The sequence below is a fragment of the Denticeps clupeoides genome, chromosome 12 (genome assembly GCF_900700375.1).
Source record: "Denticeps clupeoides chromosome 12, fDenClu1.1, whole genome shotgun sequence".
Taxonomy (NCBI): domain Eukaryota; kingdom Metazoa; phylum Chordata; class Actinopteri; order Clupeiformes; family Denticipitidae; genus Denticeps; species Denticeps clupeoides.
In genome coordinates this window covers 3,210,203-3,438,607 of record NC_041718.1, presented here as the reverse complement: position 1 = coordinate 3,438,607, position 228,405 = coordinate 3,210,203, and the positions used below count along the sequence as shown (strand labels likewise).

At 44.9% G+C, this 228,405-nt stretch overlaps 13 protein-coding genes and 1 long non-coding RNA gene across 19 annotated transcripts; 7 read left to right on the top strand and 7 right to left on the bottom strand.

The window, feature by feature from the left end:
• Positions 1 to 23,618: 23,618 nt before the first annotated feature.
• On the bottom strand, positions 23,619 to 25,336 carry LOC114801185 (transmembrane protein 88). The gene is given in 4 exon segments (XM_074933660.1): positions 23,619 to 24,350; positions 25,043 to 25,203; positions 25,206 to 25,306; positions 25,308 to 25,336. Coding segments are annotated over 4 exon segments (519 nt in total). The 3' UTR covers positions 23,619 to 24,122.
• Positions 25,337 to 42,494: 17,158 nt separating this feature from the next.
• nbl1 (NBL1, DAN family BMP antagonist) lies at positions 42,495 to 48,334 on the bottom strand. Of its 2 annotated transcripts, none has more exons than XM_028998399.1 (4): positions 46,730 to 48,334; positions 45,542 to 45,730; positions 45,357 to 45,468; positions 42,495 to 42,810 (listed from the first exon to the last, which is right to left on the bottom strand). In XM_028998399.1, the coding sequence occupies exons 2-4, from the start codon at positions 45,721 to 45,723 to the stop codon at positions 42,523 to 42,525; spliced, it is 582 nt and encodes a 193-aa protein (XP_028854232.1). In that variant the 5' UTR covers positions 45,724 to 45,730; positions 46,730 to 48,334; the 3' UTR covers positions 42,495 to 42,522. The 2 variants fall into 2 exon arrangements, with proteins under 2 accessions (XP_028854232.1, XP_028854231.1); XM_028998398.1 differs by having other exon boundaries at positions 45,542 to 45,738; positions 46,730 to 48,212.
• Positions 48,335 to 48,675: 341 nt separating this feature from the next.
• On the bottom strand, positions 48,676 to 52,521 carry LOC114800996 (MICOS complex subunit MIC10-like). Its single transcript, XM_028998940.1, has 4 exons — positions 52,414 to 52,521; positions 49,773 to 49,820; positions 49,510 to 49,619; positions 48,676 to 48,806 (listed from the first exon to the last, which is right to left on the bottom strand). Exons 1-4 carry the CDS (start codon positions 52,472 to 52,474, stop codon positions 48,798 to 48,800), a joined length of 228 nt encoding a protein of 75 aa, XP_028854773.1. The 5' UTR covers positions 52,475 to 52,521; the 3' UTR covers positions 48,676 to 48,797.
• A 689-nt stretch (positions 52,522 to 53,210) lies between these two features.
• Positions 53,211 to 65,228, top strand: capzb (capping actin protein of muscle Z-line subunit beta). 2 transcript variants are annotated; one of them, XM_028999199.1, is made up of 10 exons: positions 53,211 to 53,427; positions 59,067 to 59,156; positions 60,853 to 60,974; positions 61,705 to 61,818; positions 62,122 to 62,263; positions 62,416 to 62,532; positions 62,822 to 62,887; positions 63,482 to 63,558; positions 64,305 to 64,406; positions 64,927 to 65,228. In XM_028999199.1, exons 1-9 carry the CDS (start codon positions 53,425 to 53,427, stop codon positions 64,396 to 64,398), a joined length of 825 nt encoding a protein of 274 aa, XP_028855032.1. In that variant the 5' UTR covers positions 53,211 to 53,424; the 3' UTR covers positions 64,399 to 64,406; positions 64,927 to 65,228. The 2 variants fall into 2 exon arrangements, with proteins under 2 accessions (XP_028855032.1, XP_028855033.1); XM_028999200.1 differs by lacking the exon at positions 64,305 to 64,406 and having other exon boundaries at positions 53,213 to 53,427.
• Positions 65,229 to 67,188: 1,960 nt separating this feature from the next.
• celsr2 (cadherin, EGF LAG seven-pass G-type receptor 2) lies at positions 67,189 to 111,310 on the top strand. Of its 2 annotated transcripts, none has more exons than XM_028998034.1 (34): positions 67,189 to 70,983; positions 80,341 to 81,009; positions 86,836 to 87,058; positions 90,315 to 90,430; positions 90,593 to 90,681; positions 94,920 to 95,077; positions 95,332 to 95,495; positions 96,102 to 96,227; positions 96,801 to 96,967; positions 97,389 to 97,571; positions 97,835 to 97,948; positions 98,017 to 98,182; positions 98,545 to 98,686; positions 98,851 to 98,971; positions 99,085 to 99,268; positions 100,819 to 100,920; positions 101,001 to 101,095; positions 101,179 to 101,388; positions 101,693 to 101,876; positions 102,361 to 102,676; positions 103,512 to 103,679; positions 103,847 to 103,982; positions 104,506 to 104,706; positions 104,868 to 105,042; positions 105,169 to 105,281; positions 106,073 to 106,155; positions 106,352 to 106,478; positions 106,573 to 106,680; positions 106,835 to 106,965; positions 107,089 to 107,180; positions 107,451 to 107,621; positions 107,715 to 107,909; positions 108,033 to 108,255; positions 109,527 to 111,310. In XM_028998034.1, the coding sequence occupies exons 1-34, from the start codon at positions 67,431 to 67,433 to the stop codon at positions 109,546 to 109,548; spliced, it is 9,027 nt and encodes a 3,008-aa protein (XP_028853867.1). In that variant the 5' UTR covers positions 67,189 to 67,430; the 3' UTR covers positions 109,549 to 111,310. The 2 variants fall into 2 exon arrangements, with proteins under 2 accessions (XP_028853867.1, XP_028853866.1); XM_028998033.1 differs by having other exon boundaries at positions 109,524 to 111,310.
• A 2,045-nt stretch (positions 111,311 to 113,355) lies between these two features.
• On the bottom strand, positions 113,356 to 130,730 carry dstyk (dual serine/threonine and tyrosine protein kinase). The gene is made up of 14 exons (XM_028999147.1): positions 130,009 to 130,730; positions 126,294 to 126,700; positions 121,793 to 122,260; positions 121,288 to 121,483; positions 118,762 to 119,000; positions 118,554 to 118,637; positions 118,300 to 118,476; positions 117,271 to 117,400; positions 117,044 to 117,200; positions 116,351 to 116,483; positions 115,935 to 116,048; positions 114,517 to 114,631; positions 114,000 to 114,134; positions 113,356 to 113,902 (listed from the first exon to the last, which is right to left on the bottom strand). Exons 1-14 carry the CDS (start codon positions 130,214 to 130,216, stop codon positions 113,715 to 113,717), a joined length of 2,751 nt encoding a protein of 916 aa, XP_028854980.1. The 5' UTR covers positions 130,217 to 130,730; the 3' UTR covers positions 113,356 to 113,714.
• Positions 130,731 to 137,802: 7,072 nt separating this feature from the next.
• dnase1l4.1 (deoxyribonuclease 1 like 4, tandem duplicate 1) lies at positions 137,803 to 142,364 on the top strand. 2 transcript variants are annotated; one of them, XM_028998625.1, is made up of 9 exons: positions 137,803 to 137,957; positions 138,768 to 138,853; positions 138,932 to 139,020; positions 139,736 to 139,813; positions 139,924 to 140,152; positions 140,247 to 140,404; positions 140,487 to 140,583; positions 141,398 to 141,466; positions 141,603 to 142,364. In XM_028998625.1, exons 2-8 carry the CDS (start codon positions 138,773 to 138,775, stop codon positions 141,461 to 141,463), a joined length of 798 nt encoding a protein of 265 aa, XP_028854458.1. In that variant the 5' UTR covers positions 137,803 to 137,957; positions 138,768 to 138,772; the 3' UTR covers positions 141,464 to 141,466; positions 141,603 to 142,364. The 2 variants fall into 2 exon arrangements, with proteins under 2 accessions (XP_028854458.1, XP_028854457.1); XM_028998624.1 differs by having other exon boundaries at positions 141,398 to 141,474.
• tma7 (translation machinery associated 7 homolog) lies at positions 141,468 to 143,061 on the bottom strand. The gene is made up of 4 exons (XM_028998626.1): positions 142,916 to 143,061; positions 142,636 to 142,691; positions 142,090 to 142,177; positions 141,468 to 141,890 (listed from the first exon to the last, which is right to left on the bottom strand). Exons 1-4 carry the CDS (start codon positions 142,929 to 142,931, stop codon positions 141,856 to 141,858), a joined length of 195 nt encoding a protein of 64 aa, XP_028854459.1. The 5' UTR covers positions 142,932 to 143,061; the 3' UTR covers positions 141,468 to 141,855.
• Positions 143,062 to 143,387: 326 nt separating this feature from the next.
• Positions 143,388 to 147,294, top strand: ccdc51 (coiled-coil domain containing 51). Of its 2 annotated transcripts, none has more exons than XM_028998622.1 (4): positions 143,388 to 143,463; positions 144,913 to 145,265; positions 146,031 to 146,195; positions 146,308 to 147,294. In XM_028998622.1, the coding sequence occupies exons 2-4, from the start codon at positions 144,954 to 144,956 to the stop codon at positions 147,064 to 147,066; spliced, it is 1,236 nt and encodes a 411-aa protein (XP_028854455.1). In that variant the 5' UTR covers positions 143,388 to 143,463; positions 144,913 to 144,953; the 3' UTR covers positions 147,067 to 147,294. The 2 variants fall into 2 exon arrangements, with proteins under 2 accessions (XP_028854455.1, XP_028854456.1); XM_028998623.1 differs by having other exon boundaries at positions 143,392 to 143,463; positions 144,987 to 145,265.
• A 748-nt stretch (positions 147,295 to 148,042) lies between these two features.
• Positions 148,043 to 155,453, top strand: mcm2 (minichromosome maintenance complex component 2). Its single transcript, XM_028998742.1, has 16 exons — positions 148,043 to 148,147; positions 148,494 to 148,681; positions 148,769 to 148,938; positions 149,275 to 149,535; positions 149,681 to 149,900; positions 150,462 to 150,669; positions 151,476 to 151,610; positions 152,121 to 152,312; positions 152,387 to 152,480; positions 153,030 to 153,280; positions 153,509 to 153,635; positions 153,873 to 153,985; positions 154,142 to 154,384; positions 154,607 to 154,789; positions 154,992 to 155,147; positions 155,223 to 155,453. Exons 1-16 carry the CDS (start codon positions 148,142 to 148,144, stop codon positions 155,331 to 155,333), a joined length of 2,658 nt encoding a protein of 885 aa, XP_028854575.1. The 5' UTR covers positions 148,043 to 148,141; the 3' UTR covers positions 155,334 to 155,453.
• Positions 155,454 to 155,608: 155 nt separating this feature from the next.
• Positions 155,609 to 172,276, top strand: podxl2 (podocalyxin-like 2). The gene is made up of 8 exons (XM_028998719.1): positions 155,609 to 155,762; positions 159,855 to 160,151; positions 163,971 to 164,650; positions 164,768 to 164,842; positions 168,406 to 168,562; positions 168,969 to 169,030; positions 169,160 to 169,339; positions 170,535 to 172,276. The coding sequence occupies exons 1-8, from the start codon at positions 155,741 to 155,743 to the stop codon at positions 170,736 to 170,738; spliced, it is 1,677 nt and encodes a 558-aa protein (XP_028854552.1). The 5' UTR covers positions 155,609 to 155,740; the 3' UTR covers positions 170,739 to 172,276.
• A 540-nt stretch (positions 172,277 to 172,816) lies between these two features.
• Positions 172,817 to 177,415, bottom strand: LOC114800872 (gamma-glutamyl hydrolase). The gene is made up of 9 exons (XM_028998720.1): positions 177,121 to 177,415; positions 176,735 to 176,849; positions 175,021 to 175,071; positions 174,846 to 174,930; positions 174,631 to 174,769; positions 174,445 to 174,551; positions 174,276 to 174,366; positions 173,907 to 174,044; positions 172,817 to 173,436 (listed from the first exon to the last, which is right to left on the bottom strand). Exons 1-9 carry the CDS (start codon positions 177,224 to 177,226, stop codon positions 173,315 to 173,317), a joined length of 954 nt encoding a protein of 317 aa, XP_028854553.1. The 5' UTR covers positions 177,227 to 177,415; the 3' UTR covers positions 172,817 to 173,314.
• A 5,297-nt stretch (positions 177,416 to 182,712) lies between these two features.
• lsm3 (LSM3 homolog, U6 small nuclear RNA and mRNA degradation associated) lies at positions 182,713 to 184,234 on the top strand. Its single transcript, XM_028999231.1, has 4 exons — positions 182,713 to 182,760; positions 183,390 to 183,500; positions 183,668 to 183,763; positions 183,882 to 184,234. The coding sequence occupies exons 1-4, from the start codon at positions 182,740 to 182,742 to the stop codon at positions 183,960 to 183,962; spliced, it is 309 nt and encodes a 102-aa protein (XP_028855064.1). The 5' UTR covers positions 182,713 to 182,739; the 3' UTR covers positions 183,963 to 184,234.
• LOC114801209 (uncharacterized) lies at positions 184,189 to 209,418 on the bottom strand. Its single transcript, XR_003751467.1, has 2 exons — positions 209,306 to 209,418; positions 184,189 to 186,248 (listed from the first exon to the last, which is right to left on the bottom strand). It is a non-coding gene; the product is annotated as an uncharacterized LOC114801209 (long non-coding RNA).
• Positions 209,419 to 228,405: the final 18,987 nt, after the last annotated feature.

Here is a 228,405-nt window from a genome sequence, read left to right as displayed (position 1 = left end):
AATTCCTGAATGAAGTCGAGACAACGTGAGACAAAGGGAACAGTTTGATACTGTTTTACACCCAGGTGTGCAGCGTATTTAAAGGAGGGAGTTTTCACTCTAACTATTACTTTTGCTAATTTATAATATACCTTATGGGATTTAAACACTGCGAATCGTTTGTCTTATCTGATATGTAAGAGTGCACTAGTCCATTAATGCTAACAAGGTACTGTATTATAGTATTGCTATTGTTTCCATGAGCACTTTTGTCTATGCATGCTTTGAAAAGATGCATTTAGATGTAAGTATGTCTGAGCCCTGTGGCCTCACCCCTTAACAATCTTTATTGGGGCACTTCCTCAAAGTATGCCTGAATACACCTTTAAGAACTTCCCTGTGGGGTTTTTGTCTTCAAAGTGCCAGTTGAGGTATGCATTCAAGCAAATTGCTTATATAAATATCAATACATACTTTGCACTTATGTGGAAGGATTCGCAGTATGGAACATTCCAGAAAACTGCTGTATACTCCCTAGTACATTATCCACTGCATAGAGGTGGGCAAAAGTTTTCTGAAAGATCATTATCTAAAGGGCAGGATCATGATCTGCCATAAGCTACCACTACTAACACCATCCATAAATTCATGCTTGACATGCTGCAGCATGTTCTATTATAGATCACACATGGAAAATGGAAATCCCCCCTGTGGTGTCTTTGTGCTGTTGGAGGTCTGTGTGGACACTTCAGCATATTAATGTCTTCAGGTTGGTCAGACATTTTGACAGCTTCGATCATGCAGGTGCTCCATTACTTAATGATATACTTTAAATCTGAAAATGTTCAGAAGTTGGTGTCAGATACTGGAGCATCGTTTCAGAGGTCTAGTCTATGCCTGGATAGGACAGTAGCAAAAGAGGAACCTACTCAAAATTAGGTGGGTGATATTAATGTAAATGCTGATTAGTGTGGATGAAGCATACCATTTAAGCTCGAGATTTCAATGTATCTGCAGAGAATACATATTTTCAAAAAGACTTTTTATGTCCTTTTATGATTGTTCCTGCATATGGTGCAAAATAGACAGCTGCCTGTACAAATAGAGATGGGAAGAGAAGACCGAGGACGTTGTTAATGTCACAGAAGCACTTATGTCCCTTTTTTTTGTGGCGTGGTATTTGTATTGTGTGCTCTGCCAATACAGGAGGTTGTTGTATTGGAACTGGATTGCGCATTGGAAGCCCACAGAATAAGAAAAGAGAAGCAATTGTCACACTCACAATGGCCTTTTTGATAAGAACAGCAGCAAATTCAACAGAGTTTAAATGTCAAATGTGTGATGTCCTTCGATTTGTCTGTCATTCTCTTCCAGAAAGAAAACAGAATCTCAGTACTGGAGAACTTTTATATTCCTACAATGAAAATAGATTTATTTTATGGAAAGTCTATAAAAACAAATGCAAACAGTTGATGAGTTAATAATGGTCCCTGTGAAAGGATGCAGTCCAGCGTGGCACTGATCTGTTCTCTGAAGCCAGAATACAGGGAGGATGGAGTCTATCCCAGAGTAATATCTGATAGGAACACATCCCCCTGACAGACAGACAGACAGACACACTTCCCAAATAGGATTTGGAATAGCAGAATTCGTTTTCCCAGGGTCTCCAGATGAGGTAGAGAGAGTGTGTGTGGAAATTCTGCAGCGTCGCTTGTGGGGCTTTATGCATGAGGAAATATATGAACTGGAAACACAGTGGCAGTGTCTTCCTCAGTGGAAAAAAAGCCAAACAATGACACAATTCCAGTCTTTATTTTGTTGCCTTTTATCAAAGACTTGCCCTTTGTAACCATTGAATGGCAGTGGTTAGTTCCAGGGAACCACATCAAAGTCAACTTAGAAGTGAAGTCCATCATTGTGTGGCCCTGTGGATGTGTGTCCAGAGGTGCTACAGACAACTTATCATGTGGATGTGTGTGTGTGTGTGTGTGTGTGTGTGTGTGTGTGTGTGTGTGTGTGTGAAGGCCTCTGGTAGAGTGACTCATCTCTCAACGTGAATAGCAGTAATTTATACTGTAGCTGTCTTCTTGCAGGCAGGGCTGGATCACAGGTTGAGCTGGTCCACACTTCCTGCATGGTGACAGGCGCGAGAATGAAAAACGTCCCCGTCTGGATGCTGGTCTGTGATGAAGTGCCACGGAAGCTCAGCCTTTCAGATGATCTACTGTAAAAGTACATGCCAAAAATAATCTGACCATGAGGTTCAAGGCTCCTAAGAAGACAGGAGGAGATTAGTTTTCTAATTTCCCCAATATATAATGCATTTTGCAAAGCCTTGGATGAAACATGTGTCAAATGAGCTGTCAGCCCTTCTGTGCTCCATTGTTTGGAGGGCTTCACTGTCCATTAGGTGATCCATGAATACAAAGAAGAATGCAATGACTCTGCCAAGTAGCTGAGCGAGCTTCCGCATCCCCCAAGAAGCAGAATATCTTGGTCCTGAAGTCGTAATAAGAGTTCTCTTCATGGGAAGTCTTGACAGATGGAGTATCCCAGTAGCACCGAGGAACATTCATGCTCAGTGCTGTGAATACTTGACAGATTCTGCAGGAATCAGCTAGACACCCACATTAAGGGATCCGCTATCTATTTAACCATTTTAAACGGAGCTGAGCCAAGGCTGGCTCCTGAGTGGGAGTGGAATTGATAGTTAATTGAGCTCAATGCACAAATTATGCCAGCCGCATTTCACTGTGTCCTATTCTCAGCCTGTCAATCTGCTTTTCAGAGATGTTTGTTCTGAGATCTGGTCTGAATTCAATTCCATTCAAAATTCCATTCCATTCCATCCAAATTCTTTTCAAAAACTCTTTATTTTAATTTTCCCCAAAACATAACAGAACAAGATGAATGAAGTTCTGTTGCAGGGAGACAGGGAGAGGAGAAGTCTGTGAATTGAGGAGACGAACACTCCTGGGAACAAAGGTCACTCTCCTTTGCTGTGTCCTGCATCCTGCACAGCAAAGCCATCGTCCCAAGGGAAGCCACTCAAACTCCGGGATCAGAGGACGGGAGGGGCTCTGTACGATCCTGAATGCTGCTCGCACAAAGATGAAAGTACTCTGATCGGGAGTCCAATCATGTTAGAGCAGAATTTCCCTGTGTTGTGCAGAAGGGCTTGTACTGCAGGCTGATGGAGTGATACCAGCAGACAATGGAAAAACAAATGACACTCTCTGTGTAGGAGCAGAAGGTCCTGAGTAAGGCAGTAACATCAATGGCTTTTGTAAGATCTGTGTGTGTGTACTTGGACAACTCAAAGATTGGTTACAAAATGTAAAAAAAACTGAAATGAAAAGTTATTTCTTTTATTGAATTGAAAAACATGGGCCAGCCTGGTAGTGGGCTTGTGGATTTTCATAACATACCCTGTCTACGTCGTTAGATCTCTGCTTCTCTTAATCATATGAACATATATTAAGTATTTATTACTTTGAATATACTGTTTAACGGGGCCACTGGGGATGCACATGATAGTGTATTACCAAGTCAATGATGCAAACTGTGGCGACCCCTAATGGGAACAGCCTAAGGGGAAGAAGAAGACTTTGAATATGTATTTAAAATCTTTGTTTAATTGATCTAATATTGTAGGATAAATACTTAAACAGGCCAACTTAAGTAAGGGTAATGACAGTCATCACATTCCGCCATGGTAGTTGGCTATTACCAAGTGGGAGGAGATACAATGTCGCTCTGGACAACAAGGTTCCATCCGATGCTCCACAGCATGATGAGCTGATGCTCAGAGAGCCGCGATAGACCAAGACAGGACATCATTCAGCAGTTCTAAAATGGGAGTGCTACTTATCCTTGGCTAATAAGACAGAAGACTTCAGGTCAAATCAGACTCTTCCTCTCTGGGTGCATCCCATACGTGAGATTGGTTATCACCCACTGGATGTGTGTGGGAATGGTACTTTGCTCAGTGGCAACTTGGTGGATCTGGATTTGAACCAGCATCCTTCTGATTAAGGGACCACTTGCTTAACCACTCGGCCACCACTGCCCAAAGGCACATAATGAGGTTGGTGGCACATTTTGCAGTCTATGAGCTAATGTTCTCTCTTTATTCTCCTGGACCTTGTTAGTTCTATGTAAAGTACAATACACCATCTACTAAATGCCCTTACACGTTCACTTTACATGTGCACTTATTAGCTAATAAACCCAGTTATATGGACACTGTGTGGCATTTCATTTGCATTTCATTTACTTACTTAATTTACTTCTTGTACCTTAATGTTTAATGACAAGTGTCCAAACCAGCAATCCCATGACCAAAACCCCAGCAAAAAAGAGTGTTCATGCTGGTTGGTCTGTAGAGAATTCTTGTTATCAATCTTTATCAGATCTTTTAATCTTAGCAGCAAAGTAATTTTACCGGCAGTCTGTTTGCAGGAATTGAAGAAAAAACAAGTAAAATCAGCATTTCTGTTGAAAGTGTCTTCAAGATCTGAGCACGTGAACACATGAGGGTGTTATGCTATCTAGCTGAACACCTCCCCTTGTGTGGCACCCTTCAGTTGTAAGGGTAAGGGTGACATGCCAGAAAAAGATCATGCACCACCATCTGTCAGTACTGTCTGACTCCATTTGAAAGTGAGGACATTAATGTAGCTGACCCTGCCAGGTGGGGCTAGCAGCTTACTTTGGAAAGCTGACAGATATATCATCCCCCAAAAGCCCACAGAGACTGGAGATTCGCGACCCTTCATCACACTGCATACCTAAATACCCAGCAGTGCAATAACCGTGTGATTCAGTGCAGCTCAGCCCTGCCGCTGGCATTTTGCGGTAGGCAGAGCATGTCCAGGAATGGCATTTGGCAGCCACTTCCCAATAAGCCCAATATGGGAGCAGTGCAAACACTGGTCCTCATGCAGACATGTAAAGTAAACACATACAAGACAAGGTAGAATGACAAATGACAGTGACACTGCATAGACATAGGTTGTGGTGTTTGTGTGGAGGTTACCTGTCTTCAAATCTTGAGATCCCTGCAGAAAGTGAAGTGAAAGTGAAGAGATTGTCATTGTGAAACAATGCAGCACAGCACAAGGTGACACAATGAAATGTGTCCTCTGCATTTAACCATCACCCTTGGCGAGCAGTGGGCATCCATGACAGGCTGCGTGGGGACGGTGCTTTACTCAGTGGCACCTTGGCAGATTGGGAAACCTTCTGATTATGGGGCCGCTTCCTTAACCGCTAGGTCACCACTGCCTGCTGTTCACCACTTGAACACAAAGCTCTTTGTGTTCAAACACAAACGAGACAGGCCTGCTCCATTGGACAGAGCTGTCAGTGTTTTACAAGGTCCACATGAAATCTGCGAAAGCCTGTGGTGGTAAAGCTTTTTATGCCAAATATTGCTGAAACTGAACAAGTTGCTTTTCAAATTAAGGTTTAGAACCATCTCAAGAATTATCAGAAGAAATGGACAGCACCTGAGGGGGGCAGTGCTGGTCTAGCGGTTCGAATCCCGATCCGCCAAGGTGCCACTGAGCAAACCACCGTCCCTACACACTGCTCCCCTGGCCTTGTCATGGCTGCCCACTGATCTCTAAGGGTGATGGGTTAAATGCAGAGGAAACTGTCACGACTACGGACTTACGAGGGAAGGAAGCGCAGAGGTCTGACATACTGGGGAGGGGTTTTTATTCTACAACAAATAAACAATAAACTCAAAGAAAGAATGGCGCGGTGGCCGAAAACAGTTTAACGTAAATAAAGAACTTAAACAAACCCTAGGCGTGTGGCGATTGCCAGAACTCAAAAAACGCATGAAAACAAAACTAGGTCAAGTTCGTGCAGCGAGTTCACGAAAATGCCAGCGACCCCGAACGGGCGGAAACTTCCGGCATTTATGGGGCGTCAGGATTGCATTCCGGTGTGGAGCCCAGCTGCATGCAATCCTGACAGAGCCCCCCCTCCAAGGGCTACGTCCTCGGAGCCCCAACAGTACCATCAGTGGAGGCGGCGGGGCGGACGGCTGCAACCCAGGGCTCCTGCCCTGCTGTATCCTCCCCTTGGAGGACCCGGTCCCTCGGGCTGGCTCCCCGGCGTGGTCAGGCGTGGCGGCCCCGGTCCCTCGGGCTGGCTCCCCGGCGTGGTCAGGCGTGGCGGCCCCGGTCCCTCGGGCTGGCTCCCCGGCGTGGGCAGGCGTGGCGGCCCCGGTCCCTCGGCCTGGCTCCCCGGCGTTCAGGCGTGGCGGCCCCGGTCCCCTCGTCCTGGCTCCCCGGCGTGGTCAGGCGTGGCGCCCCGGTCCCTCGGCCTGGCTCCCCGGCGTGGTCAGGCGTGGCGGCCCCGTCCCTCGGCCTGGCTCCCCGGCGTGGTCCGTGGCGGCCCCTCCCTCGGCTGGCTCCCCGGTCAGGCGTGCGGCCCCGGACCCTCGCCTGGCTCCCCGGCGTGGTCCCGCTGGCGGCCCCGTCCCTCGGCCTGGCTCCCCCGGCGTGTCCCGCTTGGCGGCCCCGTACCCTCTGTCCTGGCTCCCCGGCTTGTGTCCCGCTTTCGTCCCCGGACCTCGTTCCTTTCTTCCCCTGCTTTTCATGCTTTTTCGTTCCTCTCCTGCTCCCTTCTTTGTCCCCTCTTTTCTTCCCTGCCCTCTTCCTTCTCCCCTTCTGTTTTCCCTCTTTTCTCCCCTTCCCCTCTTGCCTTTCTCCCCTTCTTTTTCCCGCTTTTCTTCCCCTTCCCCTCGGCCCCTGTCCCCTCCCGGCGTGATCCCGCTTGGCGCCCCGGACCCTCGGCTGGCTCCCCGGCGTGTCCCGCTTGTGCGGCCCCGGACCCTCGGCCTGGCTCCCCTCTGGTCCCGCATGGCGCCCCACCCTCGGCCTTGGCTCCCCCTGGTCCTTCATGGCGGCCCCTCCTCGTCCTCCTCACCATAATCAGGCCGATCCATCTGGGTACGTGTGGGCCCTGTCTCCACATGTCCCCTCTGACACGTCTTGTTGTCACCCCCTGCACCGCGCAGGGAGATTGTCCCAGAGCCTCCGGCGACTGTTCCAGGCACGCCAGCTGGTGCCTTCTGGGACTATGCAGCCCCTCTCGCTGCACGGCCCTGGTGCCAAGGGGGGGGCATTGCCAGCCATCCGGCTAGCCCCTTCTGCGTCCGTTGGGACAAGCAGGCCCTCTTCCTGCCTGTCCCAGCTGGGTCCTCATGCCTACCCGGGGGCTCTATGGCGCTCCACCCCTCTGGAGGCAGACGCAGGCCCATGCCTGGCCCGCCCTCCTCACTGGCTACCGGAGGACCCAGCTCCATCGCTCCCCACCTCCCCTCCCCTCAGGAGGAGTCCCCAACCCGAACTGCACCCCCCCAAAAAATTCTTTGGGGAGTACCCCCCCCGGCTGGACTTAGGGTACCTTGGGGCTTGTCCACCTCGCCTTGGACCAGCACATTCGGGTCAGGAACCTCCTCCCTGGGGTTCGGCTCCGCGGCTGGGTCGCCATCTGGTGGACACAAAGAGGGGAAGTGGGGGCGACATACGGACACATATGCCACACAGACACACACAGACAGAGACAGACAGAAGAGAGGGTCGTCTGGCTCCCTCTCTGGGCTCTCCGGGACCTCCTCAGGGGCACAGCCAGGATCTCGGGAGAAGCGACCTTCTCGTCGCCCACCAGTGCTGGGTCTTCTTGCCCCGGATCCTGACTGGCACTGGATGTGGTGGAGGGGCAGAGTTCGATCCCTGGCTCAGGCCGATCAAACTCCGCCCTCAGTCTCTGTTGGAAGTCCCGAAAACTCCTGTCTGTCTCTCCCTGCTGCCAGAGGGTTGTGCTCCAGCCCCATGCTGATCCAGTCAGACACTTGAGGATGGTAGTGATCTCGTCTGTGTCTGCTGCCCCACTGAAGGGTCCCGGGACAATTGGGCTGTCCCACACGGGCTGGGCACGTCGCTGGAGATGGTGGGTTGGGTGTGTGGTGTGGAGGGGGGTGGACGTCTTCCTCCAGCAGGTGTGGACGCTGGTGCTGGCGCTGCCATTTTGCTGGGGAACGTCCGTGAGCAGAGGGGAAGGCGGTGTCGGCGAGCTGGAGCAGGAATGGAGGATTCCCTGCGAGGCAGTCCCGGCAGCGCAGTTGCTGCTGGCGCCTCCGTCGCCCTCTTCCACCAGCTTTCCTCACACTGCTGGGAGGGACGTGGGTCTCCACGGACCTCGTGACGATCCTGGATGGGCGCGATGGGCCGGAGCCATCCCGGCACCGACTGCCCAAACGGCGTCATCCTGGTCGTCGTCCGTGTCAACCTCGTAACCCCGGAAGTCACATGGGTCATCACGGACGCCGCGATGATCTCGGACGCGCACGGCTGGGGCGAGCCATCCCGGCACCGGACCGCCCACCGAAAAATCCACTTCATCATCGCTTTCGTCATCCGTGTCCTCCCACCGGTGACTCCAGGGTCGTCCACCCTGCGGACATCCTGGACCCATGGCGCGATAAGCTCCCATGGGCAGTACTCTGGCCATTCGGGCTGGAGGCTGCCCACCTCCTCGCTGGAGGAACGCCGCCGTTGTTGTTGCCGCTTCTCACCCCCTGGAAGTGACGTGGGTCCCCACGGACCTTGCGACGATCGCAGACTGGCGCGATGGGCGGGCCCAACTCTCGTCTCCCGTGCTCTCGTCGTCGTCCGTGTCGTCCCAGTCCACGGGGAGCCTGGCCAGCAGAGCGCAGAGTTCTTGGCTCGACATGGCAAATCGTGGGGTCGCATCTTCTGCGCTCGCTGCCCCACATCACTTCCTCGCTGCTGCCGACCGCCAACGTCCTCGCTCCGCCCACTCAACCCCGCCGACGTTGTCGCTTCCGGGTTTCGCGGAGTTTCCCGGGGTGACGTCATCACGCGGCGCCGCGTACCACGGCTTCTCGGGGAGAAAACGCTCCACCAGAACGGGCGGCGCGTCTCTCCCCTGGCGTCCGCGTTCGCCGCGCCGGGCTGCGTCCTTCGCGGCGTTTCTTCTCCTCTGCTTTCTACCTCTGCGCTTTTGGGTGGGTCGCTGGCATTCTGTCACGACTACGGACTTACGATGGAAGGAAGCGCAGAGGTCTGACATACTGGGGAGGGGTTTTTATTCTACAACAAATAAACAATAAACTCAAAGAAACAATGGCGCGGTGGCCGAAAACAGTTTAACGTAAATAAAGAACTTAAACAAACCGTAGGCGTGTGGCGATTGCCAGAACTCAAAAACGCATGAAACAAAACTAGGTCAAGTTCGTGCAGCGAGTTCACGAAAATGCCAGCGACCCCGAACGGGCGGAAACTTCCGGCATTTATGGGGCGTCAGGATTGCATTCCGGTGTGGAGCCCAGCTGCAGGCAATCCTGACAGAAACATTTCACTGTGTGCACCGTGTGCTGTGCTGTGAATCACAATGACTATCACTTCACAGCATCGCGTCACATCAAAGGGTCTGAATTCTTAGGACCATGTGATATTTCAGTTTTTCTTTGGTAATAACTGTGTTTTTTCTGTCTACATGGGGTGCTGTGTGTACATTAATGAGAAGCAGAATGACCAAAGCACTTTTTATTCCTGTCATCGGAAAAAAAATCAAAAATAAAAATTTAAGGTGGTCTGAATACTTTCTGCACCCACTGTTTGTTTGCTAAAGAAAGAACAAAAAGCACCATTTGTTAATAAGGAGTTATTGAACATTTCCACAGTTTGCTTCATTTTGGCTTATTTTGTTGGACCATGGCAATTCAGAATTTGGTTCTTTTGTGGCCAACTGTCCTATGACATGAAGATTTCACTTTGTGAGATTATTTAACATTAATACGAGTTCCCTAGCCTGGTCTATGGTCCTGTAGTCGCTAGAAATGGTGTAAAGAGTGCTTGGGTCATTCTGCTTCACTGTTCGATCTGGAATTTGGCCCCCTTATGTTGTCACAAGGGGAAAGGCTACCCTCCTGTTTCTCATGCTTTTCCGTCAGAGAATTTCCAACCCTTCCCCTAAAACAATATCTCCACTGACAAATGTGCAAAGTTTTGCAGATGCTCTGTGATTGGTTGTAAAAATGAGCACAAATGTATTTTTAGTTCTGTCATGTGAGATCTTATTTTTCTGGAAAAATGCAAGACACAACTTCCTGGTCTTCACCAAACATTGTGGTTGGTGAATGGTGTTGATGACGTCAAATGCTCAACTCTATAGGGCCGCTCTTCAACTCGTCCCGCCTCTCTCCTCCTCATTATCAGTTAAAGCTACAGACACTGAAACGGCCCCGTCCTGGGGAAATCTCATTGTGGGACTGGATCAAAGTGGCTGTAATTCTGCTCCAAGGGCTGAATTTCATAAAGAGACTTCAGATACAGTATTAGGAGACCACTAATACCTATTAAAACAGTTCCGTTTATCTATAGAGCACCTTAAACAACCAGTTGACCAAGGTTCTTTACAAGGTAATGTGTACATAAAATTGACAGCTAAGAACTAATGCAAGTAAGCATAAAACATTTAGAACATAAATAAACAAAGCATAAAAGCAGGACATAAAGCAGAAAACATAACCAGAGCACATAAAAAATAAAAGTAGAAAAAGATGACAATAAACATCACTCCTTACCCAGTACTGACTTCTTCTGTCTTTAAAACCTAGAGTGGGAGCAGATCTGATATACCAGGGAAGGTTTGGTTCCACAGCTTGAGAGCTGTGACCCCTCTATCTCCTCGAATCTTTAGCCTAGTCCTGAGGGGGTGGTCAAGAGCAGCTTATCAGATGATCAAAGTAGATGTGGAGAAGGTCACAGAGGTACCGAGGTGCCTGACCCATAACAGCTTTAAAAACAATCAGCAAGATCTTAAATTTATCCTAAATTAACTGTAACCAATGAACTGAGGGCCAGAATCGGCGAATGTGATCCCGCATTCGCTTGCCAGTGAGAAGACGGGCACTAGTTGCAGCCGATGGGTTAAAGACAGCCCAATACCAAAGTATAATTACAGTAATCCAGCCATGGGGTGACAAATGCATGGGTGTGAACCTTGGATATAGTACTTAATTAGTTTGAATACAATATAATACCGCCTAAAAGTTTAATAACACAACTTAGTGCTGGTACTGGATTTATGACCTAATCCTGTTTTTACATCTAGTATTCAAAGTAACTAAGTAACTTTTAATATAAGTACATTTTAAATTAAGTACTGTTTGTACTTTTACTCAATTAGATTTGTAGATGGGTACTTTTGCTTTTACTTGAGAAGAATTGAAGCAAAGTAAAGATACTTTGACTTAATTACATTTTTCACCTCTGCAATGTACCCGTCATTTATAATCCCACTGTACAGCATGTTGGGGCAGAATTATGATAATTGCATACTAAAGACATAAACAGACAGATAGAAAGATAGACCTGTCCTGTCTCTACTGTGACTAAGGATGAAAGGACCCAGCTGTTCAGGGGCCCTGTTTCTTTTTTACTTGTTCCCAGCCACCTTCAACTCTAATTTCTACCAAACCGTTTCGCTTTCTTCACCTTGATCCCACACGTCTGAATATTATTATTTCCTTTTGTTAACTGCCTAACTTTATCCAACCTCTTTTAATTTCTTGCCTAGAGGCTATGTCTGCTTGTTTGCTAAGTCCCACTTTAAGATGTAGAGTCTGTGTTTGTAGAAACCTACCTATGGGTATGTGTTTTTTCTTCAAGACCCTCACACCTGTCTACTCTTCTTAGTTGGATCCCTTCCATCAACACCTCAGCAGGTACTGCCTGTCCTGGGCCAGTCTACTGTGTGTGTGTGTGTGTGAGTGTGTGTGTGTGTGTGTCTTCAGACATGGTGTATCTACACACATACATACATCTCCTCAGCTTCAACATCATCTGGAGTCTGTTACTTAAACCCGATCCAGTCAAATAACCAGTTTTTCATTTAAACAAGAATGTTACCACATCTGAGATAAAAAAGCAAAATATTTTAACCCAACACAAAACATACTAAATGTGTGGGATGTACTTAAAAGGATATAAAAACGGGATGTAATACCCAAAAAACAGTACTTAGCCATGAGATGCCCCCATAAAAGATTACATTTCTCAGTAAGAAGGGGATACAATACGCCTCCCAATTTCCTCTAAAGGAACCTTCTGCAGAGTACAAACCTCCCAGGGAGCAGCACAAAGGTGGTGGCAACGCCTGTCTGTGTGAATAGCTCCTGTCTGTGTAATGCCTGTAATATGTTGCTGAGAGGAAACCAGCAGAGACAATGGAACACAAAGAAGTCGATGTGATATGAGGAATTAAATTTTATATAAAAACGATGGGAAGCCAAAGAAAGATTAGCAAATAAATTAAATAAGCTGGTGCAAGTGACTGGAGTTCTTCCCCATTCGGCGAGTGCTGATGAGAGCCGAAGTGAGGTAAGCTCCGGGGATGGATTTCATTGTGTTTGATGTTTCCTTTTGCCCTCTGAAAACTCTTAGAGGTCGGGCTGGAAGTGGAAGGACCGATGGAGGGGGTGGAAAGTTCAGGGGGATGGGGAGAAAAGGTTATTATAGGACAGGAGCCAGCAGAGCCTAAGAGAAAAAGCATGTAGGAAAACTGTACAGGTTAACAAAGATGATGTGTTGATGGAGCCAGGGAGAGATAGAAAGACATATTGACTAAGATAAATAGAGCGAGAGCGAGACACAGCATAAGATAGCATTATGCACTTTGTCATCTCTGTAGCCAAATGAGCTCACATGCACAGGGGTCTTACTAGGTGAATAGAAATATTTGCATAAATTGCATACATCTGCACTAAAGAATTGGATGCTGAGACACGGGGAATGAGTGCAGCTCAGAGAAAAGGAGAGCGGTTTGCTCTGTCGAGAGTCCATAGGGCAGATCCATTTTCAGTGAGAGGCTGAGAGACGGACAGAGAGGGAAGATCGTTGGGCGGTGGAGGACGCTTCTCTACCTCTTCAGTCTGTTCTCTCATCTGTGTGTACCTCCAACCCAGAATGCACTTGACGCTCAAAACAAGGCAAAAGAGAACAAATCTCTCTGAAACGTCTTCTGTTAGAACACCTAACATGTGCATGCAAAGTGGATCAGTCATACCATCATGACTTCTGATAGGTGATGTGAATAACATTGATTATATTATTGCAAGGGCACCTGGAGGTGGGTGAGGCATGTTAGACAGTAGGTGAACATTTTGTCTTGAGCTTGGAATGATAAAAAAAAGCTGAATGTCCACTAAGTTTAATTATGATAATCTGTTATTACAGCAAAACAAGAAAGGGCAAGAAAATGATTAGCCCCCTGGCCATTAATAGTTAATAGTGTATCTTTTCTGAGCCACAACTGACGTCAGTCTCTTAGAGAAGTTATTTACTAGGTCGGCACAGGTCTGCTGAGGGATTTTGGCCCATTCTTCCATTACAAATAGTTCTAGCTGGTCCAAATTGCGTGGTTTCTGAGCACGGTCATTCACTTTAAGTACCTGCCACAGATTCTCAGTAGGATTGAGGTCTGGCCTCTGAGCAGGCAACTCCAGGATCTTGGTTTTGGTGTCTTTGAGGAACTGTTGGACTAATATGCTTTGGGTTATTGTCTTTTTCAAGATTCAAGATAGATTTATTGTCACATACCATGTACTGAAATAGTGTTTCACACAGACCCCCCGTAGTGCAATCATAAAAGAAAGAAAAAATATATATATATATACAAGTATAACAATGTTAAACTAAAACTAAAACTTAGATGCTGTACAGACTATAAAAGAAAATTGTAAAACTTTCTGTACATTGAACAAGGACAAACAGAACCACATCATGTAGGATGCTTGTAAGTGGATATGTTGAATGCTTCAAACCGGACACACAAGGCAAACATGTGCAAAATGAGCAGAGATGTGCAAAATGGGCCAGATGTTAGGAGGTCCATAAGGGTGGAAGTGTATTGATTGTTGAGTTTATTTTTTTGGTGATGGTGGTGCATTGAGAGCTCTGACTGCTTGTGGGAAGATGCTGTGTAACCGTCTGCCAGACGGTAGGAGGGAGAACAGGGCATGTGAGGGGTGGTAAGAGACCTTTACATTGTTGCAAGCTCGATTGATGAGGTTTCTGTTGTTCTGTTGTAGAGCTGAGAGATGGGTGGAAGTGAATCCCAGATGATGTGCTGTCTTGTTGGGAGACCCAGCAATGACACAAGCCTAGATTACAGGCAGATATTTTCATATTCTCCCTCAAAGTGTCAACCTAATTTTCTTTTTTTCATGATGCCATACACCTGAACAAGGTGATTTGTGCATGAGGCTATAGAACAGCCCCACAGCTGCAGTCCCACCACCATGTTTAACTGTGGGAACTGTGTTCCTAGGGATGAAGGATACTCCCATTCTTCAGCAAACATATGCAGCATCCGTGTGCCCAAATAGTTCCAGTTTAGTTTCATTAGACCAAAGCACTTTTCAAATATTCATGGGCAAACTTCAGTCAGGCTCTGACGTGCCGCTCTTTGAGTAAAGGGGTTCTCTGGGATGATGGCCATGACATTCACCACAATGAGTCTCTGAAAATTTCTCAAAATCCAGGTTGGTTTCTTTGCCTCCTTGTACTTGACAATTACAGCAGTAGGGCAGGGACGGTGACACAATGAAATGTGTCCTCTGCTTTTAACCCATCACCCTTAGTGAGCAGTGGGCAGCCATGACAGGCGCCCGGGGAACAGTGTGTGGGGACAGTGCCTTGCTCCGTGGCACCTTTGCGGTTCAGGGATTTGAACCTTCTAATTATGAAGCCGCCTCCTTAACCGCTTACTGAATGTTGTTAGGGAGCCAATTGACTGCATATGTGTGGTTTCAAAGCTGATTGGTACATTACTGTAGGTGTGTTTTGAAAGCGAACATTCATGTGGGGCTAATATTTTTGGCCACCCTATTTTTTTACTATATTTTTTGCTATATTTTCAAAACAGGTGAAGTTTCACCAATGCTGCAAACATTGGGAAGAAGTTTAAGAAAATATTCCATAATTCCTGGTGGCATAATAATTTTTGGCCTCAGCTGTAGGAATTTAAGAGTGGTATACCTTGGGAATACATGGCACCTGGATGCACTATGGAAATAAGCGGAATGATTTGGGCAATGTTGGGAAGACATTGCATCTGTGGGATGTACAACCTGATGGATGGAGGCAGAATATTACAACTTACAAGATTCAAATGAGCTGCCACTGGGTGGGTGCCAGATACTCATATCTTCAGGTCTCAAGTGGAGTCCATGCCTCAAAATATTCTGTGTTGATCCAGATCCATAGACTCCATCCACACTGTCCTTTCACTTCCCTCATTTTCCGCCGGTATCACTCTTTAAAATCCTTTTTTCAATAGTCACCGTGTTTCATCTAATGGAAGGTGTTTGCCTTCAATGTGCTTTTGTGCTTATGATACTTTTGATTGACATCAGATAAATGAAAGACATTCTGTACAAGAAAAGTCTTTTCACCTAAATTAAGCAAAACCTCTCTTACAAAACTAATTACAGAGCATTAAAACCATAATAAATCACTGTACCTTTAGATTTGAAGGAATATATGTTTGTTCTATTTGTACAGACAAATCTAACACTTACACACGCACATGCGTACACATTGCACAAACAATACAAAAATGTATAAATACATTATAATTTTTCTTCGTCTAGCACCTAACAATCTCTGAGCATGCTCTTCACTGACAAGTCTGAGCCTTATCAGGGCCCTTAGTATTTAAACTCAATATTCTATAGAAATCGAACGAGAATTGCTGGTGTCTTCCTCTTGTAAGTTGCTTTGGATAAAAGAGTCTGCTAAATAAAGTAAAGTAAAGTAAAGTAAGTAAAGTTGTACTTTTACTGAAGAGATATTTTAAAAGGAAAACTTTTTCTTATACTAGAGTCAATTTTTACATGGTGCTTTTCTACTTTAACTCAAGTACACGGCTTGTGTACTTCATCCATCCCTAAATGCCTGTGCCAAAACTGGAAAACACTCACAGCACTGTGAGCACGTAATTATCCTGAGAGTCCTGGGCAGAGCAGGTATCAGGTCAGTGAGCTCCTGAAATGGCAGGATCGGTGTATGAGGCCATTGTTTTGTGTGCAATATAAGATTTACAGACCGGCCACAACTTTCTGCCCTCAACCCCCCTGCATCACACTACCTTTCAAATGCATATTTGCTGTCCGGTGGGAAAAGGAGCTGTTCAGTGAATATCAGATGAATTAAAGTTCATTAAAACTTTTTATCTAGTGCCAGAGAGGGCAATCCATTTTGGGGCTGGAATGCACCAGGACTGTTAAGCCGCAGGGTTGGGGTAATTAAGATCGATAATTATCTTTGGGCTGCACCCCTTCAGCCAGCCGCACTACACCCTACCCTGCATTCTGAGCTAAAGTGAGCAATCAAAAAATAGTTTGCGAACAGCCCTTTCTGTCCTGCAGATTTTCAACAGACAAAAAACATATCAACCAGAAACATGTGCAATATGGGCTGCCAAAAGCAGCCAGCGTCGTGTGTGGAAAGGAATTTTACTGCGCAAACAGAGTTAAATAAGGCGTGCTGTGGCTGTTTGCCATGCAAGAAACAGGGCTGTTTTTTTATAGCTTCTGTCTTTGCGGAAAATTTGAACCCATGCGTTATGATGAAGGTGTCATCTGACCCAATTGCTGGTCTTATAGTGTCATTTATGTTAAAATGAGGAGATTGAAGGGAGATGGAGAGGCGGCTATAATGAGAAAGGACAGCGGGCAAGAAAAAAAGCGATGTGGGTAAGTGCTGTGAAGGGTGAGGCTTGGCACTTAACTATGGAGTGCATGAGAACACAGAAAATTTGCACGCTTTCTCTGTATAGTCACATAAATAATGATAATTAATAATGATAATTAATAAGCCCCACGTCCTGTGACAATTGTTCTATTTGCAGAAGCATTGATTAGTGGAGGTAAAACAGGGCGGATATTTATGTGGTGTTGAAATCTTGATTATTCGTACAAACTGCCACCCGAATTAACGCTAATGATTTAAAATATTTCCAAGTTGGAAGAACAACAGTAATGTTTGTTTCTCGCCCACAATCATCAAAATCACCTTGAGCTTTAACAACCCTTACATGGAAAATCCTGAGCAAGGGTATGAAAGAGACCCTCCTCAAGAATAGAATGTGCAATAGGTGTCAATGCAGGCTTTGTATAAAAGAGTCTTTTATTGCGGTCCATCTTGGTCCAGTACTGTAGTTTGGTACATGTACTAGTGCTGCAGCTGCAACTGCTATGTCTACTAGCACCTTGTATGAAACACGTTTCCTGGTGACATGCAGCCTGCAGAAGGCACGTCGGAACAGGTTGGTGAGCTGATGGCAGTAGAAGAGGATCAAGGACAAGACCATGGCATTATAAGGATTTCTTGGACGTAGTGTATCATGTTTAAGCTATTTGTTGGTAGGAATACTTTTTTATGTTGCACTAAACGATTTTAGTTTTAGTTAAAAAAAAATAGCATAAGATTTCAGGAGCCTTCATTTACTGTAGAGTACGAATAATAATGCGTTCAATTGGTAAGTTGAATGAGAGCTCTCACATGACCACCCACATGATATCCAGCATGGTTAATGAAGTTTAATTAATTTTGTGATCAAATATAATCTGTTGAGTTTCCCCTTTCCCTGGCATATGTGGGGGACAATGAGTCTTAATCACCATGTGCTGTTTCCCTGTAGAGCCAATTTTTAAAAAATCCCAGGAAAGACAAGTCTGTGTTTTCATTGCCTGAGAACACACTGTGACTATGGAGTTGACTGACTTGCTGGTATCTCACCCCTCCAACCACTTCCTCCAGAGGCCATTGTCCCAACTTAGACCAACACCACTGCAAACAGGTAGACTAAATGGCAAACTGGGGTTCTGTGCCCCTGAACGTAAGGTGGGCACATCAAAGAAATGAACAACTGGTTGCCCCTTGCCCAGGAGTCTCAGCCATTTGAGCGAGAGCTTCTACCAGGTAAGTACATGATGCTTGCTTGACTGCCACACCCACAGAGGGTCGAAATCGACCACTTAGAACCATGAAAGTAACAGTACATAAACAGTGACGTCCCATGTGGCTCATCCATAAGCTTCGCATGATCTTGTGCTACTGCCGCTTTATGGACTGATCTCCAGTGTATGAACCCGTTTTGCCTCGTACCTTCAAACTGGATTATCCCTGCGTGCCAATCTGCTTACTCGCTATCTGTGTGTATTTCTTCCCCACTCCCAGATTTCTAGGGGTGTGAATTGGCAAGGATCTCACAATATGTTACGTATGACGTCACAATACGATTATATACATTTACATTTACAGCATTTACCAGACGCCCTTATCCAGAGCGACTTACAACACGTAGTTACAGGGACAGTCACCCTGGAGACACACAGGGTTAAGTGTCTTGCTTGTTAAGTGTGGTTTGAACCTGGGTCTTCTCGTTCATAGGGGAGTGTGTCACTCACTAGGCTACTACCGCCCATCTTATATGACAATATATTGTGAAACTGAATATATTGCAATATTCTACAGTTCACTCGAAATGTAAAAACAGGGCTGACATACAATCATTTCATGTTTTGTGATTTCATTCTGCCTGAAATGCCAAACAGTAATTCCAAGTACCCAGCTGTAAAGCGCCATCTACAGGACCGGAGGTCGTACTCGCACGCTGACTCTCACCTCTGCTGAGCTCACTGAAGAAAACACTCAACAGCACCACCAGGTGGACGAAATTTGTATACCAAAATATTGATATTTGATATCCCTGTAACGATACAATATCACAATATTTTGCTGTACTAATATTTTTACACCCCTTTCTCAAAGTTCTTTGTACATTCTCCCTTTTTACTTTATTCTAGTCCCAGTGCATTTTCCCTGCTTTTATCCTATCACCTTTGGTGAGAAGTTGGCAGCCATGACAGGCGCCCGGGGAGCAGTGTGTGGCTTTGCTCAGTGGCACCTCGGCGGATCGAGATTCGAACCCGCAACCTTCTGATTATGGGGGGTGATTCCTTAACTGCTAGGCCACCACTGCCCCTAAAATCCTTTTGTCCCCTTATCCATGTTTGGATTCCGATTTCCATGTTTGTGTTGTGACACATATAGTGTAGTTCTGAATAATTAATAGAGTTCAGACAACTTCTTTGAGCGTTGTGCAGGTAAGAGCAGAAGAGCAGAACCTTGTGTTGTCCTCTGATACTGTGACCTTGTCATCTTAAGGTTCAATGTGTGTTCCAGGATGCCTTAGTTGGAAAGACTGATTCTTTTTACATGTATGAACAATGCTGGCCCTTGTCTTAAAAACCATGCCACAATCCAAAGAAATTCAGGAACAGGTGAATTTGGGACTCCAGCAAATCACAGTGAGAGCCATTATCCACAAATGGAGAGAACATGGAAAAGAGTCGACCAAATTTACCACAAGAGCACAGCAACAACTCATCCAAGATGTCACAAAAAAGCCCAGAACAATAAGTGAAAGTGAAGTGATACACTGTGGGTGCACACAGTGAAATGTGTCCTCTGCATTTAACCATCACCCTTAATGTGCAGTGTGCAGCCATGACAGGTGCCCAGGGAGCAGAACGTGGGGACTGTACTCAGCAGAAAGGGATTTGAACCGGCAACGCTTCCTTAACCACTAGGCCCTGACCTCATGTGCCTCAGTTAAGGGCCATGTTCATGACTCCACCATAAGAATTGGGAACATTTGAGAAAACTACTGCTGGCCAAAAAGAACATAAAGGTGCCAAAAAAACATCTTGATGATTCTCAAGAAAAATATTCTGTGGACAGAGGAAAAACATGTTTTTGGAAGGTGTGCATCTGGTTAGATCTGGCATATAAAAAACATGATACCAACAGTCAAACATGGAGGTGATAGGGTGATGGTCTGAGCCAGCCATGAATTCATGTTCTTTACCAAAAACTCCTGAAGGAGACTGTTGGCCGTCAGTTGTGACCTCAAGCTGAGACGTACTTAGGTTCTGCATGATCCAACAAACAGTAAGTCCTCTTTGAATGTCTTAAAAATCTAAATGAAGATTTTGGAGTCAAAGGTCATAATTCAATCAAGACGATCTGAAACATTTAAGTGTTAAGTGTCTCTATATCACCTTGGTCTCTTTTAATGTGAACTCCTTCAGCATGGAATATCTGCTCTTAGTCACTTTCTTTGTCACCTACACACAAAAGGAATTTTTAGGTACAAAGGAATCATGTAAAAAGTGAACTAAGTGAAGAAAGGGAACTTTGTATTATTCGTGGAGGCAGCTGCACACACCCTCAGATCTAAAACAACCAAAACAAATCTGTCATGTTTCACTTTCCAACCAAATGGAATACTCTGGAGATGCTAAATGCCATTAAACGTGAATGCCCTGCAGATGGTGCAGTACATTTGCATTCTGTTTGGAAGCTGGAGAAGACACGTGCAGTAAAACGTATTTATGGCTCCCTGTATATCTGCATTTTGCACTGTGATATGTGAGTGCGTTTCGGAGCTGATGAAGGATGCTGGTTTAGGAGTCTGGGGCAGGGCACGTTCAAAGAGCTCCAAGCTCCACTCAAGGCACCATTATAGGTTTTTTTATCTACAGTGTCATAATACATGATGATTATGTTGACATCTTTGTTTAGTTAATTATTTTAGTCTTGATAATGAATGTTTTTTACTTTTTCATCACAGTTCAGTTGACTTCATTTGACCCTCTCATTGTGGTTGTCGTTCACTTATTTATTACTTTACAGAAATAATATCTTTCCAGATAAGTTTAATGGTTCTGTGCTTTGTTTCATACTTTGTCTCCTCCCTGTGTTCATGTGTGAGCGCTTGACCCTGCCCGACATAACACCACAGACCTCTCCACAACCGAGGTTTTCCGTGCTGCTAATAATCATTACCATCATTACCAGAAATGTTCTGCTTCTTTTCATTTCATTTTGTTACCAGTGCAAAGCCCAACGGCTCTCAGTCGTCATGGTGACATCAGTATGGGGTAGTTGAAGGTGGGGCACATTATCATGGCGGAATACATTATAACAGAGATGTTTCCCATGCATTTTCCGGTTCTCTGGCCGTTTCCCCGCATTATGTAATCCATTCAAGCCAGATCCTCATTTCATGTAAAAAGTTTCAGTCTCCATGCATACAACTCTGGAAAACTGTACCAATAATATATTTCACACTTAATTTTCAATTGATGGACTTGTGTATGACTGTGTAAAATATAACTTATATACCATGTTCTTATGCCTAAACTATTGGTCAGTTCCAAGTGGCTCAAACTTTATTAGATTGAACAATATAATAATATTACATAATGCAAAACAAGTCATTATAAACCATTGATAAACAAAATACAAAAAACTGGATCATTAAGTCCACAGTGGTTTCTAAATCCTTTGGTGAGATTTGGTGAAAACGGCTGTCATAAAAATAGAACAGCAATTTTTAAATCAGTCCTGTTTTTTTCTCCAGAACTGTATGTATTGTCAGACTTATTTATTTATTTGTCTGCACAAATTGCAGGAACAAACGCCGTTCTCTGTACGATCTCATCCGCGCCACTTCACCAGCAAATGCATTAGGGGACCATCACAAGTCTCCATCACAGACTGTACTTAAATGGTCACCAGAATGTCCTTTCAAAATGAGCAGTGCGTAACAGCAGCCACTGAACCACTTCCAACGCGCATGGCGAACCACTAGCGTAATGCAGCCTGTGCCAGTCTCCTTCAGCATATCTGATAATTGAGGAATCCATCAGTGAAATCCATTAGCCTACCCCATTACGGGACAAAAAAAAAACCTGACAAGATATTTATGTATCATTCTTATTTGAGCTCTGTTCATAATTGGAAAGCGTGTAAGCTTGCCTGATATCTTTAATGGATTTACTGAGAGGCAAGAAATCTGCAATTTCACTAACAGCTGAGAGGCAGTAAATAGGTTCTGCAGGGAAGAAACATGAACCTTTCCTGGGGCGGAAGGGGGTGTTGTGATCAAGTGCCCACTTTCTTTGCCAACAAAATTGCATTGTGATGACTATTTTATAGTTTTTCGTGATAAGACATTTTGAATTGCATTTAACCTCAATCATCTTGATTAATTATAAGTGGTTCTTTAAATTGGCCCTCAATAGTAGTATAAGCAACAACAGAGTCTGCGTTCATTGTGTGGTTTATTCTCTAATAGTGACATTTTAATAAATAAGACGTAGAAATGCTACGATGGTCTCAGAAATAACAGCTGTAAAGTTAATCATTCATTCTAAACATGTCATTCGTGTGTGTGTGTGTGTGTGTGTGTGTGTGTGTGTGTGGGTGTGTGTGACTGAAGGATCCTACCCAGGGATAAAAGCAATTTGGCGTAAGAAACAAATTAATCATTTACAGACATTTTCAACTACCAAATTACAGCTAATCTCCCCCTCGCAGGCCAATGAATGTCTACTAAAACAGTGACATTTAGAACAAGAAAAAGGTCACATAAGATTGCACTCTTCCGTTAAATGCTTTTCATTCCTGCTGTTTCTACTGTTCATTTTCTACAAACGTTTTTTGTACCGAAGCACTTTACATCGACTGAAAGTCTAGTCGCTGTTGTTATATTATACTTCTTTAACTGCTCATCAGGAGGGGACTCTACTGGCTCTCTGATAACGGAACATATTTCCTGACATCTTCTTCACACTTATTATCGTTTTCAAATAATATAAAGAAAAAAGCACCACAGACAGCATTATAAACCACAGACAATTATACTGAGTAATGTGGCCTTCATCTCAAAAGCTAATGCTGCCATCCAGCTATTTCAAAGGCAAGCAAATGTGTCACGGTCACTTAAGATTTAAGTTCATCCACTGGGTATGAAGTGTTCAAAACCAAGTGGCCTTTATACTACTGTAAACCTGGCACAACAGTTGAGCAAAAATTACTTCCATGTTTTACAAAGTTCTATATATGGACATACATAAATAAATAAATATGCATTACTTATTCATTGAATGGGCTCTATTTTGACAATCTAAGGCACATTTTCCCACCTTTCCCACTGTTTACCATTGGTTTTGTGAATTTCTGGAGCCAGTGAAGGCAGGCAGAGGCAGTGTAAATAATCTTATATTATAAGTCAGGGCTACATTATTAAACTATATTTAAGCTGTACATTTTAGAAATGTGTGGGTGTGTGGTGCTTGTGTTGATTATACATCATGGAGAAAATTCTGCTAGCTTTGGCCAGGCTATGGACCCTGTTTTGTTCTTGTGTAATAGCATCATAATAGCAATTCGCCCTAAATCTTGCACCCCTACTTTTTAAAATGATGTATGTGCCATTCTGATCGGTTCATTATATCTTATGTCTGAAACCCTCCTCAAGATAATTAAGAAACTAAGTAAAGTAAAATAAAGAAACTTGGGACAACAGTTCCCTTTTTTTAATTACTGGGGATATGGACCCAATCATAAATGTTGTTTGAGCTTTCTGCTCGCTGCTATGCATCAGATTGTCAAAATAGGGCCCAAAAATATTAACACACTCCTTAGAAACACATTTGAATACACAATGTTTTAAGAATACACAATAATAAAAAAATATTTAATAACAATTTGCCCAGTGTCAATTACTTAACCAGGGGGAGAAAAACATAAATTGCTCAATTATTGCACCTTCCAAAAAGAAAAAATAACAAAAAAAGAATAATGTAAGGTACTGTTCACAACTCACAGCATCTGTACTGTATGCCACATCTTTCTGGAACTTTCTGGAATACCTATTCAGCATCCTGAAGTCTGGAATCAAACACTGACGCTGTTTTTGTTGATAAGTTGCATGCACCATCTGCAATTTGACTCGATTGAGCATCGGCATGCATCAGATATAATTAAGTAGGAGGAACTGTGTTCTCCCACCAATCACCCAGCGATGGGAAAACTGGCCGGTTGAGGTGAGGTGAGCTGGAAATACGCCTGGTTACCTTGACCAGTCTGTGGATGGCACTACGCTATAATTATGGAGTGTGTTAAAATACAATATTGAACCTCTGCCTGAGCTCTGTGACCTTTGACACGTCTGTCACGTCATCAGACCCAGGCACGCAAATCTTCTCTCCAGCATAACCCCCGGCCTTGGTACCAGGCGCCTGAGATTGGCTGGAAGAACCAGAGGAGTCGTAGGTGGCGGAGGAGGCCACAGAAGGTCGCTGCGGCCACCACCACAAGAGGTGACATCATCACAAAGCCCAGGATGATGAGGGCGGAACAACTGTTGTCGTCAAGGTAATGGCAGATTGTGGAAGGTGAGGCCAGAACCTGTTGTAGAGGAGAAACTGGATTAGTGGTTAGTGTGTGTGTGTGTGTGTGTGTGTGTGTGTGTGTATCAAGAGGAAGCGGTGTGTGACAGGCTCTCTCCTGGGCTTCTGCTTTATGTCAGATAGGAAAACCCCCTGAGCTGTCAATCACTTGTTATGGCCTAATGATTTAGACAAATAGGGAATAAAATAAACATATTCCACACGTTCGAACATCTAGAGCCTTTATAAAAAAGTCTGTTTCCCTCTGTGCTGTACAACCCCACACATGTCCACTACAGCATCACCGAAGTTGGTGAATGATCCATTTATCCCTGTTTGTGAGCTGTAGCATTTTAATTCTATTCTTTTAATGCCCTTTTCACATAAACAGAATTTTTTGATTTGCTAAATTAGAAAAAAAACGAGAGTTAATTTTAATCAAAGTCTCATATCCTTTTACAAAAAAAATTGTATTTATAGCATGTATCATTTATTAAGCTGACGTTTTATTGTTTTTATTTTAAAAATTATCCTTTGCAGTGTGTCCAAGACAGCATACTTAAATGTTAATGTTTCAATTGTTCAGAGTGCAATAAATGTGAGCGAATTGAGTTATTAATTATCAATTGTAGTGCATCAGGAGAAAAAGCATCAGCATCAGCACCATTCTGAATGTTTTAATGTTGCCTGTTTGATGGATGGATGCATCACCCGCGAGTGGCAGAGGAAGCCGGCGTAGAGCAGGAGCAGGGCAGGCAGGAGCACCAGGGCAAACACGGCCGCCAGCAGGAGCAGGCAGGTCGCGGCCAGGGCCACGTTCCACAGCAGCAGGCCGGCGCCCGACGCCAGGCAGCCACAGCGACTCCTCCGGCCCCCCAGGCGCCGCCCTCGCAGTGGGCCACGGGAGGCGGCAGCATGCGGGCTCCCTCGGCGAGGACGAACTCGTCCTCCTGGTCCCTGTCATCCTCCACCCCCGTCATCCAGCTCCGCGTCCACGCCGCACATGCTAAAGCAGCAGAGCCACACGGCCGGACTCTAAATCCTAAACCGGCACAGTGATCACAGGAGAAGGGGGAAGAGAGGATGAAAGGGGAGATAATGATGAGCTTCTGAAACCCTTCACTGACCGTCCATATTAAAAATCACCATTAAATGAAAAACATTTCCAAAATGTTCCATAAAGAAGCCTGCTTCATCCCTGGAGTGAGATCATCAGGAATTCAGGCACTGTCACGTTCCTAAGCAGACGGCCACCTTTCATCACCTCTAATGAACTCAACTATTTGAATTATTGCATCCATAAATCAAGGCTGGAGAACCACGTGGCTTCACGCACTTCACACCTTAAGTCGACCAGTGTAGAAATAAAAAAAAATAATAAAATCAATGAATTCCCCATCGATCCGCACTGCCCGGTACCGGATCCGGGGGTTCGGACCCCTGCGTATCTCCAGGAGGGCTCAGAATATTACACAGTCAGTGATTATTTATTCATCTCTTTTAATTCCATCCTCGTTCACTGTTTGTATTTATTATCGTGTATTATATCAAATGAATTCTGGTTGATCTGGAATAACTTTCTTTAAATAATAAAAGTGCTACGTACCTCTGCGCGTGCTTGACCTTGTTTTAATCCAGAATAAAGTCCGGGCGCGTGCAGCACGATGGCGCGCACACACTGGGAGCCAGAGAGAGAGGGACAGGGGGAGAGAGGGAGGAGGAGAGAGGGGGAGAGAGAGAGAGAGAGGCAGAGAGAGGAAGAGAGAGGATCAGAGGGAAGGATAACTGTGTAAAAAAACAGACAACGTGCGACACGCGCGAGAGATTAACATCCATGAAGGATCTCAGCCTCCTGAGCAGAAGTGAATCGATGGGGGGATGACATCAGAAATGCATGTCATGGCATCACAGTCGTCGGCTGCGCCCACGAGACAAACCTGCAGTCATTTCCCTCTCATCAGCAACTGAGATCTGGCAGGAACGAGAGGAGAGGAAGAAAGGATGTGTAGCAAAAGAAGAGATGGAAAGAGAGGAATTTAGGAATAAGTGTGTGTGTGTGTGTGTGTCTGTATGATAGGTGTGTGTGTGTGTGTGTGTGTGTGTGAGAGAGAGAGAGAGAGAGAGAGAGAGAGAGACTATATTCCTTTATTCCAGTCTCAAAAACAAACAAAACTGCACAAGGTCAGTTTGTCAACGTGCAAAAACGATTAGAATCTAATCAAAGCCGGAAGGTCTCCAGTACGATGACATGGCAGCACATTATATTTACATTTGTGGCATTTTCCAGAGTGACTTACAACGTGCTTTCATGTTACCATCAATCAAGTAATCATTTCTGGTTCACTAGGACTCAAACCATGAAGTTTTTCTTCCATAAGTCAGACTAAATAATAGTTGCAAGTTAGTCTAAATATTCTCTAAAGAGGAAGGTCTTGAGCTGCCGTTTGAAGATTCTCATTGACAGTGCTGTTCTGACCTCGAGGGAAAGTTCATTCCACCACCTATATAATTGTCTAGATGAGGGTCTTCCTCGTACCTTCAGCAGTGGAGGGAGCAGGCGAGCAGTACTGGAGGTGCTGTGTGAGGTAAAATGAGGGCTGTGAGGTAGGATGGTGAAACCCCATGTTTGGCTTTGTAGGCCAGCATCAGTATTTTGAATCTGATGGCAGTAGGGCAGCTACTGGGAGCCAGTGGGGCGGTGTGATAGAATTCGGGAAGGTGTGGCTGCTTTCTGTATTAGTTGTAGAGGCCAGATGGCACTCGGAGGTAGACCAGCTAGAAGGGAGTTACAGTAATCCAGTCGTGAGATTACTAAAGACTGAACCAGTATCTGGGTGGCCTGTGTTGAAAGATAAATCCGTATCCATGTGATATTGTTGAGAAGGGATCTACATGAGTAAGGCAAGCCCATGTGGGTGTTAAGATGTGGGGGAGGTTAAATTGATTTTTTAAGTCAGAAAAACACAAAACTGACTAAATTATATCGGAGGAATATTAACTATACCATATTAATGTGGCACCCCTAAGCTCACCTGGACTAGCCGGGAGAAGCAGGCTGAGAGGACCTGGTCCTGATGTCCACATCGGTTCTTTAGCGTTGTGAAACTACTGTTAAATTGCATTTTGATTTATCTTTATTTTTCTTTATGTCCCGTCTCTATATTCCCGGCCATCATGCTGTTTTTGTTTCGTTATTAAAACCCGACTTTTCACCCTCAGGTTGTGTGCTGGTGCCTGTTCCTTCCCTTGTGACAAATGACTACTTACAATTTTCCTAAAAATATATATATATAATTTAAAACAGTCCAATTTCAAAATGACAAAACATTTTGAGTGCCACAGAAATAATTATTTGTTGCTTATTAACAATTCAAGATATTACTTTTGTCTTTTTTTCATTTTGTAACCTATATTCATTTAGGCTGTGTCCAGGTGTCCACAAAGTCCACCACAGATCATTGATAATCTAAATAAAGAACTGAAGTGTTCTGAAGTGTTTCTGAAATGTCTTCTGGATCAAACTGCCATCTCTGTCTTCTGCCAAATCTACTACCAATTATAAACATATATGTAATGATGCTGGGTTTTTGTGTTCCTGCCTGCTCTGCCTGTTTCTCACAAGTATCTTTCACATCAGTTTAATTAAAATGGGTGGTAGTTCAAACTTGCCTATGAACCAGAACAGCACAAAATCCCAGGTTCAAACCCCACTTACTACCATTGTGTGCCTGAGCAAGACACTTAACCCTGAGTGTCTCCAGGGGACTGTCCCTGTAATGGTCACGGTCAGTGCTCTGGATAAGGGCATCTGATAAATGCCTCAAATGTTCTCCTATGACTGAAATAAAATATCATTTTAGTCAAAAATGTTTAAATGTATAATAATTATGTTTCAGAAAGCTTCTCATTGCCATGTTATGCAGTGTGGTATGAGTGAACCTCTCAAGTATGCACTTATGTGCTCGCATTTATGCGAATGCACTTATGTGCTCAAAATAGCAAAAGTACAATATCAGGCAAGGCAATAGTCTTACTTAAAGAAGAAGAAATGCACTTATGGCCCACATCTGGCTTAAAGAGAGAAGCAAAGCCTTCACTACATCATACAGAATACAAAATGTGTCCTCTGCAATTAACCCATCACCCTTAGGGAAATGTGCCCAGGCAGCAAGGTGTGGGGACGGTGCCTTGCTATAGGGGAAAGTTCCAGCGGCCTAGTGGGTAAAGAGAGGCACTCATTAGCGAAGGTTTACAGGTTCAAAACTTTCATTGCTGCCCATTGCTCCCTCAGGGAATTGGTTAAATGTAGAGGTGCTGTGCTGTGGTGTGTCAAATGTGACAAATAATAACTTCACGTTCATGGCTGTTAAATGCAGAGTGTGCATAACAATGACAAACACTTTCATGGTTCAGGATTTGAAGCTTCTGCTTCCTTCAACTAAATGAAATCTTGATGTCAGAAGTGGGAATCCTGATCTGTAAAACAGTGCACCTTGTCAAAATATAAATGGCAATTTCTCAAGCAGCTTGGCTTCTCTCAAGGTCATAACTCCAGGCAGAAAATAAAGCAATGCAAATGCAGAACTGCACATCAGTAATATCAATAAAGACCTTCTTTACCACTTTGTAGCACATGCATTTCCTTGAGCCCACCCATAAATGTGTGTCACGTCCCTGTCTAGGGGTCAGGAGACGCGACAACAAACGAGGGGAATATGTGCAGTGGGAAGACACAGATACCAAACCCAAGTGAAATATTGTGCTTTTATTTACAGTGAGCAGTGAACAACAAACCAAACCAAAAGTTCTATATACAACAACTACACAATTCACAGGAGGACAACACACCATGAAAGGAGAGACAAAACAACTACACAACAAAGCCACAACTAACCAGACTAATCACTAACACACACAACAAAGGCTTATCCAACTCTAATAACTCTATCCAAAACTCCAATGGCAAAACTCTCCTCTCGCTTCCTCCTCCTCCGGCTCCACAACAATGAGCCCCGAATGGTGGCTGGAAGTAGTTCTCTGTCCTGTGCATTGATTGGCTGCCAGTGGACGAGGGAATTGGTGGGTGGAGCTATAAATCCAAATCTCCTCCCCCAGCAGACAGCCTAAAAGAGAACACGCACAAAACAGAGCACCCCAAGCCATTCTACGGCCTAAAGGACGTAACATGTGATCAATTTTCCTCATTCACTTAAAATATTCTCGGATTATTAAACTGTGGTCTGTAGCTTCACCCAGCCAGCTCCCAAGCAGGACTGCAACTTTGCACATGCTAACAACTCACAGTCATTCCTCATAACAATTCCTCAAACAAGGTTCTACCAAAACTCCAAAGCACAGCCCTGCCTGACCACTTCATGGACTTTTAAAGACACCCAAAAGTCACCATTAACCTTTAGCATTCTTTCAGTGTCACAGTATAAAACTCTAATCTCTACAATCAGTACAAAAACCCAACAGGATGCCAGAGCAAATGTCAAAATATACAATATGCGGCAGTGGTGGCCTAGCGGTTAAGGAAGCGGTCCCGTAATCAGAAGGTTGCCGGTTCAAATCCTGATCTGCCACTGAACAAAGCACCATCCCCACACACTGCTCCCCGGGTGCCTGTCATGGCTGCCCACTGCTCACTCAGGGTGATGGGTTAAATGCAAAGGACAAATTTCACTGTGTGCACCATGTGCTGTGCTTAGTGGTTTTGTGTTATCTGTTGTGTGTGTGTACATGTGTCTGTTTCCCTTTTAAGTACTTGAGTTGTTGGTTTGGTTTGTTGGTTGTTGTCTAGTGCTGGTCTTTGGTTTGTTGGTTGTTGTCTAGCGCTGGTCTTTGGTTTTGATGTCTTGGTTTTTGTCTAGCGCTGGTCTTTGGATTGGTTTGTTGGTTGTTGTCTAGTGCTGGTCTTTGTCACATGATTCCATCATGTGACCGGGAGTAACACGGACACGAGGTAACGTGACCCCTATAAATTAGGCTAGAGAAGAGCTGCCAACTGCTCAGTCATTGAAGGACGCACGTCATCTGACTCGGCCCTGAAATCCTCAACCCCAGTAAGACCGTACCTGTCCTCTATGTTCTCCTGAGTCCCAAACTCCTTCCTGTCGCCCTGTTCTGCCCTGTCTTGTGTCTTAAAACGCGAACGACATCAGTGTGGTGTTGCGGCTTACGCCGTCTGCGTTCACGGAGACCTCCCGACTCACTCTCCCGGCCGTCCTGGAATGGAATCAGCGAGTCATCTCCACCACAGCCTTAGTGGATTCCGGGGCGGCTGGAAATTTCATAGACCGCTCCTTCGTCCGACAACATCACATTCCCCTGGAACTCCTCACAAGTCCTCTCACAATCACCTCCGTGGATGGTCATCCGGTCTCCTCAGGAACCATCATTCACCGCACGGTCCCTCTTCAACTCCGGCTCGACTCGCATGTGGAGAAAATTCAGTTTTTAGTGACCAATATTATCACCTCACCAGTCCTCCTCCTTGGGTTCCCCTGGCTGTCCCTCCATGAACCCCACCTTTCCTGGTCATCGGGCGTGGTGTTGGAGTGGGGTGCGCACTGTCATCGCCATTGCCTTCTGCCACAGCCCTCCCCGTCTGCCTCCTCGAACCCAGAACCGAACCGTCCTGTATTAGACCATGTCCCCTCCTGCTATCATGACCTAGCCGCCGTCTTCAGCCCAACCAAAGCTGCCCAGCAGCCTCCCCATCGACCAGGCGACATGGCCATTGACCTGCTACCGGGAACCACTCCCCCGAAAGGACATCTCTACTCCCTCTCGAAAGCAGAGCAACTGGCCATGGCACCAGAATGGCACCATCCGCCCCTCGACTTCCCCGGCTGCGGCAGGGTTCTTCTTCGTGACCAAGAAGGATGGTGGTCTGCGACCATGTGTGGATTATCGTGGACTCAACAAAATCACTATCAAAAACCGAACGCCATTACCCCTCTCCAACACCGCCCTCGACGCCCTCACGGGAGCAAAGTACTTCACAAAGCTGGATCTCAGGTCGGCCTACAACCTGATTCGCATCCGAGAGGGCCACGAGTGGAAGACAGCCTTCGGTACGACGGGACGTACAGGCCTACGTTGATGCCTGCGACGTCTGTGCCCAGGCCAAGATTCCCAACACTCTGGCTGCTGGGCCCCTGCGTCCTCTTCCCAGTCCTCATCGCCCCTGGACCCACCTCGCCTTGGACTTCATCACCGGTCTCCCTGAGGCTAATGCTATGACCACCATCCTGACCATAGTGGATCACTTCTCCTCTGCCACAACCGCTGAACTCGTGCTTCAACACGTGGTCCGCCTTCATGGGTTCCCCCAGGACAAGCTGCCCAGCAGCCTCCCCATCGACCAGGCGACATGGCCATTGACCTGCTACCGGGAACCAATCCCCCGAAAGGACATCTCTACTCCCTCTCGAAAGCAGAGCAACTGGCCATGGCACCAGAATGGCACCATCCGCCCCTCGACTTCCACGGCCGCGGCAGGGTTCTTCTTCGTGACCAAGAAGGATGGTGGTCTGTGACCATGTGTGGATTATCGTGGACTCAACAAAATCACTATCAAAAACCGAACGCCATTACCCCTCTCCAACACCGCCCTCGACGCCCTCACGGGAGCAAAGTACTTCACAAAGCTGGATCTCAGGTCGGCCTACAACCTGATTCGCATCCGAGAGGGCCACGAGTGGAAGACAGCCTTCATCACCCCCACTGGTCACTTTGAATCTCAGGTCATCCCCTTTGGTCTGTGCAATGCACCCGCCGTCTTCCAGCAGTTCATCAACGATGCTCTCCAGGACATGCTGGGACGGTGGGTGTATGCCTACCTGGATGATGGTGGTGGTCATCTACTCGCCCAACCTGGAATCTCATATTCAACACGTGAGAGCAGTACTGAAGAGATTGCTCGCCCATCGACTGTATTGTAAGCTGGAGAAATGCGCCTTCCACCAGCACTCCACCACGTTCCTGGGCTTTACCATCTCGTCCCAGGGTGTGGCCATGGAGCCCAAGAAGTTGGAAGCAGTGGCATCGTGGCCCCTACCCACGACGCTGAAACAACTGCAACGGTTTCTTGGGTTTGCGAATTTCTATCGTGGGTTCATCCGTGGCTACAGTACAGTCGCAGCACCCCTCACTGCTCTCACCAAACCTTCATCACGTCCGTTCCACCTAACCCCTGAGGCCATTCAAGCTTTTAAATCCTTGTGTCGTCATTTTACCACTGCCCCCATTCTTCAACACCCAGATCCTTCCCTTCCGTTTGTTGTAGAAGTGGACGCGTCAGAGGTGGGTGCTGGCGCAGTCCTCTCTCAACACGGTCTGGACCGGAAATTGCACCCGTGTTGCTTCTTCTCGCGGAAGTTCACCCCTGCACAGCGACGATATGGGGTTGGGGACCGTGAGCTGCTGGCAGTCAGGTGGGCCCTCGAGGAGTGGCGGCACTGGCTACAAGGCAGTGACACCCCCTTTCTGGTCTGGACCGATCACCAAAATCTCATCAATCAAAGCCACCAAACAACTCAATCCCCCACCAGGCGAGGTGGGTTTATTTTTCGAGCAATCTTTTCGAGCAAACTTTCAACTCGCCTACCGTCCCGGGTCCAAAAATCAAAAAGTCGATGCTCTTTCACGTCAACATGCCCCAGACTCACCATCCTCCGACCCCGAACCCATTCTTCCTCCTCATCGCATCCTGGACACTCTCCGGTGGTCCCTCGAGACGAAGGTCCGGGCTGCCCAGGTGTCCGACCCTGGCCCAGCTAACACCCCACCAGGGTGCCTGTACGTCCCAAATACCTGCCGGCCCGATGTACTGCATTGGGGCCATTCCTCCGTGCTCTCAGGCCATCCAGGACGCCAATGGACCCTCTCCTTCATTCGCCGGGCATTCTGGTGGCCTTCGGTACGACGGGACGTACAGGCCTACGTTGATGCCTGCGACGTCTGTGCCCAGGCCAAGATTCCCAACACTCCGGCTGCTGGGCCCCTGCGTCCTCTTCCCAGTCCTCATCGCCCCTGGACCCACCTTGCCTTGGACTTCATCACTGGTCTCCCTGAGGCTAATGGTATGACCACCATCCTGACCATAGTGAATCACTTCTCCTCTGCCACAACCGCTGACCTCGTGCTTCAACACGTGGTCCGCCTTCATGGGTTCCCCCAGGACATCGTCTCTGATCGGGGACCCCAATTCGCCTCAGCTGTGTGGAAGACGTTCTGTCGCCTCATTGGATCAACCTGCAGCCTCTCCTCTGGCTACCATCCCCAGACCAATGGTCAGGTGGGGAGGGCCAACCAACAGCTGGGACGATACCTGCGGTGCTTTGCGTCGGAACACCAATGCACCTGGCCCGGGTTTCTCCTTTGGGCGGAGCTGGCACACAACCTGCAAGTCTCCTCCGCCACCGGCCATAGCCCCTTTGAGATCTGCCATGGATATCAGCCCCCCATCTTCACTCACCAGGTGCCCGCAGGTGGGGTCCCCTCGGCCCGTCAGATGATCCGCAGTTGCCGAAAGGCCTGGAAATCTGCGCGGTCAGCCCTCCTTGCCGCCTCATGAAGGATGACCACCCAGCACGACCGCCGGCGACTGCGCTTCCGAGTGGGACAGAGAGTGTGGTGTGGAACGAATTAGCTCAAGAGGGAAATATCTAAAATAATTATAACTGGTTATAATTAATAATAAACATTTAGACTAGATTTGGGGATAAACTGTAGCAGAATTAATGTTACAATTACTTGATCTGTCCGTCCACGGAGCAGATAATATAATTATTTATCAATTCTGGGAACGATTATCCCCCCTCTTGCCAGGAAAGGTAGCTTTCCCACTCTGCGTGCTAGCAGTAATTTAGCATGTAGCTTAAAAGGTCAACGTTCAGTGACTCAGCTGTGAGCAGCACACAGAAACAAACGATTGTGAATTTAAAGAATTTAATAAACACGGCTATAGCTAACATACAACAATTAGACAAACATATACATACAGGGTAAAGGAAAGTGATGAAAAGAGAGTGGCAGTATTACACATCAATTAACCACAGCCTAATGAGAATCGTCAGAGAATTCTTAAGTTCACCTTAAAAAGGGGTTTAAACGTGCATCTAAATAGTTACTTGCATTGGTCCTTGTTTCATGCAAGGGAGTCCTGATGCGGTAGGGTCACGATCCTCGATCCTTAGGTCTGGCACTGGAAGTTCTCCTTGAAGGTAAATTTTGCCAAAGAGTAACAAAGTGTTGAAAAAGTGTCTCGGGAGGAAGAAGAGAAGTTCTGAGCCTGCGTGCCTGTGTGACGCTCTTTTTGATGCTTTCTGGCACGCCCATCATGTGGCCTGAATAGCCAATCACAAGTGTGACATTTTGGCGGGAGAAGTTCCCTTTGTCTGGGTTTACGACTGACCGGAATTTTTATGGCTGGCCCAGAGAGAAACTGTAGTTCGTTGCAGTTACAATTTCTACCTTATAGAAATTGTATGATGTATTTTGTGATCACATGGTATGCATCACTGTTCCAGTAGTAAAGAGAAGTTCCTTCTGACACCAAGAAAGGGACCTTTAGGAAGTAGGAAAGTGGAAATACACTTATACACTTAATTATAGGTAATTAGAGTTTACCTAATGCACACTAGGAAGTTGTAACTAGTATAATTCATACAAGGGAACGTACACACAACGCGTGCATATACGGGATCCACTTATAATCACATATTCCTAGCACAAGATACAGACAATGCGTTTAAGTGTGTGCGTGATTGTGTATTGCAAAGGTAGGGCCAGGCAGGAGGTCTTTATGGAATTCTTTGAAGCTTGGAACCACCATGAGCAGTTTGCAGACCCAGTCTGTTTAGCATCTTGTTTGTGACAGTGGGGGAAGACGGGACGATCAGGCTGAGGGTCCAGGTTTGTAATTTGTATGTAAATGTCAAAGGTTAAAAGGTTCTTTGAAGATCAACCATCTGTGATCCTACGCAGACGCTACATTTGTGACAGTGGGGGAAGACGGGACGATCAGGTTGAGGGTCCAGGTTTGTAATTGGTATGTAAATGTAAAAGGTTAAAAGGTTCTTTGAAGATCAACCATCTGTGATCCTATGCAGACGCTACAGTGGCTATCCACCCAAGACCTGCGTCTCAGGACTGAGTCACACAAACTGTCCCCTCGATACATCGGGCCGTTCCGGATCCTCAACCGGATCAACCCCCTCACCTACTGTCTCCAACTCCCTCCTGCCATTCGCCGGTTTTTCATGTCTGCAAACTAAAACCCTTTGTCACATCCTCGCTTCATACTCCAGCTCCGGATCCGCCACCGCCATACATCGTCGACGGGGGACCCGCATACACGGTGGAGCGCATTATTGCCTCTCGACGCAGAGGTCGGGGGGTCCAGTACCTGGTGCATTGGACCAGCTATGGACCAGAAGAACGGTCTTGGATCCTGAGTCGTTTCATCCTGGACCCTTCTCTGGTGACTGAGTACCGGCAGCGTACCGCCACCGCTCTGGGGCCGTCGGGGGTCGGCCCTGGAGGGGGGGGGTACTGTCACATGATTCCATCATGTGACCGGGAGTAACACGGAAACGAGGTAACGTGACCCCTATAAATTAGGCTAGAGAGCATCTGCCAACTGCTCAGTCATTGAAGGATGCACGTCATCTGACTCGGCCCCGAAATCCTCAACCCCAGTAAGACCGTACCTGTCCTCTATGTTCTCCTGATTCCCGAACTCCTTCCTGTCGCCCTGTTCTGCCCTGTCTTGTGTCATAAAAACGCGAATGACAACATCAGTGTGGTGTTGCGGCTCACGGCGTCCGCGTTTGCAGATTAATGTGGAGGAACTTACCTGCCTCCCTGCGTCCCGCCGCACTGAGGTTTCTCGTCTCCTCCTACACGTCTCTCTTGTTCTGATCCCGGTTTGTGTGACAGTCTTTGGTTTGGTTTGTTGTTGTCTAGTGCTGGTCTTTGGTTTGGTTTGTTGTTGTCTAGTGCTGGTCTTTGGTTTGGTTTGTTGGTTGATGTCTAGCGCTGGTCTTTTATTTGCTTTATTTGTTGGTCAAATTAATTTGCCTGCACTGTAAATGAACGCGCTATTATTGGACTTGGCTGTGTCTATTCCCTTGGCTGTTCATATTCTATACCCCTAGATGGGGACGTATGTCAGATTGAAAAGGGTATTTGACTCCACCCACCACCACAAAAAGAGCAAAAAGGAAGAACAAAATCTTAATTCTTCAGCTTGCTGACACAGTGCTAATTTGCCCCAGAGCTCAGTAGAAATGACAGGACCTCATGCATTTTTTAGACGAGCAAGCAAAGATGAGCGAATGAGCAGCAGGACAGGGCTGAGGAGAAAAGGTGATAACGGGAGAGACAGTTGCTGGCAGTGCGTTTATTTACTTCACGCATTTTCTTCTTTAGCTCCTTTTCTTTAACTGTGCTCATTTCGCTCATATCCTTCCAAGTTGTCAACAGAGGGAGTAAATAAGTCTGTTCCTTTTTCTCGCAGATTCTTCATACTGTGGTCCTGCAGTATGTGTGGCTTGAAATAAATTGTGCAGCATTTACATGTACATTTATGGCATTTATCAGACGCCCTTATCCAGAGCGACTTACAATCAGTATTTACAGGGACAGTCTCCCTGGAGCAACTTAGGGTTAAGTGTCTTGCTCAGGGACACAATGGTAGTAAGTGGGATTTGAACCCGGGTCTTCTGGTTCATAGGCGAGTGTGTTACCCACTAGGCTACTACCACCGCATTTAATGAATGTGGTATAAATAGCCCCATTCCCGCTGACTGTATTGTTTGTAAAAAGAGGTGTGGGGGGGGTTATCGATTGATTGATTACCCTGAACTCACAATCCATTCTCACACCTGGCCTGTCCGCAGGGCAAAACCCAGTACAGGCGGAGGGTAGATAAAGTAAGAGAAAATGGGCAGAGCCAGCAAGGCTGCCAAGGAAAAAGAAAGAGCGAGAAAGCCGGGAATGACAGGTAATTAGAGGCCATTTCAAGGGGAATCGGATTCTGATTCTAGGAGGTGAATGGTCAGTAAATGAAGAGCAGGTCTTGGATTTCAGTGTTTGAGATGAAGAGTGATAGGAACGAAGAAGACACTCAGGGGGGCTGAGGAAAGGGAGGATTGTTTTGCAGCTCTCATCCAGGTGAGTTTCAGGCGAACGGAATCTGAAGGTTAAAATAAAATGCTGTTATACTGACACCAGCTGGTCACATTTAGTAACGCTTATTTACCACATGTTTCATGAATTTATGGTAAAATCACACAAATGCATTTTTGTCAGTCCAACTTATTCATAGTGAACTAATCAGACACATTGTGCTTTCTGGACAAATCAATGATTCTTTGTTTCTGAGCATCCATGCCTGGCCGATGTAACACTGATGGCATGTTGAGTTCAGCTCCAAGGCTTTGAAAACCTGCTTTATTTACAACTATTTTAATGCATGCCCAGTTGCCAAGGCAACAGTGCCACAGCCACAGAGGTCCTTGCTTGGCAATGACAGGGTGACTTTCTCCGTGTCCATCTGGAAAGCTCACATGTACTTTGCCGTGCACTCAATGTAGCATTCCACATTGAAGCATTGTACTTCCAACCCAGTAAACTTCAGAAACATGCATTCTGATGATCTTTCACTGCCCCATCGGGAGTCTGCGTAACTCTTTATAAAGTTGAGCATTTGCTTCTTACAGCCTGGCTCTGAGACCAGGTCGGGTCTCTCGCTCTCGCTCTTGTTTAACCACATGCATGCAATTGATAAAAACCTGTGAACTAGTTCCCTTCATTATGCAAGATGTCGGAAGTGGGGCGGCTTGCTGTGAGGTCACTGGAGCTGAGGGACAATATGATGGAAGAAAATCCCCACTTACTACCTTTGGTGTCCCTGGGCAAGACACTTAGCCCTGAGTGTCTCCAGGAGGACTGTCCCTGTAACTACTGACTGTAAGTCGCTCTGAAATAGAGCATCTGGTAAATGTAACTATTGGGCTCTAAAGGTTGGGCTCTTCAGTGTTATGGTCAAGTTGTATCTTTGAGACCCCGGGTTGATGATGTTTCTTCAGAAAGGGAACATTTTGTGTCAACTTGACCTTGGAAGTGATTGTGTAAACCTTTTTGTTTAAACGTGAGGGTGGGGTGGGGTCGTGACTCATCTTGTCGTTTCATTTCCTGTCCCTTCTGGCTTGTAGGCACATGCTGTGCCTGACAATATTTGTAATGGTTTATTTATTGTTTTATATATTTCATAGCCGGTGCTGGGTCTCATCACCGACAGCGATGAGCCGGTGTACAGGGAGGTAGTCAGCACCCTGACACAGTGGTACCAGGACAACAACCTCACCCTCAACCAAGAAACTGGTAGTGGACTTCAGGAAGAGAAGAGGAGAACACACCCCCATCATCATCATCATCATCATCTTCAATGCTGCGGTGGAGAAAGTGAGGAGTCAGGAGCTCCCTAGGAGTCACATCACAGAGGACCTCACATCCTCGCCGGATGCATATTGGTCTAGAATGGAAACAGCACCGCCTTACACCACAAAGCTCTGCCGAGAGCTAGTGCAGAGCATCCCTACCTACAGAACATCTACACCAAGCGGGGCCTGAGACTCGGACCACCTCACACCAGCACCACACTGTCACATAACCACAAAGCTCATAACCTCAACTTACCCTATTTGCACAATAAAATAATGTATATATACTTCTGAATATAGGTTTATTGTTAATTGTTTCTACACTGCACATAGAACCTATTTATTTCAAGAAACGTTTATTGTCTTCGGCACACCGTGGCCACATGAGAATGCACTGTACCTATGTATTGGAGTCATGTGACGTGACCTTAAAAGTGATTTATTTATTATTTGGGGTCTTGGTCCTGTATTAATGATGTAGAAATGAGGGGGATTCTGAAAAGGCACTTTCTTTAAGCCCCAGAGCGCAATGCACCTAAACATAAATGCAAAATATTCGATGATTATTGATCATGCTTCTATATACCACATCCTTGGGTTTGGGTTTTATTCATTGTAATGACAGTACAATACTCAATTCACAATGTCATTTAATGTCCTGCCCACAAAAATCTCTGACTGGCAACATTCACAGGCATAACAGTCCCCTGAAGCCCTGCTGTCACTCACACATACGCAGTGTGAAGCCGCAAGGAGGAGAGAGGGAGACTTCAGAACGGAAGGTAAATCAGCCACATTCTAACACTACAGGTTCTGCTACGTCATTCCATAATGAAAATCCTGCCCGGTTAGCCAGCCACATGCATACATTTTTACATCAGATGCCCTTATCCACACCAGTAGTACAGGGACAGTCCCCTGGAGACTTGCTCGTTTTCTTATCATAAAGCAGCCATCCCACAGAATTAATCTAATCAAAGGTGAGCCAGAAGACCACAGCACAGTCACAGGTTCAAACCCCACTTACTACCACTGTATCCCTCAGCAGACTGAGTGTCTCCAGAGGACTATCCCTGTAAGTACTGATTGTAAGTCCACATCTGATCATCTGATAAATGGATTTAATGTAAAAAATGTAATGAAAATTTAAAGCTTAAAGATGATTGTTTCCACAGTAGGGTCTCTCATTATCCATCTTGTTGTCACCTCTCTCCATTAGACTGCTTGTGGTCCACTCTTATTCCTGCAGATATTTCTCTCTCAATTGTGAATGTCATATTCTAGCAGTTTTTGGAGCTGTGTATGAGATTCATGCACATATAACACTGACTTATGACCATAAGGATTGCATAAAAGACTATACAAATAAAAACATTTGAATTTGGACTGGAGCTCTTCCATTGGCCTGTTGCTGATGCTGGACAGGGTTCCGCTGAGCTGCTCCTGCCGCGCATTCCTTCCACATAAGATAATAGAAATGTTCAAGGTGTCAGTCTTTCTGATTAAGGTTAATATACAGTGGGTACAGAAAGTATTCAGACCCCCTTACATTTTCACTCTCTTTTTATATTGCAGCATTTGCTAAAAGTTCATTTTTTTCCTCATTAATGTACACACAGCATCCCATATTGACATAAAAAACACTGAATTGTTGACATTTTTGCAGATTTATTAAAAAAAAGAAAAACTGAAATATCACATGGTCCTAAGTATTGAGACCCTTTGCTGTGACACTCATATATTTAACTCAGTTGCTGTCAATTTCTTCTGATCGTCCTTGAGATGGTTCTACACCTTCATTTTGAGTCCAGCTGTGTTTGATTATACTGATTGGACTCGATTAGTAAAGCCACACCCTGTCTATATAAGACCTTACAGCTCACAATGCATGTCAGAGCAAATGGGAACCATGAGGTGAAAAGAACTGTCTGAAGAGCTCAGCAACAGAATTGACCAGAAGCCTTCCTAGACCTGGCAGTTCTGCCAAACTGAGCTATCGAGGAAGAAGTGCCCAAAGATCCTTGGGGCTGAGCTCCAGCGATGCAGTCAGGAGATGGGAGAAAGTTGTAGAAATTCAACCATCACTGCTTTATAGCAGAGTGGCCTGTGGGAGTGTTTTGCAGATGCAGGGACAGGATGACTGGTTGAAATCGAGGGAAAGGTGAATGTGGTCAAGTACAGGGATATCCTGGACAAAAACCTTCTCCAGAGTGCTCAGGACCTCAGACTGGGCCAAAGGTTTACATTCCAACATGACAATGACCCTAAAAACAGTTAGAATCTTCATTATTTTAACTGTGTGTTTAAGGTGACTGATTTTAAACCCAATTGAGCATCTCTGGAGAGACCTATAATAGGTTGTCCACCAACGTTTACCATCCAACCTGCCAGAACTAGAGAGGATCGCCCAAATCCAGGTGTGAAAAGGCTGTATTACATCAAAAGGGCACATCTACTAAATACTGAGCAAAGGGTCTGAATACTTAATACCGTGTGATATTTCAGTGGTTTTTTTTGGGGTTTTTTTGTTAATAAATTTGCAAAAATGTCAATTCTGTGTTTTTCTGTCAATATGGGGTGCTGTGTGTACATTAATGAGGAAAAAGAACTTCAATTATTTTAGCAAATTGCTGCAATACAACAAAGGGGATTTAAGGGGCTCTGAAAATGTTCTGTACCCACTGTATACAGTATGAATGTGTAGTCAATTTGTATCTCATTTTAGATATAATTGAATACCACATGGACCATATCAGTAGTCCAGCAAATATATTTCTGTTGAACAGTAAACATAACCCAATTCACTAAGATCTGCAAATTTACTCAGATTCATGGAAAAGAGAAAGTTTAATAATTGCAATGTGGATTAAAAAAAATCTTAGATGCAAATGAGAAACCAGAAACCGTGACTTGAACCCATAACTCCAGAGCAAAGCCTGGACGTCTGGCATTGGGCTGTTGAATATGCACCAGTGCACTCCTGCATAAATTCCCCACGGTGCTGCGTTTGCAGAATGTCTTGCAATGTCACAGCTCAGTTCGCTGGACGCTCACTCGGTACCATGGAGAGCCCACATAAACCAGCGAATTATAGTTCACATTTCAAATCCAATGACTTCTTTCTTAGCAGAGGGGAGATCAATCTAATCTGATCCTATTAATGAAACACTTGCACTGCATTGATTTACTACAATAAAATGAACTACGTTCACAGAATATTCCATTTGTAAAATGTTCAACTTTAATGAAGCTGGTATTTGATCCCATAGTTTAAAACAGAGTGTTTTAATGTGATTTATTGTGGCAGTAAACAATTGAGATTATAGGCTGTAGCCTTTTAAACCCCAAGACAAACACAGAAAACTGTGCATGTATATTCATCATTGTGTGTGTGTGTGTGTGTTTACAGCTTTTTTAGCTATTACCACTGAACATTAATGTGTGGTGTTTGTTAATGTAAATCAAAGGGAGTGAAGACAGAAAGTAAAAGTACGTGTACTGCATTGTCCTTCAAAGTCTACGGTCAATATTTTAGCACACTAACTGTGTGTTCTTTATCTGTTCTGAAATGCATCTAAAAGATTTGCACTGGCAAAATAGTGCTGGTCGTAAAAAGTGCTTTAGTCTTGCTGAATAATAAAAAGAGGGATTACAGGCCCCACTGTAACAGTTAACAGCACTGCAGTGACGGGGACGGAGCGGGAACTGGGAACGACGTGAAAGGGGAGAAGGAGCTTATCCCCCCGCGGCGGGGTGTGTGTGAGGCTGAGCCAGTGGCTCCGTGTGTGTGTGGCCATGCTGCGGGAGTGCGTCAGCGTGTGTGTTTGCGTGGGCCTGGGGTTCTGCGCTGTTCGCATCTGCCAGGGATGGGTGGTCCGGGGTGCTCTCCGACGGGTAGAACTGCATGAGCGCCCCCTCCTGGCTGCCCTCCTTGCTGCAGGACTGGCAGCTACAGTGGAGGATGCGCTCCACTAGTTTTTCCACCCGCGGGGTGTCGTCACTTCCTGGGCATTCCAGGGTCACCTGGGTGGATGCAGCACACAGAAATAGTGAGACGAAGCCATGCAAACGTACACACTGTCACACAAGCAGGTCACACTCAGCTGTACTTCCTCAGAAAGGAAGGCGCTCCACAAGGTCATCAGGTCTTCCAGCTTCTGCCATCAGGCAAAAGCAATGAAAACCAGGACAACCCAGCTTAAAAACAGCTTTTATCCAAAAGCAATCCAAACTCTACACCCAAAATAAACTTATCCATATTTGTGCTATATCTCCATAAAATGTGCAATAGACTGTAATTGTGTTTTTGTTTATATTTTATTTTATGTGTTTGTTATTCAAGTCTCTCATTTACTGTATTCACTGAGTTGACTGCACTTTATATATTTTTTGTCCTTAAAAAAAGTGACAATGACAATAAAGATTCATATTATCTTATCACTAGGAGGAGACACTCACATTTGAACCAGATGACCACAAGTCCCAGAAATACATTTACAGCATTTATCCTGAGTGACTTACAATCAGTAAGTCTCCAGGGGGGGGGGGGGGGGCACTGTCCCTGTAACCACTGATTGTAAAATGCTGTAAATGTGTATAATCTGTTTAAATCCTGAAGTCATTTGCCTGCAAACCCCATGCACTCAGAAATGCTGCAGTTACATCTTTGCAGTATCAAGATCAGATTATTCATAAGGCCTGACAGCAACTGAGTTCTGGCATCCATTTTCAAAATAACCAAAGGCCCACAAAAATTATTGTCTATATATGGACTGATGGAAGCACTGTGGTGCATTAGATATGTGCAATTACGCACATTTATAGGAAACCAACTTTTTGTCTACACCCCCCCCGTCCTTTATCAAACCAGGACACACATCACAATGATTTTGGATTAGTTCACAATGGACACATTTTTCAGCTTGCACAAAGTGTAACACGTACACACAGACATGCACACCAACAGGACACAGCTGACATTTGGACTGTGCTGCAGGCTCTGAGTCCCTCAGAGCAAGTCCTATTCCCCAATTCCACCTGGCATCTTTTCAAACCAAATACACCACACTGCTACAGCCTTTGTTGCCAGGAACAAAACACCAGGGGTAGAAAGCCTTGCTGATCCAAGGGGCGATGGGACAAAAAGGAGGTAAAGAGTGCACTTCCAATTTCATATTACATATTTATTTAGACAGGAGTCGGCCTGAAAGGGCTAGGCTGGAATAATAGCATGCACATTTTTAACATTTCTCCATTTCAAAACAGCCCAAACCGCAACGCTTAATGATTTTTTTTTTTATTTCCTGTGGCAAATAAAGGCTTTCCATCCAAAACACTCAATGTTGTAACTTCCCTTTGTAACCACTGAGCTTTAACAATTAAGCAGTTCCAGCTCAGGTTCGGAGATTTGTTTAAGTCAGGATTGTTGTAGTATTATTTTTCCTTTAAACTCTGGGTATATTTACATTATATATTATAGAAGTTTATAGGTTTAGTGAAAAGGATTACCCCACCCCCCTGTCCTTTGTTGCACATCTGGTCCTGGAGAATGAGATTTCAGCTTGATATATATATATATATATTCATGTTAGAGCTACTAGTGAAAGTAAAGCACAGCACACGGTGACACAACGAAATGTGTCCTCTGCTTTTAACCATCACCCTTGGCGAGCAGTGGGCAGTCATGACAGGCGCCCGGGGACCAGTGTGTGGGGATGGTGCTTTGCTCAGTGACCCTCCGGCGGTTCAGGATCCGTTTCCTTACCCGCTAGGCCACCACTGCCCCCTTACTATGCCCCATTATTATAGGGCCTTTCCTTGAACAAGACAAAAATCTGGTGGCCTACGGAACAGGCATGAATAGATTCACACACACACACACACACATTTGGAATTAGAAGTAGACAAAATACACGGCCATAACCGGCCGAGAGGTCACCGAGGTCTGAGCAGGATAAAGAGAGACAGCAGCAGCACAAATGGCTGCTCTGTTCAAAGACCACATCATATTTAACAGTATGAACCTAGAACACACAAGCTACTACAGTGGGGTGGCGTTTATGCCATTATGTCACTAAAAGAATAGCCTAGTGTTGTTTTTTTTCAACAAAATTTATGACGAAATATATTCGTCAACTAACCTTCTTAATGTGATTAACACTAGACGAGACATAAATGCTGGTCATGTGACGATAACTATAACAAAATAGATCAAGTAATACGGTCTACAAATAAAAACGAGACTAAATATGGTTTACAAGGTAAAAACTAGACTAAAATGTAAACGTCACAAGTAAAATGAGACTAGATATGGATGCCCACTGCTCACTCAGGGTGATGGGTTAAATGCAGAGGACACGTTTCGCTGTGTCACCGTGTGCTGTGCTGTGTATCACTTTCACTTTAAATCACTTTTTTCTTTCCTTTTTCTCCCATGACAGCTTGACTCGAAAGACTAGACTAAAACGGACATTAAAACAGGCCTAGAACACAGGTTTTGCCCCTTATCATCTTGACGAATTAAACCTTTTTGTGTGTACGTTTGTGCTGATGTGAAAAAGAAGGCTCACCACTTCCCACTGAGTCTGGGCCGGCATGCAGGAGTCGCAGTGGACCAGCGACTCGGTGGACTGTGGGAAGGTGTTGGGGACGCTGTAGCTGAAGCACTGGCCCAGGCACGCCCTGCCGGGAAGCCAGGGGCGTCAGTGTGGGGGGGGCGGCCGCATGTCACCGCGACCCGCGGGCTCGGACTGACCTGTTCTGCATGGAGCGGGCCTGGCAGCCCGTGTGGCCCACGATCTGCGTGATGTTCTTGGCCTCGCACCAGGCGCTCTTGTCGGGGAACAGCGCCAGGCGGTTGATGTGAGCGGGCGGGGCGGCCACGCCCATCGCGAGCAGCGCGGCCAGCGCGCAGCCAATCAGAGCGCAGCGCCGCATGCCGCACCTGGGGAGCTCGTCATTAAACATCACAAAATGTCACAATTTCCCGTCGTTTCCGTCACACGCAGCATCTCCGGTGCCCCGAATACAATAGCCACACTGTTCTCGGTTTTTACAGCAGAGGAAGGTCACGGTGGGACTTTCCGTACTGATATCGGCGGATCTCGAGATTATAATCAGCATAATGACCGATGCTAAATATCTTATCGAACGCGCCATATAAAAGCGGGTGGGTGTCGAAATGGACCGAACTGTTCCTGTAAAGTCCCGATGTTCCACATTCCCCCCCCCTTCCAAGAATCTGCCGAGTGGAGAAGAACAATGCGGCTGGTTCAGGCCGAGCAGCAACCAGAGAAGGGCGAGAGATGTCTGCGTGATACCACCTGACTCCAATAAACCAGGACACACGCACACACACACACACGCACACACACACACACACACGCCGAGCCTTTCTGACCGAGCTCACACAGACGCAGTCACAAATAATAATAATAATAATAATAAAAAATCCCATTCCCATTCCACCCCATCCCATCCCAGTCCGAACTCCCAGCAGCGCCCGCGGCTGTGCAGCGCGGTGCGTGAGAAGTGACGGGAAATGGGAACAATTACAAACAACGACAAATTCAGACCTGCTCCCTGGTCGGAACGTCCGGGGAACGAAGGCGGCTTTCCCTGCCGATACGTCGCATAATTCAAACGTTGAGCAGGACTGTAAAGTTGTTCTTGTAAAAACTTTCAGATTCATTCGAATTTACTTATCCAAAAAACGATGCCCGTCCAAAGCACAGACGTTCTTCACGTCACCGCTGGAGTCGGTCTGAGTATATATATATATTTTTTTTAAAACGAACTCGATCACCTCTGGCGATCTCTCGTTATTCCGAAAAAAAAAACCAATCACCTTTTTAGGTGGCGCGCGCGCGCGATCGGAACGGCGGATCAATAATCAATAAAAAAAATAATGATAATAAAAAGGATTTAAAAAAAGCTGGCTCACTTTTTTTTCCCTAATGATTGTTCAGAAGCTCCTCTCCCTCTCCGCGGCGCCGACTCAGTAGATCAGGAGCGGGCGATCCTCCCTCATGTCTCCCGTCCTCAGCCCCACCTCGTCCCGGCCGAGCGGGCTTCACGCTGGGCGGCCGCTTTTATAAGAGGCGATGGGGGAGTCGCTCCAGACACATGCCGTGCAACACGTGGCTCAATGAAACATCGAGAGCGATGAATCGTTCTCACGATCGTCTGGAAGTTTCAATAAAAAAACTGGAAAACTCCAGAACTGGAACATGAAGCGACAGCCTTCCTTGTCCAGTGTGTGATCTGAATCCTTTTGGATTACCAGGGATCTGGGAACTTTGTCCTCTGTCCCTGCCATTTGCTTGACATGATTGCTGCCAAGTGCCTGTCACAACTGATGTCAGTAGATGTCACTAACCATGTCGTACCCACAATGGAGTCAACCGAAGAGGGATCAGGATGCAGGGCGGGTCAAATGTCCAAGGTCAGAGGGTTGAACGTGAGGCCGTACGTTGCGTCAGGGACGCAGGGAAGGCGGGCGATGGGGACGTCCCTCCCAAACAGCCAGCAGGGCTCTTAGCTCTGGTTTCGCCAGAGGTGCAAGGTGATCAGAACTGACAAGCTTATAAATTGTGAATTCCATTTCAGTACCCTGGTGAGTGTTGCTGAAATACCGCTGGCACACGAACAGCAGCGTCTCCCCGGGCCCTCCTCTTCCACTCTCGAATGTTCCCATCTCCGAGTTCCTCCATTTCAGCCATTCTACGCCTCTCCCTTTCGTTCCTGACGGGTCCGTTATGAGCGTTAGCGCCGATTCCAGTGGTAGTCACCGATCGATGAGCTTTCCAACATCTTACCATTCATTTCCAACATCTTCTTACCAATAATGAGATGGTGTTGAGAGAGAGAGAGAGAGAGTGCCATCCCTTGCTGGATCCCTTGCCAGGCAGGTATGGACAGGCACTCTGACGTCTAGGAAAGCTCACGCTCCTTCTCCCTCGTCCTGTCTTTCCGCAGGTGTGCGGCTTGGATTCCGTCCACGAGAACCCCCCCCCTCCAGCCAACCTGCTTTCATTCGCTTCACTAGAAGACAAATACTTTTGATGGGCAGGACGGTGAAACAGCAGAGCAGAACCGCAAGGTGTTAACACGCATAGCCCAGGGCTCCTACGTATTCAGCTATCATGTCCAAAGCCAGGCGTCCCTTTTCAATCCGTCCAGGTAGCCGACTGCGGTTCAGTCCATCCAGAGAGACGCTTTTTAGCAGGTCGAGCGAGCCGGATTGCTGTGGTTTGGTAAAATGTGTGTATAGAACGTGTGTGTCTGTCCGTCCTGCACTCACCTGTTAGTAATAAGTGCTGAGCCCCAGTCCAGAACTGGCATTCCAGAACATTCCACACATTCTGGTGCACCAGGGGGCTGGACAAACACAAGGCTTATGATCTTTTTCCAACACACACACACACGCAACACAGATGATGAGCCTCAGCTCTGCTGTGTGAAAGTGGTCCACGGTTTTATTTACACGGTCAGCCGTGCAGCAGAGACACCTGGACCGGCGCATCTGACCCCCGACCCCCTGCCGGACAACAGGTCCGAACGCCGTCTGGAGCACATTAAGCAGAGCGACGCTCATTAGAACCTGCTGAAGTCCGATCGTCCGGTTCTGCAGCTCTCCTTCTAGCCAACATACCTCGGTCCTCCCCAGTCATCACTCTTTCCCGACCGACTGCTGCCTCACTCGCTCTTTACCCCCCCCCCCTCGTCCGTTCCTTTCCTTTAGGGCTGCAGGTGCCGAACCTGGCTCCCATTCCAAACCAGCGGGAGCCGAACTCTCCCGCTCATTAACACACAAAAACGCTCTTTCAGCCCCCACCCTCACCAGCACACGCTACAGTGCAGCTGATCTGAGAAGCTCAGACACATGGCACGGTTCCTTCAGTTCGCTTTTATTAAACCAACAGCGGAGGACAATCCCTGGTGTGGGAATGGACAGGACCGGCTGGTACCAGGGTTACGACCGGCAGCCATGACGAATCCTTCACACCCCTCTACTGATCCTGACACAGAGATAGAAAGAAAGCAGAGTTAACTTCTCAAGCATTAGCAATTTAGCAAGCTTAAAGTGTCAAAGAAAAGGATGAAGCTCATATGTCTTCATCAACACCGGGTCTTTCATGCAATATTTTTCCATGCACAGTTTAGTGGAGCTATGGTTCCATTTAAAATGATATCTTTGTATTTAAATTACACAAGCACAGTAAGGAACCCGATTTATCAACAGGGGGAATGCCCGACTCTCATGTCTCACCAGCTAAACTGATCTGGTACCATGTAGAGCAGTGTCTCTGACAGCTTCACTACATTCATGTTGTCCAACAGCAGAAATGATGATGTGTTCTATCTCAATGTTGTCTCTTGCTTTAACTAGACAAAACTCCTGAGCTGGACTCGCAATGTGTGTTTTTGAATATACGTGTTTTGTTAAATGGCCAAATGGTGGTGTGGCCTCGCACCTCCAAGGTCATGGCTTCCAGGTGTGTGTGTGTGCGTGTTCCTTAGTTTCCACAACTCGAAGCTGTCTGTAGGTGTGAGTATGTGCTATGTGCCCGAGACGGGCTAAATCAGGACACTGGGAGTGGCAGCGTTTTTTTATTCCCACCAACACCAGATTGCATATTGTTCAAGCAGATCAATTGAATCAATTATATTATTGTCTAGAACATGCACGTCACCCCTGCCCACGTCCAACGGCATGCCTACCTTGACCATGTGGCCGTGAAGCAGGTAAGGTGACCGGAAGTCGTGCTGGCAGTTGGAATAGCCCATGCCCAGTCCCATTCCAGAGCCAAACGCAACGGGCCACGTTCGGCCTGCAAAGAGAAGCAATTCGGGGTGGAACTGACACGCTAGTTCGCTTAGGAGTCCAAGATACAGCAGACACATGGAAGCAATGTGAAGAAGCGACATGCTTTCATCTACACACTCATCCAGAACTAGTGGCGAGCTTTACGAACAGAACTCACGTTTGAAGAGGATGACGGAGAACACCACGCCAACTCCGAATCCGGTCGCTGAGGCAGAGGAGGACAGAGAAGAGCCGATAAAACACAGCAGGCAATCTCACGCGCTAACAAAGAGGTGCAGCGGCCCTAAAGTGGGTGGAAATAAATCTGCACTAATGAGACGCGGTAGGCTGAAGGGAGGGGGTTCGTGTGACCTTTGACCCGAGGGCTGGTTAAACAGCACCTGTTGGCCAGACGCTGCTCATTTGAGAGGCAGAAAGGGGGGGGGGTGAGTGCACTGTACACACAAGCATGCGTTTTTTGGGGGTTTTTTTTGGTAAAAAGGCCAGGTGAGGATAAAGAGAGGGGACAGGGCCCGAAATAGGACACCGTGCAGACGAAAGTGGTCCAGCCTGAGCAGGACGCCGCTGTGGACGGCTGACCGGCACGCCGTGTCTGGAGCAGGAATGTGTTTGTGCGCTCGGCCTCGCCCGCTCTCTGTTCTGGGCAGCGCCGCCCCACCCAACTGCAGGCCAGCCAGCGCGCAGCAGCGCACGGGGGGGAACAGCGGCGTGGGCACCGCAGCGCTGCCAGAGGACTGTTGCTCTGCTTGCCATTACACAACCTACAAATGTCAAACGCAACCACAAGCGCACGGGACGGAAAAAAAAAAAAAAAAAAAAAAAAGGGGGGCTCTTCCCAGCCCCCGTATTGCATTGCGCAATGCCGAGCCAAACATCTCGCGGCCTCCCCCCTCTCCTCTTGGTATCCGTCCCTGCGAGCGGCGGTGGAGCTCGGTGCGATCCGCAGCCCTGACAATATTTATGCGCCCCGGCCCAGCCTCCCGCCGCTGCCGTGTGGACGACGTCCCACGTCAGTCTTTTAAACCTTCTACTCTTGAGAGCGGCCATTTGGAATAGAGGCCACATGAAGAGTTCCGAGTAAATGAAAGCAAGGCTCTCGGCCCACATTTGGAACACATTAATACAACCATTAACTGTAAAATGGCTGACAGCCTCTTTCAGCAGACACTAGTGGCTTCATCTTAAAAGCGGTGGCCTGACCAAGACGGTTTCTTATGTTTGCCCTAAACCGCGTGGGCCGGACAGAATCGATTAGCACTGGTTCACCAAGAATAAATGTGTAGTGTCTGTCGCTAAGGCATCTACTTCAGGCAAATAACCTCCAGACTAAATGGGAGCCCTGATATTGAGCTTTCGTAGACTTTTTACTAGGGAACAAAGGTAAGACCAAAAGCAGGTCAAACTGGCATTTTCTTAAAGGAAGGTTATTATTTACATCATAATCTGTAGCCCAAAGCTAATGGTCGTGTGTCAAGCGAAAAACAGACTATTTCCAAGTATAGATACAGCCTGTTAAATATAAGGATTGTGGGAAAGCTTTTGAACGTAAATTTTCTCAATTACAAGAACAAAAAACATTATAATTTTGGGGGAGAAGCCACAACACACGAAATATTACTTATTGTTCTACTTTCTATACATGCATATGGGTAGTAGTAGCCTAGTCGGTAACACACTCGCCTATGAACCAGAAGACCCAGGTTCAAATCCCATTTTACTACCATTGTGTCCCTGAGCAAGACACTTAACCCTGAGTGTCTCCAGGGGGGGACTGTCCCTGTAACAACTGATTGTAAGTCGCTCTGATAAATGCATATGTATATATACTGTATGCATATAAGTATTATTTGACCGGTTTTCAAATGCACAGATGAAGCGTTACTGGGAACACAAACCCTACCGACCTCAGGATTAAACCCAACTAAACACTGTTGCTTCGACATGCCACCAAATGGCTCGGTGCACGTTTGAGGGAGCGTTTGGAAATTGCTCAATAACAAGCTGTAATTTACTGTATGTTCATGCAGTCACAATATTGGTACACCCACCAATTAAGGGAGACATGCCCAAACTGGCTGGAAAGGACCAGGGACTTTGGATGAACCCTTATTGAAATGATTATGGAATATGTTCCCGTTAATTATACCAAAGGTTTTCTTTCACAATGGCTAACCACAACAGAGGAGGCATTTAAATGAAAAGGGTTTTTTTTAACTGGCCTTTTCTACCATTTAAACCACTAGTCCATTCCATGCATTAAATAGCAAAATGAATTCTTCTGGAATTAGTCATTTGACTGGATTTAAATAGATTAGGACATTTTAACAAGGTCAATGTCAACTTCAGGGAACACTGAAGGTTTTAATTTCTTCCGTTATGCCATATAAAGAACAGCCCACTAGATCTAATACCTGAATATTATTTTCAAATGTTTAAACCATGATACACTAGTCATATTATTAAATTTCTCTTTATAATATATGAATAAATAGTAGTAACAGTTACATTGAATAAAAGTAGCGGCACATTTGGTATTTATTGACAGTAACAGCCACGTTTAGTCACTCTGAAGGACATTCATATCGCTACAAACACTTCACTGAAGCTTGAGAGAGATTCAGATAGTAGAAATGTTGAAATATAATCCTGAAAAAGGAAACCCTTTCATATTGAAAGTGTCTAATCCACCGATGACCTCTCCTGAAGGTTGCGCTGAATCCTGCTAAATGTACGCTGGGGAGCTCCGCGGGACATTAGGCTGAAGCGAATGAAGAAACACGAAACTCTGCCGGAATTACCGAGTTTGACAGCGCTGTCAGCCAGACAGCGGTCCCACTTCCGTCCGTGCTCTTCTGCCATTACCGAAACGCTCCTGTCCGCCGCCGGCGTGCTGCGCGCCAAACATCGCGAGAACGCGACAGTCATGTGACGCCTGCATTTCTGCAACGTCACTTAAAGCGGAGGGGTTTACTCTGAAGCGATCATGGCTGAAAGATGCGCCTTATCGCTTTATTAATTAAGGCATTAGCAAACATCTCGTCCAGATATGACAAGTATGTAAAACGATGAATGATGTGTGTCTGTATCCGTGCGGACTTTTTAACCCACTTGTATAGAATTCATAGCGGGCATAATCTAAACAAAGTAAAAATCTAGTTATTTGTTATTATATGTCAGATGATGATGAAAGATGAAAGATGATGATAAGTATTATTACCTTGCATTAATAAACATACAACACATTATTTCATTAGTTTTTAATATATGACAAAAAATGACAAATGTGCATGCATAACACAATTTGTAGCATGCAATTTATTGAAAATGTATTATTCGACAATCATTTTTGCAGACAAAGATTTCATTGCAGATGTCATAACAAACGTCTCGCTGTGACGTGGCTCGCCTGTATGAATATTACGCCCCGCCCCAGCAATCGGGCTCGACCCCGACCGGTGTTTCTTATTAACATATTCCCATACCACGCCCCCTCTTTCTCCATATATGGCCATGGCTCACTTAGCCGCATCCGATTGGTTATCGTCGCCGTTGAGAAGGGTGACCCGGATGTGCAACCCCCGCTCGTTTTCTCCGCCCCCGTTGTGTACCCCGGTTGAGGAAGTGATTTCGCTGACAGGGCTGGGTTCCGAGAGGGTGCTGGAGAGGCGCAACATCTGCTCGGAAGGGGGAGAAGAAGCAAAACAAACACGCGACTTGGCATCCGGTGGTGCGAGTGCGTTCGAACTACGGCCGTGAGACTCAAGTGAACCTTTGCTTCCCTTCGGAAGTCGCCGCAGAGAGCCGCAGACATGGTAAGGCCGCGGTAGTGTTAGCTGCTGCCCTTTTCTAGGGAGCGCCGACTAATCACAGCACGGAAATAAACTTCCAGGTCAGCGGCTCGGCGCTAATTCTTTTAACTGAGCACCGGCCGTCATAGTTGGTGTCGGATTGGCGCTCGAGGGGGCTGGTCGGAGCGTTTGTAGGACCGGACACCTCGCCCCGTGTTTAAAATAGTACAGGCACCAAAACCAGAGCCAGGCCCCGCCCGGTAGCACACAGCAGCCGCGTCTCCGCGCCACCGGAGTTGCTTTTAACTGTTACTGAGGCAGTGACTCTCCATTTAAAACCCTTACACCGCAGCTATTCATGTAAAAATAATGTCCAGCCTTAAAATGAATTGAGTCTTCAAAACGACTCGACTCTTAAAAGATCCAGTTGATTCTTTCACTTATTGACCAACCGGAGGGAACTGGAATCTGTGAAAGAAAGCCATGAAGTGATTGTCATTGTCACCGAAATGTCTCCCCTGCTTGTAACCCATCACCTTAGTGAGTGAGCAGTGGGCAGCCATGACAGGCACCCGGGGACATTTACCAGACGCCCTTATCCAGAGCGACTTTCAATCAGTAGTTACAGTCCCCCCCTGGAGCAATTTAGGGTTTAAGTGTCTTGCTCAGGGATTTGAACCTGGGTCTTCTGGTTCATAGGCGAGTGTGTTCCCCATTAGGCTACCGGGGAGCAGTGTGTGGGGACGGTGCTTTGCTCAGTGGCACGTTGGCGGCTCAGCATTCGAACCGGAAACCTTCCGATTGCGGGTTGAACCGTTTCTTTACCCGCTAGGCCCCCATGTGTGGACGCGGATGAGAGCAGGTGTCTTTCTGGCCGACCCGTGACCCCCAGACCGTATATCTGCCCTGCGTGGGTGACGGCGTCCGTAAACAGTGTCGGGGAGCGCAGGTGTGGCGCGCTTCCAGTCTAAATACAGCCCGAGCAGTAAAAGGCGGTGTTTATAAAGCGCCGAGACCCGGGCCGTGTTCGCGGAAGGGCCGCCACCGGCCAGCTGTGCCGGCTGACCGATGCTTCATGCTTAAAGTGTGTTTTCACAAGGTGCCGACGAGTGGAGGAGTTCCCCGCAGTGTTTACCTGAGGGTGCGCTTCCGTGCCGGTTCGGTTCATGCCTCCGGGTTTGCCTTCTTCTGCGTGCCTTTGATTTTTAGGCTTAGGAATAAAATGTCTTCTTTGATTATTTATCTTACTTGTGAGCAGATCCCGACTGAGTAGTTGTGGACATGTAGTAGTAGTGGCTTCTCCGCAGCAGCGTCTGGTGTAACAGGCGGTTGCGTATTAAAGATGCAGTGCAGACTTAAAAAGAGTAAGGATGAACTAAAAGAGTTATCATGCAGTGCTTTGGAAATTTTGAAATATCCAAACCACCCAGTGCTGTCTTATTAAATATATAAATATCTGTTTAAAATAAAGCGACTGGGAATCTGGGAAATACCGTGCCTATGATGACAAAATCATAAAGCAGGACCGGCTTGTTCAGGTACACCAAAACCCAGACATCTTTACCGGGATATATACCCTGGGCAGTGGTGGCCTAGCAGTTAAGGAAGCGACCCCATAATCAGAAGGTTGCCGGTTTGAATCCCGATCAGTCACGGTGCCACTGAGCAAAGCACCGTCCCCACACACTGCTCCCCGGGCGCCTGTCATGGCTGCTGTCCACTGCTCACCAAGGGCGATGGTTAAAAACAGAGGACATATTTCGTGGTGTCACTGTGTGCTGTGCTGCAGTGTTTCGCAAATTTCACTTGTACACAAACACATGATTTGGTTAAATTTGCCCAAACCATAAAACTGTCACGCTAAATGGGTGCAATTGAATGATAATTCTTATTAGTGAACCCTAATTGGGAGCATTTAGGGTTCAATTCAAGGTCAGTGTGGTAAAAATCACTTAAATCCATTAAGAAGCCCGTACTGTACTATGCTCAGAAGTTTAATCGGGAGCAGTGTTGGTGCTGTGGGATGAGGAGCGTTTCGTGTTGCGGCTGGTTCTCTGTGGCCTGTACTCCCAGCTCGCTGCATTTTTGAGTGCAGGAAGCCCTGAGGGAAAACCCTGCTGCGCCGGCCCCTGTTGCATGCTGGCCTTCCTCCTGTCGCTTTCCGGAGGTCCAGGCATGAAGGGAGACTACGTTCGAATGAGGCCAGTCGCTGTCGGCCACGGTGGACGACCCCTCTGCCGTTGCTGTGCCGCTTTTCAGCGCTCCTCGCTGAAAACGTTTCCACGGGGGTTTAAAAAAAATAAGCTGCCGTGTATTCAAGCTACGTTAGGTGTTCTCCTTCTGTCCAAAGGCACGGTTGTGTGTGAGTGTTGCATTGTAACATTTGAACATTTTGTGATGGATATATTTTATAAAATAAGGCCAGATGTATGCAACAACACCCATTACACTGACTCTCTACAGATAAGAAGACAAGATAAGTGTCTAAAATGTAAGGACAAGTTGCACTGTACCTTTCTGGTGATATTCATACAGTTTTAAAATTACATAATGAAAACAAGAGTTTCATTATGATATTAATAATATAATGATCATTTCAATTAATGTATGGAAAGACAGTGTTCAAGTTTATTATCACAGTATTCTAGTAATTCAGTTTCAGCAGAATATTATCATTCTAATATTAATTTTAAAAAACGTTAATTGGGTATTTGGCTATATTTTTAACTGCACTAGGGCCCTGTGAAATCTGATTATTTTTTTCCATTTTTTCCATTTTAATTTTCCTGAATTCCATGTTTTCTATGTAAAATTATTTATTCACCTAAAAAATCCCTGCAATATGTCAAATCACATTTAATCACCCTTTAACAAAGTTCCTGGGACCATTTACATGTAAATAATATGTGCATTTCATGCAAAGACCTATTTCACAATGTTACACATTCTTCCTTTTGTAAAACACACATTGGGTAGATCTGGAATATAAAAAAAAAAAAAAAAAAAATGATAATAAAACCATGTTTTGAATCAGCTGATTTTGTGGCGCGACTGACTCGCGATAGTTTGCTTCTTTTCTCTGTTTCTGTGATGTACAATTATTGGCTGTCAGTGGTCGTCACATGTGTTCTTACCAAAGAGCCGTTCTTCTGATCCAAAATCCATAATTTTCTGAGGACATCAGTGTTCCAGCGAGCCAAGACTACCAAGTGCGCATGCGCGGAACCGATCGGGCAAGTGGTCTGTACTCAACACTGACCGACTGTTAGCCATCACAAACAAGCAGGATTACAAAGTCCCGCCTCAACCGGGAACACGTGTAGTGGGCTGCAGTGACCAGAAATGTGAATTTTCATCGCCAAAATCACAGGGCCCTACTGCACTTTCTGCTGTCATGGAGGTTGCATAGCTGCTTTCTGTTTTGTCATCACGGTTTTACACGCATCTTAGTCAGAAAGACAAATGGCACATTTTTTGCACACCCATCTGTTTTTAAAGCTGTGTAGTTAGGCACTTGAATATTTTATAATGGGCATTAATGAAAGGCAATATTTAGTGATTTTTTTTTTTTTTTTTTTAATCTAGTCCATATCGCTTTAATCCTTTTCAATTTTTATGTAGACTTTCAGGTTTCCTTTTAAAGAAACAGATGACAGGCGCAGGGACATGAAGTTATAAAATCACCATCAATTATTCATTTTCAGATGAAAATGTGCTATTCTTGCTGAATGCTGTGCTATAGTGGGTCGAGAGGCAGAGCACACATACCACACCTGAAACCTCAGAAGTGACCGGTGTGTCTGACGCACCATCTGCTGGACCCTTACTGTGATTTTACCTTTAATGTTTTGTGCTTGACATTATGAAGTCATGTTGGGGCAGTGGTGGCCTAGCGGTTAAAGAAGCGGCCCCGTAATCAGAAAGTTGCTGGTTCGAATCCCGAGCTGCCAAGGTGCCACTGAGGAGCCACTGAGCAAAGCACCGTCCCCACACACTGCTCCCCAGGTGCCTGTCATGGCTGCCCACTGCTCACTCAGGGTGATGGGTTAAATGCAGAGGACACATTTCATTGTGTACACTGTGTGCCGTGCTGCTGTGTTTCACAGTGACAATCACTTCACTTTCACAATGTTAAACACTGTAGAGGCACACTAGATTTAATCAACTTAATTTTTTGAACTTCAGTAGCATTATAGTTTATTCTTCACTGATGCTGAAATTATTGCATAAAGTGCATTATATGAATGATGAGCTCCATTAAATAAGCAGGTTAAAAATTTCCTGGCTACCTTACACACATCCATTTTAATGTAATGCCCTCCGCAGCAGGTTCAGGAATTAGGCTAGTGGTAAACAAAAACATTTTTACTGTACTTTTGTAGCATGGAAAGTTTTTTTTGTACCCTGCTATCTGGGGTTCCATACAAGTTGGGGTACCATACAAATACCTAAAAGCCAAACACTGTAATATGGTAGAGTGAATATTCAAATGTAGTGACTAACTCTGTCGATTAAGGCAGGAATCAGAATGGAGACGCGTACAACAGAAGTAAGAGCTTTAAGTGAGAGTGCTGTTCAGCTGTGTCACATGTTACTTTCATAATACAGCTTGAGGGGCTATCAGAGAGTTATACTGTTTCGTTGCACTGCAGGGAAAGTCTTTGTAAAAACAATGTACTTCCTCAGTCTCCCATAAGGCTCTTGGCATGTTGCTATTTTCACAGTGAGAGTAGGTTTAGCTCTGGATTTCTTTTGTGTTTTTACAGCTTCAGTAATTGAGACGTAGTGTTTTTAAAGCCTTGATTCTCAAAATGTGGTACTTGAGCTCCCTCTAGTGGCACACCAGGAGTGCCTGAGATTAACATTCACTGCTGCTGTGGATTTGAATGCAGTACTGACTGTTGATGCTGCTTTTTTTTTTTTAATGGTTGTAATAATGGTGGTACATGGTGAGACAAAAATGTGATTTAAAAAAACAGAACAATCATTTGGCACTGTTGGCTGATTGCATCGAGCTAATATTGATATTTTAGTGATGTTCCAGCTGTTTGTGGTCAGTAAGGATGGTGCAGTGGCTTTTTTTTTGTCATGTACAGGTATGAAGAACAGTAAAGACGCCTAACAAACATCTCAGTCCTGCATCAGCCTAAGTGTTGTACCATTCGATAGGCGTGCGGAAATATCATAGTTGCGATTTCCAAGCTGAATTTAGAAATTTTGTGGGGCAGTGGTGGCCTAGTGGTTTAAGGAAGCGAATTTGTAAGGGTTGGGTTGCAGGTTAAAATCCTGAACCGAAAAGGTGCTACTGAACCTACCGGCTTGCCCACAGCTCACTAGGTAGACTAGCACAATTCCATTTGATTATGATTAGCAATTCCTTGATATAATCAATTATGTGATTATATATGATATAATCAATTATGTTCTGCACTGCATTGATGCAGAATCGTCCACATCTATTAAATTTGACTATGCTTATCATTGTGGCACAGGGCAAGACTTCAATAAATGGGCTGTTTTTAACCAAGTCTGTTACATAAAGAGAACCCTTAGATTGGCAGATGCAATTGCTGATCCTGTATTTGCACTTATTCTCCTAAAATACATTTACGTTATTACGTTCCAGCCTACTTTAAATTTTTCTTTCTCTGTCAAACACACAGAACGATCAGCAACTGGACTGTGCCCTGGACCTGATGAGGCGTCTGCCTCCCCAGCAGATTGAGAAGAATCTCAGTGACCTGATTGACTTGGTGAGTGGTGATATATCAGTCAAATGTAAAATAGTATTATGATGAAAAACTGTTTCTATCAGTATGTAATATTTTGTTACGTGTCATATTATATTAGAATTTTGTTCGATTATAAAGTTCTGTGGCCATGTTAATTTCTATTGGTCTGAGCTACGACATAAGTTGCATAAGTCCTGCTACAAGGCCAGCAATATTTTTTTAGGCAGTTTTTTTTTCCCAGTGGAAAAGCACAGCACTGGTTCCAAAATTGGTAACCGGTATGGGATCCAGAGTAGTGGAAAAGGCGTAGAAGTTCCCTTTCAACAGGCCCTCTTGCGTTCATTTTCCTCTCTACTCCCCTACATGTGCATTTCTTCCTAGCCTCCCTCTGCTGATGCTGGTTGTTAGTGGATATTAGCAAGACTTTGTCACTCTAGAAAGGCACTCATAGTCCTGCTCTTAAAGGTCTTCTATTATTTAATTGAGTTTAATTGATATTAATACGAGTTCTCATAGCCTGTCTATGGTCCTGCAGTGGCTGGAAATGCCGATAGGTGTAAAGAGTGTTTTGGCCATTCAGCTTCACCATTCAGAGAGCAGCAGCTCAGACTGTCTTATCTGGAATTTGTCCCCTTATGTCATCATAAGGGGAAAGGTTATCTCCCGTTTTTCATGTTTTTTTTTTTTCGCCCAGAGAATTTCCTATCCCTCCCCTAAAACATCATCTCCACCGACTGTCATGGCTTCAAAATGTGCAAAGCTTTTCAATTGCTCGCTGATTGGATGTAAAAATGAGCATGAATGTGTGTTTTTAACTTCCGTCATGCGAGACTTATTCTTTATTTTAGTTAAATTTTTTTCTGGAAAAAGACAAACACTACTTCCTGTCTATATTGTGGTTGGTGAACGATGTTGATGACGTCATTTCTGCAAATGCCCCCTAAACTTCTAGAGGCCGCTCTCCTCCTCATTAGAATTTAAAGCTACAGACACCGAAACTGCGTGTCCTGGGAAATCTCATTGTGGGACTGGATCAAAGTGGCTGAATTTTGGAAAGAGACTTCAGATACAGTATTAGGGGAACAACAAGAACGAATAAAGGTCCCCACTAAGACCGGGGACCTTTAACCTGTCCAATCCACCATCAGACCAGCTCTGGGCTTTTCATATTTTACATTCACATTTACAGCATTTATTAGACGCCATTATCCAGAGTGACGTAGTTACAGGGACAGTGGAGACACTCTGGGTTCACCTACTACCAGCCTAATCGTTGTTCAGTCTCTCTCTCTCTCTCTCCCACCTTTTGTGCTCTCGTTTCTCCCTCCCTGTCTATGTGTGTGTTTCCAGGTGAACGCTAAAGTGACAGTGAGACAGTGCCGTCTTTGTATGAGTCAGTCCTGACAGCCGTGAAGCGAGTTTCTGTCGTACACGTTGAGAAATAATTTGTACCTCTTCATCCCCGGAGACACCCCAACCCCACATTCCTACCCTCCTGCTCTACCCCCACATTTTTAAGAGGGGCAGAGGTGTTTTTTTTTTTTTTAACAAATTAGAAACTGAACCAGACCTGCCAAGTTGCTCTCTCTCAGCCTACACACCAGCCTTGAACCTAACTAGTGAGGCTGAAGGTGTAGATAACTCTATAGCTAGTTTTACCATCTCTATCTGATTCAGTCTGCTCATCCCAGTAAACAAACCCTCTGTTTGTGGGCAGGTGCCCAGCCTGTGTGAGGACCTCCTGTCCTCAGTGGACCAGCCCCTGAAGATTGCCCGTGATAAAGTGGTGGGGAAGGACTATCTGCTCTGTGACTACAACCGTGATGGCGACTCCTACAGGTCAGCATCGTAACTGCTGTTTTCACTAGCACTACTTTAAATCCAAATGATTGCCATGCACTGGTTCTGTTCACTATATGACTGATCAACAACAAAAAGACATCAGAACATTCAAAATCCCAAATGGGTCTAACTGGGCTTTTTCATAGGATGCGTTTTTTAATGTCACATCTAATATGGATTTGATCTAATTCAGGATTTACAGAATTAAACAGATACAAACAATAGATTCCATGCTAGTTTTCTATACCAGAGAAGAGGAACGAAATGCACATCACTTTTTTGTTGATCTTTTGATAGAGAAAAACAACTGTTGATAGAGAAAACGGCACCTTGGCCGTTTGGGATTCGAACCCACAACCATCTGATTACGGATTGCAATTTTCATATCTCATTCAGGCCAATCATGATTTCACTTAAAATTTGATATCCACACAACAACATGTAAGGTTAACCAGACCGGATGATCAGTTGTAGCAACCCCTAATAGGAGCAGCCAAAGGGAGAAGAAGAAGATTGGTATACATGTTAGTTTAAAAAATTATCAGGTCCAACCGGTAGTTGCCTAATTAGATATATACAATATATAAAGATTTTTTTTATGGAGAAGAGTCCAATTACACCAGTCCCAGCTCTAATTGGTCTTGGAGAGAAACCACCTTTGGATATGATGGAGAATTAAAAAAAAAAAGAATTGTCTCAATGTCACTTTTCTTTTCTCCCTCCGCAGGTCCCCATGGAGTAATAAATATGAGCCCCCAATTGATGATGGTGCCATGCCCTCTGCCCGTCTCCGTAAATTGGAAGTGGAGGCCAACAACGCCTTCGACCAGTACAGAGACCTGTACGTATGATTGCACCACCCACTCAAGGCAGATGCATGTTTTAGTTAAAGTGTGTTGTGACGCTCTTTAACCGGTTATGTTAATGGCATAATAAGGTTGTTCATCAGATTGTAATTCATTAATCCAGGATACTTATGAAATCATGCATTTGAAATGATAATAATATTTCTGCTGCATAATAAAAATTCATTACCTTTGTGTAAGTGTTTAGTATCTAAGCATTGTAAGAATGCTGAAAGGAGGACTTGTCGTTGAAATGAAAGGGCGGGGTGAGCTGACTGTTACTCCTTTGGCTGCTGTAGGTACTTTGAGGGGGGCGTGTCCTCAGTGTATTTGTGGGATTTGGATCATGGATTTGCCGGAGTCATTCTGATCAAGAAGGCGGGCGATGGCTCAAAGAAGATTAAAGGGTGCTGGGACTCAATCCATGTAGTGGAAGTGCAGGTGAGTAGTGCAAGTTGATTGCTTGAATAAGGAGCGTTTTAAGAACCCATTTTCCTGTCGGGTTTTTAACAGTTAGTGTTGCCAAGGTAACTATACTCAGGCGTAACATTTGGAACCAACACCCTTTCTGCCATTCCTTCTCTTGACCCCAGGAGAAGTCCAGCGGCCGCACAGCTCACTACAAACTCACCTCCACTGTGATGCTGTGGCTACAAACGACCAAGACCGGCTCAGGCACCATGAACCTTGGAGGCAGCCTGACCAGACAAGTAACCACATGTTTTTAGTAGAAGGCGTTTTATGTGGATAGATGCCTGTAAGATTGGAAATTATGGAATGCATTTATATTTGGTGTTATGTATGTGTGAATCAGCTCTTAGGCAGAACTTGTTGAGGAAACTGAAGTAATTAGCGCTTACTTTTATTTCCATTTTATTTTTTAATCAGTTGACTGTTTGTGTTTAGCTAGGTGGTGAATTATATGTGTGTTAATAAATGAGGATGGTAACATGGCAGCGCTGCTGGAAGTGACATTTTACTCTGTTCCGTCTTCTTCAGATGGAGAAAGATGAGACAGTTGGGGAGTCTTCTCCTCACATTGCCAACATTGGCCGCCTTGTAGAGGTCAGTTTGTCTCTTGCTGAATAACACATGTCTCTCTCTTTCTTTCTCACACACTCACACTCACACTCACACACACACACACACTCTCACTCACACACACACACACACAGTGCCCTGTGGACATCTGCTCAGAATTTCATTGCTGCTTACCATGATCCAGATGTATCTCATATGTCTGCAGTCATTTTATTTTATTTTCCTCTCCACTGCTGTCATGGCCACACTAAAGTCTGCACTAAACGTTAACACAAGAAGTCTATTAAAATCGGAGGCCCCAGCTAAACATATTAAATAGTTAACAACTTTATTACTGTGGAATGTATGTCATTCTGTGGAGTCTTTATTTACAAATTCTGTGTGTGTGTGTGGGTAATTATATATAATATTGTCAGTATTGTGTTTAAAATCACATGGTAACTTACAGATTAGCAGGTAGGTTTACACAGGAAAGAAAGAGTTGTGTTCATATGTTGATGGTCATATCATGTCAAGCCTAATATTGCATATGTAATGGTCACTGTGTGTGTGTGTGTGTGTGTGTGTGTGTGTGTGTGTGTGTTTTGTTACACTTCTTTTTCTTGCCTTTGCCCACAGGACATGGAGAACAAGATTCGCTCGACTCTGAATGAGATCTACTTTGGGAAGACTAAGGACATTGTCAATGGCCTGAGGTGGGGCACAAACAGATGCTGGTGGGAAGGGTTGATTGTGGATGGGGCCGCCGGCTCCACTTCTAGGCGTAGGAGACGCTTGACGTCCCTGAAGCTGCTCACATGCTGTGCGTTTTGTAAAAACCGAACTCAAGTTGTACAACTAAATCTCATGCAAAGAAGCAGAACCCGCATCAGTGGTGATGCTGTGCTATTGTCCAAAAAGAGACGGCCGTCCATATAGATACACCTTATATTTAGAAATATCTTGTCTCATCTTTCCTCCCTGTTGTTCCAGTCATGATAAGCAGGCGAGACCGTGTTAGAACGGCGGTTGTGACCAGCCGGTTGTGGGTCGTGGCCTGGTCGGGAGGGGGTAAACCGGGGATCGTACATCGTGTACGCTGTACAACGCACGACCAAGCTGCGATTCGGTCGGAACTATCAGTGGAAAAATTGGTCCAGCTTGACATCTCATTAATCTCAAACAGATGATAATGAGGGAGATCATTCCCCCCCCAGAGGTCTCACATCATTGTTCATGAGTTCTTTCAAATTAATATTTTTGTTGTTTTCAAGGGACTGGCCACGTGATCGTGTTTTGTCCTCTTCCCTCCTCCTTTTGGTATTTTTCTGTCTTCCGAATCACAGTTTGCCTATATATTTTCTGGTCTCCCCCTTTCATGTCTACCTTCTTAAAAAAAAAAACTTCTATTCATTCCTCCCTCTTTCCTGTCTACCTGTTCCTCACTTTCCCACTGTTCCAGATCCATTGAGTCTTTGCCTGATAACCAAAAGTACCGTCAGCTTCAGAGAGAGCTGTCTCAGGTTCTCACCCAGCGGCAGATCTTCATTGAGTAGGGCTAGAGGTATAGGGGGATTTTGTGAATGTGTGTTAGTGTGAATGCATGGACATAACAGAATGGTGTCTTTTTCTGATCCAGAGTGGACAGGTCATTAACTGCATCAGAGTTTCTGGTCTAACTCCTGCACCTATGTAATGAACAGTGGATGGGAACGAACTGAATCCAAGTTGCTGTGTTCACATCATGCACCTTTATGGGTGCCAGATGTGCCAGCAAGTTGTAGAATGTTGTCATGGTGATTTCCATGGAGACTGCTTTGAATTTGCTTGACTACGAAATTCGCAGGTTCAAACCCCACTTATTACCATTATGTCACTGAACCCTTTAACCCTGAGTGTCTCGAGGGGGACAGTCTCTGTAACTACTGATTGTAAGGCATAAATATAAATGGAGTTATTGAATAAGTAACCATGGGAAGGCAGCATTCACTGTTGGACTAAATGTGTTTTCTAACGTCCCTCTCGTTGATCAGGTCACCGTCCCTGTCCTGTATATTCACTCCGTCCATCTTGTGCCCCTGCAGGAGCGTTCAGTCCCTGGCTGACATGCCAAAGAAGGAAGCTCTGAAGAACGACCTGGTGGAGGCTCTCAGACGCAAGCAGCAAAGTTAGAGATGCTATTGTTCCCCGTCTCCCTCTCTCTTCCTGTCTCTCTGTCTTCATTTTTCCTTCCATCGCACCCGCCCTACACCTGTTCTTTAGTTGTTTGTCCCCCTGTTTTTGTCTCAGTGCTACACCTGTGGTGTCTTTTTGTTTTTTTTCCCCCCACCCCTGTTTAATTTGTATGGAAATCTCATCTCATTAAAAGCCATTTACTGCTATCGTTTTCCTCTCTCTGTCTCTCTGTCTCTCTCTCCTTCTCCTCTCTGTCCCTGGTCTGGTTTTAATATTACTGCAGTCGATCTGTAAGGAATGATCTAGTTTCTCTGCAGCTTTTCTGTAGCACTGGTGAGGCCGAAGGCGTGAGAGCAGGGGGTCAGACTAAAACTCTGCTGTGGCCGAGTTGTAGTAAAATAATAAAAAAAAGGGTGTAAGTAGATGGCTGATCTGAGCACCATTTCTTATTTATACCTATTTGTTATTAATCACTGTCTCCTATATTTTGCCATCATGAGGAAGAAAATACCTGTCCCCCCCTTTCTATGTAACACCCACCACCCATATATATATGAAATATAACTGTTGCTACTATGATTGAAATATACTGTAATATAAAGGTTATGAAGATGGTCTCACTAGATTTGTATTATTCTTATACTATCATTATGATTCATATTTTTGTCCTTTCAAATGGTCGATGGTTTACTTTCCACCTCACCTACGCCCTCATTTGAGGGCGTGGTGGGAACCTCGGGGTGCTGACCCGTGGGTTGTGTCAGCAAGGATCACAGCCACCCAGCATGCCACACACCGGTCCCGATTGGATGAGGTGGTTTTCCAGATTGACCTTTGACCTTGCCCCGGACACAGAGTGGCAGTGCTGCTGTCCTTCCGAACAGTCCCTGACTGAAACATGCACTGTGTGTGTGAGACCATTTCAGTAGAGACCCCTCCCCCACTGCGTCGGATCACGTCTCATGCATCATCACGTCTCTGTTCTGGGGGCATGGTTTATGTCTCTGCATTTTGCCAGAAGCTTCTGAATTACTATAATTATTATATATTTTCTGGGTGGGGGGTCGGGCAGTGAACTGATGTTATGTTGTTGGTTTTATTTGTTTTGTTTAGTTTTTTTTTGTAAAGCTTACAATCCACGTTGTATTAGAGCCTCCAGCAACAATAAAATCCAGTGAAATGCACGGCTCAGTTTGATTCTGTTCTGTTGGTGTATGAACTCTGTCGTGTCACAAAAAGCCACACCGGCACCAGATGTCAACTTATATACCTGCCAGACCCATGCTGCATGTATGTATGCTGTCAAAAATATTATCATTATTGAACATCAGTAAATACTTAAATAATCATGAAAGCTTTTCAGGCCTTTTTTCTGTCTTGTTTTGTTATTACAGAAATTATAAGCCATAAATAAAGTAGCATGCAGCAGCAGTTTAACGTGGAGGAGTAACATGGCATCATTTTGCCTTTCCTGCATGCTGCATTACCCATGCATAGCCCATGAGTCATACTGTTATCTGGGTCAATGGCAACGCCGCCACCGAGGAGGCGTCCCGCCGGGGTCCCGTTATCCGCCGGACTAACGTGGACGGCAGGGGGCAGCAGAGAGGCTCGTTCACACCGCACTACTTTATTCACTTGTAGTTTATTTACAATATATTGGCCAAACGGCCTGAATTTTACTTCATTGTCTGAGTGAACGTTTACTTTTAAACCGCAAAAATATAAACACCACGAATAAATGGTTGACGGTTCCCGGTGCCTGCTGCCTAATGCTTTTTTATTATTAGCATCGTTATTTGCTCATCGGCTAATTTAAGGTTGTACTTCAGTCAGAATAAAATCCTCAGTTGAAGTAAATGTATTTTTGAAGATGTTTACAGCCACAATGAACCAACACGAAACTTCGGAAGTGAAAAGAGCGGTTCAACAAGTACACGAGTTTCCCTCTCTCACCCCCCCCCCCCCCGTGCTCCCTATCTCTCTCTCTCTCTCCCTCCCTCTCTCTCTCTCTCACCCCCCCCCGTGCTCCCTATCTCTCTCTCTCTCCCCCTCTCTCTCTCTCCCTCCCTCCCTCTCTCTCTCTCCTCCCTCTCTCTCCCTCCTCTCTCTCTCTCCCTCCCTCTCTCTCTCTCCCCTCCCCTCCCTCCCTCTCCTCTCTCTCTCTCCCTCCCTCCCTCTCCCTCTCTCTCTCTCTCTCTCCGGTATGGAAGCAGGTTTATGGTAATGAGAAGCCCCGAGGCGCAGCAGGAGGAGTAGGAGCCATTTTCATCACTCACGCCAGCGGAGCGGAGGTGTCGCTTGTCGCGGCTTCTTGGGACCCGGAGGGGGGAAGCGAGGTGATGGACGCGCCGCGGCGGAGCCGCTCGACGGTGAGGCGGAAAGTTTGAGGAGGAGTCGGGGGGTCGAGACGATGTTTCCCTTGCTGCTTTTCGGCTGTTTTAAACTCCTCTCCACGTCCGCTGGCTACAACGTGCACGTCGGTCCGGACGCGGGTCCGAGGCGCGTCGTCCCGGCCGCGGGGCGGAGGGGCGCGGCGTGCCGCCTGGATGAAGTAATCGCCCCCGAGTTCACCAGGGCCTGGCTGGAAACCGACGCGCCGGCGGGTACCGTGACCGTGTCGCGCAGCCCGGACTGTGACCTGCTGCCCTCGAACCCGTTCCCCGTGTACGCGGTGGAGGAGTGCGGCGGCCCGGGCGTCACGCACCTGCTGCTCAGCCGGTACGACGTGCACGTGCACGGCCGGGGGTGCGCGCGGCCGCGCGGGGCGAGGTGGGACGTGACGAGCCCGCTGGACGGTCGCCGGGCGGCGAGGTGGGACCTGGACGTGACGAGCCTGCTGGACGGTGGCGGTCGCCGGGCCGAGTGTCGCCCGGGCGGCAGCGCGCTGTTCGAGGCGCGCGACCTGCTGCCCGGCGCCGCGCGCTGTCACGTGACGCCGGGCGGCCGCTCGCGGTTCCGCTTTTCCGGCGGGACGATGGTGGCCTCGACGCAGGTCTGTTTGCGGCGGGACAAGTTGTTGGAAGTCGACGTGCTTTGCGTCGGGTCGTCAGAAGGAGTCGGTCACGTGGTCTCCATCCACTGGCGCCTGGGGCTGGGCTCCTCCAGACGGGGGTCCCTGGAGAACCTGCTGGAGAGGGTGGCCTTGTCCGGCTCGGGGATGATGAGCAGGAGGAAGAGGAGCGTCAACACCAGCCCGCAGTTCCTGCCCCCCACGTACCAGGTGTCCGTCCCCGAGAACCAGGCGGCCGGGACACCGGTGATCGTTTTGAGGGCGGTGGACTCGGACGAGGGCGACGCGGGGCGGCTGGACTACTTTATCGAGGCCCTGTTCGACAGCCGTTCCAATAACCTCTTCACCGTGGACTCTGCAAGTGGAGTTGTGTCCACTGTGGAAGTGCTGGACAGGGAAACTAAGGACACCCACGTGTTTCGCGTGACCGCGCTCGACCGCGGGACGCCGCCACGCACGGCCATGGCCACACTCACCATCACCGTGAGTGACACGAACGACCACGACCCCGTTTTTGAGCAGCAGGACTATAAAGAGAGTGTGCGGGAGAACCTGGAGATCGGTTATGAGGTGCTGACGGTCCGGGCCACCGATGGGGACGCCCCCGTCAACGGGAACATCCTCTACCGTGTCATTAACAGCAACGGGACCAACGATGTGTTCGAAATTGACTCCCGGTCTGGTGTGATCCGTACCAAGGGCCCCGTGGACCGCGAGGCCGTGGAGGCCTACACGCTTCTGGTGGAGGCGAACGATCAAGGCCGCGAGACCGGCCCGCGCAGCGCCACAGCCACCGTCTTCATCGTGGTCGAGGACGACAACGACAACGCGCCGCAGTTCAGCGAGAAGCGCTACGTGGTGCAGGTTCCCGAGGACAAGGCTCCCAACAGCCAGATCCTGCAGGTGACGGCCACCGACCGGGACAAGGGTGCCAACGCGCTGGTGCACTTCAGCATAATGAGCGGGAACTCCCGCGGCCAGTTCTACATCGACGCCCAGACCGGAAAGATGGACCTGGTGGGCCAGCTGGACTACGAGGCCAGCAAGGAGTACACGCTCCGCATCCGCGCCCAGGACGGCGGCCGCCCGCCGCTCTCCAACATCAGCGGCCTGGTCACCGTGCAGGTGCTGGACGTCAACGACAACGCCCCCATCTTCGTCAGCACCCCCTTCCAGGCCAACGTGCTGGAGAACGTCCCGGTGGGCTACTCCATCATCCACATCCAGGCGGTCGACGCCGACTCCGGGGACAACTCGCGGCTGGAGTACCGCCTGGTGGAGACGCCGCCCAGCTTCCCCTTCACCATCAACAACAGCACGGGCTGGATTATAGTGGCGGCGGAGTTGGACCGGGAGAGCGTGGACTTTTATAACTTTGGCGTGGAGGCTCGGGACCACGGAATCCCGCTCATGTCCTCCTCCGCTAGCATTAGCATGACCATCTTGGACGTGAACGACAACAACCCCGAGTTCACCCAGAAGGCCTACTTCATGCGTCTGAACGAGGACGCCGCCGTGGGCAACAGCGTGGTGACCGTGTCCGCGGTGGACCAGGACATCAACAGCGTGGTGACGTACCAGATCTCCAGCGGAAACACCCGGAACCGCTTCTCCATCACCAGCCAGAGCGGCGGCGGCCTCATCACCCTGGCGCTGCCCCTCGACTACAAGCTGGAGCGACAGTTCGTCCTCAGCGTCACGGCGTCCGACGGCACCCGCTTCGACACCGCCAAGGTGTACGTCAACGTGACGGACGCCAACACGCATCGGCCAGTCTTCCAGAGCTCCCATTACACCGTCAACGTCAACGAGGACCGGCCCGTGGCCACCACCGTGGTGGTCATCAGCGCCACGGACGAGGACACGGGCGAGAACGCCCGCATCACGTATTTCATGGACGACAGCATCCCTCAGTTCCACATTGACCCTGACACAGGGGCGGTCACCACTCAGATGGAGCTGGACTATGAGGACCAGGTGTCCTACACTCTTGCCATTACCGCCCGTGACAACGGCATCCCGCAGAAGTCCGACACTACGTACTTGGAGATTCTGGTGAACGACGTGAACGACAACTCTCCGCGCTTCCTGAGGGACCAGTACACGGGGGCGGTGATGGAAGACGTGCCGGTCTTCACCAGCGTGGTCCAGGTGTCCGCCACAGATCGTGACTCTGGCCTGAATGGCCGCGTCTTCTACACTTTTCTAGGCGGCGATGACGGTGACGGGGACTTCATCATCGAGTCCACCTCTGGAATCGTCCGCACACTTCGACGCTTGGACCGCGAGAACATGCCATTGTACGATCTGAAGGCCTTTGCTGTGGATAAAGGTGTTCCACCCCTGAAGACATCTGTGAACATCCAGGTGACGGTCTTGGATGTGAACGACAACCCTCCGGTGTTCGAGAAGGACGAGTTTGACATTTTTGTGGAAGAAAACAGTCCAATTGGCCTGGTGGTGGCTCACATATCTGCTTCGGACCCAGATGAAGGGAGCAATGCCCAGATTATGTTCCAGATTGTTGAAGGCAACATTCCGGAGGTCTTTCAGTTGGATATCTTCTCTGGAGAGCTCACAGCTCTGATGGACTTGGACTACGAGACCCGTTCCGAGTATGTCATCGTGGTCCAGGCCACGTCTGCCCCGCTGGTCAGTCGGGCCACCATTCACATCAAGCTCGTCGACAAGAACGACAACGTGCCGGTCCTCAAGAACTTCCAGATCATCTTCAACAACTACGTCACCGACAGATCCAACAGTTTCCCCTCGGGCGTGATCGGCCGGATCCCTGCCCACGACCCAGATGTTTCGGACCAGCTGCAGTACAGCTTTGAGGCCGGGAACGAGCTGAAGCTGGTCCTGCTGAACCAGAGCACGGGCGAAATCCGACTCAGCCGGGCCCTGGACAACAACCGGCCGCTGGAGGCTTCAATGCGCATCTCTGTTTCAGGTAAAGATGGTCTCCATATTTTCATCTTCAGATTTCTCTGGTCTAAGTTCAGTACGTTTCAAGTGTGTGATTCCTGTCAATGGTGTCGCACACGCCCAACGCAATAGTATATAACAATATATATAACATCTTATATGCAGAGAAATGCAAATATTACAGAAATAATACCACAAGTGTGCATGAAGTTGCAATGAGTGTGGACCTGAAACTGTTCCTGTGTTGGCTGCTCCTGGTCTGCGGTCTGTGTCCAGGGTGTGAGGGATCTGCAATGCCCGTTTCCTGGTTCTTGAGAGGAACGTGTCCTGGGTGGACCTGTAAACATGGCAGAGAAGATCGTTGGTTGTTATTTCAGTGCCAGAATGATCAGATTTGTGAAATGTTTTAATGTGCGAGGGTCTAGTGTTTTTTTTTTTTTTTTTTTTAAATCATAATGCCCAGTTATTGATATCGAGAGAGTGCGCCTGATAGATGTGGTTTGCAGGGAACTCTGGTTAGGGACGTCTGTTGCTGTGTCTGCTGTCACTCTCGAAATGTGTCACCTTTTGTTAGAGGGTTTGTGGTGATCAGTGTGTACTGGTGAATTTAAATTGCAGCTATGCTGGTGTTAGTGATGTTTCTAGCAGGGTGGTCTGCTCTTCTGACTAACACGCCTTGGGATTTTCAGCATTTTTATTAAAAAAAAAAAAAAAGCCCCTTTTTGTCATTTTCACAACTAGAATGGTGACCTGAACATAACTCGTAACTGTAAAGGGTGACATAGCAAAATTCCTGTTAGAAATACTCAAAAATGCGAAAAGTGCACAGCCTTAATACATAATAATAACAAGAGAATTCGTATCTTCGTACGAAGCAGCTGTTCCCCTTCGTCACACCAATTCATTACGCTCTAATGTGCTCGTTTGCGCCTGTTGTTCATGGTAATCCGAACAATCAATTTCTACTCTGGGGCCACCGCGACTTTATTAGGTTTCAGCAGTCAACTGAAATGGCTGGTTTGATTACAGGAGAAATGTGTCCAGACCGGTACGTCTGCGTTGGCAACGTGCCGTAGTCCCGTATTCTTTTTTAACAGCTGTACCGCACTCGCGCAGTCATGGCAACACTTTGTTGTTTTGTTTCTGCCGGCGTGGCGTCCCACGAGGCTCCTTAACAGAGGAGGGGTCCCTGGTGACAAAGCGGGCGGATCGATCTGGAGGCTCGGGCCCCAGCTGAAGGCCTGGCGGGGGGAACAGCTGTGCCTCCGCTCTGACCAATTAGGAAGCGGGGTTCACACCCGCTGTGTCTGTTCGGAGGGAGGGAGGGAGGGAGGGAGGGAGGAGAAGATGGTGATGATGAGGGAAGGGGAGAGGGCATTCTGGGGGGGATGGGCGGAAGGGAGAGAAGAATGGACTCAGACATGTAGAGAAATACAACGGCAAGAGAGTCTCCACGTGATGACCTTGCCACTGACTGGCTCATCTGAGCTGGTGTCCATTTCTTTTCCTGCAAACTCCATGACCGATTTTATTCAATGAGCTGGCAGATTATACGAGTGAAGCGGAAGCCCGTCCTTCTCATGTGTCCAGTTGGCTCTGCTGCCAGTGGTTCCGGCAATGAGATGTCTGATTAATCCTGTCTGTGGTCAATGAAAAGCCAGATTAACTGCATCGGGACCTGGAGCCTCTTGGTTGACAATGACCACAAGAGAGGAATTAGAGGCACTTAAAGATGTCGCCCCCCCCTCACCGTAGGCCTCGCTCTCATTCCTCAAGATTTCTGTCTGAGACAGCTGACAAGGTCTCACCCTGTGTTGACCAAGTTTGTTGAGACCAATGGTACCACCTTCAACATAATAGAGTTCAAGTTCATTAGTAGTTTCTTAGTGATACTGGTAGAAATGTCAGTGTAGTTGACATTTTCGTGGCCATGACTCAAATCATAAGCATTGGATTTACTGGGGATTTGGCCAGCGAAGTCCTTTCTGCCGGGGTGGGGGTGTGTCTAGCCAGGAACTTGAAGTCTGGAGGTCCAGGTGAAGAGATTCGAGCTTGATGCTCTCCTGTGCAGTGATGTCTACACCAGCATGGATCCTCTGAGGATCTTCTGACAGACCTTACCAGTTCCACCCTCCTCTACATGTATAGACTTGTCCATGATATTATACTACATATACATTGTAAAAGCTTGTGCAGGTGAAAGATAAGCTTTAGCTAACCATATATTCCATTTTTGAGTGCATGTTTCAGCTTCTTGACCCCAAAGCCAGGTCTTCTTGCTGAATTACAGCAGCCCGTGTCATGATGGCCCAAATTCACATACATCCACCCAAACAGATTACTGAACCACCAAGGTGCCACTGAGGTCCCATTGGGACGGCTGGGACAGCTCGGTACCAGCAAGAGCCCGGAGTCTCGTGTAGGGCCTGATAGTTCTGGCATGAATGTGCCATTATCGTGCAGCATCTGCATCTGAGTGACAGGTGTCACAGCTCTGCCTCCATTTCAACACTGGCACGATCAGAGCCAGCCTGGTCCTCCGTAATGACATTACGGGGAGATCAGTAGCGTGAGCTCCGGGGGGATAGGGTTGCTCTGCGCTCATTCCCGCTCCGAGACCTGGCGGTAACGTTAGCCCCGGACTGCTGGCCACAGTCGATTAGCCGGGTATTAGGTGGACGAAAGCAGCTGCCTTCTTACAAACCTCTGTGGGATTGCATTTCAAGTTCTTTTGGAGAGTTAGGCGAGGTGGGCCTGAGTGGAGGTAATGGGACCCGTTACCGTAACGTTACTTAATGTTGAATTCTTGTCATTGTGCCTGGGAGCCCCTGAAAGTGACACCAGATTTTGTGTTTCTTTTTTTCTGGCCCTCACCACGACTCTCGAGAAACGTCGGGAACTTTTCCTCCACTGTCCCCTCTCTCTTCAGATGGTCACCCATTCTTCACGGCTGGCCAGTGCCAGAGATTGGACTCAACTCTCTCCTCGGTCCTTTCAAGTCCCCCGCCCTGTTTCTCGTCTCCCCCTCTGTCCCCTTTGACTGTTGTGCCCTTTCTCTCTCTCTCCCTCTGTGTTATGTGAAAGGGAAGAATGGCTGAGAAAAAAATGCTTTGTTAAGCAGCCAGTTGTCATGGTGACCCCGGCACTGCTTGAGAACATCTTAGTGGGTGGGAGCAATGGGAGGGTCGCACTGTGGGGTGGGGTGGGGGTACGTCCTTTAATTTTATAAGTTACTTTCGCCTGAAAAAGCGCCCCCGTCTCTTCTTAACTAAATGACGGTGGCCAGAGCGATGGACAGAAGCTCTGATGATTATTATTGCCACAACTGAAGTGTCTCCTGAAGGACACAAGTCAGATGCACATGTTTAGCTGTTTTTAACAGATATTTCCTAGAACCTTTAATCTCCTGGGTGTATATTTGTGATTCGGAACCACAGCTGAGCTGGTATAACCGCTGTTTGGTGTGTGTGTGTGTGTGTGTGTGTGTGTGTGTGTGTGTGTTAGAGGTCTGATTTGTGGTGGGATGGGGTGGGAGGTGGTATCTGTTTTCCTGCTGCTGGCTCATCTCACAATGGGAGCTTCTCCTTTGTGGGCCAGGCCTTTCTCTGCATTGTTGTCGTGACGATCCGGATGGGGGTGTAGGTGACATCATCTGAATGTGTGGTAGGGTGTGTGGGGGTGGCGGGACACCAGAGGGGTGAGGCCGGTGTCGTTTCGTGCATGTCAGCCAGGCCTATCGCATTTGCCCCGCGTCCAGTAGACAATGGCGGTGTGAATGTTGGCCGCTGCCGACGGCCTGGCTGCTCTGACCCGATTGGATTTGAGCTTCTCGCGCATTGTTCCCCGTGTTAATAGCGTTTCCGCACCTTTCACGGAATCTCTGGCTCAGATGATACATGTTTGGCAAGGCAGCAAAGGCCGTCATTTTGGGAAAGCCGCCGCGTGACCGACGTGATTACGTCTGTGTACTGTATGTACAATCAACAGGAAGTCTTTGTGCGTGTGGATCGGGATTATATGTATTCCATCATAGCGAATCCCGCCACAATGTAGGATTAATGCTTTAGGGCTTTCCCGCATTGCTGCTGATTTAGTGTACTGGTGTAAGTAATAAATAAACGCGTCCTTTTTATTTAAGAGAACTGATATGGGACTGATGGAAAATTTGTTGATTAACTTAGTCATCTTTAAGAAGTAAGCTTAAAATCTCTCACTGTTAGATCTTGTCTATTTAAGTCTTTTTAATTTGTGGGGCTTTCTTAAAAAAGGCATCTTTTAACAAAATGCACCACAAACCCTAATACTGAGGCCTTTGGCCTTATTATATAGAAAAAATGTCTGGAATGTTCCTTAGTGACAGGCTTATACTGGCCCAGGTCACGTAACGTCCCACATTTTAGGTGACCCTGCAGTTCCATTGTGACTGTTCAGATTGCCTTCAGATTGCTTTCATGTGAATAGATTAAAAGCCGTTTCTCGCATTAAGTCGCTGCTTTCTCTCCTCCCCACCTTCGTAGGCCCATTTAACCCCTTAACTTCTGTGAATTAATTTGATCTGATTTTATTGACTGTATTGTTTGATTTATTACACCCCCCCATAAAGCCATTCACGTGAGTAGAAGAGTAAAATGTTTCATCAGGAATGAAACGGCTCATTATCTCTTCACCAATCATCAGAAGTCTGTTGCGTGGGAGTCGGGGCTGCCAGCGTCGCCGCGTGGGAGTGAGCGCGCAGTCAGGACACAGCGTCCACGTTTTAACGTCTCACTCCTCTCATTCACCCATTAACCCTCAACTCACTCTCACACACACACACACACCGCCTTCTGTCCTGACCACCTCATGGTCTTTCATTTACGATTCCTCTCAGAGCTGCCTTCCCCAGTGCTCCTGGAAGGGGTTGTTTTGGACGAGAAGGCGTCCCTCTGGCCGCTGTGGGGGTGGTGTCATGTCATATATCACCCAGCGACCCCCACCACGTCCAAGTCGTGCACCGTGGCCAACACATTCCCCAGTGACATTAATAACGAACCCTCTTTTGATCATCTGGCTGACCAATCGCCGCTTCCGTTGCTCCCCCTCCCCTTCGAACGTACAGAATACACTTGGGAAGTTTTTACGTGTTTTTAGCACTTTTTAGCACGGCCCAGCGAGCAGCGTAACCAGCCCAGACTCCCGCCAACGTCCACTGCTTCTGCTGGAGCCCTGACGAGTGTGCGGTTGCTGGTGCTGATTGGTCTGCGGCGGCAGATTAAGCCCACCTCCCCTACTGAGCATGTGTCAGTCCTCGCAGAACGCACAGTTAGGTCCCCATGTCACACACTGGTCCCATAGCAAAGAGAAAGTTTGATAAAGGGACTCCTTTTAGAGGCATTTTACACGCTGAAACGTCAGCATGGTCTTTTATAAACTTTCTCACAGAATAAGAGTAAAATATGTTCTGGAACAGCATTCTGTGTTTTTAACTGTAGTGCACATCATACAGAAATAATCAAATGTATTGATAAAGAATAAGCAAATGTAAAGGTCTCTCTCTTTAAATAAAAATACAATTATTTGTATTTAAAAAAAAAAAAAAAAAATGTTTTTTGATTCCCGGCTTCAGACCCCTCACACCACGCCTGCGCTGGACATTACATTCAGTGACCTTTTAAAACCTGAGTCCTTAAAAGCTCCCCCCCATCCCATGTATTTTTTATTAGAAGCGCTTCACAAACTGGTCAGATTTAAAATGCAGCCATGCTCTTCCCTGAGGGATTATTTTGAATGAAGAAGACATGAAAAATATATATTGCTATTTCATTTGGTATTTGGATGTCCACTGTTTTTTTTTTTTGTTATTTTTTAATCTAGTGCTTCTCATTACTCTATAAAGAAAATATATACATGAGCAAAATACACATTAATACACGACTACAGGAGTATATTCTTAGTGTGCAGTTCTAAAATATTGCTCTTGGGGTTGAAATTACACACAGAGAGTAAAACAGTACGTACTGTTACCGTATTGTGAGTTTGCCACTTATTATATAATTATATAAAAAGATGAGGAAATGACCATTTATGACCATTACCATCTTTCCGTATGTTCACAGCTTCTAAATGAATATTTATGTACCACGTGCTACGTTTATTTTAATGAAACAACTACAATATTAAATAAAATAATATTTAATATCATTATTTGATTTGTGAGTGTGAGTGATGATTGCCACTGGCCTGAATCCTCCTGTTCCTGGTGACTCTGCTGGGGCTGTTTGGGGACGTCCCTGTCCTTATTGCCCTGGTGACCGCTGCTTTTATTTTGATTTGTTGTGACTTATTTCTCTTCTGGTTGTTGCTGTCCTGGTGACAGTAAGTGACAGAATCAGAGGCATTGTAAGCCCATCATCATGTTGGTTTTTTTCGGCACAGTGGCTCCACGGTCAGACTGAAGATGGCGCTTTGTTGTTAGACGTCGTGTTCTACGTTCTACACCTCCTTCTGCGCTGTTGTATCAGTTGGATCTGGCGTGACGGAACTAAAAAAAATACATTTATGCTCATTTTTACATTTAATCAGAGAGCAACCTCAATGCTTCACGCGTTTGTTGTTGGAGTAACGGGAGGTGACGTGTCCCCTCACGACATGAGGGGACAAATTCCAGATCAGACCGTCTGAGCTGCGAAGCAGAACGGCCAAAGCACCCTTTACACCTATCGCCATTTCCAGCCACTGCAGGACCATGGACAGGCTCGGGGAACTCGTAATAATGTTAAATAATCTCACAACGTGAAGTTTTCATGATAGGAGAACCTTCGACATGTTTACAGGCTCGGAAAACCACTCGCAGGGGAAGTGAAGAGAAGTGGTCTGTGTCTAATGTCTGCCTGTCAGTACAGATGGGTCTCTGGCCCATCTCTGATGTGTGTGTGAGTGTGAGTGTATACATACATTAAGAAAATAAGGGGTTTAGGTATTAATTTCCGTGACGCTTCACAAACACACACACAAACACAGATCCGGAGACCCTCATCTTGTCAGCGTCCTCCTCACAAAGCTAGACCAGTGTTGGGAATGTGGAGTTCTGCCCAGTCCTGAATCCAAGAATGCGACTTGGCACCGCAGCTCCTTATTTCCCTCGTCTTTAATACCATAAACCCGGAGGGGCGGCGATTAGGCACGAGAGCGATTGCTGTTTATTACTGTTCTCCAACAGGGGCCATTGAAGAAAATGGGGCTGAAAAGACTTATTTTCTTTTACATTTGAATCGAAAAACACCCTGTAAGGCATTGATATTCAAATATGTGCCACTTTGCAAGGAGAGGACGGTTTAAGACGGGGACTAATTATTCACTGCTTTTGTTCTGACAAATTTGCCTGTTTTATTAAAACAATGACCTCTGCTGCGCTGCTTCTTTTCTTCCAGCATCATGCGTTGTAGCATCCTGCCTGTGCATCGTGTTCCTCATGATGAACCTATTCCTTACATGTTGTGGTATTACAAACCTGCATCTGAAAGCGGGTGGAAAGGAAGAAGTTATCTCGCTCTCGGTTGTAATGGTAGTGTGGGGGTGTTTAAGCCTGCGTGGGACTGACACCCAACAAACGCGTCATTCCTGGACCTCCGATTTCCCTGCAGCATCGATCCTGGATAAGTGGGTTTAAAAATCGATGGATGCATGGCTGGAATTGGATTTCAGTACTTATTCTGGTAAGGGCCGTGGGGATGGCAAGCCTGAAAGCCAGAAGTGTAAATCACTTTTGGATCATTGCAAAACAAACGTGTGTGTGTGTGTGTGTGTGTGTGTGTGTGTGTGTGTGTGTGTGTAAAGTGTGTAAGCATAGAGAAAAGAGTGGTTCACATATTTTCCGTTCTTCAATGGCTTCTATAAGGTGGAACGTCTTTAAAATGGACACAGATACATTTGCCAAAATTAAGGGCTGGTAGTCGTCTGATGGTTTAGACAGTCAACTGTGAACCAGAAGACCACAAAATCACAGGTTCAGACCCCACTTTACTACCATTGTGTCCCTGAGCAAGACACTGAACCCTGAGTGTCTCCAGGGGGGGACTGTCCCTGTAACTACTGATTGTACGGTAAATGATAAGGAATGATAAGTGCTGTAAAATGAATTTAAGGTGCTGTATCAGACTGATGATCTCAGTTATCCTCAGTTATCTACAGACCTGTGAAACAATGGGTGTTATGAGCAGAAGAAAACGGATGGAAGCTGTACTGCTCTGCGCTCTGAATGAGGAAGAGCTGTCCTTCATCACTAGGGGCACTTCCCTTTAAACTCAGAAATAGTTATGCACTACCGAAGAGGGATCTGTGGGTAGCGAGATTTTATTAAATAGCTCGTATTAAAACATCTCAGTGGCTTGAACTGAGATTAAAGGTGAGTGGTACTGTAGTGGATTCTGGGATTAACTATTTGAGCATCCCACCAAAAAAATAAAATAAAAAATGTAAGCAGCCATGTAAAATTAAATGCGTCTTGCCCTGTAGCTTTGTTCTTCTCATCACCCGATTCCATTATTAATGCTCTCCTCCTCGCACAATGGATGGCTGATGCTTTGCGCCCCTGCATAAACTTCCCATCCAGCATCTGGACCTCCAGCCGCTTGAAAGGAGCAGCGCTGGGCATGGCAGCGTCTCCACGTCTCCTTCTGAGGTGCTGGGCGCCAGCAGTCATGGATCCGACAGGCCTGGCACATCCTCTGTTTGTTTGTGTGGATGCTTGTCCTCTGGAGCGGCGGGGTTCTGTTCCCTGGCCAAGAACCAGAACCCACAGACAAAGCTGCCTATTGATTCTGGTGGCGGGCTCAGGCTCATTTTCACCCAGGGGTTGGTCTGATTATCCGTGCTTTTCTGGTTTTGCTTTTCCTTTTGCCTGAAGGGCAAACAGAAGCTTTTGTGGCCAGTGGCTACAAATGGACTCAAGAAATGTGGGCCAATCAAAGTGCCTCAAAGGTTCCCAAGGAGCACAATTTGTAGTGATACAGTTTTGCAAAGCAATGACATGATTTTGGACATGATTGGGCCTTCTTTCAAGAGCATCTCCACGGAATAATTGACATTCGAATGCAGTCGGGTCATCAACGTAACCGAGCTTGTTAAATGTAGCGCGGGTTTCTTCTGTTCTTCAGACTCAGCTCAGGCACGTTATTTAATCATCCGCATCATTATGGCTTTTCTTCTGAAGTCAGATGTTGGGGGACGAAGAGCGTCCAAGGTTGGAAATTCAGGGTTGTAGGTCTCATGGGGCTGGGTGGAGCCCCTTGTTGTGGTGGTGAGCAGAGTTGCTGATTGGTGGAAATATTATTCTGTTGCACTGTACAAATTCTAGAGATTATTGTTCATTTTATTGTCTTTTTCTCTTCCTCCAATCCCCTAGATGGAATCCATTCGGTTTCAGCCCAGTGCCTGCTCCAGGTCACCATCATCACAGACGAGATGCTGTCCAACAGCATCACGCTGCGTCTCGCCAACACCTCCCAGGAGCACTTCCTCTCCCTGCTGCTGGCCCAGTTCCTGGAGGGCGTGGCCCGCGTGCTGTCGGCCACCCGCGAGGACGTGGTGGTCTTCAACATCCAGGACGACACCGACGTTAGCGCCAGCATCCTGAACGTCAGCCTGTCGGTGGCGGTGCCCGGTGACGGACCTCGCCACCGCGCCAGCTTGACTCAGGGCGACGGCGAGTTCTTCGGCTCGGAGGAACTCCAGGAGCGGCTGTACCTGAACCGGAGCCTGCTGGCCCGCATCTCCTCGCAGCAGGTGCTGCCCTTCGACGACAACATCTGCCTGCGCGAGCCCTGCGAGAACTACATGAAGTGCGTCTCCGTGCTGAAGTTCGACAGCCTGGCGCCGTTTGTGGCGTCGGACACCATCTTGTTCCGTCCGATCCAGCCCATCGCCGGCCTCCGCTGCCGCTGTCCTGCCGGGTTTACCGGAGACTACTGCGAGACGGAGATCGACCTTTGTTATTCCAAACCCTGTGGACCACACGGAGTCTGCCGGAGTCACGAGGGAGGGTTTACCTGCGAGTGTCTGGACGACTACACCGGTGAGAGTGCTTGGTTCAGGAAATAACACGCCCTTACTGTAGGCATGGAAACCAGGCGAACATATGTCACTGGTTCAAATCGGTGGCCTAGCAGGTAAGGAAGCGGCCCAAGGTCCCAAGGTGCCGCTGAGCAAAGCGCCGTCCCCACACCCTGCTCCCGGGGCGCCCGTCACGGCTGCCCACTGCTCACCAAGGGTGATGGTTAAATGCAGAGGACACATTTCGTTATGTCACCGTGTGCTGTGCTGCAGTATTTCACAATGACAGTCACTTCACTTTCACAGTTTAGATGTAAATTAGTGCAGAGTCATGTTCTACACAAAAAAACAGTCAACTTATCTGGTGATTTTGATGATAACCTGCTTAGCCGATTTTACCTTTACCCTGTTGAATTTCCCTACGTTTTTACATAAGGGCGTCTGGTAAACGCTGCATATCCAGAGCGACCTACAATCAGTAGTGACAGGGACAGTCCCCCCTGGAGACACTCAGGGTTAAGGCCCCATCCACGAGGCAATTTACAGGCGCTACTTACAGGTGTGGAGGGGGTTAGGACAGCGTTCGGGACGTTCCCTGAGTCTCCACGTGGAGGACAACATTTCAGATCGGTCTTTTATGAACGTTTTAGAGAACGTTTCCCGTCGTGTGGACGGGATCTACGTGTCTTGCTCAGGGACACAATGGTAGTAAGTTGGGTTTGAACCTGTGCCTTTGTGCCGGTCTGATTACCCCTTTTTTGGCGCTTGGGCAGAACGCCGGCACGCCTGGGTTTACACTGCAGCATCTCTGGAAGGGTAATGGAGGGGCGCGATTAATTATGGATGCGTACAGATGTAGGGCGGCTCCCTCCGGCCGTAGTGAAGTGGCCCCGGGACCCGACTGAAGAGGCGCACGCGTCGACCAATCCCTGCAGGAGAAACCGGTCGCCCTTGAAGGCCGATAGCGAAGCTCCCCGTCTGCAGGTATTAAACCATCAAAGCCCGATTCTGAGAACAAAATCCCCTGCTCTCGTGAGGTAGAAAATGAATGCATCTTCTAAAAATATCTCCGTTGATCTGCATTTTGGGTGGGGGGGTGGAGACCGTGGAAAATCAGGGTCACGCTCATGCAGATGAAGAGCAGGATGAATAACTGATTAGCCACGAAGCCTTTGAACCTTCTCCTGCCGCGGAATTAGAATATGGAAATGCCACAGGGTACGGTGTTTGTCCCTGATTTGGGTCAGAATGGCAAATGGGTCGACGACAGAGTACATTTTCGCCACTTTTTTGTGGCAGCGGATTAGAGGCGGGCCATGGCGTTGCGGACATCATTGTTGGCGCGGACTAATCTCGGTTGGATTGATGTTTCCGGGACTTTACATGTCCGCTACTACTGCCATTTCCCTGATCCCCTTCCCTCCCTCTCTCGCTCACAGTTTACTCTCGAGTGTAACGTACTACCGTCCAGCCCCCGCAGGGAACCGCTTAAAAGCCGTCATTTAGCACCAGGGGCCACTTCTGGCCCATCAATCGAATGAAATAATTATGTAAGTCACTTCGGGTCTGGCTCAGCATGTGCCTGTGCAGCCACTTGGAAGATGCGCAGGTGTGTGTGTGTTCTCTCACCGTTTGGTGAGGTGTGGGTTAAAGGCCATGTGGGTGTGTGCTCTCGCTCTCTGTGTATGTGTGTAGGGGGTTGTACCAGTGCGAGGCAGTTTGTCACTTCAGCACATAGATCCTCGTCAGACTTTATCTCCTGAGAGAGTTGCTGCCGTGTCGTACTGTGTTCATATGCCGGAACGTCCAACCTGAGTCTGCACCTTTAAATCACGCTACCTCACTCCCTCCCGCCCAGCCTTCACTGCTCCTGCTGCTCTGGCTGACTCAATGTGCCACTTTTCCCTATCGGCCACAATTGCTGTCTGATTGACTGCTTTGTGTGTGTGTGTGTTTGTGTGTGTGTGTGTGTGTGTGTTCAGGCTGTCTGTCTGCCTGTCTGTCTGCATGAGGAAAATGGCTTTACCCATTTATCCGTGGGAGGGTCCAAGATGTGATCTGTGTGTGTGTGTTGGGCTGTGTGGTTGTTACCAGATGGCGTGAGAAAGAGAAAGAAAGAGAGAATGACTAGCATCGGCCTAATTTGAATGGATGGACAGATAGTCAGACTGCAGATGCTTCAAGAAGATGACTAAAAGCTACCATGACACACGTGCACAGACACACACACACACACCACCCACTCCTAACCTCCACCTTCACAGTGGCTCTGAAAGCTCTTTATTCATCAGCCCACAGTAGAAGTGTAGCAGCAGCCAGGAAGGTGGATATTTTTACTCACCGACCGCCTGCTTCAGCGTACTACTTCATTTAGTGGAAGGCATTCGAACCTCGGCCTGCGTTCTGTTCAGGGCTGTAGGGTTTCTCAGTTTCATGGCCGGCACTATGTACATTATTCCATGTTGTACCACAACGACCTCCGACCTTTGGTACCGGTGGAGAGGCGTTCATCTGCAGTGATTGTGCTGTGTGGGAAATACGCCACTCGGCCTTGCGTCCCTGCAACGCGTCATCATAATTTCTCATTTACTTCCCAGCAGTTTATTACCACAAGTATCATTTGAGTAAAATATCATCCATATAAATATCAAATATTATCAATATTAAATATTATCAATATTATACAAATATCATAGTGCTGCACGATTAATCTAATCGCAATCGTAATCGCGATGTCAGCCTGTGCGATTACTTGAACGCAAAAAGCTGCGATTTAAATGATTAGTACATGGATTGGATCGGATATGTTGCCGATTCTCTCCATTCTCTCAATCCATTCTCTCATTCTCTCAAAGTTTGCGAGCTGACTGAAGTCTCACATCTCGCGTCTCACATATCAGTCGGATGTGACGTGTTTGGTCACATGACTTTCGATTCGGAGACATATGGGTAGACGGCGCATGACGAGCTGCATCGTACGTCAACGTCGCCGCCATATTGCGATAGGCTCTGCTGTGACGTGAAGCATATACACGTCTATGGAGAGAAGTGCATAAAAATGCCTCACTCTTGTGCTGCTTGGGGCTGTACAAACCGCTGTACGCTCCAAACACAGATCCCGGGGGATTACATTTCATAGGTAAGGCTGGACATTGTTTTGAATATGTTTGGCCATTATAAAATCCCATTTTATAAGTCTTAACCTTAGCTAAGCTAGACTAAGCTAGCGAAGCTATGCATTCCTGTGTTCAAGTCAGCCTCCAAACAACGTTTTGGTTAAACGTAAGAACTATAATACAGGATTTTATAATGGCCAAATATAATCAAAACAGTTGTTTAGCCTTACCAGGGTTTGTAGTTCGACAGTAATGTAAAAGAGTTTATGTGATTATTTAGTTTTGTAGAATATTGTATTTTGAAAGCACTGGGCATTTCAGATTGTTATAAGTAGTTTGTATGTTTCACTTTGAAATTAAACATTTCACTATTAGTATGCAACTTTTCATTGATATACAAGCAAGTGTCCTTTATCACATCGCAATCGTAATATTGATCTCAATAATCGCAATATGTCTTTTTCCCCAAATCGTGCAGCCCTAAAATATCATAAAATGTTTGCTTCCTTTTAGTTTGTTTGTCGAGTCTGTTTGGAACGTGTCCTCTATGTCCCCTGGTTTCATTATTTCCTGGAGGTGTTGGTGACACTTGGTTCCAATGTGGGTCACTTTGTTGCAAGGGGCGGAGCACCATTGACGTGGTCTGCAGTGGAACCCTCATCGTGGTTATATTAGCCGGGTTAATATGTCTGATAACCTGGTCCAGGAAGCAGAGCAGCGTTTGAAGTGGAAATTTGGGGGACATGGTTAGTTTATTCATTATTAGTTATTTTTTATGCGCCTGCTTGCGTGTTCAATCAGCAGTAATTTCGTGTTAATAAAGAAAACTTTGATCTCCTGAATATTAAAGCAGCTCCAGGGGGAAACGTGTGGGCTTCAGGTCCATGTTAAAATTTGATGAAGAATATCTCAAAACAGCCATATCACAGATTTCATTTCATTTTGAATCTGTCAACACAGTCTTCTCTCTGCTATATTGAGCTCAGCTTGGTGTCTGGTATGGGCTTTGTGTGTGTGTGTGTGTGTGTGTGTGTGTGTGTGTGTGTGTGTGTGTGTGTGTGTGTGTGGCTGCACCCTAGGGCTCTGCTTATTTTGATGTCTTTAATGATTCATGCAGTGAGTAAAAACCTGGAAGAGAATGGAAAACGGGGCCGGAACAGGGTGCAAGTGCAGTGGAGAAATGGGCGCTTTAATAATAGCCTGGGCAGCACTGACCACCCCTCTCAGGTGCCTGGATACATACTAAACCACCCAACCCTTGTAGTGATGTCCCTCGTCTGGACATTTTGCCTGGTAAGACAGCGGTTTTATTCACCGATTACAAGATCATGAAGTGCCTTCACTCCCCTGGAAAAGTGAAATGAAGTCACAGAAATGGAAAGGTGACTTTGGTGGCTCTGCCCCACTCCTGTGACGAAACTGGCCAAATGTAAACGGTACGGGATCCCCGTCCAATTAGTTTAAGACGCTAAATGATTGAATGATTTGTTCCTGGTTTGTTCATGACCAGCAGTAATTGTATGTTTTATGTCACTGGGTGGCTCACTGTGGCCCTCAGTGTCATTAATGGAGGGGAAAATGACAAATGTCAAGAGGGCCAGTCAGTTAAATTATATGTGTAATTCAAGGTCTGAATAAGCCTTTCACAATCCAGTTTACCTAGGATTTTTTTTTTCTTGTTTTTTAATAATAGTGGTTGATCTTATTATGAGATGCAATTTATGCACACACATACATACATAAATTTCATCTCATAATAATGTCAACAGCAAAATACAACCCAGTATCTCTGACTACTTTCCTTAAGTCACCAGAATCTCCAGTTTATTTTCCTTACTGGAGATTTTCCTCTTTACTTTCAAAATCTCCCGTTGGTGACCAGTTGTGTTTAAATTTAATGATTCAATTTTCACACTCGTCGTCTGATCACTGCCCATCATGGTTGAGTATATGCGAGTTCTCCCGTTAGGACAGACTTTTGTGCTTTTAACCATCACCCAGCCATGACAGGCGCCCGGGGAGTAGTGTGTGGGGATCTTGGTGGATTGGGATTTGAACCGGCAACCTTCTGATTAAGGGGCCGCATTCCCCAACCCCTAGGCCCCCACTGCCACTCACCTTCCATCACCGCTTAGTCCTTGCAGCAGACGGAGCCCATTATTATTTGTCATATGTGATGCTTGGCACTCAACAAAAAGTGTCCTCAGCATTTAACCGTCACCCTTGGTGAGCAGTGGGCACCATGACAGGCGCCGGGGGAGCAGCGTGTGGGGACGGTACCTTCATCAAGGCGTCCTCAGTGGCACCTCCATCCAAACCTGCGACTTTCTGAACACAAGTCCACTTCCCTAACTGCTAGACCACCGCATCAACTACGCAAGACTTAACGTCTCAGAATTACTAATGGATGTCTGTGGACCAATCAAAATACACCTAGTTCATAATGTCTTCTACATCAGACTTACAGATGACTGTTTCACAGGGAAAAGACTTTTAAAATCATGCTTCCTGTTATGTGCTGAATAGTCAGAGACACTGTTGATCTGAAGTGGAGATGTAAAAGTCCAGTGGCATGTCTGCTCCTTTTTCATTTCTTCTAAATGATTATAAGCTAACACACACACACACACAATAAAACAACAATAAAAGCGCATGTACGTAGCCAGTCTAGACTGCTCGGTTTTACTGCCCTGTGTAAAAGGTGCTTTAACCAGATCCGTCCCACATGCCAGGTGAGCGGTGTGACCTCTCGTCTCGCTCAGGCCGCTGCGCGCCGGGCGTCTGCAAGAACGGGGCCACGTGTGTCAACCTCCTGGTGGGCGGCTTCAAGTGCGAGTGTCCGGCCGGAGGCTACGAGAAGCCCTACTGCAGGATGACAACGCGCAGCTTCCCCCCGCAGACCTTCCTCACCTTCAAGGGTCTCCGCCAGCGCTTCCACTTCACCCTCGCCCTCGCGTAAGTACACATCATGGGACAGAATATCCATACAGTAATAGATCAATAATAATAGAGTATTGATTCATTGGTTTGGTATTGATTTATCCAACTGTGAGTTAAGATCTTTAAACCTGTGTGAGAAAAACTTTTTTTTTTCTCAGCTTTGTGAAGATATGATCAAAATCTGCTCAACTGTCAAGAATGGATATATCACTATTGTGATTGTGGGCCTTACATTGAAATATTATTCTGCGATTTCCAGCCCTAGTCACAGTGCAGAACGCCATATCCATAATATATTCATCATTCGTATTATCAGCCTTCCCTCTCGTTCGTATGACATCTCCGCTGCTTTTAGTGGGATCTTCGTTCTGTGATGCGTAGTAGACCAGAAGCCCTCGGGTTCCATCTGCCATTGTCTGCTGCCCCGTGCTCTTGGTCTGTAAGGGGCATTTACTGTTGCTCCGGGAGGGACAGGGGCGAGAGCAGCAGCCAATTACAGACGCACAGACGCTGGAGGGACATGGAGTCCTTGCGTAACGCCGGACGCGAACCGTCTGATTTCATTAGCGTTATTGGCCGGACTCTCCGCCCCTCATTATAGACGGGCTGGAGTGAGTCCTCGTGCCGGACCACCTTCACCCCCCTACTTCCAACGGGATGAAGGTAGCTACGGACTTGGATCGGAAGAGAGCTGCCACAACCAATTGGCTGTCAGCTGGATTGATTTTTGTCCTGTTTCTCCTTGATTTTCTTTCTGTTGAGAATGTAGCTCTGGAGACATATTATCCACGTCTTTATCTGCTTTTACTCAACCAAAGAATAGTCAACAGGTTGAATTTATTAATTGCGAGGCTTCTGATTCATAAGGCTGTGTTGCATATGATGACGCGTGTGGCTTTAGATGTGCGTCCTCTGTAGAATGTGGAGAGGATGGGTGTACTCTCTGTTGTGCGTTCTTGGTCGGTGAGGTGGCGTTGACTGTCTACGTGAGTTCCTCAGTGCACATCGAGGAACTATGGCCCCCAGAATGTGGCCCCTGGTGAGGAATGTGGTTGTCTTTATTATGGAGAGAATCACAGTGTGTAGAGTACAGTAATCAGAAAACTATAGGGTGGTAGTAGCCTAGTGACACTCGCCTATGAACCAGAAGACCCAGGTTCAAACCTCACTTACTACCATTGTGCCCCTGAGCAAGACCCTGAGTGGCTCCATCTGGTAAATGCTGTAAATGTTTGGACTCACAGCTTTAATGAACAGCCCTGACAATAACACTGGGTTTTTATGGTATTGGGCTCAGATTGCGCCGTTTTGGCGAGAGAAGCGTTCCGACCTGTTTTCTCTAACCTGCGTTACAGCGCTGAGAAACCGGAGACGCTTTAAAAGTGTGAGCGCCATGGTCGTGGCCCTGGAGCTGACCGAGATTGATCAGGTTCTTCCCCCCCGGGACTGAATTACCAGGCCAGCCACCACGTTGAACATTCCAGTGATGTCATGCTTTAATTTTTTTCCTTGCCCAGATTATAGATATTCTGCTCCTAAATTCTTCTTATTTGCAGGTTTGATTATTGAGCTTTTCAACAAATTGTAATACTGAGTAATGAGACCCAGTAATGAGATTCAGTAATGAGAAGAAGAGATTAAATTATTAAGCTTGTCATTAAACAGTAATAATCCTCGCTGCAGCACCCTGCCTCCCTGCTGGAGTGGTGTCTGCTCTCATCATGCAGCTCCTGGCCCCGCCCCTCAAAGGGCATCTCGCCGCGGGCCTTTTCTTCAAAACAAATGACTGCAGACGCATGCACGCAGACACACAGCTGGCAATAAAATACATAAAAACCTCCGCTTCTGATTCCACAGCGCTGACAGATGTTGTCCCAGCAGTGAGAATGTCTGGGGCGGGAAGTGACAGTTGAGACGTGTCCTCCATCTTAGGCTTTGTGCAGTGTGTGTGTGTGTGTGTGGGGGGGGGGGGGGTTCCCGGCATGTAACATCATGAGAGGAGGCTGGCGTGGTTCCGCGTCTCAGCATGTGTGGGAGCTGGTGAGCTCGGGTCAGGGCGGGGCACGCAGGACTCAGCCATGTGTTAAAATCTGTGTAACATGATGTAGCAGGACACACACTGACCTCCGCTGCTCCTGCACACTTCCTCTTTCTCTCCGACGCACCCAGTTGGAATTAGAATAACTCTCTCTCTCTCATCAGACTTGTGTCATCCAATTGGAATTAATTGGCCTTCTGCATGAATGGTGGTTTATGTAAGACATCATAAAAAATATATAAATACACTGGATCAGAGATGAGTTGTATTAAAAACATGCATGCACAGTGCTCCCTCGTACAAGGTGTTGTTTTTAAAAAAAAAATTTAGTATTAGAGAAATGGTGAAACTCTTTATTGATTAGCTCTGCACTGATTACATTTTTTTTTACGAAAAACTATGGTGTGCATTTAAAATCGAATCTGAACCACAAATTCATTTCAGTAAATTCAGTAAATTAGCAACTGTTAAAAATACTTTAGTCCAATCACTGACCAGATATTTAGACATCGTCTGGAACACGCTTGGTTTTTTTTGTGTTTGTGGAAGGTTGGTCGGTTAATTACTTTGTTGAGGTTGACCACTTCACAACTTACATAAGTGTTTTGATTTAAAAATGTGCAGTCTTTGGTGTATCTTTAGCTCATGATGTAGCTTTAGCTGATTATCTGTGTCGGATTTGATCATTTCTGACCACTCTTCTTCTACAGGGCATTTCCCATGGTGCATTCGTGTGTGTGTGTGTGTGTGTGTGTGTGTATATATAGATGGTAGTACAGTTTGAAATACAAATATATTCCAGGTTGTAATGGATGCTGTGGTCAAGCTTTCATGCTGGTGATCCATACAAACAGCATTTTTCTTGATGTTTAGAGTATGAGCCTGAAATAGAGAAGTAAGTGGAGCAGATTTGGCATGGAACTGTAAATGATCTTCTGCATGGGAGAAAAACACAGTAACTAGATCTTACTAAACCTTAACACGGTCATAGAACCAACACGTATTCAAAAACGCTGTTCCATAAATCAAAGCTTTCATTCTTCATGATCTGACTGTGGGGCTATTTTCAGAATCTGAAATGTATAGCATTATATATGTAATTGTGCTTAGATATATTTTAAGGAAAGGTTCTTATTTGAACCGTTTGGACTGAATCTAGAACCTGTTGTAGGACCTGTTGTAGGCCTGAATTATATTTTAAGTCCATCCCTGAAACCTTCCGTGTTCTCACAGGTTTGCCACCAGGGAACCCAACGGCTTGCTGCTGTACAATGGCCGCTTCAATGAGAAGCATGACTTCATCGCCGTGGAGATCATTAACCAGCAGATCCAGCTGACCTTCTCTGCAGGTACGTGGAGGAATGCAGGGTCAAAAGAAATGGCCCGTCTCAATAAACTCTCAAACGTTCCTGTTGGGAATGCTCCTGTCAGCATTTCATTCATGTAGAGGTAACCTAAATCTGGGAATTCTGTGGATACACAACCTGGGAGTTGACCTTTCAACCCTGCAGGTGAGACCAAGACAGCCGTGTCACCGTATATCCCCGGGGGCGTGAGTGACGGGCAGTGGCATGTGGTCCAGGTCCATTACTACAACAAGGTAAGCGCTGCCTTCATTTCTTTATTGATGAGAAACCAGAAGATTAAGTGTGTGTGTGTGTGTGTGTGTGTGTGTGTGTGTGTGTGTGTGTGTCCACCTGTGAATAACCGGTATTGAGTTTTTTCATGTACCCCGCCGTCCCGTCTCCCCGCTTCCGCTGTGTCACTGCTGTGACTCTGCAGTAATAGTCGTGTGCAGTGGGCGGAGCTCCAGACACTGTGGGTGGGGGGGTATGTAAAAATAACTACATCAGAATAGACTCGCTACGACTGTTGCACCGGATTACAGTCTGCATCGTCTGTAGATATCGGACAAACGTTGTGGCCAATATAAAAAATGATCAGTTCATGATTTTACCTAATTCTCCCCTTCGAATTGTGCAAAGATTGGGACGAGTGATCAACATAAATGTAAGTTTTGAAGTGTAGTTTAGCTCATGCCAAATCATTTAGCATCTTAAAGGCAGTACTTGCGGTGGCAAACCACGTACATTGACACTGGACACCGTTCCTCGGCTGGACTCGGTCCCAGCAGGACCCAAACGCAGGAGAAGTTTTGCCATTCGAATTTTTAAATTCCATATCAATCAGGCAGGACTCGGCGACAACCCCGCAATGTTTCTCACCCCTTCCTCCTTCACACTCACAGGATGTGACATTTCAGGCATTCAGGAAGTCACTTTGCATCATAAAGCTTGTTGCCAGGCAACCCCCCCAGAGTGTGCATATTCTATTCAGGGTTGGTGATAATAGGACCACCGTAGATTCCAGAACTTTCTTTTTTTAGCACATAGGTCCCCAACTTTTAACACTTGGAGAGAATGCTCAGTGAGAAATATAATGCACTTGAATTAATAATGTAGAATGATCCAGTGTTTAATCTTGATGAGCACGTTTTCATTTTCAATTCGCCTTTGATTCAAATCAGAGCTGCCCAGCTTGACTGGGCGGGGCCGGGGGCGGGGTCTGAGGTCTGCTGCGCCTCACGGCCCTTTGCGTTGAGGGGAGTCTTCTGTATATTTGAAAAGTGCCTTTGAGGGGAGGAGGGAGTGTGGAGAATGGCAATGACCACAGGCTTTGTGCTGCAGTCATCCTCACTGAGGAACGATCAGGCCCTGAATGCCGCTGCCCCATGGTCATGGCCTTCCAGCTTCACTCATCAGCCAGGGAGCGAAAAGAAATCAGGAAGAACGTGAGATGGGGCCTTTACTCTGACGGTTTTAGCCGTTTGGGCGAGTTGCTGTTGGTTCCTATGGTCTGGCCGTCAATCACAGAACATTTCCATTCCGTCGATCCCTTATTAGCCCCGTCATCTTGGGGTCACGTTGGTCACCTCCAAACTCCTGAGTAAATATCTGCTGTCTAGTCCGCGTTTTGTCGAGGGAAGACGGGCTCCTGAGGGGAATTCGAGTCTGCAGCCATGACTGATGGGCCAGTGAGGACGGGCCAGGCGTGCACCAGCCAAGAGCCACGGCTCAACACCAAGGTCACGCAAAAACAAAAAAACAAGCCGGCCAAGACCTGTTTCGGTGCAGAATCCGTACAAATGGCCGTATCCAGTTTTTGTGACATCTGAAAATGGCCACAATGGGCTGCTGTAGGAACATGGCGAATTTCCCTCATGGACTTTTCTGCTCTAAACATAAAACTGGATTGTTACAGAACTGACATTTCAATCGCAATCGATTAGTCATAGAGGCGTGTAACATTTCTCTGTTTGTTGTAACGAGCTCTTCATTCGCTGCAGCCAGCCTGACTCGGCGTGCCGTCATTCCTTGGTTCCGTGTCATTAGGTGCCTCCGGACGTGCTGATAAAAGTGAATTGATTGAGAACCCCTGGGAAACTGTGTCCTCCACCCCATCACAGAAGTCACAAGATAATCAGTGTGCGAATACAACCACCATGCCTGTAGATGGCACTGTACAGCGGGGTACTTTGAATTACTGCTTGGCTTTTATTTACTCTGCCTAAAATCGCAAAACAGGACAGACCAAAATGGAATTAAAAAATGCATGGAATTAAAAAAATGCATGGAGAAGATACTGGATCCAGTTCTCTTTTCTGGAATGGCTTTCCAGGGACAGGCTCCCATCTTAAAAGTCACATAAAGGTGATAAGTTTTGTCACTCGTCGAGTAACTCATGTCTTAGTCTGAGTGTAAGGAGTAAATGACCTTATCTACCTGAAATCAGTGGAGCTAATATACTGAAAGCAATGACTGCTGATTTGATTTGGGGTGGCAGAGATTTGCTCAGAGATTTGCATCTCCAGTGGCATGGACAGCATGACCAATGCATGTGGGGAGAACTTTTTTATAACCTGCAAACATGTCCCATGCGTCCCATTTAACAAGAAGCTACTAACCAGTGAGATGGTTAACATGTTGGCTCTGAACGTAATTATTTTGCTTAATTATAGCTCAATTTTATTATATACAAAATGGAGAAACCACTGGGCTAGAATATGCAGTGAATATAGAAATGTTGGAGCTCAGTGTGTGTGTCTGTGTGTGTGATACTCTGTCTGACTTCTCCGGATGGGCAGTTCAAGCTGAACCAGGGTTGTGACCTTTGCTGAAAAGAAACATTATTCTCCGTGCCGCTGACCCCTGCTTTATCCGCTGATCTCCTCCCCTCTCTGCGAAAAGGAGGCTTTGTCACACGGTGGCGGTTTCACTGTCTTACACCGCAAGGCTTTCAGAATGTATGCTTTGTGTGTGGAAGACCTGCTGTGGACCGGCACACACTCTTATTCTTTCAAGCATAAATATAATTCTAGAACTAAACCAACTTCAGATGTTCCTAAAATAGTTTATATGAAAAGTGTCACATCACAGAGGTACAGGACATTTATTTTTTTTAAAGAAAGCAAATGCATAATAATGCGAAACAGAACAATGTTCTCAGTAACATGGAACAGTCAACACCACATCACTGATGAAAAAAGCTCAACAGAGACTACATTTCCTGTGGAGGCTTCTCAGAGGAACCATTGAGAGCATCCTGACCAGCTGCATCACTGTCTGGTACGGCAACTGTAACACTTCTGACCGCATTAGCCTACAGAGGATAGTGAAGACTGTGAAGATAGTGAAGAGAACATCATTGGGGTGCCTCTGCCCCCACTACTGACACATTTCACAAACGCAGCATCCATAAGGCCTGCAGCATCGTGCAGGACCCCTCACACCCCTCACATAGACATTTCACATGATACTGCAGCATCAGAGCCAGATCTGCCAGGTTGAGGAACAGTTTTTACCCCCAGGCTGTCCGGCTCCTCAATATGTTGCCCACAGGAACATCCACATCACCTCAACCACATCTGAAGCCCTAAACCATCTACAGATGATTCTTCTCCCTCCCAAAGTGCACATTACAAACTGAACATCAGTACTGCAGTTTAATCTTTAATCTTACTACCTCACACTAAGCATTTCACTGCATATCACACCGTGTTTGTGTATGTGACAAATAAAATTTGAATTTTGAAATAGGCTGCTATGTTATGGTCATCATATAATTTCATATCACTACTACTGCCATTATTGTCATAGCATATCATATACCACATACACTCATTGCTGCTACTGGTTTGTCTAATTTGTCTCGACCTGTCTCAACTAGTCACTTTAGTTTAAATAGAAAATCTTTTATCATTTAGAACAATGCATATCGCTCCTCATTACAACCACGTCCAGAAAGACCCTTTGATTGTGTTGTCTTTAGATAAATGGTGAAGTCTTGAGACAGTTTTAATTTGACACAATCCTATTTTTAGTCTGACAGATGTATTATGTGTGTGTGTGTGTGTGTGTGTGTGTGTGTGTGTGCTCATTGTGCTCATGCTCAGCTTATGTCTTTGCTTGTTTAGAGGGAGTTGGGAGGCTAGGGCTCGGTGCCAGACTGGAACTCCTCATTTCCTGTCTGTTGCACTTCGTCTGTCCACCTGGATTCCACACACACACACACACACACACACACACACACACGGGTTGGGGGTGGGGTTTTAGCAGCGACAGGGTGTGTGCCTGGGCCAGCGTGAAATTTATTCACTTCATCTTTGGCTTGTTCTTCTCCAGAAACATATTTACATTTATAAGGTCATTACAGCAGAAAACTGCCAATATCTGCCAGATAAACATGGGTATAAGCCAGATATTTATCTTCTTTACTGTTTACAGAGTATAACAGTATAAGAGCAGTACGATAATAATTCTCTCTCTCCTCTTCTCTTAGCCCATCCTGAACCAGGCCGGCCTTCCCCAGGGTCCATCTGACCAGAAGGTGGCCGTGGTGACTGTGGACAACTGCGACACATCTGTGGCCCTCAGATTCGGTCACATGATTGGAAACTACTCCTGCTCAGCCCAGGGAAGCCAATCGGGATCCAAGAAGTAAGAAACCAGCTGGGGAATTTTTGGGGGTCCTGGAGCGCTGGAATTAACTGTTCAGATAATTGTCATGCCAACACCAAGTCCTCTTGTTCTCCCGAGCTGGAGACCCTGCTGCTGCTGCTGCTGATGATGATGATGATGATGATGTTTGAACCCTCCTTCCACAGGAAGTTTACTGCTTGTAATGCTGCTTTGTGTTCTCTGCTAAAAGCCATTGTATGAGTGAAGTGTCCTCTTGTCTTTGGCTTGTGGAGGTCTTTAGATCTGACCGGCCCACTGCTCCTGGGCGGGGTCCCGAAACTGCCTGAGGATTTCCCAGTGCAGAATCGGCAGTTTGTGGGCTGCATGAAGGACCTGCGCATTGACGACCGCCACATAGACATGGCCAGCTTCATCGCCAACAACGGCACTCTGCCCGGTACTGAGCTTCTCCACTCTCATTACCACCTCAGAAAAAATAGTGATCTCAACAAATATTACCATCATTTACAGTCAACCTCAGCCACAATTGTCCTTAATTGAAACACCCACCAAGTGATCATTTGAACAACTGTACTGCATACTGTAAACCTGTTCTTATAATCAGAGGTGTGCTAATGGAAAACAAAGAAAATAGGCAAGATACAGAACTGATAGACATCTTGACTTTTACTTTTAACTATCCTGTACAAATATGAACAATAAATGACTTAAGGAGGTTGTCCAAAATTTCATGACATATACATTTACATTTATCAGACGCCCTTATCCAGAGCGACTTACAGTAGTTACAGGGACTGTCCCCCCCTGGAGACACTCAGCGTTAAGTGTCTTTGTCAGGGACACAATGGTAGTTAGTGGGATTTGAACCTGGGTCTTCTGGTTCATAGGTGAGTGTGTTACCAACTAGGCTACTACCATCCGAGAACATTTTATTACTTATCTAGACCTTTACGTTTACATAATCTATAAACATAAATCCATCCATACATACACCCACTTACCGACTGCGCTAATAAGACAGATATCCATTACTTTTTCCCAGGATGCTCAGCCAAGAGGCACTTCTGCAGCACCAGTCCCTGCATGAACGGGGGCACTTGTGTTAATCTCTGGGGTTCCTTCAGCTGTGACTGCCCCCTGGGCTTCGGTGGCCGGAACTGCGAGAAAGGTGAGCGAAGCCTGCAGTGGTCACTCAGGGGTCAGAGGTCACTCTTATCCAGAGCAGCTTACCTTCAGTAATGAGCGGAGCTGTCTTCTCTCAGGTGACTGAGGTAGTTGCGATGTGGGTGTGTAACTACATTTACAGACAAATGGGACTTTAACCACCAGAGTAATGACACAATAACATCTACACACTTTGTTCTTTTTTAAGTAGAGGGATGAGTTGGTGCCAACTTGTCATCAAAGAGATTTTTTCTTATTTATTGTCACTCTGCTGAGATAAAAGTCTTCCCTGCTGAGACAGAACATGCTGAACGTTGCTGCTCTCATGACGCTGGTGGTCCTGCGTGCTTTGGGTTGTGTTGAGATGGGGTGAAAAGGGGAAATATTTTGTCACCCACTTTTTTGTAACAACAAAAAAGTTTTTTTTTAGTTGTCTTCCATTTACTGTTTGCATGAAAGCTTGTTTTGCCCCAGTTGAGTAGAATGTTCTGGCAGCTCAGGATCAGATGGCGGGTGCATCATCCTCCTCCTTTGTCCCTCATCCTCCTCCTGTCTGATTTTCCCATGATTCACACAGTGATGCCCAACCCTCAGCGTTTCCAGGGGAACAGCTTGTTGCTGTGGAGTAACCTGGCCATGGTGGTGACGGTGCCCTGGCAGGCGGAGCTCATGTTCCGCACACGGCAGCCCAGCTCCACCCTCCTGCACGTCACTGCCGGACAGCACCATAACCTCACACTGCAGGTATATACACACACTAACACACAAACTCTACCCTGGATGCCAAGCTGTTCATCCACACACACACACACGTCATAACCTCACACAGCAGCTCTTCACACACCTCCACCAGACACACACACCCACACACACACTCAAGCATGACCTGCAGACTCCCTCCTCATCACCACAAGACTGCGTGAAACGATTCACACAGATCAAGCGAAACCTCCTGGAAGTTTAAAGCTGGTTCATCTTACACTCTCAAAAGTTTTTACCACCAAAATAGGATTTTTGTAGCAGAGTGCCACCTATTGGTTGTACGAGGTATGTTTAGATGAATGTTTAGATTAATATTTAATATGCAGAACAAAAGCAACTTGGAGTCGCAGGCTGTCCCTTTCAGGCTGAGCATCTGTTGTCGAACCTTGTTACGCCCTCTCAGCTCCGGCAGCGCAGGCTGGTGCTGCTGCTGCAGCGCGGCGAGGACTCCACCCTGTCGCAACTGGACGAGGTCGCGGTGAACGACGGAGACTGGCACCACGTGCGCATGGAGCTGCGTCTGGCGGCAGGGGGCGGCGGAGCTGTACACACAGCCACGCTGTCCCTCGATCACGGCCTCTACGTGGTGAGGAATCAAGAATTCACAATTAAATATGTAAAACCTACACTGCATGAACAAGGCAGAGAAATGAAGTGCGGGTGTGGTCAGTATCAACTGGGGTCTGTAAAGCTATTAATCTGCACTGAATCGCTGTGACCCCAGATCCACCTTCTCACTGCTCGTGCCAGAGGATCAGCTGTCATTTTAAAATGAAGAAGGCTCGATCTGACTGTCTGTGCAGAGACGGGTTGTGTTATGATCTGTGTGTGGTGTTTGCGTGGATGCAGGCCAGTATGGACGTGGAGGGTAAATTGAAGGGCGCCAAGCTGAAGACCCTCAGCGTGGGGGGCGTTGTTGGGGCGAACGGGAAAGTGGCACAGGGTTTCCGAGGCTGCATACAGGTACAAGCATGATCACTGCATCAACTGTGTGTGTGTGTGTGTGTGTTAACATGCTCTTTGCTCCTCAGGGCTTGAGTGTGGGTGAAAGCTCCTCGTCTCTCAGCTTGTCTCAGGCCCGTAAGATGAATGTGGAGCAGGGCTGCAGTCTGGCTGATCCCTGCCTGTCCAGCCCCTGCCCCCCCAACAGCTACTGCAGCGATGACTGGGACAGCTACTCCTGTACCTGCCTCACAGGTGTGTGTGTGTGTGTGTACAGTTTGGGGTATTATAGTTCATGGTATCTAATGGTATCAGGACAGTGGTAGTGGCAGTGGTGGCCTAGCAGTTAAGGAAGCTGATTCTTAATCAGAAGGTTGCTGATACGAATCCTGAACCGCAGAGGGGCCACTGAGGTCCGCTTGATCAAGGTACCGTCCCCACACCCTGCTCCCCGGGCGCCTTTCATGGGTTAAAAGCAGAGGACTCATTTTATTGTGTCACCGTGTGCTGTGCTGCAGTGTCTCACAATGGCAATAACTTCACTTTCAGGATAGCTCGTATACATTTTGTAGAATGTCTGCACTGGTGATTTAACTCCTATATCTTGCGTGTGACAGGTTACTATGGCCGTAACTGTACAGATGCATGCATGCTGAACCCCTGTGAGCACCAATCAGCATGTAGCAGGAAGTCTGGCTCCTCCAATGGCTACATCTGCGAATGTTCGAGCAACTACTTCGGCCATTACTGTGAAAAAAAGTGAGCAGTTCCACCTTAATAAAGAATGTGAAATGTTGCGACACTGGCCCCTTAAATGTGAGACAGGCGTGTCTTCTCTGCCTCTTGGCTGTTCTATCATACGTCAAAGTGCTTTAATTTCTCATAAGGCTCATACGTCTATAATTAATTTCTTTATGTGTCAGGACTGACTTGCCATGTCCCCGAGGCTGGTGGGGACATAAGACGTGTGGCCCGTGTGACTGTAAGACCGACAAGGGCTTTGACACTGACTGCAACAAGACCACCGGAGAGTGCCGCTGCAAGGTGAGACTACACATCTGTTAGCAGCACACACACACACACACACACACACATAGAGGGACTCAGAACTCAGAAGTGCCATGACAGGAATTCTCTTCTCCTTCTCACCCCTTCAGGATAATTATTATCGTCCCGATGGCAGTGACTCCTGTCTGCTGTGTGACTGCTACCCTGTGGGCTCGTTTTCTCGGGCGTGCGACAGGGAGACTGGCCACTGCCAGTGTAAGCCTGGGGTCATCGGACGTCAGTGTGACCGCTGTGACAACCCGTTCGCTGAGGTCTCAGTCAGTGGCTGCGAGGGTAAGGATGAGCAATGCCACAGACTCATGTTGTATGTCATCCCTCCAGTTTACCCAGTGACAGGAATTTGGTGGATATGCCCGTTTTCAGGATGAAAACTGATATTTCAGACGCTCATCAATGTCCGTCAACATGAGTCTAGATGACTTCCATCAGTTAAATAAGATGACAGTCACCGCTGTTTTTTTGCACAGTTCTCTGTTAACAAGTCCCTCCGGTAATCAGGGACCAGTCTATGTTGAGCTTTGAATTTTATAAGCAGAACTTTACAGTCGATGTGAAAATTTTACCAGTCGCCAATGCAGTGAAGACAGAATCGGTGTGACATGTTCATATTTTCCTGTTCCAGTTGGGATTCTTGCAGGATTGCAGGAGCATTTTGAACTTGTTGGAGGTTCCTGAGAGATGATGCCGGGCATCCAATAAGTAGAGAATTACAGCCCATTCTTAACATTACAAATGCATGTACCAGCACATGTACATCTTCAGTGAACTGTAGAATATCGCAGTATTTACAGTATCACAATACACACCCCTAATAGTAAGTGTAATATTACATAATATTTGAATAATAATATTGAAATATTAGGTAGGTGAAAGGAAGCACTCATACAAATATTACTTATGTGATTGTCAAAGGACAGATCGCTGTCAGTTGTGACAGCCCTTGGTTGTACACATGGTGGTTCGAGTTCTAGTTGAAACGAAGCAACATTTCTCCGGAACCTGGTGCTACGTGTATCATTTAAGCAAAGTTACATACTGACATAAACTGCACATGTGCGACACAGACAAACCGGGCTACCAAATGTGCAAGATTACAGTTAAATCAAACAAAACATGTAGGCAATAAAGAAGAGCGCCACACAGCACTAGGAACCAGTGAAATAAATACGAAGGTGCCGAGTAGAAAATATTGCAAATACTGCTGTAATAGAAATGTGGTAAGAGATATGTTCTGTGTGTGTGTGTGTGTGTGTTTGTCAGTTCAGAAAGTCCCTGAGAGTTCAGGTGTCTGGTGGCCTGTGGGATGAAGCTGCTGCAAGTCTGGCAGTGAGGCCCGAATGCTCTGCCGTGATAGGAGGACCATCAATATTTACTAAGAAGTCAGACAGATTCCTTCTGGCAGCTGTAGAAACAATATTTCAGTCTTTTTAGAATTTAAGATGATGAAGTTGCTCTTCCACAGTTTAGATAATTTGGTTTCTTGTCTGCATCTGACTGAGATGTACATTTGTGTTTTATCTGCAACAGAGGAAATTGATATTATGCTGGCAAATGATATGCTGTGGTGTTTACTCGTGGACTGAACAACCAATCCAGCTCTAATTCCAAAAGGATCCAGTATAGAGCAGCATGTTATAGCTCTAAAGGCCTTTAAAAGAGTTTAGTTATTACTGTTCTATTCTCCAAGGTTGTGAGTTTGAGTCCCAGCTCTGGGATGTTTGTGTTAGGTGTGAGTGTGTGATTGAATGGTGTGCTCTGTGCTAAGTAGTGAGTTTTATACATTTATATTCTGAGCTCTCGCTGCCTCTCTTTCTCTCTCTCAGTGATCTATGACAGCTGTCCCCAGGCCATAGAGGCAGGTATTTGGTGGCCCAGAACCAAGTTTGGTCTGCCGGCTGCGGTTCCCTGTCCTAAGGGCTCTGTCGGTACGTCACCAAGCCTTTTTATTTATTTTTTTGGATCATTTCTGATGGGCAGTTTAAAACTCTCTCTCTCTTTCTCTCAGGAACGGCTATTCGGCACTGTGATGAACACAAAGGCTGGCTGCCACCAAATCTCTTCAACTGCACTTCCGTCTCCTTCATCAAACTCAAGACCCTGGTCTGTACCTCGTATCAGCCTGCAGACAAAATCACTGTCTTTTTTCCCGTCTGTGATCCGAGTTTCATATTTGTGTTGAACAGGCGGATCTTCTGGCTCGTAACAAATCACTCCTGCAGTCAGATAAGGTCCATCAGACAGCCACCCTGCTAGCCAATGCCACAGAGCACACAAAAGTGTACTATGGTAGTGACGTGAAGGTGGCCTACCACCTCACCCAGAGCCTGCTGCAGCACGAGAGCAGACAGCACGGGTTCAGCCTGACGGCCACACAGGACGTTCACTTCAACCAGGTACTAAAAATAAAGCTCCCAGGGTCGTCCTGTTTGTGTATAGATCATAATTTTGTCATTTCCGATTCATTTGGTGCAATTACAAATCAGGCAGCTCCACCTAGTGGTGGTATTGGTCTGTTGATCTTAAAAACGATCCATGAAATAATCAGGAGTATTTTTGGATAATTGAGGCATGAGAAAGGAGTGTTTTCAAAGGCATAGATTGTAATTTACATCATTTTTTTCTTCCCTGTTATCCCGCCTCCTCTCTCTCTTTCCCCCTCCACTCGTCGTGTTCTCCCACTCTGTGTCTCCACCACAGAACCTGATGCAGGTGGCCAGTGTCATCTTGTCAGCAGAGATGCAGCCTCACTGGGAGCTGATCCAGCAGACAGAGGGCGGCACGGCGGCGCTGCTCCGTCAGTACGAGGAGTACACCAACACCCTGGCCCAGAACATGAGGAAGACCTACCTGAGCCCTTTCACCATAGTCACTCCTAACATAGGTATACTGAAACTGCACGTGGTGATATTTAATTGATACAGGGACATCAAGGATCAATACTTTTTTATACAAATTTTCTTTGGTGAGGCCAGCAGAGGTGAGAGTCAGCATGTGATTACAACCTCCATTCCTGTAGATGGTGCTGTACTGCTAGGAACATTGAATTACTGCTAGGCATTTCAGACAGTCCGATCACAGCATATATAGTGATTGATCCTTGCCAATACTCACCCCTAGCACTGAAACCTCACTCACTACCATTGTGTCCCTGAGCAAGACACTTAACCCTGAGTGTCTCCAGGGGGGACTGTCCCTGTAACAGTCACGTCAGTGATTGTAAGGCGCTTTGGATAAGGGCGTCTGATAAATGTAAAAAGTAAATTTGTAAAAAAAAAAATGGGGGTTACTAAATTATGCTGTTACTAATGTATTTAGGATTTTTCAAAGAAAGTAACTGTTGTGGACCCTGGACACTTTTATTCCAGTCATCTCCATTGATCGCCTGAACAAAATGAACTTTGCTGGTGCCAAGCTGCCCCGCTACCAATCTCTAAGGGGACCCCGGCCGCTCGACCTGGAGACTGCCGTTACACTTCCCGACTCCGTGTTTGTCCCCGCACCGGAGGTCAAAGGTCACTGGCATGGTGACACGTTCCTGGACCCTGCAAGAAACCAGACAGCCAATAGGAAGCGGCGTCACCCAGACGAGCGTGAGCAGGACGCCATCGCCAGTGTCATCATCTTCCACAGCCTGGCGACGCTCCTGCCGGAACGCTATGACCCGGACAAGAGGAGCCTGAGGTGAGAAAGTCGCGTCATGTCAGTAGCATTAAATTAAATCAAGTTGAAATGGGGTCAAAAATTGGGCTGGACCTAATGTTTAATGTCATTTTGAGAACAATTAATTACGACATGAGAAGTAAACAAATTGGGCTCAAATTCAGTAATGTGGGAACTGAATACAAATGTGGTCTTTGAAAAGCAAAAATCTTATTTTTATTACATATGAATATTTTTGTAATACTGATATGCAATACTCTTGTGTTTTGAATAATTTTCTTGTTGAAATTGCAGCAATCTGTAATAATAATAATAATTATTATTATTATTTACATTTACAGCATTTTTATCAGACGCATTTATCAGACGCCCTTATCCAGAGCGACTTACAATCAGTAGTTACAGGGACATTCCTCCCCGGAGCAAGGGTTAAGTGTCTTGCTCAGGGACACAGTTGGAAGTTGAACCTGGGTCTTCTGGTTCATAGGCGAGTGTGTTACCCATTATTAGGCTACTACCACCCCATAATATTATTATTATATCTAACTGTTAGCTATTCCTCTTCTTTTTTTGTTTGAAATATCACATTCAAAACCACATAATCTGTCAACATTGAGTGGTGACATTTGAAAATGTCGTCTATATGGGTTTCATGGGAGGTGTAATACATTAAACTCTAGAATGGCTTATTTCAGACAGTAATGTAATCAAATTTTCAGTAGAAACACACACTTTAAGTATGCCATAAACAGGAATGCAAAAAAAGCTCAATATATACGGATAGAAATACAAATTTTATAAGGCACATTATCCATCTCTCTCTACATGTTTGTTTTGCGTGTGTGTGCGTGTTCAGAGTTCCTAAGCGTCCGGTCATCAACACTCCAGTGGTGAGCATCACGGTGCACGACAATGAGGAGCTGCTGCAGCACACACTAGACAAGCCAATCACAGTGCAGTTCCGTCTGGTCACTACAGAGGAGCGCTCCAAACCGATCTGTGTGTTCTGGAACCACTCCATACAGTGAGTCATTCACACACACACACACACACACACACACAAGCTTAAACCCAACAGTGCGAGTAAGGAGTACGCCGTGTGTTTGTGTGTGTTTGTGTGTGTTTGTGTGTGTTTGTGTGTGTGTGTGTGTGTGTGTGTGTGTGTGTGTGTGTTTGTGTGTGTGTGTGTAGGACCGGCACAGCCAGTGGGAGCGGGGGCTGGTCTGCTAAAGGCTGTGAAGTAGTGTTCAGGAACAACACGCACATCAGCTGCCAGTGCTACCACATGACCAGCTTCGCTGTGCTCATGGACGTCTCCAGGAGAGAGGTGAGAGCCTCAAATCTCCCAGCATGCATCAGTTTTTGCATGACCCTGCGTTCGTCTGACCGGGTGATAAGGGTGGTAGCCACCCAGGGTGGTAGTAGCCTAGTGGTAACACACTCGCCTGTGAACCAGAAGACCCAGGTTCAAATCCCAATTACTACCATTGTGTCCCTGAGCAAGACACTTAACCCTGAGTGTCTCCAGGGGGGGGACTGTCCCTGTAACTACTGATTGTAAGTCGCTCTGGATAAGGGCGTCTGGTAAATGCTGTAAATGTAAATGTAAATCAGGGCTTCCCTATATAAACCAGTCATGATGGAATCTGGAACACTGGGACGATGAAGCTGATAATGTCTTTAATTCTATTGTGGTTCATAGGAGGCTGATTAATTCAAAACTGCAGTAGATGCAGTTATTGTGTGGTTTTAGTAATGTAATAAATACTTATAATAAACACTAATCAAAGATTTATCATTTACAGTAAATATTAGAGGATGTAGAGCCAAATTCTCCCGTCCTGTTTCAGAATGGAGAGATCCTGCCGGTGCGGCTGGTGACGTGGAGCACGGTGGGGGTGACACTGGGCTTCCTCTTCCTCACCATCCTCTTCCTCTTCTGCCTGAGGGCCATGCACAGCAACAAGACCAGCATCATCAGCAACGCGGCCTTCGCCCTCTTCATCGCCGAGCTCATCTTCATCCTGGGAATCAACCAGGCAGACAACCCGGTGAAATCTTCATCCTCATTTTCCTCCTTACGTCTTTCAGGCTTGATATTAAACGATATATCCAGATTACTGATGAATGATTACTAATACAGCATTGATGGTTAAAGGACAGTGTCATTGATGTCTGAACTGTCCCCTCTGTCCCCCTCTCTCTTCTGTAGTTCCTGTGTACGGTCATCGCCATCCTCCTGCATTTCTTCTACATGTGTGGCTTCTCATGGCTCTTCCTGGAGGGGCTGCATGTGTACCGCATGCTGAGCGAGGTTCGCGACATCAACTACGGCCCCATGCGCTTCTACTACATGATTGGTTGGGGTGTACCGGCCTTTATCACAGGTCTGTGCGCACACACACACACACATTCATATTTATATGGTTTTGGGTGGGGGGCAAGACCATAAATCTTCATTAAAGTATTAAGCCGTCTACCCTGTGTTGTTTACTTTGTGGCGTGTGACGCAGGCCTGGCTGTAGGGTTGGACCCTGAGGGTTATGGGAACCCAGATTTCTGCTGGCTGTCCATATATGACACTCTCATATGGAGCTTTGCGGGACCCATCGCTTTAGTGGTTTCTGTGAGTACCGGCCGCCCATCATGTTTTCACACACCGCAATACACATGATCACACACATACACACACACTCACACACCCTTCTTTACATCTGTTTCAGTCTACAGCTATAAACCAACCATGGTATTTATATTTTTTTATTGGTCAAGAGATTTACATAAGTTGTTGCGATCCAAGTTGTTCTGCTCTGACAGGCAGATCTGAATTTGACAAAATCAAGCATTAAGTGAACAAAATAAAATAAAGGAACTTCAATTCAAATTCGAATAATAATTCTATTTTCTTCCAGACATGTCGCTCTAGAGATGCAATGTGTTTAGTCTGGGAGAGAAAGAGAGTTTTTCCACTGTCCATAATTCATTAGTTATTTTCTCCCAGGCGATTCTGCTTTTTGCCATTTCCTTGTGATGACGTTTTTGGCTGCTAGTGGAATTATCACCACCAGGACTCTTGTATTGTTTTTTGGTGAGAGTTTAATGGTGTTAACTCCATGGAGTTAAAATCCCAGAAGATATGGAAGTGACCAGCGTTATCAGATCTACATAATCTACACTTATTCTACCCTTGCTGTCATTTTTGTTTGGGCATAATAAAAAAAAAACCTGGTAAGATTTTTGTCATTGAACAGGTTGTTGTCCATTGTAGTTTAAGTGTTCTTTTTCCGGTTTTCCTCCGAAACAGTCCCGTTTTCCTTTAGCATATAACGTATTATCAAGCTATTATTCAGTCTAGAGAGTCATTTTTCCAACCACTGTTTCCATGTCAGTGCTGACAGTGATGTTATTTGGTGGCAGATGAACGTGTTCCTCTACGTCCTGGCCTCCAGAGCCTCCTGTGCCCTCAGACACCACAGCTTTGAGAAGAAAGAGCCACCAATGTGAGTGTGTCAGAGCAGTAGCCCTCTAGCTAATGAAACACTCTGTATAGAGCACAGTTAATATGAGGAAATGTGTCGAGTGTGTTACAGCACATTGCGGGAACATTCCTCAGTGTTCTGTCAAGCTCTTTAACTGTGTTGCATGGGATGGGATTTCAGTTTAAACCCGTTGTTTACTGTGTGCGTTCCTCTGTAGTTCCGGTCTCAGGACAGCGTGCTGCGTCCTCTTCCTCGTCACCGTCACGTGCCTGCTGGCCATCCTCTCCGTCAATAGCGACATGATCATCTTCCACTACCTATTTGCCGGGTTCAACTGTGTCCAGGTACCTCTGTCCTCTACAAACATGAATTCATCAGAGGCTCAACAGCATGTTTGACTTGTTTTGTGCTCATGTCCCTCTTCTGTCCCCATCTCAGGGTCCCTTCATCTTTTTCTTCCGCATCGTCTTTAGTAAGGAGGCAAGGATGGCCATGCGGTACTGCTGCAGCCGCAAACGGCCTGACCACATGAAGTCCAAGCCATCGGTGAGCCCATCAACATTATTTCTGATTTAATAAATGAATGTTCAAACTTCAGCTGGTTATTGGTGAATTACAGATTTATTCAATTCTAATTCCATTAGTGTTGTTTAGTGAGGTTTTAAGGGTTGAAATTTAAACCACGCCCCCTTCTCCCCAGCTCTATAACTGCAGTGGCGGCTATGCGGATGGGCGGCTGTACCACCTGCCGTTCGGGGACTCCAGCGGGTCCCTGAATGGCACCCTGCAGAGCGGGAAGAGCCAGCAGAGCTACGTCCCCTTTGTTCTCAGGTACCTGCCTCCCGCCGGGCGTAATGCTCTGGACATAAGCGGCATATGTTGTTGGGGGGTTGGGGATCGTAAACCAGGGCTTTCAGGGCTTATTAAAATAACTGCAAACGTCTCCTCCCTTAGAGAGGATGGGGGGGTGAACACCAGCCAGGCACACATCGCCCTGAACGACCACAATCCTGCCCTCTTCCACCAGGATAAAGATCATCCCGATGGTGAGACCTGTTCTTCTCACTACTTTTTTTTTTTAGGCTTTTTTTTTCACACATATAATATGTAGAATCACAATTGATGGGACTAAATGGATATTAAATTCTGTGATTTTATAACCATGAAAAGTGAACCCATAAAATGCAACTATAATCTTTGAACTGTAACAGCAATTGCGTCCATGCATCCGTTTATTTACGTGTGTGTGTGTGTGTGTGTGTGTGTGTGTGTGTGTGTGTGCGTGTGTGTGTCTTTGTATTACGTCAAAAAAACAGATCAAGACTCTGATTCCGACAGTGACCTGTCTGAGTTGGAGGATGACCAGAGTGAGTCTTATTGCTCCACCCACTCCTCGGGCAGCGAGGAGGAAGAGGAGGGTCCATATGTTCCGGATGAATGCTGGGAAACTCTGGCCACCGCTACAGCCAAGCGTACACACCCACAAGGTACAAACCACACAGCCCAGTTGTAATATGGAACCATTTTAAACTTGGTCTGTATCAGAATGAATGTTATTGAAAATGTTATTAACCCCCCAGATAACAGCCAGCCGAAGATGTTCTGGCCGGGGGACTTTGTGTCCACTGCAGGACAGAGTGAGAGTCTTGGGGATGCAGAGAGGCTGAAGGAGGAGACGCTGTCCAACCCTGATGACAGAGCAGAGGGTCATGGGAAAGAAAACCTGATGATGCTACTGCCTAGCCTTTCCAAACCTGGTATACATCCACAGAAAGGTATATCAGAGAGTCACTTTCTCGTCACAACAAAAGTTTGCTGTTTGTTAAGCTACTTTTGTAATAAATTCTATATATGTATTTATGTAAATGACTGAGGCTTGAATTGTGATTTGAAATTAGGGATCCTTAAGAAGAAGCAACTGTCCCCCATAGCAGAGAGGAACGGCCTCCATCGAATCCACAATGAGTTGTCTGCAGGTGCAGCTGGCCCCGCCTCTTCTCAGGGCTCCTCCTCCACCGAGGGGAGGAGCAATGGGGCCAAGCCCGGTGTCCCAGACCACCTCAACGGGGTGGCATTGAGCATCAAAGCAGGGACCGCAGACAATGACTCTTCAGGATCAGAGTGAGTCTCCTATCTAGTCCTGTGGAGGTGATGAGCTTTCAGACATTAGAAACTTTAATGATGATAAAATGATTCAAAATTTGTGTTTTACTCGCAAAATCCGATGTTAGTGTATAATACAAATTATTATTTTGTGAAAATGTGTCTAGTATCTGTGAAAGGTTCTGTGATGGTTAGTTTTTTTACCATGTGAAGGTGTAAGATGAAGCAATCAAACAGGGAGCCGAATTTCACCAGATCATAAAAAATGGATCATAAATTGATACATATCATCACTTAAGTGAAGTGATTGTCACTTGTAATACACAGCAGCACAGCACACGGTGCACACAGTGAAATTTGTCCTCTGCATTTAACCCATCACCCTGAGTGAGCAGTGGGCAGCCGTGACAGGCACCCGGGGAGCAGTGTGTGGGGACGGTGCTTTGCTCAGTGGCACCTCAGTGGCACCTTGGCGGATCGGGATTCAAACCGGCAACCTTCTGATTACAGGTGTCGCTTCCTTAACCACTAGGCCACCACTGCCCCACCATTTCATCACCATACACAGTCTTTCACGTGTGCCTGGTCCATTGGGTCTCCAAAATGATGTTCTGTCAAAAATGTATTGGGAAAGGGAAAAAAAAGTGATGACAGACAGAAACAATTAACCGCGAACTCTCATTGGCTGTAGCATATTGATGACATAAACACACACACACACACATAGTTGTGTCATACTCTACAGACAATGAGAGTTTGCGGTGGAAAGGGGCGGGGACCTCCAAATCTGTTTCTTGACCCATAGTGGTCCCATAGTGGAGGTTAAATGACGATCAACCATATATATATACACAGTTTGCTTCACTTTTAGTGACAGAAGATAACGACAGTTGCTGAATATATATATGTATGTATGTATGTATGTATATGGTTGATCGTCATTTAACCTCCAAATCATGTAATCTGAAGCAGACTGTATTATAAGATGAGATGTGTCACTGTTAATATCTTACAAAATACATAAACAGAATTCTTACAGTGTCAACAAAAGTGGCGACACAGGAAGCTGCTAGAAATACTGACTATTCTTTCCACTGCTCTCTCCTTCCACTCAAAATGCACAGATAATTTTCTCCATTGACGCTCACACAGCATATAGCGGCAGGAAGAGAACATCTCCCACCTGTCTTTTCAACATCTGACCATCTTCTGTTTGAACCATAACCACATTGGGCCTTTTTCTTTTCTTTATTTCTCCTGCATTCCTCCCCGCCCCTTCCTTGTAGAAGCCACCTCCACACGTCCATGTGACCCGGCTGACGGAGGGGTGTGTCTTTGCAGGTCCTAGGACCACGCCCTCAGCGCGTCAGGAGAGGGAGAGTCACAGGAAGATCAGAGAATGGGAGTGATGGGTTCTCACCACTTGTTTTTTTCTTATCTTTTATCTTGACAAGGCATTAAATACCCGTTTTTAATGAAGAATTGTTCATTTTGTGCCAAACCTCTGAAGTCTCAGCAGTGAACCCTGCTGAGCTGCACTGATCAACGTTTATTTTATTTTATTTTATTTTATTTTATTTTATTTTATTACTTGAAGCAATGCACTTTTAAAAAAAAACCTGAATTGCAGGTCTTTCTCCCAGTTTCTTCTGTGATGTCCTGCTCCTTTAAAAGGGGGACGTATGAGTTCCTCTCACTGATCCTGAACCGTCAGGGAGTTTCCCGTGTGAAGCCAGCTTTGATCCTGTGCTGCATGAAAGTTTTTTAAAGAACGGAGGGACGTGTGGAGGGTCCTGCCGGAGACACGGCTGAGGACGGACTGAGGACAGACCACATCCTCACTGACTGTCAGCACGTTTGCCTTCTCCACCATTTAGCCTTCATTTTATAATGTCCGCAGGACACGTTTCAAGAAGGACTAAAAAGAAATAAAACGTTGCACCACGGGGACTTTTAATCATTTTTATAAATTGCTGGGAAACAATTTTATAAAAAAAAAGACATTTTGAAAGGTTCCTGGTTTTTATTTCCTAATGTCTTGTTCTGAGAGATTCACATTTTATCGTTTGTCTCATTGATAACTTTTTTTGTATTTTATAGACTAGAAATGAAGGCCACAACAGTTTTGTAAAATACTTTCTGTATTAAAAAAAGAACAATTTAGAAATGTTACTGTGCAGACTTGAATGGTGAACCTAAATCTATAAACACTAATATTCCAGTTTAAATACTTCTAGTGACAGAAGATAACGACAGTTGCTGAATCATTTCATCTTGCTGGTGCTTCCATTGTGGTTTTATACTGTAGATGAATATTCATATGCATGTAAACACCAGGACATTTCATAGCTGCTGATGAGCGACGGTCTGGTCATGCTGGGCATGATGAGTTCGTTCACATCAGAGTCGCTACGATGGTCAGCAATGTATTAGTTGACGACACAATGCATCCCATAATGCAATTTAGTCATGATAATCCTCAGCTGGTCCAAACAATGGTCCATTTTTTTATCAGTTATGTTTTGTGTCTGATATTAGCATTTGCTGAAAATGTTTGCCAGCCATTATAAATGGTTCTGCAACTTAATACTGATAATACGGCTGGGCAATGAAATATATATTTTTTATAAAGATCATTCTTCATCAAGTTCACTTTGAATATCGTAGGCATGTAGTCATTCATAATTTACGGTTTTTACAAAAATTGTACTGACAAATAGATCATCGTTATGATTCTAAACTGTTCTTGTATGATCCTGACGATGGCCACGCCCGAACCGGAGACCAGTGGCTGCTGGTTACATTTGAGTTTAAAGCATGTGTGATTTTTAATCTCTCTTTTCTGCTGCCTGTACCGAGTGTCGGTGTGGAGATGATGGTTGTTTTATTCCCTCCCATCAAACTGGCATATCACTGTACCAAACATTTCAGGGCCAATCGTGTGTAAGCTACTGATGTCAAAGCTTTAGTGCAACAGGGTAGAAAAAAAACGCAATACTTGTATTTTTCCTGTGTGAAAATGCTTTGTAAAGAACCTGGCCAAACTGGAGTAAAAAAATGTGTTTGTATTGTCGTCTTTGTGAATTGTTCATTCAGTCTGAAAAGCATGACACCTTCTAATTAGATTTGATTTTATTAAGTCACTTCAAAAGAGAACTGTTGCACGGAAGGTCTTTTAGTTCCTCCTCCGAGAGCAGCACGAGGCAAGAAGGCAGCTTATCCATACACTGCTCAAAAAAACTCTATTGAATACTTTACATAGTTGTATGTGCTGACAAAACATGCAAAAATGATCAATGGAAATTAAATGTATCTGGACTTGATGTCACACTCAAAATTAAAGTTGAAAACACACTACAGGCTGATTCAAATTTGATGTAATGTCCTTAAAACAAGTCAAATCAAGGCTCAATAGTGTGTGTGGCCTCCCTACAACGCCTGGGCATGGTCCTGAAGAGGTGGTGGATGGTCTCCTGAAGTATCTCCTCCCAGACCTGGACTAAAGCATCCGCCAACTCCTGGACTGGTGGATGGAGCGAGACATGATGTCCCAGATGTGCTTAATTGGATTCAGGTCTGGGGAACGGGCGGGCCAATCCATAGTATCAATGCCTTAGTCTTGTAGAAACTGCTGACTCACTCCACCCACATGAGGTCTACCATTGTCTTGCATTAGGAGGAACCCAGGGCCAACCACACGAGTATATGGTCTCACAAGGGGTCTGAGGAGCTGATCTTGGTACCTAATGGCAGACAGGCTACATCTGGCAAGCACATGGAGGGCCAACCAACACCATTACTCACCCATTGCCAAACGGCATCTCCACATGGTCACGTCTGTCTGTGAACTGAGAAGAGCACAGGGCGCCAGTGGAGAATTAGAAAATTTGTGTTTTCTGGCAAATGGCAAACATGCTGCATGATGTTGGGCTGTAAGCACAACCCCCACCTGTGGAGGTCGGGTGTAGTGTCCAGAGCATGGAGGTGCAAAATGACCTCCAGCAGGCCATAAATGTGAATGTGTCTCCTCATACCACCTTCATGGAGTCTGTTTCTGATTGGTTGAGAAGACACATGCACATGCTGTTCCTCCTTGTACAAAGGTGGAGGTAGTGGCCTGCTGCTGGGTTGTTGCCCTCCTGCGGCCTCCTCCACGTCTCCTGATGTACTGGCCTGTCCCCAGGCTGGACAATACACTGACAGACACAGAAAACAGCTTGCATTGATGTGCCATCCTGGATGAGCTGCACTACCTGAGCCACTTGTGTTGGTTGTAGACTCCATCTCATGCTACCACTAGAGTGAAAGCTCCACCAGCATTCAAAAGTCACCAAAACATCAGCCAGAAAGCATAGAATCTAAGAAGTGGTCTGTGGTCACCACCCGCTGGACCACGTCTTTATCGGGGACATCTTGCTAATTGCCTCTAATCTCCACCTGTTGGCTGTTCCATTTGCACAACAGCACGTGAAATAGATTTTCAGTGTTGCTTCCTCACTGGCACCTTGGCAGAAGGGGATTCGAACTGACAACCTACTGATTACCGCTAGGCCACCACTGCCCCAAAGGTGCTAGATAAATAATATTTTGATTGGTTTATTGAAGAGAGGATCATAGCAGTTAATAAAGCATAAAAAAATGGCCAAACAATAAAATGACTGAAATGTAGATACCAAAAGGCACAAATTATAATTTGGGAGCTGAGGACTCCTGGAAGTGGGATTTTTAGATAGAAGTGTAGATATACAGGACTTCATTTCAACTTGTCAGTGTCATGTGACCAGCTGCTGGCGTCACAAGTTGTAGTTCAGGATGCAGCTGGATCCAAAATGAACTGTTTCTCATATATGGATACAATAACATCTTTCAATTCAATTAACATCCATTTATATATAAACCTCTTTTATCCAATACACTTTTTGAAGTGAGATTTAATCAAGAAACACGTGCAACATGCATACAGCCTTCACTTTCAACTGTTTACCCCTTTTAAGCAGGAAGAGCGTAAAGCGGAAAAATTGAAGTCACATTTTCTGAGGTCAGTGGTATAGCAATCATTTAATTAATGGAATGTGATATATTTCTGGAGTTAGGAAGTAAAATTATTCACAGTGAGCATTTCTGAAAAATGATTTTATTAAAAAAGAAAAAAAGGTCATACACAAATACATGTTTAAATACCAGCTAAAATGACTGTATTTTACATAATACTGGATATTGGGGCTAGTTTTTAAAACATTTTCATGTCTAATAATAATAATAATAATCTTATTAGCATGCCTGCACAGTGTACGCTAGAACATATAAATATGCAAACACCACGAACACACTTCGACAGTTCGGTGCAGCTGGTCCTCCGATTTTGTAAATTGTTCATAAATAGTGTACATTAGATCCCGTGAACGCTGGTTACTTTCTAATACATATTCTACTCTTCTTGGCCGCTGAAAACAGTTCTTTCCTTTGGGGGTAAAAGGTCAGTTGGAGTCCTCCAGGCCGCCACTCTTCCGGTCTGCACCCAAATGACACATCCGCACCATGATCCTCTGCAGGCCGGGCTGGACGATGCCAAGCAGAGGCCTCTGGGAAGCATCTCCATTCCAACAGGCCTCCATTAGCTGCCAGCACTCCTCATCAAAGCTGGTCAGCCGTTCGGGCCTGGAGCCTAACGTCCAGCGGAGAAGAGAGGGAATGATGAAGATATTGATCGGACAATGTTGTAAATGACTGTGGAACCTTGGTAGGGAGTCAGCCTTTTTCACCTCGCTTCACATTGTTCCACAGCTGGTCTTTGCTCGAGCATTTCTCAAAGGCCTCAGGGAGCTTGACTGACCCAGAACACAGGTACCAGAAGAGGATCCCAAAGGCGTAAACATCCACAGAGTTATCATACTTTCCTGAAGAGAGAAATCTGATATCTGGTCAACATCCTTTAATTAAAGCATCTAAAGCCACATTATGTGATTTGACAATTTGTGTTTGATGGGATTATTTCATCCCTGTGATTATAATGCTGCTACCCTTTGTCCTTGAAATCAGTGGTTCCCAACTTATTTCCCCCCAGGGAGATGTTCGAGATCGCAGAGGAGCGTAGAATTGTACCTCAAAATGACATTATTAAACATTAAACATATCAAATTCCAATAACGCACACGAAAACCCCTGGGGGGAAGGTTGGGAACCTGCTGACTTTTCACTTAGGTGACAAATTTCATTACAATGAAAGTAGAACATTTGACTGATTCAGTGAACTGCACCCCGGATGATGAAGAATCGGACCTGTAAACAGCTCAGGGGCCATGTGAATGGGGGTCCCCACAATGCTGCCTGACATCATAGCCTCCGGCTTACAGAAGCCCAAGTCGGTGATTTTTGCTCGGTTCTGCCTGTCCAGCTATGAGCAAAAGCAGACATTAGCAACACAAAACCAAGACACGGGAAACACCAAAAGCAGCTGTCTTTATAAACCTTTATAAATAAATGTTTGTACTAATTATACTTTGTTGAAGCACATTTTGATTAATTATAACATTCGGTCTTCTTGGATAGGAGTTTATCGGCATGGCATAAATTATTCCTGGCAAATTGTGACGTCTGTCCCAAGTCTGTGTCTGCAGAGGTTTTTGCCGGATTGTCTACCAAGCAGCGTTTATATACAGGCCCACCCCTCCCTCACAAGTAGTCTATACAACAAACTTCTTTAACTTTTAGGTCTTGTTTTATCAAGGTACAGAAAGGTGTTTTTGATTTTTATTTGCTTGCTCACTTTCTGGGACAAAAATTCTCAGTGCTTTGGCTTTACGGGACTCTACTTACATATTCAGTACATAAAAATATCAAAATAATATATTGCTGAAGTTTGAGTAAACACCACTCGCTGCTGGTTGAAAAGACAGAAGGGGTATTCCAGTCTCTGGGCTGGACAAAATGGTCCATTTGTGACTGACATTCACACAGGACAGTCCCTAAGGTGCCAAACACTATGGATTGTGTGAAGGACAGAAAAAGAGGTGTTGTGTTATGCATTCCCCCTTCGGCTCTGGAGGAGTTTGCGTCAGACACACACATCCGATCTGTAAATGATGGACTTGTTTTATAGCCTTCACATGTTTTAAAGTCCATGTGATGCAGTCATGTGATGAAATTTGTCAGTCTGCTACTATACTGTTCCATAGTAAAACTTTATTGCCAAAGGCTTTCTGGATATCAATACATTTTCTGATGATGTGTATTGTAATAGTTCATAATATATTTAGGCAGAAAAATAAATGTTTTCTTCACAATGGTGTTTTGGAAAAGGATATGGAAAAACGTGGTAAATTTTACAAATGTCCACTATGTAAAACATATTTACACATAATGCCATGATGTAAATACTGCAAAGCTTGAGAAATGTTGATTTCCTAATATGTATTCCAGACTTCAATAAATGATAGCCAATTTGTTTCCACATCAAATAAATTGTTCATAGCATTTTTAAATAAATATAAGTAAAAAAGTTGTTTTATATATGGTTAAACCATTAAAATGGCAGCTACAAGCACTGCCCCGGTACCTGGGGTGCTTGGCATGTACCCAAGAAGACTGAATGCTGTAATTAAAATGAAATCCATGTTTAAATACACTTTCACAACTTCTCCTTCAAAGTGGATGCCTAAAATACAGGAAGTTTGACTAGTTAGACAGTAGACTCTCACCAGAACATTCTTTAATTTAATGTCTCTGTGCACCAGGCCTTGACTGTGCAAGAATCTGATTCCTTCCACAACATCTAGTGCAATCTGCAGCCGTTCCTTCAGAGACAGACCAGCCTGAAATGGATCAAGTGCAAACAGCATTAAAAGCTGAACTCATTACCATTCATTCAGGCATCCAATTTCAGTCATTATCAGTGGTAGTTGATCATTTAGAATGATGCTTTAACAGCAGCATAGAACTGCGACCATGGATGATGAGAAGAGTCAGAATTATTTCTCAAGCTGATTGTGTGGTTCGTTCTACATTCTACAAAATCAACACCTTTACTGTTATAATCAAGATAAGACAAGCTGCTTGTGGATGTGTTATGTGCTTCCTGATGGCATGGATCATTCAAATCTCTGCATTCGGGTACCTTGAGGCCAGTGTAAAGGTCTCTGTGAAGTCTCTCCATGATCAGCAGGACAGCGATGCTCGAGCCTCCTCCATACGTGTGGTCAATCACAGAGCCGTGCAGGTCCACCAGACGCTCGTGCCTGGGAAGAGACCTGAGGAAGGAATAAAAATAATAATAAAAAAAATCTTTATGTTTGTCCATATGGGAAAATGTATTTGCTTTCATTAAGATGACTGTAAAGCTCGACTTCACTTAAATTCATATCTGGCATGGCCTAATGACGGATTCTTTTCTTCTCACCACTTGAGGGCTTTGTTCAGACATCCTGCTGACCATTTCAAGAAAAAGCAGGCGTGCTCTTGGCTTCAAGTTAACGCAACCTGCAGAGGCGTGGCTTATCTCTTTCTAATCTACTTTCAGGAGTCCATGAGGAACTGCACGTGTAGAAGCTGTGAACCGCAACCCTTCCTCACCCGCTAGACCACCACTGCCCGGTGATCATGCCATCACTTCCCAATTATTCCCCAAGTAAGAAACCTTTCTTGAAGTCAGACATGCAACAAAATAAACAAAAAAACCCTGAAACCAGGAAACCGACCTCACACATGAGCTGCTGCCATTTCAAGCAGTTTTGTTACTATGGTGACCAAAAAAAGGGACTGTAAAATGATGTAGCAGGTTTGTTGTTGATTTGTGTCCCCGGCGCCTCACCTGGTGTAGTGGAACTCCAGAGCCAGGTCGTTCCAGTGTTTGTCATCGGGGGGGACCACCGACTTCAGTGCGCAGGGGTAGTGACCCCCCCAGCTGTCACAAAGGTAGACGACTCCATACTGACCTCTCCCAAGCTCGCGGCCGAGCTTCGGCTTTCCTAAATAACACACGAAGAAGTGAAAAGTCGGCCCCACCAAGCTAACGTAGGCCACGAAGGAGAAGTTCACCATGCAGTAAGACGTCTCGGAGGGAGCGGCTCTCCAGGGACAGCCGTGCCAGCCGGGGGGCGTGGTCTTTACGAACACGCAGCCACAGGTCCTCCGTGCGCTCCAGTCGACCAGTGTGGCCCTCCTCCAGCTGCAACACAGTACAGCAGCACAGAGCTTCACACGCTATTACAGTTAAATAAGAACCGCCCCTAACACACACTCACACGCTTCCTGACCCAGCTACACTGCTACACAACCACTCCATCCAGCAAGAAAGACAGGAAAAACAGACGCATCATGCTCCCACTGGAAGCCCATTTGGCTCTCATTCCGTGGCGACAGAGAATCTATTCCAGTCTGGGTATTTATGGTGATTTGGGAGTTTGTTTCACTCAGAGCTCCACACATAAAGGAGCCCTTTATTAACCAGCAAAATCACGTTGTCAAGTCACAGGAGATTAGAACTAAGCAGGCTCGCGTTATCCAATGGGGTCACTGGCTATTCGGCAAGGAAAGAGTGTGAACCTGTGCAGCCCAGTCACAATAGGCAGGCGGAGAGGAGAGGAATATGCACAGAGGACTGACGTATGGAGACATCACCTCTGCAGATAATAACTGCATGAGTGCATGTATATCAAGGAAGGTGTAAATATAACTAACCATTAATGCAAAACCAAATATGCTTACGCTTCAAATCACTGTTATGATTCTGAAATGCAATTTTTTTTTTTTACAATTTAAAATCTGGAACCATGTTCAAGCTACACAGCATAAACGAACATAAAGAAAACTCTGAACACCAAAATGGATTTAGTTTCATCTTTTATGAAGGCCAATATGGTATTTCTCACCCATCACACATGATGATGGAAACATTTTTTTAAATGACATAAAATATATGGAACATCTAAATGTTCAGTCGTACCATTACTGTATCACAAAACCTTGTGCTGTTAAAAATGTAAAATGTAAAAAAAAATTGGGCGACAGGTAAATTGCAGAACAGAAGAGTGAAAGTGAATTGATCGCATTCATTGTGTCACAGACCTGCCGGAGGGAAGCAGCGAAGGCCTCATGGGAACTGTTGAGGCGGGTGCGGAACTGGGAGCAGATGCTCTTGGCCAGTTTGGCGGCACTCAGGCTCTCGATGGCATCCTGAGCTACCTTCCTCTTCCAGTCCGGAGTGATGGCGGGCGGGTTGACCCACGTTATCCTCTGGATTATCTGAGGAGACATGGTGCATCAGGCATGTCCCGTAAGAGCTGACAACAGCAGACTGGGGCATGAGTCCAGGAAGGTACCTGTTTGATTTGTTCCCACACTAATCGCGTAACAGAAGATCCAGAATGGAAGGTCACTTCTACGTGATACGCAGCATTAAGAATCTGAGGAAGAGTCAAATATCACTAAACTAAGGACACAATCAGCCGAAATCTTCAATACCTATATTAAAATGATCCAACACAAACAGAAAAAATGATTTAGAAAAGTACTTCCCAGGTGCCCTACCTGTTTGAGGTGGTTGGACGTGACGTTGTGCACGGAGGAGTCCATGTTGGATTTCTCCAGGCTGCTGAGGCAGCGCTCCAGCGTGCCCACAAAGCTCTCCCGCAGGTAGTCCACTGAGCTGATCAGCTTATTGGCCACAGCCTGGTTCAGTTGCACCACTATCAGCTCCTGGATCTGATGGATGCAGGCTTTGATATCTTTGGATGTTACCGGCTCTCCATTCTGACTCATGATGACATCTGGAGAAAGAGGAACGAAAAAGGGGGTTGATTTTTTACACTTACACTTTTTTTTACGAAATGATTTCCATTTCATTTCAAATACTCATGACCACATTAAAAAAAAAAAAAAAAAAAAGGCCCTCCATGCTCTACTTTCCCCCACACATGCACATGAAAAGCTTGCATACAAATACTACTTTTAATTAGCACATTTAGTAAAAGAAGTATTTGTGCAAGTTCTTGATGCACATGCTTGTAAAAGTAGAACACGTTTGAGAAGACGTGAGAGCGGCATCACCAAGTTTAACACACCTGCTCCCCATTCACACCTGACACTCTTTAACACTAAGAAGAGATGGGGGGGTAATTTGGCACGATTTGGACATTTTCACACAGGGGTGTACTCACGTTTGTTGCCAGAAGTAACGTCTGTGTGTTTAGTTATTTTGAGGGAACAGTAATTTTACAAGCTGTAACCTGACTACTCTTCATTGTATTAGTGTCACATCTTCAGTGTTGTCCCAGAGGAATGATATAAGAAAATATTGTAATAAATGTGAGTGGTGTAAAGTTATGGCCAAAGGTTTTAAGAATGACTCAAACACTAGGTTTCACCAAGGCTGCTGCCTCAGTGTTTCTAGGTCTTTGTCAGTTGTTTCTGTGGTGTAATGAAGTATAATTACAAGCATTTTATAAAAGTTTCAAAAGCTTTTATTGACAATTATATCAAGTTTATGCAAAGTGTCAACATTTGCAGTGTTGGCCTTGATTTTCCAGACCTCTGCATTTTGTTATATATAGATATAACGTAGCTCAGGAGCTCACAGAAGCCTCTCGGGGTCCAATATTTGTGCTTTATGCACTAGGAACAACATGACTGCAAGGAAATGTGCATCAGGAATGCCACCAGCATTGTGAAGGACTCTACAAACCCCTCACATTCACTCTTCACCCTCTTACCATCTGCAAAAAGGTACCGAAGCATTCGGGCCCTCACTGTCAGACTGTGCAACAGCTTCATCCCACAGGCCATCAGACACCTGAATACTCAGGGAACTGACACACATTCTACCTCATGTTCAGAACATTCTATTACATTTTTATTACAGCAACATATGTACAATTTTACACCGTAATGTCGGTGTTCTTTGTAGTCTACATGTTTTGTTTGATTTAACTGTAATCTTGTACCTTAATTTGTGTCAGTTCACTTCATGTCAGTATGTAGCATGTAGCAGCAGGTTCTACAGATTCGTTGTTTCACTATCTGCCATCTAACATGTATGTATCTGAAATGACAATAAATCTCAAAGTAGGGCAGTGGTGGCCTAGCGGATAAGGCAGCTGACTCGTAATCAGAAGGTTGCCGGTTCGAATCCCAAGCCAAGGTGCCACTGAGCAAAGCACCGTCCCCACACACAGGTTCCCAGGTGCCCGTCACAGCTGCCCACTGCCCTCTCAGGGGATAGGTTCAATGTAGAGACTACATTTCACTGTGTACTGTGCTGTGTCACATGACAACTAATCACAATAACAACATTAATTGCCACTTGCACTGATTCAAATAAAACACTGTCTAAAATGCCAACTGGAGGCCAAGTCAGTACCTAGATTACATTTTCGTAATTTGATTAATCAATTACCTGAGTGAAACAAACTCCCAAATCACCATAAATACCCAGGCTGTGTGTTCCATACACAACAGGTGTCATGTCATTTATATGTATTGAAAACAGTGGTCACCAAGTTGCTAAAGGAGTTTCCATTAATGCCTTAATAATGAAATGCAGTTTTAGTTCATAAAAATGTATGTTGTTCCTGGCAGTAGTTCTGACAAATGCACCAGTATTAGGGTTGCAGGGATTACCCGGTTTTGCAATTAACCACAATGTCTGGACTTCACCAACATTTCATTATAGTATAAAATATCATGAAATGCAGCACTGCAGTTGCCAGAAAAAAATAAAAATTATTTAGCCATGTAGTGTTTTACTGATTGAACTTCGCTTTGTATTTGTCTATAAAGAAACAATATGTTTCATGAATAAAAAGCTGTAATAAAAAAAACTCAATTTTATTTAAACTTCATATAAAATGTGTTCTTGTGATGTTAATACAATAGTTGTGAACCCGGGATTATTTCTCTGACTATAATCATACCACCAATATTTTAATCGTTGCAACCCTAACTAGTATTGACAGAACTCAGTAAAAATCCCAGCGTTTGAGAGACCGTCTGACTGCTGAAGAACCGGGTTCATAATGGCTTGGCCGGGTCCCACCTCTGGCGTGAATAGCCACTGACCTGTAAACTCCAGGTTGGCAGCGTCCTCTAGCAGCTGCTCCTTCATGCTGCTGAGCGTCTCCACGATCATCTCCTTCATCTCCTCCTGTTTACGGTTGGCGATGGCCATGAGCGACGTGAAGAGCTCCCCCTCCTTCTCCCGCGTGTACTCCAGCCGTCGCGGTGTGATCTGCAGGTCTCGCTGCATGTCGAAGGCCTGCAGACAGTTACACACGCATGTTCTCACAATAACCTCAAACAGCTTATTCCGGAACATTCAGGCCTCGTCCACACGGATGTTGTGTGTTTTTTACTGCACTTGTAGCTGCGTTCGCTAGTTGCTGTTTAACGCTAGTCAAGATTTCGCCAGAAATTGACTGCACCGTTGCAGGTAACGTTTATTTGACACCATCTGAACGCGCAAATGGACGAAACGCTTTGATTTGCTTCTGTGTTCAGTCGGCAGAAAAACGCCCGGTTCAGACGTCCGTGTGGACGAGGCCTCACACTTCGACCAGAACCTCACCTGGTTGATAAAGAGGTCAAGGCATCGGCAGTGCACCCCGTTCAGGACATTGGCCGCCTCCACCTGCTGATTGTGCAGCACTTGTCGGGCAAAAGGCACCAGCAAGCGCTGCAGACGGTCAAAAGATTCTCCCAGCATGCTCTGCGGCTTGGTGCCTGTCCCCGGGGCGGTGCTGATGAGGCCAAGAGAGAGAAGCTGTGACTGCAGGGGGCTGTGCTCCCGATCCCGGCAGGGCTCCAATGGGCCCTCGGCCGAAACCAAGGAAGGGCAGGAAGAAGGCACCCGGAGAAAGCAGATGGGATAAGACAGCGCCTCTTTGACTCTGCTCAGGTCAGCTACCTGCTCAGCGCTGAGTGTGTCCTGGCTGATGGCATAGAGGATGATGGGAATAATGCTGCACGTGCAGTCCTCCAGAGCCTCCTCAATGGGTTGGACACCCCGGCACGGCACCACCATGATCTTCGCCTCCTATATGGGCACAAAGACTTAAAAGAGTTAAAATAAAGAAATGAGATTCATGAATATATTGCAGGACAGTTTACTGTAATACAGTAAGTGAATAAGAACCTGACGGCAGGATCGACACGGACACACACAAGGCCGCCATAACAACAATTTATAAGTGAAGTAAAAGTGAAGTGATTGTCACATATGATACACAGCAGCACAGCACACGGTGCACACAGTGAAATTTGTCCTCTGCATTTAACCCATCACCCTGAGTGAGCAGTGGGCGGCCATGACAGGCGCCCGGGGAGCAGTGTGTGGGGACGGTGCTTTACTCAGTGGCACCTCAGTGGCACCTTGGTGGATCAGGATTCGAACCGGCAACCTTCTGATTACGGGGCCGCTTCCTTAACCGCTAGGCCACCACTGGTAAAAAAGGTACAGGACAGCCAGAAGGTATTTCACACATTTTCTAAAGTTCCATTTCTCCAATGCACCACGTTGGACAATTTTAATCCAAACCTGGCCATTACACCCGTTGGGCTGTTTCTCTCGGACAAAGCATTATCAACCCTGTACTGGCACCTAATGCACCATCACTCCACCCTGGAAAATGGTCCCTCTCTCCCCCTTTTTATTCCACCTTGAAGTATTTCTTTTTTTTGTGGAGTTCTTCTTTATGCGCAGGAAGGAAGAAGTCAACAGAAGAGGTATTAAAATTATATCTCATAATCGATGCATTGCGATGAAGACTACTACAATTCTGCATTGATGCAGTGCTGAACATAATCGATTATGTCATAATGATGTGGCTTGGTTATTTTCTGGCTGCGGTATAAATGTTCTAGACCAAACGCTGGTGCCGAACGATTTGATTTTGAGCAAGCTGATGCTTCCAATAGGTGTTCAAGGCTGCGTCCACCAGACACCACGAACGCGAGAAAAACACCTGGTTCAGACGTCCATCTGAATGAGGCCGATCTCACTGACGTATGACAACAAAGTAATGTAGAAAAAAAATCAAATTGACGAATCTCTTAAAACAAATCCAACACTGTACATAAAGGGCAAAATGGGAAAATTGCTATATCTGATGAAGAGTGGACAACAATCTGGGAATTTCAATAGAAATGTACCAGTTCATACAAGTGGAGAGAGTCTGGCTGGAGAACCTTGATTAGATATTTCATTACACCAATTCACTACAATAACAGCCCCCAATTTGTTGGAGAAATTGTGGAAACCAAAATGCAAACCATTACCATATTTTTTGGCATTGTCCTGCAGTCAAAGAACATTTGGAAGAAGAAGTTCACAACGTGTTTCTGCATGTGCAAGTGAGACCACAGGGTTTTACTTCTTGCAGTCTGAGAATCCTTAATGTGCTTTTTGCCAAACTCTAAGCAGGCTGCCATGTTACTATTAATGAGGTGTGGCTTCCATCTGGCCACTTCTTTCTACTTGAATTCCTGAGCTACAGTTGAGCTTCTGGATGTGTCTCCCATCACCACACAGGAACACTGGAGCTCCGCCTAAGTGAGCATCAGGTCCTTGTTTACCATCAGGCGGCCAGATCTATGGAGGGTCCAAACTTGCTTCCAAACTTCTTCCATTTCTGAAGACCTTCATTGCTGCCAAAATAGTTTTGTGCCCTGCCCCAGATTTGTGCCTTGCTATGAATTCGAGACAATTCTTTGGACATCATTGCTTGGTTTCTGCGCTTAAACACAGTTTGAAAACGACTGTGCATTATAACACTTAGAAAAACTAGGAGGAAGCTGTACATTTAAACCACAGCCAAGAATCTGGGCGTCTCACACCGATGATGCAGTCTCCCTCTGATCATCACATGGGGACGGCTGGTCCGTGGGAGCAGGGCGGACGTCTTCAACTGGCCACCGCTCTCGGTGGCCATGGGGGCAGAGAGATCGAGAGCGACGGGGAGACAGAGTCCTCACTCATCAAACAGCACAAAAGGGACCCTCAGTCCCATCACCGCACTGCAGGCCACAGCCAAGCGGCCAGTCTCTTTACAACAAAGATAGCATGTCTAACTGGTAACAGAACACTCCGTTCTCAGATGCCATTTGGGGGGGAAATAAAGCACCTTTTCAGATTTACACTCCTTTTATGGACACAATGAACAAGATATGTTGCTTCTGTATCGGAAAGCAGGCGTGACGGACAAACCTCCAGAATGCAGAGGAGGACTATGGCCAGTTCGCTGGTCTGTGCAAAACAATTCGGTAGCGTTTTCTGTTCTACAGGGTCATATTTGGCTTCGCACTGAGATATTTGACTCCCTGCACTCACAGTATGAACAGCTTGAGCCGATGTGGACGGGAAATATAATTAGCAGGTCAGCGCTTTCATCTCCGGGCTTCTAAAAACAGGTCTGCCTTACTTGGCAGGAGTGATGTGAATTTAACAGTAGCCTGATACTTTCAGCCCTTATTTACAGCACAACACAGGGAGGGCACATCTGTACCAGCAAGAAAATATGCACTCGTCACAAACCTACGGTCCCCCACCCGCTCGAGACTACAGTTCATTTCTGGCCCAGTTGTTCCAGAGCAACATGCAGCGACTCGAAAATGCAAAATGATGTGTAAAGAGATGCTGCACAGTGATTTCTTCTCAGGATTCCTCTCAGCAGAATCCTTTTAGAGGTGCACAAGCAGAGCTGGAATAGCAGCAGTACTCAAACTCCGAAGAACCTCATCATCCATTGGGACAATGTTGGCTTCAGTGAACTTGGAAATGTATTGCATGTACACTTGAAGATCAAATCTCGGCTTAAACACAAATCACTTACATTATTCTGTTGGTTAGAAATTTATCATTTACACTAAATTTTAATTGCTATTTCGTTCTCATTGTCAAATCAAATCTAGCAAGCAGGATTAAAAAAAAAACAAAAAAACAAACATACTTATTTATCTTCACGCAGTGTTGGAATGAGGAAAACCACTCCATGAACGGCATGACCAGGCACACAGGAAAACACAAAAACCTGACTTCAGTTCACAGAAAGGAGAGCCAGTTCGGTTCTTGCCTTGGGGACAGTTATTGAGTCACTATGGCAACCCTGTCTTCGTGGAGGCAGGCCCCACATGGGTCATGTGAAATGCACCAGACCTAGCACTAGCCCTGTTACGTAAGGAGGGGCTGCGGTCCACAAAATCCGCCCGTTTGCGCACAGCTCTGGGAATTCTGGCTGGGCCGCTTGGCCTTGGTGGGAACACTTGATGGGAAGATTAACGCCCTCTGTTCTTTGTGCAGCACACGATTCAGTGCTACAGACCAACCGACCAGTACAGAGCGTCGTGATTTACATACAGTCATGATTCCCAAATCCCCCCACGTTGAAACTGTAAACTATTTAGGTACAATAGTGTATTTAAAACCGCATTAATGCTTCTCATACATTACTAAGTATTAATTAAAAGTGTTTAATTACAAATGAAGATCAGGCGCTAACGTCTGGTGCATCATATTGCAGAAATATCCTGACAAAACCTTTCACCCTGTTTGAGATTTGCAAGGAAAGGAAATGCCATTTTTGGTATGCTTTGATGAGCGCGGTTTAAACCCGGATTGCAAACTTCCACAGAACAGCTTCCAACCTGGTCTGATGCCATGCTGGACATGCCAGGCTGTACCCGCGCAGCTGTAAGTTGGATTTATTATTAACAGGCATGTTACAAGAAAGGAACATTCTTACACAAACATTTTAAAAATTAAGATTGATGAAACATGATGGCAACGTTTTCATAAAAAAAAATATCTATAAGAAAAAAAAAAAGTGATCAGAAAGCAAAAACTTGTTATCACATGATAAACAAGACCTGGCAGTGGTTGGGAATTTAAAGAATTCAAGAGTTCAACGCGCCAGCGCTAATACAACAAACCATCATTTTTCAGGTTAAGCATTGACAATTAAGTTAATCATCACACAAATATACTAACCGCAATCATAATACTACAACTGACTGCAGCAACAATATGAAATATTACATTTGCGTAATTTACTAACGCCTGATGCTGTGGTTACCTGGAGCAGCGGGTGGTGCAGCGTGATCTCCAGCTCAGCCAGTCGGTGGGCGGGGTCCTCACACTCCTCCTGAATCTCCAGGTCCTCTTGCGGCACGGTGTCCCAGCGCCCGCAGTGCGCCGCCAGCTGGTGCACCAGCTCGTACTGTCCCGGCAGGGCCAGGCTGAGGCGGGTCTGGCGTCCGTGGGTGAAGCACAGCTTCCGGCGCTTGCAGGCCTCGCCGCGGGCGCCGCACGGCTTGCCGGCCTCGGCCCCCAGGGGCAGCAGCCTCTCGCCCAGGAGGCTGTTCAGCAGCTGGTAGCGGGCGCTGCAGTCCTGGCCCAGCAGCAGGATGTAGGGTGCGCAGCCCACGCTGCCATGCAGGTACTCCTCCTCATGCCGGGGGAAGGAGATGCAGCTGAGCTGACCTGGAATCAGTAACAGATATCCTGTAAAAACATCAATTTCATGTACTTTTTAAAAGTAAACAGAGTTTTATATCTTCAGCTCCGGTTTTATTTCCATCATCTGATGAACATAAACTTGCAAATATAAACACCGTGACGTATGCAGCGGATAGCAGAAGGCCTGTTTTCCTCCGCCGGCTGCATCAAAGCCCTGCGCTCCGGGGCATCTATCTCATGACCCGTCTCTGTTTTGGTCCGCGCCAAGACAGCCGCGGCGATTCATCGCGGCCGCGGAGGGGTAGGGGAGCTCGTAATCCAGTGCGCTGCTGAGTCACAGTCCTCGAGGGGCTGGGGTGGGGGGTGCTTATACAACTACGACGAAATGATCCGCCATCGCATTTACCACCGCCAATACCTCACGCCGGTCAACTTCAGTCCTAACTGTATTGGCAAGGATCTCACGATACGCATCACAATAATGGATATGTATATATTGCAATATTCTACAGTTGGCTGAAAATGTAAAAACAGCTGATATACAGGATGCTGTTTATGATCATATGATATTAATAATTAATAATTAACACACTGAACTAATGGACACTAAAACATCAAGATGAAATGCATGAGATATTTAAGTGCCCACTTTTCTAAGGCTGGCGTGGTGCTTGTAGAAGACGGAGCTGAAATTTAAACATACAGAAAATAAAGTGCATATGCACACACTCATTATTATCAGAGAAAACTGCAAGTTACCTCCATCTCAACCTCAGAATGAGTGAAAAATGTGTGTTGAAGTGATTGTCATTGTAAAACACAGCAGCACAGCACATGGTGACACAATGAAATGTGTCCTCTGCATTGAACCACCACCCTTGGTGAGCTGTGGGCAGCCATGACAGGCGCCCGGGAGCAGCGTGTGGGGACGGTACTTTGCACAGTGGCACCTTGGCGGCTCAGGATTCGAACCGATTACGGATCCCACTTCCTTAACCGCTAGGCCACCACTGTTGAGGCACTATCTGGCTAGCTGTAGTGCTGAGTTTGAAAAAGCTGCTTATTCTTCTAACCCTGCCCAGCAATCGAGCTACTGATGGTAACTTTAGCGCGTGCGGTGAAGCTAAACTTAATGTGTGAGTAAAGCATTTAAAATGTGGCATATCAGCACGCTGCGCTGGCGTGGCCAGGCTGCTTTAACGAAACTCGCTCGTCCCGTCATGTCTTGCGATTTCACTGAAATACAAGGAAATAGTACAGTGCCATCTGCAGGAGTGGAGGTTGTAGTCACATGCTGACTCACCTCTGCTGACCTCACTAAAGAAAATGCTCGACAGCACCACCTTTTTTTTTTTGTGAAGTGGTTGTCACATGTGATACACAGCAGCACAGCACACGGTGAACACAGTGAAATTTGTCCTCTGCATTTAACCCATCACCCTGAGTGAACAGTGGGCGGCCATGACAGGCGCCCGGGGAGCAGTGTGTGGGGACGGTGCTTGGCTCAGTGGCACCTCAGGCGGATCGGGATTCGAACCGGCAACCTTCTGATTACAGGGCCGCTTCCTTGACCGCTAGGCCACCACTGCCCCAGCTAGGCCACCACTGCATCCCACCTGGTGGACTACATTTGTATACAAAAATAACAACTGTGTCGATACAGTATGTCTACATAAAGTATCGCAATATATTGTTGTATCAATATTTTGTAACACCCCAGAACATGTCGCACGACCAATAGAAACACAGCATCAAAGCCGGCTTTCTTTATTAAGTGAATATTATTTGTCATTATAACACACTGCAGCAGAGCACATGGTGACACACGGTGACAAATGTGTCCTCTGAATTTAACCGTCACCCTTGGTGAGCAGTGGGCAGTCAGGACAGGTGCCCCGGGAGCAGTGTGTGGGGACGGGACCTTGATGGTTCTGGGTTTGAAACCCACAACTTGTCAGTTACAAGTGCGCTTCCTCAGCCGCTAGGCCACCACCACCCCATATGCTCAGCCACTTCGGGGCCGCAAAAAATGTGGATCAGCCATCCCTTAATTCATTTTGTTACGACATAATCTAAGATTGCCTGGTGAGCAGTTCTGCACCAGCTGGAGTTTCCTCGACTGCAGGGAGTTACATCATTAATGCGAGTGTGCTGTTATATGCCACTGTACTTCTCATATTATTCATAATTATTAGTAAAACAATAATTCATCAAAAACAAACAAATTCAAAACCTGGCAATGCTGATATCATGGAAATACAGAAGCTTGAACATCACTAGCGGCGAAGGACTCATGTCTGCTAATCTTGTTTATGTTGCCCAAATTGGGCAAGACTCCCTCAGTCTCTAAATTATTAATAATTAATCTGTCATGAGTGGGCAGCAGGCGATGGAACACGAGCCAAATAAAGTGGAAGAAAATTCAAGCGATTAAAGTATCGTTCATACTACTTCTCTCTAATATATCTAAATCTGCCCGTTTTATTGCATAATGTGGAATTAGCTGTGACACAATAAGTCTTACACAAATTCCTGTCTTTATAAAAATGGATATAAAGGACCCAGAAGTGAACCGTTCCCGTGCAACAAGTCAGGTCTCATCCTCATTCCACAACGCAAGCGTAGCTGGCGACGCTCTTCAGTACACGACAGGCCGCAGAACTACTCAGCGGGTGCTAATAAGCTCAGGAACAGTCACAGTCACTCTCATAATCATCTATTTTATTTCACAAAATGTGAAAGACTGGTAGGGGGTTGGGGTTTTAATTTTTTTTTTTGGGGGGGGGGAATGCCCGTAGGCCAGAGGTAGCCTGGCGTGGATGGAAGGTTGGCCTTTCTGCGATCCCTTCACTTACGTCTGGACAAAAACAGTTCCTAGTAAATATTACATTTACATCTATGGCATTTATCAGACGCCCTTATCCAGAGCGACTTACAGTAGTTACAGGGACAGTCCCCCCCCCCCCTGGAGACACTCAGGGTTAAGTGTCTTGCTCAGGGACACAATGGTAGTAAGTGGGATTCTGGTTCACAGGCCAGTGTGTTACCACTAGGCTGCTACCATCAAATATTAGCCATATACTGACACTCCAACACTCATCTGGCCGGTAGCTTTAGATATGCTGGAGACCCACACCGCGCAGCTCCACCCGACAAACCAATCCGTCTGCTACTTTACATTCTTGCACAATTGACTCAATTATTTTGCCTAATCCGTGTTGGCTCTGCAGGCCACCCCACTGAAAAAGAGCCCACAAACGTCCCTGCATTCGGGGGAGGCTGTCGCGGCACGTCCCCGTTCCCGCGAGAACCGCGGCGGAGGAGCGTCCCACCTGCTTCCAGCGCCGCGCTGCCCGGGCAGGCGGCCGACGCGCAGGCGTTGCTGTAGTTCTGCCTGATCTCCCGGAAGAACAGATTCGTCTCCTTCAGGTTCTTCTTGAGCAGCACGGCGTGTTTGTTGTAGCTGTTAAAGCTCCGAGTCAGCTCCCGGGCCAGAGGGGTGACCTTCTGCACGCAGCCGCCGCCGCCAGCGGGTTCCATGGCTGCGAGGCCGCCGCTGGTGGTGCCCGGCTGAGGCCACGGGCGGCTTCTCTTTTCCTTTCCTTTTCTTTTCGGACCCAGTGACCAAATAAAGCCTTTCTGTTCCCGGGCGCAGCAGCTAGGCTGCTCTCCTCACGTCAGAACCGCCATGGAGAACCGCCTGCGTCAGAATCCACTGGTTTCTTCTATTTCCCACCAACCTGCTAATTACGCTCCCCTGCGCTCATTTAAAATGTAAATAGATAGAAATTCTACTCGTTGTCGACATGAACTGGTCGTTCAGGATAAATGCTGGATGTTTAAAAACTTAGTTTCGGTAAAAGAAAAAAAAAGAAAAAGTTCTTTCTGCGAGTAATAAAGAAAAATAAGAAGCGGCGGGGAGGGAAATCACAGCTCCTCGCCGCCGCACCAGCTTGCGCGAAAGCCGCCACTTTCCAACACTTTCGCGTCGCTCCGCGCTGCTGCTCGGGCGGATTTAGCTTCTAATGCTAACGCCGCTGCGCCCGCCCGCCCGCCCGCCCGCCCGCCCGCCCGCAGCCGCCGAGCGTCGGCTACTCGCGGCGCATACTCCCCGCGTCGCCTCGGCCGGCGGACAGGCTAGCGGAGGCGGCGTCGCTAGCCCGCCGGCTAACCCGAAAGTTCCGAGGCGAGGCGACTCCGGGCCGCCAGCCGTGTCCGTCGCGGCGAGAAAATGGCTGGAAGGCGAACAGCCGGCCCGGACCGGGGCTGCCTGGGCTGAAAGGTAAAAAGCGAACTCCTCACGGACGGGCGACGGCGGAGGGGGGAATGTGCGGGGAAAACCGCTGGACTGGGATATAATGGGAGGGAGGCGGCGGGGGCAGAGCGGGTGTCGCCGGTGCAGCCTGGAACTTGTAGTCTTATCAGGTGACAGGAACGCCAGCCTCCCCACGGGACAGAACACTCGTCGCCTCCTGCAACTCATGTGGAATGACGGGATTTTTCAGCACGCTGCTTTTGTAAAAGCTATAAGAAAACTAGTATGCTTAAGTTTAGGGTGGTAGCAACTTAGCGGGTAACACACTCGTCTATGAACCAGAAGAGCCAGGTTCAAACCCCACTTACTACCATTGTGTCCCTGAGCAAGACACTTAACCCTGAGTGTCTCCAGGGGGGGACTGTCCCTGTAACTACTGATTGTAAGTCGCTCTGGATAAGGGCGTCTGATAAATGCTGAAAATGTAAATGTAAGTGTACAAATGTATAAATATGGGGACAGTTGATTCGATTATAAAAACAGCTGCAATATGTAGTTGTGCCTGAGAGACAACATCAAATTCCTTGTATGTGTTCACACACGTTACCTGGCCAATAAACACGACCCTGGTCCTGACTTTTGGCCTTGGTGACAGCCCTAAGCGCGGGGTCATGAACGGCAGCCGAAGGAACAAATCATATATTTCACTTTCTGAAAGGCTGAAAATTTACAATCTACATAAGTTCAATCTACATAAATCCAGACTCAGGTTTGAAATAATAAAATAAATATAAATGGTAAAATAAATATTGGAGGTGTAATGTAAGCTACAATAGCGTAACTTTGGATGTAAAACTGGTGTAAACTGGTGTTTGCCATTAAGAAAAGTATTCAGCAGGGTGGTGAGGAACATTACCAGATGATTCAACGTGTTATTATTTCAAGATAATTCATCTGTTTATTAATTGGAACGCTGTGATTGTATTAATGGTGTTACAGTTCAGGCCGAAAGTTTGGACGCACCTTCTCATTCAATGTGTTTTCTTTATCTTCATGACCATTTACGTTGGTAGATTCTCACTGAAGGCATCGAAACTATGAATGAACACATGTGAAATAACTGAAAACATGTTTTATATTCCAGTTTCTTCAAAATAGACGCCCCTTTGCTCTGATTACTGCTTTGCACACTCTTGGCATTCTCTCGATGAGCTTCAAGAGGTCGTCACCTGAAATGGTTTTCCAACAGTCTTGAAGGAGTTCCCAGAGGTGTTTAGCACTTGTTGGCCCCTTTGCCTTCACTCTGCGGTCCAGCTCACCCCAAACCATCTCGATTGGGTTCAGGTCCGGTGACTGTGGAGGTCAGGTCTCCACTTTTTGTTAAGTAGATAACTCCACATGTGTTCATTCATAGTTTTGATGCCTTCAGTGAGAATTTACATTTACAGCAGGATTTATTAGACGCCCTTATCCAGAGCGACTTACAATGAGTAGTTACAGGGACAGTCCCAGTCTGTATATTGATTTTTCCTCAGCCTCTGCAGGAAGTAGAGATGCTGCTGGCCTTTCATGGCTCTTGAACTCTGGTGTTGAGAGTCCAGGTGATGTTCTCCTCTCGATGAACACGGAGGAATCGATGGATCTCCAGTGGAGTGGTTTTCAGTGGAGAGTGATCTTAAAATTTGCCCACATTTACATTTACATTTACATTTACGGCATTTGGCAGACGCCCTTATCCAGAGCGACTTACAACGTGCTTTCAAGTTACCTTCGATGAAGAGATCAATTCCGATTCACTAGGACCCCAACTATGAATACATCTATTTTATTCACTCTGTTGTAGATTCTGTACACAAAGTTCGACAACAAGAAAATTACAATTACCCACCAAATTCTAACCAATTAATTTTTGGGTCAAACCGACATCCTGCCTCCTGCTGTTTTCTGTGTGTTACCTGCCGCCTGTCCAGGGCTGTAAGCCTTTTTTACTGTAACATCAGGCAACACCACACTGACTGGCGCATTGTCATATATATCAAATTTGTTTCATTTGGTATGAGTTTATACGTGGGATGGCACTTTTCTAAATGTGCCTATTTTAAACATAAAACACTATACAACTTGCAGGAACTCACACACTGTTCCTCACAGACGGAATTCACTCAAGAGCAAAGACACCTAACTAACACTGTCACTTGTGGATGACTGAAGGGATTCCTTGAGGAAAACACATTTCTACTTATAGAGCACTTAGTTCTGAGCCGTCCCTTATGATTGGCTGAATTACAGCATCACAGGATGATGTCAAGACTCCCCATTCACACAAAAAAGGAGAAGAAGTGGTGAACTTTTCAAATTTGGTTGAAAATAGGCACAAAGAGACCTCTGGGGGACTTGAAAGGTGACACCAGCAAACTGTGTTTGATTTAACCAGCAGTGCAGCAACATGAGGGGGAAATGTTGTGAGTTTTGCAACCAAAATCTGTTCATTTAATTTCAAAATCTAGCACCCTCCACCCAAAGCATTGGCAGTTTAAGGTGGTTCCTTTACAGTGTGTAAATGTTAAATTGAGTGTTTGAAGCATTTGTTTCTATTTAATTTGATCATTTTAATATATTGTACTTAAAAACCTGGCTGACAAGAAATATGATCACGAGGACAACAAAAGGGTTTGAGTCACAAATATGGATTGAGGCCTACATGCATCTCCTTAAAGAGAAGGTTAATTTGTGCCATGAATTATGATACATTTATAGTTAGTACAATGAAATATAAAATATTGCAATATTTTTATTTGCTCCATCAGTTTTTTTTCCTTGCATGGCTAGGTATTAGAAAGATATTAGATGTAGTTTATTCATCTTATTTGTACATCTTTATTAATGTTTGAGTTTTCCAAGTTGAATTCATTGTTTTAAACCATCTGTGGTGGATTCATTTCAACTCTTTTGGATTTGGGTGTTAATGCAGAATTTATCCAGTCGTCTGATCCGCCGTTTTCTTAGTTGTTTTCAAGTGTTACGTTTGCCAAGTACATTAATCATCACAGAACCTATCTGGGTGCAAAAGATGTGGGTGCACATTTTATAAGTGCCATAAACTGTAACAAAAGGACAGGGGAAGCTTGGTCACTAGGTGGCAGAAGAAGTACAATTTTTTTGTCTTCTTACACATTCATATCAGGGAAAAGCAAATAACATCACAATAATTATAAGCTCAGACATGTAACTGATAACATTAATAGTTAGTACAATGAAATATAAAATATTGCAATATTTACATTTCATTTAGCATTTAGCATTTATCAGACGCCCTTATCCAGAGCGACTTACAATCAGTAGTTACAGGGACAGTCCCCCTGGAGCAACTTAGGGTTAAGTGTCTTGCTCAGGGACACAATGGTAGTAAGGGGGATTCGAACCCGGGTCTTCTGGTTCATAGGCGAGTGTGTTACCCACTAGGCTACTACCACCCAATATTTTATATTTATTGCAAAAATGTTCTTTGCTCAATCCTTGGCTAGATATCAAAAAGATCTTAGATGTAGTTTATTCATCTTATTTATGCATTAATATCTGATTACATTAATTTAATTAAATTCTCAAACTACAAGTCCTTCTTCAAACAGGACCAAGTTTCTTCTTCTGCTTTGTGTTGCTCCCATTTCTGGATCAACCATCTCCATTTCCCCCTATCCTCTGCATCTTCCTCTTTCATAACAGCCATCAGAATTTCCTCTTTCACCACATCCATAAACCTCCTACTAGGCCTTCCTCTTTTTCTCCTGCCTGGCAGCTCTGTTCCTCTACAGCACTCATTCCTGATCCTGTCCATCCTTGTCACTCCCAACACAAACAACAGCATCTTTTATATCTGACACTTTCAGTTCTGCAGCCTGTCTTTTCATCTATGGTATCTTCCTGTCACAAATCATGCCTTCTCCACCCTGCCTGCACTCTCTTCTTCACCTGTCTGAGAGGAACCATTCCTCCTCTGGTCAGCGCTGGATTACCCTGAGTTGTCCAGTGAGATTTAACAAGGAAATAGTGTCACATAGAGATCATTGTAGTCCAGTTATGCATTTAGGTGTATTGAGGTCTTATATTAGAGTTCTATCAGACTATAAAATGGAATCAGCAGATAACTTGTATGGGCCAGGCATTAAGGGCATAAGATGGAAACGATGTCACATGATCAGGATCAGATCAGGACTACATCAAGATGCTCTTCAGGACTGATTTACCATCCACATGGGAATGGATGGTGGGGGATAAAGAAAATAGAAGGCCATATTAGTATTGATTTAGCTAGAATGACAGTAGGTGAACTGAGGACTGAACATTTCCAGAGGCACCAACTAGATTTCTAGCCTGGCTTTAAATATTAAAACTGTGTCTGATTCCCAAATTTTCCTTGGAAGATTGTTCCCAACAATTTGGGAGCAATAACCATTGCTCTATTTCCAGAAGTGACTTTGTGTACACAGGGCATAGCAAGTCGAGAACGAAGAGATCGTGGTGGGTTATGAGGGACTAGTAGGTTACTAAGAAATACTGGAGCATCACCATGCAAGGCTTTATAGGTGAGAAGCAGAACCTTGAAGTCAATACAGTACTTAACTGGAAGCCAAAGCTGAGAAGACAATTAGTGAGTAATGTGTTCATACAGTCTTGTGCGTGTAAGATCCCTGGCTGCAGAGTTTAGCCCCTTAAGGACCAAACACTTCAGTCCTATCCGTGTTGAGCATAAGAAAGTTGCGGGTCATCCAGTCTCTGATGTCTTGTTGACAACTTCATCCAGCTTGACATGTAACCCTAGGTGTCGTCTGCATAAAAGTGAACGTTTATTCCATGTCTACGAATTGATTGTCTGAGCAGTTATTCTCATGTACAATTGGAATAATTGAGTTTCTACCCCAGTGCCGTCAAGGTATTCAACACAAAGAAACTGTGGCTCTCTATGAGAAATAAATCGATTTACGTTTCACTGAATGTAACTTACGTAGCATTATGCAGTCACTTAAATTATGCACACTCACTTTATGCAACTTCTGTGATTTATTTATTGCTGCTGCACTTTGTCTTCTATGTCTTCTATGTATCATGTTCTATGTTCTGTCTACGTGGGAGGGGTTTTCAAGTAAGAATTTCATTGTGCTCTGTACGCTGTACTTCAACCTCATTTACAAAGAGAATAACAAAGGACCGAGCACTGAACCCTGTGGAAATTTGCTATTTGAAAGTGGTCCAACAAGCAGGATTTAAAACAGGAGATAGCTGATCCACTTACTGATGCTGCTTCGTAAATGTGTGAATTAATGTAATGTTCATTTGGAAAGTATTCACAGCGCATCACTTTTTCTACATTTTATTATGTTGCAGCCTTATTTCAAAATGGATTAAATATTTTTTTCCCTTCAGAAAACTACACACAACACCCCATAATGACATTGTGAAAAATTGAGCTCAGGTGCCTTCTGATTTACCTGATCATCCTTGAGATGTTTCTGCAGCTTAATTGGAGTCCAGCTGCGGCCACCTAGGACAACCATATGTGCAGCAATCCACCAATCAGGCCTGTATGGTGGAGTGGCCAGACAGTAGTCACTCCTTAGTAAAATGCACATGGAAGCCCTTCTGGAGTTTGCCAAGGTCAAAATTCTCTTCTCGGGTCTGCTGAGACAAAGATTTAACTATTTGGTATGAATGCCAAGTGCTTATCACCAGGCCAGTACCATCCCTACAGTGGAGCATGGGGTTGGCAGCACTATGGTGTGTTTTTCAGCTGCAGGAACTGGGGGACTAGTCAGGATAGACGGAAAGATGAATGCAGCAATGTACAGAGACATCATGGATGAAGACCTGCTCTGGAGCGCTCTTGACTGGGGCGACTGTTCATCTTTCAGAAGTACAACAACCCTAAACACAGAGCCAAGATAACAAAATAGTGGCTTCAAGGCAACTCTGTGAATGTCCATTGGGGTGAATCCGATTGAACATCTCTGGAAATTGCTGGACACAGGGCCAAAGCAGAGCCCAGCTAAACCGTCTAAAGAACTGTTAATGGCGACTGTTTTAATTTATTTGATCATTGCTTTAATTGCACTAGATGGTTTGGGTTTCCAAATAAGTGCATAGAGAAGGTCCTATTTTTCTGCAAAAATAGCCACACCCCTGTTTGTTCCTGCCTGCTGTAGAACCATGCCCTACAGGGCAAGCTGAAACATGAAGGAAAAAACATCTCTGTTCTCCATTGCATGCAGCTATGATCATTCATCAATGTTTTCTAAGTATTATTTATTGTGTATTTCATGTTTAGATTTCATTTCAATTATTCTGTAGATTTTTTTTTTTATATGTGAATCAGCACTACAGCACTTTGGTCTGTGTGCCATGTTTTTCAGTTGGCTGTGGAGTGTTCGGGAAAGACAAGTCAAGACACGCTGAGGCCCATCCACAATGGACAGATGCAGTCACATGACTAAAATACCAATCACTTGATATTATGAATGCAAACCATCAGAAAATGCATCCCCTAGTTCATCATTTTCATTTACTTGATGGGCTTATCGTACAATTCATTTGCATCTTCTGTTTAGGTAAAACAGAACTTCATCTGCACGGCACTGTCCTTTTGCCAGTGTCTTTTGGATTAACATTCCATTTTCCAGCATGACAAGATAATTGAGTAATATTATTCTTGCTTCTATCCTGAGGAAAAACAGACAAAAGCCACCTTCCCCCTCGAATGCACGGTCACACGCAACGCAACACTCTCCGTGCCACATGGTCTTCCTCTATGTAAAGAAAAAAAAAAAAAAACATCAAAGAGGTCACGCTAATTTCCCACAGGCCCCGCCCATCGTGTATGCTCGTTTATGCACAACCACACTGGGGCAGAGGCCGTCAGCCAATCCCAGGCCTCCAACAGAACTCAGGTCTTTGTTTCTTTCTGAGTGCGCCATTCCAGCCCCGTCAGCTGCCAACCGCCTGCATCTTTCTGAGCTGAAGGTGAACCTTCTCAAAGTAAGTGAGCCCTCAGGCCTCTTCTGTCTTCACTAACACAGGAGATCCACTACTTTCTTGTCATCTTTCTCTCGGTCGTTCATTACTTATTCCTGCCCTTTGTGAATAGCCCAGACTGTAAAGCAGGGTTAGGGTTAGAAACCCATCTTAACACCTACTCGTGAAATTCCTCTACCTAACCCCCGCAGGAGTGTGAACGGTGACGGGTCAGACACTGAAGCCACCAGACCTGTTTCTACTTGAAAATGAGCAGACAAAAGGAAACTGACACCCACTGAGTTTAGAGAGTAAACTGGCGAGTAGAACCTGTCTGTTACCGTTGTGCCTGTATCTGAGTAAACAGACCCCCAGATGATGTTCCTTTTATCTATATATATATATATATATATACACACACACACACAATTTCCTGCATATCTCTCTTCTACTGCGTTTGAAGCTACCTCTGATTGGGTTTGGGGAATTTAGTTTGCCACGTTGAGGTGTTCTTCTTGAAACGTGCATGAAACAGAATCAACAACGTTAAAAAGAAAGGCCGACCCTGCTTTCATGTTCCCAGGTGCTGAGATGGTTTTAATATATCAAAAAAGAGCCATAAAGTCTCCCTCGTGGCCCAGGGGTCCGCAGGCGTTCACACAGGGATGGAAAACATCCAAAAGAGAGAGATTGCAGCCACAGGGCTCCTTTTATTGGGTATAGTTTTGCCATTTAGGGGGAGGGTTAGTAACAGGAAATCCTGTGGTGGGAAACATCCCTCTGAGACACAACAACGGTGCCACTAACTCGACACGCATGTCACATCTGCCCTAGGCGCCATGAAGATAGCATCCTTCAACATCCAGAAGTTCGGTAAGAACAAGATCTCTGATCCGAAAAATCTTGAGACCATCATTAAGGTGCGGAGAACAGACACCCAGCGCACTGGCGGCCAGAGAAGGACGACACAAATACGTAACGCTATTCTTCGGTTTTAGATTATATGCCGTTACGATATCGTCGTGATCCTGGAGGTGGTTGACACCAAGGGGAAAGCTGTGGACGCCTTTCTCAAGAAACTCAACAGGTCAGTGGGACTTAAAAAAATACAGAACCTGACTCATTTTCAGTTCTTCAGGCGCGTCAATATCCATGTCGGGATAAAACATCTTTTCCCAAATGGACGTCTCATATGAGTCTGCACCTGCACAGTATAAATAGTTCAAATAAACTGACTGCAGGGATTGCTTCCTCACACAGAGTATTACAATAATCTAGACAAGATGGCAAAAATACGCAAACGAGCGTTTTCAACTCGTTCAAAGAGAATTTTTTTTTTTTTTAACCACAGAGCATCTGGTTCACATATTTTATGTGCCGTTTCAAAAGTGACACCCAGATTTTTGCAGATGGTTTTACGTAGCCATCTATTTAACCCAGAATACACTAAATCAACTAAATTCATGGCTCCCTCTGGCCAAACACCACCACAGACTTTTAAAAAATTTTTTAAGGAGAAGACCATTTTAAAAACAGTGATGTGGTGTCTGTATAGACCTCGAGATTTCAGAGGAATTCTTTTCGTATATGTAAGACTATTGGTAGTGGACATCGTTCCATGATGGAACCCAGTCAGTCAGTATGTTATGTAGTATCAGTCCCTGTAAAGGATATATTTTTATATTACATGAAATTATGTATATGTATATAAAAAAAAACACCTTTATTGGATCTTTATTCAGATATTCATTGTCTGGCCTTTTAATATATGAGAAATTTTGTGAACTATCGTGTTTCCACAGTGTGAGACCATACAAAATGCAAATCAGCCCGCGTTTGGGCAGAGGGACGTATAAAGAGCAGTACATGATTCTGTACAGGTAAACCTGACCACCAACCCACCATTCTCAACTATCCTCACGAATACCAATAATCCTCAGTGTCGATTCTTTACGGTTCGTGATGGCGTGTGTATGTTTTCCAATGGCAGCGAAGATGAGGTGAAACTGGTGGACACCTACCAGTACGAAGACAATCAGGACGGAGATGAGGACGCCTTTGCCCGGGAACCATACATCCTTCGTTTCCAATGTCTCACCTGTCCAGCGGTGAAGGACATGGTGCTGATCCCTGTTCACACAAAGCCTGAGGACTCCGAAAAAGAGCTGGACGAGCTTTTTGACGTCTGCGAGGTGGTTAAGAAGAAATGGAAGACTGACGTAAGACTGCTGTAGCCGGATGGTTTTTGTCGGATTGGAAGAGTTTGTTGAATATTTTCACTTGACCCCCTTGTACCTTGCTTTTGGAAATCAGAATATCATGATGCTGGGTGACTTTAATGCCGATGGAGCATACGTCTCCAAAAAGGACATGAAGCAAATTCGCATTCGCACCGACCCAAACTTTTACTGGCTGATTGCTGATGACGTGGACACCACTGTGAAGCAGAGCAACGACAACACCTACGACAGGTCAGCCGCCTGCCACTGTCCTCCAGTTTACGGTGGTCCTCATGGACTTCTGAGATGACGGAATGCCGATTCTTCCCTGCAGAATTGTGGTTTATGGAAAGACCATGTTAAGTGCTGTAGTCCCAGAATCACCAAGAGCCTTCAACTTCCAGAAGGAGTATGAACTGACAGAGGAGGAGGTATGTATACACCCACTAACATCATCATAATCTTTTATAATCCATACTATGGGTGTAAATCGTGATATTTTACATGGCGATTATGATAAAGGGAAATATCACATTTTTGAATACAAAAATATGGTGCTGGCTCAGTCCTCTACAAGCACCACACCAGCCTTAGATAACTGACTTAATTATCTTAATAATGCATAATCTGATGCATTTTATCTTAACATTTTTGGCCAAATGCCTTACATTTAAGGCATTCAGCAGACGCCCTTATCCAGAGCGACTTACAACGTGCTTCCATGTCACAATCAATGAAGTGATTAATTCTGGTTCACTAGGACCCTCAACTATGAATACAAACTTTTTATTCACTCTGTTGTAGTTTCTGTACATAAGTTAAACTAAATATTCTCTAAAGAGGAAGGTCTTGAGCTGCCGTTTGAAAGTGCTCAGTGACTGAGCTGTTCTGACCTCAAGGGGAAGTTCATTCCACCACTGAGGGGTTCATTCCACCATCCTTGCCAGTACACACCCCTAATCCATACTAAACGACAAAACCATGTCACATAGCCACGGAAATGAAATTAGACAGAACTAGTCTGCTCCCATCAACAGCATTTTACCAGTTAAGCAACCACGAAATGAAATAGTCACTCATAATTTAACATTACATTTAACAAATGCTGTAAACGTAAACATTATGGGCATTTTTTTTTTTATCATAAATTATTGTAATGATTTAAGCCACTGGCATTTCAATAGAACTGAGGAACCAGTCAAACAGACACTGACCAGTTCATGTATACTGAACTGTCTTTTCTAGGCTCTGAAGATCAGTGACCACTACCCTGTGGAGCTGGAGCTAAAACGGAAAAAGAATCCACGTTAAGCAGTTTGGTGGTTTGTTTTGTCTTTATTCCCAAACACCTAATAGTCACAGGGGACAACTGCTCACCATCAACCATACTACACATACAAAGAAATATTCAGCGGATTTTGGAAAATGAATGCAGTTTCTGTATTTGTAGGAAACCCTTCAAATGGAATCAGAAACTAGGGACACCAGAAGAAACCTCATCTCACCTCCACAAGATAATTCTGGAGACAAAGCTGGCCTCAAGACAAAATTCATTTTCTACAGTTGATGGGGACAATTCGCGGTCACTCCCAAAAATGTACGATCACTCTTTACAGGATCTCTGAAAACTACAACTACAGCACGCTGCTTCCGCTCCTTATGGACCCTTGTGTGCACAGAGTCGGCCTTTCCATGCAGTCTTCTCACTTCTTCCCAGATTTCTTAATCCCACCACCAGCTGCAGAGGAGAAAGCAAGACCAGGAGTCAGATCAGAACACTGCCCCTTAGTGCAAAAAGTGATTATTTCATTACGCAGATTACCACAGCCTTTAAAAGGTTGGCAGGAAACTCAGGTATTCAAGTCTCAGGCCGAAGTGAGAAGAAAAATAAAGAAACAATTGATTTATAACGGCTAATATCCACTTCTCGCACTCACTTAAAGGTCCTTTCCCGGAAGCTTTGGCCTTCATCGCCTCCATCGCTTTCTGATCATCCTTCTGTTTCTGCTTAAACGCCATCTCATCCTGCAGATAAATGCAACCACGGCCACAAAAGCGATTATCACGGAAACATGCAGATAAAGGCTGTGCTGGTTTTTACACGAAAGAAGTAATGTTAGCACCATAGACATCTTGTTTGCTCGTTACATTATACATACTGTACTGACCTTCCAAGCTAATTCAAAATAAAATTATCTTTGTTACTCTTTCAGGTCAATAAAGTCATCAATTTAAAATCACATATAATACTGGAAAACAAGTATATTTACTCTCCAGGATGTAAAACGGCTCTTTATGGTTTATGAGAATTGTGGCTAAAGAATAATTGAGAAAATGACAGCAATGTAATGTTGGTCTCTGTTAGCCACGCAAAGGTTTGTCTTTTAACTAAGTACTTACAATCGTGGGAGCTAATGCGGAATCAGTGAACATTTGGGGGCGCTTTCCCCGTTTAAAAGTAGGAAACTGAGGGCCAGACTCACATCGTCCATGTCTTTAGACGACTTCTTGGGCTGCTTCAGTGGCTTTTTCTTACCGCCTGAAACACAAAACAGCTCGGTCTGCTTTACTTGCGCCCGGACGTAGAAAGACATAGAATAAGAATTCAGATTTTATATTTCTATACACCCAGCACGAGTGAAACCAGGCTGATTCCACGCGGTCTACATTTCTAACACGGCCTGAGCGGGGTCATACGAACGGCGCGAAGAAACGAGAGACGGGCCACTTCACGGAGGGGAAATAAAAACGACGCTGCGGTACCTTCTCTGCCGGACATGTTGACAGGTTCTCCCGCTTTACGGACCGCTCTGCTCACTGCCCCGCGCCTTCAGTACCCGCACGAACCTCGACCCGGGTGTAGAAAGGAGCGCCTTGCCGGAAGTAAAGACGCTCCAAACCATAGAACGACGTCTTTCGCTTCACTTCCGTGTTTGATCGCGTGGTGTTGGCGCAGCATCCGATTGGTCCAACCAATTTTGTAAGACTTGCGTCTGTGTGTCCGTGCGTGTATGGAGATCAAGGACGTTTTTTAATAAAGTTTAACGTTACACAAAATATATGTTAAATTATATATGTATTAAATATTTATATATCGCAAGAATCGTTATTAAAACCTATTGATAATCTCTAAAGAGTAAAAAACGTTCTCCTCAACCTCATGGGTCTCACTCCCATTATTCTTCTTATTTTGTTTAAGAGTCGTCAGGCTGGAGACAGATCTGTCGAGGTGGAACTACGTAATTTCTGGCGTGCATGTTTGGTGAGATTAGAGGATCGGTTCAGTTCTGAACGCGGAATCCGTGTGGCCGGTGAGTGCGTTTCGTGCCCTACATTTACTGAATCTGGATTTTTAAGGGCGACGCCATTGTCTTTTGGTTTCACCCCGACAGTGGGCAGAGTGCATCGTCATGAACCGTATCTCCCAATGTTTGCAATGGAAGAGCACGTTTTTCTGCCCAGCGTTTCTCTCTGACTGAGCAGTGTCCTGTCCCTGACCAGGGCAGCGGTGGCTTAGCTTGAATGGCCGCGGTTAATGTCGCTTTATAAACGATACGTGGTCATACCGGCTGCTGCCGTCAGGGGTCGCCACAGAGCCGTATTCGAAATCGCATTTAACACTTGCAATGAAGCAGCAAATTACGCCAAACCAACTGTGACATAATTTATGTGTCACAAGGCTTATTTTCTCTGAAAATGCACGTATTTGATTTTCAGATCACATTACATGTGGGGGAGTTTTGAACATAAATCAACTTTACATGCATTGTTGTCTGTTTGGGACCTGGCATTTGAAAAGCATTTTTTTTATATTTACTGTATGTTGTACCTGCAGGTTTCCACACAACACAAAATTTCTCAAAAAATTTACATTTGTCTCGTGGGTGAAACAGTAACATTTCAGTAATGTCACATTTCAGTTTTACGGCAGTCTGGCTGTGTCTAAACTAGCATAGTCCTGTAGGGGTCTGATACTAACTAGCATGGGTAAAATGTTAACTATGATAAATCATTTACATTTGTGCCATTTATTAGATGTTCTTATCCAGAGCAATTTACAATCATTATTTACAGGGACAGCCCCCCCCCCGGAGACACTCAGGGTTAAGTGTCTTGCTCAGGGACACAATGGTTGTAAGTGGGATTTGAACCTGGTTTATAGGCGAGTTGGTTTTACAACTTAATATACAATAAAAACTGTAGGGGAAAAAAAAAGCTTCTCAAAAACCAGTGGTACCAATCAACACACATGCAGACTAGTTTCTCATGGACTTCGGACAGACCAATATTTAGGATGGACTCCATTAATGTCCCTGTCATTTTTGAAAACGTTTCCTTTGCCCATAATTTCCGAACAGTGCTAGAGTAATCTTTGGTTTTAGCAGATCTGCTTGCTTTTATTACGTGCATGCTGGTCTGGGTACAACCCAAGTAGAAAATTTCTAGTGGTTTAGAGATCATCTTCTCCATCATTAATATTCTTACACTCTCAGACTCAATGGAACGGGGTTCCTTTCATTGCACTTATCTGAAATATAATATATAATAAATATAATATATAATAATATACTTTTCTGGTGTTGCATGCATTCGTATTAGCCACTTGAATCGTAGTGATCTAAAATTAGAATTTATTGTGACTTTGACAATCCGAGCATCTAGTTTATACAATGAACTTTCAGCTGAGTGAGATATTAGTAAGTTATAGTGCTCTGATATTATTCCATCATGATTATTTTTAAACTATTCCCATATAACAGGCTGGCAAATTCATGTGCCTTGGATCTTCTAAACTTGTTCAATGAGGTACAGAGGACGTTACGTATTTCCCCAGAGCTATGGTGCCACCATCCATGCCAGCAGCCTCAGGCTGCACCTCTCAGTCACCAGGGTCTACTGCAGCCGCCAGCCAAATCCTGGCCACGAAGCGTCCAAGAAGGCGTCGGTCCAGGAGCGTGTGCTGGCCACCATGAAGAGCGTGTCTACGGTCGGAAGCCAGTGGGGACAAAGTTCCGTCAGAACGGCATCAGCCACTGTTAACTACTGGTGGGTGAAGTATGAAGAGTTTGTTGGCCTGAATGAGGTGCGAGAGGCACAGTCTAAGGTCACCGAGGTAAGCAGACACGCCGTAGAGTCCAAGTCAAGTCCACTGTATAGCTTAAGAGATCTACACAACGACCAGTGCATTAAACTCCACGCACATTTCTACAGGAAGAGCCAATTACAGAATAACTTAATAAATCATGTTGGTATGCTGTAGGTAACCACAAATTACACTGTTCAGTGTCTATTTACTTTAGTTGGCTGTTCTGGGTTCTTTAGTGATTCCGTTCCGTGGCTTACTGTCACATATGCAGACAAACGTATATCCCACAGATTTTACGGTTTTTGTGATCAAAACCACTGATTTTATTGGCACATTTTCTCCAAATTTGTGTAAAATTTTGCACCTATGTATGAGATGCTTTTCCTCCTTTGTAAACCACAATCTTGATCTGCATAAGACACTAAATGAGTGCAAGAACAAAAAGACAGTGTGTGAATCATATTTCTGGCCCCCGCTCACGTATCGCTTGCATCTTCTAGTGCGAGTGAGGAGACATGTAGGATAGAAACTTTTTTTATGAGACATGCACATTCTAAAATCTCAAAAATAGGTCATCTGGTCACCCTAAATGGGACTATTTTACATGTTGGTCACTACTGATTAAAATGGTGCAAAAGTGACAGCTGTGTTGTCATGGATGGGAAATAGTGCCACCAGCAGAGCAGTTGGGACTTTACATGAGGGACTCGGAGGGCTCATTTTTGTGAAAAAGGATGGATAACATGCAGCTCAGCAAAAACATTAATTGGAGGAATGCCCGCTCCTTATTAGGCAGAGAAGGATTTCATGGTGGTCAGGGGGATGGTGCGCGAGACCCACGGAAGACTGGAGGCCCTTCAGGGCCGCCTGAAGGAGGTCCGAGACCGGCTGGATCGCGTGTCACGAGAGGAGGCACACTACCTGGAGCTGGCCACTCTGGAACACAAGCTGCTTCAGGTTGGGAAGCTCTGCAATGTTGCTTGGGTTCATTATGGTAGATAAGCATGTAATGTTGTGTATACTGTGCGGTTTTAAATCATTTGTTGTCCCTCCTCGCATTGTCCCCCAGGAGGAGCGGCGTCTGAAGATGGCTTACGAAGACTCGGAGCAAGCAGAGCGCGAGAAGTTCGGCCTGTTCTCAGCCAATGTGCGCGAGAGCCATGAGAAGGAGCGGGCCAGGGCAGAACGCACAAAGAACTGGTCCATCCTCGGCTCGGTACTGGGTGCAGTGATTGGTGTTCTAGGGTCCACCTACATCAACAGGGTCCGTCTTCAGGAGCTGAAGAGCTTGTTACTGGAGGCCCAGAAGGGCCCTGCTGACCTGCAGGAGGTCATCCGGGACCAGGTTAGCATGCACAAGTTACAGGAGGCGGAGCTCCGTGGCCTCATAGACAGTCTTAGAACCGCCCTGAAGGACCACTTGGATAAGGTTCCTGCCCCAGTGTCAACTTCACCCCCATCCAAGGCCACTTCTGCGGCGGGCACCCTGAGAGACGTGTTGCTGTCCACCCAGAAAACTCAGACCTTCCTAGAGGGCCTGAAACCGCAGGTGCAGCAGCTGGAGCAGAGTGTGGGGAAGGTGGAGGTGGAGCTACAGGCATTGAGGAGATGTGTGGAAAGCCCTGTTCGTGTGGTGGGAGAGCCGGTCATTCGGCCCCAGGAGCAGCTGTTGCTGTGTGACACCGAGAGTGTCATGCAAAGTCTGGACCAGACTGAGAAAAGACTGGAGGTCCAGATGAACAAGACCTCGCTCTATCACTCGGTGCTACTGTACACAGCCCTGGTCCTGACTGTACCCATTCTAGGCCTTTTCTTCAAAAGTAATTGAATCAATCAACCATTTTTAGAAAGATGGCAAAAGATTTAGACCAAAACCAAGAACTTTTAACTGTTAGCAGCTGTATGACCAACGAAACCTTTTATTTCTTCTCGGGAACAGAGTCACACACGGTTGTATTATTCCATTACTGATGCCTATGGAATAAAAAAATACATTCATTTTTGCCATCCTGTATATCTCATGTACTGTATATTATTAAAACATATTGTAATTGCAGTAACGTCATTCTTCATTTAAATTTACATTTACAGAGCAGCTTATATGTGCTTTAAAACGTGCGGTGGCCTAGCGGGCAGGGAAGCGGACTCGAACCGTCATCGTTCAGTCAGCACACACTGCTCCCCGGGCGCCTTTCATGGCTGCCCACTTCTGGTTGTCCATCAAATGATATCCATCATTAGGGTCACTGGGAACTAATCTGCTAATATTATTAGTCTAATAACACTGATTATTAAACTAATGGTTTAATAAAGGGGGCAGGGGCAGTGTTGGCCTAGGAGTTATCAATCGTAATCAGAAGGTTGCCGGTTCGATTCCCGATCCGCCAAGGTGCCACTGAGGTGCCTGCCACGGCTGCCCACTGCTCACCAAGGGTGAGGGTTAAATACAGAGGACACATTTCGCTGTGTGCACGGTGTGCTGTGCTGCAGTGTATCACAATGACATCACTTCACTTTCACAAGCAGACAGACAACAGCACTTTCTGAACGTAAACTAACGGGACATTTTGCAACAGTAGACGCTGCCTGACAGTAAGTTGCACAATAACTAGCATCTGAAGCGCCTTCGCGTTCTTCTCCTTTTTAAAGTAAGAGAAGCGCAGTCTCTGCTGACGTAGCAGCGTCTTTACTTCTCGCTCGAGTACAACGCGGACGACGTGAGGGGCGGAGCGTGTCGCGACGCCACAGCACGGGCCAATCCCCGCGCGTTCGCCTCGGCCGCCTGTTCAATATTCATGAGTTTTCGCGGGCTTTCTAGTCACGTGGACATTTCGCGCGAAAAGTCGGCGTTGTCCGGAGAACGTCGCTTGCGGAGAGGAGTTCCGACACGCTGCTGCGGGACAATGGCGGTGAGGACGATTTCGCTCTCTTTTCTACCACTTTTAATTACCGAGTGGACGGAGTGTACTGTGGAAAGGCCTGGAATGTCGCTGTATTTTACTGATTCAGGAGAGATTCCGGAGGGAAACACTCGATTTATTCCTAAATAATATAGGAAATATAAGGGTGCCGTTTTACTTAATTAATGTGTTCGGCCTGTAATCTCGTGTCTACCAAGATTTTACCCGGTTGTGACGATTCTGCTAGATTGTATAATGTAGTCGTCTTAAAAGTTTTCAGTCGGGCCGGAAGTGCCGAGTAGTTGTTCTGCGGCCCCATAAATGAGCCCCGACTCCGTTTCTCTTCCTCGTCCAGGACTCATCGGAATCCAACAACGTGGCCACCAGCCCCAGCCGGGCTTCCCGCCGTGGAGACCTGACCTCCAGCCCGGGCAGAGACCTGCCCCCCTTCGAGGACGAGTCGGAGGGGCTGCTGGGGAACACCTTGCCCGCGGAGGAGGAGGAAGGAGACGGGGAGGAGTTGATTGGGGATGGGATGGAGAGGTCGGATGGACTTTTCTTTTTCTTCCCCAGAATGTTTGTCCTGGGTTGTGATGTTGGTGACTGAGACCTGGAGTTGTCTCTTTTCAGGGACTACCGTCCAATCTCGGAACTGGACCGCTATGAGGAGGAGGGTCTGGACGATGATGGAGATCTGTCGGAGCTGTCCCCTGGAGCTCGAGCTGCCGCTGAAGAGGCCATGCGGCGCAGGGACCGGGTGGAGGGTGTCGACGGCCGCATGCGGAGAGGACTGCTCTATGGTGAGCTCAGATGCAGCCCAGCACACGGTGAAATGTGTCCTCTGCATTTAACCATCACCCTGAGTGAGCAGTGGGCAGCCATGACAGGCGACAGGACGGTGCTTTGCTCAGATCGGGATTTGAACCGTCAACCTTCTGATTATGGCCACTAGGCCATAGTGGGTACAGTGTGTAGTAGATGGTGGTTACAGAAATCTTACGTTTACGTAGGGACACATGGAGTCCTCCCTGGTGACACATTTTTTAAACAGCGTAATCGGACCGTTTATTTAGCAATTTGGGCCGCGCGGTTGTACATGCACGGGATTTTAAAGAAGCCTGTTTTGCCTCTGCCAGACAGCGAAGACGAGGACGACGAGCGCCCGGCGCGGAAAAGACGCATGGGTGAGCGCGCCGCTGAAGGCGAGGGCGAGGATGAGGAGATGATCGAGAGCATCGAGAACCTGGAGGACATGAAGGGCCACACGGTCAGGGAGTGGGTTGTAATTGCCGCGCCGCGCTTGGAGATCTACCACCGCTTCAAGAACTTCCTGCGCACGCATGTGGACGAGCACGGTCACAACGTCTTCAAAGAGCGCATCAGCGACATGTGCAAAGGTGAGTCTACTTCGGATAATCCCAACCCAATTAATCAATAAATCGTGAATGCAACTTTTAATAAGAATTTGAGCTGATTTGACCTCCACGCATTGCGTGTTTTAAGTGGGGCTACTTTACTTCTGCATCGTGTTTTTTACCCCAGAAAATAAGGAGAGCTTGCTGGTGAACTACGAGGACCTGGCGTCCCGAGAGCACGTGCTGGCCTACTTCCTGCCCGAGGCTCCCGCCGAGATGCTGAAGATCTTCGACGAGGCGGCGAAGGAGGTGGTGCTGGCCATGTACCCGAAGTACGACCGCATCGCCCACGAGATCCACGTCCGCATCGGCAACCTGCCTCTCGTGGAGGAGCTGCGCTCCCTCAGGTACTTCACACGTTCCACAGGGACCAGCGCATAATCTCAAGGAAGGAAGGCCGTATCACACAACTACAGATCTCCATTAGTCAGATGAATCAACAAAATCAGAATATTCATATTTTGCTTTGTAATTTACATTTACAGCATTTATCAGACAACCAGTAGTTACAGGGACAGTCCCCCCCTGGAGACACTCAGGGTTAAGTGTCTTGCTCAGCGACACAAAAGGAAGTGGGATTTGAACCTGGGTCTTCTGGTTCATAGGCGGGTGTGTTACCCACTAGGCTACTACCACCCTATGTTAATTGTCATAATCGTGCACCAGAAGAATCTCTCCAACATCAGCACGTGCCACCACTACGTATGATATTTTGTCCACAAATTGGACGTTTCCGTAATTCTGAGATCCTCCCCTGCAGCTGGTGGGATTCTCTCTCTCTCTCGCTCGCTCTCCCTCTCCCTCTCCCAGCTCTTCCTGCAGCACAACTGATTAAATTGACTATTGAGTTCCCCCCGAGGTGCTGGAGTTGATGTGGACTGATGGCGGCCTTCGCTGTCACCCCGCAGGCAGCTGCATCTGAACCAGCTGATTCGGACCAGCGGCGTGGTCACCAGCTGCACCGGCGTCCTGCCCCAGCTCGGCCTGGTCAAGTACAACTGTAACAAGTGCAGCTTCATCCTTGGGCCCTTCTTTCAGTCCCAGAACCAGGAGGTGAAGCCGGGCTCTTGTCCGGAGTGCCAGTCCCTTGGACCCTTCGAGATCAACATGGAGCAGGTCGGTATGGCTTCAACTTTTTTAGCATAGATTTATTCTCTTATCGGCAAAGTGCTGGTTGTGTCATCTTAGGTCAACTGGTCTTTGTTAATGCCACCTCTAATCTAGAATCTCATTATTAACCCTTTCCCTTGATCCCACGTTTCTGCCTGGATGATGGTAAAAACTGATGAGAGCTTTTTAATTACGTTTTTAATGACTTTTAATGACTAATTATTACAGTCAGTTTCATGGATGTCATCGGTGGCTTCAGTAACACTGAGTGTGGGTGGTGGAATCATTTTGTGCCCAGGATTTATTTATTTTTTTTTCTTTTTCCACCTATCCTTTAAGATTTCTTGTATATTATTATTTATCTTTTTTACATTTGCTGATTCCTCCATTTCTTGCACATGTTTATTTGTAGTAATAATAGTTAAATATTTATTTATTTCCATAAAGGTTCTAACACTGCCACAGCGTTTTGGTGCCCACTTCCACCAAGGGTGCACCCCTTTTTTTTTTTTTTTTTACATATTAACTACAGCGATATTAAGTCTTGCTTTTCTGTAACGATGTGAAAAGCGATATGGGGACCAGCCGCCAGCCAGAGCAAACCCGCCATGCTCACCATGCTCCAGTAAAGCGGGTGGATTGAAATCTTTGGGTAGAGTCCCTGCTGCAGCCTCGGTTCCAGGCTTGTAACGAAGCGTAGCCACGTTTATCTCTCCCTTAGTCTCCGAATTGTTGCTATGGCAACCGGGGGTAGCGGTTTCCCACTGGAAGTCTGTTGTAACTAAATCATGCCTCCTTCCCTCTGTGTGCAGACGGTCTATCAGAACTACCAGCGCATCACCATCCAGGAGAGCCCCGGGAAGGTGGCGGCCGGCCGCCTGCCGCGCTCCAAGGACGCCATCCTGCTGGCGGATCTGGTGGACAGCTGCAAGCCGGGAGATGAGATTGTGAGGAAGTTTCGTGCAAAAAACTAAATGCCCCTTAAAGGTCCCCTATTATTTATGAAAATGTCACTTTGTGAAATGATTTAACATTAATACGAGATCACCCGAGCCTGTCCATGGTCCTGCAGGGGCTGGAAATGGCGGTAGGTGTAAAGTCTGCTTTGGCCGCTCTGCTTCGCAGCTCAGACGGTCCGATCTGGAATTTGACCCCTCATGACACCCTAAGGGGAACCGTTACACGACTTCCAATCTGCGCCAAACACTGTGATTGGTGAATGAATTTGAATGAACTTCTATAGGCTGCTCTCCTCCTCATCCCGCCTCTCATTAGTAGCATTTAAAGCTACAAACATCGAAACATCCAATGAAAAATCTCATGGCAGGACTGGATCAAACTGGCTGTAACTCGGATACAGTATTAGGGGACTACGAAGACCGATATAAATATATCTAAATCTCAGGAGACCTTTCCATTTCCTAAAGAATCTTCTTCTGGTCATGTCTGGTGGACAGGAACTGACCGGTATCTACCACAACAACTACGACGGCTCGCTGAATATGGCCAACGGCTTCCCCGTCTTCGCCACCGTCATCATGGCCAATCACATAGTGCGCAAGGATGAGCGCGTGGCCGTGGCGGAGCTGACCGACGAAGATGTCAAAGCCATCGTGGCGCTTTCCAAAGACGAGCGCATTGGAGAGAGAGTGAGTGGCAGACCGGTTCTGTTCTTTCACCAGTCGCATCATTTCTCGTATTAAGTCCGCTTGTGCCGTGCCAGATCTTTGCGAGTGTCGGCCCGTCCATCTACGGCCATGAGGATATAAAGCGGGGTCTGGCGCTGGCGCTGTTTGGAGGAGAGCCCAAGAATCCAGGTGGGTCTCCGCTGCTTATTTATAGATGGACCTGCTGGAGTCGCTCTGTTCTGCAGTATTAAGAGGTGTGTGTGTGTGTGTGTGTGTGTGTGTGTGTGTGTGTGTGGTATTTTACACCCAGGAGAGGTGTTGTTTTTTTTTTTTTTTTTTTTTTTTTGGGGGGGTGCGTCACAGCCCACACACACAATCTGTGGTCGCTGCTTCCGTCTCGTTCCCTCGTCCCTGGTGGGGCAGTGGTGGCCTAGCGGTTAAGGAAGCGGCCCCGTAATCAGAAGGTTGCCGGTTCGAATCCCGATACGCCAAGGTGCCACTGAGGTGCCACTGAACAAAGCACCGTCCCCACACACTGCTCCCCGGGCGCCTGTCATGGCTGCCCACTGCTTACTCAGGGTGATGGGTTAAATGCAGAGGACAAATATCACTGTGTGCACCGTGTGCTGTGCTGCTGTGCATCACATGTGACAATCACTTCACTTAATAATAAATTAATAATTCATCTACCCACCTTCAGCCCGTCCCAGGCCGTCACCCTGATTCTCTGTCTCTCAGGTGGGAAGCACAAGGTACGCGGGGACATTAACGTGCTGCTGTGCGGAGACCCCGGGACGGCCAAGTCTCAGTTCCTGAAGTACGTGGAGAAGGTGGCGAGTCGGGCGGTGTTCACCACGGGTCAGGGCGCCTCGGCGGTCGGCCTCACGGCCTACGTGCAGCGCCACCCTGTCACCAGGGAGTGGACGCTAGAGGCCGGGGCGCTTGTACTCGCCGACCGAGGAGTGTGTCTCATCGATGAGTTTGATAAGGTGAGACCGTCTGCATTTTCGCTTCGTAGTTCCGAGCCGCTAGTGGGTAACACACTATGAACCAGAAGACCCAGGTTCAAACCCCACTTACTACCATCGTGTCCCTGAGCAAGACACTTAACCCTGAGTGTCCCCAGGAGGGGACTGTCCCTGTAACTATTGTCGCTCTGGATAAGGGCGTCTGGTAAATGCTGTAAATGTAAATATGTGTGTGTTTGGGGGCTATAGATGAATGATCAGGACAGGACCAGTATCCACGAAGCCATGGAGCAGCAGAGCATCTCCATCTCCAAAGCCGGCATAGTCACGTCCCTGCAGGCTCGCTGTACTGTAATAGCTGCTGCAAATCCGATTGGTGCGTATTAACCTGCTTTACATACACACACACACACACACACCTCCACCAGTGATACCAATGAAAAGCCCAATGCTGGGTTTTCTCCGCATTCACACAGGAGTCCACACACACTACCTAGAGTGTGTTCTTGGTCCTCTGTGTGTTTGCGCCCTCTCTCCTCGCATAACACACGAAAAGTCTTCCTGATTGGTCAGGTACCCCTCAGTTACGACGTCAACTGTTTGTCCCCTGCAGGTGGCCGGTACGACCCGTCTCTCACCTTTTCGGAGAATGTGGACCTGACCGAGCCCATCATCTCCCGATTTGATGTCCTGTGTGTTGTGAGGGACACGGTGGACCCAGTGCAGGTACGGCAGGTTTGGTGGTGTATCAGATGGCTGAGGTGGCCATTATGTCTCCCATTTTAACCCTGGACCCGCCCATTCAAACAAATTTCATTTTTCTGACGTCCCCCCCGGTTCGCTGGAGCCGATTATATCTACGTGTGCGCTTTTCTTCTGTAGGATGAAATGTTAGGCCGGTTCGTGGTGGGCAGCCACATAAAGCACCACCCCAGCAACAAGGAGGGCGGCGCGGCCGGCCTGGAGGAGATGGTGCTGCCCAACACGTTCGACGTGCCGCCCATCCCCCAGGAGCTGCTCAAGAAGTACATCATCTACGCCAAGGAGCGCGTCCACCCCAAACTCAACCAGATGGACCAGGACAAGGTGGCGCGCATCTACAGCGACCTGCGCAAGGAGTCCATGGTTCGATATTTTCTTTATTTTTACATGTCATTTTTGAGAAAATGGAATAAAACGTCTGTTATTGCAGCTATTAAAAAAAAAAAAAAAAAAAAGTAAAGTCATGTGATCAATTTAGCTGATGTCATGATATTGAGACCATGGGGTGTAATGGTATTTAAATGCGAATGTTCCTGGCGGTGGACGTAGTCTTCGGCTGTTCTTATTGCATGTCCCGTCTCCCAGGCGACAGGCAGCATCCCCATCACGGTGCGCCACATCGAGTCCATGATCCGGATGGCCGAGGCCCACGCCCGGATGCACCTCCGCGACTACGTGGTGGAGGACGACGTGAACATGGCCATCCGCGTTATGCTGGAGAGCTTTATCGACACGCAGAAGTTCAGCGTGATGAGGAGCATGAGGAAGGTCTGAGAGCCTTTTTTTTTTTTTTTTTTTTTTTAAAAGGCAATATGATCACAGAGTGTAGAGGAGAGCTGTGGCCTATTTGGTTGATGATCAGGTGACCGCAACCTTCTCCGTTTGGAGGTTCGGTTTTTACTTCAGGACCGTGACCCGTGTGGCGTGGACATGAGAATCCGTAATTGAACAGGCTTCTCTTGTCTGCCAGACTTTTGCAAGGTACCTCGCCTTCAAGCGCGACAACAACGAGCTGCTGCTGTTCATCCTGAAGCAGCTGATGGCCGAGCAGGCGGCATACCAGCGCAACCGCTACGGGGCGGAGCAGGACGTCGTCGAGGTCCCGGAGAAAGAGCTGATGGACAAGGTGAAACCCGGCCCTCAGTCCGCCTCCTTGCTCGCCGTGCAGCCTTCTCACGTGTCGCGTTTCTGTCCCCACCAGGCCAGGCAGATCAGCATCCACAACCTGTCCTCCTTCTACGACAGCGAGCTCTTCCGCTCCAACAAGTTCTCCCACGACACCAAGAAGAAGCTGATCGTGCAGCATTTCTAGGCGACGCCTTTTCTCCGCATTTGTGGATTTAAAGTCACGGCGCTGCCTGCTAGCTCTGAAATGGACTGATGCCTCAATGAAGGCCAAACCACCTCTCACACACACACACACACACACACCTGGAACATTTATATTCTTTTTTTTTTTTTGTACGTTTGCCTCTTCTCCCATGTTGTAAAGAATGTCTCATCTCTGAATAAACGGGGTGTGTTACTGTGCAGTGTGTGTGTGTGTGTGTGGGTCTGGGCCCGGGCGGAGCGGCAGATGGCCGCGGGTGCGCGCGCGGCGCCGCGACGCGCGCTCCCGCGCAGTGGAGTTCACGCGCTTCTCCGCCGCGCGTGCAGCCCCCGGTCTGCGGTCGTTCCGGTTCCAGCTCCGCCCGCGTCGTCGTTCCGTCCGTCGGCGCGATGCTCTGGATCCTGGCGGCCGGTGAGTCTCGTCAGTCAGCGCGTTGTAACGTGTGGATCGAGATGATTAATAACGCTTTATTAATAACCGGACGGGAATGTAGTTAACGGTCGTGCGTGTCGGTGACTGTTTTTATTCCCGAGTTGGGGGTAAATGTGCAGCCCGGAACGTCTGAGCAACGCAGGCCGGCTCCCCCTGGACTTTTTCGGCGTCCGCTTTCGCGGCGTTTAAGGACGCAACTTTATTGCCAGAGCGCGCCAATGACGTCGCAACAGCGTCACTGTTGATGTCGCGATGCGACGCTGAGGTCACCACGGCAGGCCGAGCCAGATGAAACGTCATTTTCGGCGCCTGCGCGATCGCTGTGAGTTCTGGTCCCGTGGGGGTGATGGTGGTCCTATCGTGGTGCTGGTGGTGGTGATGGTCCCGTGGGGGTGATGGTGGTGCTGGTCCCATGATGGTGGTGGTGGTGGTGGTCCTATCGTGGTGCTGGTGGTGGTGATGGTCCCGTGGGGGTGGTGGTGGTGGTCCTATCGTGGTGCTGGTGGTGGTGGTGATGCTCCATCATTCCTCACAGTGTGTGGTCACAGTCGGCTTTTTGGGGTTTAATGGAATTATTATATTTGGTCTGGGAACATTCCACAGAAAGGAAGACTGTATTTGAACGCTCCCTGCATGTTAAATTTGTGGTGCGGGCGGGGTCTGCATGCTCTCCCTGTGTTGGCGCTGGTCTCCGCCGGGTTCTCCGGTTTCCTCGGCTCTAGGCGGATTGACGTGGGTGTGTGTGCCCTGTGGTGCGTCCTGGGACCCCGAGTAAGCAGTGAAGGATGGCGAGTGAGGGAGAGTAACTGATGATCATTTTACAAATCAAGCCTGGGCTTTAATATATGGTTTGATCTCCAGACACCAGGTCTGTCGGTTCTGAGATCACATTTATACTGAAATTGTCGTTAAAGCCTTTAAATCACGACGGTGTGATGCGGCAGCTTTAAGAAATGTTCTATGTCTAAAAGATAAATCCCATGAACGTTTTATTATTATTAATATTCCTGTCCCTGCTGAAATTTGAAAAGATCTCCGTGTCGTGCCTGCTGACCCATATCTGCAGTGATCTCGCCGATGCGGTTTCACCTACGCACCAGAAGCCTGCATCTGCTGTGTCACCACGCAGCCCAGAGCCTGGATGCAGCGCTCTTACGGCACAGAGCATCACAGGAGCGGAGCAAGAACTCCGAACTTGGCTCGTCTTCGTATGGCTTTTTTTTTTTTTAAGTTTTGTAGCAGATCGTTTCTTCTTCTGTTCGCGGATCCCCGCTTTGTGTCCACATATCACCACCAAGCTATGGCTACGGTGGCTGAGGAAACCGCACCGCACCGCACCACAGCAAGCCCGGCTCAGGTCAGCACGCAACAAAAAGCTGATATCAATTATTTACCCATAAAACTGAACGAGAGCTTCCTTAGCAAGATCCCGAGCAGCTTCTGGTTCCACGTCTCTCTGGCTCTCATGCCTGAAGGTAACGCAGAGCACGGCACTGCATTAGGTATTAGTTTTCCGTATTGGGGAAAATGGGCAGGATGCCCAACACCCCCAAACTCCCACCGTTTCTGAACCCCGTGCGGGAGTAATGATCAGGGTAGAAGGAACGCGTCACTGCACGTCTGCTATCAAACCGGCATATTCCGTCCTTTCACAGATTCGTACGAGATGATCCTCCAGGTTAGTAGACTGGTGACCTGAAGTTGAGTGTGAAAGTCCTCTAGATGGTTTGTGTTGTTTGCACACTGTACAGTGCAGATCTGCAGCAGGGTCCAGAGTAGCTCTAGGAAGGACAAAAGTGATTATGGACATGGAGACGGGTCTGGTGAGACCTTTCCATAGACAGACAAAGGAAAATGAACCAAGACACAACTGAAAAGGAGACTTGACCTGGAACAGTAAGATGATGTGAACATGTCGTGGACATTTAAATGGCTACCCTAACAGTGCCCTGTGGAGGACCTTATTTTAACTGAGCTCAATTCTCTTATCGCTCTGTGTTCAGACGGGATTGTGTCTCCAGAGCGCCAGTGCACCAGAGGTCTGGCCCAGGTCTTCTCCTTGAGTAGTTGAAAACGGTCATTAAAACAGAAGAACGGGGTGGTGGACACGACCACAGTGCAGCTCTGGTGACTCTAGCATCCAAGGAAAACTGACCCACCCTCCAGCGGCCTGGCGTGACTCTACACCACGTTGTCCTCCTCGTCTTTCTCTTCTGGGTTGATGGGAGGATTATGCCATGGTGAAGCCCTGGACAGGGGCTAAGCTGGTCTGAGGCAGGTGTGTGGGTGTGGGTGTGGGTGGGGAGGCTGTCCGCATTTTTTCAGAGCAGGTCACTGTGCTTATCTTCTAAGCTCAACTAAGCGCAGCATCTGTGCTGGCCGGTGTTTGAAAAGATGTGAGTTCAAATCCCAGCACGGACCTCGTATGGGCAGAGATTGCATTCTCTCCCTGTGCTGGTGTGGGTTTTCCTCTGGGTTCTCCAGTTTCCTCCCACCATCCAAATGTGCGGTCAGTTGTATGCAGTATAATAGTACTACTAGTTCTTGTTGGTGTGTAATTGCTGCAGGACCTCATGCCCATAATTGACTGCTCATCTTATTCTAGATGACTGAAACCCAGATTTAGAGCAACTTTCTTGTCTTCTTTGCTCAGAATACACCTTGTACACCCACGTCACAAGTTCAATCACCGTTAAAATATCTTAGAATCACTGTTCAATCACTGTTATAAAGCATGTCTGCAACCAAAAAAATACAAATAGATGACCCTATTTCATGCATTCAAGAGGTCAAGGACCCCCCAAGGATGTGGTACAGACATTTAAACATACATAAATCCCTCAGGGATCTCCTCCCAGACCTGGACTTCAGCATCTGCAAACTCTTGGACAGTCTGTGGTGCAACGTTGGTGGATGGCTAACTCCGGCGAGCACATTGGAGGGCTGTGTGGCCCCCAAAACAAATGCCACCCCACACCATTACTGACCCTCTACCAAACCGGTCATGTTGGAGGATGTTGCAGGCAGCAGAAGGTTCTCCACGACGTCTCCAGACTGTCACGTCTGTCACATGTGCTCAGTGTGAACCTGCTTTCATCTGTGAAGAGCACAGGCCGCCAGTGGAGAAGTTGCCAATCTTGGTGTTTTCTGGCAATGCCCAACGTGCTGCATGGTGTTGGGCTGTTAGCACAACCCCAACCTGTGGACGTTGGGCCCTCATGCCACCCTCATGGGGTCTGTTTCTGACACTGGAACATGGAGGTCATTTTGCAGGGCTCTGCAGGGCTTTCTGTCTTTTTGTTTTGTTAATGTATTCAATAAGTGATCCCTTAATAAAGGAATATTTTAAGTTATGTTTTTTTTTTTTTACTATTTTCCTTCTTTATTTATAAAAAATGACATTGCTCTCATTTGTTTAAGTATAAATGCTACATATCTTCACTTAAAACCCTTACCCGCACTGTGTAACCTTACTCCAGTGATCTTGCTCCGAAGTTTCTGCTGAGACTGGGAAGTGTAGGTCTAGTGTCTTGTTACACCAGGAGAGTAAAATAAACCACTCTAATCACTCGGTCGCGCTGACCTCTGATCGTTTCATTTGTCCAGTACTCAGGTTAGACGTATGTTGCCATGTGAAGATTGGTGTTCTATATCGCTATGGCAACCTCATAAAATGATAACTAGAAGAAGGGCTTCCAAAACGCCACTAATGGTGGCAGTGGAGCCCTAGCAGGTAAGGAAGCGGCCCCGTAATCAGAAGGTTGCCGGTTCAAATCCAAGGTGCCACTGAGGTGCCACTGAGCAAAGCACCGTCCCCACACACTGCTCCCCAGGTTCCTGTCATGGCTGCCCACTGCTCACCAAGGGTGATGGTTAAAAGCATCACTTCACTTTCATGGTCATTTAAGGGTGAACTCTCATTAAAACCTCATCTTTATATCTGTAATTATTATTCGTAATGATTTCTCCTTTTAAAACTGTATTAACAGACATGCTGAGCTGTTTTGACCTGCCAGGCCTCATGAGGGCTGATAGACGATGTTCCCCTCTCTTCCTCTCTCTCTTCGTCAGGCTCGATGCTGGCATCACTGGCCAGGGGGGATGTTGTAAGCGAGCCACCCATGCTGCTTTCCAGTGCCCTGCAGTCTCCCCACCCTTCCCCGTCCATTCCCATCGCCCCCGATGAACAGGCTGAGCCACTGCAGCCCGGCGCTGACGCTCCCAGCATTCCCGGCTTCTTGGACAGCGCCCAAGAATCGGGTTTCTTTGGTGAGGATGCAGAGGAACCCAAACCGCCGCAGGCGATCCGCATGTGGGACTCCCGTGAAAACTACAACTCCACTGACCTGGATTCTGAGACCCTCATAGGTGAGACAGGTTTTCCTTTTGTCTTAGGGTGGTAGTAGCCTAGTGGGTAAGACACTCGCCTATGAACCAGAAGACCCAGGTTCAAATCCCACTTACTACCATTGTGTCCCTGAGCAAGACACTTAACCCTAAATTGCTCCAGGGGGACTGTCCCTGGTACTACTGATTGTAAGTCGCTCTGGATAAGGGCGTCTGATAAATGCTGTAAATGTAAATGTAAATGTCTGAGTGCATCAGATACCAGGACCCACAGGCCAGAGCACGAGAAGCAAACTGGTTTCACTATTAAGGACAATAAGTGGGGCAAGTGGTTGGCCAAGTGGGTCAGCCGAGGTGCCACCGTCCCCACCCTCAGAGACCACATTTCTCTGTGCTCACTGGGTGCTGTGTGACACGTGACAACTAATAACTTTCACTCCACTTTCAAGTATGACAAACTGGAATTGCCTTTGGTCAGTATCTGCTGGATTCAGCATGCGGTTTAATCTCATGAGAAGAGGTTTTTTTTTTCTTCTTCTGCACTAATCCTTAAACTGGGCTTATCCACGGGTCCTTTCTGTCCACAATATCCCTTTCTTCAGCTCTTTAACATGCTTAACCCACTTCATACTCATTTTAATTTCACTGTGGCGATACATATAGTTGGTTTTGGACCTAAAATAAATCCTTTTGTAGATCTTCTCTGAAGATGCCTTTTCTTTTATTCCACATCATTTCAGCTGCAACTGGAATCTTGTCCGTACACGAGGCCTTCCTGGCAGTATCTTCACTGACGTAAGCAATATTGTCTTTGTCCCAGGCATTACCCAGCCTACTTTCCGGTTTATCTGGGGGAGATTTTGGAACACGGCATCATTTATCTCTGAGTTATCAGGCGCTGCCATGTCAGGTCTTCTTTTGCATAATAACCATTTCACTTCTAGTTAGTACATTTCCATTCAGTATATTCATTTTTCATTTATTCTGGGCACATAATTTAAGACTGAGCGCACATATCTGTCCTTGTCACAATGACTGCCCCCCAATTTGGAGCTCGTGCACAACTGTCTTCCCATTGCAGTTGCTTCTGTGGTAATGCAAAGCTGCGACATCCTCTCACAGCATCTTCTTCAGATCCTGCTGGACCTCGCCAGTTGAAATTCTGTTCAATGTCTGGCAGACACATTTTTAGATTGTCTGTTTTGAAAGGGGTATATTAACTTGGAGAACAAGTATATTTCACGACATTACATTATATCGCAGATGCTTGAATTTAAAGCGAGGACAACAACGGGAGATCTAAGCTAATGTTTCAGATCAGTGCTCCGCACGTCCCGTCTCACGTTCCAAGCACTACGTCCAACTGAAGCGATTTTAGTTAATGCGATAATTAATGTAGCCATGCCACAATGTTTCAGGTGGTAAATGCTGTAAATGCAAATGTAACTAAATAATACTTTTAAACCCAGCTTTCAGCTAATGTTGTTACAGTATCTTGGATTATGAGTGTGAAATTGGACTTCAGCGGGAATTTCAGACTGGGAGCACGGAAATCCCAACACGTTCAGTTGGAACGCAACATTCAATATGATATAAAAAATTCCAAAACAGGAAGTAAATGAGTGAGGTTGTGTCCCTTAGTGTGAGTACACAAGATCACAACATAAATGTCATTTGAGGAAAAGGAAGAACTACATCACTTAAAATTCTGAGCAAGGTCACGGTTAATTAGTTAAAGTTAGCAGAGTGCAGAATGTCTGGTAATAAATCAGCGTACCCACTTCTTAGTGGCCAGGGAATGCGCTCTTGGGCCGGCATGACGCATGCCGCCATTTAGTGACTCTGCCCTAAGACGCACAGACAGACCCATCTGAGCAAACAGGTAGCTTGGGGACAGCTGGGTGGCGGCCAGCCAGCATGGCAGCAGCACCCTCTCTAATCTGGTGCGGTGCCAGGTCAAACTGGCATATGGCTAGCAGTCAGAGGACCAACCGGAGCGAAGGAGTCTTTGTAAACAGACGGACCCTGTCTCATCAGCTCAGACGCCCTAGATGTTGGGGTCAGTGACGGGACCGTAGAGCAGGTTCCTCTGCCGCATTCTTGTGAACAGTGTCATATCTTCAGTGCTGGCCAAAGGAAGGACATAATGAAATATTTACAAAAATGTGAGGGGTGTACTCACTTTCAGGAGATACTGTACGGGGTTTAACCTACTGGGTATAAGATAAGTGCACATTTATACTGTAACAACTTAGATTTGGTATTAATAGACATGATTCTGAGCCTTAAAGCAAGCTGTTTCCCCGTCTTTAATTCCCCACGCATCCAGTTTCTGGGAAGGTAAATCTTGAATAGTTGAACAACAGATAATAAAAGAACGATAATTGTCCTCTCCCTTTCACGTATCCTTACCTCCATAACTGTTTATGTGTGGATCAAATAAAATGTTTCAACTGTGAATATTTAAAGAACCAAGTCATCTTTTGATCACAATTTTGATTACAAAAATCCTTGCTAAATCACATATTATCCCCCCAATTATTGCACCATATAGTGGAAAACTGTGATAATGCTGGCATGCCTGCAGCATGAGATAGGTTTATAAAGGAAGGGGTTTGCTTTGTGAGATTTGTCGAGCTGAAGATGTCTCTGTGCAGGATTGCTGAGTGGTGATGACGGCAGGGAAGATGATGGCAATTTGAGGACTTTATTAAATTATATTTTAAAAAATATACAGTTTTAAGAATATAAATAATAAAATGTAATTCAACCTCTAAAACAATAAAACGCCTCTCTCTCCATCTCATCTCATTCCAACAACTTGGGCCAGCCTTTATGGACCAAACCATATATGAGACAGACATTAAATTAATTATCTTTGCAAAAACAAAAACAGTTCATAATAAATCATGAAGCCCTTTTACATCTTCACCTATAACCCCTCTGCCATTCTTTGCTCCACCCCTCACCCAAGACCCCGGGGAACATTTAAAACTCACCACAGTCCTTTACTACAACCAAACAAAGAATTTAACATTGATAACAGTAGTTGCCATTACTTGGCTATTCAGCTCTGTAACGGTCACCCAGGTCGGAGGGGGAGCCACCATTACATTGTGGGCAGCCTAGTAATACAATTTTAAATTGGGGAGCTGAAGCCCTCTTCTTTCATCCGGAAAATACAGCAGCCTTTGTTGTAGTCTGGCCTTTTCATATATTTTAATCCTTCTTTTGTAGTAGCGAATGCATATCTACAATAGGCTACAATCTCTCATTTAATTTAATGAACATGAACACTGATTTGGAATGTGTTTCCTAAGGTTTCGAAGAGATTCACTAATTGAGGAAGTTTGTTAAAATAAGAATAGTGTCATAATTGTTCATAATTCATTGTACAGCATTATTGGTCAATATTTCAGAAGTTGGGCTTGAGTACAAGAGCTTTATACCTTTATATCTCCGAAGATTCCCACCAATTCTTCCATAGAGCATCCTGGTGTGGAGTGATCATGTGACATCCATGGATTTTCTGGTTTGGCCATTACTGCTGATCCCAACTCTTAATATACTACCTCAATACTGCATCATCATACATAGCTGGTCTACAATAACCTCTATATGCAGTTATTTCCTGGATAAATCTCATTGAACATCTCAGGGCAATCCAGTGCTGACCAGAGGAGGATGGCTTCCTCTTGCTGAGCCTCTCTGAATCCTCTCAAGGTTTCTTCCTGTTTCAGGCCTTCTTGCCTGCCACTGTCGCCTTTGGCAGCTCACTTGTACTAACTGTGAAGGCCTTTGTGATAATGTACATCATGAATACATTTCTGTTTCCTACAGGTTATCATTCGTCATCTGTTCGTCCCTCCACCGCTCCTATGGAGGACCAAAGAGAACTCAACTCTTCCGTCTTTTCCTCATCCTCTGTCCGCCCTTCTTCTTCACCATCCCCTTCATCGCTGCCTCTGCTGTCTGACTCTCGAGACTCGGATTTATGGGAGAGTGATGGGGAGTACAGTGGTATGCCAGCGTTCACGCCCGACACCCCTCCTCCTGTCCAGACCACTGTCACTGCAGACATGGGACATGCAGCCCAACCTGACGAGACCTTTGAAGAAGAGGTAACTGGGATGGCTGGCAAACCCGATGTCTCCTCCCACACTCCCACCATGCCAGAAACTGGTACCTTACCCAGCAGAGTACCCCTGCAACCAGACGACACCGAAGAAGATGAAGATGAGCAAGATGATGAAGAGGAGGTGGTGTTTGCTTCAGTGGACAATGAGGAAGAGGAGCAGGAGGAAGGTGGCATGGAGAACAGGCAGCCATCAGGCAGCAGGGGGCATCACTCTCCCCTCACCATTGCTCCCTACCCTCCTGAGCCCATTGTGCTGTTCACTCAGGTTCCATGGAACCCTCTGGAACTGACCACAGGGGGATCAGAGCTGAGGCACGGGGGCATGGATCTTCTGTCTGAGGAGGACCTTCTCAACGCCCAGCTGTCCCAGGAGTCTGTGCAGGTTTGTTGACATCAGCATACAGTCTACTGAATGGCAGTATTGATACTGTATGTCTGTAAGTGTTAATTACACGGTGGTAGGTGGAAGAATGATCACTTCTGGTTTGATTCCCCATAGGTAGTGTGTGTGGACTGGAGTAACCTTGGTGGAAAGGGCTACGTTGTCCTCAACATGTCTTACAACCTGGACTGCGTAAGTCCTCTTTAACATTACGACATGTCCTTAAAACAGGGATTAAAAACCAAGATTTTTTTTTACGTTTGACATAACAAAGGACAGAGGCTCAGACATGGCACCACCAGACAGACAGACAGATACAGTGTCTCAGAAACTCCCACTGGCAGAATCAGGGCAGGCCCAGGCACATCCTGACAAATAATAACTCACACCATCTTGAAATATGTTAGCCTGTGCCACTAGATCTATATACCAAGGTTCCTGGGTTCTGTGAAAAGCATCCACTGTAGAATGAATCAAGTACGTTATTTCTTCCTTAGGGTGCTCTCCATTATGAAATGGTGCCAAGACTTTTCTAGCCAGGGCCATATCGTTAACAAAATGCACTTCCTCGCATTAAATGTCAATTGATTAAAAAGTTTTTTATGTTTTGAACAGAGGTGCCAAAAGTACTGGAAAATTTTAATTAAGTAAACTTATCTTTAATTTGCTTCAATTTTACTCAAGTAATGTAAAAGTACCCATCTAAAAATCAATTTGAGTAAAAGTAAAAAAATAACTTAATTTAAAATGTACTTTGAGTAAAAGTTAATTAGTTACTTTCAATTACCAAATGTAAAAAAAGGACTAGTCCAGCACTAGTTAGTGGTATAATTTACAAACTATGTTCAGACCACCCCATAAATCATTTTAAATGTCCCACAACATGGGCCGCAGGAATGGGGAGGTTTCATTAATAATTTTAGTATTAGTGCTGGTGTAGTTGTTGTTATTAATTAAACATTTGATACATGGCACAGTCAATTCAATAATATTATTTAGCCTATTTGGAGAGAGAGATGATGATATTGTGAGAATTTGTCACTCGTCCTGTAATAACGAAATATGACAGAGACTACAGTGAACAGACTGTAAAACTTTCAGCATTAAAAAACTGATGCTAATTATCTGTGCAACATTCTCTAACAGCAGTCTTTGTTAGTGTCAATGAGTTGTAGTAACATTAAAACAGAAGATAACTTACTCTGTTCTTTAAGTGATGCTCGATGCTCCTATGGGTGTGGTCAACAAAGTTTTCGGAAGATCCCACTTACTTCCATTGTGTCTCTGAGCAAGACACTTAACCCTGTGTGTCTCCAGGGGGGGACTGTCCCTGTAACTACTGATTGTAAGTTGCACTGGATAAGGGCGTCTGATAAATGCTATAAATGTAATGTAATGTAAATGAATTTGTAATCCGTGGGTCTGGAATACCAAATAGGAGGCATATATGTTGCAGGTCCAATGGAACATAGAATATGTTGGACAATTCTTCCACAACACATGTCCAGTAATGTTGCACGTGACCAAAAACAGTGCACATAGTCCGCAGCTTCACAATTACACTTACAGCAGATAGCTGGAACACTGGAGTCCATTTTGTTCTTGAGAGCAGGTGTGATGTGTAGGCGAATGTAGAATGTAGTTCGATTCGAAATAGAGACCAAGCCTCTTCCCAGTGGGAGTCATCAATATTTAATACCAAGATGCTTATTCAGACCTGTAAAGTAGATTGAGGGTTAGGAACTAAATGACTGTTGCCGTTGCTGAAAAGAGAGTGTGGTAGATCTTAAAGCCACGTCCCAGACATCCCGGCAGGAATTTTGGATTATATAATAAGGGAGTAAGGGGAGATCTGTGAAAGTGAGTCTCTTTTTAATAATCCATCTCTGGAATGGAATGGAAATACAATTTCTCAATAGTACGGTTGGGCAGGTGTATGAATATTTTTTAGAAATATATATTTTTCACTTGTTTATTGACTGCATAGCTCTGCAGATACATCCATTTTTTTTTGTGCTGAGCTGCAGTGTGTTGAGGCAGTGTGCCATGTGGAGGTGTTGTGACAGGACTGGGATTTGGTGACTAATGCCGCAGGATGCAGAGCCCTGAGAGAGAAGTCCCCCTGTCCCCCTGTCCCCTACTCCCAGCACATGCATGGCAGATGGTGCGCTGTGTCACACCTTTCCAGTCTGCAAATTCAAAAAGTGCTCCTGCAGTGTCATCGTGAAAGCACACTGGTTCACACACAGCAAAAACACACTGTCACATACACACGGCCGAGTTCTCTCGCTCACAAACACACACACACACACACACACACACTCAATTGGTGACAATGGTCTCCATGGAAACTTTTCAAAAGCTGTGTAATTATAACCAATCTGACCTTTTCAGTTTGTCATTCCAGGCCTGCTTCTCTGATTGGCCTTCTTTTACCGCTTGGACTGCTTGACCCTGGAGGGGTGAAGCTCCCCCAATTACACACTTGTGTTCGGAGACAATCGCAGTAAACCGATAGCGAAGCCATGCCGTGCTCAAGGCATGAAATATGATTTATTTGTGAGAATGCAATGCCCAGTAGACCAATGTCTGTAGTGGAGCTGAGAGCCACAGGCTTTCTAAAATGTCCCCCAGTTCGTGTATGTCTTCTGAGAGCTACTTGTAAAGCACCGCTCCCGCGTTCCTGCACCCACTCTCATAGCAAGGTGAAAGCGTGTTAGGCTCGAGATGGGCGATCACGATTTATGTGCGCACACATTAAGGCCCGCTGCTCAGATGCACAGCATTTACTGACATCAGAACAAAGGTAACAACCAATATTCAAGCTGGTAAATTATACTAGAGCGGTAAAAGAGCGGTTTAGGGTGGTAGTAGCCTAGTGGGTAACACACTCGCCTATGAACCAGAAGACCCGGGTTCAAATCCCACTTACTACCATTGTGTCCCTGAGCAAGACACTTAACCCTGTGTGTCTCCAGGGGGACTGTCCCTGTAACTACTGTATGTAAGTCGCTCTGGATAAGGGCGTCTGGTAAATGCGGTAAATGTAAATGTAAATGAGCATTCAGCAAACACGAGATGCGAAAATGGATTCTGAGGAGGTGAAACTCTGGCAAGTGTGCTGTAAAGCCGCTCATTTCCTTTCCCTCTTAGTCTAGTGCTCTTTAAAAAGCTGTACTTATCGGGCCAGGTCGGATTCTGTTCACATGTTCTGTTCGTAATCTCTGATACACTCACGTAGACAGATCTGAATCCCTTAAACACTTCTATTCCAAGCCTACGCATGCACTGCACACACACTTAACACACTGGCCTGTTCTTCCTTCATCGCTCATTTAGACACACACCGATTCCATTTCTGTCCATTCGCATGCTGGCTCTCCTACGCACAGTCACACACACTAGGTGTTCAGCAGCCATCGGTGAGTGGGTACCATCAGCTAAACGATTCCACCATCTGGATGAACGAAACCTGTCTGTGCTTCTGAAATGATGGAATTGCTGCAGAGGCTGCAGCGATAGCAACTCTGCAGCGATTCCACTGACGTATGTGTGTTTGGTGGTGCGTTTTCAGTGGTGTAGATGACTGAACAGTTGAACGGTAAAATGACGACATCGGGAAACATTAACCCCAACGTTAATATTTAGTTTCATCTCACTCACTTGTCTAATGGTTCGAGGAGACCAGACTGAATGAATGTAGGCATTGAGATCTTGGTGGCTGTTTGTGACTCACTGGTTGCTTGGCTTGTTAGGATGAGTTTCGGGAGGAGAGCGGGGAACGTCTTCTGGAGCTGCTGGAGACGGCATTCTCACGCAAGATGAACAGTCCTCAGGGCTCCTGGCACGTCTCGCTCAGTAAACCCAGCTCTCACGACCATCAGCTGCTCATGACACTGGGAAATGAGCAGGGTACAATACAAACACATACAACATTCCAACGGTTCTTTACATTATTTAGGACCAACGTTAGTTTTCTCTCGGAAATTGTACAAATCATGTAATGATGCAGGTTAATCTGGATGCATTAGGTACAAAACAGGAGCTAATAGAGCAGGAAAACAGCATATACTTATAATTGCAAACATGACCAGCCATTACTGGCAGCTGCTTTTGACATTGGGCATTGAACAGGGTACAGTGCATCAAAGACACTGTCACACAACCAGCAGCTGCTGATGGCACATGACATTAAACAGGACGCCATTAATAATGCCCTGAATGAGAAAAAGGAAAGTCTCAGGACCAGCAGCCCACATGTTTAGTTTTGATGGTTGTTAAGCTGAGCCCAGGTTAAAATATCTACTCTCACTTCCAGGCGTTATTGCCACAAAAGATGTACTCTCAATGCTGGGAGAAATAAGGAGAGGTCTTCATGAGGTAAGTCGAAACTTGAAGGTTTGAGCATTGAGCATCTAGAGTGAACGTGTTGAATAAAAAAAAAATAAAAAGGAAAAACAGATGAATCTCTCTTTTACAACTACTACTTATGTGTCACGTGTCCCACAGATCGGCATCGTGAACTACAGCAGTGTGAGCAGCTGCCACTCGAGACCCAGCCCGACGCGCAGTGACTACGGGAAGCTCTTTGTGGTCCTGGTCATCATCGGCTCTGTGTGTATTGTCATCATCGCATCCGGACTTGTGTACATCTGCTGGCAACGGCGCCTGCCGAAGATGAAAAGCATGGTGAGAGGAGATTGCACTTTTACTTTAATCAGAATCAGAATCATCAGAATCAGAATTGTATTTATTGGCCAAGTAAGTGCAAGCACATACAAGGAATTTGATTCCGGTAGATGGTGTCTCTCAAGTACAATGTAGGAAAAAAACAACAATATTCTTCAAATATTCTTTACTTTACTTTTACTTTACTTTATTTAGCAGACGCTTTGATCCAAAGCGACTAACAAGAGGAAGACACCAGCAATTCTCGCTCGATTCCTATAGATTTTGAGTTTACAAAAACTAAGAGCCCTGATAAGGCTTAACTTGTCAGGAAAAGAACATGCTAGGGAATTGGAAGTGCTAGACGAAGAAAATTATCTTTTTTTTTATATTTTGTGCAGTGTGTGTGCATGTGCATGTGTAAGAGTTAGATTCGTCTGAAATACCTCCAAGAAGTACAACAAAATAAAAGCATATAATGGCTGATTAACACATCACTACATTTAAATACATTTATGGCAACGTGTATTTTCAGTATTTTGATCAAATAAAATGTCAGTATTATTATAGTTATCATATGGTTACAGGAGTCATTAGATTATTCACCCATGCTGTGTTATCAAAATTTTTATGTTTGAAGAATGTTCCTGTGATCCAAAGATGTAGAGTTGAACCATAGAATTTGTGGCATATTTATAGATTTGTTAAAGATCAGATAAATTAGGCATTAATAGAGCTTTTAGCTCCATTAATGCACTGTATGGATTGTCCCATGATTCATTTGACATATAATATGACAGAAAGAAGCATTTCATTACTCAGACTGCATTCCAAAATTAGACAGGTGCTGGAGCACAAACACTGAAGTGAGAACAATGCGAAAGTCCCAATTCCAAGTGTGACCCAGAAAGATTTCTTATGCCGCACTGGTGTACGGGGAGCTCCAAAATCTCGGATGTGTGTCCAGTGGTGCTGCTGAAACTGAGAAAGATCTCCTGGAATCTGAAGACACCGTAGACATCAGCATGACGGGCCAGAGAGATGAATCTTTCAAATCTATTCAGTCTAAGCTGTTTATAATTATTAATATGATTCTGATGTGTTATGCTGGTTTTCAGGTCAGAGTAGATATGAATGATTACTTACAGTATACAGCATGACGGCCAGACATATGCCCCACGCAGGTCTTTGATCTTTTCTCTCTATTCTCCCCCAGTCTCGTGGGGAGGAGCTCCATTTTGTGGAGAACGGCTGCCATGACAACCCCACTCTGGATGTGGCGAGTGACAGCCAATCAGAGATGCAGGAGAAGAAACCGAGTGCCAACGGGGTGTCGGTGGAAGGTGGGGGCTGGCAGGTGCTGGTCAGCAAGCAGGGTAAAGAAGAAGCGGAGAACATGGAGGAAGACACCCACCTCTAATTCCACTGACACCACACCTCTCGTCATGGTGGTATCCCAAGGCACAAAACCCCCAGGCCTTCCCCCAAGTTCCTGCTAAGGGCTCAGTTCACTGGAGTAATTTCACAACAAAGCGCTGTCGGGCTCTTGTGTGCAATTTTGCTGTGAAACTGCCAAATGAATCGAACCCTAAGCTGAAGTTTAAAAGGCTTCTTTGGCTTATGATGCTATTTATTTATTGGCATGTTTAGGGACAGAATTTCAGTTTCCATGTGCTCCCTCCAGCTTGATGAAACCACAGTGACTTACTCATAAAGACCTTCTCCAAAGTAATGAAATAACAAAAGTACAATCAAATAAATGTAGTAGTGAAATTGTACAGTACATGATGTATTAATATGCCTTAAGAAGTGTGGTTGGGAGTGCTGATATAGTTCAAAATGAAGAGACTCTATCAATGCACACATTGACGGCTGCAGCATGCGTTACACTGTACGTCCAAAGTGAATCAAATAAAGTTTTACAGATTTTAAGAAGACTTTATGAGAGGCCCATACTCATAATACATCACTTGTGCATTCAGAATCAATTAATGCATTGTTCCTTCTGAATACATTATGTAACAGAAGATTTGTGGCTCCTCAAATTAATATTAGTAATATTAATGGCTTTGTTTTTAAAAGGAGATACATTTAAACAATTGCATAATTACTGGAGTCCAAGTGAAAGTGCTATCATTTGTATTAAATGCAGTATTAATACAAGATTTGATGCAATATTAAATATTAATCATATGGATATTGTATTTAATATGATCAATATTATATTAAAATTGTGAATGCACGCATTCTCCTTTCTAGATGTAGGCTTTAAGTGGTTTCCTTTATCCAGAATGTAAAAAACAAACGCGAGTACAGTCTTTCTTTGATTTCATGGATGCATTAGTGGCGCACTGCATTTGAACATATCTGAATGCTTTTCTCAGATTCTCTGCATTTGCATGGCTGCTCTGTGCAAACTGGTTCTCAACTGGTTTGAGGTTTATGCGATCCAAGATGCTGGTGAAGGCACAACATTTCCAGAACTGATTAGGATTGTCTGTTTTTCCATTTTGTTTGTAGGTGTACCTTACCCACAAGGCCGTTTAGAGATGAAACCAATCACAACCCAAATCTTGTCAGAATGTGCATCTATCTTTTAAACTGCAATTTAAAGCAGGTCATAATTATTTAATACTTTAAATTGTTCTAAACACTGTTTAGTTCACCTTCATTACATTACTTACCCGTGTTGGTTGGATGTCTGGGAAAAAACTAGGCTATGTAGGAGTGGTTCTATTACAGAATAGAGATAGTTAGCAAACATGTAGTTTTTGTAACTCCATGTGTTCAAGAACTGTTTGCATAATGCACTTTTGCATTTTTTTTTTTTACCTCAGCTGTTCTATTTATTAATTTGTATAAAAAAATGATCATTCACATTTGCTTACAGTGTTTAATGACGTACATTTGACTATGAACAACTGACACCATAGACAATAAATATTTGGAGGAATGATATTTGCATGTGTGTTTGTGTCCCCTGCAACTGAACCGTTCATATAGGGCCACCTGGTGTAGAGATAGAAAAGCATTAATATGCATATTAGCGGAATAAACTCTGAATAAACTACAACTTAGTAGTAGCAGCCTGGTGGGTAACACACTCGCCTATGAACCAGAAGTCCCACTTACTACCATTATGTCCTTGAGCAAGACACTTAACCCTGAGTGTCTCCAGGGGGGGGGACTGTCCCTGTAACTACTGATTGTAAGTAGCTCTGGATAAGGGCGTCAGATAAATTATGTAAATGTAAACTTAAACCGAACTCTTATTCCCTAAAGAAAGACACAGAGAGAGTAGTATTATTCAGTAGTATTCAAAAGTGAATAGTTTAGCAAACTCAATCACCAAAGAGCTTACAAATAGCTATTTGTCTTGTACAATTGTACATATGAAGCATGTGAGCAGTATCAGTGCAAAACTAGAGCTCTGTTCACATGTTCTGTTATACACCAAACTACAAACTATGGTATACACCATACACCTCTGACCAAAGATAAGGAGTTTAAAAAAAGTTTTAATAGTTTTTTTTATTCAGTTAACTGAGTCATAAGACAATAGTGACCAGCAGCATGATTCAACAAGAAATAACAGCAAATCCACAAAGAGGAATTTAATACTTGACTATGATTAGAATTTATGCATGACTCAATTATAACTTCTAGGTTACGTTAAACCACTGAAAGGGAAAAATGCACTTACGCACTGAGAAAGGTACAGTGAAATGTAAAAAAAAAAAAAAAAATCTTTCTTTAAAAGTCCTAAAATAAAGATAATACTGATTGCACAAAACAAATGATATATATAAGATCTGGTATGAAACACTATTCTAAACTTGCATTTACATGTTTTCTTTGTGCTGGAGATTGGTAAATAAGAAAAATTTGAGTGACGAAAGCAATCACCAGTATATCAGCACTGAGTCCTTCGCTCAAAACACAGCAACATTAAAATGTACAAATGATGCCTGTACACAAGTGAAGCAATTTTGACATTTAACTGAAGTAGTAATTCTGGATAAAGATGCTGTACAGGCCTTTGTAGACTGGACTGTAGTTGTAGATCAAGGCTTTCTCTTCCACGCTGGGTGAAGAAAACCTGTGCTGGCTTTTCATGGCTTTGAAAGACACAGGCATAACCAGACAGAAAAATTTAATTAGAAATTGGATTAAAAATCTCATACATACATGTAACTTCATACATTTCAGAGTTTATTTCCTCTTATAACAATATATAATTTTTATTCACTTTTTTTCTTTAATTGACCCTGCTGAATTATTTTTGATTTGTTAATGAATATTTGATTCTACTGAGCATGAGATATGCGGAGAGATTATTATTATCTGCTCTCCTTAACAGCATGGTAGTAACCTTGTGACTAAAACACTGTCCTATAATCCAGAAGACAGGTTCAGTCTTCCATTGAGTCCCTGTGCAAGACCCTTAACCCTAAAAGCGTCTCCAGGGGGACTGGCACTCTGGATAAGAGAGTCTGGTGAATGCTGCAAATCTAACAGACCGTTTCCCAATTTCCCACTCTAATGAATGCTCAAGAGGGTCAATTATGCTCTGTGTGACTTGACCCACCCTCAGAAATGAAAAAGCTGGCTGTGTAAAAGGAAGCCCTGACCGCAGTCACAGAGTGGATCATGCCTGGCTTGTCCACCCACTCAAAAGGGCTCTTCTCAGGATGCCACTGCACTGCGTAGAATGGGTAGCGGTATGCTGGCAGCAGGGATAAGAAACTAGTGTCAGCAAGAAGGTACTTGAACAGGGCATACTGTGAACACACCGAAAATAAACTTTATTTAGGCTTGGACACGAGGCGTGCAACTGACTCAGCAACCAACTGGCATAAACAGAGCTTAAATTTGGTTTAAGTAATGCGTTGTTATGGTTACATAACTGTTTAATTCTGAACATGCGACTTTGGCCTTAACAGGAACTGCCACCCACCCTCCACGGTGGAAACAAACTCCTTCTTCCCATCTGAATTGGTGGTCAGGACCCTGTAGAATCTCTTCAGCTTGGCATTGCGACTGTAGTTCTGTTGAGATATAGGTGTAGATACAGTGTTGTGCACATTCAACATACATTCTTCAACACTTTTGAGTCAAGTCTTTACCTGGAGAGACAGGCTCCAGCTGTGGAAGTTGGAAGTGATGTTCTCCACAGCCAATGAATGTAGCAAGTCCTTTGGGAAACTCTTGAAAAGCCTGCTGTTCTGTGCTCCTAAAGAATGTGTTATAATGCATTATAATGTGTACAGGGGCTAGAGATACGGAAGAGATGAGGTGAGGAATAGTCAGACCTTGTGCAAACATGAGTGGAAGTGCCACAGCTTTGGTGTCCGTCAGAGTCAGTAAATTTTTGTTGCTTGTCAGGACAGTCAGCTGTTGTAAACCCTGACAGGTTCCCCAGATAGGGAAGTAGTCTGAGGCATCGTTGGCCTGAGGAGATCAACATGGGAACCTTCAATCCTCCTCAATCACACCACCCCATCTCCCAAATGTGAGTTCAAATTACCTTTATAGCCAGATCATAGAAGATTTTTGCCACTTTACTAAACTGTGACTTCTGTAAATCCACATCTCCTCCTGGTAGCAACAGCCTATTTCCACAAAAGTTACATAAGAGTTAATATCTATTTTCACCTCATGCTAGATGTTTTCTCCTTTTTAAGTACTATAAAAGGTCTCACCCATTTATCGAGTTAAATATTTCCACATACTCCTCATTTGTTCTGTTTATTCTGCAAAATAAAAGACAAAACAATGAAAATATAACAATGACCTTCAGTGTTTTATCAACTCAGTCACAGCATAGAATTAGACATATTCGTTTGAAAAAGATTACAGGCAATCATTTTAAAAGAGAACACAAAGATTCTGTTCCAGGCCTCTATAGTCAAGATTAAATTAAATAACTGTAAGCAGTTTGATGTAACTATAGACCTGATTCATAAAACAACCATTCATGCCTTTCTATTAACATTATTTTTATTATTAAAAATATAAACAGTGAACAGCAAAAAAAGAAAAAACCCTGATATTCAGAATTATGATTTAATCGATTATGTTCCGCACTGCATTGATTAAATGATTAATTTCAACACACCTACAGGCCAGTCACAATGCTGCCAAATTTGGACCCTTTTAAAATGTGCAGGTCAAACACCCGACTGCCAAGGCCAATGTGCACAAAATGTGGTGCAGGTCTGAACAAGTGTTACAAATTTATGCCCACTTTTGATAATTGAGCAAATGTCTCTCACTTATATAAATGCGGCAGGCATTGTTTTATGAAAAGTCTATTTGTTTTTGACTATTATTTGCTCTGTGAGTCTCCAGATTAATTTAAGAGCTTTTTCATGCAGATTTCCTATGTTTGCAAATTGTGAAGTGAGCAAGATACCATGCACAGTCTTACATTTGCCACACAGTGAAGTAGGGCTGTTAGAAAATATCGATACAGGGACACCAAATATCAGTATTTTTGTATATAAATTTAGTCCACCAGGTGGTTCTGTCGGGCGTTCTCTTTAGTGAGGTCAGCAGAGGTGAAAGTCAGCGTACGATTACGACCTCCACTCCTGTAGATGGCGCTTTACAGCTGAGAACAAAACATGACAAACCGGCTGCAAATATAACAGCAAATTCAACATTAATAACGAACCAAGTATTACAAGCTTATCGACACAAAACGACAAAGTACACTTCATCCTGAATCCAGACTCCTTTATTAAAACCATAATGACTGTTTTATTTTATTTAATTGGCAAGGTTTTCACTGATAACTTGCGTTATCCTAATGCTTTCATGTTAAAATTTGTTACGATTTTTTTAAGCTGCTTTGTCCTACTATTGAAAAGGCAATTATGTCATGTTGGCACTTTTTTTTTTATCTTCTATAGGCCAATGATGCCACAATTTGGCTGGCCTACTTAGAGCTGGGTGATAGTAGTCGACTATAAACCAGAAAACCCAGGTTCAAATCCCAATTACTACCATTGTGTCCCTGAGCAAGACACTTAACCCTGAGTGTCGTTGGGTGTCCCTTTAACTAGATTGTAATTAAAAAAAAGATTAACTAGATTGTAATTAAAACATTTATATATATATATTAAAGATTGTCTTTTATGTTTTTGATCATTATTATTAAGAGTGTCTTGCACTACAAAACGGGACCAACTTAGCCCGGAAGCGTTGAAAATTTTTGGCAAATTAGCGAAAATCCAATATGGCGGAACCAGTGGGCGTGGCCTCATGAGCTTTGTCCCAACTCAAAAATGACACGAAAGATGTTTTCGAAAATCTGACGCACGGTTCAAAAGTGATAGGATGCTGAACGCAACAAATGCTTATTAGAGCGCCACGTAGTGGCCAGGTCGATGAAGCGGCCCCTGTTGCACGTACCTGACTGGCACGACTCGGGCTCCAGCTCCCTCCAGGTACTTCACATACGAGGCGGCGATGTACGAAGAGCCCTCGGCGGTGATGTCTCCTTCTAAATTCTCCTGAGCCAAAATACCTTCGAAAACGAACATGACAGCACGGTCTAAACACACAAAGTAGCCAAACACACCCGCCTGGCAGATAACCATGCGGGAGCAGCATCTAGAGCCTCGGCTGGGATTGCATAGCTTCTTTAATAACTTCGTGGGAGTGAATTCTAGAACATTCTCCGGTGAAAAATGTCCCGTTCATACAAACATCAGCCGACTCAGAAAATGCGGCGCCGACGCGTGGCGACAAAGCACGACAGGCAGGCAGGAAGGGCGCATTAAAATGTCTCTCCTTACCGATAACAGGTCTGTTATTCAGACTGAGGCCGCCGGCCACGGCCACCAGCCGCCCGCAGAGCAGAGCGGCCAGCGCCGCACACGCCGCGGCTGCCGGAGGACACATTCGCCGCAGGTGCCGAGTCCGCCCGAAGCGGCGAGCAGGGAGACGCAGGATGGCGCCGCTACGCCGTCCGGATGGAAACTGCTGGAAACGTGATGGAGGAGGAAGAGGAGGAAGAGGAGCCGCACGTTCTCACCGACCGCCGGCAACCGCATCCCAGCGTTCCGCGTTCTGGCTCTTCAAACTTGAAAGATCCGGACCTTTTGGCTCAGTTCACCTGAAAGATTCGGATCGTTCGAATCCAAAGACCAGGGTGCTTAAAAAATTTTTAAATAGGATTTTGAGTGTGAAGACAGTTTGGGGCATAAACTGGAAATAAACTTAATAAACTTAAGTAATGATAATTGTTATTTACTAATGATTAAATCAATAAGTAGAGGCCAAATATTTAAAAGAGAAACCATTAATTTCACATAAAAAAATATATACTCAACAAAAGAACTGGGCAAAAACCTCTGGCTGCTATGCCTTTGCTGTGGTCATTGAATTGAAATGTACAGATCACTGCATATGTGCACTGCATATGAATTCCATGCCATATCGCAAAACAGCAATGATTCAGCCCTCATCAATTCATAGCAATCTCATCTCAAGAAAAGCATGCAAAATTTAAGACCGGCAGCCTAATTTTCCCTGGCCACCTTGTTTTCATGATAATAATGATGATGAGAACCCTTTATTGCTGTTGCAATATACCATGTCAATAGTAACAGGTTCTACCATAAAGTCTGGACCAGCATCAGTGGCAGATAGTGGACTAAACTGGAATAAGATTCAATATTCAAGATTGGTTTATTGTCAGTACAACAGTATACACAGTATACCGTGTATTGAAATAATGTTTCACACAGACCCCTCCTTATCAGTTTTTTGGTGATGGTGAATAAATAGCAATAATGAAAAATCAAAATTAATAATACACAAAACATACCAAAAAATAAGCACTACTTCAATTTGTAGTTCTCTGCACATTATAATTACAAGAAGTGATGCCACTGCATTAAGAGAGCAGTGTATAGAAAGTTATGTTTGTTATACCACCTGCGAATGAATTGTACCCAAGTGAACTTGTGCATTAGAACTTATTATCGTGTCTGCAAGGGACATGCACAGCCATTACATGGCGAAGCAGAATGGCCAGAGCGGCGACGGTGATTTTGCCACTAAATAAGGATGTCGGTGAGATTCAAGTGAGCTCGCTGACTTATGCAATTCATAGTGAAGCTGAAAAGATATTCAGTTCTTTTGAGTTTATGGAGAAGAATGTTGATGTGGTTCTGCAGTGGTTTGACGACACAGCATCATACACAAGCGAGCATGTTTCTACCAGCAGAGCCAACAAACCAGAAAAACGGCAATGCGCTTAAGGACATTATATTTTGTGTTTGCATGGCAATATATGCAATGCGTGGAGGATGAGGGTATAATTTACAACGCAGCTGCTATGGTGCAGGTGCTCAAACCCAACAAGAAAGGGATTCGTATCTGTGCAGTCGTGAGGAATATCGGCACAAAATGTAAAAATACAGATCTTGCCAGATCATTTTATGTGGGGAGCAGCACAGTGTGAGGGGTTCAGAAATGTGCTCACTTTTTATAATGTCAACTGTGCTCACTTTTTATAATGTCAACATGCCCACCATCGTGCCAGCTGATGCCAGTAGTTATGGGATGGGTGGTGTCTACTCCACCAGCATGACGACCCATGGAAGCCCTTGGCCTCTCACTGGCACACTTTGTAAGATCTTCCCTCCACAGGCCATCGGACACTTGAACACAGTCCAAAGACTTTACTCTTTGGACTGACACACACACACACACACACACACTACCTCTTCTATGTTTAGAAAATACCATCTTTATTAATACGATTATTAATTTCTCCGTTTGTCTTTTTTGTTGTCTACATGTTCTGTTTGCCTTAAATGTTATTCACACCCTCTTAAAGAGCCTGAGGAGTGTGATGGAGTCTGTCCATGAGGAAATGGCAGCACATATTGATGATGGAAATCATATATGGTGACAGACATAAAACGGCACACAAACTATGATGAGCAGCTCCATACAGTCATAGGCTCCATCAGGAATGGGCGGCCTAAAAAGTATATAGAATGTGTGTGTGTGTGTGTGTGTGTGTGTGTATATATATATATCAGAGCCTTCTACCAAATCAGAACCAGCCATATTGTCATTCCCACTGAAATGAGGAAAATCAACGATGGACAAAGTTTCCCCAGTATTAATTTTATAGTTTTTAGTCCTGGGGTCCTTGAGGTGCTGAAATCTGGAGAATCTCATTACCTATTGTGTTCCTCAATCCGTTCTTGAATGTTACATGTCTGCCATTGGTCAGTGTGTGTTGGGGCAGTGGTGGCCTAACGGGGCAGTGGTGGCCTAACGGTTAAGGAAGCGGTCCCATAATCAGAAGGTTGCCGGTTCGAATCCCGATCCGCCAAGGTGCCACTGAGGTGTGTCACGTTCCTAAGTCTAGGGGTCTCAGAAACGCAACAAGGGTGTGGAGAGGAGGAGGTCCCTGTTACACATGCAACCAAACAAACGATACAAACAGTGCTTTTATTTACAGTGTGCTAACAGGTTCAATAAGACAGAGGACTCAGGACAGCTAACTAACATCAAAACAGCTTAAAGGAAGGGATGGGATAACAGCAGGGATAACTAAAACACGTACAAGTTACCAAAAACGGCACATGACAGGCTAACAGGCTAACAACAAAGGGTCTATCACACAAAGAAACACGAATGAGATCTATGCAGATCTCCGTGGACCCTGGGGACCTCCCAAAAGCATAAGGGACTAGCAGACCCTGGGGACCTCCCGAAGACCATCTGAAGTCTCTTTAAATAGATGGAGGTGACCAATGGCAGATGGAGCTGGTAGGCCTCAACTCCTCCCACGAAGTAAACCTAAAAGGGACAGGACACAAAAACACAGCCAAACACACAGAACACGTGGGAGCATACGTCCAGGGACGTAACAGGTGCCACTGAGCAAAGCACCGTCCCCACACACTGCTCCCCGGGCGCCTGTCATGGCTGCCCACTGCTCACTCAGGGTTATGGGTTAAATGCAGAGGACAAATTTCACTGTGTGCACCGTGTGCTGTGCTGCTGTGTATCACAAGTGACAATCACTTCACACTTAACCACTTAATGCTTCATGTTTTAGTCCTTGTGTGGATCTATGTGCCATATTTATTTATAAAAACCTGTGGTGTTTGAGTCTCACACGCATGACAGAACCACCGTACGCAGCCAACTCAGCCCTGTGGTCAGTCTCAACAACATGGCTCTCTGCCTCAGCTGGTGACATTGTTGGTTTGGACACAGAACTCTTTTGGTTCTCCTTCTTTCCCTTGGGGGTTGCACTCCCCATGAGGCCAGCGGAGTTGTAGCCGCCCGTTCTGTCCAGAGAGGTACTATCACGTTCCTCTACATTTCTTGGCGTACCGTCCCCTCGTCAGGGTTTTGTTTGCTTTGTACTGTGACAAATTACCTTGATTACCAAGTTAACCAGGGCAGTGGTGGCCTAGCGGGTAAGGACACGGACCCGTAATCAGAAGGTTAAATGCTGAGGACACATTTCGTTGTGTCACCATGTGCTGTGCTGCAGTGTTTCACAATGACAATCACTTCACTTTCACTGATTGTTTGCAACTGTTAAAATGAAAATTAATTTAGGTTGCAAACATTTTAAATGGTGAATTTTGATTAATAACTATTCAAAATGTAATCAAATGTATAATCATATTTATTGAACCCAGAGGAAAATGCTTATGCAATGTCTGCCACAACACAAGAATAATGTAAAAAAAAAAATCTGAAAACAGCTGAGACAATCTACTGACACAGAATTGTTAGTTACATTAATTAGTTACATTACTTTCAAATAGTAATTGAAATAGTTTGGTAAATTTAAGTGCCAACAGGTACAATATTTCCTCAATTTTTTCAGCAGAAATGATTTAACTACAACACCTTTTGGTGATGTAGCAAATTGCTGCAAACATTGGATTGAAATCATTTATAGAACAGAAACAGAGCATATTGCTCTGTGAACAATTTTCATTTTTTAAATAAATACAGTATGCTTTGTTTGCCACACTGCAAAGCAGGCATTAAAAACACCGAATCAACTATGATCAACTATGCAGTGAGGATCATTGTTGGTAAGTTTATTGACAATTATATCAAGTTTATGCATAAGGTCAACATTTTCAGCATTGGCCTTTTTTCCCCAAACCTCTGCATTTCGCCCTGGCATGCTGTCAATCAAATTCTGACTGATGGCAACCCATTCATTCATAATCAGTGCTTGGAGAATTTGTGGATTTTTGTTTGTCCACCTTTTCTCAGTTCTCAGCTGGATTCATTGTTCTTCACCACACTCTTCTTGGATGGTTGGGAGAAGTTGCTGTGGGAGGATGTTTTGGTACCATTCTTTATTCATGGCTCTGTTTTTAGGTAAAATTGTGAGTGGCCCACTCCCTTGGATGAAAAGCAGCCCCACACATGAAAGGTCTCAGGATGCTTTACTGTTGGCACTGAATCATCTTTAGGAGATGGTCCTGGCGCTTGCTGGACGTTCTTGGGCACTTTCTTGAAGCCTTCTTCACAAGTAGACTTGGCATTAGACTTGGAAAAGGTTTAAAAAGGGCACTTTCCTACATGGAATAAATTGATTTCTACATTACTTTTTAAAAACACTCAAAAAGAGAGCTTTTCTAAAAAACAATGCTGCAATTATCAAATGTTCACTATTCACTCAGTCAACCTCAAGTTTGCACACATTCAAATGCACATTTCAAACTACAAAGCAGTTTCTAATTAGTAGTGTTCAAATATAGAAATCAACTCCTCTTTACTGCAGCCAAAATTCCTTTAAAAGGGTTCAAACTTGAGGAAAAACAGACAAATGTTCCAAGGAGCTTTTAAAGTGTTAAGATCTTAAATTGCTCTGCAAAAACAACAAAATAGTGCAACATTCTCTGCATCTTCCAGTGGAAAAGCACAGACTTGTCTTGAATTAAGGTAGTTTACATTTACATTTACGGCATTTACCAGACGCCCTTATCCAGAGCGACTTACAACCAGTAGTTACAGGGACAGTCCCCCCTGGAGACACACAGGGTTAAGTGTCTTGCTCAGGGACACAATGGTAGTAAGTGGGATTGGAACCTGGGTCTTCTGGTTCATAGGCGAGTGTGTTACCCACTAGGCTGCTAGCACAGTGGAAGATAAATTTATTAAAATTAGTGCACCCAATGACACACTTCATATACTCACACTGTTAAAATAATGCAACCAAACTACTTTTTAATAGTGATATTCACTCAAACTGTTTGCATAGAAAGAAGTTTCTGGTCATTAGTGTAGTGCGGCAAGATGATTCCCCCACCGGCCACTCGGCGTCATTACGTCACAAGCCGTTTTGAAATATCGCGAGAAACGCGTGAGAAGAAAATATGACGAATTGCATTTCGGGAAGTCGGGCAAACATGGCGGACGACGTCGAACAGGTTTGTTGTCATTATAAATGAAAATGACGCCCGATTAGAGATTCTTGTATTTTTTTCCCCCGAAAAAAAAAAATTTTTCTTCATGATCCCTGTATTTTGGGCTGTTTGAAGTTGGTTTTAGATATTTTGCTGCTGGATTCTGTGCACAATGTTCCCGCCTTCGACCTCAGTCCATGTGGTTAACTGATTTAATATTTTATTCATTGAATTAATACGCTTGACATCGTTGTGCACAGCGCTGGGAAAACCAGTAGTTAACGCGGCGATACGCGTATAAAGTTAACAATGGACAGGATTTTCACTACATCAGTTGTGATGAATTTGTTCTGATTTAATGAAGGTTTCTCAGAAATGAATGATCTTATCCCAGCCAGCTGGATCGGTATGGAAGTCCAGGGAACGTGGTCCTCGTTACACGTTTGCTGGAATTGCAGTTTCTGGAGAAGCCTGGATTTTCTGGAGGGTTTAAAGCACGATATTAAAAAAAAAGCCTAATCTTCCATTTTCCCCCACTGCGGTGGTGATCATGTGTAGTGTATAGTGAACAGTGATTCTCCATGAAGAGACTTATTCACCCCACATGTTGCCTTGGCTGGTGTAAACGCTGTTGCATTATAATGTCTTTGCAGCAACAGACTACTAATACAGTTGAAGAGCCGCTGGACCTGATCCGGCTGAGTCTGGACGAGAGGATCTATGTGAAGATGAGGAATGACCGGGAGCTCCGCGGCAGGTTACACGTGAGCCTCCTCGATATGTACTTCCTGAGAAGTTATTAAAAAGATAAAAATTTAAAACATGTACACAAACTGTGAGTAAATGATCATAAATGTAATGAAATTGCTCAGAAATGCATAGACTCATGTTGTTTCATATCTCTTCATTGCTGTATTGATTCATTTCGTAGGCTTATGACCAGCATTTGAACATGATCCTGGGTGATGTGGAGGAGACTGTAACAACGGTGGAAATTGATGAAGAGACGTATGAAGAAATCTACAAGGTTTCATTTCATCCTGGTTTTTATTATCTTCTGTCACAAATTGTTTATTATACAGAGAGGTGTCAGTTATAAGAAATCCACGCGACACTAACACTTTCGAATGCTTGTATTTCCACAGTCGACAAAACGCAACATCCCAATGTTATTTGTGCGTGGTGATGGAGTAGTTCTCGTGGCCCCACCCCTCAGGGTGGGGTAGAAAGGCTCCTCGCTTCTCAACGTGTTCGCAGAGCCAGGCCTTTTGGCCTCATTCTTTTCCAGCACTGATGTCCAGCAGATGCAGACCTGATTGGAATCACGCAAGCAATTCCTCATGTTAGGCAGTGGATCCCATAAATGTTCTGTTGATTTGCTTATAGATCGGATTATAAATTGTTAAAATTTGGGAAAATGTAATTTTTATTTTGTTGTATACAACATGTTTGTTTTAGTTGGTCACTGTGGGCATTAATAATTGTTTTTTTTTGTTGTTTTTTTTTTTTACATTGAATAGTCCCACAATAAACTGACCTGTTGATTGATTTACTGTGTGTGTCTGACTGCTGAAACACCTGAATTATTTATCATGGTCACATGGAAATACTGTTTGTTCAAATGCTGTGAAAGGAACTATAATTTTCAATAGGAACCAACAGGGTATCTAAATAATTTCACGCATGTAAAATTAGCAACCTTAATGTTAGATGGAGTTTTACACAATCTGCACTTCTCAGCTACCGTCCAGCCTGTTGAATCAGCTTTCTAACAAAACATCCCATCTACCCGATACCGGTTCTCGGAATGGAAAATGATTTGTCCCTGTCTTCATAACTGTCACATTGTGCTGATATTCTTAACTGTTGTGCATTAAATTGTATGCCTGATTATTAAATCCATAACAATCTCACCAGAAGAGTTCCAAGACCACCAGTTACTGAGGCTCTTACTGGAGAACGTCTCAGTTTCTGCACTTCTTGGATTTGCCACCATGTGGCACTATTCCCTCATGTAACTTATCAGTGTTACTGCGACACTGGATTGTTAGTATTGCTTCTGCTCAGTTATAAATCAGTATTTATTTTAAATGTCAGAAATGCATTTACCGTATTACAGGATAGTGCGTCGCCTGTGTTTGAATACACTGGTTGTCTTTTTGTACTGGTATCCACTGGTATATACCATCTAATGATCAAAAATGGTGTGAAATAATTACCTTGTCCATTTTTATAATTTCTTTTGTGAGCAGTATGGCTGGAAAACAGGCCAGTCTATTTATATATTGTCTCTAATCAGGGAGAAATATATTTTCAGAATGTTACTGTATCATCCTAAATTTCCCCTGATAAAAGCATTATCTGAGAATTACACTGGGCTCCAGTGAAAGTCTTCCCACAGGCTAAACTTATCCTGGGAGCGGTTTACTTACTGGGCCAGAGACGACGCACGTAAACCGCATTTGGAAGGGGGCGGGTGTAGAGCCTCGTATCTGTCCATTGTCATCTTAACACAATTCCCCCCCATACTTAGCTTTGCACTATTTTATGGGAACATTGAGCTGTTTAATGGTTTGGGTGCAGGCTTGATCACTGTCCGCTCCGTAATGGAGCCTGAAAACTCAACATTGCATAAACCAACATTCACAGGCTGCATAATGACTGGAAATGTTGCCATGAAATATGTGTATTGCCAGTTAAAGAGGACGGTCTTCCAGACCGGCTCAGTTAATTGTAATGTAGCTTTTGGAGGGCTTGCTGAGGTTAGCGGGTGCTGTTGCCAGCAAGTGTGTGCCGAGTGCCATGCCATCAACATATTTTTTAATATGTGGATCCTTTTATGCATACCTTGTATTTACGGAATTGGAAGGGGCTGTGGAAACATTTTTTAAGGACGCTTGGAATTTTAAACCACCAATAGTGCATTTTTTTCCTCTTAAAAACACATTTTCTGGTTGTCTGGATTTGAAAAGGTCTCTGTTTCATTTGAACCCGCCAACCCCTACACACAGTATTTAGACATCATGTCAGATTGGAAACATTATTATCATCAGAATAATGTTACCAGTTTTGCCAAAAACATTTCTTTGTACCCTCGTAGGCGGTGTGGTGGTTCTCAGCCAGCTGACCAAATTTAGAATGATCTGTATGCTATATAACTTTTTGTTTGCACCTTGACATCAGATATAAATCTGAAAAAAGTGTCTATCCATTTAGTAACCATTATCCTGTGTGATGCATGCATTTGAACCTTCCGGTAGCCTGATGAGCTGTCTGCCATTCCAGAGGTTTGCTTCTGGCTGAGTGGACAGCATGCTGGCTCGAATAGCGTCCGCCTGGACATCTGGTGGCAACAGGTTCAGCCACTACTGCAACAACAATACTGCATTTCACTGCCTTGAAAGTTGAATCCAAATCCAAGTCCTTGTTTTCACTTCTCCCATGTAGTTGCTGACTCTGATTGGCCACTCACAGGTTGGATAATCATCAGCACCTTCACCTCAGCCTTTGCACTGAAAAAACACCACAGATACATTCGCAATAAGTGAAAGTGAACACAGTGCACACAACAAAATGTGTCCTCTGCATTTAACCCATCACCCTTAACACGGACAGCAAGGTTTTTCTATGAAGCAGCCACATGGAAATGCCGTTTCAGGGGTCCCAGAATGGTTCTTTTCTAAAATGTGTTCCAGAATTTCTCTTTTCTGGCAGGGCCTTGTTGAGCATGAAGGGCACCTGGGGAGCAGTTCCTTGTTCAAGGCAACCTCAGTGGAGGTTCAGGGTTTCAACCCGTATCCTTTAGGTTACAAGGTTACAAGTCCGCTTCCTTACCCGCTAGGCCACAACTGCCCTAAAAAAAAAAAATCCTGGAGCCCCAGAAAAATGTCTGATGCACCGGCAACTGAGCTCTCCAGACATTACTACACTACTACATCAATAAACTGGACTCTAACGGACACCCTATGTTGAAGGGGGAATATTACTTCGCAATCTACAACTTGAAAGGTCACCAAGTGTACTGCTTGAAAGTATATTTCTCTTGAGCAGTGAGTGCAGAATAGTAACAACTTGGTCTGTCATGAGGAGCTTTGAAGCCGTTCACTGTAAACGACATTGTGATCCAGGTCCAGAAGCTGCTCCTGAAAAGATCAAGGCATTAGATTTCCAGGGAAGCTTGGACGCTTTAATCTGGTGAATTACCCTTCAACGACAATCCCTCTCAGCAGGACACATTAGTCACACAGGCCTCTGTCAGAAATGACCTGGAATCTGTTAGTTCAAGGGTCTGCTAAAAATGCCCATGCTGAACTGGTGCATAGATTTTTAAATTAAATTTGAAATAAGATTATATGTAGTGGTCAACAAAGTACTTGAGATAAAGATAGACCCATGGTAAAATGTTTACTCCAGTATAAGTAAGAATCCTTCCTTTAAAAGTCCACTTGTAAAAGTGCAAAAAACATTCATACAAACCTACAAAAAGCAAAAGTACAATAATTTATCATGGTTCTGTCATGATCCGGTCCGGAACCTCTGGACTGGTGAGCAACATCCTGTTGCTGACATCAGCCAAAAGCATTACCTGAGGGCCAAGAACGAGTTCCTGGCAGTTAAGTGATGCCTTCAGGGCTGTGAGTTTTTCCTTGCCGCTGCAATGGTTGGATCAGATCATTTTTAAATTGCAAATGTACATACATTTTTTTGAGCTCTTCGTCGGCTAATGGGAGCAAAAATGTGTTATTTCATAGTCCTTTTGTTCAATAATGTAAAAATGTCAAGTCCCCATAAATGAGTATGGGTAACTATTGACTAATGTGTCACACACAGTAATATTACTTTATACTCAAACATTTTCCTGGGCAAAGCAATACTGACATTTGTGCCCATATATAATTCTGCCAGAGTTAACACAAGACTGGGGCACATGAGTCTGTGAAAAGAAAGATTTTTTAAAATAAACATTTATTATGTAGTGGAACAATTAAATGTTTATTATACTGGAATTGTTGATGTTTTATTTGTTCTAGCAGGCATTGGTAAAAGTGGTAAAAGTGTCAAGACAGAGAAGAGATGAATGCTGTCCTAGTACCTTAAGAGATGGTGGTTCTGAAAAATAAAAGAGATTGAAGTGCAGAGTGAGGAGTGATGAGAGATGTGACGTAGGAGCTACAGGAAGCCAGTGGAGGGAACCTAGCAATGGAGTGTGGAGTGTAGTGGAATTTACGAAGGATGAAAACAAGTCATGCTGCAGCATTCTGGATCAGCTGGAGAGTTACAGTAGTCCAGTTTGCAGACGACCAGAGATCAGACAAGTATCTGAGAAGCCTGTGATGATAGAAATGGACGAATCCTCCTAAACTTGAAGAAAAGGAATCTACATGAACAAGAGACATTGGAAATGTGAAGGAGAGGTGGTAGTAGCCTAGTGGGTAACACACTCGCCTATGAACCAGAAGACCCAGGTTCAAACCCACCTTACTACCATTGTGTCCCTGAGCAAGACACTTAACCCTAAGTTGCTCCAGGGGGGGACTGTCCCTGTAACTACTGATTGTAAGTCACTCTGAATAAGGGCGTCTGGTAAATGCTGTAAATGTAATGAGACGGAATTGTCCATGGTTACCCCAAGGTTGTGTGCAGTGGTTGAAGGAGAGATTAAAGAAGCAGTCCTGTTGTGGGCAGGAATCAGTTTTGCTGGGGTTGAGTTTCAGATGATGCGCTGCCATCCCGGATGAGATGTCAAACAGGCAAGCAGAGATTTAGTGATAAAGTTAAGTGATTGTCATTGTGATACCCAGCAGCACAGCACACAGTGCACACAGTGAAATGTGTCCTCTGCATTTAACCCATCACCCTTAGTGAGCAGTGGGCAGCCATGACAGGCGCCTGGGGAGCAGTGTGTGGGGACAGTGCTTTGCTCAGCGGTACCTTGGCGGATCGGCATTCGAACCGGCAACCTTCTGATTACAGGGCCGCTTCCTTAACCTCTAGGCCACCACTGCCCAATGATCAATTTTGGTTGACAAGTTTACATCTAATGGTGAAAAAAGAAAAGAGTTTGATGTTATCTGCATAGCAGTGATATGATAACCCATGGGAAGATATGACCTCACCAAGAGATTTGTTGTAAAGAGAGAACACGAGAGGACCAAGTACTGAGCCCTGAGGGACACCAGTCGAGAGCTTGTGAGGTGCAGATGTGATAGACCTGATAAGATCTATCCTACAGATAGAAAGCAATCCACTGCCATGATGAGCCACCAATTCCCAGACCCCTAAGGATGGTTGACAGTGACAAATGCTGCTGAAAGGTCCAGAATGATTAACAATTTTGTTTATCTGGAAGCATGTCATTTCTCTGTAACGACCAGAAGAGAAGTCTGAAGAGTGAGCAGTTTTGAAACTCAAGGTTGTTCTGGCTAAAGTGTAGAGAAAGCTGATTATAGATGCTACGTTCTGCAATTTTTAAACAAAAGGTATAAGAGAGAGTCTATAATTTTAGATATCAGAGGGATTGGCATTGGATTTCTTGATTCTAGCCATTTTGAAGGATGCAACCAGATGTTATGGACATATTAAAGATGGACGTGATGAAAGGGAGGAGGTCATGAGAGATAGACTGAAGCACTGTAGAAGGAATTGGATTCAGTGAATGAAGTTGGATGAAGTGATTAGTAGGTAGTAGGATCTCATCTGATGTGGGTAGGGTAGAGAAGTGATCCATTGAGGAGAATGGGGAATCCTGGGTTTAACTACAGGTGGATCTGTACACTACAGTCCCTGACAAAAGTCTTGTCACTTCTGTACAAATTGACCTGAAGTGGCGCTGAAATATATTTCTAATCAAGATTTCTGCTAAAAGGATGGACATTGGAAAGGTGGCTGTAGGTGGATTTTTCAGACGAATTGAATTACACCACAGTCGCCGCAAATATTGCAGGAGACCTACTGGAACCCACATGGATCCGAGATTCACCCAGAAAACAGTGAAGTTTGGTGGCGGAAAAATCATTGTCTGGGGTTACATAATTTGCTGACATATTTTTGTATTTCCAGTAAATTGTGCAATTTCCCACTTGTGGGACTAATAAAGGTTTATCTTATCTTATCTTAAATTTGTTCAATTTCTGTATAGGTGACAAAACTTTTGTCTTGCCCAAGTTTGACCTTTCTGTCTCGATTAAATGATACAACTTTTTTTCAGTAAAACTAATTCATTAAATATCATTTGGTAGGGATTTAGCTTTTAATCAAGTTAGTCAGGTTAATCACAGGTGTTTCTACAAAATAGATAAGCGACAAGACTTTTGTCAGGGACTGTTTAAGCACTATAATGCTGTGATTGTAGCTAATTAACAAGCTAAATGTAGGACATGCTAGTTAATATCTAAGTTTGCCATGCCCTATGGTGGAAGACGTCAACAAATAGTGAAAATATAGTGCAATTATTTACAATAAGCTAAAGAACTTCTAACCAGATGTTTCTGTTAATTCTCAACTCACTAACTCACCCTCATAGGATAAGTCATAGGATACATATTTTTGTAACTAACAAGCCTACAAACATGCACTGCATGTCTGTGTGTGTTTTTTTTATTTGTTTTTTTATATAAATTTCGATTTTCTCCTGTGCTGTGTGGTTTGTTCGGGTAACATTACCAGATGATTACACTTGCAACTATTTTGCTGCCAGTAGTTGAAATTTACATTTACATTTTACAGCATTTACCAGACGCCCTTATCCAGAGCGACTTACAATCAGTAGTTACAGGGACAGTCCCCCCCTGGAGCAACTTAGGGTTAAGTGTTTTGCTCAGGGACACGATGGTAGTAAGTGGGATTTGAACCTGGGTCTTCTGGTTCATAGGCGAGTGTGTTACCAACTAGGCTACTACCACCCTGCAAACATGCCTAACATTCACCCTGAGACTAAAGTGTTGATTATGAAATGATTAAAGAAAACCAACAAGCTATTTATGCAAGATAATTCGCAATTTTATTAACCTGAATTATGTGATTTAGAGCTCTAGACTAATTTATTGCACTGGTGTGCCTAACTTTTACCTTAGGTGCACCAGTACAAATGGTAGGTGCACCAAATCTTAATAATGCAGTTTTACAGGTTCACTTTTTCTCCTATTTAAATTGCTGTGCATATAGGTAAGATTGACTTGATTAAATACCAATCTGGTTAACAGAAAGTTTATTATTTGAAGATTATATTATATTGGGGTTATATTGGTTGGATCTGATATTGGGGGAGTCATGACCCCCCAACCCCCTGGAAATTACACCCCTGTTCTCGTCATTCTTGTACAGGGAGGAAGTGAGCGACAGTGGAGGGCAAATGACCATGGAGGAATGCAGCCCACCCTGCCCTGTTGTGGATGGTGACCTATAAAATCCTTCCGGTTAGGGCTGTGATGCATTCCCGAGACAAGACAACCATCTCGATCTATCCCAGGTCAGAGCATCAGACGACCTGAGTTTTATAAATGTATTAAAAATCTATTTATTTATTTATGCTTTCTAAAAGTATTTTAAACATTGAAGATTGTAAAAGAATACATTAGAAAATACATTTACATTACCAGTCAAAAGTTTGGACACACCGACTTTTATGGGTTTACAAAACATAGGACTGTGAAACTAACATCTTGTAGTTATGTAATAAGCAACAACAAGAAATGATCAAAAAGCTGAAGATTTGCATCAACACAGGTTATTAGTAATGGAATTAGGACACTGCTGGCTGACAGATGCTTTCATAGGCAAGTAGAGTCTGGAATGGTCATCTTGTGATGACCATCAATGGATGCTGAACCACAAAGTTGTCAGGTTGGGGGTGGACAAAACTCATCTCGGATGCTTTGTGGTGCACAGCTTGACCCATTTCAATGAGCAGCCTAGTGAAAGTGGAGTGATCGTCATTGTGAACTGTGTCCTCTGCTTTTAACCATCACCCTTGGTGAGCAGTTTGGCAGCCCGGGGAGCAGTGTGTGGGGACAGTGCTTTGCTCAGTGGCACCTCAGTGGCACCTCAGTGGCACCTTGTCAGATCGGGATTTGAACCGGCAACCTTCTGATTTCGGGGCCGCTTCCTTAACCACTGCGGTAACCACTATGAACCAGAAGACCCGGGTTCAAAATTCTACTTTCTCCCATTGAGTAAAGCATTTAACCCTGAGTGTCTCTAGGAGGATTGTCCCTGTCACTACTGATTATAAGTCGCTCTGGATAAGTGCATCTGATAAGTGCCATAAATGTACATTTTAAATGAACCAGTTGCTCTGTAGTGGAGAAGAAAAAGCAAATTATTATGTCATAGTGTGTTTTAGGAGAATAATATTGACACAGAGTGCCTGCTGGAATCCACTACTGCTGTTCTTCAGCAGGATAGACCCTCCACATTGAGAAAGGTAAGCAGTGCGGATTTATTACCCACTGCTTCAGAAAAAAAAAAAAGATTCTTGGAAGCTCAGCACAGAAACTGACATGGTCATTACAAGCATTGTTTTTACCATTCTGAGGTCCCACTGCAGATTTCTTCCGAGAAAGCCAGAAAGGCCTGTCTTATTCTGCACACAATCATCCATGGCCAGCAAAAATCCCTGCGAACCCCTGTGAGTTGCAGGGAATATTTAATGTCAATTAGATTCCTTGAATAATGTGATATATATTTGTCTCTTTCAATTTGGCAAGAGTTTAGTTGACTTGAGTGTCGGATGAAAAAAACAAAAACAAATTGGGCTTCTGCTAAATGAACTGCAGCCATGCAATTCATTTCATTTATCCCCGGCCGTAGGGCCTGAGGTTTTTTTGGTTTAGCAAGCAGCTTTATTTATGAAGTTAAAATGTGTCATGCCTCCAACAAAACGCGCTTTTCAAAAACAGCCATGTGGAATCACTTAAGGGCCTTTTGCCACTTTGGTTGGGATTGGGTTCGGCATCCCAGACACCAAAGACAGTTTCATTTCGCACAAACACACAGGATGATTGCACTTGTCTCTATAAAACCGAATGATGGCAGTTATATAACTGCGGATGCACGTGAGTAGCTGTCATTAAAAGTTACTGCATTACTTTGTTTCTCATGACAGTTCCCAAACGCGGTCCTAGTGCAGTCTTCTGGGGTGGGGGTTGCTCAATTTGCAATAGTAAAAGTCCAATTAAAAAGCAATAAAGACTTCACAATTCATTACATGAAATGATGCGTGGCTGGATTACAGAGGTGCCGTTGAAATGGGAGGGATTGGTGGAGTCAAGAGCGAGGATTTTTACCTTCGTCAGGTAAACAGACTAAAATGACTTGGCATTTCACTCCTCCAGAGGTTGTTTTGCTTCCTTTTTGTTGGCTCCAAATAAAAAAATATCTAAAATTAAAGTCATTTAAAATAAAAACCCCAAAAGAATTTACTACGGCCTGTCTTCTCTAAAAACAGCAATCAGCTGCAACTTTATTCCACACACATACACACAATCGCGCGCCGGGCCTGCAAAAAACCCCCCCGAAAAACAGAAAAGCCCTGCGTCTGCCGTTTAAGGTTGCACTGATCATTTTCCCAGACATATTAGGAATAGTTTTGTGCAGTTATGCACTCAGCAAACTGCTGGTGTGCAATTTGCCCACCGCAACATTTCAGTAAACAGCACTGAAAAAAGTCCTAATGCCGCTGAAAAATATATATACTGTTGAAATGAAACCCAGCCCGCAGATTTTAATTGGTTTATTTTGTTATTGTAGCGTACAAGAGCGTCATCAGTCGACGTGGACGGGGGTGACCCTCATGGCCTTGCTGCAGGGAATTTTCACAAACAAGATGCATGCTCTCATAAAATATTACATAATTATTCCCAGTCACAAGGCAGCAGCACATGAGCTGTCTGTGTGAGCAATGCACCATATTATTATTATTTTGGTCCTAGTATTAGGAATATCCATGCAGATTGATTTGAGATGGCACATCCCGCGCTTATGATGGCAAGCGGTGGGCCAGACATCAGGTTCATCCACGCTTAACTGTCGGGGTTACATTAAACATTAAAAAAAATGTTTTATTTGCTGCATTCCATCCTGACTGACAACAGCTAAATTAAAGTCTTGCTGGTCGTGCTACAGTAATCTGTGTCTAACCAAGAACAACCACATTTCACACAGGCAAAGTGGCAAAAACCAGCTACATCTGCGTAAAATATTGACGCAAAGCACTGCTCTGTCATTAGTTTTAATCCCTTCAGCAGTGGCATTGCTGTTTTTCTTTTCTGATTTGGACAAAAACAAGTGAAAGTGCCAACCATTTTTATTCTAATCTGTGTGCCGTGGGGCAGTGGTTGGCCTAGCAGGTAAGGAAACGCACCCGTAATCGGAAGGTCGCCGCCAAGGTGCCACCGAGGTGCCCACACACTGCCTTCACACCGTTCATGGCTGCCCACTGCTCACCAACGGTGATGGTTAAAAGCAGAGGACACATTTTATTGTGTCACTGTGTGCTGTGCTGCAGTGTTTCACAATGACAATCACTTCACTTCCACCTTTTTATGTTCAGACGTAAAACGGTGTAGGTGGTTACAGCAATCTTAAGGTAGGTGATATGTGTCAAAGTAACATAGAGATGAATGACTGGACCCGTGGTCTACTAATCCACCACATACATCAGCCAACTGGTCGTCCTTCTCTTTTAATAAGTACCCTCCACAGTTTTCCCCTATAGGTCCTCCTGTTTTTGAGATTCTCTGATGCAGTTGTTACAATCTGGATCTTCTTAAAGTGACTCAGGTCCTTCCAACATAGAAAGAACTGCCTATTCACGTGCAGTCTGACATGGGTCATTGTAACCAGATAACAGGTACTCCCTTTACCAGCCTGTGATTTTAATGTGGTGTCTGATATCACATAAAACGGTTAGGTATGAGATAGAGATTTAGAAAGTGAACCATACTGTACAGGATAATTTAATGGTAACGCTTTGACAGCAGAGACTGAAAGTGCAGCATGAGCCACTGGGCTGCGCCGGTTTACCAAAAAACACTCACCATGAAGCAGTGTAATCACCTGTCCAACACTCCCCCAGTGCCTAGGATTACGAGTGAATGAGAGAATAACTCTCAGGGATGACATTTTCCCACAGGATTAGCTAGATAAAATACAGGCCAAAACAAATCTAAAAAAAAAAAAAAAAAATACAGAGCGTCCACAGTGCACTGAGGCTGTGTCACAGGAAGAGTGGGAGCTAAGCTGCTGACTTGCCAAACCAATAAGGTTTGTTACAGCGTGCCAGCAGACCCAAGGTGAAGTGATTACCATGGTGCACGGACAGTGGGGAGTTTGTTTAAGGGACAGCTGCATTTCGGCTAATTCCATTCGGCAAATCATTTGAACAATGAAGATGCACCAGACTGTATAAAAGAAAAATAGCAACATGTCAACACACAGACAAATTCAGTATTATTGGCTAACTGGTGAAGATCCGAAAATCACATCACAAGGAAATTGGTTAGTGACAAAGATCAGTACAGATAGCATTAACATAATATTAAAATACATACATTAAAAACATAATATATATAAAACACAAAATAAATAAAGAACATATAAACAAAGTGCAATACAATACTGCAAACAACAATAATATGCTAAATTAAGCGTAGAAGTAAAATTATGAGAAGGGACATTTGGGTTCATGAGGGCAGAGCAGTTATGGAATAGCAGATACACCTGATCGGGGTCATGGGTCATATATATTAATTCTGGTGAAATACTGATAACATACACAGAACTGCAGGAATATGAACACCTTTAAATGCATAAAAAACACCATGGGTTTGTGATGTTTGTCATGCAGTTGATGGTGAGAGTACAGTAGCTTTGCTCTTAAGTACAGGTCTGAAAGTAAAGTGGAAAATTCCATGCAGGGAAAATAGCTAATTAAGGTTAATCTGATTGCCAGTCCTCTGCTCAGTGTTGTGCATGATTTCATGGTAGGGTATTTTTGGGCTTCTGCAGCAACGATGCTCTAACTTGCATTACAGAGTGGGATATGAAAATAAGCTTTAGGGCAAAGAGTGATCATTTTATGATCATCTGGGAGATTTATGGTTATGGTTACATTCACATTTCATTTCTTCCACGTCAATTACCAGGCGAATTGTTTGTGCCAAGTGCTTTACAGTAATCCTAAATTCAATAAAAAAAAAGTCCCGGGGTAAAGACAGTGATTTGGGTGAAACCACAGCAACTGGTAAACACCAAAGCAAAGCAGTCAATGTCAACGGCAGAACCACTTAAGTGACCCTTTAATGTGAGAAGACAAGATGCCTCAAAACCAACTGTCCATAAACTCTCTCCAGGCATGGATGGGTTTATCATGTGGAACCCATCAAGGGTGCCACCATGTGAGCACAGGATGGGTGTGGAGTAGTTTATGGGATATTTTGGCCTTCCTGTGCTCCCAGAGAAATGATCTAGTTATAAAATAAATTCTGTTATTTTTCCTGAACTATTTTAAAATAAAATAAAAAAAAAGTTATTAAATATCTTGATGAGATCTCTGTCATAAGCTGATGTAGACACTGTACATCAACTCGTATATAAAGCAGTATTTCATGGAAGCATGGAAGACAACCTCTGGAGCGCAGATTTGTTTATGAGGAACACAGTTTGGCCACAAGCCATTAGCCAAAATCCACACTGACAACTTTACAGTTTTATTGTGTTGTTTTGATCTGGGGTTCACATGGAAAAGTAATAAGGTTTCTGGCAGTACAGAGGAATCCTGGGAATTTTCCGTTGACCTTCGTGGCTAGTGACACATAGGAGGATCTGTGTCCAACTCACGCACTGTCTCTTAAGAGAAAGAAATGAGAGCGTGGTTTGTTACACGAAAGAGGTAAATAGCCGACCATAAACATGAGGTTAGTACCACTGCACAAACAGTTCCATATATTAACACTGGAGGGAGGTTTCCTCTGTAGCTCTGTCTTGTGAGGTCTAGACTTCCTGAAAATCCTAAAATTTGTGGCCACTTCAGATGTCTGACCACAAGACCACCTTTGGATAAATCCTGTGGTCCCCAGAAGCCCACATATTAAATAGAGCTACAATTCCTTTATCCTCAGAAGAAGCTTTATGTCCTTGAGCTTGTGAGTCAGCATGGGTTTGTGAACCAGGTTTGTGAAGCAGGTCCCTGAAAACCGACGGTGGCAGATGAGAGTGTTATGAGGACACCTGGGATCTGATATGACAGCTGTAATAGCATTAGAGTGTGAGAATGACCGACGGTATGAAGCCCTGAATTAGGTCATGACAAATGCCTGAAATGGAAACATGGAGATTATTCAGCAGCCACCCATGCACTGATGATGTATGGCTATGAATATACTTCCCTTATTCTACACAGAAGGAATATGCATGTGTGAATCACACTGATTATACTCTACAGTAATTCCGATCAGTTATCTATGGCTGGGACTCTTCTCCCATACACAAAGAACAGATGTGTGTCAGCTGAAGTTCCACATGACCATGGTATCAACTTTCATAGTTATTTAAATGTCCTGTGTATCTTTTTTTATAGATCAAATTAGCATTGTTAAAATGCAGTAAAAAGTTAGAATGCTAGCCCTTCAGCATACATGCAATGTTAGAAATGTTCGAGGTTGGGGCAGGTTAAATTCCTTTAGTTATAACATGCTTCATTTTTAATGCGCTTTGTAGTATACAGCACATATCGTGACTGAGTTACTTGTTGCATTTTAATTTTAATGGACTGGCTAAATACCGCAGAGCATGTATATAACTGAACTATTCAGATATATATTTGAAAGCGAGGTGAACGTGAAGTGACTGTCATTATGATGCAGAGCCAGCACAGCACACGGTGACACAACGAAACGGATGCGGTGCTTTTAACCATCACCCTTGGTGGGCAGCCATGACAGGCGCCTGGGGAGCAGTGTGTGGGGACCGTGCTTTACTCAGTGGATTCAAACCAGCAACCTTCTGATTACGAGTCCGCTTCCTTACCTGCACCATTAAAATACACACATTAATAGACTTATATAAAGACTTATAAAGCCTTGTGTGCTTTAGTTAAATTTGTAAAATGCGTAGAAGACAGTGGAAGAAGCAAGTTTGACCCCGCAGAGCAAAACTGACTGTTGTGCTCACCCATTGTTTCAGACCAAAGCTGTTAAAGCAACATTAGCCAACAATTCCCACAATGTTTAGAAAATTCCGGGAAAATGGCATTTCGACTTAATGGCATGTCAGCCAGTGTGTAATTACACAGTAAGTGAAAAGATTTGTGGGCCAGAGAGTTGAAGACAGATGTAAGTGCTTGTTGAATGAACTTGGCAGCACTAGTAGTTTGGACACTCGCCACCACTAAGGCAGATAGAGACACAATGGCTCCACACAATTTCTAGGAAGGACAAACTTCGACATTGATTTTGTCACTGTTGACAGGGGAACAATGTGGTGGCATCAGTATTTATAATGAAGTCACATTCCTTAATGCTGAGAGGAGACCCAGACAGTAGTAACCAACTTTCTTTGTCTTTTGTGAAGGTGACAAATAGGCCGTTAGAGGTCCTCTGTCATTGTCAGGTCATTGTCCTGGCAAACTATCTTGCCTCCCTTACATTCGCTGTCAGTGAGCTCATGGCACAGAAAGTAAATGCTTTAAATGGGTAGTTGCATGTTTTCATACTGTCTGTCCAATCAAATATTTACAGCAGGCTTGTGAAAGTTCAAGGTAAAACATAATCTTCACCCCCCCACTAAATAACTTTATATATTATTAGTATTTCAGTTGGTTATGTAAATATGTTGTGATTTGAGCCATTTTGAGTGTGATGAAAAATCTTGTTTTTTTTAATGTAGCCTTTAAATATTCCTAGAATCCACAGGGTACATGTACATATACCTACATACTTGAAACAGTCCACTGCACAAATGCACAGCCACTTCAGCATCTTATATGACGTTGTCCTTGTTTAGTGTACAGAAAGTTTTATAGTTTTTATAGCCTTATAGGTATTTAATGCATTTTTTCTTAAATAGATAATATGTCAAATGTTCCATAATCTTTCATAACATGTGTAACACTTTCATTCAATATATTCAAGTTTTATTCCATTTTCTAAAAAGCAACACAGAAATATGGAATCCAGAAATGTAGGGAAGACATCAGAGAATTGTGTTGACCTCTTTTATCTGACTCCATAAATTATTATCAATGTATTTAAATGCATCTTAGAGGCATAGCACCATAAACGTTACAAGAATGAACCGTTTCTGTTAATACCAGTATATTGCAGTAACATGTAAATGGTACCAATGTTACAGGAAATCCCAAATTAAAAGAAAAGTGAAAAGGAGAGAGAAAGACAGAATGCAGGGAGCCAAGCTTTCGGAGAGGCAGCCTGGACCTGGAGAAATGGGGATGGTGGTGGAGAGAAAGGCCCAGAAGCTGGGGGAGAATCCCAGAGATCCTGATAGAGGAGGAAAAGAAGAGACCACACTAAAAAAAATGATTTGTTGGGTTAACTTAATTCAATTATGACAACTATTTCTACACATATGAATTATTCGATTTGAAACTAAGGCTGCCTATTTGCAAGGGTCCTATTTGCCTGCCTTAGTTTCAAATACCATAATTCAAATGTGTAGAAATAGGTGTCATTATTGAATTAAGTTAATCCAACAAATCATTTTATTTGAGCGCATGGCCTTCAAGACAACATTATTTATATTTGGCATTTGAATACCAAAAAGGTTGCCACATACCAATCAGATTGTGCTTTGATATTGCCTTGTCCAAGCAGAACATATAGTGGTCATTTCACCCCCAACAAGACTTTCCCGTCATGGCACCTCAGGTCATTTGCTGGCCTTTTGGTACCCTGGTGACACCCTGGATGGCCACAGCTTGGAGATAAACTGTGTATATTTCAGCTTGTGCATTTACCTCATCTGAACATTTGAATACTATACAGATTTGTACTATACACAGCAGTAGAAAAGTGCAATATCCTGTCTGAGATGAATTTAGAGCAAAGATCATCAAAAAGTTGTTTATGTAAGAATTCATTCATAAGGTGTGTCTGGTATTCACACAGTGGAAAGACACCTCCTGACCTTTTGCCTACTTCTTCTGTGCCAATACACTAGCAAACAACAACCATGCAAACACCTAGATTAGCATCTCGTTGACACTGGCATTTTCTGGCAATATATCTCCTATGAGGGCATGTAGATTTTAGAAGATAAGCCACAGATCTAGTCAGATTATGTTAGATCATTGCAACATTCAGGTGAACAAGGCAGGCATTCATCTCTTCATTTAGACTCAAATATGCATTTAAAATATTATTTTTACTTAAATATATTAGTACATTTCCCTGAAGCAAATGAATAATCTCTCCAGTTCATCATTGTCCATTAGCCATTGTCCTAAAATGACAAATAAACGTTGGGAATTACGAAGCGACGTGCCTGTTGGTGAAAAGATTCTTTGTGCCCCATCAGGGTCTCCATGGTGTCAGTGTTGCCCTCTCATGTCATGGAATCTATCATGCGGGGACAGAGGAAAGAGCCTGACTTGGCACACAAGTATCTGTGGAGGGATGGGTAAGATTCCTCACAGACCAAATGAATGCATAAAAATAAATTTATTACAGCGGGAAGTACAGGTTGTTTAAGTATATGTTAATGAGAGGAACGGGCCAAAATGAATTCCCAAGACTTGTGCTGTCCCAACCTGCCAGTTTGGAAGCCTTTGTGCTCAAAGCAAATCAGTGTCTTTTCATGCTATTTATTTAATTTTTTTGGCAAGTGTCTGCTAAGCCCAGCCAAAATTTCAAAATGCTGATTCATGTCAAGATATGGATAATGAGAACAATAAGAAACTGACAACTTCCATCAGTGATGGAACTGTGTGCAGTTGTTTTTAAGCGGAGCTGTCATAAATTACCAGTTAAATGCAGGTACTAATTATGTCTTTCATAAGCAATATGAACTTTGAACAGTCAGCTTTGCACATATCTCAGTCCCTCCTTTCCCCCGTTTCCATTTTGTTCACTTAAAACATAGTATTGCACACTGTTTATCAACCAGAAGAATACATGCACAGTCTTCCTGGAGAAACTGAGGGTTAAGTGTTTTGTTCAGAGACTGAATGGTAGTAAGTGGGGTCTAAACCTGTCATTCGTAGAAGAGTGGCCTTCTGTAGCCATTTCAATTAAATCAATACATTTTTATTTATATAACGCTTTACAATGTACATTGGCATAAAGTACCTCACATGGGAACAGTGCTGAAGGCCCCTAGTGAGCAGCCAAAGGCAACAGTGGCAGGGAAAAATTCCCCCATAAGAGTAAAAAAAGGCTCAGCAGGGTCAGCACTGGACCACTCATGCACCAGGAAGCTCTCCAGGAGAGATTTACCATCCACATGGGAGTGGATGTTGAAGGATAAAGAAAAGGGAAGGCTGTGTTAGTATTCATTTAGCTAGAACGACAGTAGGTGAGCTGAAGACTGAACATGGCAGCACCAGCTACTGCAGCATTACTAATGAAAAGTGAAAGTGAAGTGATTGTCATTATGAAACACTGCAGCACAGCACATGGTGATACAACGAAATGTGTCCTCCGTATTTAACCATCACCCTTGGTGAGCAGTGGGCAGCCATGACAGGCGCCCGGGGAGCAGTGTGTAGGGATGGTGCCTTGCTCAGTGGCACCTCAGTGGCACCTTAGTGGCTCGGGATTCGAACCGGCAACCAGTGCCCCGGTGAGTGTCCCAAGCCCAGAAAGGTGAGGGCAGTGTTGGTAAAAGCTAAATGCATGTAGTAACTGTAGCTGTGGTCAGCGTCACTACTGGCAGTTCTTTTTAAAGGGCATTTTTATACCCCTGCCAGAAAATCACCAAGCAATGTCATTATGATATAATCAATTATGTTTATTTCAACACCCCTAGTGTGTATGTGTTCACTTACACAATGCAACAGACACACACTACTCACACACAGATACAAAAAACAACCAGTCACTCTACAAGGTGCATATTCTCGTATCAGTTCACGCCACATGAACTTTTAGAGTGAGTTATGACAGTGGAAAGAATGGCAACACCCCCACATTGTGACTTGTTTGTTTTGGCCTTGTGCTTCCTTTTTCAAGAATTCCATGTCAAGGCCTTACAAACAAATGATTTGTTCTGTGAGACTCCAGCCATAAGGAATGAATGAAATTTGATGGACAGTTCCAAAAAGACAAAGACCAGAAGGTGAAAGTGAAGTGACTGTCATTGTGAAACACTGCATCACAGCACACAGTGACACAACGAAATGTGTCCTGTGTATTTAACCATCGCCCTTGGTGAGCAGTTGGAAGCCATAACAGGCGCCCGGGGAGCAGCGTGTAGGGACGGTGCTTTACTCAGTGGCACCTCATTACGAGTCAGCTTCCTTACCCACTTTTTCCTGATTTACAAGTGTAACATTCAAGAATCAATTTTCCGTATGCTTTGTTTTATTATCTTGCCCTCATTTTTCATCTTCTGATCCCACTTTTCATGAACTGAAAAGTCAGCCTTATATGATTTTGACTTGATTACATCAGTAACGTTTTGAGCCAGTGGATGTCAGTGTCATTTGCCAGGGTGAGTGGATAATGGCTCATTAAGTCCTTTAGGCCAAGGTCAGTGTTCATTTCATAACAGATTGAGGGTGACAGCCCTGCACTGCTCACACAAAAGCATTTTAGACAGAAAGCTTGTGCCACGCTCCATCTGAAAAAACAGCTGTTTGTGCTGAAAAGACATCAATATCTCACTCAGGCTGCATAGTGTATGCAACAGAAACTATCAGATTTGCAGGTGCATTGTGGAATTAGTGATGTATGGTGGATTGAGAGCCTGTTCAGGTTACAATCTCTGTGGCTCAAAGACAAATACACACTGTGTTTCTGGTATCGCCAATACCTGCCTGGAGTGAAGCAACCCAAAGACGTGAAAAATTCACATCTCAGGATCCCCTGCAGATAAAAGACAACAGCATTTCTGTAACCCAGTAAGACAAGAATTTGCTAAAACACCAAAACACGATAGCGTCCTGTCTGAGTAATGAGCATGTTGTATAATAGTTTATTTTAAATATGGTAAGCATATTGATTTCAGCGAGATCTCAAGTACTCAGGAACGCTGCCTCAGGGTACGGCATTATCAAGCAGAGGCGCTGCATGCACTGAATAAATGCATATTAATCCATTGTATACCACCATGGTGAGCTTGTTCAGTACTAAAGGACATGATGCTAGGTCCTTTGGTTCAACAAAGCATCATAATTAGTGGGTCAATGTTGAAAATCCCTTGCCAGTTAAAGACACTCTTTTATTGAATATTGCCACAACCCCAGCCTCCGACCAGCAGGAGGCTCTCGGCTGACCCCAGAAGAATGTGACCCCAAGACCAACAAGCAGAGCAACAACCAAACATGTCTACGCCCTGTGCTACTTGCGTGATTGGACTGATGTCACATGCTTTGACTAAATTAACCTTTGTTTCAGTACATTTGGTACATTTCATGCTGGTATGTGTCAGCAGCAGCTTAATGTCAGGAACCAGGATGTAGAGTAGAGACAGACTAGACTTGGGCTTCAGGGCCATCGTCCCAGAAGAACCCCTTTACTCAAAGAGGGGGACATCAGGATCCAACTGAGGTTTGCCCGTGAACATTTGAAAGGTAAACATAAAGTCTTTGGTCTGATGGGACTAAACTGATGTTGCTTACGTTTGGTGAAGAAAGGGAGAGGCCTCCATCCCTAGGAACACAGTTCTCGCAGTTAAACAGGATGGTAGTAACATTATGGTGTGGGGCTGTTCTGCAGCCTCAGGCGCAGGCAGCCTTGTTTGGATGCATGGCATCATGAAAAAAGAAAGCAAGTATTCACTTTATGTCAGAGGATATTTTGAAGTGCTTTAGATGGTGAAATCTTCACTCTGATCTGATGCGGTAAGACTGATGGCACGGGTAAACCGAGCCAGGATGCTGTTGTGTCCTTGCTCTGTCTAGGCCCATCTATTCTGCACTGCTAGCTTTGTGCTTTTCTGGGATGTTCTCGCTTAACTATTAATATATACAGTTTCTCATCAGTTTGGTCTAAAATGATCTACTGTGTGTTGGAGATAAAGCCAAGAAACAGTGCAGAAGAATGCAGTGATTTGGAATTATGGGTAGTAAAATTAAAGACCTCTGTAGTGCGGTAGTTGGTTGTAAATGTCAGTGCATATGCTCTTGTGTAAGTGTCGTGAAACTGTATACATGGTCACAAAAAAAATGCCCTGGAGGACAGCATCACGATCATCGCCAAGCCCAACACAAGCGGAAAGGAAATCAATACTGTAGTGGTAATGTGATGACATTTTAAACAAGGTTAAAGGGTCCTTTTGGCTATTGTTGTAGTTTACAGTGAGCACTAGGACTAAACACGGAGATTAATGGGCAGGCAAAGCGAGAATCAGAATGCAATCAACTGGACAGATTGATTATGTGTAGATAGGTGACCCCCAGAAGCAGTGAATCTGAAACGAGGGATTTGGGACAGACGGAGAGATAAAGGTATCAGCACAGTTGTTGTGCAGTGACACTTATCCTGACATAAATAATTTTTATTTCAGATTAGGGGGTATTCCACAAAACAGGTTTAATGAAAGGTCTAGCACATATTTTGTATAGGTCTGGAGTTCTGTCAATGTGTTTTAAATAAATCCCCAGGAAATCCCTACATGTAGGGACAGATTCCCTAAATAGCATTCTGTCATATTAACTTCCTTGCTCTCAGTGCTCATGTCATGTATGTAAAATATAATATCAATGCAAATCATGCCTCAGCACGTTTAATCGCTCACTCACTTTCCATAGCTGCTCAGTCCTACTCAGGGTTGCGGTCTCCGGCCCAAACCATTTACATTTATTAGAACTATTTAGACGTCCTTATCCAGAACGAATTACAACCAGTAGTTACATGGACATTCTCCTGGAGGCTCTCAGGGTTTGGTGTCCTGCTCAGGGATATGAAGTGTCTTGAACCTATTACTTTGTGGTCTTCTGGTTCATGGGTGAGTGTGTTACCCACTAGGCTACTATGGAGGGGAGATTGGGAGGGAAGTGTGGGTCATCTTTTCGTGGAGCTGAACTGGACAGGGCCTCATGGCCCACAAGAGGGGACACGCAGGGACAGGGCCTGCATGTCCCAAAGGGTGCTGCAGGGGCTAAGACAGGAGAGGACCAGCCGAAGCCCATGAAACTCCAGGCCTGCATGTCCCTCAAACTGCTGGAGTCCAGCAGGATGGTACAGGGATTACGCTTGTGTAAGAATGGACATCACAGGAGCATGCTTTTGTTTTGCATAGCAACCGTCTACAAGAAGATATGTGACATTCCTGTGTCAATAGTTGTGCGTGAAGACTCAACACCTCTGTTTTACATGCCTTTTGTCTGACGGCAACGTGTGAAGTGTCAGCCGTCAGGACCGCCCACTCTCTTTGTCTTCCCCAAATGGGAGGCACCGGGGGCGTGACATCAGAAACAACAGGTTCTGATTGGTCAGTGACAACTTCCTGTAGGCCAGTGACAACTTCCTGTAGGCCAGTGACAACTTCCTGTAGGCCAGGGGAATAAAGGTCTGCTCACATGTGGAAAAAGGGACTGACCTTTCTTGCTCAGGGGTTTTTCCATCGGAAGCCGGAAGGCTTCTGAGTCTTTCTCTCTCCCTCTCTCTCTCTCTCTCCCCCTTTACCCTTTCTTCTCATTTTTATTTGCTCTGTAACCTTGGTACCTTTTTACATTCAATATTCACATGTAACTACAATAATTGTTTACCGGTATTAATAATTTAGAAACTGTTCATTTTTAACCTCTATTGTGCCATGCTTCTTCCTGCCAGGTAACATCAAATTGGAGTGGTTGAATACAGTGCTTTGTGTGGAGGGAGAAAGAGTTTCTACACACTCTGTTCTCTCACCCCACACCACATGGTCTTTTTTACACTTGTCCACTCCCGGAGCTGCTGTACAACCAAGCCGAAGGACCCCCACTGGAGAGTCCAGCAGGGACAGTGCTTGCACGTTACCTGAGGTCCGGAATCGAATGAGGGTTGTTAGATATTTAACAAATGGTTCATTCTATTTTTAATATAAAATTAAACATCAGCCTTCTTCCGATTCAGATATTACTTTTACAGCATTCATCAGACGCCCTTATCCAGAGCAACTTACAATCAGTATTTACAGGGACAGTCCCCCTGGAGCAACTTAGGGTTAAGTGTCTTGCTCAGGGACACAATGGTAGTAAGTTGGATTTGAACCTGGGTCTTCTGGTTCATGGGCGAGTGTGTTACCCACTGGGCTACAACCACCCTAAGTAGATTTTCTCTGTTCCTCTGGGTTCTCTGCTTTCCTCCCTGTGTTCAAAGGAAATGTTGACTATATTGTGCACAGGTATGGAGAAAATACAACTAATCCGAAACACAGTAGAGGAATACCTGTGTGAGTATACAAATGACATCCTGACAAGCTTCAGTCTGATCACCCCATTTGAAAAATTCTAATAAGTATAATACATATAATTAAACCTGACCTGGATTTTTTTTTAATTTCTAATTACCAGCAAATCTCCAATCATAGAAGAACAGAACATAGCATGGAAACAGCCCTTGTAAGACTGACAAATGATCCGCTCATGTCTAGAAAAGTGTAGCGAGGTCCCAAAAACAACACTGGAGAGTTTGCTCTGGTGCCACATTTGTTTATTTCCAGTACTGCTGCACATCAGGTACACCCCCTGAAGATGTACACGAATCATTTATAGACAGAGATTTTCTCTGTTAAACACTTCTCTGCTTGCTGTTCTATAAACCTCTTAATAACAAGATACATAAATAAATGAAAATGAAAAAACAGCATTCAACCCATAAATATCATTCCACCTATGCACATATCAATCTGCTGAGCTGCAAAAGCATTGGTCGAATAGGAAGTACCCCATGGTTCCATTGTATGACCTATATTGTTCTCTACGTATATTTATATGTTATTACTTTGCAAGCATAACATCATCCACCACTGTAATGCAGATGACAAACAGCTGTACATGTCCACCATATGCGGAGAAGGAACCAAACAATCTAAAATTGAGATCTTGCCCTACTATATGCTGGACATTAAAGAGTGGCTACCTGATCAACGTCCAAAAAAAAAAAGGTCCTTGGTCCAAAAGCTGCCATAAGGAATCTATCAGGCTTCTCAGTCAACATCGAAGGTCCTCCTACTACCATATGTATGGCTGCCTAAGACCTTGGAGTCATAATTGACAGTAATATGTCCTTTGACCATCACATAATATTATTTGACCTATATGGAATATGGACACTTGTTTCTACGTCAATAATTGACTGTAATTCTCTACTTATTGGATGTCCAGGATCATCTCTCACAAAACTCCAACAAATTCAAAATGCTGCAACAAGAATCATAACTGGAACAAAAAAAAAAAAAAACAGTTAAACCCACATATACTGTGACAATCATAGATCATCCAGAGCCAGGTCCAGCTGCACTCAAGATGTACCCAGGTGTTCTACATAACTATTCAGTCCCAGCCAGTGGAATTTTATCTTTCTCTCACTACACAACTCTAGATCCTTGATCCTGACATTGAGCTGCTGCTGAGATATATCAGCATGAAATGTACCAGAGTGTCACCCCAACCACCGTAACTGCTAAAGCTAGAGGGATCTTTAGATGGACCAATATCACCATAATTCAAATACACTGTAGACCACAACACTGGACTATCTGAAACATACTCTGCACTGTCCAGAACTTGTAAACATGGACAGATCCTTTTTCTATTGAACTGTTTACTTAAAGAAATCAACACCAATCTTGCACTGATATGTATTTCAATCTACCCTGAAAGGGGGTTCAATTCTGACTTTGAGTTTCTCCAAGAGCTTTTGCTTGTGTGCAGAAAGAGTCAAAGAGTGGCAGGTATCAACAGTAGGTCCTGATTTGAGACAAGCCCATTGAGACAAACTGTTTGTGGTTTTGGGCCAAATGAGAAATATTTTTGAGTTGTTTGAGTGCACCCTTTGGTGAGCTGGTGGCCCCAACCCTGTGCCCAATGTCCCAAGATTGGCTCTGGCCCTGCTTAGGAATAACCAGCAATGTAAAATGAGTGAGTAATAATTATTTGAACTCCTGCTGGTTTTGTAAGTTTGCCTTTACAAAGAAATTATCAGTCTATAATTTCAATGGTACAATTAGAGACAAAACAATGTACAAAATAATGTATTTTTAAAAAAAAGTTATACATTTTCATTCATGAAATAAGAGTTTGACCCCTATTAATAAGCTAGATTTTTGTCTCCCAGTTGTATTTTATACAGTTAAGTAGCAAACATTGGGAGCTTCTCAAATTGTTACCTGTATAAAAAACACCAGTCCATAGAAGCAACCAATCAATCCAGATTCTAAACTCCATGGCCAAGACCAAAGAGCTTTCCAATGATGTCAGGGACAAGATTGTGGACCTACACTAGGCTGGAATGGCTTACAAGTCCATCGCCAGACAGCTGGTTGAGAAGGTGACAAAAGTTGATGGGATTATTCACAAATGGAAGAACCATAAACCATAACTGTAAGTCGCCCTTTGTCTGGAGACTAAAGAAACAGCTGGTAACACACTATGCCCTGAGGGACTGAAATCCTGCAGCCAAAGTTGTAGTCAGATGACAACTTTGTCATCAACTCAACTGGCCCTGTTTGGACGAGAAGGAATGCTGCTAAAAACAGTCAAACTGTCCCCACAGTCAAATTCAAATTCAAATTTTATTTGTCACATACATAGTCATACACAGTATGATATGAAGTGAAATGCTTTGGCGACTGCTACAGACAACAGTATTGTAAATATTGCAAGTATACAAACATGGACATTATGCTTTGGGGGTGGACAGGACAACTGCATCACTTTAAAGGGAGGATGGCTGGAGCATTATACTATCAACTATTGGGTGAGAACGTCCTTCCCGCAGCCAGGGCAGTGAAAATGGCTTGGAGAGGATCGGAAAAGAGGAGTGGGACAAAATCCCTCCTGAGATACGTGCAAACCTTTTGGCCAAGTACAAGAAACATCTTACCTCTGTAATTGACAACATATGATTTGCCACCAAGTACTAAAGCATGTTTTCAAAAGGGATCAAATACTTATCTCATTCATGAATATGCTAATTAATTTAGAAGTATTTTTAGGTCGGCCAACTTAAAATTATATCTGATTTATTGGCAATACAAACTATTTTACATTTGTATTACAAAGCTTGGCTGCATTTTTAACAACAGAAATGACAATCAACGAAAACATTAAATCACAAGAAAAATGATGATGATAATAATAAAATAGCAATATACAAACATAAACAAATGAATGTACAAACATCAACTATAGAAATCTAAAGAAATGATATCATGTGTACAAGAGCATGTGTGTAAGTCTGAGTTCACTCACCGTGTCTCATGCGGTGGCAGGTCAAGTTTTGCGTGCAACAAACCTTCGATTCCCCTAACAGGTAGGGCTGCTTCTCAGAATTTGAGAGGCTGGTGAATTGTGGGAGCTTGTTGTTGATTTTGGAATAAATTTTGGCTCTAATCTCACTGTATTTAGGGCGTTTCAGTGAAAAAGCGTAGCTCTGTCTCTACACGGTTTTCTTTACTTTATTTTACTTTACTTTACTTTATTTGGCAGACGCTTTTATCCAAAGCGACTTACAATGGGAAGACACCAGCAATTCTCGTTCGATTTCTATAGAATATCAAGTATACAAACTAAGAGCCCTGATAAGGCTTAGACTTGTCATTGAAGAACATGCTCGGAGAACATGCTCAGGGCACCTCTGGCAGATGCGCTGCTGTTCAAAACATACAAAATCAGGGGATCAAATCATTATTTCTCCCAATGTATTTAGGTCATGTCTTTAATTGTAAAGAGGTTCAAAACCACCCTTGGTGAGCAGTGATCAGCCATGACAGGCGCCCGGGGAGCAGTGTGTGGGGACGATGCTTTTTGCTCAGTAGCACCTCAGTGGTAACTTGGCGGCTCGGGATTTGAACCGGAAACCTTCTGATTACGGGTCCACTTTCTTACCTGCTAGGCCACCACTGCAACCAAGGTAATCTTGGAGCTTTGCATTTACCTGTTCCACACCAACCACCTGAATGTCCTCCCTGAGCACATCTATAAACCTCCTACACATTTAATCACAACATAGCGTTGCTCCTCTTTATAGAGTCTAAACCTCTATGTCTTTGTCTGTGAAACATCCAACTATAACTGCTCCTATAATGCTCTCCTTCCTAATCCTGTCCATCCTTGTCACCCACAATGCAAATCTCAGCATCTTAAACTCTGCCTTTTTGTCAGTGTCACTGTCTCCAACCCATATAACCTATCTGGTCTCACTACTGCCTGGTACACAATCTTTTTGGTCTTGCTGGTATCTGCCTGTCACAATCCTGCTACTCTTCCATCCTGCCTGCACTCTCTTCTTCACCTCTTTCAGACTTGTCACTAATCTGGACTGCTGAAGTATCAGTAGTGTCTTAACTCCACCACCTTATCTCCCTTTAACTTCAGCATCCCTCTCATTTACACACATGTGTTCTGTCTCAGCCCTACTGACCTTCATGCCTCTTTTCTCTCGAGACCATACTCTCACTACAGATCACAATTGTATCAGCAAACACCATAGTCCATTTATCTAGCTCTGTCATCTGTCAACCTGTCAATTACATAGCAAACAAAAATGGCTTTTTGGTGAAAACCAACCTCCACCTTGAGCACATCTGTCACTCCTACTGCAGACCAGACTGCAGTCATAATTCCATAATGCATCTCTTATTCCACTTTTACACACTTACTCATGGCACAGCTCCTCTCTAAACAACCCTGAAGCCTTCTTATCTTCTCTGTACTCCTTCATCAACATCTTTCTGAAGGCCTTCTAAGTTGGCAACTGTTATGTCTCTTCTTCTATGGTATAAATATGGTATTCCCCAGGGGATTATTCTGGGCCCATTGCTGTTTTCTTTACATATGCTACCCCTTCGGTCCATCTTTCAAAAATAGGGTATATCATTTCATTCTCTACAAAAATACTATGAAGAAGTCAAATATTGGTTGGCCAAAAATGTTGTAAATCTCAGTCAGGGTAAGACAAAGGCTATTATTTTTGACCATTATCCTCTGATGTAGTTGTTAGGGATCAGCTTGGTTGTTTAGCTGGGTCTTGCAAGCCCTGTGTGAAAAACCTTGAGGTTATCCTTGATTCTAGTTTATATCTTGATAAGCAGCCAGCTTCTGACATCCACAGTTGTCAATAGCTGCTTCTAACAATTGATTCTATTGCTTGTTACACTGAAGCCATACATAGGGTGCTCTGATTCGATGCACCTGGACTACTGCAAGTCACTTTGACTATTTTTCTCCCCATAGTTGTCCTTTAAGAGCCCTGCAGGTGAAGGTGCACTCACTTCCAGGGCTCTAGGGGCCAAAGGAAGCTGTATATAGAGCTGTATAAAGGGGAGGAGTTGGAAGATGGCTGCCACTCTTTGTCTCCAGCACACTTTGGTTTGCTTGTTTGTTCTATCCAAAACACTAAGCTGCCAGCACTACATATTTATTTGCTAATGCCCATTTAAACTAATTTTTCTTTTGATATCTTTAATTAATATTTTTTTGTATTGTTCATTCACGCATGGTCTCCCGTTCATATTACTCTTGTCATGAACCAGACAGTAAATTTATTTTCTCTCGGCTGCAGCTGGTGCAGCGAAAATTGCAGTGCTCTTTCCCAGCATGAACTCGTATCGCTGCTCACTGATCATCATTACTCTTCATAACCTTGCTCCCACGACTCTTTGCATGATTCTGCTTTACATGCATGCTGTGACTTATCACCTTAATCCCCACTAAATAGATCCCCCATTTATCCCTACGTGCAGGTACAGACTCCCTGAATATAATTCCATCATAATAATTTCTCCCTGCTTTTAAAAAAAAGTCTATTCAAGTCATGTCTCAACGTTTTAAATCACTCACTCTAAATAACTGCTCAGTCCTACTCAGAGATCACTATCCCAGGACACTTATTCAGCCCACAGCAGGATGTGCACACACACACTCACACCTATGGACAACTCAGACTCAAGCCACCTAGTGTACATGCCTTTGGATGGTGGGAGGAAACTGGCGAACCCGGCACTATTCGTCCCTTCCAGTGCCTGTCATAACTCATCCCTGAACCCCTCTTCTTCCTCTTGATTTCTGGACCTGCTTCAAATCACCGCTCCTTCGCCCTTGGGTACACACTGTACTACTTCATCCACCTCGCTCCAGAACACCTCTGTCTCACCCATGTCACACCCAACCCGCAGGGCATAAGCACATTTCCAAACATTCTCTACCATTTACTTCATGGTAAAATGGTTTGAAATCTCTTCCAATATACCTGGTCTGACTTCCCTTCCATTTGGTCTCCATCCTCTTGCAGCTCTATCTTTTTGCCAGTCATATTGTTAACATTCAAAGTCCCTTCCTCCTCTCCTCCTGGCTTGGAACGCCCCTTCCAACTTTTCTTCTTTTGACCAACAGTAAAGATTCTGGAATTTTTCAGTCCAAACAATGACATAAATGACACCACTTTTGCTGAACCACTTTCATTGTTAAAAAAAAAAGATTTTAAAATGTCAAACAGGAAGAACCCCCATTGAACAAAAGGGTACTGCTTCTCCTTTTACAAGTAAACCTTTGATCACCAAAGGCTTGACCTGGGCAGGTGTGACTTCTGTGTGAGAAATGTCCATGTGTCAGGATTTACAGAAATTGGGAGAAATAGAAATATGGAATACCAGTTGGAATGGACCTATGAAGAGTGGACTCATGGAGTCCTTTGGGGGTGACCCACACCTGGTCGGCTGGGTGCTAAATCCATGCAGCTCTTTGGTGACGGTCCACTTTGCCTTGCATGGTTGGGACAGCCCTCTTGAAAGTAAAAGTGACACACAACAAAATGTGTCCTCTGTGTGTGGGGACGGTACTTTGATCAAAGGGATCTGAGTGGCACCTTGGCAGTTTGGGATTTGAACCCAGAACACCAGAATTAAGATTAGGTTTAATTAGTAGTGGCTTTATGATGGCTGATTCAAGGGATAGAGGTACATCGCTAAGAGCAGTAGAGGAGATTGTTCTGTTCAGTTCATCTAAAGAGGGTTTTTCAGGTTTCATGGTGCCGTTGACTCTCTGTTGAGTCTTAATTGTCTGTAGGTGTGAGTGATTACTTTGTGTGTGGCATGTGGGGGGCACGCATCTTACCCTGGGTGAGCCCAGCATTCCAAGATGGCCCCCGGCAGTCGCGAGTAGGTGATTTTATTAAAAGTGATTGAAGGACAAATAATATTTCTTAAATATTCTCACACTAGCACAACAAAACCTATTCAACGTATTCGTCTGGACTTTTCTGACTGACATGGAGAATGGCTGAATGCTTGCACTTCCACAATGGCATCTTGCTACACTCACTTGAATTGTGAATCATTCTATAATCTATTAAATGATGCTTGGTATGAAAGTGAATCCGGTGTTCGGACCGGAGTTTCATGTACATCCTGTACATCTCATGTACATTCAGGAATAGTAGTAGCCTAGTGGGTAACACACTCACCTCTGAACCAGAAGACCCAGGTTCAAATCCCACTTACCATGTTTTCTCATGTTGTATGATATTGTATTTTGTCTTGTGACGTTGTGCACATGTGTCCTCCTTCCTCGCCATGTCCAGCCACCGGGACAATAAGGGATCATGGTTGCATTTTGTAGGGTGTATCCTGTGCTCAGTCTGCAAGCTAAACACTTAAGCTAGCCACTCTACCTTTGCCCACCAGCATTTAACCCAGATGCCCACACACCAGCATGTTTTATCATGAAGTGGTGGCCTAGCGGTTAAGGGAGTGGCCCCATGATCTGAAGTTTGCCGGTTTGAATCCTGATCCGTCAAGGTGCCACTGAGTAAATCACCGTCCCCACACACTGCTCCCTGGGTGCCTGTCATGGCTGCCCACTGCTCACCAAGGGTTAAATACAGAGGACACATTTCATTCAGTCACCGTGTGCTGTGCTGCAGTGTTTCACAATGACAATCACTTCACTTTATGTGTCCATGCGCAAATTTTGTGAATGAAAGTTCAAAGAGGTTTTGTCCTTTAAATTAGGTAAATGCTGCATCCTCACAGCTAGACAATCAGAAAGTATCAATGACTTTTATTTACATTCACACACACACACACACACACACACACACACACATATATATACAGTACAGGCCAAAAGTTTGGACACACCTTCTCATTCTTTATTTTTATGACCATTTACGTTGGTAGATTCTCACTGAAGGCATCAATAATATGAATGAACACATGTGGAGTTATGTACAAAAAAAGGTGAACACTCTTGGCATTCTCTCGATGAGCTTCAAGAGGTCGTCACCTGAAATGCTTTTCCAACAGTCTTGAAGGAGTTCCCAGAGGTGTTTAGCACTTGTTGCCCAAACCATCTGGATTGGGTTCAGGTCCGGTGACTGTGGAGGCCAGGTCTCCACTTTTTGTTAAGTACATAAGTTTTGATGCCTTCAGTGAGAATCTACCAATGTAAATGGTCATGAAAAAAAAAGAAAACACAGTGTATGAGAAGGTGTGTCCAATCTGTACTGCATATATATTGTATACAGTTGATAATACATAAAATATTTGGAAAGGTGTGTCCGAAAGAAAATGTGACACAGTTGAGAAACACTGCAACAATGGTAGCGCAGATTTGAGAACTATTTTACAGATATACTAGACTAGTTTTCAGCAACAGACAGCTGAACTTCAGTGTAAGTGTGTGTGTAAGAGAGAGAGAAAGACAGAGCATCAAAGGCAGAGAAGGAGAAAAAGTCCCATGATGCTGTGTAGAGCTGACTGCTTATGCAGTTCTGTTGTGACCTTGTCTGAGTTAATTAAAAGACCCTCCCAAGCAGCTTAGGCAACGCAGGACATGATTCACCAGCACACCAGCACTGTCAGTGCCAATACTTTAATGCACCACTAAACCGGATTACTCAGAAGACAGGAGCGAAAGCTCCTTTAAAAAGCAGTATCCGTCTCCATGTTGCCTTCTCTTGCACTTGTGAGTCAGTGCCAAGCTATTTCTCAACACCGCCACCTCACCAAAAAAAAACAAAAAAAAAACATTGAGTTGGATGTGCCAAACACCGATCACTTCCACTACAGCACTGTACTCAAACCCGGGATGGTGCGCATTGTTATTGTTTGCCTCTGGCCATATCCCAGATCTCTGTGAGATATTATGTGTGGTGAGCAGCAGGCTTCTGGATGACGCACTGCCACTTGTTTGTGCATGTGCTCACCTACAGTCAGTATTGCTGGTACTGTTATTGCCATGGCAAGGTGCATTGTTTAAGTCTATATCCCTCATCTCCATCTCTGGCCAACAGCCTGAATGCCTTCCCACATGTAGATATTGGGCACATAGACATTTGCCAGATGTATTTCAGATGGGCATCCAGCTACATCTTGCAGTCAATATTGTGTTGTTATCATGCATTAATTTGAGCTGATCATCTCTCCTCAGTGCTGTAGCTGCAAGACATCGATTTGCTGATTCGTAAGAAAACTAACCGCATTTCATAACATATTCTGGTGCAAATTCTGTTCTGGGAAATTCCCCAAAAGCTCACATCAGCAAGTTATGTTACTGGACTTATTAGTGTTTCTCGGGAAATGTATGCCTGACTGGCTAAAACATGTAGTTCAAAGTTCCAGTTGTAACAGAGGTGATTTGTGATTTATGTGTTTTTTGTATTGTTTAATTTTGGAAGTGTGTGTTAAAATTATTTAACTTTTTTGCATTATTTTTTGTAATGCCCACAACCCATTTTTGATCCTCAGGTTACTTGCTGCTGCAAGAGAGAGAATTCAGGTCCAGTGGGTCCTGGTCTGTTAAAATGGGAAAGTTCTTATTGTGTTCTCAATAAGGTCAGTTGTTGGATTGGGTGTTGTCATGCCAAGGATGAGGCATGAGTGATGACATAATTCGATTTATTAACAAAACACAAAAACCGAGCAGGCACAAGAGGCTCGTAATAAAGTGAGATTAACGCTCCAGGCATGGTCTAGCCTGTATGGAGACACACAGGGACGTGCATATGGTCAGAAGTGACAAGTCAGCGAGGGAAGGTAGCGGCGTAAATAAGCTTCCTAATTATGTGCAAAGTAGGACATGTGAGGGTAATTAGGACAGACATGACCAGCATATGGTGATGGGCCAGGAGCACCATCTTGTTACGGAACACCCCCCCCAATATCCCCGCCTCCAAATACTCCTGAGCACCCCCCTGGCTGGCCCGGGGGGACCCAGTGGGCAGCCACTCACCCTTTCTGGGCTGTCAACCAATGTATTGTAAGCTTAAAAAGGGCACCAGAGCACCAGAGACATCTTTTTCTGTAGGGGGCGCAGACTATACATAGAAATGAGAGACAGACAGACAGACAGAGAGAGAGCAAGAAAAAGAAGATAGGATCGTCCAGAACTGGTCCTCGGAACCTCACTGCAACCAGATAAAAGGAAGAATTTTGGCATTGCAGCAGCTAAACTGTTTTAGCACCTCATGTTTGGTTGGGAACAAGACTTGGAGCTCCACCAGTTCTCCCGGAATCTGGGTGATATCGGAGTAGAAGAGAGGGTGTCAGCATATCACCACACTCGGTCATCCTTTGCACTGATTAAAGACTCAATAAAGCTGACCAAAGGCAGATTATTTGAGTATCTGGTCAATAAACAAATAATGATTCAACTTCATTACTTTCCCTATTACTTTGATTATTTCTTACTTATTTTTTTAAACAGTAGTAGTGCAGTGATTGAATTGTCTACCTGCATGTTTTATCAAGAGTAGTAACATTTTAAAGTAAAACTTTACATGATGGGAATGTACTCATCCTTCACTTTAAAAGCTTTAAAACCCTCTTCTTTTAGAGACATTGAGGCTCATATGCTTCGTTAAAACCAGACTTAAGGTTTGAATAAGAGTTGCCTCAGATCAGCAGATGTAAAAATGATAACTCTGGACATTTGAATATACAAACTACTGGATCCATCCCCTCCTGACAGGCACAGGCCAATGGACAACACATATGGGGAAAAAACCCCAACATTTATAATTGAAAAATTTAAGGGGTTCTGAATACTTTCTTTACCATATACAATGGGGGATTACTGTGTGAGCTAAACGTGGGGTCATTGTTCACAATTATATATAGTAAAACTTTCAGTTCACAAAGTAGTCCACCAATTTGGAGACAGCTCCTCGGTCAAAATCGGTATATTTGCAGAGGCCACCTATCTCTGATGGACGGGTGGGTTACAGTAGGGTTAACAGAGGACAGAGTGGAGTTGGCATGGTTCTACATGCTCTGTCAGTACTTTTCCACTTGCAAGGCTCAGCGCCCCCTTCACCAAACCTGTGGAAAAAATCTCCGGAGTAGGGCGGAGTGGACAGGTCACCCCACCCCACAGGGTCGTATGGCCCTGCATGCCACAAATCGTACCCTGGGTGCCGATGACAAGTGCTCACTGGTCTCTGATGAGGCAGGGATAGGCTTTCATAGTGCTGTGCACCAAGGGCTGCTGGGAAATCTGGCCTGTGTCTGAAATAACTCTGGTCAGTGGGCGTGACGGGAGGGTGGTGACAGCTGATGGATAAGGGGGTGGGATGGATGACAGGGACAACACAATCTCACCACTCATAAAATCATGAAATGTGAAAACTCTTAGAGCACGAAATGCGTAGAAATTCCAAAACAGTCCGAACGGAATCAAATTCTGGGAGGCATTATCATCATGTTTTCTGATCGACTGGTTTTCGTTAGGCAGGAACCAGGTCTGAAACAAATTAATTTGGTGCTGGAGATTTTTATCCTACCACAGACATCAAAGCTATAATCACAAAGTGGCCCACAGGCAGACCCCAAAAAAAAAAAAGCATTTAGGAAATAGTGAGAAGTTTATATTTAGTTCCGACTGGACAGCATAGTGTCAAGTCATCTGCCACTGCAGTCACACCAGCTGACGGGTAGCAGCTACTCATTAATGGTGCCGCGTGAACTCTGCTCACCACACCTGCGTCATTTCGCTCAACCTACCCATCATGCAGCGCTCCCTCCCGTCCACATTTGGAGGGGGACACCGGGCGTGTTTTTTTTCAGTGGAGACGTGAGAGACAGCTTTTGTGTGCATGAGAATGAGCAAGCTTGGCCAGTGGGTGGGTGGGGGCTGTAGGGGTTTGTCCTGTTTTAGGTTCACACCTGTCAGACCCCCTCCGCCCCGCCACGAGTGTTACGTGCTGTTTCAGCTGCTGTGCATGTAGCAAATGCCACTCTTAACATCAAACATCGACAGTTTTTTTCCAAGACCTTCCCAGAAGGAATAGTTAGGGGAGATTGATATTCCTAATTCCAGAATTAGTCCCAGCTATGAATTGAAATAAATATTATTACAGTAAAAACACATTCATTTGTGTCACACAAATAAAGGAAGCAAATGACACAAACGCTTGGCCTGCCGCTAGCAGCAGAGACAATGTCCTATTTTTATGGTTAAACCACATTCACAGGCACACACAGCCTAACCTTTTAAGGGTTTTGGCTGCTAGGGCAAACCTAGAGAGGAATGTGCCAATGCGATTTGATGACACATCTGTGAATGCACTGAGCTCATAAGAGCCAGACAGCAGGTCACACAATGCAGGGGTAAGGGCTCTGCAGATTAGTGCTGTGCTAAAGGCAAAGCTGAGAGATAAGAGGAGCTCCAGATAGCCCAACCTCAGCTTTATCAAAGGGAAGCCGAAGTGGGTCACAGTGTCATTTTAGGCAAAGCAGAGGTGGAAGACCAGGTGCACAGGAGAGCTGGGATCGCCCTTCTGAAAATGCATGTTTGTCTTGATGATTTACTTAATTTTAACAGAAGCAATGCACTTCTGAAAAGAAAAGGAAATAATTCGTTTTTTTAAAAAAGGGGGTCAAAGGTCACTTCTCGGCAAGCAGGCTCTAATGTGCACTGACATTTAAATGATATGGGTTTCATTTCAGAGCTCCATCAGAACCAGTTTAACACCCTGTGAATGTTCACTGGTTCTGAAATGGTTATTTTATGAGTCTGTGAATAATTAACACAGATCTGGACAGTCATGGCTCTATTTCATTCACTCGATCAATTTCTTGTTTTAAGCAGCAACACTCCAGCCATGCATGGCATTATGTGAAATCACAAATTACAGAATTGCATAAAAGCAGCAACTAGGGCAGAGCCCAAAAGCAGAGCAGGGAAATTATGATTGAAGTGACCCCGAACAGCAGCTGCCGTTCAGAAATGGCCCATTTGGACCAGATTACCGAGTCATGCATACAGGCCACCAGCTCATTTCATAAAAACCCCGAGCGCTTTGAGGTGTGTGTACTGACTCTGTGCCTGGCTGAGAGAGTGAAGCTGGGTCAGCAGCTTCACAGACGACACCTACACAAAATACACCTATAATGCACAAATGTGGACTTACAGCACACACACAGACATATACAACACTCACACGCGACAGTAACTGACAGCTGTTGGGGCAGAGGTGGCCTAGTGGTTAAGGAAGCGGCCCCATAGTATCAGAAGGTTGCCGGTTCGAATCCCGATCCGCCAAGTTGCCACTGAGCAAAGCACCGTCCCCAAACACTGCTCCCCGGGCACCTGTCATGGCTGTCCACTGCTCACTCAGGGTGATGGGTTAAATGCAGAGGACAAATTTCACTGTGTGCACTGTGCTGTGCTCACTTCACTTTACTTTGAGGTTGATCAGACCATTACGTTGATTATTATTGATTGTATTATTGAGGGTTTATGCTCTGTCCCATCAGGAAGTGGACCAGAAACCCGTATACCTGCTTTACCTGTATAATGATTTTCTCGATGTGGGAATCTGGACTGTGGACTCATTTGTCTACTTTCTTAATCCAGATTGTTTTAAGAAAAAGTCATACCTTGAATGACCTTCAAATGGCCAGTAGACCTTTTCATTCAGAATGATCTGGATTATCGCAATTTAATTTAAATATGTTTTAAAATGAACATGCAAAAAAAATACAAATTTACACTTTGAAAATTGTATTTCAAATTAATATGGAAACTGAAAAGACCTCTTGTGCTTTAGCGATCAGATGGACCTGAATATATTTTTCCAGTTCTAGAGGACCGTAACCTTCTTGCTGGAGAGGTTGAGGCTGCATGGTACATGAATGCTGAATGCTGCTCCCGCGCTTGGATTCCCATTGGTGCTATGGGTTCCTTGGGGTTCTGTGGGTTTCTGCCATTGTTTCTGGTTCTGTTAAAAAACAGAAGTACTTGAGTTGCTTTAAAATCCCCCTCGTTTTCATCGTCTATATGGTGTGTACTATGTCTGCTCTGGCCAGTGTGAACTTTGTCTGTCAGTTTAGGCTGCTGGAAACTGTGAATTTCCCTCTGGGATGAATAAAGTATCTCTGTCTGTCTTTCTATTGAGACCACAGACTCAAACACCTTCAGAAAGTCTTCAAACGGTTGAAGCACCCATTGCATCTGTTTGTCCACCCTTTCCGTTCTTTAGTTGCTGCATGAATAAAAAGTATGACTACATTGCTGATTCAGGAGACACATTTCGAACATGGAATAGAATAAAATGCCACCACGGGCATTTCTCAGGGAGGTATAAAATCTCTGCAGACTTTGCCAGCCTGGGCGAGCTGGCAGGCAGCTCTGGCAGCACATGAATAATAACTGCTCTCATGGGAGCAGAATGGTGCAAACAAGATTGTCAAGATGTCCCAGTGCGCCTCCAGCTTCCTCGACGAGAACACATCCTCTGTAAGTCCCTTAACAACCCAAAACAACCGGAGCCACACAAACAAACTCTGTGAAGGGCAGGGTAATGAGGCGAGGTATCACTGCACTGCACAACAGAAAATGCACCAGAAGCTGGCCCGCCTTTAGACGTGGATACTCTCATTACGATATCGTCATTATTAAGAGTAAGGAAAATAAGATTTAAAAAACGTTTGGGGTGTGTCCGTGATGCACCTGCATATCAACATATTTATTTCAGGCATGCATGGACTGGAAATCAGGCGCAACCAGTTATTCAAATTTAAATGTGCCACATGACACGTGGTTCACAGCATTTTGAAAAGCCCTTACGTGGAAATTAAAATCAAGTTGGAAGGGTAAATTTTTCCAAAACAAGGCAGTGTTCAGCAAAAAAAACCTCTAGAAGGATGGATTTCAAATGATTTTGGAAGTGAAGTGGAAGTGAACACAAGGACCACATGATCCATGGCTCAGATAGCAGTCTACTGGTGTCAGATATTAACCCTGGCAGAAAACTGCTTTCACAACAATGTGAGGCATGTCAAAGTGTAAACCCAGTGCTGAGTTTACACAATTAACCATTAAAGGCGGTGAAAAACGTACATCTGTTTCATGCAAGACCAGTTTGGACAACACAGCTAAAAATGTACATCGCAAACTCTATTAAATGCAGTATTAGTGCTAGAGTGCATTGCTGGCATTATCACCATGATCAAACCAAGTTTCCATGGCAACTGTATAATCTGAATTGGGGAAGAGTGAAACAACCAAGGAAATGAAAAAAATGGATCAACTGCCTGTTTCATGATAATGCTACACAGAAAAAAAAAAAAAAAGATTTCTTCTGTCTTGTGACTTCACACAACACAAAGGTTACAAGGAAGGATTCTGGCAGAGTCCTGTTTAGCTTGGGAGAGACGCACGCAAACTGTCCTCAGGCGCTTCAGCAGTGACGTGCGCTTAGACGTATTATCTGACAGCAACTGACGGAAGTGCAGGGGCTTTAACTGCTCAGGTCGTGAACAGGGACTCTGTCTTAGGTGGGCGTGGTTCGTGACAGTCTCATGATTAGTGTTCGGATGAGCGTGATCGGGCAGGGCGTGACATCTTAATCCTGGTGGGAATTTTAGGATGTGAAAATATCTTTTCAAACCATCTATTATGTTAAAATGTAGTGTAATCTTCCAAACTTTAAACATTACATGTCATAAGAGTATTGCCACTTTTATTGTGGCTGTGCTGAAGGTAGAAAGATTAGTCCCACCATTTACCTGTGTATGTGGGATAAAAAAAATAATCCAGAAGAACACATATTTGTATATTAGTGGTTAATTTTACTGCGAAACAAACCCAGCAACACCCAGAAAAACATTCCACTTACTGGTTCTTCTGTTTTTATGTTTGGGGCAAATATCACAAATATATATATCACAATTCTAACAAATTTTAAATAAATAACAATATGACTGTTTCAGTATGGGAATGTGAAAAACTACAGCATTCATTACACATTTTTACAAAAGAATAGAATTTTCAATTACAAGGAAAATTTTCATAACCACATTCTCTCTGAAATTTGATCCAGGATGGCACATCAATGCGAGCTGTGGCAAGAAGGTTCGCTGTGTCTGTCAGTGTCGCATCCAGAGACCAAGACAGGCCGGTACATCAGGAGATGTGGAGGAGGCCGTAGGAGGGCAACAACCCGGCAGCACGACCCACCGCTACCTCTGCCTTTGTACTTCTTTATACATTCACATGTCAGATTTCAGATGGCTATTCCATAACTTTCTGTGTTTATTTCATATTCCAAAACCTTTCAAGGGCTGGAAATTTCTCTTTCCAAATTCCATGACTTTTCCAGGTTTTTAGAATCCTGTTATGTTTAGATGATAAATAGATGATGCACTCACTTAATTATTTCCTCCTCTTTTTGTGACAGCTGTGAACACCAGGGACTTAAAGCAGTGGCTATTGGAACCCTATTGGTACATAGCCAAAGTCCTGAACCATGCCAGCAGCTATTCTGAAATTTCAACTGTCCACTCAATTACTTTTCAGTCTGTGTATGTCTTATCAACAACAATATGCCACAAAATTATAACCACTGGTTAAAAATACCACCAAAGTAACTTTAACCTGTTGAACATGAACTTGTATCTCGTGAAATCCAGCACCAGGTGAATTATCCTGCTGAAAGAGGCCATAGGCCTTAGGGAATACTGTTTCAGTAAAGGGGTTTAGGTGATGTACAACAATGTTTAGGTAGGTGACAGGAATCATCTACTAAAGTTTCACCCACGTGCAGGACCCAAGGGGCAGTGGTGGCCTAGTGGTGGCCCAGAAGGTTGCTGGTTCGAATCCCGATCCGCCAAGGTACCACTGAGGTGCCACTGAGCAAAGCACCGTCCCCACATACTGCTCTCCGGGCGCCTGTCATGGCTGCCCACTGCTCAGGGTAATGGGTTAAATGCAGAGGACAAATTTCACTGTGTGCACCATGTGCTGTGCTGCTGTGTATCACATGTGACAATCACTTCACTTTAATTAATTAAAATGCTGATGTTGTGGTTCAGTTTTTTTTGGTTTGTTCACCATGTGGCTCCACCCACAAGATACACCTGGGCTTATCATTAACTCAATTCGACCTGGATGTCCCTGCATTTGAAGAGATTCTTGTCTTTACTTAATGAATTTTGTCATTGTAAGTTGGCAATTTGTTTGGTTACAGGTTGAAAACAAAAGTGACTTGATTCATTTAGGTAATGGTTGCTGGTTTCTGATTTTCAGTTTGATGACCTTACCTGGTCTGTGAGAGGTTTTAAGGTGCGGTTTTGCAGGTGGTCTGCTTGTAGATTAATGATTCTTTGGCGTATTTACCTTTGCACACACGTACATTCCACCAAATTCCAGTGCAGCTATACATTTTCTACCACCCCCTACCCAGACAGCATAGAACCATAATTTGTTTCATTTGTTAATAATTTGGAAAATGCGTGCAAAACCTTCTTCAACAACAGTACTTCAGGAAAAGGCTAATATATAAGCACACATAATTATTCAAACTAAAAACATTTTCACTGTCATCCTGCATGTAAGGTCTATGAACAACATTAACAGCGATGTAGGTCAATACACCAATAATCAATAAACTGCAGAGCACACAGATACAGGTATGAACATGGGTGGTAGTAGCCTAGTGTTAACACACTCGCCTATGAACCAGAAGACCCAGGTTCAAACCCCACTTACTACCATTGTGTCCCTGAGCAAGACACTTAACCCTGAGTGTCTCCAGGGGGACTGTCCCTGTAACTACTGGTTGTAAGTCGCTCTGGATAAGGGCGTCTGGTAAATGCTGTAAATGTAAATGAACACAGATGCAGCAGGTCACGTGTGCTCAAAATGCATCTCTGAGATCGGGTGTGTATGTGTGTGTGTGTGTATGGTAACATCATGTTGGTGGTAACAATACAATTATTTGTTTTTATTGTAGGTAATTACTATGTGATTCCATTAAATTAGGTCAGATGAGCTTACTGTAATTATATCAATTCGATGACACACCTAAAGGGTGCCAAGTTTTTCTTTGTTTGTTTTACTTCAGATGGATATGTCTTTCTTGTTCAACCCAGTTTCTTCCATTAGCTCTCATCTGACAAGAAAAGTACTGAAGTGGGTGACCGCGCCTTGGCAGAGCCACAGCTAGAAGCTGGACAGTTGCAACACTTACACATCTCCCATTTTGTGGGATTTTTAAAGGACGTGGAGGACATCTATAGATGGCAGTCTGTTTTAACATGATCAAATGTGAGGAAATAATGTCTTATCCAGTTTTTCGTCAACGAAAATTAAGAAACGTTTGAATCTAACTTTATTTTGAAAACCATATTTAGATTCATTTTTATTCGTCAACAATATTACATTATATATTTCATTACACACTGCTCAAAACAATAAAGGGAACACAAAAATCTGAGGATATCTGAATGATCTGAATTAAATACATAGTTGAATGTGCTGACAACAATATCACACAAAAGATATTGAAATCAAATTTCAATCTATTTGGATTTGGAGTCACACTGGATTCAGGTCTGGGGAACAGGTGGGCCAGCCCATAGCATCAATGCTTCGTCTTGCAGGAACTGAGGTCTTTCTGAGGTCTACCATTGTCTTGCATTAGGAGGAACCCAGGGCCAACCACACTAGCATATGGTCTCACAAGGGGTCTGAGGATCTCATCTAGGTACCTAATGGCAGTCAGGTTACATCTGGCAAGCCACATGTAGGGTACCCCAAAGAAATGTCACCCCACACCATTACTGACCCACTGCCAAACCGGTCATGCTGGAGGATGTTGCAGGCAGTAGAGTGTTCTCCACGGCATGTGCTAAGTGTGACCTGCTTTCATCTGTGAAGAGCACAGGGTGCCAATGGTGAATTTGCCAATCTTGTTGTTCTCTGTAAGCACAACCCCCATCTCTGGATGCTGGGCCCTCATACAACCCTCATGGAGTCTGTTTGACCATTTGAGCAGACACATGCACATTTGTGGCCTGCTGGAGGTCATTTTGCAGGGTTTTGGCAGTGCTCTTCCTGTTCCTCCTTGCACAAAGGTGGAGGTAGCGTCCTGCTGCTGGGTTGTTACCCTCCTACGGCCCCCTCCACGTCTCCTGATGTACTGGCCTGTCTCTGGACACTATGCTGACAGACACAGTAAACCTTCTTGCCACAGCTTGCTTTGACATGCCATCCTGGATGAGCTGCACTACCTGAGCCACTTGTGTGGGTTGTAGACTCCATCAGTGTTTGTTCCTAAGTGGACAGTTTGATTTCACAGAAGTGTGACATTTACATTGTGTTGTTTGAGTGTTCCATTTATTTTTTGAGCAGTGTTATTGTCACATGACCAGCATTTATGAAACAGGTCTCAGACCTGTTTGAGACCTGGATATAGACCCGGTGGGAAAAGGCATCATCAACTGAAGTAGACAATCTCCCAACTTAACCCCGATTCTCAGTCTGCCATGGCTACAATACCATTACCCATGCATATATGAGAACATTCACTGAAGCCTGGACCTCTCATCGCTGAAATATCTGTCAAAGGAAGCCCACTAAACCTCCCAGAGTGTTTAGCAAACAGAAAGCTATGAGCCTCCCTCTGCATCTCCCTGGAAATGTTTAATCAATTGGCTCCCTGGAGCACACCACCTCATGAAAGCCTCTATCCTCTGTCCATCACAGAAACACAAGCAGTTACATTTATGGCATTTATTAGATGTTCTTACCAAGGGCACCTTACAGTCAGTATTTACAGGGACAGTCCCCCTGGAGACACTCAGGGGTAAGTGTCTTACTCGGGGACACAATGGTAGTAAGTGGGGTTTAAACCTGGGACTTTGTGGTCTTCTGGCTCATAGGCGAGTGTGTTACTAGGCTACTATGACCACCCACTCCCTGAGCAAATGGACACATACATCAGAGAACCACCTACCTCAACATTTGGTGGTCCATCTCACCAGCCTCAGGTAGCGTCATCTTTGTCAAGAATAAAAGATGTTGGGCTCAGGCTCTGCATCAAATAAAACTGAACACAAAAAGCACTATCTCTTATACCTTCAATTTAAACAAAGGAATTTAATAAAGAAGAAAAAAAATGTTTAAACAAAAATAAACAAAATTAATTTATTTCTACAAATACACACACACACCACACCTTATATACACTGAAATGATGCAGGGCAAGGCAGGACCTGGTTAGGGCTGGCAGGTGTAGGTGACAACCCTGTCAGGAGTGGGGACAGGATGCAGGTGACCTTATTCCCACATTACAAAAACTTTCTCACACACCTACCAAAATCAAATGGTCACACTACCATCCTAGTAATGGATAATTTTCCAAAATGAAAAGTGTACGGAGCGTGGAAAGCCTTCTTTCAGTGCTTAGGTGTGGACATCGCTGTCACAGACCATGCACATCGAAACTAGCAGGCAGAGCGCACCACCCAGCACCTCGGACGCTTCCTCAGCATTTACTTCCATGCAAACCAGCTTGACTGGTCCAAAAAAACAAAGTGAAGTAATTGTGATACACAGCAGCACAGCACACAGTGAAATGTGTCCTCTGCTTTTTTACCATCACCCGAGGGTAGCCATGAGACACCCGGGGAGCAGTGTGTGGGGACGGAGCTTTGCTCAGTGGCACCTCAGAGGCACCTTGGCGGATCGGGATTTGAGCCGGCAACCTTCCTATGGAGCTGCTTCCTTAACCGCCAGGCCACCACTGCCCCGGTCTAGGTACCTTCCCTGTGCAAAGTAACTCCATAAAACTTTCTGCCACCAATATCACCCCTTTCTGGTGTCTCTGTGTATCAGCCACCACCTCAGGTAGATGAATGGTACAGCCATTCACCCCAGACCTGTGAAGGGGCACACGCCAGCAAAGATTCGCCCATCTGCCACCAGAAACAGTAAGCGGGTCGTCACTCTTGGGATCATCCTCAGTATCAGACAAGGGACATGGTGTGGCCCTCCATAAGAGACTTGTGCCTCCGCCTGCCCTGTCCTTGTTGAGTTGAGTCCTTGGTTACTCAGATTCTTCCGCTTTCTTCATATTTATACAAACTTCATTTTATATTTTATACAAACTTCATCTTCCTGCCCAGTACCGTATCTCTCCCACATCCCATGTCTCCCTCCTCAGACCAGTGAGTCTTGGTTTCACATCACCACCCCAACCCGGTCTTGACAATGACACCATTGTGGAAGTCTGTGATCACTTCTCTGCCAACCTGAACTGTGTTCAAACTTCTAAAACGTCTGAACTTCTAAAATCTGTGGGAACGTCTAATGGTTTTCTTCTGAATTCTGTCTGTTTACCCTAGTCCAGTTTCCTCTGACCCAATCAAAATATAGGTCCTCTGTCCCCCAATGATAATGATAGAACATGCCATCAAGTCAATGTTACAATAATAAATTGTGTATTGCACAGAGTGTACTCTGGTTGTAGAGATGCCAGTATGGCAGCAAGAAGGTTGGACCATGCAACCTCATCTCCCAGCTCATCAACTTCTTCCAGATCCATCTCATCATCATCACCATCTTCCAGCTCCAGGCATTCTTCCCATGGTTAATTCCACTCCCACTTGTCGTCCTCATCATCACTGGAGTATGGCCAGCCGAGCAGCTCCGGGATGATATGGTTAGCTCCGGTCTGACCAATGAACCCTGTGTGTTGATGGGACAACAGAGAATGATGTCCCAGTTTCAACAAGCAGCCTGGGTGAACAAAATTAACAAAATTTTTACCTCTTGGTGAGTAGTTATTGGCTGCATGACATAGTAACATTTTCATAAAAAGTAAACAGAAACACAGCTTAATGGCCAAAATGCAAAGCTACTGAGTGATGAGTGACAAAGGGGGCATGGGAAATGACAATTTTGCATGTCAGCGGTGACCTACCGTTAAAGGAAGTGAACTCGTAATCGGAAGGTGGTGGATTTCCACACCCAGATATACTCTCGTGTTGATAAATGATAAAAAGATGTGTAAGAAAATTTGGTTTATAAGAGGGGGATGTACTTCCACTTACTTTGCTTTAGTGCAATGC

What these genes read in the sequence shown, in the direction of transcription:
- nbl1 (XM_028998399.1), bottom strand. Translation starts at nt 45,723, where the DNA reads ATGCGGCGCTGCGCTCTGATTGGCTGCGCGCTGGCCGCGCTGCTCGCG. An exon ending in GCCCGCTCCATGCAGAACAG is followed by an intron (nt 45,469 to 45,541) that starts GTCAGTCCGAGC and finishes GCTTCCCGGCAG; the next exon opens with GGCGTGCCTGGGCCAGTGCT. An exon ending in CCCAGACTCAGTGGGAAGTG is followed by an intron (nt 42,811 to 45,356) that starts GTGAGCCTTCTT and finishes GCATCCACCCAG; the next exon opens with GTGACCCTGGAATGCCCAGG.
- LOC114800996 (XM_028998940.1), bottom strand. Translation starts at nt 52,474, where the DNA reads ATGGCAGAAGAGCACGGACGGAAGTGGGACCGCTGTCTGGCTGACAGC. An exon ending in TGACAGCGCTGTCAAACTCG is followed by an intron (nt 49,821 to 52,413) that starts GTAATTCCGGCA and finishes CCTCTGCCTCAG; the next exon opens with CGACCGGATTCGGAGTTGGC. An exon ending in CTCCGTCATCCTCTTCAAAC is followed by an intron (nt 49,620 to 49,772) that starts GTGAGTTCTGTT and finishes TTCTCTTTGCAG; the next exon opens with GCCGAACGTGGCCCGTTGCG.
- capzb (XM_028999199.1), top strand. An exon ending in GAGGCAGCCTGACCAGACAA is followed by an intron (nt 62,533 to 62,821) that starts GTAACCACATGT and finishes CGTCTTCTTCAG; the next exon opens with ATGGAGAAAGATGAGACAGT. An exon ending in GACATTGTCAATGGCCTGAG is followed by an intron (nt 63,559 to 64,304) that starts GTGGGGCACAAA and finishes CCACTGTTCCAG; the next exon opens with ATCCATTGAGTCTTTGCCTG.
- celsr2 (XM_028998033.1), top strand. Translation starts at nt 67,431, where the DNA reads ATGTTTCCCTTGCTGCTTTTCGGCTGTTTTAAACTCCTCTCCACGTCC. An exon ending in TCAACCAGGCAGACAACCCG is followed by an intron (nt 104,707 to 104,867) that starts GTGAAATCTTCA and finishes TCTCTTCTGTAG; the next exon opens with TTCCTGTGTACGGTCATCGC. An exon ending in GAGAAGAAAGAGCCACCAAT is followed by an intron (nt 106,156 to 106,351) that starts GTGAGTGTGTCA and finishes GTTCCTCTGTAG; the next exon opens with TTCCGGTCTCAGGACAGCGT.
- dstyk (XM_028999147.1), bottom strand. Translation starts at nt 130,216, where the DNA reads ATGGAACCCGCTGGCGGCGGCGGCTGCGTGCAGAAGGTCACCCCTCTG. An exon ending in CAGCGCGGCGCTGGAAGCAG is followed by an intron (nt 126,701 to 130,008) that starts GTGGGACGCTCC and finishes TACTGATTCCAG; the next exon opens with GTCAGCTCAGCTGCATCTCC. An exon ending in GTGGAACAATGTGAAGCGAG is followed by an intron (nt 113,903 to 113,999) that starts GTGAAAAAGGCT and finishes GCTGGACGTTAG; the next exon opens with GCTCCAGGCCCGAACGGCTG.
- dnase1l4.1 (XM_028998625.1), top strand. Translation starts at nt 138,773, where the DNA reads ATGAAGATAGCATCCTTCAACATCCAGAAGTTCGGTAAGAACAAGATC. An exon ending in ATCTTGAGACCATCATTAAG is followed by an intron (nt 138,854 to 138,931) that starts GTGCGGAGAACA and finishes CTTCGGTTTTAG; the next exon opens with ATTATATGCCGTTACGATAT. An exon ending in AGAAGAAATGGAAGACTGAC is followed by an intron (nt 140,153 to 140,246) that starts GTAAGACTGCTG and finishes TTTGGAAATCAG; the next exon opens with AATATCATGATGCTGGGTGA.
- tma7 (XM_028998626.1), bottom strand. An exon ending in CGTCTAAAGACATGGACGAT is followed by an intron (nt 142,178 to 142,635) that starts GTGAGTCTGGCC and finishes ATTTATCTGCAG; the next exon opens with GATGAGATGGCGTTTAAGCA. An exon ending in TTCCGGGAAAGGACCTTTAA is followed by an intron (nt 141,891 to 142,089) that starts GTGAGTGCGAGA and finishes TCTCCTCTGCAG; the next exon opens with CTGGTGGTGGGATTAAGAAA.
- ccdc51 (XM_028998622.1), top strand. Translation starts at nt 144,954, where the DNA reads ATGAGGTACAGAGGACGTTACGTATTTCCCCAGAGCTATGGTGCCACC. An exon ending in CACAGTCTAAGGTCACCGAG is followed by an intron (nt 145,266 to 146,030) that starts GTAAGCAGACAC and finishes GCTCCTTATTAG; the next exon opens with GCAGAGAAGGATTTCATGGT. An exon ending in TGGAACACAAGCTGCTTCAG is followed by an intron (nt 146,196 to 146,307) that starts GTTGGGAAGCTC and finishes ATTGTCCCCCAG; the next exon opens with GAGGAGCGGCGTCTGAAGAT.
- mcm2 (XM_028998742.1), top strand. An exon ending in GAGGAGCTGCGCTCCCTCAG is followed by an intron (nt 149,901 to 150,461) that starts GTACTTCACACG and finishes GTCACCCCGCAG; the next exon opens with GCAGCTGCATCTGAACCAGC. An exon ending in ACACGGTGGACCCAGTGCAG is followed by an intron (nt 153,986 to 154,141) that starts GTACGGCAGGTT and finishes TTTCTTCTGTAG; the next exon opens with GATGAAATGTTAGGCCGGTT.
- podxl2 (XM_028998719.1), top strand. Translation starts at nt 155,741, where the DNA reads ATGCTCTGGATCCTGGCGGCCG. An exon ending in TGTCTTACAACCTGGACTGC is followed by an intron (nt 164,843 to 168,405) that starts GTAAGTCCTCTT and finishes TTGGCTTGTTAG; the next exon opens with GATGAGTTTCGGGAGGAGAG. An exon ending in TGCCGAAGATGAAAAGCATG is followed by an intron (nt 169,340 to 170,534) that starts GTGAGAGGAGAT and finishes ATTCTCCCCCAG; the next exon opens with TCTCGTGGGGAGGAGCTCCA.
- LOC114800872 (XM_028998720.1), bottom strand. Translation starts at nt 177,226, where the DNA reads ATGTGTCCTCCGGCAGCCGCGGCGTGTGCGGCGCTGGCCGCTCTGCTC. An exon ending in GAATAACAGACCTGTTATCG is followed by an intron (nt 176,850 to 177,120) that starts GTAAGGAGAGAC and finishes TCGTTTTCGAAG; the next exon opens with GTATTTTGGCTCAGGAGAAT. An exon ending in GTTTGTTTCCACCGTGGAGG is followed by an intron (nt 174,045 to 174,275) that starts GTGGGTGGCAGT and finishes CCCTGCTGCCAG; the next exon opens with CATACCGCTACCCATTCTAC.
- lsm3 (XM_028999231.1), top strand. Translation starts at nt 182,740, where the DNA reads ATGGCGGACGACGTCGAACAG. An exon ending in TGGCGGACGACGTCGAACAG is followed by an intron (nt 182,761 to 183,389) that starts GTTTGTTGTCAT and finishes ATGTCTTTGCAG; the next exon opens with CAACAGACTACTAATACAGT. An exon ending in AGCTCCGCGGCAGGTTACAC is followed by an intron (nt 183,501 to 183,667) that starts GTGAGCCTCCTC and finishes TTCATTTCGTAG; the next exon opens with GCTTATGACCAGCATTTGAA.